Source organism: Lepidochelys kempii, chromosome 9 (genome assembly GCF_965140265.1).
Source record: "Lepidochelys kempii isolate rLepKem1 chromosome 9, rLepKem1.hap2, whole genome shotgun sequence".
Classification (NCBI taxonomy): Eukaryota; Metazoa; Chordata; order Testudines; family Cheloniidae; genus Lepidochelys; species Lepidochelys kempii.
This window is the reverse complement of record NC_133264.1, coordinates 102,767,258-103,014,159: the sequence shown is the minus strand read 5'-3', so window position 1 is coordinate 103,014,159 and position 246,902 is coordinate 102,767,258. Positions and strand designations below refer to the sequence as shown.

Below are 246,902 nucleotides of genomic sequence, written 5' to 3'. Positions count from 1 at the left end.
AGCTGGCGTGACCACGGCAGTGTAGACATAGGCTCAGCCCCAGCTGGGGCCAGCTGCGGGGCGCCTCAGTGCCCGGCCGGACCCGTCGGGCCGGGTGGTGTCAGCGAGCGGGGCTCTCGGGCCCGCTCACGCGAGCACCCCCAGTACAGACTTCCGAAAAACAACGGTCTCTAGGTGCTCCCACCGGCCCGCCAGCCGCTGGTTGCAGCTACAGCTGGTCGGGCTCAGGACCACGCCACAGCAGAGCCTTACCGTCTCTAGGCCCTGGTCTACCCACGGGGTTAGGTCACATCCAGCGCGTTAGGTCGATTTCAGAATGACTGCATCCACACAACCACCCCCATTCCGTCGACCTAACAGGCTCTTCAAATTGACTTCTGTACTCCTCCCCAGCGAGGGCAGTAATGCTAAAATCTACCTTCCTGGGTTGAATTTGGGGTAGTGTGGACGCAAATCGACAGTATTGGCCTCCGGGAGCTATCGAGAGTGCTCCAATGTGACCATTCTGGCCAGGACTTTGAACTCCAATACACTAGCCAGGTACACAGGAAAAGCCCTGGGAAATTTTGAATTTCATCTCCTGTTTGGTCAGTGAGGCAAGCTCAGCAGCACAGGTGACCCTGCAGTCCCCCTAGGATCACAAATTAACTCCAGCATGGACCAAAAGGGAGACACTGGATCTGATTGCTGTATGGGGAGAAGAATCTGTGCAGGTTGAACTCTGATCAAAAAGAAGAAATGCTAATATATATGCCAAAATCGCACAGGGCATGGTGGAGAGAGGCTACAGCAGGGGCACACAGCAGTGCCGTGTGAAAGTTAAGGAGCTCAGGCAAGCCTATCAAAAGACAAAGGAGGCAAACGGTCGCTCTGGGTCAGAGCCCCATACATGCCGCTTCTATGATCAGCTGCATGACATTCTAAGGGGGGGACCGTACCACTACCCGAGGACACCTGCAAGGGGAGAGTCTCACGCAACAGGGAGGAGGATTTTGTGGAGGAGGAGAAGGTAAGTGGTGAATCTGCTCTTTTTGGCAGCCAGAACCTTTTCATCACACTGGAGCTAATACCTTCCCAAGGCCGGTCCCTGCCCCTGAAGCCAGAGAAGGCAGCTCTGGTGAGTGCATACGTGCAACTACAGTACAGGGTTTAAAAGCAATAGTGTTTTATTTGCCCTGAAGAATTGGGATGCATTCACGGGCAGTACAGCTACTGGAAAAGTCTGTTAACGTGTCTGTGGATGGAGTGGGAATCCTCCAGGGACATCTCCATGAAGCTCTCTTGGAGGTACTCTGAAAGCCCTTGCAGGTTTCTAGGGAGGGCTGCCTAAGCCTTATTTCATCCTGCACACTTTACCATGTGAAGGCAGTAGCAAGTAGTCTGGAATCATTGCAGCACAAACCATGGCAACGAATGGTCCTGGGTTTGGTCGCATTCAAGTAACATTGTCTATATCTTTTTGCGTTAGCCTCAGGGGAGCGATATCATTCATGATCACCTGGTTGAAATAGGGGAATTTTTGTAAGGGAACAGTAAAAGGATCCCATTCATGCTGGGTTATTTGCACTTGGCTAAAAGGGATCATTGCAGGGAATAGCCACACGGCAGAGGGAGAGGATCATCCCAGAGAATAGCCATGCCATGGGGGGGGGGGGGGAGGTGTGTGCTGCACATCCACCTGAAAACCACAGCCCCTCTTTTTAAATGTGAAACCCAACTGGCATTGCTTGCTCTGGGAAAGGATGACGCTGCAGTTTGAAACCATTCCCACGTGTTATGAAGGCGTAAGAAGCCAACCCCACGTACCAAAAGGCTTACCATGGCTGCCTGGAAACCAAATTCTGTTGCCCGGCTGTTTGTGATGTATTACCATACCGACAAGCACTCAATATAAAAGACAAAATGTGACTTTGTACCTAAAGCACATATGTTGTGAATTGCTTGATGCACTGTGAAAGTCTCCCTTTTGTTCTCAAATGTATCATCTTAAATTTTACTCTCCCTTTTTATCTCCCCCCAGCTGCACATGTTTCTATGCTCCCCCATCAGCTCCGTCCCTGAGGTTATCGCAGATTAGAAGGCGGGAAAAAAAACACATTCACGATTACATGTTTTCTGAGCTCATGCAGTCCTCCCGCACTGATAGGGCACAGCTTAATGCATGGAGGCATTCAGTGGCAGAGGCCAGGAAAGCATTAAGTAAGTGCAAAGAGCCGAGGCAGGAGGAAATGCTGAGGCTAATGGGGGAGCAAACGGACATGATGAAGCATCTGTTGGAACTGCAGGAAAGCCAACAAGAGCACAGACCCCTGCTGCATCCATTGTATAACTGCCTGCCCTCCTCCAAGTTCCATATCCTCCTCACCCAGACACCCAAGAATGGGGGGGGTGGGGGAGGCTTCAGGCACCCAGCCACTTCACTCCGGAGGCTAGCCCAAGCAACAGAAGGCTGTAATTCAAACAATTTTGATTTGTAATGTGGCTACAATAAGCAATGTGGCCTTGTCCTTCCCTCCTCCTGAACCCCACCCCACACAGGCTACCTTGTGAGTTCTCACTTTTTTTAATTAGTTAAGAAAGAAAGAAAAGTTTCAAAACAATAGTTACTTTATGTCCTTTGCTAGCTATGGTCAAAGGATGGAGGGTGGTTGGCTTACAGGGAATTAAAATCAACAAAACAGGGTGGGTTTGTAGCAAGGAGAAACACTCACAACCTTCACCCCGTAGCCTGGCCAGTCATGAAACTAGTTTTCAAAGCCTCTCTAATGTGCAGCGCTCCTAGCTGTGCTTTTCTAGTCGCCTTTGTGTCAGCTTGGCAATTTTGAGCAGCCAATTTGCCTCAACCTCCCACCCCGCCATAAATGTCTCCCCCTTACTCTCACAGATATTATGGAGCACACAGCAAGCAGCAATAACAGTGGGAACGGTGGTTGCGCTGATGTCTAACCTAGTCAGCAAACAGCACCAGCGAGCTTTTAAACGTCCAAAGGCACATTCTGCCACCATTCTGCACTTGATCAGCCTATAGTTTAACTGCTCCTTAGTACTGGCCAGGGTGCCTGTGTGTGGCTTCATGAGCCATGGGAGCAAGAGGTAGGCTGGGTCCCCAAGGATAACTATTGGCATTTCAACATCCCCAATGGTAATTTTCTGGTCTGGGAAGTAAGTCCCTTCTTGCAACTGCTCGAACAGCCCAGAGTTCCTAAAAATGCGAGCATCATGCACTTTTCCCGGCCATCCCACTTTGATGTCGGTAAAATGTCCCTTGTGATCCACCAGTGCTGGCAGCACTATCAAGAAGTGCCCCTTGCAGTTTAGGTACTGGTTGGCAAGGTGGTCCGGTGCCAAGTTAGGGATATGCATTCCATCTATCACCCCACCACCGTTTGGGAAATGTGCAGGTCATACTTGATGGCTTTGCTGCAAGGGGTTCCCTGAGTCACTACCCTTGATAGGAGAACGTCTTGGATCACAGCAGTCCCCACAGTAGACTTGCCCACTCCAAACTGATTCCCAACTGACCGGTAGCAGTCAGGCGTTGCAAGCTTCCACAGGGCTATCACTACTCGCTTCTCAACTGTCAGGGCAGCTGTCATCTTGATATTCCTGCGCTTCAGAGCAGGGAAAAGCAACTCACAAAAGTTCAAGGAAAGTGGCCTTACGCATGCGAAAGTTTCGCAACCACTGAATCATCCCATACCTGCAACACTATGTGGTCCCACCAGTCTGTGCTTATTTGCCAGGCCCAGAATCGGCATTCCACTGTATCAACCAGCCCCACTGCCTCCATGATGTCTCAATTGCCACAGCCCGTGCTTTCAGGAATGTCTGTGTCCATGCCCTCATCACAATCGTCCTCGTGCTGGCGTCTCTTAACCTGGTTCTGCACATACTCCAGGATAATGCGTGAGGTGTTTACAATGCTCTCAACAGCAGTCCTGAGCTGAGCGGGCCCCATGCTTGCCGTGGTATGGCATCTGCATGGGTAACCTAGGAAAAAAGGCACAAAACGATTCTGTTGCTTTCAGAGGGAGGGAGGGAGGGAAGGGCAACTGATGACATGTACCCAAAACCACCCGTGACAATGTTTTTGCCCCATCAGGCATTGGGAGCTTAACCCAGAATTCCAATGGGCAGTGGAGACTGCGGGAACTGTGGGATAGCTACCCACAGTGCATCGCTCCGTAAGTCGATGCTAGCCATAGTATTGAGGACACACTCTGCCAACTTAATGCGCTTAGTGGGCACATACACAATTGACTGTATAAAATTGATTTTTTAAAAATAGACTTCTACTCTACCTAATTTCGTAGTGTAGACATACCCCTAGGGGTAAGTGTCCTCCTATGTACAAAGCTATAGCTAAATACCTACTTACCTCCCAGGGGCATTTTAATTAGAGCTCTCAGGCAATTAATATTTTTAATCGCAATTAATCATGCTGTTATCCAAAAAATATTTAAATAAAGGGTATTTTATTGTTTTTTACATTTTCAAATATATTTCAGTCAAAATACAGAATACAAAGTGTACAGTGCTCTATTTTGTTACAAATATTTGTACCGTAAAAAAAAACAGCATTTTTAAGTCACCTAATACAAGTACTATAGTGAAATCTTTTTATCATGAAAGTTAATTCTACATTTATAAGTTCAAAAAAACCTGCATTCAAAAATAAAACAATGTAAAACTTCAGAGCCTACAAGTCCACTCAGTCCTACTTGTTGTTCAGCCAATAGCTCAGACAAACAAGTTTGTTTACATTTTCAGAAGATAATGCTTAACTGCTTCTTGTTCACAGTGTCACCTGAAAGTGAGAACAGGCATTTGCATGGCACTGCTGCAATCAGCATTGCAAGATATTTACATGCCAGATGCGATAAAAACTCATATGTCCCTTCATGCTTCAACCACCATTCCAGAGGACATGCGTCCATGTCGATGATGGGTTCTGCTTGATAACGATCCAGAGCAGAGCGGACTGACGTGTTCATTTTCATCATCTGAGTTAGATGCCACTAGCAGTTGGTTGATTTTCTCTTTTGGTGGTTTGTGTTCTGTAGTTTCCACATCAGAATGTTGCTCTTTTAAGACATGAAAGCATGCTCCACACCTCATCCATCTCAGATTTTGGAAAGCACTTCAGATTCTTAAATCTTGGGTCAAGTGCTGTAGCTATCTTTAGAAACTTCACATTGGAATCTTCTTTGCATTTTGTCAAATTTGCAGTGAAAGTGTTCTTAAAATGAACACAATGTGCTGGGTCATCATCCGAGACTGCTATAACATGAAATATGTGGCAGAATGTGGGTAAAACAGAATAGGAGATACACAGTTCTCCCCGAAGGAGTTCGGTCACAAATGTAATTAACGCATTATTTTTTTTTTTAACAAGCATCCTCAGCATGGAAGCGTGTCCTCTGGAACGATGGCCGAAGCATGAAGAGGCATATGAGTCTTTAGCACATCTGGCACGTAAATAACTTGTGACACCAGCTACAACAGTGCCATGCGAACGCATGTTCTCACTTTCAGGTGACACTAATTAAGAAGTGGGCAGCATTATCTTTCATAAACGTAAACAAGCTTGTTTGCATTAGCAATTGGCTGAACAAGAGGTAGGACTGAGTGGACTTGTAGACTCTAAAGTTTTACACTGTTTTGTTTTTGAGTACAGTTATTTAACAAAAAAATCTACATTTGTAAGTTGCACTTTTGTGATAAAGAGATTGCACTACAGTACTTGTATGAGGTGAACTGAAAAATACTATTTCTTTTGTTTATTTTTACAGTGCAAATATTAGTAATCAAAATATAAAGTGAGCACTGTACACTTTGTATTGTGTTGTAATTGAAATAGATGTATTTGAAAATGTAGAAAAACATCCAAAAATATTTAATAAATTTCAATTGGTATTCTATTAACAGTGGATTAATCACGATTTTAATTGTGATTAATTTTTTTTAGTTAATCACATGATTTAACTGCAATTAATCAACAGCCCTAATTGCAATGTAGCAGTGCTGTGCGTTTGCAATATCAAGCACTCAAAGTTAGAAAACAGGCAAACAGAGGGCACCTTTATGCATTGTGATAGTCTTTAATTATATATTATTTCCACAGGACTCCTGCTTCATTCAGTGCACACCTAGTGAGCAGTAGTCAACATTTTGTTTTATCCTCATTGTTCGAGATGTAGCGCGCGCGCACACACACACACCCCTCACCATATTTCCGGCGCTGAAGTAGTTAGTTTCCTTCTGAGCTTTTCTATGGCATTTATACTACTAGTAGCTGGCACTTTCACCAACTCTCAAAAGTACTTTACAAAAGGAGGAGATCAGCATCTCGTACTTCATAATCAGAAGCTGACTACACTACCACTTTTGTCGATCAAGGGTGTGGGGAAAAAAAAAAAACAACACATCCCTGACCAACAAATTTCTGGTGTGGACAGTGCAGTCGGCAGGAGACACTCTCCTGTCAACATAGCTAACCCCGCTCATTGGGGGTGGTTTAATTATGCCGGCAGGACAGCTCTTTCCTGCTGGCAAAGAGCAGCTACACAGGGGACCTTTACAGCAGGACAGCTGTGCCGCTATAAGGTCCGTATGTAGCCTTGTTAACTTATCTTCATAATATTCCTGTGAAGTGAAAGGATGGTATTATCCCCATTTTACAGATGGGAAACTAAAGCATAGTGGATATGCTTCTAATAATTTTAGGTTCCTCATATGGGATAACTAGCACCTGATTTAGCACATTACTTTAGCAAAGCTCCCAGTAACTTCAGTTATAGCTTTAAGTTCAGCATTTCTGAAAATCAGAGCTCAAGGTATCCCATCATAGCATTCAGGAATTAATTAGTGACCCCCTGTGAAAAGTTTGGTTTAAATGATTTGCCTAACATTAGGAACTCTATATTATAGCAGAGGCAGGAATAAAAATCAGTTTTCCAAGGTGGTATTCAGTTGCCTTAACCAGAAGACCATCCATTCCCTTCCTGTGATCCCCTGTCCCGGTGCTACAAATAGTACATACCTTCCATCTTCTGCAACAAATGAAGCAGCATCCTACAGGCAACATCCTCCTTTAATACATAATCCCAATTCATCCCCACAGTAGGTTGAGCCTGTGCACTGAATGAATTAGGGGTCACATGGAAAAAATATGTGATCATGTAATTCAAGACTATCAATGCAGATGCACAAGGTGACCAAATTAAAGTTTTCACCACCCCCATTTCCCTCACCAGCTTCCAGTCTTTCCACACACATTTGGGCTCCCTGTTTGTCTCTTTGCCTGATCAGTTCCAGCCTCCCACTTCCTCTCCTGCCCTGGCCCAGTTACTCCAAGTTTCCTCCCACTCCCCCAACTCCTTGTCTCAGCCTATTCTTTTCCATCCCCTCTGGTCTCGCTTTTATCCTCTCTGCCTCCCCTTCCTTCTTTAGTTTGGCTGGGTGACAGGAGGTGCAGGTGTTTCCTGTATTCTCACTGCTCTCAATTTCAGTGTCCAGCCCACTCAAAAGCAGTTGTCAGACTTTCCCTGTAAAGGCTGCTCCTCTTTGAAACTGCACACATGGGCTGTCCTGTGCAATCTGGTCACACATAACAGCTGTGAAGGGATACAGTATGTCCAGTGAGGACAGAACCTTCAGAGATTGGCCAAACATAAGTGGATTTTCACAGGAATGGCAAAAGGCACATCCCTGACACAAAGTCCACCCCTTGCCAAATTTCAAATCTCTGGTCCAAAGCATGGGGTCATCAGAATATTTTAACATAAGCAAAACCTTCCCTGCTGCCCTGCCCCCGCCTCATTCTCAAAACAGCTGAACAGTTCTGGCTAAAATTTTCCAAAAAACTTCAGACACCTGGCGTACAAAATTTCACACAAAATGGTTACAGGTTGGCAAAACTATAACCAACTGAAAAAGTCTTAATGTGAAGTGTCAGCCCTAATAGGGAGTGCTATAATAGTTATTCACATGTGGAAACAGGATTTTAGTGGGAATTATCTTGCATCTTTATAGTAAAGAGACATCAGATTCACACAGTTTACAATCACTAAAACTGGACTGAACAATTAAACTTCTTAATTTGTTCAAAATTTGCTTTGCTATATTTCAAGTCTCCAGATTTCCACAGAAGAGATTAAGAACAATTGTAATATGAAAATGGAATGAGTGAATAAAACAGCAAGAAATCAAGAAAGCTTTATTACAATTTAATTCTGCATAATTTAAAAATCATTTTAAATCGTTAGTTGCAATACAAATTCCTTTTAAGTATAAAAATCAAGTTGCCAGTGTATGTTTCAGTACCACACTTCAATCAGATCATCTTAGGGTCCTCTAATGCAAATGAGTCCTCCTCACCCTCCCACTTTAACTGGCTTAGAGAACTCCTTTGCTTAGAGAGAGGTCCATTTGCTCGTTCAGATTTACCCAAGTAGCACCAAGAATTCTACAGGTCACAAATTTGGCACTCAAAAGCAGAGCATTGAGGCCTTTCTGGTTGAAATTCCATATAAATAGCTACCATTGTGTACTGAACAGAGCATTTGAGTGCTAAAAGTATACATCTAAAAAGACTGCCTCAGATCATCCTTTGGACAGAGCACTCCTGAACTGTTCAAATCAACTGGGTCCGGGGTGGGAGGGGGAATAAGTGAAATCTCTCAAAGACAAAAAATGTAAATGATTAGTCTGCTAGAAGGATATAAAAACTGAATAGCACAGGAGAGACTGAATTGTCACAAGTCAATTGCATTCCCAGCCACTCAAATATAAAACTTTTATAAGGTTGGTTTCGACTGCTCTCTCAATGCTGGAATGTTCTGATCTTATTTGGAATTAGACATATCCAACCAGGGAGCTAAGTCAAATCTCCCTTGTAATGTGACAATGGACAAAATCAAGGCAAAAAAAAAAAAAAAAGAACCCAAACTCTGCACTAGAGTTACAATAAAATAGGTTAAGAATTATAGAAATTTGCAACAGCCCAAATTTACAGAGTGACCATTTACAGATTTTGTTAATTATCAATTATTGTAATAAAGAAAAAAGTTCACGATATCTGCACGCTCCTGAAATTCATTCCTGCAGAGATCAGGCCCTGGAGTAAGAACTGTCAGAATAGCAGGATACCTGCTCCTCTTGGCAGAAAATACACAGAAATATCAGATGTTGAAATCAGTCTGTTAATGAGGTACTATGAAGACAGTAAAGAGCTCTCCAAGTTGTTCTAGTTCATGGCACTTTGTGAAGAACAAAAAAGAAAGTGGTATGTAGAAGGAAGCATCCCCAGGCTTCTGCAAACATCATGGCATATTGTTATTTTGGTGTTTATCTGAACCATTCCCAGTACACTACATTTGTTTCTTTAGCTAGTCATACTGATGGCTTGGGTCAACTGTGGCTTGTAATTTAGCCTTTTAGAGTGGGATTTGCTAAAGTAATATATGCCATCAGTTATAATGGAATTGTAGTTACTGTAAGTTATCAGTACATCAGGCAGAGAGAAAGGCACATCCTCTTCTTTGAGGGGAAGTAGGGGACAGATAGGAATATATCCACCGCATACTTCAATACCACATAAGGCAAGGCTAATTTAATATTTCTCTTAATCCTAATAGCCCTACAGTTGCCAACCCACCAGCATCTTGCTGCAATGAGAAAAGAGAGCTCATTCCATATAGTGCAGGCATAACACACATTTTTGCATGGGTGAGATACTTTAGGAAACTAAGATCTGAACCACTAACACAGGCTGCTCCCAAATACAGTCAGTGGCACCTACGCAAGGAATGAGATTATTAATTTCAGTACACAAAACCCACAAATCCCAGCATCCTTATATTAATACAGAATCTCTTATACAGCACATCAATTTCAGATCTGCAAGTTGCAGGGGCAAGTCTTTAATGGAGGTTTCACACTGCTGCTTTTTTGCTCATCCTAGGTGTTGTGGGTAAACAGACTTCTGAAGATAGAAGCCAGTGACCATTCACAAAGGGGTAGGAACAGTTATTGAAGTGTTTAAATAGAGCTTCAGCTAAAAAGTAATTTATAATAATGTGTGACCAGCTAGCGTGGAGAGGAGAATTATTTTTAAAATGCTGTAGCCCAGGTAACCGTATCCACCATAGCTGGCCAACCATTAAAAACAGTTTAACTGGAACCATAGTTAAACATGGTTCCTGGCTTCATGTTATAGGACCTACACAATTCCAAGACATGATCTGCCATGAACTCTCATGCAATGATGCAGGGGTTAATTATGGTTGGGAGAAAGAGAACTAATTCCTCAAGAGCAACAGTCTCCTTCCAACTCTCTGGAATTCTCCTAAAAGGCAGGGGAATGTACATGTACAAGTATGCAGGTCATACTAGGAAATCCACTTTGAGAATGTCATCCCAATTACCTCAAGCAGTTTGAAGAGAGAACAATAACTCCACTCTCAAAATTTAAAATACTCTTTAGAGGGGGAAGAGAAACCCTAATGCAGTTAAGACAACTATGGCAGACCTGCATTTTGTTACTATCTCACGTCTCTGTTCCTAAACCACCACAGAATCATTTATTTGAGTTACTGTCATCTAGAATTCCACATATCAGGAGGTGCCAACTTCTGATCTTAATACTAATGAAACCATTTCAGGAGTTCCTTATGTCTGAAACACTGGACCAAACATGATTGGTTTTCATTAACTTTTCATACAAGTAATCACATTCTTCACTATAAAGTAAGTCTCATATTAATATTGAAGGTTTCAGCATTTTTAAATTTAGACAAATGGTTTTCAAATTTCATGATGTCAAATTAAGGCAATAATTAGAAAGCCAGGCTCTTGTCTGGTAGACCAAGTTGATGAATCAGTAAGGGCCAGAAGCAGCAGGAACTATATTTAAAGCAAAATTATCAATATCTGTCGCTTTCAGCAAGGCCAATAACTGAAGTTTGTCTAGTAAAGGAAAAGTTTGGCTTTGAAGAAGTCCCCTCATCCTCTTCTATTGAAAAGAATGGAAGCCAACTGAACTCTGGAGATGGAGACTCTGGAACTTTAGAAGATGGATAGATATTTCATCAGTCTCTCACTAGGCTGGAATGAACTGGTTTGTCTCAGTTTCCCTGAAGCAGTTACCAAACTGCAAGAATATACTTTGCATGAACCATTTCTGTTTAGACCTGTTAGTGCAAGATGCAAATCTTCAATTAAAAAAAAGAAAGGAGCCCGCCAAGATCCCCGTCAGTCTTCATTTCACTTCAAATATCCATCGTCTTCGGCAACTACAACAGGACACACTTTTTTGTGTTTTTCTTTGCCACTGGGTATAAAACTGCGCGCACAGCTTCAGCAAACACCTCTCGAACCCCCTCCTGGTTCAGAGCTGAGCATTCCAAATATTTTACTGCTCCAATCTGTTTGGCCAGTGAAGTTCCCTGTTGTGGGGTAGTGGGAGCCAAGCTTTGCTCCTTCAGCTTTTTAACGGTTTCCACATCACTTCGTAAGTCCCTTTTGGTGCCAACTAAAAGGATTGGAACATTAGGACAGTGGTGAGAGACTTCAGGGTGCCATTTGTGCCGAACATTTGCATAAGAGGAGGGACTTCCAATGGAAAAACAGATGACAAATACATTGGTTTGAGGATATGAGAGGGTACGTAGACGGTCATATTCCTCCTGGCCTGCAGTGTCCCAGAGATTTAGACTAACTGTCCGGCCATCCACAGTCATCTGGGCACTATAGTTGTCAAACACAGTGGGTATGTACTCCTCTGGAAAGGCATTGGTGGTGTAGCTGATGAGAAGACAGGTCTTTCCCACCGCACCATCTCCAACAACTACACACTTTATTGTCTGCATTCTTTACCCAGAAATGGAGAATCCTGCCGAAAGAGAAAACAAAGTCACTCACTTATAGGAATTTTAAAACAAAAAGTGTAGAAGGTTTCTCTAATACAATGCCCTCAACATTTTTAATAATTTATTTTTGGTAGCGGACACAGCATGCTAGATGCTAAACACACATAAAGAGGCAGCCTACACTCTAGAACACTGGTTCTCAAACTTATTTGATCATGCCCTCCTTTGTGTCTGTAGGAGTTTATCCCCCCCCCAACAAGTACATATACCAATAAAAAACAAACATGCAACTCTCATTAAATATTAAAAACAGTAAGGCATTGATTCAAACAGCGCCAACGATCCATTTTAATAAGGGCAAAATGGAAATTGCGATGCTTAAAGTTAAATGTGCACACTGAATCATAAACTGATTAATGTACAGATGGCAACGACTTGTATAATGCTATTCAAGCTTAAAAGAATAGCATCAAAATGCACAGCGCCATCTGAAGATCTGATCTGTCCGAAGGAATCAGCTTTGCTAGTTGTTTGTTACTGTGGGTAAAATGTGCACAGTGAGGATCCCCATCCCCCAAGTTTCTCACACACACCCGAAAACGTATTCCATAGCCCTCCCAGTTTGAGACCCTCTGCTCTAGAAAGAAACAGTAGAAGTAGAGGAGAGGAAAAAGAGGTACAACATACAAATAGAGTGGTCACATGGCAATTGGACACATCCTGATTATTTAGCTAAATAAAAATAAATTAGCTGAATACCTACAACCTAGCCTTAATCAGCCAGATAATTTCTTGTAGGTAATCTAAACGAGTCTTTAGGACTTGACTGCAGAGAAAGGGATTTGCGGTCTTGTGCCCCACAGCAAGATGTTCTCTGTCACTTGTGGTATCACACTGCTTGGCCCACTCCATGCTATCCTTGTTCTCTACCACCTAAGCAGTAGTAACACAGAGAAGGCTCTAGGAGTTAAACTGAATATGATTCAATGCAGATGAGGCAAATGCGCTAGTAAGATGTATGAATACTGCCTATAAAATAAGTAAAGTAATTAATTCACTCAGCACCAGTTACCTAGTACTGTAGAGTATTCAGACCACACCAATAAAAGGTTTAGAATATAGAACCTAGGAGGAAAACTTGGTACATCTGTTCTTCGAAATATAATCAGACTGCTACCATGTCACTCTGAATACACAAAGAACTGTTCTAAAGAGACCAAGAACAGATTATTCTCACTAATCATTGACGGAACAGGCAGGAACTAATGAGCTGCAGCAAAGAAAGCTCATGTTAAGTACTAGGAAAACCCTAATACCAAAAGAGTTCATTAGTAAAATAAGCTTCCAAAAGCAGGTTGTAGAATCACTACTGGAGAGATCAGAGATTAAGGCCTTGTCTACACTTCAGAGTTGTGTCGATGCAAGTTACGCCAAACGATCAAAACCCACTCTAATTACATCACTTGTGCACGTTCACATAACACTCCCATCAGCAGAGCTCTAGCATCAACAGAGTAATGCACTGGGTACCTATCCCACTGTGCCACTTGCTACCTTCTGCGGCTAGAGGCTAGGAGTTGTGGGAAGGCAGAGTGGATCACAGAGCAACATGGATACCGGCTCAACATCCCATGATGCAGCTTTTTCTGTTCCATCACTCCATGGGCTTCCGACTGTGGTCAGTGCCATTTTTCAACAGCCTGTTTACAGTGCGCCCGCCCTCTTTGTCTGAAAGGATGGATCCTGCACTGCTCTCTACGGTTGTGGTCACTGTTATGACTAAGTCATGGCTGGTCATGCAGTATATCATGAGCAGCTCCCAATCTAAACAGGAATCTGAGGTGCCTGACCTGCTGTGTGCAATGGAGAGAAACACCACCAGATTACATTTGCCATTCACTGAGCTGCTGCACATTTCTCCCCACTGTATTTTCCACTGCAGGCATCCGATGAAGTGAGCTGTAGCTCACAAAAGCTTATGCTCAAATAAATTTGTTAGCCTCTAAAGGTGCCACAAGTACCTTTTTTTTTTTTTGGCGAATACAGACTAACACGGCTGCTACTCTGAAACATGGTGGACCGTCGCTTTTGGGCTTGCATCGTTATGCAGATCTGGAATGATGAGCAGTGGCTGCAGAACATTCAGATGCAGAAAGCCACCTTCCCAGAACAGTGCGTGGAGCTTGGCCCAGCACTGCGGCACAAGGACACCAAAATGAGAGCTGCCCTCTCAGTGGAGAAACACGTGGCGATCACTCTGTGGAAACGGGCAACTCTAGACTGCTACCAGTCAGGTCGCGAATCAGTTTGGTGTCCATAGTTGGGACTGCATTATCGCAAGTGTGCAGGACATTCTACTACAAAACTGTGACTCTTGGAAATGTGTGTGATACAGTGGATGGCTTTGAGGCAATAGGATTTCCTAACTGTGGCACGGCGATAGATGGCACACATACCCCAATTTTGGCCCCAGACTATCTTGCAAAGGAGTACATCAATAGAAAGGGGTATTTCTCTATGGCATTGCAGGCGCTTGTGGATCATTGTGGGCGTGTCACTGACATCAATGCGGGCTGGTCCGGGAAGGTGCATGACGCACACATCTTCAAGAGCATTGGCCTGTACAGAAAGCTGCAAGCAGAGACTTTCTTTCCAGACAAGATTCCAATGGGGGATGTTGAAATGCCCAAAGTGATCCTGGGAGACCCAGCATACCCTTTACTCCCATGGCTCACGAAGCCTTACATAGGAAACCTGGACAGCAGCAAGGAGCACTTCAACAACAGGGTGAGCAAATGTAGAATGACCGTAGAATGTGCTTTTGGCAGATTAAAAGCACACTGGCACTGCCTTTATGGCAGATTAGACCTAAATGAGGAAAATATTCCCATGGTCATAGCAACCTGCTGTGTGCTGCATACTATTTGTGAGGCTAAGGGTGAAAAGTTTTCCTCAGGGTGGAGCATGGATGCGGATCACCTGGTGGCTGATTTTGAGCAGCCAGAACCAGGGCTATTATAGGGGCACAACAGAGGGCTATTTGAATCCTGGAGCCTTTTAGGCACCATTTTGACAATGAGCACCAGCAATGTGTCTTGCTATACAGCACTCTGCCATGCTTTGTTAACTTGCCACCTTGCATGAAAATTTTGATGATTCCCAATAGTGATTTGTAGTCAGCAAATGATCAGATTGCAACTGTGTATTAATTCCAGCAGCAACCACTGTGTGTAGGAGACAAATGAAGACTGATTATTTTTCAGAGAGTATGTTTTTATTAAACACCAATTAAAAACACAGAGAAAATGCTCAGTGGAAAGGGAGATAACAGTGAAGGGCAGTGTCCTGATGTAGGTTCTCATAGCTATGTGTTACTCCAGCTATCATTTTGGAAACTGTCTGAAGGGGTGGAGTGAACAGGGTACTGAGACAGGCTGGGAAGATGCAAGAAATGTCTGAGAGGAGTTTGGGGAAGGCATGACAAGCATCTCTGTATCAGCTGCAGGGGGATGGGAGGGGAGAGAGAAGAGCACGCATGTGTTCTGCCTACAGCGTGATTACAGACTTCAACATCTCTATTTGGTCCTCCATCACTTTTATCATCTGCTCCTGGGCCATTAAAATTCGCTCCTGGCTCTCCTTGCTGTCCTGCCTATTTTATAATTTTCACTTATTGTCTCTCTCCACACCCTTGTGTTCTTGTTTCTCAGCATCTGAGGATTGAAGAACCTCTCAAAGCATGTCCTCCTTGGCTTCCTTACCTGGCAGAGGCACTCTGCCGGCATGTAGTGGGTTCCCCTGAAGGCCACATCTGCACAAACACAACAAACAGAACCATTCTTGTTAGTGCATTCACAGCTTCAAATCATAGTAAAATGCACCTTTTAAAATCTGAAATCAATTTCTCACTTTCCCTTGGCAGGTACACAGCTCAGCCAACACCCTAAACATGGTGAGTTCGTCCGGGGGAGGGAGAGCGCTCAAGATGGGGCAAAAGGTCTGGGAGGTTTTTTCAGAGGATCACTGCAAGCAACTAGGGACAAAATTGTAAATTCTACCACCAATTTTCCAGACAGAGATCATAGAAGTCAATATCTCACTCCTGCAGGTAAGCAAGGAGGCATCTCCTGCATCTGTCTGGCTCGGATCCCTATGCAGCTCGCCTCTGTGCTGTTTTGGTCCCTGCACAAGTAATTCCTGATTGGTGCAGGAAAGTTTCGTACAATGGGGGAAGGAACAAAGCAGCTCTGCCAAGGAACCTTCAACACAGGATTAGTGAGTACTTCCAGGAAAGTTGCCGAGCGATCTCTCTAGCAGATTCCATGAAATTTCAGTGTGCATTAACACACTGTTCTGCCTCACTGCTTAGTTGCACAGGGGGATGCAAATCACATGCAAACACAGCTAGTCTTGTACATTTCTGTCCCTTCACCCACTTCTAGCACATAAAGCAGCGTCAACTCAAAAAGATCACTTACCAGAGCTCCCCTTTCCTGCTTCATGCACACCAGAGACAGATTGTTGGGACTGGCTCAAACCTGCCTTGGTCAAGAAAAGGCCCTGGCTTGCCGCAGTACCAGATGACCCTGTTGCCTGTCCCATCTCGTCCTCCAACTCAACCTCCTTGTCCACGACTTCGTCCTTGGGGTTGAGTCCACTGTCTGCTGTCTCCAGCTGTTGCCCCCCCACCCCGCAAGTATCCTCAGGGATCTTGATGGTGAAGGTGGGGTCACCACCGCGGATGGCGTCCAGCTCCTTATAGAAATGGCAGGTCTCCAGTGCAGCACTAGAGCAACAGTTTGACTCCCTTGCCTTCTGGTACATCTGCCTCAGTTATTTTATCTTCACATGGCACTGATGCATGCCCTGTTCATAGCCCTTATCCAACATGCCACGAGAAATCTGACAGTAGGTATCAAAGTTCCTACAGCTGAATTTAAGCTGGGACTTCACAGCCTCCACTCCCCACAGAGAAAGCAGATCCAACAACTCAGGTGTGCTCAAAGCAGGAGAGTATTTGCTGCATGGAACCGCCATGATCAGCTGGAAAGATGCTATGTAAGCTCTCCATGCCAAGCAAACAGGAAGTGGAATACAAAAATTCCTGGACCTTTAAAGGTGAAGGTGCAGATACCTGTGTACCTGGGTGCAAGGCAGTTGAGTTCGAACTGCTGACCAGAGTGGTCAGGATGGGCATTATGGGACACCTCCTGGAAGCAATTTACAGCAACATAACCAAGTGCAATGTCTACACTAACACTTTGACCATATAACTTTACCACAAAAAGCTCAACACCTCTCATTGAGGTGGTTTTATTTTGTTGGCAAAGCAGGAGAGCTTTGTTGGTGGAAGTTGAATTATACTGCGTACATCTCCATTGTTTTGTTGACAAAAGATAACTTTTGTCAACAAAACTCTGTAGTGTAGACAAGGCCTAAGACTTTACGCCCACAACCCTTAAGAAACATTATGATATGCTGACCTAGTGCAGGGGGCTTAGCTAGATGGCCAAGCAGAGAATTCCTCAAATCCAACCTATTCCATCTCTCGCCATCATATGATTCCCATCATTTTCAATCCGGACTTTATAGACCTGAAGCTCCTGCTGTTCATCTGCAGGCATAAAAGTTGGCTGTACATTTTCATGCTGCAGTTTCTATTGCTGAGTCTGAACAAGAATGAAACTGCTGCACATATCTGCCTCCCCACCCTAATATCTTTCTGGCATTACTTATAGTCCTTGACTCCTGAACTGCAGACAAATCAGTTGCTTCCAGTCAAGATAGAAAGTGAGTGACTACATTTCATTTTTTGTAATCGGCAAAGATACCACAGAACATAGTACTGAGACCATGTTAAAATGGTTAAAACTTCCACAAAAACTGCGAAGTTCTTTTCCTCCAACTCCATCCTTGATCCCCTCCAATTTCTAGAAGTCATCAATAATCTCTTAATAGTCAAATTTCAGGGTCTCTCCTCTGCCCTGATCCTTAACTTTATCAATCACATCTGCATTAACATCTTATCTACACTGAGCTTCCACAATACTGTCTTCTGGTTTTCCTCCCATGATCAGTATACTTTAATATTTTGTATTAGCTGGATATAAGTTACTTAAATTTTGGTACATAATAAACCTAAACAGACTCATCAAATAACTTGTCAGGTTAGTGCTGGGCAAACTGAAGGATCCCAAAATACATTGGGAATTGTACACTTATTCACAACTAAGATACAGCCAGCTCTGCAAAGCATGGTAGAAAATCTGCCCCAGAAATCACCTAACAGGTTTGGAGGGGAAACAAAGTAGGTTTGGGAATTTTTGTTTATATGTCAAATGGAAGGATGAAATTTAGGTAGATATAAGTCACTTAAATTAATTAGAATCTAGACAAGACTGGGGTAAAACACTCCAATTCTTGCGACCACCATTAAAAAGGTGGATTCTGCGGCAACATGTGCATCTAACTGTTCAAACATGCCAACCAGAATCAGTGTCAGGACTAGAGTTTAGTAATTCAACTTTTAAAATATTATGTTAAAGTGGCACACATCAATGATCAGCTACCTAGAGTCATAATTGAAAGTAGAGCTGTGTACATTATATTGAGGTGATAGTACTTCTATTAAGATTGCACCAGAATTTCCATTTTAATAGGGGTGAAAAAGGCCTATACAAAGAATGGTTTCAGAGTAGCAGCCGTGTTAGTCTGTATTTGCAAAAAGAAAAGGAGTCCTTGTGGCACCTTAGAGACTAACAAATTTATCTGGGCATAAGCTTTCGTGGGCTATAACCCACTTCAGACGCATGGAGTTAAAAAATACAGTATAAATATACAGCACATGAAAAGATGGGAGTTGCCTTACCAAGGGGGGGGTCAGTGCTAATGAGGCCAATTCAATCAGGGTGGATGTGGCCCATTCCCAACAGTTGACAAGAAGGGGTGAATATCAGAAGGAAAATTACTTTTTGTAGTGCTAACGAGGCCAATTCAATCAGGCCCTAAAATACAACCGCATTTACTCCAATCCCTCAGACAGAGATAAACACCTACAGGATCTCTATCAAGCATTCTTAAAACTATAAGGAGTAGTTGTGGCACCTTAGAGACTAACCAATTTACGTGAGCATAAGCTTTTGTGAGCTACAGCTCACTTCCGATGAAGTGAGCTGTAGCTCACGAAAGCTTATGCTCACATAAATTGGTTAGTCTCTAAGGTGCCACAAGTACTCCTTTTCTTTTTGCGAATACAGACTAACACGGCTGTTACTCTGAAACCTATCTTAAAACTACAATACCCACCTGGGGAAGTGAAGAAACAGACTGACAGAGGCAGAAGGGTACCCAGAAGTCACCTACTACAGGACAGGCCCAACAAAGAAAGTAACAGAACGCCACTAGCCATCACCTTCAGCCCCCCATCATCAAGGATCAACAACCTATCCTGGAGGACAATCCCTCACTGTTTTCTGTGGAGCAGTGAGTGCCCACAGTGGGATTGGGTAAGAGGGGTGGGGGGAAATGAGGGAAGGGGAATGAGAGGGTGGAAAATGTGGGAGGGAGGGGAAAAAGTGGGAACCCAGCATGCAGTGTCTCCTCAGCAGCAGCTGGGGCTCCCCTGTTAAGCAGGTTCAACGAACCCTCACCCTGAGAAGCCCTACCCCACTACACATGGACTCCGACAACCCCGCTCGCACCCTGGGCCCCCACCCCAGTGAGCCCCAACCAGCTGCACCCTGGGCCCCCACCCCAACAAGCCCCACTCCCCCAGCACCCAGACACCCCCCCTGCCAAACGCCATCTCCCTACACCCAGACTCCCCCACTGAGCCCAACCACCATCACCTGGATCCCCTGCAGAATCCCATTGCCCCTGTGCATCCAGATCTCCCACTGCCCGCACCATGATTACCCCACAGAGAAACCTCTCACCCCACATCTGGATCCCCCCCACGCTAAGCCCCTCCACATTTGGATCATAGAATCATAGAATATCAGGGTTGGAAGGGACCTCAGGAGGTCATCTAGTCCAACCCCCTGCTCAAAGCAGGACCAATCCCCAATTAAATCATCCCAGCCAGGGCTTTGTCAAGCCTGACCTTAAAAACTTCTAAGGAAGGAGATTCTACCACCTCCCTAGGTAACGCATTCCAGTGTTTCACCACCCTCCTAGTGGAAAAGTTTTTCCTAATATCCAACCTAAACCTCCCCCACTGCAACTTGAGACCATTACTCCTTGTCCTGTCCTCTTCTACCACTGAGAATAGTCTAGAACCATCCTCTCTGGAACCACCTCTCAGGTAGTTGAAAGCAGCTATCAAATTCCCCCTCATTCTTCTCTTCTGCAGACTAAACAATCCCAGTTCCCTCAGCCTCTCCTCATAAGTCATGTGTTCCAGACCCCTAATCATTTTTGTTGCCCTTCACTGGACTCTCTCCAATTTATCCACATCCTTCTTGTAGTGTGGGTTCCAAAACTGGACACAGTACTCCAGATGAGGCCTCACCAATGTCGAATAGAGGGGGACGATCACGTCCCTCGATCTGCTCGGATCCTGCTGGGCTGAGCCTGCCCAGCCACACCTGGTATGCCCGGCACAGAGAGGCAGGGCCCTGGGGTGTTTCTGGGGCAGGCCCAGCCCTTGCACTGTCAGGGTCAGGTGCAGCCTCACTACTGAGTTCCTGTACTGGGAGAGGTAAGGTGGGAGATCACCGTGAAGCCCCTAATGCAGCCAGTGGCCTCTGCTCCCCACTGCCACGCTGGAGCCACATTTATTGACAAAATATGCAGAATTTCAAAATATTGTGTGCATAAATTTTAATTTTTTGGTGCAGAACTCCCTCAGGAGTAATACTGGCATGAAAACTAATCTCCAAGAAGATTTTTTTTTCTTTTTTCTGCTTTCTTTTCTGCTTTCTGAAAGTAGGAAAAAAGCATACAGGCACAAAGCCAAAAATCTCAGCAGTGGAGATCCACCCAGAGAGTATCACAGCTTACACTGGGAAAGGCCTGGCAGGCAGAGTAGAATCCCCAATGGTCATGTCTTCTGGCAGAGTTCAGTGAGAAATTCCACAGAAGCACAGCGTACAGATCTTATTTCATACATTCACAGAATAAGTCAGTCATCCACCTTTCCTACTAAAAGAACAAAACTAGACTCCAAGAACTACAATGCTCACGTGGCTACATTCTCCTCTACAAGACCTTGACTTTGTGCATTTCACCTATCCAAAAACTTGCCTTTGTGTAAGCTGTACATAAGAAAACTGCTCTACACTTGGAATAAGGCAAGGCCACAATCAAATTCCCACTGAAGTAAAAAGAAAAAAAAGTCTCAAGGCATGAGAAGGTAAGTAAGCCACAGGAAGATAAGTTTTTATCCAAACCTCATTCTTATTTCAATACAGTTTATAGGACAAAAGTATTGTAGGAAAATCTCAGAGTTACATGAGGACCAAGACTGGAATGAGGGGGTTTCCCCCCTAAAATTATATCAACTTTTTTTTTTGGGGGGGGGGTGAGGAGTGTTTCATATTAACAGTTCAAATCTAGTTTGTTTGCAAGTGAACTGGAGTAGCTGCAAAACATTTCATTAGTGGTCAACAGGCTTCAAACTGGGGTTTACGAGCAGCAGCATAGCAGATAAGAATTTCTCCAAGATGTCACTTGTGCTCCAGAATCTAAGCTTTCAATTTTAAAACAAAATCTTTAGTGTGGAAAGGCAACCCTAATCTCTCTCCACTACATCTAGGGAAGTGAGCAGGATGTGGCTTGCTTACGTGCCCAAGCTCTAAAACATTTAGATCAGCGATACTCAGACAGAGGCTCCCAAGCTGCAAGTGGCTCTTTAAGGTGTCTCCTTTGGCTCTTTGCAGCACATATTAAAACAGTGTGTGATTGAATTATTAACCAATCAGGCTGCTTTTACTATGTTATTAACCAATTGTAGTTGATAAAATGAAAATGCTGTGAGAATATATATATTATATACACACAAAATATTTGTCATACTGTTTAAATATGAATATATAGTACTCTGGTAAGTGAAAATGAATTCACACTATGTCTCTTTTGGGTAATGTTGATCACTAGTTTGGCTCCTAAACCACTGAGGTCTGAGTATCACTGATTTAACTATACAATCATTTCCTTGTGGAGGGTTTGCAGGACTCCAACAAAACCCTCCAAACACTCAAAACCTTCACACATCAGGAACCCAGAATCCAACTTGTCAAGGGAAGTGACTTCTACCTGGGTAATTTCATTTCTCTTATTATTTCTTATCCATGAGTGTGCATGGTGCTGTACATGATAGAAGTATGAAGACACTTCACAGTCCAGAAAATCTTACAGTCAAAAAGAGAAGAGGGACAGAGGGACCCAGACGAGGGGATTCATCTTAGATATTTATTTGCTTTGGTGGCCCTCAAAATGAATCTTTTGGAGAGATTTAAGTGAGGAAGGAAGAAAATGAGTAGAACAGGATAGAAAGGAAGGTGTGTGCATAGGTGGCAGCATGAAAGATGTGGAGACAAGAATGTGAGAAATCAATAGGAGACATGTAGGGCTTGTCTATACTTACCCCATTGCAGCATTGCAGATGCACAATTACAGCTGTGCCACTGTAGTGAAGACACTACCTATGCAGACAGGAGAGCTTCTCCCGTCGGTATAGGTATTCCACCTTCTTGAGAGGTGGTAGCTATGTCAACAGGAGAAGCCCTCCCATTAACACAGCACTGTCTACACCAGGAGTTTGGTCAGGATAACTGCATCGCACAGGGGTGTGGATTTTCTGACATAAGTTTACAATATAGCCTAGAGCTAAGACTAGCACCACTGGCATGGCAAAAGAGGTATGAGTTATGAAGCGAGATCCAAGATGCAGGCTAGGGCAGTTGTGCCTGGCTTTCCAGGCAAGGATGGAAAGTTTAAATTTAATATAGTGAGTGATGAGCGCCAATAGAGGGATTCAATGAGGGCAGTGTGTATGGATCTACAAGGTAGAATGGTAATTTTGGTGGCAATGTTTTGGATGTAATATAGATGCGCAGGCAGTGTACATCTGGAAGGACAGAGGAAGGAATTAGTTAAAATCAAGGTGGGAGATAATTAGGGCAAGAGCTTTAGCACCCAGGATAAAGAGAAAAGTGAATTTGCAAAACATGGAAGAAATAGCAGAATATGACTACTTCTTGAGAAGCTAGTCCTGGGACCCACAAGGGGAGAGGCAATTCTTGATTCTGTCCAAAGTGGTGCACAGGATCTGGTCCAAGAGATGACTATAGCTGAGGTGCTTGGTAATAACAACCATAACGTAACTAAATTTAACATCCTTGTAGGGGGAAAATACCAAAGAAACAGACCATAGTTCCCCTTTTTGAAGTTAAATGCTACTACACAAAAATGCTAGTTAAACAGAAGTTAAAAAGAATAGTCAAAAGGTGAAATGCCTGCAAGCTGTATGGAAACTATTTCAAAACACTATAATAGAGGCTCATACTAAAAGTATATCCCAAATCTTAAAAAAAAGAAGAGAACCAAAAAATGCCATCATGGCTAAATAGAGTAAAAGAAGCTCACTTCTTGTTAGAAGCAAAAAGGCATACTTTAAAAACTAAAAGTCAAATCCTACTGAGGAAAACAGAAAGGAGCATTAACTCTGACAAGTCAAGTGTAAAAGTATAAATTAGGCAGGCCAAAAAAGAACGTGAAGAGCAACTAACAAGACAAAAATTAACTGCAAAAAAAATTTTAAGTACATCAGAAGCAGGAAGCCTGCGAAACAATCAGTGGGGTCACTGGACGATCAAGGTACTACAGGAATACTCCAGGAAGACAAGCCCATTGCAGAGCAGCTAAATTAATTCTTTACATCAGAGCACATCAGGGAGACTCCCACACCCAAGCCATTCTTTTTAGGTGAAACATCTGAGGAACTATCCCAGATTAAGGTGTCACTAGAGGAGCCTTTGGAACAAACTTTAATTTAACAGTAATAAGTCACCAGGACCAAATGGTATTCACACAGGAGTTGTGAAGGAACTCAAATATGAAACTGCAAAACAACTGTGGTACATAACCTATTGCTTAAATCAGCCTCTCTACCAGATGACCGGAGGGTAGCTAACATAATGCCAATTTTTTTAAAAAGAGGCACCAGAGGCGATCCTGGCAGTTACAGGCTAGTAACTGTAACTTCAGTACCAGACTAACTGGTTGCAGATATAATAAAGAACAGAATGATCAGACACAGATGAACACGATATGTTGGGGAAGAACCAACATGATTTTTGTTTAGGAAAATCATGCCTCACCAATCTATCAGAATTCTCTGAGGGAGTCAACCAGCATGTGGGCAAGGGTGATCTAGTGCATATAGTATACTTGGATTTTCAGAAAGCCTTTACAAGGTCCCTCAAAGTCTCTTAAGTAAAGTAAGCAGTCAGGAGATAAGAGGGAAGGTCCTCTCATGGGTCAGTAACTAGTTAAAAGATAAGACCCAAAGGTAGGAATAAACAAATAGTAAGTTTTCACAGTTCCCCAACAATCTGTAATAGGGCCTGTGCTGTTCAACATTCATAAATGACCTGGAAAAGGGAACAAACAGTGAGGTGGCAAAGTTTACCAAGATAGTTAAGTCTAAAGCTGACTGAAGAGTTACAAAAGCATCTCACTAAACGGGGTGAGTGGGCAACAAAATGGCAGATGAAATACAATGTTTATTGGTGCAAAGTAACATATTCGAAAAAATAATCCCAGCTATACATACAAATGAAGGGGTCTAAATTAGCTGTTACCACTCAAGAAAGATCTTGGAGGCTTTATGGATAGTTCTCTAAAACCATCTGCTCAATGTGAAGCAACAGTCAAAAAGAGTTAATGTTAGGAACCATTAGGAAATGGATAGAAAATAAGAAAGAAAATATAATGCCACTATATAAATCCATGGTATGCACATACCTTATATACTTCATGCATTGGAAAAATTGGAAAAAGGTACAGAAAAAGGGCAACAAAAATGATTAAGGGTATGGAACAGCTTCCATATGAGGAAAGAGTAAAAAGACTGGGGACTAGTCATCTCTTTCTAAGAAGAACATGGGGGAATATGATAGAGGGCTATAAAATCATGAGTGGTCTGAAGAAAAGTAAGTATTATTTGCCCTTTCACATAACACAAGAACTGTCACCCAATAAAATTGGTAGGCAGCATGTTTTAAAACAAATTGCCGCCCTGACCGGGAAAACCGAGAAGTCTGCTGCTTGCCAGGGGCTAAGATTCGCGATGTGACGGAGAGACTGCCGAGACTCATCAAGCCCTCGGATCGCTACCCCTTCCTGCTTCTCCACGTGGACACCAATGATACTGCCAAGAATGACCTTGAGCGGATCACTGCGGACTACGTGGCTCTGGGAAGAAGGATAAAGGAGTTGGAGGCGCAAGTGGTGTTCTCGTCCATCCTCCCCGTGGAAGGAAAAGGCCTGGGTAGGGACCGTCGAATCGTGGAAGTCAACGAATGGCTACGCAGGTGGTGTCGGAGAGAAGGCTTTGGATTCTTTGACCATGGGATGGTGTTCCATGAAGGAGGAGTGCTGGGCAGAGACAGGCTCCATCTTACGAAGAGAGGGAAGAGCATCTTTGCCAGCAGGCTGGCTAACCTAGTGAGGAGGGCTTTAAACTAGGTTCACCGGGGGAAGGAGACCAAAGCCCTGAGGTAAGTGGGAAAGCGGGATACCGGGAGGAAGCACAGGCAGGAATGTCTGTGAGGGGAGGGCACCTGCCTCATACTGGGAATGAGGGGCGATCGACAGGTTCTCTCAAGTGCTTATATACAAATGCACAAAGCCTTGGAAACAAGCAGGGAGAACTGGAGGTCCTGATGATGTCAAGGAACTATGACGTGATTGGAATAACAGAGACTTGGTGGGATAACTCACATGACTGGAGTACTGTCATGGATGGTTATAAACTGTTCAGGAAGGACAGGCAGGGCAGAAAAGGTGGGGGAGTAGCACTGTATGTAAGGGAGCAGTATGACTGCTCAGAGCTCCGGTACAAAACTGTAGAAAAACCTGAGTGTCTCTGGATTAAGTTTAGAAGTGTGTGCAACAAGAGTGATGTAGTGGTGGGAGTCTGCTATAGACCACCAGACCAGGGGGATGAGGTAGATGAGGCTTTCTTCCGGCAGCTCACGGAAGCTACTAGATCGCATGCCCTGATTCTCATGGGTGACTTTAATTTTCCTGATATCTGCTGGGAGAGCAATACAGCAGTGCATAGACAATCCAGGAAGTTTTTGGAAAGCGTAGGGGACAATTTCCTGGCGCAAGTGCTAGAGGAGCCAACTGGGGGGGTGCTTTTCTTGACCTGCTGCTCACAAACCAGGTAGACTTAGTGAGGGAAGCAAAAGTGGATGGGAATCTGGGAGGCAGTGACCATGAGTTGGTTGAGTTTAGGATCCTGACGCAGGGAAGAAAGGTAAGCAGCAGGATACGGACCCTGGACTTCAGGAAAGTAGACTTCGACTCCCTCAGGGAACGGATGGCCAGGATCCCCTGGGGGACTAACTTGAAGGGGAAAGGAGTCCAGGAGAGCTGGCTGTATTTCAAGGAATCCCTGTTGACGTTACAGGGACAAACCATCCCGATGAGTCGAAAGAATAGTAAATATGGCAGGCGACCAGCTTGGCTTAATGGTGAAATCCTAGCGGATCTTAAACATAAAAAAGAAGCTTACAAGAAGTGGAAGGTTGGACATATGACCAGGGAAGAGTATAAAAATATTGCTCGGGCATGTAGGAATGATATCAGGAGGGCCAAATCGCACCTGGAGCTGCAGCTAGCAGGAGATGTCAAGAGTAACAAGAAGGGTTTCTTCAGGTATGTTGGCAACAAGAAGAAAGCCAAGGAAAGTGTGGGCCCCTTACTGAATGAGGGAGGCAACCTAGTGACAGAGGATGTGGAAAAAGCTAATGTACTCAATGCTTTTTTTGCCTCTGTCTTCACGAACAAGGTCAGCTCCCAGACTGCTGCGCTGGGCATCACAAAATGGGAAAGAGATGGCCAGCCCTCTGTGGAGAAAGAGGTGGTTAGGGACTATTTAGAAAAGCTGGACATGCACAAGTCCATGGGGACAGACGAGTTGCATCCGAGAGTGCTGAAGGAATTGGCGGCTGTGATTGCAGAGCCATTGGCCATTATCTTTGAAAACTCGTGGCGAACCGGGGAAGTCCCGGATGACTGGAAAAAGGCTAATGTAGTGCCAATCTTTAAAAAAGGGAAGGAGGATGATCCTGGGAACTACAGGCCAGTTTGCCTCACCTCAGTCCCTGGAAAAATCATGGAGCAGGTCCTCAAAGAATCAATCCTGAAGCACTTGCATGAGAGGAAAGTGATCATAGAATCATAGAATATCAGGGTTGGAAGGGACCCCTGAAGGTCATCTAGTCCAAGCCCCTGCTCGAAGCAGGACCAATTCCCAGTTAAATCATCCCAGCCAGGGCTTTGTCAAGCCTGACCTTAAAAACCTCTAAGGAAGGAGATTCTACCACCTCCCTAGGTAACGCATTCCAGTGTTTCACCACCCTCTTAGTGAAAAAGTTTTTCCTAATATCCAATCTAAACCTCCCCCACTGCAACTTGAGACCATTACTCCTCGTTCTGTCATCTGCTACCATTGAGAACAGTCTAGAGCCATCCTCTTTGGAACCCCCTTTCAGGTAGTTGAAAGCAGCTATCAAATCCCCCCTCCTTCTTCTCTTTTGCAGGCTAAACAATCCCAGCTCCCTCAGCCTCTCCTCATAAGTCATGTGTTCTAGACCCCTAATCATTTTTGTTGCCCTTCGCTGGACTCTCTCCAATTTATCCACATCCTTCTTGTAGTGTGGGTCCCAAAACTGGACACAGTACTCCAGATGAGGCCTCACCAATGTTGAATAGAGGGGAACGATCACGTCCCTCGATCTGCTCGCTATGCCCCTACTTATACATCCCAAAATGCCATTGGCCTTCTTGGCAACAAGGGTGCATTGCTGACTCATATCCAGCTTCTCGTCCACTGTCACCCCTCGGTCCTTTTCTGCAGAACTGCTGCCTAGCCATTCGGTCCCTAGTCTGTAGCGGTGCATTGGATTCTTCCATCCTAAGTGCAGGACCCTGCACTTATCCTTATTGAACCTCATCAGATTTCTTTTGAAGATATTGAACAAAACCGGCCCCAGGACCGACCCTTGGGGCACTCCACTTGATACCGGCTGCCAACTAGACACGGAGCCATTGATCACTACCCGTTGAGCCCGACACTCTAGCCAGCTTTCTACCCATCTTATAGTGGGAACAGCCAGCATGGATTCACCAAGGGAAGGTCATGCCTGACTAATCTAATCGCCTTTTATGATGAGATTACTGGTTCTGTGGATGAAGGGAAAGCAGTGGATGTATTGTTTCTTGACTTTAGCAACGCTTTTGACACGGTCTCCCACAGTATTCTTGTCAGCAAGTTAAGGAAGTATGGGCTGGATGAATGCACTATAAGGTGGGTAGAAAGCTGGCTAGAGTGTCGGGCTCAACGGGTAGTGATCAATGACTCCATGTCTAGTTGGCAGCCGGTATCAAGTGGAGTGCCCCAAGGGTCGGTCCTGGGGCCGGTTTTGTTCAATCCCCGCAGTCTCTGCTGATCCACCTAATGGATTGGGGAACAGGCTAGAGACTTTCCCCTCTGGTGGAGCCCACAGTCCAGGTCAACTCCTCCGGCATCAAGTAGGGAGTTGAGGGCCCGCCTGCTACTCAGGGTTCCAGCCCAGGGCCCTGTGGATTGCAGCTGTCTACAGTGGCTCCTGGAACAGCTGCATGACAGCTACAACTCCCTGGGCTACTTTCCCCGTGGCCTCCTCCCAACACCTTCTTTATCCTCACCACAGGACCTTCCTCCTGATGTCTGATAATGCTTCTACTTCTCAGGCTTCCAGTATTAAGCTTCCCACTCTCAGCTTCTTGTGCCTCTTGCTCCCAGCTCCTCGCATGCACCACAAACTGAAGTGAGCTCCTTTTTAAACCTAGGTGCCCTGATTAGCCTGCCTGCCTTAATTGATTCTGGCAGCTTCTTGATTGGCTGCAGGTGTTCTAATCAACCTGTCTGCCTTGTTTCCAGAAAGTTCCTGATTGTTCCGGAACCTTCCCTGTTACCTTACCCAGGGAAAAGGAACCTACTTAACCTGGGGCTAATATATCTCCCTTCTATCACTCTCCTGTAGCCATCTGGGCTGACCCTGTCACATATCCTCCCCTCTGCTCAACACCACAGGATTGGACAACTTGGGACGTCAGGCAGTGTACCCATAACAAACCATCTGCATTGCCATGGTGGCTTCCAGCCTGTTGTTGTATGGTGAATTGGAAAGGTTGTATGGACAGAAACCTTCTCTTTATTTCGCTGCATCCATTGGAGGGGTTCATGGTCGATCACATGGGTAAACAGTGGTCCCAGCAGGTAATGTAGTGTTTCCATGGCCCATTTCACAGCAAGGCACTCTCTCTCAACCACGGCACACTTCTGCTCTCTTGTGAGGAGTTTCCTACTGAGGTAGAGCATTGGGTGTTCTTAGTCTCCAACCATCTGTGATAGGACAACTCCCAATCCTACTTCAGATATATCTGTTTGTAAAATGAATTCTTCGTTGAAGTCTGAGGCTATACGCACAGGGTTACTGCAGAGGGCTCTCCGTAGATCCATGAATGCATTCTCCACAGTGTCAGTCCACTTCACCATGTCCGGACCCCTAGCTTTTATCAGGTCTGTCAGAGGACTCACTCTGGTAGCGAAATGGGGAATAAATCGCCGGTAGTACCCCACCACCCCAAGGAATGCCCAGACTTGCTTTTTCCCCCCGATTTGGCCGGGGTCAATTTGTTTGTTCCAGTTTGTTCAGCTGGGGCTTGACCATGCCCCTTCCTACAATGTAGCCAAGGTATTTAGCCTCAGCTAGCACTATAGCACACTTGGCTGGATTGGCTGTAAGGCCAGCCCGTCTTAGTGTGTCCAGAACCGCAAGTGGGTCTCCCAGTCGGGGGTATGGATAAGTACATCATCCAGGTATGCAGCTACATAACTGGTATGGGGCTGCAGGAGCTTATCATCCTTAAGACGCTGGAAGGTGGCAGGTGCCCCATGCAATCCAAAAGGAAGAACAGTATATTGAAACAGACCCTCTGGTGTCAAGAATGCAGTCTTTTCTTTTGCATCTTTGGCAAGGGGAATCTGCCAGTATCCCTTTGTTAAATCAAGGGTGGTCAAAAAAATCAGGCATTGTCCAGGCGGTCAACTAACTCTTCAATACGGGGTATGCATCAAATTTGGCTCTCTCATTCAGCCGGCGAAAGTCATTACAAAACCTAGTGGTGCTATCGGGTTTGGGCACCAACACAATCAGGCTCGACCATTGACTGTGGGACTCTGACTCCCAGTTCCAATATCCTTTTTGCCTCCGCCTTGATCTCCTCCCTTTTTGCCATGGGGACCCGGTAGAGCCTTAAAGTTACCTTTGCCCCAGGATCTGTGACAATGTGGTGATGTGTTTCGGTGGTCTGGCCTGGTTTGGTTAAAAACACGTCCTGGTACCAGTTGATCATCTCAGTTACCTCCTTATTCTGGTTCAGTGTCAGATCAGTGGATATTCTGATCTGCTCATGTAGGTTATTTCCCTGGATCAGGGCCTCTTGGGCCACTACACATGCCTCTCGCTGGTGCCACGGTTTCAAGAGATTAATGTGATAAATCTGTCCTTGTTTTCGGCGTCCTGGCTGCCACACCTTGTAGGTTACTTCCCCCACAGGTTCAACCACCTCATAGGCCCCCTGCCATTGGGCCAGAAACTTGCTTTCTGCTGTGGGTACCAACACCATCACCCGATCCCCTGGTTGGAACTGTTGGACTTTTGCCTGGTGATTGTAATGGATTCGCTGGGCCTCCTGCGCCTTTTCCAAATGTTTCCATACAATAGGGGTGACCTGGGCTATCCGGTCTTGCATCTGCAACACATGGTCAATTATATTTCTCCCCTCATTGGGTTCCTCTTCCCAGATTTCTTTTGCGATATCTAGTATGCCATGGGGGTGGCACCCGTACAATAACTGAAAGGGGGAAAACCCAGTTGAAGCCTGAGGTACCTCCCAGATGGCAAACATAAGGTAAGGTAGTAAGGTGTCCCAATCCTTCCCATCCCAACTTACCACCTTCCTTATCATAGCCTTGAGGGGTCGGTTAAACCTTTCTACCAGCCCATCGGTCTGTGGATGATAGACCAAAGTCCTCAGGGTATGTATATGGAGTAGTGTACAGAGATCCTTCATTAGCTTCGACATAGAAGGGGTTCCTTGGTCTGTTAATATCTTCTTTGGTAGCCCCACTCAGGCAGAGATCCCCACCAGCTCTTTAGCTATCGTTTTAGAAGCTGTGTTCCACAGGGGGACAGCTTCTGGGTAGCGAGTGGCATAGTCCAAAACAACATGTATGTATTGGTGGCCCTGCGCCGTCTTCTCCAGGGGTCCCACCAGGTCCATGGCTATTCGCTCGAAGGGGACCTCTATGATAGGAAGGGGTGCTAAAGGTGCCCTCAAGTGGGGATGGGGACTGTGCACTGACACTCTAGGCAGGATGCACAGTACCTCCATACTTCATGTACTCCAGGCCAGAAGAACCATCATAGGACCCGTGCCAGGGTCTTCTCTACCCCCAAATGCCCCCCAAAAAGATAACTATGGGCAAGACTTAATACAGCATTCTGATGTTTTTGAGGTACTAGGATCTGCTGCACCTTCTGTCCCTGTACTGGTGCAACCCGTTATAAGAGATCCTTCTTCATTATGAAGCAGGGTCATTGTCCCTGGGTTTTCCATTCTATGGAACCCCATCTATTTCGGTCACCTCCTTCCTAATATTGTCGTACCTTGGGTCTTCAGCCTGGTCCTGTCCAAAATTTCCTCTCCTGCGGCTAATCTGCCCAAGTTCTAGGGGACCAGTCTCTGTTCAGAGGCATTAGAGTGGGGTCAGACTCGGGTGCTTCTCCCTCCTGGGTGGCCTCCTGTTCAGCTGCTTGGGTCCGCCTACCTATGAGAGCGACCCTCTGGCTTTGGGTCAGTATTCAGGTTCCCAGAGCCTTAGCTGCCCTTCTTTCCCTTTTAGTCTTTCTACCCAGTCTGGGAGGGGAGAACAAATCTGGGGATATTTCAGAGAAGATTGGGGGTTGACAGTCTACTATGGACACCTCACTAATTTCAGGGTCCCCCTCTCTCTCCAATCCCTCTACTGGGAGTCAGTCTCCAAAAGCAGGGAAGTCCGTCTCCAAAAGCAGGGAAGTCCCTTCCTATGAGCACTGGGTATGAGAGTTTAGGAACTACATCTGCTGCTACCTCAGAAGTGTTTCCCTGGATTTCAATTTTTACTGGGATGGTGGGATAGTAACTAACTGTCCCATGGACGCATGTTATCCCCATACATTTAGCCTACAGCAGCTGACTACGCTTCACGAGCTTCCCCGAGATAAGCAGGATAGCACTGCCTGAATCAACCAGTGCCGTGGTCTCTACCCCATTTAGCTTCACTGGTCTGGTGTACATATGTGGTGTTAGTGAGACCCCCACAAGGTGGATTAGGGAGCATGGGTCTGCCCAGTTCCCCAGGTTACACTGCATAGGCTCCTTGGCATTGGGACACTGTGCAGCTATGTGTCCCCACTCCCCGCAGGCATAACATCTGTATGGAGCCCTAGGCATTCCCTGGTCTCTTGGTTTGGGCCTTCTAACATCACGATCCTCTTCTCCCTCAGTGCTCCTCTTTGTGGCTTCTGGTGGGCCTTCAGGCCCCCCCCCCTTTTTTTCCCCCACCTGTGCTCTCCTGGTGGCCCAGACACCCAAGCTCTAGGGCTTGGTGCTGCCAATTTAACCCGGGGTGCCTCTTCCTTAATTGGTCGGGTCTGCTCCCTTGCCATCCTTTGCCTCTCTACCAGTGCAACAACCTCGTCATAGGTGGAGGGTTCGTTCTGGCTTACCCAGGCGCAAAGGTCTGGAGGTAGTCCCCTCATGTATTGGTCGATGACCAGAACCTCTAGTATCTCTTCTGGACTCCAGGACTCAGTTCGCAACCACTTTTGTGTGAGATGGATGAGGTCATACAATTGGGACCATGGGGTTTTGTTTTCCTGGTACCTCCACTCGTGATACCGCTGGGCCTGCACTGCGGTCATTACTCCAGATCTGGCCAGGATCTCTGCTTTCAGCTGGGGATAGTCTGCTGCAGCTTCTTCAGGCAGATCATAGTAGGCCTTCTGGGTCTCCCCACACAGGAATGGGGCAAGGATGCCAAACCACTGATCTCGAGGCCAGGCCTCCACTAGGACTGTCCTCTCAAAGGCCAGGAGATATGCCTCTATGTCACCCTCCCTCATCATTTTCTGCAGGCAATTGCTGGCCCATATGATCCGCATCCCATCATGGCCATGGTTCATCTCCGTAAGGGCCTTCACTTAACTTACCAGTTCCCGCAACACAGTACGGTCTTGAGGGGCCTGGTCCATCAACAGGTGATTGGTCTCCTGCTGCAGCCGCACTGCCTCCTGTTGGGCGGCTGCCTGGACACAGGTAGCCTCCTGCTGGGCGGCTGTGGCTTGAATCAGTGCCCGCACTATGTCTTCCATTGTGGTGGGGGGAAAAAAACCAAAACAAAAAAAACCCCACCTGCTCCCTTCCCCCCCCCCATACCCTCCTTCTTCCGCTGTGCTGTGCACACCGGATCCCACCACTGACACCAGTTGTGACAAAGTTTCTCCTCTGCCTTGCTGGGTCCTGCATTTATGGGCTGATTTGCTCGCCTCATAGGTTCACAGCAGCCCTCAGTCTGACCATTTTCATGGCTCAAATCTGCCTCTCTCTCAGTTAGCCTCATCACTGGCCAGCATGGGGAAAAGGAAGAACAATCCCCGCAGTCTCTGCTGATCCACCTAGTGGATCAGGGAACAGGCCAGAGACCTTCCCCTCTGGTGGAACCCACAGTCCAGGTCAACTCCTCTGGCATCAAATAGGCAGTTGGGAGGATGGAGGGAACCCGGGCCCTGTGGATTGCAGCGGTCTACAGTGGCTCCTGGAACAGCTGCATGACAGCTACAACTCCCTGGGCTACTTCCCCATGGCCGCCTCCCAACATCTTCTTTATCCTCACCACAGGACCTTCCTCCTGATGTCTGATAATGCTTCTACTTCTCAGTCTTCCAGTAGTAAGCCATCTCACTCTCAGCTTCTTGCACATCTTGCTCCCAGCTCCTCGCATGCACCACAAACTGAAGTGAGCTCCTTTTTAAACCCAGGTGCCCTGATTAGCTTGCCTGTCTTAATTGATTCTGGCAGCTTCTAAACAGCCTGCCTTAATTGTTTCCAGAAAGTTCCTGATTGTTCTGGAACCTTCCCTGTTACCTTACCCAGGGAAAAGGGACCTACTTAACCTGGGGCTAATATATCTGCCTTCTATCACTCTCCTATAGCCATCTGGCCTGACCCAGTCACAAAATACAGAGCAGCATGACTTTGTACAGGTGGTGAGGGAAATATGGTGAAATAAACCACGAAGTGTTTGATCAGAATAAGGTCTCTAAGCAGGCTATTGCTTGAAAAGAGACAGAAGCAGGACCATACCCTGTCATATCGTCCCAGGATTGCATTAGCTCTTTTGGGCACAGTGTCACACAGGGAGCTCAAGTTCAGCTGATTATTCCCCCCTCCATCCCCAAATCTTTATCAGGGTCACTACTTCCCATGACAGAGTCCCCTATATGGAAGTATGGCCAACATTACATCTTCCTAGATGTATACATTTACCCATATTAAAAACACATTTTGCTTGTGCACTTTTCCAAGCAATCCAGGTCGCTCTGAATCTCAGTAACCTGTCCTCTTCATTATTTATCGCTCCCCTTATTTCTGTCATCTGCAAACTTTATTAGTCATGATTTTGTGTTTTCTTCTGAGTTTTTGATAAAGGTGTTAAACAGTTTAGGTCCAAGAAACAATCCGTGTCACTCCACCTGAAACACACCCACTCAGTGATGATTCCCCATTTACAATTGAGCATCAGCTCTACAACTTGGTATTTCCTTTGGAACATATGAAATTTTACTCTGCTTGTTGCAGTATTGTCTTGAGGATGCTCCCATTCTGACCTAATTACACATTTTATGGAATCATTAATATGGAGAATCTGCTCTTTCTTGCTACTGTATGGGAATTTTCTGGTGTCTCCCCCGTCCCCACAGGCTGTTACAGGTCACTTATCAGAGTAATTTCACCCCACTGTTGAAATATTCTTTGGGGGGAGAGAGGGAAACAACACCTCTGACTCCACTAAAGACAAGAGAGTTCAACTCTCAGGAAAAATGAACCTGAGTGCTTCCAGCGCTTTCTTGACTTTCCTCATACTTTTTATACTTCCTGGATTTTGGAAAGTCTCTATCAGAGGAAAAATACAAAAGTGTGGAAAACTTAAAGGGGAAAAAAAAAAAAGGTTGTGACTTCTTGTCCACTTTCTGATGGGCCTTTTTACTTGCCCCTTTTATATGTAGTTAATGGTAGAGAGTTTCTGGGGCCACCCTGACCAAGATTATGGCTGTTCTGAGTAATCTTTCAGGTGAAGAGCAACTCCCACTTTCTATGTCATAGCTAACACTTTAGAAGCAAGGGTCTCATATATGTCAGGGTTCCCAAAGCACTGGACATTATAAAGGATAGGGAGAATCTTTAACTTACCAATTACTGTGCTCTGGGTTATCTTAGAATATCAGGGTTGGAAGGGACCTCAGGAGGTCATCTAGTCCAATACCCTGCTCAAAGCAGGACCAATCCCCAATTAAATCATCCCAGCCAGGGCTTTGTCAAGCCTGACCATAAAAACTTCTAAGGAAGGAGATTCCACCACCTCCCTAGGTAATGCATTCCAGTGTTTCACCACCCTCCTACTGAAAAAGTTTTTCCTAATATCCAACCTAAACTTCCCCCACTGTAACTTGAGACCATTATTCCTTGTCCTGTCATCCGCTACCACTGAGAATAGTCTAGATCCATCCTCTTTGGAACCACCTTTCAGGTAGTTGAAAGCAGCTATCAAAACACCCCTCATTCTTCTCTTCCGCACACTAAACAATCCCAGTTCCCTCAGCCTCTCCTTGTAAGTCATGCATTCCAGTCCCCCTAATCATCTTTGTTGCCCTCTGCTGGACTCTCTCCAATTTTTCCACATCCTTCTTGTAGTGTGGGGCCCAAAATTGGACACAGTACTCCAGATGAGGCCTCACCAATGTCGAATACAGGGGAACGATCACGTCCCTCGATCTGCTGGCAATGCCCCTACTTATACAGCCCAAAATGCCATTGGCCTTCTTGGCAACAAGGGCACACTGTTGACTCAGATCCAGCTTCTCGTCCACTGTAACACCTAGGTCCTTTTCTGCATAACTGCTGCCTAGCCATTTGGTCCCTAGTCTGTAGTGGTGCATTGGATTCTTCCATCCTAAGTGCAGGACTCTGCACTTGTCCTTGTTGAACCTCAGATTTCTTTTGGCCCAATCCTCGAATTTGTCTAGGTCCTTCTGTATCCTATCCTTACCCTCCCGCGTATCTACCACTCTTCCCAGTTTAGTGTCGTCTGCAAACTTGCTGAAGGTACAATCCACACCATCCTCCAGATCATTTATGAAGATATTGAACAAAACCGGCCCCAGGACTGACCCTTGGGGCACTCCGCTTGATACCGGCTGCCAACTAGACATGAAGCCATTGATCACTACCCGTTGAGCCCAACAATCCAGCCAACTTTCTACCCACCTTATAGTGCATTCATCCAGCCCATACTTCTTTAACTTGCTGACAAGAATACTGTGGGAAACAGTGTCAAAAACTTTGCTAAAGTCAAGGAACAACACATCCACTGCTTTCGCTTCATCCACAGAACCAGTTATCTGGTCATAGAAGGCAACTAGATTAGTCAGGCATGACTTGCCCTTGGTGAATCCATGCTGACTGTTCCTGATCACTTTCCTCTCCTTTAAGTGCTTCAGAATTGATTCCTTGAGGACCTGCTCCATGATTTTTCTGGGGACTGAGGTGAGGCTGACTGGCCTGTAGTTCCCAGGATCCTCCTTCTCTTTTTTAAAGATGAGCACTACATTAGCCTTTTTCCAGTCTTACTATCACAGTGTGGAGATTTACCTTATTTGTTCTTGTTGGCTCTTGTTTAGTAGCTAGAGTTACTACTGCTCCTGGGCTCTGCCCTTGCAACAATGCTCTTGTTGCCTACTTTTTTAAACATAGTGGGGTTTGGCTTTGAACAGAAATAACATGCAGTTAAAGTTGTTTGAGGACCTTGTCTGACAAAATTTGGCAGTCCTCATTAAAGTCCCTTCAGACAGTTTGAGCAGGGCCCCAGGCAGCCTTGGATACCTGTGAGCAGAAGAGGAGGGCTTAGTGGAAGTAGTCCCCGGCACTCAGTACAATGATATTTGTCCTACAAAGCCATCATTTTGATCAGCTCCCCTCTGTGCTCTCGAAGCACAGGAAGAGCACTATCAGCTGAAGGAAGGAAGGAAGGAAGAAGCAATGGGTAAAAAAAAGGAGAGACTGAAAGGGTTTCTGTGACTGGATGCACCCCTGTACTCACACCCTACATATCACTTTAATAATCTTTGTACAAAATATACCCTGTGAGGTATCAATTGAGAACTAATAACTTGGTGGTCACTAATAGTGAAATATGAATAGCAACATTATATGTAAGGTTATGAATTTCCACTGTATGATGTTGGTAGCACATGTTCAAACACACACAGCCCCTTTACAAGCATTGAGGGGCAAGAATGATTTTGTAACTAAAGCAGAGGACTAGGAATCAGGACTCCTACGACCCATCTCCAGTTCTGCCACAGATTTCCTGGGTGACCTCAGACAAGTCACGTAAATTCTCTGTACATCTATTCCCCATCCATAAAATGGAGTTCAGTCTTCACTGTCTCGCAGGGATGCTGCAAGGCTTAATTCATTCACTTTTTAAAGCGCTGAAATCCTCAGACAGAAGGCTCTAGAAAAGGGACCCAATATCAATTATAGGTGGAACATATACAATTAAAGTTTCTCCAAGCATTCCCATTTTATATGCTCACATTCATAAGTTTACAATTTTGTCAATTATTTTGACTAACATTTGTTGTCATTCCAAAAGCAGTTTTAAAGAAAAGTTTGAATAGAAACGGTTCAGTTTTTGAAGGGGTGGCTGTTCAGGGAAAATACAAGTTTTCTGCTAGAAAAAGGTTAGATCTACCTGAACATCACTAGCACTTCAGTGGGAGGCAGAAGAAACCTAAAGTTTATAGCAGGGACATAACTGTTCAGTCACAAATGTACCTTTAAGAGGTCTGCTCAAAATCTATTTTGATATGGCCAAGATATAAGGATTTTAAAAATACACCTTTCACACATGTGCAGAGGGCTCTTTAACAGAATAAAACTAAATTTGTCCATGTTTCATTAGCAATGAGTATTGTGCTTGTAGAAGGGTGGAATACTGTTAAGGCTGGTAAGCTGTTACAGCTGTTCAGTGCTTCTGTCCTCAGAGCTCCAGTGTTTTCAGAATTAATAGAGAGCACAGACTGCTAATTCAGTAGACCTCAATGTAGAAAGGCAACAGGCATGGTTCGGTGACAAAAGCACTAGGTCAGGTTTATCGCCCTCAAGGCACATTCATAATGACTTGCTCAACTACATTAACATGAGTGCCCCATGGCAAGGAGTGGCTCAGTCAGCAGCAGGAGTCTCTGATGTCCCCTCAGCCACACCATAAACCTTTGTGAGATACCCCAACATTTAGAAAAACAACTGAAATAAACCACCTTATGTGTTTCATGACATCTGTTTGTTACCTCCCATTATCCCCAATATCTCAGACAAAAGATCCCTATTCAGTGTTCTGTCAAACCATCTTATCTTGTACTAGATTGGGGTGTAGCTATACTAGCCTTCTAAAATATATTTACATAAATATCTAGTGCCTTGTACACTAATAACTTTGCCAAGTTCACATACCGAACAGTGAATTTGTAAGCATCTATTTTAATAGATGGCCTGGCTTTGGTTCATAACCTCTGGTTCAGGCTTTGCACCAGACCCAGTGCTCCAAGCGCTCTCTGCTATATATAAACTGAGTGGAAGGTATTACTGGAGAGACAGTCTCTCAGTATTCCATTAGATTTGTGCATCTATATAGATAAGATTCCAGGAATGTCACTGTGGGTCACTCTGAAGCCTATTATGTCTGTAGAGTCAGCATGAAGCAACAGAATCAACTACAAGTATGTTCAAAATATCACCAGGGTGAATTATTATTAGGTTTCACCATCTGTGACCATCCAGTTTAAGTTCTCAATTTTCACTTTACAAATTACACCTGTGCGGTATACAGCTACAGTAAGACATATTTATGATGTACCAAGAGTCATAAGACCATTGTTACCTCTGATATCATAACCAACCACCACCCTTACTCTACAGCTAATTTGCATAAAACTGTCTCATTGGATTTATGAGGGCAATTGCACAGATGGCTTGATCACTTGGCCCAACTGCCAGCACAACCTCCCCCAGATACAAACCACCACCAACACAATTAGTATGCACAATAAACCCAAACACATAGCCAGCCCCTCATGGCAACACACACCCTTCATTCATCATCAAAAAAAAATAAAAATCAGTACACACCCCCCACTCAGTCTTACCATAAACTTAAGTGACACACAAATTTGAGTTCAGTCATTTTTAATTTACAAATTACACTTGTGAAACAACCCAGCTTTTCAGCTGCTCGTATATAAGTAAGAAAACTGAGTTTTATTTCATTTTTTTTAAAAGGTACAGGCTTTTAAAGTATGGTCTGAATGTGTTGAAGTAGCCAGGGCTCCAAAAGAATGCTGGTTTCATTGTATTGTGTGCCCAGATTGTACAGGAAAGTGCATTTAACTTGTGGTTAGCAAATAATTGCATATGTCATTGTTTTAGAGTTTTTTTTTAAAAAAGCAAACGTGGGACATTCCATCCCAAACACTACATCAAAGGAACATTAATATTGCAAAATAAAGCATACCAAAGGCTGGAAATGCCAAATTTAATGTTGTCTGCATAATCTTAATACTGCCCTCTTATGCCCTTATGATCCAACTTTTAATTATATGAACACCTATTTTCCTCTACATGACCCAGTGTGCAGATTGGACATTGAAAGAGACAAGCCCCAGACAACTGCCGCCTTCATAACAGATTTTTGTTAGTGGCACAAGAAAGAGTTGTGGAATTCATGCTTTACAGACTCATCTTAGCCTGGGACAGATAACGTGTTGTTAAAGAGACAGGGACCTACAGACTCCACCTCATTCAGTCCAAGGGTTGCACGGCAAGCAATGCATTAAGAATATGGCCCACACACTGAACAATGAGGATACTATAAATATTAAAAAGCTGCCTTATTCATGAAGCATATCTAATCTCTTCACTGAATGAGGCAGCCTTTTAGGAAAACTACTATGTGATCATGTAATCTGAGCCCATCATAATGCATATGCACCAGAGGTGGAGTTGAAGTTGTTCAGGCACCTTAACTTTGGCTTTCTACACCATTAGAGATTCCATTTGCAACTTAATAATCTTTTAATATAGCAGGGGTGGGGAGGTGTTAATGGAATGTTTTACACTTTCTGTACATCTTCCAATGGGGGGAGGGGCGGGGAAGAGAGAGAGAATAGGGACAAAACCAAAGGGTTTACCAATATAAATTATATGGTATTCTCTGTTTCCAGTATCTTCAATTCCCTACTTACTGATATTTAAGTGCAGAAATCACTTATTGCGGGGGGGGGGGGGGGGGGGGAAATCACAGCATGTCTCCCATCTCCATGTACGCTAAGATCTGGAAATGTCAAAATAATCCACAAGAGTGCCTCATAAATAGCAAAGTCTAATTTCTTTTCTTCATTTATTTTTACTTTCTCAATAACCTTAATTATTTTCTCCTCCTTCACATCTTGTCTTATTTGACTACTCATGAGTGACATAAGAATTTTTCACTGACAAGCTGGAGTGTCTATGCCATTAATTTCTGCAGAAACTAACCTTTCATTAATAAAGGTTCTAACCACTAAAATTCTGAAGATAACCTTCCAAATGTGAACAGATGCAGAGCGCTCTTCTTTCTTCTGGGAGTTTCAGCACCTCTGATACTGCCAAGAGCTTTCCTGATATATTGGGCATATTTTATTCACTCACCAAACCTTTCATAAAGATGGAGTGTTAAGTGATGCTGCCGTACAACATGCCTTCCATCCCCAGAATATGGGACTTCAAATCCCCAAAATCAAACATTAAAAAACCAGGAAACATTCAGATGAGGTCTCCTCACATACCCTTGAGAAGTGTTATCATTACAAGATAATCAAATCAAGCTTATGAAGGCCAGGAAATACAGAGTTAACTTGATATTTCAGGAACACCTGCCCTCCCCATTAGGATACCTGCACATTCATTTTGAAGTATGAATTATTAGCCTAAACTGCAGAAATACAGCCATAGTAAATCCTCCTAATACATGACTCTCTTTTGGACAGCCCTTAGATGCCTGTCTGTACCTTAGGTGGATTTCTGGTTTTGACCTCCATATGTTAGCTGGAAATAACATTTGAGTTGAAGAGTCATAGTTAATCAAGCGTAGATTTTCAATAACCAAATCTTGTTAAGGTGATAAATGCAGCTGTTGCTTGGTAATTGGTGACATTATTTCCATCTGGACATCCCCACCGGCTTCCATGCTACTGCCAAGATATGCGAATTTACTCACTTCTTGTGGTACTTTGCCTTCTAAAGAAATGCTCGAGTTGTGAGTTGCTGAATTCTCATTATATTTGTTTTTTCATAACTATTAATCCTGTCTTGTTAGCGATGCTTCACTTAGCCCTCACTAAACCACGGAGACCACTTTAATGTATGCAACCAGACTGCTGACAACCTCAAGGTAAGACACTTGTTCACCTCTACAGACAGACAAGATTCAGCACTGAAACGAGTTATACTTGATCTCTGAAGGTATACATGCACCTCTCTTCATATCACAGCAAAAGCTCTGCCAAAATGCTCTGCCAAGATGCTCCAACTAATTCTTCCACCATTCAATAAAGTTATACCTAACTGTGAATACAGCTGTAGAGCATGCAGATGCATGCTGGAATTCAAAACTATGCCATTGTTCATGTTGTTTCACATTCTTAATCCTTCCTCATATCTACCTCTAGCAGATTCATAGGTTTTAGGATCAGAGAGTAAACTTCCCACAAAATCTTCCCCATGGAAGGTGATTATAGTTAGTTTACAATGTAAGTTGGCTCCAGGACAGGACTGCAGCAAAGGGTGGTAACATGGCTCCAGCAATAATTGAAGCATGGTCAATACTGTCCATTAATTAAAGCAGAAACACTGGTTAGTGTGCCCACATGCTCTCAGACAGCACCTCCCCAGAGCAGAGGATGACTGTGAAAGTGGGATAGCCTCTCCCTCTCCTCCAAGAGAGGACAAAAATTGGCTCATCAGTGCACCCTGCCAATCCATCTCAGAGTTAAAAAGAAGGCTGTCAGGCCCCTTTGAGCCAAAACAGGATACTAAAACTTGTGTGTGTGTTGAGGGGAGAGGGACAGCTCAAAAGAGTGCCACTGATCTAGGTGCTTATACATCATCCCTCACTGTAGTATCAGAGCACCTCAAAAACAATTAAATTTATCCTCATAGAGGTGTTGTAAGGAAGAGGTGAGGAAGTTTTATCATTTTAAAATGGGGAAAACTGGCATTCCACTTTAAATCAATCACACTGTGGATATTAACTTTAAAGCAACTACAGAATTCAGTTTTTAATAGAGATCATGCTGCAACCCTAACTATTGCGCAGTTAGTGCTGCCCATAATATAGGCTGTTCTTCTCCCCAAATGAGGCCTCACACTTCCTCTTGGCTAATACATTTAGGATATCCAATAATGTATTCATGGATTGGTTTGTGATGTTCTTGTTGATTCCCCTCCTTGAGGCATTAAGTTTGGGATATGACTTAACAGAATTAAGGGTATCTGTTCTGCTGTTGCTGCAGTAAGTAGCTTAGAGGGAGAATGACAAACCTCTGAGGAGAAAATGACAGCCTGCCAGCGCCACCAACTGTAAATATTTCCCCTAGATCAGGACTTGAAAATTTCACTTGCTAGTGACAAACGGAAGCTTTCTACTTTAACTATGGGAGGCCCAAGCCATTGTTTTCTACAAAATATACAATTTTACATAAGAAAGAGATAGGTTTTGAGGTTATAAAGATCACATGTGTCTTATCTTCATGTTACATTGTCAGAAGACTCAGGAAGGCAGACAGCACCAGGACCACAACTGCAGCCCACCACTTTACCAAGCAGCAGCATTAATGGTGTGATATACTCTGCATAACTCTGATCAGCTTCAGAGTGCTATTCAAAATTCTGCAGAGCACAGTAAGACTCTGGCTGCTTGCTAGGAAAGCTATGGACATCTGCAGGCACAACAGATACTCCCTGAGAGAAGCCAAAGTGTAAATGGGGCAGAGGTGACTGCAAATCAAAACAGTCTTCTCATGCCACTCCCAGCTGCCAAGACCTCAAAAATGGGTAGCTCTGTGAAGCCTCTCTACCCAAGAGATAGCCAGGAAAGGTGAAGACTACAGAATCCTCACCACACACAATAAGAGGAGCATCTTAAGGGAGTCATTGGGAGAACATCTGCCTTACAAAAAAATCAAAGAAGTTTCATGGGGAAGGGCAGTGGGGAAAGAGAAACATCTGTGAAGAAACATCTTATATAAAGATAACAAACCAAATGAGGGTGAGCTCCTTAGTGGAGAGGCACTGAGCACAAAGCACGAAAAGACAGAAGGGGACCAGTAGAGACGGCCAGTTCTTTAAGGTGGGCAGTTCCTTGAAAGTGAGGAAAAGAAACGCTAAATTGGCAAGGAAATTAACTCAGGCATTCGGAGAGAGGGAGGAACGAAACACACTATCCAAAATAAAACGGTGGCGCACACAAGGCCTCCTGCTTCGCGCGGGAAGGCAAGAACCGCGGAGGGTGTTCTGGGCAGCGACGCGATGCTTTGGGGAGCCGCTTCACCTGGGTCCCGTCACGGAGAAGGCGGCAGCAGGCCAGGCCAGGCCAGGCCCAGGCCCGACGGGAATCGCCACGAGCCTGCCCCGGGCCCGCCCTGAGGCGACGGCTCGAGCCCGGTACTCAGGACAGCCGGCCTCGGGCTCAGCCCCGTCGGGAGGCCCGGCCCTGCGCCCAGGGCGTGGGGAGAGGCCCGGGGGCCGTGAGGTGCCCAAGATGGACGCAGCGCGCCAGCTTCCCGCCGCGGCCTTGCCCCTGCCGGGGCCCCGCGCAGCCTCCCCGCGCGCCAGACGGGCGCGCCGCCGAGACACCGGCCCGCAGCCGCCCCCGGCGGGGCTCCGGGACAGAGGGCCAGGCTGCGGCCAGGGCGCCCCGGGGAGCTGGCTCCGCGCTCACCTCGCGTCGGCCGGTGGAGGCCGCAGTCGCCGCAGGCTCCTCTGCCGAGCGGGCCCTCAGCCGGAACGACCGGTACGAGAAGAGCAACCTCCAGGGACCCGCCCCGGGACTCGCCCCGCGCGTGCGCGCCCCTCGGCCCCCACACTGCGCATGTGCGCCTACGAGCGCGGTGTCCTCTGGGAGATCTAGTCCCTCAGGGCGAGCTAGCTCCTCCCCCGAGCGAGGCTGGGGTCGCCATGACTCCGCCCCAACCGGCCTGGGGGCCGCAAATCGGGGGCAGGCTTGGCGACCCTGGGCGCGCTGGGCACCCACAGGCGCCGCGCCTGCTCTCCCGGGCCCGGCGTTCTCCGGGGCAGCGCGATGGCTCCCCAGGGCAGCCCAGGTCCATGCAGCCTGCCCTCCCGCCCTGTGCGCTCGGCGCTGCACGCAGGGGAAGCCGGCCCAGAGGGGACATGTGACCAGAGCGGCCAGGCTGGGTCAGAGCAATGTCCGTCCAGCCCAGCGTCCTGCCTTCCGCCCGTGGCCAGTGCCAGGTGCTTCCGCAGGCGTGACCAGACCAGCGATGCAGCCCTGTCCTTGCCCTGCCTTGTGCTTTCTGCAATTCAAATGCGTCTTTCTGAGCTGGGGCAGCCAGCACTGCCCGCAGTATTCCAAGGGTGGGTGCACATGGATCTCTACGGACGTATTATGATATTTTCAGTCTTACCTAGCCCTTTCCTTTCCTTTCCTTACCTAGCCCTTTCCTTTCCTTTCCTTACCTAGCCCTTTCCTTTCCTTTCCTTACCTACCTTGTTCGCTTTTTTGGCTGCCGCTGCACATTAAGCAGATGTTTTCAGAGAACTGGCCCCAGTGACTCCAAGATCTTTTTATTTAGTTGTAACAGCTAATTTAGACCCATCATTTTATATGTATAGTTAGATCTATAATTGTTTTTTTGCACCTATAAACATTGATTTTCATCTGCCATTTTGTTGCTCAGTCACCCAGTTTAGTGAGATCTCTTTGTAGTCAGCTTTGGACTTAACTCTCTTGGACCTAGAATCCAACGTGTTAAGGGACGTGACTTGTATCTGGGTGGAGAACTTCACTTATTTATTATTTCTTAACCACGAGTGTGCTTTGTGTTGTGCATATTGCAAGTATAAAGACACCCCATGATCCAGAAAAGCTTACAGTCAAAAAGAGAAGGCAAGAGGCACTGCAGGACCCATAGGAAGAGATTCAGTACTTAGCTAGCTCCCAGTGACCACATATTTTTTACAAAGGCCAGAAGTAATTTGGGCCCAAACTTTAAAGTTTTTTCTTTAAAAAATTCTTTATATTTTTTTAAGAAAACATAATTCTGTGTTAAACTACTGCAAGAAATGAAACAATGCAGAAGATGTTTAAACTCAAACCAAGGGGTGAGGGATGGGTGAGGGAACGTAGGTAGATGAGGAAACAAAATGAACAGCATTTAACATAAAAGCATACGTCCCATCTCATAGGTTTTTGGAATTGACAGGCTGGTTCAGCCCCAAGGTCCAGGTGTCCTGTCTCCAATGGTTGCCTATGCCATGTCTTATACAGGTAAGATTAGATCAGTGGTTCTCAACCCGTAGCCCAATCAGCACACAGCTCCAGCCCATGTGACATCCTCAGGGCCATACAGGTAGTGTATATATTGTGTGAATGCAGCTCACAATGGTAAATAGGTTGAGAACCACTGGCCTAGATGATCACAATGGTCCCCTCTGCCTTGGGAATTTATGAAAAGTGAGAGGACAAGATTAAAGTCAAACAGAAGGAAAAGGGCTAGAGTGTTAAAAAAAGAAGAAGAAGAGTGACAATCCAAGAAGATAGCAGCACATTCAGTTACCAGAGGGCCATTGAACATGAGACAGAATAACTATCTCAGCAAGCTCAGAGGTTCAGGCAGGCGGTCTTGTCCTCTAGGGAAGGTTTATAGTTAGATCATGTTGAACTATTCTCTGTTCACCTCTCTTAGTAGAAATGGTGGTAATTTGGGAAGGGTGTTCCTGGAGTTCAGAGGGGAGATGTGCCAGCAGGCACTTCTTGTTCATGCTCCTGGGCTCATGCCCTCAGCAGGTTATCTGTGTCACTCCAGGTTACTACTAATAAAGTTCTTAGCTCTGTAGCTTTATTGTGCTCCTGGCTGCTCCACACCATGTGAAAGAGCCTGTTTCTCAGGTACCTTGTTTGACTCTACTTGGCCCTGGCCCCATTGTACTGAGGGGCCTTGTGGTGTGCAGGGCTAGGTCTGTGAGACTGAACAATGTGCTAATCACTAAAGCCTTGACAAAAAGGATCAAAGCCAGCACCAGTTGGAAGGGAGCCCTTCCCTGGAGGGGTGCCTGGATACAAGGCAAGCCGGGCTGAGGCAGGGAAGCCAAAGAAGCATACTTGGTGCAGAGTACGTGTTGCAGGGAGGTGCCGTAAAGAGGGAAACCAGGAATCCAAAGAATCCTTAGCCACAGTGACCCAAAAAGCAGAGTCTAACCAGGTCTGGGGAGGCTGAGGATGTACTGGAAGAAGCATGGGACAGCCAGGGGAAGGGGTGGCAGAAGCCCCCAAACATCAGGACCAGTTATACCATCAAAATCCTCCCAAATGAGGATGTTTGTCTGGTGGAGCATCCATCCCCTACTACTCCAAACCCCAGGACCAAGTGCTCCCTATCATCAGAGCTGGAGCTCAGGGCTTGTGCTAAAGTGGCTCAGTGCCTAGACTCAGTTGGGCCATCTTGTCCTTCTGGTTCTACTGAGCCAGACTGCAGCATCTATACTGTAGGGTATGCAGACTGCAGCTTCTGGGAGGGCCTCAGAGCAGGCTGGGAGTTTAATCTCAGATGTGAGCCAAGGTCAGTGGAGCTGGAAGGCATCAATAGAAACAAGGACAGCATTCTGGCTCACGGGGTATGTGCAGGTTGAGCCCCTAGAAATGCAGGCCCCTTTGGAACCACATAAATTAGAAAGACTTGAGGCCATCTCTGGTGCCTCTCTTCATGGTCCCTTCCAGTTCCTTCCTTCCCTTCCATCCCCTTTCCACAGACTGCTTCCCTGCTTCTTGTCTCTGTTCCTCTTCTCTCTCCAGCTGTAGCTTGAATGCATGCTTGTTTGTCTCAGGCTGAGTTGTGCTTGGGATGCTTCCATGCTCTGGGTCTTCCAGTGAGGTGGCAACTACAGCAACAGGTTTCTTCACAGCTCCATCATGCTGTAGCCATTCCGCTGATGTGCAGCTGCTCGTGTAGTGTCCAGTGTTTTGCTCAGAGTAGGGGTAGACTGCAAGGTGGCTAAAATGCCCATCTACACGAGCACTCCCAATGTCACTCCCAGGGCTGGACCTATTGAGTTCTCTGGCGCTTGCACCCGCCCACATCTGAAGACCCCTCCCCTAGCCCAATGGGAGGGGTCTAAACTAAACCCAGGGCTCCAGTAAAGTCAGGAGACAACAAATGATAAAACTGGACAGGAGTGAGAGTTACAGACTCAAAAGCAGGGAGCCAGAAGAGAACACTGAGCAGAGAACTCCAGTCAGCGCCCACTGCTCCTTGAAGGCATCCAGGGAGTCAACGGACACCACCCAGAGGATACAAGACCTAAGGGATGAGCGAAAATAGGCACCACAATTGCAGAGTACCTTCCTGTCCACCCACCTCTGCTTGGTAGGGTGCACAGTCACCTTGGTCAGCACCAGGAGGAGGTTGATGAGGAAGTCTTGCAACTTCATGGGGCCATGGATGGGGTGAGTGTAGATCAGGAGCTGCAGGGAAAAGTGCAGCTAGAACCAGAGGAGAAGGCTCTGGAGAAGCCAGAAAAGGGGCTGCAGCCTGGCACATTCGATGTAAATGTGCACTAGGGTCTCCCTCTCACCACAAACGGGGCAAGTGCTGGGAAGGTGGGTGAACCGTGCCAGGTACACGCCTGTGCTCATGGCTCCATGAAGGAGCTGCCAACCAATATCCCCAGCAGGTCGGGGGACATTGTGGAATACACACTGTCCCAGCGGGGCTCCTCGTCCTCCATAGGTGGCAGATAGTCCTGCCACTTGGTGTTGGGGCGCGACATGAGGGTGAGGAAGTGAAGGGTGTGGAGCACAAGTGTGTACAGCTGTTTCCTAGGCACGGTTCAGAAACAAACCAGCAGCAGGTTACACAACTGGCTTGGGTACTGCTGGGGAGGTTGGCCAGGGAAGCTTACAGCACAGGGGCCCAAGGGCAAGGTCTGGAGGGCCACGGGTGAGGGGCAAGTGGGGAGCACCCTCCTGCAGGACCGGCTCAAGAAAGGCCTGAGAGTACGGTTGCCAACCCTCTCGGATTGGCAAGGAGTCTCCTGGAATCAGCCTCGATCTCCGGTGGCTATTGAAAGCAATCTGGGAGATTTTTAATAGACCGCTAAAAGTCCAGTCAGCAGCACAGTGGGGCTAAGGCAGGCTCCCTGCCTGCCCTGGCTCCGCACGGCTCCCGCAAGTGACCAGCATGTCCCTCTGACGACTAGGTGCAGGGTAGCCGAGGGGGTCTCTGCGTGTTGCCCCCGCCCCCAAATGCCTACTCTGCAGCTCTCATTGGCCGGGTTCCCAACCAATGAGAGCTGTGGGGGCAGTGCCTGCAGGCAGGGGTAGCGCGCAGAGCCACCTGGCCAGCCCTGTGCCTAGGAGCCAGACATGCTGGCCATTTCCGGGAGCTGCCCAAGGTAAGCACCACCCACCTGGAGCCCACACCCCAACCCTGAGCCCCAGCCCTGAGCCCACACCCAAACTCCCTCCCAAAGCTCACACCCCCTCCCTCACCCCAACCCCATGCCCCAGCCCGGTGAAAGTGAGTAAGGGTGGAGGACAGCGAGTGACGGAGGGAGGGGGATGGAGTGAGTAAGAGCGGGGCCTCAAAAAAGGGGCAGGGCAGGGGCATGGCCTCGGGGAAGGGGCGGGGCAAAGGTGTTTGGGTTTGTGCAATTAGACAGTTGGCAATCCTACCTGTGAGGCAGACAGTAAGGCTGCCCTCACCTCCTAGAGTATTCCCCGGGTGGTATGAGGGGGTGGAAAGCCCCAAGCACCGGCCAAGCGCAAGGGGATTCACCCAGTCCCTTTGGTCATAGTCCAGGAAGGCTCCGATCCAGGAGGCACCTGCCAGGACCAACCTCTGGCACACCAAGGAGACGGAGAAAGGGCTCAATGGCTAGCCTGTACAGTTGGCCTGACAGTGGGCAGCCTTGACGCACCCATTGCCCAAATCTGATGGGTTTGGTCAGGGTCCAGTTGAGCTTGGACTGGACTTGGACTCCCAGGGCTAGAGCTTCAATGTGCTTCAAGAACAGGAGGAGGAGATGTGAAGAAAAGTGCTGGAAGCCAAGGCCCCTAAGCAATACCACCCAGGTACTGCCTTAGCCACTCTGCAGCACAATCTCATCAGCAACAGCTTTACTGCCAAGCATTCTCCTTCCTCACTCTGCTCACACTTACTCTGCCCCTCAGCCACACTGCTGAGAGAAAGGGGAGGCCACAGCCCACTCACCCTTCTCACCACAGACAAAGAACGTGTGAAACTGTAGGAGCAACAGCTCTGCGGCCCTGAGCAGGACCTGAGCAACAGGCTCAGGGACTGCCCCAAACTCTTCCCAGCTGGTGATGAAAAGAGCAGTGACTAACAGAAGCATCTCTTACTGAACTGGGAGCTACTGGATGGGTCCCCACTCCCCTTCCCTGCTGGGGAGAACATCCTCATGGCTTCTTCTGCTCTCTGGGGCTAGTCCCTTCCATCCAGACTCTCTTTGCCCCAGCAACTTATCCATTGATGGAGGTCTCTTCAGCACAAAGGGTAGATCTACACTGCTAAACTTTTAGAGCTAGTGCACTAGAGATAGCAGTCCAGGTGTTGCAGTTCTGGCAGAGACCTGTGGTGGCTGCCCAAGCTCAGACCAAGGGGGTTGCATGGACTTGAGACCTGCTGCCCGAGCCACAACATTCACGCTATTTTTAGCACACTAGTTCCAGACCCACTAATGCAAGGCTGTCTTCTCGGGTTGGGAGGCTTGGTCCCAGCTGCAGTGTGGACACACCCAAAGAGGGAAACCAGAGCAGGGAGCGGCACCTCATGCTGTCTGGGGGAAAGAGGGGAGAAAGAGAGGCAGAGGTGCAACTACAGACTGCTGGCAACTGGGGTCAGGCTCCCATTGGTGACCTGTTACAGTCCCTGCCCTATGCGAACACAGAGCCTGAGGCAGAACTCACTTTGTTGGCGCTGGCCCACCTCTAACGACCAGATGGCCTGTCTCTAAATGTGCTCACCAAACCTAGCTTACCCACTGAAAACAAAGGTGATGGCGGGCAGGGGAGAGGAGGGTTGGAATATGGCAGGATAAAGAAACTGAACGTCATAACTTAACCCCATCCCATGGCAGTGGTCAGTAGCCCCAACACACCCTACCCTCCTGCTGCTGGCAGAGGTGCATTTAATCACAGACTCATAGAAACGTAGGACTGAACAGGACCTCAGAAAGTCATCAATTCCAGCCTCCTTCACTGAGACATGACCAACAAAACCTAGACCATCCCTGACAGGTGTTTGACTGACCTTTTCTTAAAAACCTCCAGTGCGGGGATTCCACAGCCTCCCTTAGAGTCGTGTTCTGGAGCCTCACTGCCTTATAGTTAGAAAGATTTTCCTCATGTCTAACCTGAATCTCCCTGGCTGCAGATTAAGTCTATTACTTGTCCTACCATCGATGGCCATGGAGAACAATTGAGCACGACCCTCCCTCTGGGAGCCCTCAACGGATCTGAAGACTGTGATCAGGTCTCCTCTGAGCCTTCTTTTCTCAAGACCTAACATGCCCAGGTTTTTAACTTCTCCTCACGGGTCAGGTTTTCTAAACCTTTCATCACTTTTGTTGCTCTCCTCTGGATGCTCCAGTTTATCCACATCTTTTCTAATATGTGGCACCCAGCACTGGACATTGTATTCCAGCTGAGGCCTTAGCCATGCCAAGAAGAGTGAGAAAATACCACCTGTGTCTTACAAATGACACATGTGCCACAGGCAGAGAATAGCAGGGACTGAGGTGCACCCATGCCTCTGCAATGGCAGGGAAATGATTAAGTAATGGTGTGGAGTGTGAGTCAACTGTAAGTGTAGGCAGGACTGAACCATGTTCAGTGCCAGCTCAGAAACTTTGGTTAACTCTTGTTCCAAGTAGGGCTCAGCCATGGTTTCTGAACTACTGTTGATTGTAGTTTGGTCCTGTCTACACTTACAGTTAAACCACGATTTGCACTGGCTCAGCTGCACTTGCTGCCTCAACAGCTACATTCCCTGGTGTAGACCAAACTTTTTCCTAGAAGATTTGGAGAACAGGTCTGTGCTTCATGAACATTGGAGACTGCAGGCTGCTTCCTGCCCCATTGTACATATTCCTTTCCCCCTCTACTGCGCAGCCTTCTTAGGCAATGGGAGAGAAGGACCCTAATCCTAACCCTAACCTTTCTTGCCTATGCGTGACTTGCTTTAACAAGGTGTTTCTGTGTCTAGAGCCCCCGTTACTCATCTGCTCTTCAGATGAGTGTTGCAGGGCTGCAGCCCTCACTAATTTCCTGGGGCCCATCCAGACTTAGCTCATGCTTCATGTCTCCCTCTAATGCAGCTTTATGGTGCCCTTTGTTTCAGCTTCTGGCCTGTTTCTTGGGGCTTTTTGTGTTGCTGTTGCCACTGGTGACACACTCTCCAGGTTGAAAGGGCAAGGCAAGTCCAAACATCCACCTCTATTTTTACATCACTCTTTGTGGTGTCTCTGGGTATTCATTTTGAGGAGAGCTGGTTTTTTTCTAGTATCACTGTTCCTGTGGGAGGGATGGGGGATACCTTCTCTTGCTCAGAAGGGCGGGTGGGGGGGGAAATCAGGTATTTGACTAGTATAGACTATTCTTTTATGGGCAGGGAGCTCTGCAAGCACGGGAACCAAACTACTGTGGGAATCTCCAGAGACCTTAGTAACAGCAAAGCTCTTAGGCCCAGATTCACAAAGGTGTTTAGACCCTTAAGTTTGGGGTTTAGGCTCCACTGCAACCCAAAAAACTGCCACCAATCTCTGTAGATACCTAAACTCACTCAGCACCTACATTGTCAGGGTAAAAGTTCCTTAAGTGCCTACGTTTCTGCCTCTGGGCATGTGCACTGCTGTCTCACTCTGGGTGTCTAGTCGCCTGCCTCTACCTAAACCCCAGAGCTATCCATGAATCTGGAGAAACGAAGTGTTTACCCACTTAGCTCGGGTTTGAGGGCTGATCCAACAGGCGTGCCCAGAGGCTGCCAACTAGATTGGGTCCCATTCAAAATGGAGAAGGAGGAGTTGCTGCCACCTACCTTATAACTTGTAGTCATAGATACATCCATTTTGCGATTTGTGCCTCACCTGTCAAAAAAGTCACATCCCAGCACTGGTGGACACTAGACTTGGATACGGGATTCCAGTAGTGGTCAGATCAGTGCCAAATACCTAGGTAAAATAACCTTTCTGCTTGTACTTGAGAGTCCCCTGTTTATGCCTCCAAGATTCTCATTAACCCTTTTGGCCACAGCACTGCACAATAGCCAGCTGATTAGCCACCATGACCCCCCACCCCCACCAATATTTCTTACAGTCACTGCTTCCCATGATAGAGTCCCCCATTGTGTCAGTTTGGTCTTGAGTCTTTGTTCCTAGCTGTCTACATTTACATTTAGCTATGTTGGATGGCTTTCTGAAAGCTCTGCTCTCGGAATTATTTTGGGGCAGTTCCATGTGCTGTGTTAGACAGGAGGTCAGATTAGATTATCACAGTGGTTCCTTCTGGACATGGAATCTATGAATATTAAAATACATATCATTTGCTTGCACCCAGTTTACCAAGTGATGCAGATTACTCTGTATCAGTGACCTCTCCTTTTCGTTATTGACCACCACCCCCAATTTTTGGGTCATTCACAAACTTTATCAATGATGATTTTATGTTTTCTGCCATGTCATTAATAAAGATATTAAATCGTATAGGGCCAAACACTGATCTTTGTAGGACCCCACTAGAAACACACCTGTTGAATGATGATTCTCCATTTATAATTAAATGTTGAGACTTATCAGTTAGCTAGCTTTTAATCCGTTTAATGTGTGCTCTCTTAATATCATTCCAATTTTTTAATCAAAATGTTGTTATGTGGTACACTATTACCTTTATCAACAAAACTTGTAATCTCATTCAAGAAAGATATCAAATTAGTCTTGACAGGATCTATTTTCCATAAACCCATGCTGATTGGCATTCATTATATTACTCTCCTTTAATTTTTTATTAATAAAGTCCCACATCAGCCGCTCCCTTATCTTTCCTAGGATCAATGTCATACTGGCAGGCCCATAATTACCCAGGTTATATGGTTTACCCTTGTGGATACTGGCACAACATTAGCTTTCTTCCAGCATTTAGGAACTTCCCCAGTGTTTCAGGACTTAATGAAAATTAACATTAACAGTCCAGTGAGGTCCTCAGCCAGTTCTTTTAAAACACCTGGATGCTGATTTAAAAATGTCAAACTTTAGTAGCTGCTATTTAACTTCCTCCTAAGTGTACAAGAAATATCCCACTGTAGACAATGCCAGAGAGACATAGGTGAGCTGAACTCTTTACACTTGGGAGGCAGTGTCTCTAGCAGCTTTAAATTCAGAGCTGGCCCTCAGTCTCCAGATAATTCAATCTGCTCACCTGCAGATGGTTCTGGGGTCCCATGTGCTTGTCTTTGAAAGAAAGAGGCTTCAATCTCTCTTTTGAAGATGCTACATGAATGTCATTTGCTTACTGCTCCTTCCTCCCACTCCTCATCTCCCTCCTCTGACCAGCTCAAGCTGTCATCTGACTCCTCCCATTGCTCTCCTTCGGGGTCCTCAGCATCCATAGGATCTTTCTCAGTCTGGTCTTGTCTGGGCTGAGAGCTGCTCTGGAGATGCTCCAGTTTGGCCCAGGTCATGGGGCTGGTCTTTCGCAGTGCGATTTCCACTTTCGTGGGCACCATGTTTACAAAGCTCTTCTGTACATCAATGACCTAGAGTGAGAATGGGGCAGGCATGTCATGGTAAGCATTCATCAGACACACTCGCTGGCCAGACATTTAGTATTAGCCATTATATGTGCCCATGATGCTTTCCTGTAGAAGCAAGAAGTCAGTGTAAAGAGGAGGCAAAGCAGAATGAAAACCAAAGCATGTGCATGGAGTCCAGTACCTGGGACACGAACACCATGGTTCCTCAAGGATTTTCTGTTGCTTCATTGTGGGGGGCTGATCACCATGAGTCTTAAGTCACCCACACAGGAAAAGGTGGAAGGTTACCAGTGGAGAGGGAACGGAAAGCACACGTAGCAACTGAGAGAAACTACCCAGAACTTCCGAGCCTCCACTACAGCAAAGCCAGTACTCTTCTCCGCTACTAGAAGAGAGGGATCATGGGTAAAGTCAGGGAGGGCAATGACTGCATTGCAGTGATTGGCCCAACCAACTGGATTCCATTTACAGGGATTGAGGGCCTCCAGGGTGCCATGCAGAGAGATAGGAGTCCCTCCTGGGTGCCCCAGGATGCTGGGGTGCAGAGACGTGGCACACAGCTGAGGAGAGACACAGCAAAACGAGAGGAACTATAGTTATAGGCAAAAAAGGTCAGGGACGAGATGCTACAGGAGAATGGAGTGAAGGGTAGGGATAGGAAATGCACCAAGGCAATGAGAGTATTATTCCTCCCTCTACCTCAGGAGTGGGCAAACTACGGCCCGGGGGGCCGCATCCGGCCCTTCAGACATTTTAATCTGGCCCTTGAGCTCCTGCCAGGGAGCCGGCTCCGGGACTTGCCCCGCTCCACGAGTCCCATGGCTTCCCACGGCTCCCGGAAGCAGCAGCATATCCCCTCTCTGGCTCCTACGCATAGGAGCAGCCAGGGTGCTCTGCACGCTTCCCCCTCCTCAAGCACCACGCCTGCAGCTCCCATTGGCCAGCAACTGCAGCCAAAGGGAGCTGCAGGGGCAGCGCCTGTGGACAGGGCTATGCGCAGAGCCGCCTGGCCGCGCCCCTGTGTAGAAGCTGGAGAGGGACATGCCGCTGCTTCCGGGAGCTGCTTGAGGTAAGTGCCACCCGGAGCCTGCACCCCTGACCCCCTCCAGTGCCCCACCCTGTGCCCCAGTCCTGATCTTCCTCCCGCCCCCCAAGGCCCTCGCTCACCCCCTCCTGCACCCCAACCCCAATTTCATGAGCATTCATGGGCCGCCATATAATTTCCATACCCAGATGTGGCCCTCGGGCCAAAAAGTTTGCCCATCCCTGCTCTACCTACTCAGGAGATAGTGGGGTGGGAGGGCCGGAGGCAAGAAGTTACCAAAGCTACCAAAGAGAATGTTTAGGCTACACATTAGTAGAATAGGGAGGCAGCCTGGTCTCGAGGATTGAGCACAGAACTGGGAGTCAGGAGGTCCCGAGTCTAATCCTGGCAGTACTAGACTCACCATGTTACCTTGGGTAAGTCACGTCACTGCCCTGTGCTTCAGCGTCCAACACTGCACAAGAGGAGGAATGACAGACCTGCCCAAGGATTAGTTACTTACTAATTGTAAAAGTACAGTAGGAATGCTGTGAATTATGAGCAAAATCGCATCCTGGCTGAAATGCATGGCAGGTTAGTGGGCATGCAGGCAGTCTGTTCGATACAGGAGGAGACTGGGTGACCAAGGATGCTGTATGATTGCACAGAGAAGAGATAAACCTGTTACAGCACACCAAGACACATGTAAATGGAGTCGCCACAGGCCTCACTGTTGCACTCAGCCACTCTGTGGCCTTTTACTTGTTATTCACTGTCTGAATTACAGGCAGAACTGAACGTGCTGGCTATACGTAAGATTGACCAACACTCCCCGGCATAAGACCCTGTTTTCAGCTGTATATAACTTTGCCTAATTATAACCATTTGGGCTGAAATGTTTTCTGCCAAGAGTCTGCCTCTGGCTGATTTTTGGTTGTTTGTTTAAAGTTTCAGCAAAAAATGTTCTTAGAATGAGCTAAGGGAAAATATATGTCGTTTTGCCCAGGTTAAAAACATTCATACAGCTCTTTGGTTGAGAACTGCAAACACATCTCTGCAGGGACGGACTTGGAGCAGGGCAGAAGGGTTACCCTGGTGTGAGGGATATGCCTTTTGCAGTTCCTAGGAAAACATGCCCACATTTGGCCAACGTCTGTGTCTTTGAAAGCATCTCAGTCTGCAGGTGCTCAGCAGAGACTTGCTAGCATTTGGCAGTTAAATGAACTGAAAATTAACTGCACTGAGGCAGGGACTGATCAGGACATTCCCTGCAATTGCTACTCCCTGCTGTTGTGGGCCGATCTGGAGCTCAGCCTGAGAACTGAGAGCATGAGGATGGTCTCTCTCTCTCTCGCTCGCAATCCCAGACAGTGAAGGAGAAAGCAGTCAGACTCAAATGCAGAGGGGACAAGAGAAGGCCTGAAGGTGGGGTAGTCGGACTGAAGGAGGAGAGAGTAGATTGGGCCAAGGCACCTTGGACTGGGAGCTAGGGGTGAGACTGGGCATGGCTAGCCCAGGAGAGTGGGAGCCAGTGGGGGATGGGGACAGAACTGGGAGCCAGTGTGTGTGTGGGGGAGATAGACTGGATGAGGAATGGGAGGGGATACTGGAATTGGCTGGGGAAGGAGACTAAGCCAGGGAGTGTGTGTGTATGTGGATCCTGAAATCAGATGAGAGCCTGGATTGTTGGGGGAAATGGGACTGGCTGGGCAAGGAGCCAGAAGGGGGATATGGAGGACACATGGAGGCCCTTGCATCTGGGTAGTAAAGCATCAGCTTCAACCTAACATGCAGTTGTCTCCAGATCACAGACCTGGTTGCTGGCAGCCATTAACCCCTTCTCCAGCATAACACCGCCCCCCCCCACAAGTCAGCTCTGCTCACCGGCCCAACATGGGTTTAAAATGGAGACAGCCTTAGTGATTTCTCTCTTCAGACAGGAGAAAAGTAATGAGGGGTGGAGGGGAAGAAGAGGGTATCCTGGCAAGGGGGCACACTGAATCCCTTGCAGGACAGGTAAAGGGGCCACCCAGAGTCCTTGGCATGGGGGGGAGAATTGGGAGACCATGGTATGGGGGAAAGGAAAGCTGGGGGATACCAAGAGTTCCTGACATGGGGGAATGGGGCATAAGAGGAGGGACACAGAATCCTTGGTATGTGGTGAAGGGGAGAATGGGAGACACGAAAGCCCCAGACATGATGGGGGGGAAGCATTGCCGTGGGTCCCTGAAACACTGGGGGATGGGAGGGTGGCCCACAGGGAGCTTGTAGGGAATGGAGGAAGACAGGGAACTCCTGTTGTATACACTGTGCTCATGCTCAGCCTACAGATACTACAAAGTGTGTGGCCCTCCAGCAAATTAGGCACAAAAACAGTGTTAGCGGAATGCTAAGATTGCAAAGTCAAAGTCAAGCGTTCCAAAGTTCGGAAATGCTAGAAATAAGGCTGCCAGTGCACCTTTAATTTGGCCCCCTTTATGTGGATGCACCATGATACAGCCTCTAATTACATGGTCGCTAGTATTTTTTCCATATCACCCATGACATTCTGTGTAGAGGATGCACCTAGTCAAAGTTAAACTCTCTAAAGCCATCAGGACCGGATAACTTAAACTCAGGACTATTAAACAATATAGCCAAGGAGCTCTCGGCATTATTAATGTTGATTTTTAACACATTTTGGAACACTGGGAAAGTTTCAGAAGACTGCGAAAATGCTAATATTGTGCCAATATTTAAAAAGCATAAATAAGAAGATGACCTGGATAACTATAGGCCACTTAGCCAAACATTGATCCCAGGCAAAATTGTTGGAAAGGCTGATGTGGGATGCCATGAGTATAGCATATTTGATGCCACTGAACATGCTTTGATGGAAAATAGATTGCTTCCGGGATGAATCGGAGTTCGGTAGATACTACAGTGATGAGTGCCATAGAAAAGTCTATGAGGAAATTAAATTTTATTCGGAGCAGAGTTTGAATAGTGTGCTGTAAATAAGGCCTGGGGTCACACATTAGACAATGTGGAGAAAAACTGCTGAATGAACACCAGCCATCCTTCTGTGCACTGAATGAGGCAGGAACCTTGTGGGAAAAAGCAGTATGTGATCGTGTAATTAAGACTGTTTCATAATGTGTGCACCCCAAGAGGGCTCAGATAAGGTTGCACAGGCATCCTTAACTCTAGCATTTCATAACTTTTAAATGCTTGACTTTGGAATCTTAACATTCTTTTTTTAAAGTTGGCATATAAGCTCTTTTGGGGCATGGTCTCGCTCTTTACTTGTTTCTGTGAGCCACCCAGCATGCTTCTAAACACTTTATAAATGATAGCAATAAAAGTCCTCCTGGAACTCTATAAAATGTCAGCTCAGAAACCTCTTCCAGGAAACCCAAACTGCCTCAGCTAGCACAACACTTCCAGCTGCCCACATCCCTCCAGCTACAAATGAAAAGAAAATGAAATATCAATATCTGAATGGAACAGGGTCTCCTCTGGCTCCACGAGAGATGGGCTCAAGCTGGGATGGAACTGGGCTCAGCTCTTGGGCACCATTACGGCCCAGGAACAAGTGTGCCACAAGGTAGCTGACCAATAAGCAGAGCTGGTCTAGGTCCCTAGTGTCAGAGCAGCAGTGGCCAGTGAAGCCAGTCTGGTTGGTTGGAGTTAAACCAGGGGCTATAAAGGCCCATCAGAGGACAGGAAGGGGGTGAGTTACTGGAATGGCTACATAAGGGTTCCACGAGAGAAGACATCAAGGCGTGCCGCTAACTCCTGTGCGGTCCCTGCAGCAAGGGGCAAGGTGCCCAGCAAGGTTGCTCTGGAGCTGCTGTTCCAGAGGAGTAATAAAGCTGGCTGATGGCAGCTGTCTGCAGAGCTGCAAGGAGTAAGAAGCCTCCTTCAGGGCCGAGTTAGCAGAGAGAAGGCACCAGCAGGGGAAGGTGATCAGCTGGATCCTCCAAGCCTGGGGAGTCGTTGAGGCGAAAGTGGCCACTTGAAGGAGAAGCTGGCTAAGGCTCTACAGCTGGCTAAATTACAGCCCAGCCCAAGGCAGAGAACTGGGGTTCTGCCAGAAGGAGAGACAGGGACTGTCTGAAGCACGACCCAGCTCCAGGAAGGTGAATGGGGTGAGGGGTGTCTCCTGATCTGGGACAAAGAGCTGACCAGGACTCTTATAGGGACACAGAGCAGGGTGACCTGGGGCAACTAACACAGCAAGTTACCTCTATAAACAACTGAATGAGGCAGTCCCCATGAAGTGGGTGCATGTTCTGGAGCCAGCTTAGGTCTGGTAATTGACTGAAAGAACCTGATGGGGGCGCAGAGTGCACTGGCAGGGCCACAAGGGGGTATGCTGGAGAGGTTCAAACCTTGACAAAGTGATGTCCCCTTGCCCTATGAGAAGGTCCAGGGTAAGATTCTGGGATGCCAGCCCAGTCCAAGCCAGCACTAGGGGCTCTGGAGAGTTCACGTTTGTACTTGCGATGCTTCCCCAAGAGCACTGACCACTCTTTGTCCAGTACAGGTGTCCACAGTTCAAGAATGCTGCTAAATCAGAGGGGCCACAAGAATCATTAAAGGATTAGAAAACATGCCTGAGAGTGAGCTCAGCTTGTTTAGCTTAAAGAAAAGGTTAAGGGGTGACTTGATCACAGTCTATAACCGTAACACCAACCCACCCCAGTCGTCGGCAGGCTGGATCGAATCTGGGACCTCTGGTGCCTAGTACATGAGCCTCTACTGCATGAGCTAAAAGCCAACTGGCTCTTAGCTAAGGCTGTAGAGCAGACTCATTTTACCTCTCTCTCTAAGTGGTCTCGAGGCCACCAGATGGGACAGAACACCACACCCATGATGTGTGTGGGTTACATAAGCATCCACATGGTCCTTGCACTTAGGAAGGAAGAATCCCATGCACCGCTACAGGCTGGGGACCAACTGGCTAAGCAGCAGTTCTGCAGAAAAGGACCTAGGGATTACAGTGGATGAGAAGCTGGATATGAGTCAGCAATGTGCCCTTGTTGCCAAGAAGGCCAACGGCATATTGGGCTGTATTAGCAGGAGCATTGCCAGAAGATCGAGGGAAGTGATTATTCCCCTCTATTCAGCACTGGTGAGGCCACACCTGGAGTATTGTGTCCAGTTTTGGTCCCCCCACTACAGAAGGGATGTGGACAAATTGGAGAGAGTCCAGCGGAGGGCAACGAAATTATTAGCGGGCTGTGACACATGACTTAGGAGGAGAGGCTGAGGGAACTGGGCTTATTTAGTCTGCAGAAGAGACGAGTGAGGGGGGATTTGATAGCAGCCTTCAAGTACCTGAAGGGCGGTTCCAAAGAGGATGGAGCTCGGCTGTTCTCAGTGGTAGCAGATGACAGAACAAGGAGTAATGGTCTCAAGTTGAAGTGGGGGAGGTCTAGGTTGGATATTAGGAAACACTATTTCAGTAGGAGGGTGGTGAAGCACTGGAATGCATTACCTAGGGAGGTGGTGGAATCTCCATTCTTAGAGGTTTTTAAGGCCCAGCTTGACAAAGCCCTGGCTGGGATGATTTAGTTGGTGTTGGTCCTGCTTTCAGCAGGGGATTGAACTAGATGACCTCCTGAGGAATCTTCCACCCCTAATATTCTATGATTCTATGGGGAACAAATATTTGTTAATGGGCTCGTCAGTCCAGCAGAGAAAGGGCTGACAGGCTCCCATGGCTGCAAGTTGAAGCAAGACTCATTCAGACTGTAAGTAAGGTGTGAATTTTTAACAGTGAAGGCAATTAACAGTTGGAACAATTTATCAAGGATCGTGGCGGCTTCTCCATCACAGGCTACGTTTAAATCAAGATTGAATGTTTTCCTAAAAGCTCTGCTCTAGGAATTATCTTGTGGCAGTTCTATGACCTGTGTTACACCAGAGGTCAAACTAGATGATCACAAGGGTCCCTTCTGGCCTTGGGATCTGTTAATTTACATCTTGGCACCTGAGCCCAGTTTCCGTCCCTTTCCATCCACAGCTTGCTGGAATAAGAGAACCAAGATAAACAGAAATCTTACCCCCCAGAGATCCAGCTTTGCCTGGAAAACCTTGTCACCTTCGAACATGATATGGACATCAATCTGAAAGAAAGAAAGAAAGAAGTCTCTTAGCAAGTACAGAAGGACCAACTCTGCAGAGCTGGTGAGTGAGTGAGCATCAAAGCCACACAGCAAGCGAAAGGTGTCACCTCTAGGATACGCTTTTTGGGATAGCGTAGCTGCACAGAATCATAGAAATGTAGACTGGAAGCGACCTCAATAGATCATCTAGTCCAGTGCTACTCCATTGGCTGCCGGCCTGCGCGCACTTTGGAAAAAGAAATTGCTAGTCCCCTACATCAAATAGCTTGAGAAGCACTGATCTAGTCCATTCCCCTGCACTGAGGCAGGACTAAGTATTGAGACTAAGCAGCCTGATACTGTGGTGTGTGTCCCCCCACAGGACAGTGCCCCCACCCCACCCCATTTCAGGCCTCTGTAGTAACGATCTGATAATCCATCTCCTGCCTATCTTGAAGCTCTATGGGAAAAGTCAAACTCCTCACCCTCAGCTCCCAGGCCCTGCAGCATCTAACCCCCACTTGTGTGTTCTGCAGAAGGAGGAGAGGCTGAGAAGGGGACCCAATGTGTGATAATTAGACAGATGCTGAATTATGTAATTGCTTATTGTCTTGTTATTTACAGATTGCAGCAATGGGATATGGAGCCTAATGCTCTTAACTCAAAGTTATCAAAGACCTTTGTGGAGGAATTGTAATAATACTGAATTAACAAACCACCCAACGCCAAGACCATAGTTAGAGCTGATGCGGCAGTTATCATAGAATCACAGAAGGTTAGTATTGGAAGGGACCTCAGGAGGTCATCTAGTCCAACCCCCTGCTTGAAGCAGGACCAATCCCCAATTTTTGCCCCAGATCCCTAAATGGCCCCCTCAAGGATTGAACTCACAACCCTGGGTTTAGCAGGCCAATGCTCAAACCACTGAGCTATCCCTCCCCCCATTAAATGAAGAATTTCTTTCCTTGCCACACCTAAGCACTGCAAATTAACTTTGCTCCCTCCACCTTTCCCAGCAGCCAAAATCTTAAGTAAGGCTTAAATCGGAAGCCTTCAGGAGATTTTACAGATGCCAAGGCACAGTCACTAATCCTCACGGTGCCAGATTTTTGTGCTGATTCAGGGTGGCCAGGGGTTAACCCTTCAGCTTTACTAACAGACTCCCCACTACTAACAGAGGACTTACAAAACAGTACTGCTCATATGGAAACTAGCTGAGAGGGTCGAAGAGTTTCAGGACACAGTGATGCAGAGGAAAGAATATGGCCACGTGGGACAGAAGCCCACTCTCAATGCAAAAGGAGAAGGCCGCAGATGGAGTGCACTGAGCATGTTGCTGTAGGATTACATTAAATGGACCAAAAGATGCTGAGGGTCAAAACAGGCTCAGCGTTATAATATCATTATTGCTGGACTTAATAGGAGAGACAGACTTCCCAGTGCCAGTAGCAAAAGAACAATCCAAACCCCATCCAGGAGCTCAGCCCAGGTTGCGATAGGCAAACTACTGTGCTGTCAAACTAGGGAACCAATCTTAGTCTGTGCAAGGAGGAGCCGCAGAGCTACTTAGATTCCAGGACCCTACTCAATAAATATTGCCAGCGTTTAGTTATAGATATAAAAAAAATAAAATAAAAAGGCACCTCACCCTTGTTCCAGGTGTCTTTTGAGTCCACCCCTGCTCCCACTTCAATGACCCCTCTCCTCTTCCCCCGATAAACAATATTCAGGAAGGGGGGACAACCTCATCCTATTAACATTAACCAATCAAAACATATTTTGAAAAAATTTAATTATAAGCATTTCTTCCCTTTTCTAGAATCTTTTAGCCCATCATACCAACCCATGACTTTACCAGGAGCCCTCAGCACAGATTGTTTTTGATGCAAACAGTCCAGTTGTACCAGTCTATTTGTCTCCAACTTTTTCTAACTTTGGTAAACAATTTAATGTAACAGGGTGAGCTGGACTTTTGTGACCTTGAACAACTGCGAGTACAGGCCTGTCTTTGCTAGGAGCTGGGATTGGACGACAGGGGAAGGATCATCCATAACTGCCCTGTTCTGTTCATTCCCTCTGAAGCACCTGGCACTGGCCACTGCTGGACAGGATTCTGGGCTAGAGGGACCACTCGCCTGTCCCAGGTTGGGCATTCTCATGGCCATTCTTAACACACCCTGTCTACTCTCCACACAGCTTCATTCGCACAGCGAGAGGCAGTGACAAAACTGCTCCCTGTGGCTGCAGCTCCATAAAGGACAGCCCTCAGGAACCACACCACAGAAATTAACAAATGCAATCCTCTGCTGCCCAGCCACTCCTCAGCCAGGGCAACAATACTCTGAGCAACAGTATCTCTAAGGCAGCCAATAGCTAGAACACTGTCAGCCTGAGATGTTGTCTCAGCCCTTCAGCAAGAAGCAGGGTAGTCCTGTTCATATCAGGGTTATCCCACAAAAATTGAAACAGGTGCCAACTCCCTGCAGCAGGTAGTAGAAGGAAGAGAGAGAAGGCCAGAGCCAAGGGAAATTGCATTTTCCTTCTCAGGAGCACAAGGTCTACCCTAAGAGTCTATATTAGAAATGGGGTGTTTAAGCGACTGTTCTAGAGAGCATTAGCATGCATACAAAGGGCACTGGCTGCCTTTGACAGCCTGCACAGGCCTTGAAGACTAGCACGCAGCAGGACAGCATTTTGCATTTCTACGTCTGTTAGCCCTGGACCCCACATACCACAGTGCGGTTGGCTGTCACAGAGCTGAGTGCTGGCAGAGGATTCTTGGCATAAATCGTCACCACCACTTGGCTGCTGGTTTGATGCCAGTCTTGTCGACAAGAAACCAACTTCTTATCCTGGTGAGGAAAGGAGCCTGTTACTGAGGCCAGCCTCCAGCACACATGAGTCTGTATCTCCTCCCCCATTACAGAAAAAACAGACTAGCCAAGGAGCCCTGCACCATTCCTCCCGGCTGAAGTGTTAACTAAAGGCTAGAGTCACAGCAGAGCACTAGAGGCCAAGTTGGTCCAGCATATCAAATGTAACACTAGGTTCTTTACATTTAGACTAAAGCCATTTCCAACCCAGTCTGCAGCCCAATGAGACTAAAGAGGGACTCACCATTGTGTGCAGGAGACAGGGAAAAGCTTCAAAAACAGACTCCAAAGAGAAACTGCTGAGCTTGAATTAATATGCAAACTAGATACCATTAACTTGGGTTTGAACAGAGACTGGGAGTGGCTGGGTCATTACACATATTGAATCTATTTCCCTAAGTGAAGTATCCTCACACCTTCTTGTTAACTGTCTAAATGGGCCATCTTGATTATCACTACAAAAGTTTTTTTCTCCTGCTGATAATAACTCATCTTAATTAATTAGCATCTTACTCTACCTTTTCATGTTCTCTGTATATATATATATATCTTCTTACTATATGTTCCATTCTATGCATCCGATGAAGTGAGCTGTAGCTCACGAAAGCTTATGCTCAAATAAATTTGTTAGTCTCTAAGGTGCCACAAGTACTCCTGTATTTTTTGTGGATACAGACTAACACAGCTGCTACTCTGAAACAAAGCAATTACATCACTTTTAATATCCATCCATCTCCTGTTCCACAGCAAGATCCTCATCAGGTTTTCCTAAACTCCACAGTAATTTCCCAGGGAATCAGATGGGTCTGACTCCAAGGTACACAATTCAGTCTTCCAATCAGTGCTCTCCTTCCTCTAAATCTAAACCTCTGTTTCCAGCCAGCCATGAAGTTGGTTGGAGCATTTTCTCTCTCTCTCACCTTATACTGGCACTCATCACCCCAGGGCTAGAAGGCTTTGGGGGCAACACTTCTGAACAAAGCCATCTTAGGGAGCAAGTGTAATTCAACTCAGACTGGCTCTGGCACTGGTAAGTATCTAACACAGAACTGTTTGGTGCTAGGAATATTTTGAGAGGCTTTTCCTGCATTCAGAAAAGTTCAGCTGCCTGTGTGATCCTCACTCACAAAGTCCGGGTCAGTGGGAGGCTACCTGTCTAGGAAAGGTTTGAAGATGAACAGGCCCATAAATGCTACATCCAAATCAATTGTTTTAAACGTCCCTCTTAACCTGTTCTGTACCTCAGCCAGAGCCTTCCACACCCAAACTGTTACAACCAGAGAAACATTTCCTACTCAGCCTTTCCCTTTGAAAGCCAGGCAAAGGCTTTGGGCATTTGACAGTGCAGACACTCCGCTAGCTGATCTCTCTCTCCTGGTCACAGGGGACATTAATCTCCAGGGAGGGGAGGCTTGGGCCAAGAGACCTTCCTCCCTAGCCCACAGCTGCTTATACTTACCCACCAGCCCATCTAAGCAGCAGGGCCTTGGCACTCAGTGTGACTGGGCCCAGTGCCCCACTCTTGCTAACTAACCCTGTTTAACTTTTTCTATTTGTCACCCACCAGTGCTTTCTAAGGTGTAAAAACCAAGAGCTGCACTTTCAGCCTGCCCCATCTGCACAGAAGCTGTGCAGTAGCCATGGAATATTAGAAGAAATGACAGTTATGTGTCTTGTGTTATACCAGTTGCACCAGACACAATTCTGTGAGAATGGCCCAGTTCTGTATTTCTGCCTGCTTTAGAAATGGGCAGAGTAATAAACAGCCATGCCAGTGGAGATGACTACCCTGTAGCAGTCAGATGAGTATATGTTAAGAGGTAATAGCAGGATATTTCAAAGGGCAGACTTGTGCTGGTCTGATTTTATCCTCTCTTGTGGTTTTTTAACAGCTAAGCAGGGCTGGGTCTGGTCAGTCCTGAACTGCAAACCTTCAAGGGAAAGTCCAGGTGGGGCATGGGGACCCCTTTGCACTTGCTGACAGGAAGAGCAGACTTTGTGTTAGCTTGGAAGTGCCTTCAAGGTTTGGGTGCAGCTTCCCCAGTCCCCTTGCCTGTTGAAATTGATTCAGCCTCCCTTGGAGGGTCACCAATGGGGAGGCTGTTCATATTCTGCACTGCCTGGGTCATGTCTATTTAGTTTTGCTACCATGCCCTGACTTTTTAGCTCATTTCCATTAGGTTTGGCTGAGATGGCATTTCTTTTTATGCATCTATTGCTAGCAGTTTGAAACACCTGGCTTCTAAGCTAAGCTGCTCAGGCCTGGTCTCAGACTAGGGGGGAAAGTTTAAGAAAAGTTTAAAAAGGATCAGAGATTCAAATACATTTTAAATACGTTTTAATTTATCCTCAGTTTAAAAAACCCTCAAGAAAGTTATATGCACAAACCTATGTGACGGTAGCATGTGGTGAAAGGGCTGCATTCGCTAAATGCCAGAAATGCAGGTAAGGCCCTCACAGACTGTCATGCGGCCCCGCTCTTCATAGGCACTACAATATGGCTTATCCCATGCGATCATACAATGCCTAATAACACCTGTACAGTGGTTTCCCTCTTCAAAGCCCTGTGCTGTATAAATGTTGTCCAAGTCCTTGCCACTGGGCAAAGTGATACTTTATTCAGCAAACGACAGACTAAAATGAAGAGGACATTCATTTCTCTTCATGCTGGGGTCTGCACTACGCCTGTAAAGAAGGGGCACAGTGAGCAGTCCTGGCCGAGTCCCACTCTCCCTACAAGGAGGGATTATTTGCGTAAACAGCACTAGCAGGATTTGACTCTTCATGCCTACTCTCCCCCTTTGCCTAGAACCCTGATGCTCCAATGCAGGCATTTGTGTTTCTGCCTGTGCTGTGTACTCAGGAAAGGAGACTGTGGTGATGCACACACTCAAGGCCTCAGAATTACAATGGTTTCAATCATAATATTTTTTGCATGTGATATTTTAAGAATTCGTTTGGTCTGTTGTGCCCCAGTGATGAGCAGATGCCACAGTTACCAGGACAGAGTGAGCAGCAGTGACAGTTCAGGATTCCTTTGCTGTCTGCTCACTGCTCTAAGAGCCTTATGGCAGTGGCATACCTCCTTCTTTAGCCAGCTGTGTTTCCCAGTGCTGCAGCCCTCTTGCTCCAGGAACGCACTGAAGTCTGTAGTTTTAATGCCACAGCAACTCCAGTACTTCATACTGGGGAAAGAGCAAGAAACAAATTAATCTAGGAATGCCAGAAAGGGATACATGAGTCTAGGGAAGATGGGCACTCTAGGGGTTTAGGGTTAGAGCTGTGAGAGGCAGGGAGACCTGGGGCACTCAAGATGCTGAGCATGGGGGATATGAGACTGACAGTTCCAGGCTGAACAAACTCAGAGGGACCAAGAGATGTGGCCATCTGTTAGCCTGCCTGTGTGACATGAGCTGGGGTGTCACATGGCCACAGGATAAAAATAACCAACACAACTGGCCATCTGTTTGGAGGAGCTGTGGACTGAGTGGGCCCCCCACGGTGAGTGTCTATCATTGTGGGGAATCTTGCTGTGCTGCTGACTGGTCTGCCACTGTAGTTAGGGTCCAAGGCGAGCAGGCAGTTTTTACAAGTATGGGGATAAAAGTCTCCTGGTTCCAAAGGATATTTCTTACCCCTCATGGAAGACAGGAACTCCTGGGTGGAAAATACAAGCCTCCGTCTCATTCTCTGCCCCCTTGTAGATCTGCCAGGGAAGAGGCAGTGGCAATGATCAGCACAGCATGCTGCTGAAAATGAAACCTTACCAGAACCTTTAGGGGAAGGCGGGAGGAGAATTCTTCTTTGCTTAAAGTGCAGCTGGTCCCCACTGTGTCCTCCAGGACATGGCTGGAGCCTCAGGACCCTTCACTGACTGTCCCTTCCTCAGTTCTCCCCTCAAACACTTAGCTTAGTTTTAATCCAGTTGGAACCCCCATCCCATGCTGCTGTGGCGGGAGGTGAGTTTCTGACTGGACTTTTTCCAGGCATTTTTTAACAGCTGCGAAGTGGGGTGGCCTGGATGGGCTCTTTTGACCAGCTTACGATAGGGACTCAAGTGCAGCCCATTGTGGATGGAGGATTTCTCACCAATGCCTGCTACTCTCGTGCCAAAGGCAACAGCATTACTGGCCTGTTCAGCAGGTCTAAGGGGGTAAAGCCCCTGGGAGTCTGGTTTCACCAGGTTTTTGGTCAGGGACATGTTTCTCCAGAGGTGCATGCTGTGGGGGGAGAGGCGCACATGCATTCAGTTCTGCATACAGAAGAAGGCACAGGGACAGGGACTCTGCCAATCCTTATAGGCCTTGGGCAAGTCACTCCAAGTGTTGGGAAAGACACATGCAGCATGGGATGGGAGGCTCAGATACCAAGGTGATGGGGACAGAGACATACACTCACTATTAGCAGTTATTTCAGCCCCCACGTCTGTCACCTTTCCCTCCTTGCCATTTCCATGCTTCCCCACATTGTGTGTTTGCTCCCTGCTGGTTTTGCTACCCCTCCCACTCCTGGCAGGCACTCCCTATGCTGTGCTCTCCCTCCTTCTCCCTGCCCTCTCAGTCTCTCCCTACACCCTTCTATCTACTTCCTTCTGGATCCCACTCTCACCCTAATCCCTCCCTCCTTCCAGGCCCTAGAACCTCTCCCTTCTCTCCATGGTTACAGGCTTCCCAGCTGCATTGGGCTGAGCACCCCTGCTCCAGGGTTCTGGGGCAGGAAGGTTACATGCCTACACAAGCCATCAACGTGCAATGCTGGTGTGATGGAACTGCTGTCTGCTATGCAGACCATTCCAGGGGCCTGCTCTCCTGGCCAGTGGAGCCTTCAGTAAGAGCTTTTTGGGAAGCCTGTTCGATTTCGGTGACAGAAGTGGAGACGCCAGCTTTGCTGTGGGGCCAACAGATTCCACCCCAAACCTTCACTGTGACTGAAGAAAATGCAGCTAGATGTTCCTGTCATAAGTCCTAGGTGCTGACACTTACTACTTTTGGTGGGCACTAGAGAGATCATGAAGACCCTCTCCCCCCTAGTTGCCAAACAAACCCAGAATCATAGAATCATAGGATATTAGGGTTGGAAGAGACCTTAGGAGGTCATCTAGTCCAGCCCCCTGCTCAAAGCAGGACCCACACCCACTAAATCATCCCAGCCAGGGCTTTGTCAAGCTGGGCCTTAAAAACCTCTAAGGAAGCTGGTCCCTGCCAGTGCACGGCACTGAGCCAGAAGCAGCAGGGAAGGGAGCATGTCCATAGAGCTACAGCTCTGAGATCTGATTCCTCAGAGCCTGGGACACCCTGACCTGGACTTTGGAACACAAAGAGCCAAGGGTGCAACTCACCGCCATACAGCCTGAGTTCTTACAGGTGGTGCCAGTTCTGACCTCCGGAATGGCCTCTGCTGTAAGCAACACACATAGCAAAGAGCTCTTTAGTACTCCTTTTCTTTTTATCAGGCTTAGACATTCACCCAGGTGTTCCACTCACATGCTCATCACCCAGGACCATGAGCCACATTATTCTTCACAAGGATACCAGTCCATAGCCCCCCAGTGCACAGCTCAGTCCTGGCATACAACCCCACAGCCTGCCACACCGTGCAGTCCCTCTGCATAACACACATACCTGCTTCTAAGTTTTGCACCCTCCATGCTTCCCATAAAGCACAGCCCAAGACCACCCTGCCAGGTCCATCCCCATCTTCTCACCCCTGCACAAGGAATCTCCCTCTGGGCATTGGTTTTTGGAGGCCAGCTTCAGCTTCTCCAAGGTCTGCTCCAGAGATCTGGACACTTTAATCAGCAGTGGCTGTCTTGGCTCATCAGAGCTGGAAAGAAAAACCACACACAACACAACAACAAACGGCATTTTTTTCCCATCTTGAGAGGGAAGCAGGGGCAGGGCCATTTACATAGCCAGTGCCTGACTCACCTTGGCCTTTCACGCTGCATCTTCTCAGCTGATTTTGGGCTTTGGATGATGAGTTCTGTGCTTGGCTTGGCCTTCAGCTTTTCTGAGGTATCCTCTGGCCGGAAGGGCTCGGGGGGCTTCTCATTGCTGTGACACCCCTTCATGCAGCCCTGAGGGGAGGGACCAGAGACAAGCCTAACACTCCTTTTGACCTCCCCACGCAAGGGGCTTTTAGGTCATGGTCATAGACTCACAGACTTTAGGGCCAGAAGGGACCAGCGTGATCATCTAGTCTGACCTCCTGCACATTGCAGGCCACCGCACCTCACCCACCCCCTCCTGTAGCAGGCCCATAATCTCTGGCTGAGTTACTGACATCTTCAACATGTGATGTAATGACATCAAGTTACAAAGAATCCACCATTTACTCTCCTCCAGAGCAGCAAGTGACCCATGCCCCATGCTGCAGAGGAAGACTGCCCCAGAACTCCACAAAGCAAGGACACTAAGCACACTAACATGTGGGGCACTGTGCAGGGGACAGTCCCTAACCTCAGCAGCCCAAGGGAGCAGAGCATCACGCTGTGCCTGGCTGCATTAACTGCCAGGAAGTTGTGTCAAAAGCATCCCAACAGCCTAGCACTAAAGTGCAGCAGGAGGGGATGGCCCAGGAATCTCTTAGTGCCAATGGGCAAAGGGCACAGAGGGGGTGCCTGGGTGACAAGGATCTCCTGGGTCTGGGACATACAGTCTATCTAGAATGTCAAAGAATCTAGAATATCAAAGAATGTCATGTGAGGTCTCAAAGAAAAGCCAGTGTCACACTGGTCATCAGTATAATCACAAACGGCACGTACAGATGCTGGGTAAGGAGTTATGTATATACACTGACAATTATGTACTTAAGGTCTGTGTCTAGGGCTGGCCACTAGCAAGGGTGAAAAAGCGGTTTTTGTCAGACAAGAAATGTCTGGCTGTTTTCACCTAAATTAAGTACTGTATGGTTCACAGCAGGTCGCCTCTCCCTAGTCTGAACCGAATGCTAATGAAGGACTGTGAAGTGAAGAAAAGTAACAGGAAGAAGCAAACACCTGGGGGAGAGGGGTGGGAGAAGAGAGACCCCAGCTTGAGGTGCACATCAACGATTTGCTCTAGAGTATTTGGGGGACAAAATGACACCCCAGCATCCTTCCCTGAGGCAGCAAATGGACAGTCAATTTGCTTCATAAAAGAGGGGTCTCAGCCAGGCTTGGCTGAAAACGCTGGTGAGAATAATGGATGAGATAAGCTGTTAAACAAGAGAATAACTTGTTTTAGTCTCTAGAAAACATGTTATGATTTTGATTTGTAAGTAACCCATTTTCCCAGTATTCTCACTATCACGTGAATCTCGGTACTCTGACAATAAACGCATTCTTGTTTTCATTATAACTAGATCTCAGTGCTGTGGTGTTAAGCAAAGTGCAGAACCTGAGTTGAGTCTTACAAGCTGGAATACGGTTCCTTAGGCCTGTGAGTGTTCAGTGGAGGGGGCTGGACACTACAGGGAACACTCCAAGGATCTGGCAGTTGGTGTGTCCCTATTGCTACCCGAACAGAAAAACCGAGGCTTGAAGAGGCCTAGAAGGCTCTATATGTGCTTCCAGAGGCTGGTGGTTTCAAGGATCTGATCCACATCTGGCACAAACAAGACTTCCGCATGTTGAGGGTAGGTGGTGGTGACGTACCTCACAACCCTGGGTACCTCTGGGGAACATCACCAAGAGGCCTCTGGCTCTTTTTTCTGTGTACCAGCCCTTTGCTGGTGAAGGGCAATGTGCATAACAGTTAGCCAGAAAGGCAGACATTGCAATAATCAACACAGGAGATCCCAGGGCCTGAGCAGGAGTGTTAGCTACTGGGACGGAGATGGGTGGGAGATTTTGACATGCTGCAAACGAAGAAATGACAAGATTTGGGTTTGGCCTGGATGTGATGGGAGGAGTGAGAGACGGCCCCCGAGTTAAGTGCTTGAGTGAGAGAAAAGAGAGTTGTGAGGAAGGAAGGTTTTTTTCAGCCATCTTAAATATGACTGGTAAGCAATCCAGGAGCAGTCCGTGAGAGACTGAGAAGCAGGACTAGGCAGAGAAAGTTAGATCCATGCCCACCAACCAATATCTAGGACTCAGGTGAGTAACATGATTAAGCTGAGAGAATTCCCACTAGAGAAGGGGAACCAGGGGAGATGGGTGGGACATGGATGGACCAGATTCTGGACAGGGAATTGGATGGGGAGGAGACAGACTGGATGGAGACAGGGAACCAGCCAAGAGAGGGACAGACTGGCAGGGGCAGAGATGGGGAAATGGACAGGGTGGGGACCAACCAGGCAGAGATAAGGATCTGGCCAGGGATGGACCAGCCAGGGATAGGGATCTGGCCAGGGAAGTTGACAGGGCCGGAAGAGACCAGCCAGGGGTAGGGATCTGGCCAGGGAAGTGGACGGGACAGGGAGGGACTGCCCAGGGATAGGGATCTGGCCAGGGACAGACTGGCCAGGGATAGGGATCTGGCCAAGGAAATGGAGGGGGAACGGATAGACTGGCCGGGGATAGGGATCTGGCCAGGGACGGACCAGCCGGGGATAGGGATCTGGCCAGGGAAGTGGATGGGGCAGGGACAGACCAGCCAGCAGTTTGGATCTGGCCAGGGAAGTGGATGGGATAGGGACAGACCAGCCAGGGGTAGGGATCTGGCTAGGGAAGTGGACAGAGCAGGGACGGACCGGCCAGGCAGCCAGAGGGTTCTGGTGTTTTGTTTTGGGGTCCAGGTGTGTCTGAGAGAGAATCATAGAATATCAGGGTTGGAAGGGACCTCAGGAGGTCACCTAGTCCAACCCCCTGCTCAAAGCAGGACCAATCCCCAATTAAATCATTGCAGCCAGGGCTTTGTCAAGCCTGAGCTTAAAAACTTCTAAGGAAGGAGATTCCACCACCTCCCTAGGTAACGCATTCCAGTGTTTCACCACCCTCTTAGTGAAAAAGTTTTTCCTAATATCCAACCTAAACCTCCCCCACTGCAACTTGAGACCATTTCTCCTTGTCCTGTCATCCGCTACCACTGAGAACCGTCTAGATCCATCCTCTTTGGAACCACCTTTCAGGTAGTTGAAAGCAGCTATCAAATCCCCCCTCATTCTTCTCTTCTGTAGACTAAACAATCCCAGTTCCCACAGCCTCTCCTCATAAGTCATGTGTCAGACCCTTAATCATTTTTGTTGCCCTCCGCTGGACTCTCTCCAATTTTTCCACATCCTTCTTGTAGTGTGGGGCCCAAAACTGGACACAGTACTCCAGATGAGGCCTCACCAATGTCGAATACAGGGGAACGATCACGTCCCTCGATCTGCTGGCAATGCCCCTACTTATACAGCCCAAAATGCCATTGGCCTTCTTGGCTACAAGGGCACACTGTTGACTCAGATCCAGCTTCTCGTCCACTGTAAACCCCTAGGTCCTTTTCTGCAGAACTGCTGCCTAGCCATTTGGTCCCTAGTCTGTAGCGGTGCATTGGATTCTTCCGTCCTAAGTGCAGGACTCTGCACTTGTCCTTGTTGAACCTCATCAGATTTCTTTTGGCCCAATCCTCCAATTTGTCTAGGGTCCCCTCTATCCTATCTCTACCCTCCAGCGTATCTACCTCTCCTCCCAGTTTAGTGTCATCTGCAAACTTGCTGAGGTTGAAATCCACACCATCCTCCAGATCATTAATGAAGATATTGAACAAAAAAAGAGGTGGAGACTGGAGCACCTGTAGAGGAGGGTGGGTTACATACCTTTATAGAGAGGAATTCTGAGAAGTCTGTGGTTCGTTTCTTGCAACAAGACCAGCCCTGGACACAAGAATAAGATGCATATGGTCAGGTATGGAAAACAGCACTGACCTCTGGATCCCCACATCAAACACACACTTTCTTATATCCTGGATCTCCCTTTGTCCTGCATGGACTGTCACCCAGACCTCACGTAGGCAGCTGCTTCTGGCATCTGGTTCTGAACTTATACAAGAGCTGTCCCTTTGCTGCTGCACTCACCTTCAGGGCATCATGGAATATTGGAACACCTGGGTGGTACACACAGGAATCTAGGAGCCAAAAACAAGAACATAACAGCCAGACTGGGTCATGGTCCATCTAGCCCAGTATCCTGTCTTCCGACAGTGGCCAGTGCCAGGTGCCCCAGAGGGAGTGAACAGAACAGGTAATCATCAAGTGATCCATTCCCAGCTTCTGGCAAACAGAGGCTAGGGACACCATCCCTGCCCATCCTGGCTAATAGCCAGTGATGGACCTATCCTCCATGAACTTATCTAGTTCTTTTTTGAACCCTGTTATAGTCTTGGCCTTCACAACATCCTCTGGCAAGAAGTTCCACACGTTGACTGTGCATTATGTGAAAAAATACTTCCTTTTGTTTGTTTTAAACCTACTGCGCATTAATTTCATTTGGTGGCCCCTAGTTCTTCTGTTATGAGAAGGAGTAAATAACACTTCCTTATTTGCTTTCTCCACTCCAGTCATGATTTTATAGACCTCTCTCATATGCCCCCTTAGTCATCTCTTTTCCAAGCTGAAAAGTCCCAGTCTTATTAATCTCCCCTCATACGGCAGCCGTTTCATACTCCTAGTCATTTTTGTTGCCCTTTTCTGAACCTTTTCCAATTCCAATATATCTTTTTTTGAGATGGGGCGACGACATCTGCACACAGTATTCAAGATGTGGACACACCATGGATTTATATAGAGGCAATATGATATTTTCTGTCTTATCTATCCCTTTCTTAATGAGTCCCAACATTCTGTTTGCTTTTTTGACAGCCACTGCAGACTGAATGGATGTTTTCAGAGAACTATCCACAATGATGCCGAGATCTCTTTCTTGAGTGGTAACAGCTAATTTAGACCCCATCTCTCAAAACAGAGAGTGTCAGCACTTCAGGACACAATTCCCTACTGGTCAGCCAGCCCTCCTGCCCTGCTCCCTACAGCATCCCTGTGACATACCCGGGGCACAATCCAAACTAATGAGTAGCTGTGTCACCCCTGTAACCGTGGGTGCTTTATGATGCCCTTCTGTAGCAGCTCCCACCTGGGCCGCTCACAAACGGCCTTCCAGGGCTTGCTGGTGAGCCGCTGCACCTGTTGGTTCAGCTCCATGGCTCACTGATGGTCAGCTGCCAGCCGGGGCTCTTGTGCATGCTTTCCTTGGCTCGCTCTCTCTGTCTCCCTTCTTTCTCCAATCTGGCTAGCTCTCGCTTTGAAGTTCTGTGGCTGCTGCTCATCTTTATAATTTACTGTTTCTGTTTCCCTTACTTGAAATAAGCAAACAGAAAGCAACAAACTGTAATCTCTCTGTGACTGTTCCCAGCCTCCAGTGCTATCCCAGTGCTTGAAGCATAAGAAGCTCAGGGGTGAAAGTAAGTTAGAGGACTTACCGCTACGCCGGAGTCCTGAGCAGGGGGCGTGGCCTCAACCGGAAGAGGCGGGGCCTTGGAGCCCTGGGGGTTCCCGGCTGCCAGCGCTACCCCGGGGCTCTGGGCTCTGGCAGAGCTTTAAAGGGCCTGGGGCTCCGTTGTGGTAGCAGCTGCCAGAGCCCCGAGCCCTTTAAATCCCCGCCTGAGCCCTACTGCCCAAGCCCTGGGGTAGCAGTGGTCGGGCTCCATTGGGGATTTAAAGGGCCCCGGGGCTCCAGCCGCCGCTACCCCAGGACTCGGGCAGCAGGGCTCAGGCAGGGATTCAAAGGGCCCTGGGACAGTAGCAGCGGCTGGAGCTCCGGGGCCCTTTAAATCCCAGCCTGAGCCCTGCTGCCCGAGCCCTAGGGTAGGGGTGGGGGGGCTCTGGTGGGGATTTAAAGAGCCCTGGAGCTCCAGCCACCGCTACTGCCCCGGCCCTTTAAATCCCCGCCAGAGCCTCACCGCCGCTACCCCGGGGCTCGGGCAGCAGGGCTCAGGCCGGGATTTAAAGGGCCCTAGGGCAGTAGCAGTGGCTGGAGCTCCAGGGCCCTTTAAATCCCCGCCGCCGCCCTGCCACCCCTACCTCAGGGCTTTAAATTGCCCTCTCGGAAAGCTGGTCCTGGTACAGCGCACCAGCTCTTACCAGTACGCTGTACGGGGCGCACCAGCTTACTTTCACCTCTGAAGAAGCTGTGCACAAACCCTCGTTCTCTGCACCACTGTGACGTACCAAGATACAATCCAGACTAACGAGTAGCAGTGTCACCCCGTCCCCTAACCTGGGGTGCCCTTTACCATGTCGTGCTGCTCCTCCAGTCTGGCTTGCTCACAAACCGTCTCCAGCATGTAAGTCGCTCCCAGCGATGTCTGTATGCTGCAGCCAGCCAGCCACGCCGTAGCTCTTACCAGCTTTGATTATACTGCAGGGTGACCCCAGCACACCCCCAGTGTTAGGCTTTTCCCTAGAAATAGGTGTCCTGGAATCCCCAACCCTCTCCTGGACAATACAAATATGATCAGTCTGTTATTTTTAAGATAATAATATGCCATCTTATTATTTTAAATAGTTCTTCAGACACTTCAATTTAAACACATTGGATTAGATAAAACAGTAAAAAGTGTATTAACTACACAGAGAGATTTTAAGTAATGAGACATAAAAGTCAGAAATGATTTACAAGAAAAATAAAGATAACACACAATTAGTGCCTAACTTAACAAACTATACTAAATTCAAAGCAAACCTTTTCTCGCCACATGCTCTCAACTGTCTTGCTTATGAAACTTTTAGGCCAGGACCCCAGCTTCCTTTGTCCCTTCTCATGTGGGGAATCAAAGGACAGAGAGAGAGGGAGGGAACAGGGTGAGCATTCCTTGAGGTGTTTACCCCTCATTTTTATAGTGTCAGTCCCCCTCTTGAAAACATTTCCAGCTGAGATTCAGGACATAGAGCAAGGTTGCCCAACTTACTGACCCTCTGAGCCACATACGAAAATCTTCAGAAGTTCAAGAGCCAGGGCCCACCTGCCAGAACTCAGGCCTTCACCCCCATTGGAGGTGTCTGCTGGGGCTCTGGGTTTCAGCCCCACTTCTGCTGAAGTCCTGAGACTTCTCTCTCCCTGCTGGGCCGAAGCCCCTACCCCACTACCTTGCTGCAAGGCAGAGGCCCCGAGCTCCCACCCGAGTCTGATAAACGGAGAATGGGGGCGTTGGGGGGAGCTCCGGGAGCCACGCTTTTACAGTAAAAGAGACACATGCAGCTCACAAGTCACAGTTTGGCCACCCCTGACACAGAGAGCCTATAGGGAAGGATATACTATAGATTCCCTACTGCTCTTCCTCACTGGTTGGAGCGTCTTTTGTTCCCCTTCCTGCTTGATGACTCTGTTTATTGCTTAAATCAAATTAAGCAGAGCACACATTCCTATGTGTGACACAGACCTGTTTGCCAACCTCAGTTTGGAACATATGTTAAGATCACCATGTGGGGGAACCTTCATAACATCACAGACACTGTCGTCACACACATTTAATCAGGACAATACAGCCCAGCAAATTACGAGTTTTCAGACGGTACCTCACAAGGCATTCTCTGTACAAAGATTATTACATCAGTGAGTAGGGTGTGGACACAGGGGTACACTCTGTCATGGCCACCCTGCTGGGAGAGGCTGCAGCAGGAGTAGCTGGGTGCTTCCCTCACTGCCAGCGCTCCTGCCCTGCTCCTGACAGCGTCCCCTCCTGGGTGAGGCTGCGACTGGAGTAGCTGGGACATCCCCCAAGCATCCACAGCCAGTACATGTCTGCCCTGTTTCCTACAGGGCCTCCTCCTGGGAGAGGCTGGGAATGGAGTAGCTGGAGCTTCCCAACAGCCAGCACTCCTGCCTTGATCCCTGTGGTGGCCCAGCTAGGAGCTATTGGGATTAGGGTGCCGAGTTTCCCTTCTGCTGAGCAGAGTATGTGTTCTTGAAGCCTGCTCCAGCCGCCAGTGAGGTGCTTGTCAGAGCAGCAGGTCCTTGTCCTACAGAAGTGAGTGAGATTGCAATAGGAAGGAGTGCCTGCTGTTACCCCTTTCTCTAGTTCAAGAAGTTGGGCCAATCAGGCTATTAGTAGGAGGCCTATTAGAAGGAACATTGCCACCAGATCAAGGGAAGTGATTATTACCCTCTATTCGGCATTGGTGAGGCCACATCTGGAGTATTGTGTCCAATTTTGGGCCCCACACTACAGAAAGGATGTGGACAAATTGGAGAGAGTCCAGCAGAGAGCAACGAAAATGATTAGGGGGCTGGGGCACATGACTTATGAGGAGAGGCTGAGGGAACTGGGCTTATTTAGTCTGCAGAAGAGAAGCATGAGAGGGGATTTGATAGCAGCCTTCATCTACCTGAAGTGGGGTTCCAAAGAGGATGGAGCTCAGCTGTTCTCAGTGATGGCAGATGACAGAACAAGGAGTAATGGTCTCAAGTTGCAGCGGGGGAGGTCTAGGTTGGATATTAGGAAAAACTATTTCATTAGGAGGGTGGTGAAGCACTGGAATGGGTTCCTTAGGGAGGTGATGGAATCTCCATCCTTAGAGGTTTTTAAGGCCAAGCTTGACAAAGCCCTGGCTGGGATGATTTAGTTGGGGTTGGTCCTGCTTTGAGTAGGGGGTTGGACTAGATGACCTCCTGAGGTCTCTTCCAACCCTAATCTTCTATGATTCTATTTGCAGGTCTGGTCCGCAGGGTAACACTTCTCAGATTTTCATTTTATGCCCCTATGAGATACTTAGCTTGGGACAGGCACCTGCAGATGCCCTCTGGACCAGAGGTGAAACTAAGCCGGTACGCCCCGGTACGGCATACCTGCAAGAGCCCAGGCGCTGTAGTGAGGTGGATCGGCTTCCCCAGGCAGCAATTTAAAGGGCCTGGGGTTCCCAGCAGCGGCCCCAGCCCTTTAAATTGCTGCCAGAGCCCTGCTGTCAGAACCCTGGGGAAGCGGCGGCGTTGGGGCTCTGGCGGCTATTCAAAGGGCCCGGAGTGGTAACGGCGGCCTGAGCCCTGGGCCCTTTAAATCACCGCCAGAGCCCTGCTGCCGCCTCCCCAGGGCTCCGGCAGGCTTCGGGGACAATTTAAACTAAGGACCTGGGGATGTAAAGGTCCCACCTCTTCTGGTAGAGGCCACGCCTCTTCCGGTTGAGGCCCCTCCCCCTCCTAAGGACTCTAGAGTACTGGTAAGTCCTTTAAGTTACTTTCACCCCTGCTCTGGACAGTCAATGCCCTGCCTGGTTCTCATGCACTTCAGGAACCAGAGACTGTTCTGGGCTTTGAGGAACCTAGCCTAGCTAAGAGCAGAGCCTAGGGCCCCCGTGTGTACCTGGAACTCCATCAACAGCTGCTATGACCCTGACCTCAGCGATTCAACCCCCATCTGGAAGGGAGTTCTCACTGACACCAGTTGCCTCCATTTACCTGAACTTCACTAGACTCCTCACTCAGGCTCCTGGCTTACTCGGAGAATTGGCCTGGAAAAAACATTAAAATTCTGCCAACTCAATTAAATACTTCCAGGGGATTGGATGGGGGAAGGGGGCTGAAGTTATTTTCATGCCAAGGGCCCCAGGTTAGCTTAACCCTGCCATGCAATCAGTGCAGATTTGTGTCAGCTCATGGGCAGAATTTGCATCCCATTCCACATTTTCAGGCACCAGCTATTAATTGGCCATGGATTTCCACATGCAGCTGAATGCTGCTGACTCAGATTGGCATTTCCAAGAGTCAGGGAATCAGCTAGAGCAACTGGCTTACTGGAAATCCCAGTAGTTCAACTTCTGTTACCTGACACAAGGGCAAGGAAACATATAACAAAATTGAGGAAAACAGCTAAAATCTCAGCTCACTAACTCCTGGAAAACAAATCCACTTACCCTCAGAGTTCTTATCGGCATCAAATCTTTGCCCACAGCCCTTGTTGTAACACAGCAAAGCCATTTCCAAGGCTCGAACACAGCAATTGTAACTCCTGCCCTGTGGTGCAAAGGGTCTGTGCACAGATCGCTGTCCCTGCGCTGATTAATTACATTGCTCCGCCATGTTGCTGTGCAAAGCCTGCAGCAGAGAGAGGCTGGAAGGAGAGAGAGATGGGCTGGGTCTATCTTTAGGCTCAGCCAGAAAGAGGCGGTCTGGCAATCAGAGAGCAACCCAAAGATGGGCACATTGTCCCAGCAGCTGAGCTGGCTGGACATGTCTGTCAGCTTCAAGTGCCGCTGTCTGAGCAGACATTTCTGTCCTGCCCCCCTCCTGAGAGGGGAGGGCCCACAACAACTGCAGGCGGGGAAAGGAACAAAATAAGAAAGAAGCCAAATGTATCCCTAGTGCAAGCCCACAAACTTCCATGCCCTGGTGTGAATAATGATCTGATCCCTGCGCTAGGAAGGCTGCTGCAGCCAAAGGGCCTTTCTTTGTCCTGCTCAGTGACTCCACAGCACAATCACTCATCTTGCAGCAGCACAATATTTCCAGTGACCCACTCAGTCTGACTTTTGGGAAACGAAGTTGGGTTCTTCTCCCTGCACTGCCACCAGCCCCGAGAAGAACATAGCTAGTGAATCATAGAATACCAGGGCTGGAAGGGACCTCAGGAGGTCATCTAGTCCCACCCCCTGCTCAAAGCAGGACCAATCCCCAATTTTTGGCCCAGATCCCTAAATGGCCCCCTCAAGGATTGAACTCACAACCCTGGGTTTAGCAGGCCAATGCTCAAACCCCTGAGCTACCTCTCCCCCTGAGCTATCTGTTGTGGAGTCCAGCACATCCATTTATGTGAGTGTGAACAGTAAGCAAAGGTTGGTGTTTTTTATTGCATGTACAGTGTCATTGGGTTGGGGATAGAGGAACATCCTTAGACTAGCAGACAAACAGTTCAAATGACATGTTTAAAGGCCAGTTTCAATCCGAGTGCAGGTGTGTGCCAGGTCGTATTAGAACAGGGTTTCAGCAGGTGCTACTTTTACATAAAAATTTTCTAATCATATCCCTACTTTTAATTCCTTACACAGTGACAAGGAGGAGGCAATACATTTAAGTATCCTGAACTTCACTAAGAGGGAAAAGAATATTTGCAGTAAGTGATTCTAAGTCTCAACCTTGGTGTATGGAAATATTTGGCCAAGGACAAGGCAGGGTTCAGATAATCCAAATGTTACAGAAAGAACCAAAGATTTCTAGCAAACCAAGGGAAGAGACATTCCAGAAGGTCCCAAGCACATGCATTGAACCTCCAGAGTGACACAGCTGTTCCAATGACTAAGGAGGCTGGGGGAGGAAGGTGCCAGCTATTGCTAGATACACAGATGTCACTGTCCAAAGGCACCAGCTGGACTTTAGCAAAGCACCTTAGACAGGGTCTTGTGAAATCCAGCATGGATGGAATGTGCTGTGATAGAGAGGACAGTGTCCAGCATGTGCTTGGGAGACCTCACTGAATTCAGTGTAAGTATCTTTGGGGTTCATTGTATTAAACGCAAAGTTTATGTATTATTGTGGGCCAGGATTGTATGTAACCTCTTGTAAAGGGTTCATATGGCACCCCCTGCTAATGCCTGCTCTATGACTGCAGTGTTCTCTCTCTGCATAACTTGTCCCTCTGGACAGGTCATGCTTTAGTCCACCCCTTCTGGGGTAACAGAGCGTCCAATGACCTTACAGCAGGTCTTCTGTCTGCCTCTGAGCTCTTTATACCCTTACCTCACAGGGTTTCACCCCACCTTCCTCAGTGACTGGTAGGGGAACCCAGGCCTACCCTCTACTCTGGGTTAAGAACATCAGAATGGCTATACTGGGTCAGACCAAAGGTCCATCAGCCCAGTATCCTGTCTACCAATAGTGGACAATGCCAGGTGCCCCAGAGGGAGTGAACCTAACAGGTAATGATCTAGTGATCTCTCTCCTGCCATCCATCTCCACCCTCTGACAAACAGAGGTTAGGGACACCATTCCTTACCCATCCTGGCTAATAGCCATTAATGGACTTAACCTCCATGAATTTATCCAGTTCTCTCTCAAACCCTGTTATAGTCCTAGCCTTCACAACCTCCTCAGGCAAGGAGTTCCACAGGTTGACTGTGCGCTGAGTGAAGAAGAACTTCCTTTTATTTGTTTTAAACCTGCTGCCCATTAATTTAATTTGGCGGCCCCGAGTTCTTATATTATGGGAACAAGTAAATAACTTTTCCATATTCACTTTCTCCACACCACTCATGATACTATAGACCTCTATCATATCCCCCCTTAGTCTCCTCTTTTCCAAGCTGAAAAGTCCTAGCCTCTTTAATCTCTCCTCATATGGAACCCGTTCCAAACCCCTAATCATTTTAGTTGCCCTTTTCTGAACCTTTTCCAATGCCAGTCTATCTTTTTTGAGACGAGGGGACCACATCTGTATGCAGTATTCAAGATGTGGGCGTACCATGGATTTGTATAAGGGCAATAAGATATTCTCCGTCTTATTCTCTATCCCTTTTTAAATTATTCCTAACATCCCGTTTGCTTTTTTGACTGCCGCTGCACACTGCGTGGACGTCTTTAGAGAACTATCCATGATGACTCCAAGATCTTTCTCCTGATTAGTTGTAGCTAAATTAGCCCCCATCATATTGTATGTGTAGTTGGGGTTATTTTTTCCAATGTGCATTACTTTACATTTATCCACATTAAATTTCATTTGTCATTTTGTTGCCCAAGCACTTAGTTTTGTGAGATCTTTTTGAAGTTCTTCACAGTCCGCTTTGGTCTCGACTATCTTGAGCAGTTTAGTATCATCTGCAAACTTTGCCACCTCGCTGTTTACCCCTTTCTCCAGATCATTTATGAATAAGTTGAATAGGATTGGTCCTAGGACTGACCCTTGGGGAACACCACTAGCTACCCCTCTCCATTCTGAAAATTTACCATTTATTCCTACCCTTTGTTCCCTGTCTTTTTTTTAACCAGTTATCAATCCATGAAAGGATCTTCCTTCTTATCCCATGACAACTTAATTTACGTAAGAGCCTTTGGTGAAGGACCTTGTCAAAGGCTTTCTGGAAATCTAAGTACACTATGTCCACTGGATCCCCCTTGTCCACATGTTTGTTGACCCCCTCAAAGAACTCTAATAGATTAGTAAGACCTGATCTCCCTTTACAGAAACCATATTGACTTTTGCGTAACAATTTATATTCTTCTATGTGTCTGACAATTTTATTCTTTACTATTGTTTCAACTAATTTGCCCGGTACTGACGTTAGACTTACCGGTCTGTAATTGCTAGGAGCACCTCTAGAGCCCTTCTTAAATATTGGCGTTACATTACCTATCTTCCAGTCATTGGGTACAGTAGCTGATTTAAAGGACAGGTTACAAACCATAGTTAATAGTTGCACAATTTCACATTTGAGTTCTTTCAGAACTCTTGGGTGAATGCCATCTGGTCCCGGTGACTTGTTACTGTTAAGTTGCTCAATTAATTCCAAAACCTCCTCTAGTGACACTTCAATCTGTGACAATTCCTGATTTGTCACCTACAAAAGACGGCTCAGGTTTGGGAATCTCCCTAACATCCTCAGCCGTGAAGACTGAAGCAAAGAATTCATTTAGTTTCTCCACTATGACTTTATCGTCTTTAAGTGCTCCTTTCGTTTCTCAATCATCCAGGGGCCCCACAGGTTGTTTAGTAGGCTTTCTGCTTCTGATGTACTTAAAAAACATTTTGTTATTACCTTTTGAGGACCCGCTAGATGGACCAGCTAGCCCAGGACCTGCTAGCTGGCAGCCAAGGATTCCTCAGAGTCCTTGCTGCCCCCCTGGACCACTTCCTACTTCTTCTATACCCCACTGAGTGACTGCAGACTCTCTCCAGCAACCCCTTTCTGCTGCAAACTTCCTGGCTTTATAAGCACCACCCAGCCCCTCCCCAACTGTGCTCCATCATCAGTCAGGCCCACATTAACCCATTCATGGCCTGTGTGGGGTACACACCCCATTGCACCTCTCCAGGGGGGAGATGTGATCTGAGGGCTGCAAGTTCAAAGGACTACCACTGAAAACGTGCCAGACAAGAATGAACTTTTGGACAAGAATAGACAATAAGCATTAAGTGGATTTCCTGGGGAGTACCTGAAAGGTGGCGGGAGGGGTGGTTAATGCAAACTGCCCACTTCTGGTTAGGCAAAAACCCTGCCTTTTTGAAGCTATGCCCTGAGCGGCAGGTCTTTGTCTGCTGGTTACCTGTTCCTGAAGATTGGAGATCAAAGGCCTAAGCTGTATAAAGAAACAGATGAACCGCCCAGCTGGTCGTTCTGGTTCAGAATTTGATACAGCCATGAACTTGCAGCCTTGTGGGTTCTGAAGGACTGATGCCCACCAGAACTTGCGGCTGGAGTCGGAGGACCTCCGTTGAGCGTTTGGAATGTGTGAGGGTTTTTTATTGTTTTCTCTGTAATGCTTTCACCTTAAGGATAAATGTGCTTGCTTAGAAAGAGCTGTGTGGTGACTGGTGATTGCTGATAATTACTCCGTTCACAGCCTCAGGAGAAGAACCAAAGCACAGATACAGTTTAGGAAGTCTCGTTTGCTGGGAATATCACAGTGTACGCAAGGAACTGTGTAGCCTGGAAAAAAACTCATCAGGAGGGAGAGAGACATGAATTTCCACCCAAGAGAGGTGACAGATGATGATCTGGGAGCCTAGAGTGGATCCCTTGGTGGACCACAGAGGGGAAATACTGGTGCAGTTGCCCTGAACTGAAGGGTCCAGACAATCCAAAAGTTACAGAAATAACCAAAGGCTTTCACCAAACCAAAGGAAAATACATTCTGGAGGGTCCCAAGTGCCTTAAGTATCAGAACTGATATGTCAGATCCAGTGAATAGAGGTGGCTGCTAGGAGGAAGGTGCTGGCTACTGCTGGATATGCAGATGTCAGTGTACAAAGGGAGCATATCTGGACTTCAGTAAAGCATTTCATACAGGTTCTCACGAAATCCAGCATGGGAGCATACTCTCTGGAGCTTCCTCGAACATTCCACTGTCATCACTGAGGTCACAGGAGAAAAGAGCAAATGTTACACAATGTTTTACAAGTCCCAGACTGAGTTTGCCCAGATTCTTCCTCCTCCTGATTCTCTAGGCCCAGAATCCCACCAGTCTCCCCCATCAAAACAGAAAAACCCTCTCCAGATTAGAGATTTTAATTAATTGCCACAAAAATCTAGGAAAGTTTTATTCTCATTATATCTATGTACATAAAGACAAACATATCATATTAGACACCATTGCCTGCTGGAGCATGCTTACTTCTCTGCTCCATCTCAGCAAACACAAGTCACTTGGGTTTGATCAGAAATGCAGATTAAAGAGTAGACTTTTAGAAAGGAGGCACACAGGGAACCCACTGAAGAAGGAAATCAATTTTGCACTGCCCAGGTGTTGAACCCTGTCCCCATCCCTTTGAAATGCCTGTGAACATAATATTACTCCTTAAATGCCAGCCTGCTCAGTGCCTGCTGACATCTGACCTTCCCAGGCTGGGAGGTGTCAAAAGTCCAAAGGCACTGAGAACCACCCAGAAAGGTTTGGCCACAGCAGCCAGAGAGGAGTCCCAAACTTAGTTCATGTTGCTTTATAATGCCACCTTCCAAATCAGGCCTTGACCTCTGACCTCAGGGTGTCCTATCAAGCAGGCCAGTTAGCTTTTTCCTCGTCATTTCATAGGCTAGGAAGAGGGCGCCGTTGGAGGGGAGTGCGCGTATCACTGTGGGCATCAGTCCACAGTAAAGAGCTGTGAAACCTACAACACAAACACCACGATCAGGTGAGCTCACCATGCCTGTGACAGACAAACAGAACGTCCCCTACGGAGCCCACAACAGCCTCAGCTTGGTGAGATTCTCAACCAGAGCAAGATATCAAGAGAAACCCTCCCAGGCAGGAGAGACCGAACCTGGGAAATGTCCAGAGCCCCTTTCGGAGAACCCTAGGAGAACCAGAGATTCCAAGGCCAGAAGGGACCATTGTGATCATCTAGTCTGACCTCCTGTATGACAATTCCCAAAAATAATTCTTAGAGCAGATCCTTTACAGAAACATCCACTCTTGATTTACAATTGTCAGTGATAAAGAATCCACCACCTTGGTAAGTTGTTCCAATGTTTAACTAACAAAATTTACACCTTCTTTCCAGTCTGAATTTGTCTAACTTCGGCTTCCAAGTGTTAGACCTTTCTCTGCTAGACTGAAGAGCCCATTATCAAATATTTGTTCCCCATGTAGGTACTTATTAGACTGTAATCAAATCACCCCTTAACTTCTTTCTTAAGATAAACAGATTGAGCTTCTTGAGTCTTGAAAATTAATGTTAATGGTCCAGAAAACTCTATAGCCAGCTCTTTCAAAACTCTTGGATGCAAGTTATTTGGACCTGCTGATTTTAAAATGTCTAACTTTAGAGATGGATTCAGTGAATGAAGCTGTCTGTGTGTCACCTACCTTCTGTCCTCAAGATATGAAGAAAGGAGAGCAGGAAGCCATCTTGCCGCCCTGCCATGGAAAGCACCTGTATCCGAGACTTCACTGAATCAATGGGATAGACGGCCAGCCAGAAACAGGCCCCCCCCATCCCACCGCTCACTGTTAGGGGAAGAGAACCTAAAATTCAACAGAGGGAGAGAGACCTCAGTGTGGAAAAGGGGAAAGTCATTGGGGATCTCCCAGATCCTCCAGAGAAATGCAAGCAAAGTAAGAGAAAATGAGTGCAAGCACCCAGCAGTACTGGGACTCAGGGGGACAGACCAGGCCAGGCAAATGAATTACATGATTAGAGGCTGAGCAGACCAGTCTGGAGTTTAGCTTTTGTCTTGGGCAGAGGGAGTGGAGGCAACAGGGCTAAGGGAGCCCAGTAAGTGCTGATGTCTCACCAAAGAGGCACTGGGCTTCCCACGTCTAATCTCTCTGAGGTGCTTGTCTGGCCTCCCTCACCGACATATCTGAGTGCCTCACAATCAATTGGAATTCATTTGCAAATTGGATACTATTAATTTAGGCTTAAATAGAGACTGGGAGTGGCTAAGTCATTATGCAAGGTAGCCTGTGTCCTCTTGTTTTTTCCTACCCCCCCCCCAGATGTTCTGGTTTAACTTGGATTTAAACTTGGAGAGTGGTCAGTTTGGATGAGCTATTACCAGCAGGAGAGTGAGTTTGTGTGTGTATGGGGGTGGGGGGATGTGAGAAAACCTGGATTTGTGCAGGAAATAGCCCAACTTGATTGTCATGCACATTGTGTAAAGAGTTGTCACTTTGGATGGGCTATCACCAGCAGGAGAGTGAATTTGTGTGGGGGGGTGGAGGGTGAGAAAACCTGGATTTGGGCTGGAAATGGCGCACCTGATGATCACTTTAGATAAGCTATTACCAGCAGGACAGTGGGGTGGGAGGAGGTATTGTTTCATATTCTCTGTGTATATATAAAGTCTGCTGCAGTTTCCACGGTATGCATCCAATGAAGTGAGCTGTAGCTCACGAAAGCTTATGCTCAAATAAATTGGTTAGTCTCTAAGGTGCCACAAGTACTCCTTTTCTTTTTGCGAATACAGACTAACACGGCTGTTACTCTGAAACCAATCACTAGTGTATTATCCTCACACACTCCTGAAGTATTGTCCCCACTGTACAATGGTGATTGGGGCCCGAGAAACCAAGTGACTTGCTCAGGGTCTCACAGGAACTCTGCAGCAGAGCAGTGATTTGAACTCAGATCTCCCAAGCCCTAGGGTAGCATCTTAATCACTGAACCAGCCTCCTCTTGAACCACTGGACAATTCTTCCATTTGCAGGCCACCCCCAGAACCCTGCCCCCCTACCTCCTCAATCACCCCCAGGCTAGCCCCATATCCTTGCTCACCCCCCATAGTTCCTCTGGCATACCATGCAGCAGCTCACTGGAAAGCCTAAGGGAAGTGGGTGTCTGTGCGGATAAGCAGGGCTGTGTGTGGCTTGGCCTGGGGATGGCAGAAGGAGGGGGAAGAGAGCAGTGGGGGTGAAGCTCTTCTCTGATGACCCACGCACAAGTTCAGCCCCATGTCCCTCACAGCACTGCTTCCCCTCCTGGCCCCATTGCAAAGCTGCGCTCCTCCCATGTCCCCTTTTATAGAGCTTCATTCTTCCTGGACTCCCCAAGGGGCTTCTTATAGCTGCTTTCAACAACCACCAGGATGGAGCAACAATTACCAGATCTGGCAGGGGAGCCCATGTCAACGCACAGGGGAGGTATAAAGGTGGTAATACATAACAACACAGTTCGCTCTCCCTGTGACTAGCTATCAGCATTGCTACCTATTTATTAAATATGCTTTGAGGTGTGTATCTCATCAGTGCAAACCATAAAAAGCAAGGAAATCAGCAGTTACATCTTTCCACAACTCCTCAAATTCACCTTGTTCCTCTCAGTTTTCTTCTTTCCACCATCTGCAGCCCAAACTCATCATGGGAATATATATGTCATCCATACATCCAGCACTGAAACACAGCGACCTCTGAGCTAGAGCCCTGTGTGGGACAATTTTTAATCCTGCTCCTGTTCCAGCCCGCAATACACACTCCTATTCTCACCCACTCCCGCTATTATGGCAGCAGGTCCTGTGGGACCCATGGTGGAGGAGGGCACTGCAGGCCTCTACTCTGAGGTGGAAGACCATAGATATTTAACAGCCCACAGCAACCCTTCAGCAAAGGATGGGAAGCAAAGACAACTCCTGTATCCATTTGATACAGTGCAATTTAGGGTAGCAGAAAAAATGGTTACTGACCTCTCGTAACTGTTGTTCTTCGAGATGTGTTGCTCATGTCCATTCCATTCTAGGTGTGCGCGTGTCCACATGCACAATCGTTGGAGATTTTTGCCTTAGTGGTATCCGTTGGGCCAACTGTGGTGCCCCCTTTAGTGCCACACTCATGCATCGGTATATCAGGCACTGCCAGCCCTGCGCCCTCTCAGTTCCTCCTTGCCAGCAACTCCAACAGAGGGGTAGGTAATGGAATGGACGTGAGCAACACATCTCAAAGAACAACAGTTACGAAAAGGTAGATAACCGTTTTTTCTTCTTTGAGTGCTTGCTCATGTCATTCCATGCGAGGTGACTCACAAGCAGTATCCGTGGAGGTGGGCTCGGAGTTCACAGTCTTGCAGCTTGCGGCACTGCTCTGCCAAAGCCAGCATCATCTCGAGCTTGCTGGGTAAGCGCATAATGATATGTGAACATGGGTGTCAGGTGAAGCATCGACTGGGGGAGGCTAGCCCACAGCCGGCCCCTTCCCCCTGAGGACCTGCCCCCCCTCCACCGCGGGAGGCCCCCCCCGTAACCCCCCCGGCCTCTGAGTGCAGGATGGGCAATGCGTGGCCCCCGGCCCCAAGCACAGGGCGGGCAGGCAGCGCGCAGCCCCCCCAGCCCCAATGCCCACAGCCCCCCCAAGCACAGGGCTGAAAATTGCAGGGTATAGCCCTGAGATACTATGTCCAGCAACCAGCGGTCCGAGGTAACTGCGACCAGGCCGAACAATAGGGACGAAATGGTCGAGGAAAGAACAAGGTGGATCCGGGGAATTGACTGGGGCGTCGCTCTCGAGCGCACCTTCAAAACGAAGCATGCCGGGGGCCAGAAGCTTATTCACCAGGCTGGGCTGTGCAGGTGAGCGGGAGGAGGAAAGGTGGCGACAACTAAAGGTCGTGTCTCTGTCCCTTCTTGCAGACCCCTGATGAGGCTGCCACGGCCTTGGCCGGAACTGCTTCCGTGCAGACTGCGGCGTATGCATGCCCAGCAAGCGAAGGGTGGCCTTAATGTCCTTTAACCCATACAGCCTCGCATCAGTCTGCTCCAAAAATAGACCGTTCCCATCGAATCGTTCCCATCGAAACTAGACCATTCCCTGGATCAAGGTCTGCATCTCGTGGGACAGGCTGGCGGTCTGAAGCCAGGAGCTGCGTCTCATGACCACCGCCGACGCAAACGCCCTAGCCACCAAGTCGCACAGCATCTGGAGAGAGCACCTAGCCGCCGCAGTGCCCTCCTCCACCAGGGTGCCAAATTCCTGGGCCAAACCCTGCGGGAGGGACTCCTTGAACTTACGGAGGTTCATAAGTTAAAATTAGTTAAAATTGTACCTGCCCAAGAGGGCCTGATGGTTCGCCACCCAGAATTGCAGGCTGGCTGCTGAATAAATTTTTCTCCCAAAAAGGTCGTCTTTTGGCCTCTTTATTTTGGGGAGTTGAGCTGGTGTGCCCTGCTTGTCCTTTTCATTGGCCGCAGAGACAACCAGAGAGCCCGGAGGTGGGTGGGTATAAAGGTATTCGAACCCTTTGACCAGGATGAAGTACTCCTTTTTGGCCCTTTTGGAGGAGAGAGGATGGACAACGCGACCTTGGCAATTTTCAGAACCCCATTACGTACTAGTAGTGCAGAGTGGGCTGGGATAGAGGCTGAGAGGATATTGAACAAGGTGTCGACCTGCTCAGCCATCTCCTCCACCTCTAGGCCCACGTTCTCAGCCACTTGTCGAAGCAGGGCCTTGGGTTCTTTAAAATCATCTGGTGGGCTGGCCCTGGAGGGTCCCACAGCCCTTCTTGTCTGGTGCCAGGGAGCTGTGCTTCTTCATTTTCTTTCTGGGCACCGGTGATGGGGAGTGGTGACGGGCAGAGCCCAGTGACGGGGGTGCGCTGTGCACTGAGGACGAGGTACTAGGTGAGTCTTGGTGGGACGGCTCGGAAGCCAGACTAAGGGAAGCCTCCATGAGGAGATCCCGCAAATGAATATCCTGCTCTTTCTGATTTTTGGGTCGAAACTTTTTACAAATACGACACTTGTCCTTCACATGTGATTCCCCCAAGCACTTGAGGCAGCTGTGGGGGTCACTTACTGGCACAGGCCTGTTACAGTCCACGCAGGGCTTAACTGGGACTCTAACTTCTAACTCCTAACTACACTTAACAACTACTTAACACTAACTACTATAAACAACTATTTACAAGGCCCTAAGCCTCAAAGTCAGAAGTGATGAAATCACTAGCCCTTGCTATGCACAGGCGGTAAGAAGGAACTGAGAGGGCGTAGGGCCAGTGGTGCCTGACATACTGATGCATGAGCATGGCACTCAAGGGGGGGCCACAGCTGGCCCTACGGATACTGCTAAGGCAGAAATCTCCGACAACCGCGCACATGGGCACGCACACACCTAGAATGGAATCAACATGAGCAAGCACTCGAAGAAGAATATAAGTGACTGACTTGGAATTTGGTTAGGACACTAGGGTTCGTACCCCAATTCTTACCAAAAAAGTGCCAAATGATCTTCACTGAATGATGAGTGATCAGAACCGTGGTGTCTCATCCGTCAGATGACACCTCATGTAAAAATGTAACTAGATACAGATGGGAACCACAGTGCCACTAACCAACATACTGGGGCTCTGATTGGTTCAGAACCGACTCAGAAGAAAGAACATCCCCTGGATTACCCTGGAGTGGTCAATCTCCAAGCAATACAACCTAGCTCGGGAGGGCTAATAAGATCATGGTCAGAGTTGGTATGGCTCAGTAATTCTGGAAGTTTGTGATCACTAGCACTGAGAATACCTAGAACTTTCAGAATACCAACCATCTCCTCTAACCTGGTACATACCAAACCAAAAATAGCTTCTCCATGGTGACATCTGTCATGACAATGGAACCTGCCCACTGCCAGAGCCTGATTTCAGGAGAGACTATAGTGGATTAAAGCTATGGTCAAGGTCCTGGAATCTGGAGAAGCTTCATTTCCTCAGGCACAGTCATGCTGAGAGAACCTGATACACATGGAGGACTTGCCTGGCCTGGTTTGGGAACCAGGATTTTTTTTATAGGTGCACAGACTAGTCACAGACAAGGAGTGTTTGGACTGCACCAAACAAACATTTTCCAGACAAGGCCCTAATGTTGTGAGCATTTTGGGTAAAAGGACTCCTGGAATCCTGCAGGGTTGCCTTGATGGCTGATGGCAAACTATGTATGAGGGTGGGACCTAAAACCCAAAAGAATCCAAGGGAAGATGGCTTTTGTTGACTTGTGTTTGTGTCTGTCTCTTTTCTTATTTTCCACTCTAAGTTGCAGAACTAGTGGATGTCAGGCCCAATGAGGCTCAGGCTCTTGTGTCTCTGGGGTTTGACAATGTACCCAGCTGTGCTGAATATAGTCCCTCCCTGCTTGTTTGATTGTTGATCCTGATGTGGGAGAGGAAGAAACTTCCCCTATCAAACTGACCCTGCCTCCCGCTCCCCAATCTTCAGCCTGACTGAATGTTGGTGGACAAGGGTGTTCCTGCCTGCCTGACAGAGGTGCCAGCTCTGGCCTGAGGTAACCACTCTACAACTTCACACCTGCATCTGATCATATCAAAGCATCTCTTTCCTTTTCCCTCCTCTTCTGCCTTTTCTCTTTCTGTGTCTGTTTATGGTTAGGAGAAAATTGATGTAACAAAACCAGAGCTTTGTAAGCAAGCTGAAAGCATATTGTTTGCAATCTGTTTGACACTGTTTTCATGACCATATGCATACTGCCATCATAAACTTAACAATGTCATCCTCATCATGTAAGAAAGGTGTAAGAGACTGAGCTGATTTTGTAAACTTTTTTCTTTGAGCACATCATTAATAAAATGAAAGGTTTACATTACGTGTGGACATTAAGAAGCTAGTACCTGAGCTAATGGAAAAGAACCCTAAAATATAGTACTAGCCATGGGATACAAAGTAACATCAAAATAATCCTGTAACCACAACATTTCTTCTACTGTCTCTAACAAGAAGTTTTCACCAGCAAAGTCAGGAAAGTTCTGGCTGCTTTGTACTTTGCTGTACTTGTTTACCCTGGTTGTAACTTAGATTATAAACTGTTTGGAGTAGTTCTTTTTAATTTTTTTGTTCAATACTTTGCAAAATGGGGCCAGAATCCTGAAAGGAACCCTTAGGCACTACTGTAATACAAGTTATTGTTGTGCTGGAGGGTGTTGGTGGCTGCCAGCAAATGTGTCTTTGATTTATGGGCAATCCTAGACATTGATGAAGCTGATGGATGTTTTGGCTGCCTTTTATTCAGGCTAAATGGAAGAAATAATTAAACTCCTTTATGGAGTTAGATAGCTGAATCAATAGAAGCCACCGCTCAAAGTGCTGGCCTGCATGGGAAAGCCTGAGCAAAAACTAACTCATGGAGAATAAGAGATTGGTGGAGCTGCATGTGTCAGAAAGCAGCAGAAAGCCTAGAGAAAGCCAGAGGAGCACTGGTAGTGTGGCCCTGACAGGGAGCAGAAACAGAGCTCCTTGAGACACAGGACTGTCTGGAAAGCAGGCATGGACTGCTCAACAAGGCAACTGCCTCTTGTTTTTTGTTCCTACTGTGTTCAGGAAAACCAGACATTGTGGACATTCTCTGTAAATAAAGAGGACTGAACTGAAGAAGTACCTGACTCACATAATCAATTTATCCTTCAAATGGAAACAACTCAGCAAGGCCACAAATATTGGCTAACCACTTGGTCAAATAGGCAACATTGGTGTTAGAACTGGGATAGAGTTTCCAAGGAGAGAAATTATAAGTTGGTATTACTGTGGAACCAAGATGGAACAAATAATGGAGGTGCTTGCAGAAATCAGAGATGGCCAAAAGGAATTAAAACAAGATTTACAACAAGAGCTGAAGACGTCTCAAAAGAATTTAAAATAGGAGCTGGAGATTTAGTGAAAGGAATTAAATTGACATCTGGAGGTTGCCTAGCAATGACTGAGAGATGACCGGCTGCTGGAGATAAAATGTTCATCAGGGCAGCAGCTACAAAGTATCCTGGCAATTTGGCAGCCCAACTACAGAAACTCTCAGTCTGGACTGGCAACGTGGATCCAGGATGTGACCAGCAAGAGGAGAAAGAGGAGAGGGTGTTCCAGGAACCAGGGAAGGTCAGGAAAGCTTTGGCCAACTTAGAACTTGCTAACACTGATAAGCAGCACTGAGGACTTTAGGAGCTAAAAGATTAGCTTCATCAAGAAATCAAAGGGTCAAAAGCCACAGGAAAAGCCAAGGCAAGGAATCAGGCCAGCCAGAGAACTTGAGAAAGACAGGATATTTACAACAGTTCTCGATCCTGTTTGTAGCCCACACAGGCCCAGACAGGAGAGGTTGGATTGTTCCAACTCAAGTGGTACAAAATCCCACTTCTGTGAGGGGAAAACTCCCTGGGAGGCTTACATAGCTCAGTTCAATTTCACAGCCCCAATGAATGGCTAGTGAGATGAACAGAGAGGTGGTTTCTAGCAGCTAACTGGAATGGCCCAGCTCTGATGGCGCTGCAGGATTCACTCCCAGAAAAGAAACTGAGTTATCTGTATCTGGTGCAAGCCCTTGACATGAAGTTTGGAGCTAGTCATCAATCGGAGCTAGCCAGGCTAGCTAAAAGAGCTAAAAGGAGTGTGGGGGAAAGAGACCACATGTAAGGAGATTTGTGTTCCTGGCATATCTAGATGCCAGGAGGACTTCTAGAATACATTAGGAATGCACCAAGTTATAGATGCTCAGATGGATGTGGATTTGCAGATTAAGATCAGTGAAAGAAGGCCAAGGTCACTCTGAGAGGCTGTGGAATTTGCCTCTGAACTTGACTCTTTCCTTGCAGCAGCCCACCAGAAGAGGAAGCAGACGTTAGTGAGGAGGATGGAAGCTGATCACCAGGAACCCTGTAAGTACAGCTTTGTGTCTAATATGCATGATGGGAAAGAGGATTCTAATGTGGTTCATGACATGATCCAACAACTGAAAAAAAATGACAGGTTTCAGAGTAACAGCCGTGTTAGTCTGTATTCGCAAAAAGAAAAGGAGTACTTGTGGCACCTTAGAGACTAACCAATTTATTTGAGCATAAGCTTTTGTGAGCTACGCTCACTTCATCGGATGCATACTGTGGAAGGTGTAGAAGATCTTTTATACACACAAAGCATGAAAGTATGCATCCGATGAAGTGAGCTGTAGCTCACGAAAGCTTATGCTCAAATAAATTGGTTAGTCTCTAAGGTGCCACAAGTCCTCCTTTTCTTTTTTTGAAAAAAAATGCTTAATGTGGTTTATAAAAGAAAGGAAATTGGCAAGGATGCAAAAAATAAGGGAAGCCATTCAGTTAAATGCTGGTACTGTGAAAAAATTGACTACAAAAGGAAGGGTTATTATAAATTTAAGGCAGCCCAGGACAGAGCATCCCGAGAACCTAATGAAAGTCCCTTACCCAGTTTGGGAAATGTGGGACACCAACCTGAAAGTGCAAACCTTGGAGGAACAAGAACTACTCCCACAGTTTTTGATTAGATCTGGGCAGCTGAACAACCATAATAGGAGTATGGCTATTGAGTATGTAATAGGATCTGTGAAATGCACAAGAATAGCGGACAGTGGCTCACACATAAGTTATTAGACTAGACAAGCTAGTAATGTTAGGAAATAGGGAACCAAAAACTGATCTCAAATGGAGACAGTGATGGGAACATGCACTTGTCCAAAAATGGGGAAAACTAGGTTTGAAAACTGAACCTCTGCAATTTGAGCAAGATGTTGGGTAGCTGAGCTAGTCAATGAGCGAGTTGTTTTGGATTTTATTATGTCCAACTGCTGGAATCAATGACAGGAAAGGAGTCCTGCAAATTCAGTCTGGAAATTCCCTTCAAAGAGGTGGCCCAGATTTTAAAAATTGTTTATAGGCAATTGGTTTGCAGTGAACAAATTGTTCTGCCTCCAGGGGGTCAGAAACCATAACAACAGCTACATGCTGTGGTAGCATTCCAGCAAGGAAAAGATGGGGTTTGGTTGAGATCTGCATTAAGACCTATGGTCTTGGGGGAAATTTTAGCTGCTAAAGTTATTGTGGATCTGAAGCAGGAATGGATTCCTGTTCATTTGCCAAATGCTTCTGAAAAAAAGTAAAAAAGGGAACCATTGTTGCAAAATGGGAACCAGCAGATCTAGTAAATGTGACTGTAGAAGAAAACTACAAGGGGATGGAAATAAAGGTAAGTTCCCAGAATTTTGACTGGACTTGTTCCAATGCAGTACCTCAGATTTAAAGGAGAAGCAGCAGAATGATCTAAGACACTTTTTGGTTAGAAATCAGAGGTTATTCTCCAGTTCCATCAAAGGCAGAGATTATACTGCACTGGTCCAGCACAAGATTGATACTGGGGAAAACTCACGCATTAAACAGCCACCTGACTATCAGTTGCTAAGAGAGAAGAGGTTTCAGAGTGGTAGTCGTGTTAGTCTGTATCAGGAAAAAAAACTAGGAGTACTTGTGGCACCTTAGAGACTAACAAATTTATTTGAACATGAGCTTTTGTGGGCTAAAGCCCACTTCATCAGATGCATGCAGTGGAAAATACAGTAGGAAGATATATAGATATACAGAGAACATGAAAAATTGGGGGTTGCCATACCAACTCTTAATGAGATCAATCGATTAAGGTTGGCTATTATCAGCAAGAGAAAAAAAACGTTTGTAGTGATAATCAGGATGGCCCATTTCAAACAGTTGACAGGAAGGTGTGAGTAACAGTAGGGGGAAATTAGCATGGGGAGGCTTTGTAGATCATTAAGGAAATGTATCACAAAGACATAATTGAGCCTTCGACCAGTCCTTGGGCCTCACTCATGGTTCTGGTTAAGAAAAAAGATGGCAGCATCACATTCTATGTGGACTATAGAAAACTAAATTAAGTCACTTTGAAGGATTCTTACCCATTGCCACAAATAGGTGATAGTATGCTGCAGCAAATTCAGTCTGTTTTTCCCCACTGGATTTTAAAAATGAGTATTGGCAAGTGAAACCAAAGGACAGGGAAAAGACTGTTTTCAGAACAGAACAGGACCTGTGGCAATTTAAAGTGATGGCTTTCAGCTTGTGTAATGCATCAGCCATGTTTGAGAAGCTTATGGAGAAGGTACTGCATGGCATGCCTCTCTCAAAATGCGTGTTATACCTAAATGATATCTCGGTATATGGAAAGACCTTTGAATAGAAACCCGCACATCTACAAATGGTCTGTGATAAGCTTAAAGCTGCCAATCTGAAACTGAACCCAAAAAAATGTGAGTTGTTCCAAAAAGGTAACCTAACCAGCACACACAGACAGTGAGGAGGTATTTCCACTGACCAAAGGAAAATTGAGGCTGTGCAGAACAGGTCAGCTGCTCAGCTGCTTTACAAAGTGCCCTGAAGTTTATCCAATAAGGAACCCAAGAGGCTGTAACAATAGCAGAAGTTCTAGTAAATGAATCCTTCACTGGATTTGGGGTCCCCAGTACAGCTGGGTGAGTAATTGAGTTTGGTTCTCAGCAGGTCTGGAAAATCTAAACATTTTGTTTCTGGGCATTTTTAAAGGGCTAGATTCACAATCATCAGCAGCAGCCACTACTGCTGCCTCCATGATATCTTTTAACCGGTTGGTTTGAGCAGGGGCTCTCAGCCTTCCCAGGCTGCTGTGCCCCTTCAGGAGTCAGCTCTGTCTTGCGTACCCCCAAGTTTTACCTCACTCAAAAACTACCTGCGTACAAAATCAGACCTAAAAATACAAAAGTGTCACAGCACAGTATTACTGAAAGATTACTGCTTTCTCATTTCTACCCTATAATTATAAAATACATCAACTGGGATATAAATCTTGTGCTTACATTTCAGTGTATAGCATAGAGCAGTACAAACAATTCATTGTCTGTATGAAATTTTAGGTTGTACTGACTTCACTAATGCTTTCTATGTCGCCTGTTGTACAAGTAGGCAAATATCTGGGTGAGCTGATGTAACCTCGGCAGAACTCTGGATACCTCCAGGGGTACGTGTGCCCCTGGTTGAGAACCACTGAGCTAGGGCACTTATCTGGGCTGTGGGAGACCTGGGTTCAAGTCCCCCCTCAGCCTGAGGTAGAGCAGGGATCTGAATTTGGGTCTCTCATCTTGGATTTTTCACAGTGCAGACCAGGCCTGAGATGGAGTGGTGTGCTGGAGGGCTATGGGGGCTTCTGGCCAGCATGTTTGATCTGTGGGCAATCATAGACATTGCTGAACCCGATTAACGTGCTAGCTACCTTTCATTCAGGCTAAATGGGAGAAGCAATTAAGCTCCTTTGTGGAGTAAGATAGCTAGAACAAAAGAATCATAGAATCATAGGACTGAAAGGGACCTTGAGAGGTTATCTAGTCCAGCCCCCTGCACTCATGGCAGGACTAAGGATTATCTAGACCATCCCTGACAGGTCTTTGTCCAACCTGCTCTTAAAAATCCCCAATGATGGAGATTCCACAATCTCCCTAGGCAATTTATTCCAGTGCTTAACCACTCTGACAGTTAGGAAGTTTTTCCTAATGTCCAACCTGAACCTCCCTTGCTGCAATTTAAGCCCATTGCTTCTTGTCCTAGCCTCAGAGGTTAAGAAGAACAATTCTTCTCCCTCCTCCTTGTAAAAACCTTTTATGTATTGAATGCCACCAGCCAAGGTGCTGGCCCATGTAGGAAGTCCTGAACAAGAACTAGCTCAGGGAAAGTAAGAGGGGTTTCTCTTGGACTGATTGAAAATACAGAGATTGTGCCATTGATTGGTGGAGCTGTGAGTGTCATCAGGAGAAAGCCAGAGAAACACTGTTAACATGACCCAGAGAGGGAGCAGAGAAAGAGCTGGAGAAGCAGGACTGGGTTTCTGGGCAAGGAAAGTCCCACGTATTGTTTGTTCCTATGGTATTCTGGGAAATAGGACTTTCGGGGCAATCGTTGTAAATAAACAGGTTTGCACCAAAGAAATCCCTGACTTGTATAATCAATTTCTTCTCCTAATGAAAAAACTTGGCAAGAACCTGCTTGGGCCAAGGGGCAATGTTATAAATAAAAAACTGGGGAGTTAAAATCTTCCAGGAGGGTTGGAGCCTGGGATTGTGACATGTATGGGTTGCTTCTGAAGTTCCCCATCCCCTCCTTCAAATTGATTTGGTGTCCATCTACTAGTACCAGGGACTCTCCCTTGTCCATTCTGCATAAAATGTTTCTGCTTCTGTCACCAGTCTGAAGCTCATACCTCCACAGCACACCACCCCCACTGGAGTGGTCAGAGCTGTATCGATACTGGTCACTACTTCATTGTGAAAACAACCAGATCCTAGTTCTGGCCTTGCTCAAAATGACACAATTCCTCACCACTCCTCTGCAAAGGCCATGATGCCGAAACTCCCTTTTTATTGCCCACATCCAGCTCTACTCACCCAGATCCTCCTTGCACTGGCCAGCCTGGGTGAAAAAGCTTCTACTGACTTCATAGCCACCAAAGAAGAAGAAGTAGCCAGGCACCTCCCGTAGCCAAGTACTGGTCAGGCCCTGGAAAAATCCCAGCAGGCCCTCAGATTGAAAGATATTTTTCACAGTAGCCCAGGTAGAGCTGCAAGAGAGAACACAGGCAATGTACCCAAACTCGGACCATAAGGGCCAGAAATGAAAACATAACGACACTTAGCATTACCTTTACCAACCCAGGATGATCAGTCAACCTAGAGCCATGCCATATTACCCCACATTCTCACTGAGACTGAATCCCAGATTCGTTTTCCAGGCCAAACTGGTCACATTCCAGCATTCGTGCTAGAGGCAGAATTTGAGGGGGAACGAAGAAAGGAGTAGGGAAGACTTGGTTTAAACTCATGTATCAGAGTGGGCTCTGGAGTATCATCCACTGACCTCCCTTGTTCCCTCATTTGCAAATGTTCTCCACAAATTGTCCATTGGAAACCTGGGATTAATTTGGGACATAGGCACAAAAACAGGAGAGCTGGGTAGCCTGGCAACCACAGCAGCAATGATCTGCACTGTGCCACGGGAGAGATGTTGGCTGCCAGCTCAGCCACAATACAGTGGCCAGGAAGTAGAGGAGGATGTTTGGTTGTGATAGAGGAAGGTTTCGGGTATGCTGTGGCATGCAGACCCACAGGCAGGCAGTATGGCCAGGAGGGACAGAAGGAAGCTGCAGGGCCCCACCCAGTAAGCACAAAGAACGTTTGCAATGCCTGGGTTTAGCACCAAGTCAGTTCTAGTCAGCTGGGCAGTGTGACACCCTCATCTTCCTGGGCAAGAGGGAATTCAGACCTGCTGCCTCACTCACAAACCTTCCACCAGGGCTGTGTGTAATTCACCAAAGCCTGGCCTGCTTCCCAAGGGGCTGCGATGTACCTGTGACATGCCAGTGCTGTTCGCCCAGTGACCTTCATCTCAGGTAAGGCCTGCATGTGGCATTTCACCAACTCCGCAGGGCACAGCACCATAGAGGAAAACACAGAAGAGAACGAGCCGGCAAGCGCACTCTGCAGGTTGCTGGCACCACAGGGCCCAAGAACACAAATGTTAGAGCTGAAGCTCGCCCCGCACAGGCCCAGGCTCTGCAGAGGGCCAAGCAGAGGCCCTCATCACCACTACCCTAGAAGAGGAATGTGACCTGCCTCCCCAACCCTGACTATCCCTTTGCTCAGGGACATCCCCACAGCCTTCTCTTGGGCCGTCACAGATGGAAAACATGGGCGACTCAGCTTCCCAAAATGGCATCACCCTAAATGCTGCCCCAAGTGCCCCCAACCTGAGCCCTGCAATGGGGCTTACAGCAGCCTTGCCACGCTGCTCCGCCTCCTGAGGTGTCCCCATGCCACACGCCTGCAGGGCCAGGCCATACCTCAGCTCCAGCACACTGCTCAGTCCAAACAGCTGCCTCACCAGCTGCTGACAGAAGCCATAGCAAGCGAACAGCATTGCGTTCTCTGCCACGTTAGCGAGCAGGGCTGGGGCGGTGCCCTGGTACAGCCCGGGCAGCCCTTCCTGCTGGTATGTCCGGACTGAGCAGTCAAAGAAACCCCGGTACATGGTGGGGAAGGTCTGCATCTTCACCTTGATTGTGTCAAAGGGCTGCCCACTAACCACGCATGCCACCCCGCCTGCAGAGACAAACCCACAGTCACCTCAGTGCCCCCCTTTGCCTCTGCTCCAGGGGCAAAGCCTCAGAGCACCTCAATGCCAGTCCTTCACCCCCAGCCCCTGGGGCAAAGCCCCCAGGTACCTCAGTGTCCCCTTAACCCTCCTAGGGCAAACCCCCAAGCTACCTCAGGACCAGTTCTTCACACATACACCGCCCCACCCAGGGCAAAGCCCCAGGGTACCTCAGTGCCAGGTGCTGGAGGTTGTAAGTCTCCTCTTCCCACAGCTGAGAGGCCCAGGATTGCAGGTGTCCTCTGAGCTAGAATTCCTCCCCCCGATAAGTTTTAACTTGCTCCTGAACTGTGGTTCTGCCTTATTTCAGGGATTCAGGTCCAACTCCTGCTGCCTTCCAGGCCTCACCGCTCTTCCTGTGGGGGCCCTATCCATGCATTTGGGTCAGGGCTCCCCTTCTCCCCAGCCTGGTATCTTGCCCTTCTGAGGAACCCAGATATGCTCCCAAATGATTCTACCTACCAATGCCCTCCGCCCCTTGCAGAGGACAGGCCCCAGCTCCCAGACTCACCTGCTGCCCCTGCAGTGAGGTGAACCAGTGCTTGTACCAGTGGGTGGGACTTGGCTGTGTCTGCAGACATCTCAGCGAACTGGACCACGCTGGACCCTAGAGCAGGAACCAGGCTGCAAATCAACCCACTACCAGCTCAGTGATGCAGAGAGCAGGGCAGGCAGCAGAGAGCAGAAGCAACAGGCTTAAGAGGCCAGCCTGCTGAAGAACCATATTGATCAAGTTTTCTTTGTACCTTTGGGAAGCAAACAGCAACTCTGAGATATCTGGGTATTTGGGGTGGAGGACCAGGTGCAGATTTGAAAGAGGGATTCGAGTCAGGGACATAGGGATTGGGAAGTTTGTGGGGGCTGTGAAGGAGGCTATTGTGGGTGCTGGGGTAGGACAAGGGCTGTGGAGCACGGAAGGTTGTGGGGAGCACAGGGACTGTGGAGATATGAGGGGGCTGTGGGCACAGAGGCTGGAGGGCATGTAGGGCGGCTGGAGGGAGCACAGAGGTAGGGGGAGCTATTGGGTGGTGGGAAAGAATTGCGGAGGCTGTGGGACGCAGAGGCTGTGGAGGGCATATGGACTGAGGCTACTAGGCAGGTTGGAGTGGGGCACAGGGCTGGTGGGAGAAGGCCTGGATGGGGGAGCCGGTCTGCCCCACTGACCCGGGTCTGAGTGGCATGGCACCTCAGCATTGTTGGCAGCAGCTGAGTCCTGCCTCAGCTGCAACGGAATGGATCAGGAAGCAGTAGTGGGCAGAGAAGTAGCCAGGGGCACAACTTGGGATTGCTAAGGGGTGCTGCACTTCCCTGGAGCAGCTTTGGGCTCGGAGTGCATGCAGATGGTGCTGGGGCAGTGGGTGTGTGTAACAGGGTACCAGGGCAGAGGGTATGTGTGGAGGTATCGGGGCACAGGGGGGTAGTGAGAGTGTATATGGGGTGCAGTAGGGCAGAGGGCACGTAGCAGGAGTGTGTATGTGATCTAGCGGGGCAGAGGGTGGGTAGCAGGAGCGTGTACGGGGTGTAGCGAGGCAGAGGGTGGGTAGCAGGAGCGTGTACGGGGTGTAGCGGGGCAGAGGGTGGGTAGCAGGAGCGTGTACGGGGTGTAGCGGGGCAGAGGGTGGGTAGCAGGAGCGTGTACGGGGTGTAGCGGGGCAGAGGGTGGGTAGCAGGAGCGTGTACGGGGTGTAGCGGGGCAGAGGGTGGGTAGCAGGAGCGTGTACGGGGTGTAGCGAGGCAGAGGGTGGGTAGCAGGAGCGTGTACGGGGTGTAGCGAGGCAGAGGGTGGGTAGCAGGAGCGTGTACGGGGTGTAGCGGGGCAGAGGGTGGGTAGCAGGAGCGTGTATGGGGTGTAGTGGGGCAGAGGGTGGATATTGGGAGTGTATACGGGGTGCAGCAGGGCAGAGGGCACGTAGCAGGAGTGTGTATGATCTAGCGGGGCAGAGGGTGGGTAGCAGGAGCGTGTACGGGGTGTAGCGAGGCAGAGGGTGGGTAGCAGGAGCATGGACGGGGTGTAGCGGGGCAGAGGGTGGGTAGCAGGAGCGTGGACGGGGTGTAGCGAGGCAGAGGGTGGGTAGCAGGAGCGTGTACGGGGTGTAGCGAGGCAGAGGGTGGGTAGCAGGAGCGTGTACGGGGTGTAGCGAGGCAGAGGGTGGGTAGCAGGAGTGTGTACGGGGTGTAGCGGGGCAGAGGGTGGGTAGCAGGAGTGTGTATGGGGTGTAGTGGGGCAGAGGGTGGATATTGGGAGTGTATACGGGGTGCAGCAGGGCAGAGGGCACGTAGCAGGAGTGTATGATCTAGCGGGGCAGAGGGTGGGTAGCAGGAGCGTGTACGGGGTGTAGCGAGGCAGAGGGTGGGTAGCAGGAGTGTGTATGATCTAGCGGGGCAGAGGGTGGGTAGCAGGAGCGTGTACGGGGTGTAGCGGGGCAGAGGGTGGGTAGCAGGAGCGTGTACGGGGTGTAGCGAGGCAGAGGGTGGGTAGCAGGAGCGTGTACGGGGTGTAGCGGGGCAGAGGGTGGGTAGCAGGAGCGTGTACGGGGTGTAGCGGGGCAGAGGGTGGGTAGCAGGAGCGTGTACGGGGTGTAGCGGGGCAGAGGGTGGGTAGCAGGAGCGTGTACAGGGTGTAGCGGGGCAGAGGGTGGGTAGCAGGAGCGTGTACGGGGTGTAGCGAGGCAGAGGGTGGGTAGCAGGAGCGTGTACGGGGTGTAGCGAGGCAGAGGGTGGGTAGCAGGAGCGTGTACGGGGTGTAGCGGGGCAGAGGGTGGGTAGCAGGAGCGTGTATGGGGTGTAGTGGGGCAGAGGGTGGATATTGGGAGTGTATACGGGGTGCAGCAGGGCAGAGGGCACGTAGCAGGAGTGTGTATGATCTAGCGGGGCAGAGGGTGGGTAGCAGGAGCGTGTACGGGGTGTAGCGAGGCAGAGGGTGGGTAGCAGGAGCATGGACGGGGTGTAGCGGGGCAGAGGGTGGGTAGCAGGAGCGTGTACGGGGTGTAGCGAGGCAGAGGGTGGGTAGCAGGAGTGTGTACGGGGTGTAGCGGGGCAGAGGGTGGGTAGCAGGAGTGTGTATGGGGTGTAGTGGGGCAGAGGGTGGATATTGGGAGTGTATACGGGGTGCAGCAGGGCAGAGGGCACGTAGCAGGAGTGTATGATCTAGCGGGGCAGAGGGTGGGTAGCAGGAGCGTGTACGGGGTGTAGCGAGGCAGAGGGTGGGTAGCAGGAGTGTGTATGATCTAGCGGGGCAGAGGGTGGGTAGCAGGAGCGTGTACGGGGTGTAGCGGGGCAGAGGGTGGGTAGCAGGAGCGTGTACGGGGTGTAGCGAGGCAGAGGGTGGGTAGCAGGAGCGTGTACGGGGTGTAGCGGGGCAGAGGGTGGGTAGCAGGAGCGTGTACGGGGTGCAGCAGGGCAGAGGGCACGTAGCAGGAGTGTGTATGATCTAGCGGGGCAGAGGGTGGGTAGCAGGAGTGTGTACGGGGTGTAGCGGGGCAGAGGGTGGGTAGCAGGAGTGTGTATGGGGTGTAGTGAGGAAGAGGGGGGTAGTGGGTATGTGTACAGGGTGTAGCAGGGCAGAGGATGGGTAGCGTGTCTCAGTGCAGGGGGTATTGTAGAAGAGGGGTAGTGTGTGTTTGTGTGTGTGTGTATGTGAAGATGGAGCAGTGGGCGTGTGGGCAGATGGGGGTTGTGGGGGCAGGGGTATCAGGGTAGTGAAGAGCTGTGCAGTAGAGGATCCAGGCAGAAGGGGGAGTGGGGATGTATTTAAAGAGTATCAGGGGAGAGCAGTGTTGTACAAAGAGGTAGCAGGACAATGGATGTATGTGCGGGGATGCAGTGGGTAAAGTGGATAGTGGAGGTGTGGGTAAAGGGGTGTCAGGACAGTAGGGGGTATGGCAGGTATTGGCAGTGGTAAAAGGCTATCAGGGTAGTGGAGGGGTGTGTGGTGGGGGATCAGGGCAGAATCACAGAATCGTAGAATCATAGAAGATTAGGGTTGGAAGAGACCTCGGGAGGTCATTGAGTCCAAAGCAGGACCAACCCCCAACTAAATCATCCCAGCCAGGGCTTTGTCAAGCCAGGCCTTAAAAACCTCTAAGGAAGGAGATTCCACCACCTCCCTAGGGAACCCATTCCAGTGCTTCACCATCCTCCTAATGAAATAGTGTTTCCTAATATCCAACCTAAACCTCCCCCACTGCAACTTGAGACCATTACTCCTTGTTCTGTCATCTGCCACCACTGAGAACAGCTGAGCTCCATCCTCTTTGGAACCCCCTTTCAGGTAGTTGAAGGCTGCTATCAAATCCCCCCTCACTCTTCTCTCCTGCAGACTAAATAACCCCAGGTCCCTCAGCCTCTCCTCCTAAGTCATGTGCCCCAGCCCCCTAATAATTTTCATTGCCCTCCGCTGGACTCTCTCCAATTTGTCCACATCCCTCCAATTTGTCCACAGAAGGGAGCAGTGGGGATGTGTTTAAAAGGGCATTGGCAGACGGGAGTAGTGGGTGTATGTACTGGAAGTATCAAGCCAGGGAGTCTAATAGGTGTGCGTGTAAAGGGGAAGTGGAGGGCTGTACAGTGGGGACTGGGGAGAGCGGAGCGAATAAAGAGGTATCGGGGCAGTAGGGGTGTTTCATGGCTGTACTGGGGCAAAGGGGAATCGTGGGGGGTGCATGAAGTCCACTAGGGACTTTGCTATTGCTTTTACCTGGGAGCTGTTCCGATTACTCTGGTGATGGGCCGCAATATAAACTCTTTAGACAAAGAGATGTGAAGGGACATTGGTGGGGGCTGTTTGCGCAGGCCTGTCAAGGCAGAGGTTGAGACTGAGAGTGTGAGGGAGGATAATTTGCCAGACACTACTAAATTCCAGCTCGGCTTTAATTTGCAGACTTCTTCCCTGCTTTCCAGCCAAACCTGATGCCCCAGGTGGCCCGGGAACATATTTCAGGCCCATTTACTCAGCCGTGACTTCCCAACGTCTGCCCTTTTTGCGGTGGGAGGGAGACCCTGGCGCATGTCTACCTGCAGTGCGCCAGGTTGCAGCCCCTCTTCCGGCTTCTCCAGAACCTCTTATTGAGGCACTTTTCCCCACACCTGTTTATTTATGCACACCCCATCCATGGCCCCACAAAGCGTCAGGACCACCTTGTCAACCTCCTCCCAACCATGGCCAGCCATTTATAACACCAGGGAGAGGAGGCTGGTTTGGGGGGGGGGGGGAGGAGTGCTCTGTGACTGTGGGACCTGGTTTAGTTCCCTTATCTGTTCACACATCCAGGCAGAGTTCCTTTGGGCCACATCTGCTGGCTCCTTGGATACCTTTGAGGAGCAGTGGGCACTGTCTGGGGTTCTCTGCTCGGTGTCCCCTTCAGGTTCCCTAATTTTGGCCCTTTGATCCTCACGCCTGTTCCTGTTTTTTTCCTTTATTGTCCCCCGAATTTAGTTGAGTTCTGGGCTCAGTATCTCCTCCACAGGCTTGGGGAGGAGGGAGGGGCTTTTAGCTGTGGGCAGGCTTACGCCACCCACTTCCCAGCACCCAATAAGATACTCAGCAGTGACCAGAAAGTACAGGGTTCAAAGGAGAGACGTGTCCCTGAGGAGGAAAGTGGGTTCTGCACTAGTCCTTCTAATACCTGCCCACATATGGTGAAGTAGATAGCTCAAAACATTAAATCAGTGGGTGCATTCTCCCTCTCGGAGAATCACAGAGCTTTCCCTGCTCTCCCCCTTGGCTGCAGTGCGGGAGGTGTTTTTTCCTGAATGTGCCCATCCTTCCCCCCTCCCTCCCAGTATGTGAGCCATACCATGGCCTCAAAGGTTCCAGGTATACTAACCCGAGAAGCCGCTTTGCAAATAGGATGTAGGAATCTCGTGTATCTGTCACATTTCAAAGCTAGCAAGTTCAAAACCTGTTAACGACATGAGTCTTTAATGTTCTTTATCAATTTGGTTTTAGATTAATTCCTACTGTGTTTTTAAAGCAAGAGGTACAACATCATGGGCCCACAAATAGCACAAGTTTTTCAAAATAATGATAAGAGTCCTTTGGCTTCACACATGTAGAAGGCCAAGTGAGAACCATACTTTCATGAGCAACTAGAATCTCTATAAAAACAGCAGAACTCAAAAAGGGAAAGCGGTTTAAATAGACAAATCAAACAACTGAGGCTAAGAAGATCCCATCCTATTTCAGAACTTTGGTGGGTTCCCATGACTTCTAGGAGGAAACAAGTTTAATGTGGCAGTTTTTATAGATTCAACATCTTTACATGGTTGAACTGTTCATTTCTAAATACAGACTGTTCTCTTTCTCTGGCCAGTGCTACCTCTCTTCATATCTAGTAGGTCTGGCAGAGGCCTTTAAAAGTCTTACAAGGTATTTGTACTGCACGCTATCAATCAAGTTAGTTCAAATAAGTCCTTTTTCTCTCTGTAGAGCAGATGTATAAGGATGGTGGAAGCAGCTTCCTCAATGCTCGTTGGAGGCACTTGACATTCCTAAACAGGTAACTACTAGCTGTTGGAGTGGAATAGTCTCTGCTTGTCCCAGCAGCCAGATTCCCCGCAAAAGATGGCACTAAGTTCCAGCTAGGAGGTTGTGCAAATGAGAGAGGCAGGACAGGGCCAACTGTGAGATGCCCTTCAGCAGACATATTTACAGGCACAAGCTGTTCAGGCGGATAGCTGCCATTAAGTAACTTGAGCCCTCTCAGTATATACTCTTGAGGGTCAGTCAGAAAATAACCCAATAAACCTAAAAGCCAAATAACAAAGTACCCTTGAACATCCATAACCCCCAACTCAGCCCACAGAAGACCAAGTACAGTTAAAATCACAGTTAAGGTAAAAACAAAAAAATACACATGCAAAGCCCCCTGATTGATGGAGCTTACAGTGCCTTCTGTAGTAAGATGAGGCCCTAAAACATTAACCCTTGTATCAGGGGGCCGGTATGATGCCTAAGGCCTGAACTAAAGTAATGGTCCAGACTTTGCTAATATAAAGCTAAGTTAATTTGTGAGCAAAAGGCAGGCCCCGCTCACAGAAGCTGGCAAGAAGAGGGCTGACGTTGCAAAAATACACATACCTAAAAGGTACCACAACACTCCGATATTTGCACATTCCACAGATAACAAGGAACAGGCTGACCCATCCTAAAGACGGGCAAAAGGGCAGTATGATGGATACGGTTGCTTTGTTCGAACCAACATGTACAAGGTGAGAGGCGGCACCTTGCTACATAGAGGGGTTGCACCTCAATACGTCAGGAGTGATGTGTAACTTGTTTGTACCTGTGTATAAGAACGCATCCCTGGGGAGTTGTCTTGGTCTGGTGTAGGGGGCAGTGGTAAATCCCGCCACTGACTGAGCCGGTCCAATGTCAGGGAGCACATAAGTACTAGCAGAACTGTAGACAGCTGATCCGGGGAGCTAGAGACTGTGTTTCGTTTGGCAATAAACCTGGCCGGGTGCCTTCGTACCTTATCTGAGTCTGTGGTCATTGGGCGGTTTGCTCAACATCTGGGGTGCCAGCTATCTGCGTAGAGCTGAGACAGCACACAGGGAGCACACACACACACGCAGCCAACTGTTATCAACATTGGATAGAGCAGAGCACCACACTGGTGACATCTGACACCACCTTCGGCTGAGCAGAGCTGCAGCGCTACAAGGAGTTAATGACAAGGGTGCAAGCAGCCAGCTGTTTTACAGCTGCTGTCATTCCAGTGTACAGTGAGTGGTGTCTCAATGACCAAGGCTCATTGGGTGCGTATTGGGAGGACTCTGATCATTTCAGTCCATGCCCAAGATGAAATGGGAGTGATGAACCCCAGACAGTGTACAGTGAATGAGCAGCCATGGTCATAGAAACATTGATGTGAAGAAGGGTCATTACAGGATAGAGACCCCGGAGCCTATACAGAGGCAGAACAATCAGTCCTGTCTGCCTCCTCTGAGTAATTGTTCCAGGGAAAGAAAGCTCCATTGATGGAAAAGTAAGGGAAGTGCAGAACTAGAAGTAATGAACATGGAGACTAAATTCTCTTACCTTCCTAGAATACCTTCACCGTACAGTTGGGAATTTCTCTAGGGAGCAGTGTGAGTTGAAAGCCAGAACTCAATGAATGCAAGTTAAGTGACACAAAGAGAACCAGAGATTAGAATATTGCAGGGCTTGCTCAAGCTATTTCCCATTAATGATTGGAAAGTTTGCCTGGTGAATGGGGGACTAAAATTAATTGGTTTAGGCAGTTCACTTTGAGGCACCCAGCTTCAGGGACCATCTCTGCACTGGCCTCTGGAGCAGTAGTTGCGCCAGTCAGGGAGTTGTCATGGAGTGGACCATACCTCAATGTGCAAATTGTTTTATGGACATCTGCTCTCCCAGTCATTATTGCATAGACCCATCTCCCCTCCCTCTAGTGATGCAGTATGATCTCTGAGGATAATTGCTGACATGGAAGAGTGATATTAGGAAAGTATTTAAGGTGTTTTAGATTCTTTTAATGTAATTTGATATCGGGAGAAAAGGAGGCAAGTCAATATCATGTGGCTAGCCAGCATTCTGCAGACCAATTTGCAAACCATTGGCTTAGGTGATCTAATGTGAATGCCTGGCTTACGTGATCCAGCTCCCATTTCTAATTCCAGAATTGACAAATAAAAACATGTAGTTACTTTCTTGGGCACTTGCACAACCTACGTCCTGACACCCTGATTCTGGTGGCTTTGGACTCCATTCTAAGGATGGGCTAAGGATTGTTAGGCTCCATATTTTCTTTTCCTTGGAACTGTAATAATAAGGACCAATTCCCCTAGAGCATCATCGCTATCAACACTTCCCTGCTCTGATTCACTCTCTCCTCTATAGGTGGCTCCCTCTGTATACAGATAAGAGATTAATTTGTATACCCTGGACACTAAACAGAAAAATTAGTGTTTTGGCTTCCCTCTGTGGTGGCACTATTTAGACTTGCCTGCCTGCGAGCATGATGCTAAGGCACAGGAAGCGGATTCTCTAAACACAGTCAGACTAGGAATACAGACAATAGGAAGAGGCATTCTGGCTCAGATCTTCTGTCTCTCTAGTGCAGTGTCCTTTCTCTAACATTTGCCAGCACCACGTTTCAGAAGAAAGTAAGTTTACTTACCTGTAACCGAGGTCCTTTGTGCATCCTCTGCATATTCCCACTCCTGGGATGTGCCAACCAGTGAAGCCTGAACAGTAAAATTCTACTACCAATAGCCGTTGGAGTATCCACGCAACTGCCTTACCTCTCCCACACACCCCTGAACTCTGGACATTCTAGGGCAATGGTTTAGAAAGGAGCATGTTGCTCCACTGCCTAGGTTCCATCCCCTGGGATCCCAAGTTCTCTGATAAGTAGGACTTCAAGGTAGTGGGGAATGATGGGTGGGGAGCGTGAATATGCAGAGTCTGTCTCGAAGAAACTCGGTTACAGGGAAGTAACCTTAACTTCTTCCTTTGGGTGTCCTGGGCATATTTCCACTCATGGGACAGATTAATAAGCAGTACTGGGACCCAGGATAATGGGAGCTGGAGTTCTAGTTAAACAAGGAGTACATGATTGCCTGCCAAACTTTGCATCCAATCTAGATTGCAGGTGTACAGAATAAGGTTTAGTAAAAGTTGAACAGAACGCCAGGTTGCTGCTCTATCTCTCTCTAACATAGGAACATGTCTAGAGAGCCATGCAAGCTGCCTTTGATCTAACTGAATGAGTTCTGATGCCCTGTAGAATGGATAATCCTGACAATTTATAAGATTCATATATACCCAATCTAACCCATCTACAGAGAGTCTGTACAGAAATACCTTTCCTTTGTTTTTTGGTCCATGAGCTATAAACAGCTTTGAAGACTCTCTAAACTGTTTAGTCCTGTCTAACTAAAAAGATAAATTACACACATTAGATGGGAGGAGAGCATTAGCTCTCCATAATGAGTATGGGGTTTGAGGAAAAATTATAGATTGATATATGTGAAAATCAGAGACTACTTTTGGTAAGAACTTAGAATGAGTGCAAAGAACCTCTTTATCCTTATGAAACACAGTAAATGGTGGATCAGCCATTAATGAATGCAATTCACATGCATCTTACGGAAATGATTGCTATCAAAAATACTGTTTTGGCAGATAAATGAATTAGAAACAGCTCTCCAGAGGTTCAAAGGGAGGTCTTATTAATTGTGCTAGTACTACATTAAGATCCCAGAAGGGCATAGGAGTTTTTATTGAAGGATACAAATTATTAGGGCCTTCTACAAACCCCTTAATTGTATCATTAGTACAAACTGATTTTCCCTCTACAGATGCATGATATGCTGATATGGCCGAGAGATGAACCTTAACTGAAGATGCTGAAAGAAATGTCTTCTTAAGATACAATAAATACTCTAATATTTAATTAATTGGTGCCACATACCGAGCCACATTACACATGGAAATCCACAATACAAACCTTTTCCATTTAAGACAATAGCATTTCTGTGTGGGTTCTTTTCTAGAATATAATAGTACATGCTGTACTTCTAATTAAAGGCTTTCTTCTAGTCCAGCTAACGGTCTACTCCCCATGCAATCAACAGAAGGGATCAAAGGTCCGGATGATAGACCTTCCCTGTTTGTTGTGACAAGTCCGATGTCTGTGGTAAAGGTTCCACTAATCCTTTTGACAGATGTATCAAATCTTTATACCACTGTTGTCTAGGCCATAATGGGTGCTATTAAGATCACCCAGGCTTTGTCCTGTCTTATCACTCTCTAAATAAGAGAATATGGGGGGGAAAGCATACATTAAACCCTGATCCCAGTGTATTAGAAAGCATCCAATATTGATTCCTTGCCTCGGTCTGCTCTGGAACAATATCTCTAGAATTTCCTATTGCTGCAATGGCGTTCTGTTCCGCTGCTACATGAATTGCTACTGGATGACTATCATCTTCTATACAAAGACTCTTGGCCTCCCTGTATAATTTCACAGGGTAAGTGCCTATTTGTCATAGTCTGTTACTACCTGAAACTGCTTTGTTTCCGAGTTGAGGTAGAAAAGACCTAAGGGCTAGTTTGATTGTGTCCATTCTAAAATATTGATGTGTAAGTTCCTTTCCTTTGGTGACAAATGATCTCTGACCAACATTTTGATGTTCAGATAGGCTCCCCATCCTGGGGTAGATGCATGTATTATTGCATTATGATGATCTATCCACCACATTAATGATGTTATGGAATTAATATTTTTCAATGCATGCTGTTTAAATCTGATTTGTAATTCTTTGCTAACCACTGCTGAAGGTTCTCTCATCTGGAGATGAGCATAAGGAATCAGTGCTGTGGTTGATACAGCAGACCTGGCAACCAAAAGAAGAAAACAATCAGTTGTCTTGGTATTTGGTGGTGGTGACATGTACATCTTTTTATTTTGACATCTCTCTCCTCTTTCAGAAAAGCTCTCCCCACAGCTGAATCCAATATGGCTCCTATAAAAAGAATCCTTTGACTATGGTTTAGGCATGACTTTCCCCCAAATTATATGTAATCCCAGACTGACAAATAGTGAACATATTAGATTTACATGTAGTAAGATCTGTTCCCTGGATGCTGCTTTTGTTAACCCATTGTCTAGGTACATGTATTGTGACAAAGTTCCTCCTCTACCTTGGTAGGTCTTGCGCTCATTGGCAGATTTGCTCGCCTTGGAGATTCACGGCAGCCCCCAGTTTGTCCATTTTCGTGAACCCACAGTCCAGGTCAATTCCTCCTGTATCTGACCAGGAGTTAGGAGGTTTGGGGGGAACCCGGGCCCACCCTCTACTCCGGGTTCCAGCCCAGGGCCTGTGGAATGCAGCCGGCTAGAGTGCCTCCTGGAACAGCTGTGCAACGGCTACAAACTCCCTGGAATACTTCCCCATGGCCTTGTCCCAACACCTTCTTTAGTCTCATCACAGGACCTTCCTCCTGGTGTCTGATAATGCTTGTACTTCTCAGTCCTCTAACAGTACACATGATCACTCTCAGCTCCTAGTGCCTCTTGCTCCCAGCTCCTCACATGCGCACCACAAACTGAAGTGAGCACCTTTTTAAATCCAGATGCCCTGATTAGCCTGCCTTAATTGATTCTAGCAGCTTCTTGATTGGCTGCAGGTGTTCTAATCAGCCTGTCTGTCTTAATTGTTTCCAGAAGGTTCCTGATTGTTCTGGAGCCTTCCCTGTTACCTTACCCAGGAAAAAAGGAACCTACTTAACCTGGGGCTAATATATCTGCCTTCTATTACTCTCCTATAGCCATCTGGCCCGACCTTTTCACAGTATACATACACCCCCACCTTTTTAGATATGCTGCCACAACAGACAGGCATTTTGTAAGCACAATGGGTGCTGCGGACAACCCGAAAAGGAGGACCTTGTACTGAAAATGGTCCTCTCCAGTAACAAAACACAGGTACTTCTGCTGACGTGATCTTATAGAAATGTGGATGTATGCACCTTTTAAGTCCAGACCTGTGAACTAATCCTGGAGGGAAAGAGAAGGTATTATAGAAGTTAGAGACAACATGCGGAAGTGAAATTTCTTTCTATAAGTGTTTGAACTCCTTCAATCCAAAGGCCCTCCATCTTTTTTTAGAATTAGAAAATAATGCAAGTAAAACCTCTTGCACCTAATTAGTAGAGACAGAACCTCCTTTTTTCAACAAATTGAGATAACTTTGATCTCTGTCCAGATATGAAGTAGGTTGGTTGCTGAGGGAAAGGTTTTGAACTGAATTGCATAACTGCATGAAATAACTTCTAATATTCATCTGTCCATTATTAACAAATCCCACTGGTAATAAAAACAGGACAAGCAGTCCCCAAACGGTGGATAAATAAAGTCCAAGGGGGACTGGTTTGAAGCTCTGTGTCCTTATGTCAAATTTGGTGTCTTGGAGAAACCATAGAAGACAGATTGGAAAAAAAAAACAAAAAAAACTTTCCCTTTATTATTGCAAGGTTTAAATGTCTTCCTCTATTGTAGCTGGTGTTGTGGGGTATAAATGTTGAGGTTGGCAGTGATATGGAATTCTCTGATAATTGTAATGAAGTGAAGGAGATGAAGAAGGAGGGTATTGCCAATGATACTTGGGTAACGGAGTCAAATACAGCCTCTTCCCTGTATTAAGGAAACCTTGGCAGTAGATCTTACATTGTTCCCCTTCTCTAGTACCTCATCAGTCTGAATCCTAAACAGACCTTCTCCTTCAAATGGACAGTCCTCAATCCTTCTTTTTGTTGAGACTCCTTCACGAGATCTTACCCATCCATGTCTCCTTAGTGAGCCAAAGCTACAGAACTTGCTGAAGTATCTGAGGAGTCAAAAGCCGCTCTCAACTACTGCTTAATGACATTCTGTCCTTCAGTCAAAATGGCATTTGATAACCGTGTGTTGCTCTGGGAGCACATTAAGGAAAGAGGGCTTTTTGTTCCAGAAATGGTATTGGTACCTAGCTTTGCCAACTTCATTAGTTGAATATGTGCACATTTAATGTAGCTGACGAAAATATTTTTTTCCCTAATGCATCCAGCCTCTTCCTTTCCTTATTCAATGGAGCAGAGTGAGCTTGGGCACCTTTTAATCTATAAAGTGCCACTTCAAAACACCAACAAATTAGGAGGTGGATGAGTATGAAACACAGCAAGTCATTCTTGAGGGAACTGATATAATTTGTCTGCCTTCTTAGACAGGCTGAGTGGTTGAGGGAGTTTTCCAGACTGCCTTTGCTGATTGAAGCAATCCCTCTAACAAGAGAAGTCTGACTTGTTGACTAGTCATTGCCCCTCAAATTTTGAAGATGTTGTGGAGCAATCATCGCATTCTAACAGAAGGAATATGTAATATTTTCAACATTCAAGATACTAACTTATGAAAGTCTACAGCATCTTCCGCTGGTGATGACACTGAGAGGACCCTCACATTTTCATCCAGAGAAGGCATATCCGTTAATTCTGAATCAGACTCTTCCAGCTCCAGTTCCTCCTTCTCGGATAATATTTCACCTATTTCCATATGCGACTTGTTCTGAGTAAGCTGCATTGGTTGGTCCTTATCCCTTGGATCTGACAACTGAAGGTCCTCCTCATACTGTTTTGCTGAAGGTCTGACCCTATACATTGGTCCTTCCTGATAAGGTGCCAGAAATGGCCAGTGAGAACACTTTGCCCAGGGAGGTACCTGCCACTCAGGTCAAAACCCCACTGATGGATCAGGCTGGAAATACCTTTATGCCAGTTGGTTCCCGTGGGGCTGCAGTGAACTGATTATAATAATTTTTTCCTGGTTCTAACCTGCAATCTGCATCACTCTTCTGGCCCCAATCCATTTGCGGCTCTGATGGGAACAGAGACAATAATCTTCTTGAAAAAGGAGAGCAGAGAGAAGTTCTTCTCCAGGGGTCCTGAAGGGGTCTTAGAAGAAGACAGCAGCACAGGGCTCCTGCCACTTTCCTGTTCTTTGCTGACTCTCGGAGAAGCAGTCAGCCTGACTGGGTGTAGTACCTCATGTGACGTGTCCTGAGACGCAGTACTAGCTCAACTGTCGACGGAGCCATGAATGGAGTTGCCTGACGAACTACTGCTTTAACTGTAATGCTATGCGGTGGCATGCTAGTTAGCAAACCCTCTTCAGTTCTCTTAATTGGATCCTTAAAGCTCACGCTCAGGACAGGCTCCTCTGGATCAGATAGTGTTGGATCCATAGAGGTATGACTCCTAACTCTGCACTGAAATCTTCAATCAGAGCCTGGCTCCATTATGAGATTCTTTCCTGGTAAGTCCTTCTCCCTCCGAGTAGCTCTTTGTAATGAGGCCGACCCCAATGAGGGCTGCACATTTTTCCTCGGTACTGCAACAAAGTCTCTCTGAATCGGGACAACTCTGGAAACAGATTGTTGGACCCTAAACTCTCTTGGATCCTATGTCTGAAACAGAAGCGGAATCTCGCTTTTCCCTGGCTCATTTGGTTAGAGGGGGAATTGAAGCTGGTCTCTGAGAACTGGCCGCTGCCATCAGTGCTTTTTGCAATGGAATTGCCTGGAGCCAGTTCTGTCTTTCTTTGCCCTTCTGGCAAATATTGAGCAGATCAGACATTTAGAGGGAGAATGCCCTTCTCCCAAACATGCCAAGCATCTGGCACGTGCATCTGACACTGGGAATACTGCTGGGCATGAGCCACATCTTTTGAAACCAGACTCCTTAGCCTTCTGATCCAGTATGTTATACTTTAACTAACTAGCTCTAAATAACAATGCCCCTCTGCCATGTACATTGGCCAAACCGGACAGCAAAAGAATAAATGGACACACACGTCTGACATCAGGAATCATAACGTTCAAAAACCGGTAGGAGAACACTTCAACCTCTCTGGCCACTCAGTGAAAGACTTAAGGGTGGCAATTTTGCAACAGAAAAGCTTCAAAAACAGGCTCCAAAGAGAAAAGGAGTACTTGTTGCACCTTAGAGACTAACACATTTATTTGAGCATAAGCTTTCGTGAGCTACAGCATCCGATGAAGTGAGCTGTAGCTCACGAAAGCTTATGCTCAAATAAATGTGTTAGTCTCTAAGGTGCCACAAGTACTCCTTTTCTTTTTGCGAATACACACTAACATGGCTGCTACTCTGAGACTCCAATGAGAAACTGCTGAGCTTGAATTAATATGCAAACTAGATACTATTAACTTGAGTTTGAATAGAGACTGGGAGTGGCTGGGTCATTACACACATTGAATCTATTTCCCCATGTTAAGTATCCTCACACCTTCTTGTCAGCTGTCTAAATGGGCCATCTTGATTATCACTACAAAAGTTTTTTTTCTCCTGCTGATAATAGCTCTCTCTCACACACACACAAAGGTGGAAGTTGCCATACAAACTGTAAGAGGCTAATTAATTAAGATGAGCTATTATTAGCAGGAGAAAAAAAACTTTTGTAGTGATAATCAAGATATATATCTTCTGACTATATGTTCCATTCTATGCATCCGATGAAGTGGGCTGTAGCCCACGAAAGCTTGTGCTCTAATAAATTTATTAGTCTCTAAGGTGCCACAAGTCCTCTTGTTCTTTTTGCGGATACAGACTAATACAGCTGCTACTCTGAAACATGTCTGAGATAAGACACAAGAGTAGATGGACTACGAATCTGGTCCAGTATGGCATTTCTATACAAAATAAACAGTTGGCTGTGTCCTGAAGTAAAAAAAAGTCATATGTGTGGGCTGGAGTATATTTAAAAGACCCCCTCAAGAGGCAGAGTTTGCATAGCTGTGGTGGGAAGAGGAGGGTAGGGAATATTTGGCTAAGTGGAGACAGGCAGGAGTTTATTAGTGCTTTTTTAAAAAGGAATTCAACAACCTGGAAATCTTCCCTCAACAAATTAAAACCAGTCAGGACCCAAACTCTGGCAAGGTGTAAAAAGCAGTAAGCCAAAAACATTAAGTTAAAAAATAAAACCTCTTAAATTTAGGAGAAGGAAGGCTGCACATGTGCCTACAGTCCCCCATAAACCAAAGAATGAGGGACATGTACAAAGGATAGTACTGTAGCAGAGAAAATAAGTGAACTTACTGTAGAAGCCAACAGGGAAATACTTATTCCAAAACAACTTTTCATGAGAAATCAGACCTTTTTCTTATAGCTGAAAAATTTTCTGAATCAAGGGGCACAATCTCCAAGAACATCTAGTACTGAGCCCAAGATTCTAAAGAAGATAAAATGTAAAATAGCAGTGCTAGTAAGAGATGCAATATCCTTAAACAGCAGCTGTCTTAGGAGACCAGAAAGATGATGAGACACGGTTTGTACACAGTACAGAGCCAAGGGAAATAATTGGCATCAGCTGGGCAAGTCTCAGCTCTGTTCTAACAGCTGAATGAAGGCTACAAGAGCACACTGGAGTGATGTTGATGGACAGTGAGAAGCATTTCGAGGAGCTGGTGAACTCTGCCCGCCTGCTCAGATGATGGCGAATACCAGTGCTTCACAAACTTCACTGGCAATCTAGGAATCTTACCAGACCTCATTATTGTTCTTGGAGTCCCAGGTAGCAGCAGAGAACAGAAATATATCTTTACCTTGTTAGTGGCCAAAAGACTATATTTTCCCTCTCATTTCAGTCCTCATCTTTGTCATCTCTCTAGGCTACACTGCTGCAATATGCTCTTGGTAGGGCTCATGCTGATGGACACACAGAAATGAAGGTTACTTACCAGTTGCTGAAGTTCTTCACATAGCCTCTGCACATTCACACTTGTGGGATTAAGGTGCTTGCATTGCGAGCTTCTGGAGAGCAGTGTCCATCCCAGAGTCACTCTCTCCTCCCCGCAAGTGAGGCTCTGAGGGTGTAAGGGGGAGTGGCCAGTTTCACCTAGTAATTAAGGAATTCTTACCTTGAGAAGATGGCAAATAGTGCCAATGTGCAGAGCTCATCTAAAAGAACTGCCCAAATGAAAATCAGCTCCGGATACCTGGTCTAAAATGTCAGACCTTCCTCTTCCCCAGACCAAGCCTCAGTGAGGCGGGGGGGGGGGGGAGAGAAGCTACATCACTTCCCAAACTTCCTGGCCGCCTCATCCAGGAGGTGAATGTGCACTGCCCGGGTGGTTTATGCAACACTTGACAATTGCATTGCCCTTAGAATCTGAAGGCATCCTTCAGCAGAGGCAGAAATTCTTTGCAGGCTAGACCCACTCTAGATAATTATGTGATGACTGGTCTCCTCCTGCTGAGGTCCAGGTATTATGAACTGATGCAGGTGAGGCCTCCATACCAGATGATCAGCAAAGAACAAAAAGAATCCTGACAGTGGTACTGGTCCATTACTAGATAGAAATGGCAGAATTACCAACAGTAATGCAGAAAAGGCAGAGGTGTTCAATAAATATTTGTTCTGTATTTGGGAAAAAAATGATGATTGTAGTCATACCATATAACACTCATTCCATTCCACTAGTATCTCTGGAGATTGTAAACAGAAGCTACTAAAGGTTAGACATTTTTAAATCAGCAGGTCCGGATAACTTGCATCCAAGAGTTTTTAAAAAGAGCTGACTGAGAGGCTCACTGGACTGTTAATGTTGAGCATGGGGGAAGCTCCAGAAGACTGGAAGAAAGCAAGTGTTATACCAATATTTAAAAAAGATAAACTGAATGACCTAAGTAATTACAGGTCTGTCAGCCAGACATCAATTCCAAGCAAGATAATGGAGCAGCTGATGCAGTACTCAATTAATAAAGAAAGAAAGGAGGGTAAAATAATTAATGCTAATCAACATGGATGTATGGAAAACAGATTCTCATAAAAAAATCCAGTTAGCTTGACCGATTACAAAGTTGGTCGACAGAAGTAGTAGTGCTGACATCATACACTTGAGACTTCTGTAGGGTGTTTGACTAGGGAATATTTTGATCAAAAAAGGAGAATGATACAAAATTAACACAGCACACATTAAATGGATTTAAAACTGGCTAACTGATAGGTCTCAAAATAGAATTAGAAAAATAGAATTAGAAATCGGGAATCATCATAAAGTAGGTGTTTCTAGAGGGGTCCTGCCAGATTTGTTCTTGGCTCAACACTATTTAACATTTTTTATTAACGACCTGGAAGAAAACAAAATCATCACTCAGTTTGTAGATGACAAAAAACTGGGGGAAAATGGTAATTAATTAAGAGGACAAGTCACTGATTCACAGCAATCTGGATCACTTGGTAAACTGGGCACAAGCAAACAATATGCTTTTTAATATGGCTAAGTGCAACTGCATAGAGCTAGGAACAAAGAATGTAACCCATACTTACAAAATGGGGGACTCTATCCTGGGAAGCAGTGACTGAAAATTTTTGGGGGGTCATGGTGGAACACTGTGGCCAAAAAAGAGCTAATGCCCTCCTGGGATGCATGAACAGAGGAATCTCAATTAGGAGTAGAGAAGTTATTTTACTTCTGTATTTGAAACTGGTACAACTGCACATGCCTATCAAGCATGTGGTATCTCTTATCCAGTGAATTGTCCCAGTAACTATGTGGGTGAAACCAGACAATCACTATGCTCTGGAATGAACTCACACAGGAAATTGAAAAAAAGACAAAAATACCATCACCTGCAGGTGAACACTTTTCACAAATCGATCACTCTATATCTGATGTACCAGTCCTCATCCTGAAAGGAAACCTACACAGCACTTTCAAAAGACAAGCCTGGGAACTTAAATTTATTATTTAGCTAGACACTAAAAATCATGGATTGAACAGATGCTGGATGTATGGCTTCTTACAACTTTGTGTAACTCATTAACCCCCCCTCTCCTTTTGGTCCTATGACTGCAGAGGTGTTAATGGTCCAGTCTACCTTGAATGGTCCCTTACAATATGTGCTAACTACTTATGCTAAACAATCAGTTCCACCTGGCCTTGTGTTGCTTTTGAAGCCCTGAGGAAGAGCTCTGTGTGGCTCAAAAGCTTGTCTCGGTCACCCACAGAAGTTGGTCCAATAAAAGATATTGTTTCACCCTTCCTTGTCTAATCTCTCTCTGCGACTGTACGGCATGCTGGGATACTGTATACAGGTCTGGTGTCCACAGTTCAAGACAGACATTGATAAACTGGTGAGGGTTTAGAGAATAGCCATGAGAATGATGAAAGGATTGGAAAACATTCATTATAGTAATAGACTCAGGGAGTTCGGTCTACTTAACTTAACAAAGAGAAGGTTAAGGAGTGACTTGATTACAGTGTATAAGTATCTGCATGGGGAACAAATATTTGATAATATATTTGATATTTGAGAACAGTTTAGAAAGGAAAGGTATAACACAATCCAATAGCTGGAAGTTGAAACCAGACAAATTCAGACTGGAAATAAGACGTACATTTTTGACAATGTCAGTAATTAATCACTGGAACAATTTACCAAGGGTGACAGTGGCTTCTCTGTCACCAACAATTTTAAAATCAAGGTTGGATGTTTTTCTAAAAGCTCTGGTCTTGGAATTATTTTGGGGAAGTTCTATGGCCTGTGTTATACAGGAAGTCATACTAGATCACAGTGGTCTTTTCTGGCCTTGGAATCTATGAATCTGCAAAGTCTTCAATATTACTAGCAGATACATAATTGCAAAGTATGCTCTGTTCTTATGCACGCAGGTTGAGTTTGGCTTGTTAGAAGCAAAAAAATCCTTCTCTAAAGTCCTGCTCCTTGGATGGCCTCTTACTAAAAGCCACTTTTTTGAGCATAAGTTAACAGTGTAAGCCCAGCTGCAGCATCTCCAGCCACCATTCCTATTCTGAGCTGTCAGCAGTAGAGAGACCCCTAACAAAACAAAACCTCATCAGCATCCATCATGAGCTCTGAAGTCATCCTGTCCTTAACATCCCACCTAATGCACAGCACCCTTGGAAATTATCCCACAACTGGTCTCTGCTGCAGTTTCTTCTCAGTGACATGCATAACAATCCTGTGTTACTGACTTCTCCTGACAGTTCCCTTGTAAAGGTCTCAGACAGTTTTTTAGTCTGCTCCCCAGCTTGCTTTAAAAGACATTCAAATGAGAATAAAGCTATCTCACAAACATACGTACCAGAGAGAGGAGTTTTGGCCTGTAGTTGCGTAGCTGCCACTGGATGTATCTTTTGGCTTGTAAGATGAACTTTGAGCAGCGCTAAGTTCCCCTTTCCCCGCCATCCTCACACCCTGTTTTTGTCCCTGTACTCTTAGAAAAAGGTTAGCCAGTCTAGTCCTTATCTTACATTATTACTGTGGTGAAGGGAAAGGTCACAACAGCTGACTCCAATACCTGAGCAGTCCCTGTTTTCCTAAGACATTTTTCTCCTGCTTCTGCAGTTCAGTAACAAGCAAAAAAGCAGAGAGGTAGCATGGCAGAGGTTATCAGATTACCTAGACATTTGATCTTGCCTTTCCACACACATTATGAAGTTAGAAACTCTAGGTATTGATCACACCACATTGTACCTGTTTCAGCCCTATGCAGAGAGGTGGGACAGATCAGCTGTAACTCAGACACATGACCCTATTGTCCCATCAGTAGGGTGCAGAGGAAAGATTAGGCAGCTTTCCAGACAACTCAACTACACAACAATCCAGGACCTCAAATACCTACCAAGCCAAGGTAACCCAAAAAGAAACAAGTGACAAAACTACTACATCAGTTCCAATAAAAACATCTTAGCAGCACATGACGTAGCTGCAGAACCCACCCTCTCCACTATGGTTAGAAACAGGAATTGTCATATTAGATCAGCTCAGAGGGCCATCTAGTCCAGTACCAAGTGTTTTGGAGAAAGGTGCAAGAAGCACTGCAGCAGTGGTTATGGAATAGCCTGATCCAGGAAAGGCTTCTTGCTAGCCACCCCATTCATGGAGGCTGGTTTATACCCTGAAACAACATACCCTGGGAATTCTGTGATTAGTTAAGTAGGGTTATCATAATTTCAAGCTTCTACCTACTGAAGCAAAGTCATTGCAAACAGTGTACTGGCACTTGAGACAATACAGTTTCAATCTCCTGCCCCCATTAGGGCGAGGCATTTGGAACTGTCCTGATTCGATCTCCCTTCTCATTTAATAGCTCTGGCAAGTTACACATGGTCTCATGTTGACCACTTACCTTCTCCCCAGCAAAAAGTATCCCTTGCTGAAGCAGCCTGTTTGCTTCCCAGACAGCAAAACGGCGCAAGGAGCTTGAGACTTCAGGGTACAGCATCTCAGAATACTCATATTTCCAGTTTCTACCACATTTTAACAAGAGAAAAAGCTTCTACTAGCTCTGTGTTGGAAGCAGGAATAGCAGTTCTGCTCTTCCTATTTCCACCTCACCAGAAGAGTCTGAAGAGATCTGCAAGGCGCAAACTTCAGTGAATTCTCCAAGCCCAGCTCCTGAAGCTGAGATTGGCAGGTTCCAACCAACTCAAAGTTCTATAATGAAATGCCATCTATGCCAAGGATAATGCTGTTGGAGCTCTCAAGGGTTAGACAGTTTCTGCACATTGTGGATGAGGACAGCAATGCAATTTTGCTCTAGTGACTGGAGCTTCATGTGCCTCAGTCTGCATGTACCCAGAAGCTTTATTCAGGAATAGAAGAGACTGCACACAAGATAAAAAAAGGCTTAAAATCCACTTTAATAATGCATTCCTGTAACATTCCTCAGACAAACTCAAACTTGTTAGTGGGACGATTACAGCTTGTGTTCAAACAGTTTACACTAAACGAAAATCTTGTAGTAGTTCTACACAATAGACAGGCAAGATTAAGGTTATACAAACAATAGTTTCAGTTAAGTCTTCAGCATGAGATACAGTATCTTTGTCCAATAGATTGTACTTTACTACCAGTAAAAATAAACAGCGGTACAACACATATCAAAGATCCATTCAATCAAGAGCCTTCCAGCCATTCAGGCTGCACATGACGGTCCACTACTTTAAAGAAATAAATGGTCCAGGGAAAAAGTAAAAACTACAAGTTAAAAAACATAAAACCCTCCTGGTTTCACTACATGATGGGTCATTTGGAGCTATATAAATTTACAGAGCCGCTGAGGGCCGCAAAAGATCCGAGTGCTGCCCTAATCTCCAGAGACTTGCCTGTGCTCTCAAAGGAGCTGTACTGGACGAATGCTAATACTCCGATTGTATCTAGTTAATCTCAGGACTGCAGCTGCATGTAGGAAACATGGAATGGTAAAGGCATCAGGGTTCTATCAGGTCTTACTTTTACTGCACAGCTACTGAAGCCTCCCAGAATCCACTTTTCACATTGAAATTATAGGAATGCACCATATTAAATTTACTAAAACCTTTACCAGTCAGACTGCACTCCCCTTTTCCTAGAGTGGCTTTGCCAAAGCAGGCCCTAATTAAAACTACCATGAAGAGTCACCCCCCAAGTAGAACTCTACGTAGCCTGCCAAGATTCCTTTCCTCTTTGGGGGGTTGGTAGGGGGTAGCTTAATCCTGTTAGTATCGACGACGTTTGTTAGGGCCAAAGTCCCCCCCAGGATTTCCTCTGTTGAAGCCAGGCGGGTTTCCTCCCATAGCTCCAAGTCCTTCCATTGCGCTGCCCTGGCCAAAGCGATCAGTGGGCGGTGGCGGTGTCTTGTACAGGGCGAGAGCGCAGAAGAGGCAGAAAGGAGAAAAGACTTAAGTTAGAAGCAATTCCAGTCCACCTGGGTCTGATCAGGATTCCACAGAACCAAGTGACTACCAACTCAAGGCATTACGTAACTGGAAAGCAGCGAGTTCAGAATCTTCCCTACTCTATGAATACAGAGTAAACTCTTAATTCCAGATTTACTGAGGGGAGTGCCCCAAACCAAGACTGGACTGACAGGGATGTGATCTCAGATAACTAAGTACCACAGGAACAAAGTCAGCTTCCCCCACAGAATTCAGGGCCAAGCATACTAGAAAATAGCCACACAAACCCTGTAGACTAATGCCCTGTAGTGGGCTGTCTGAGTAATGCAGTCTGGGATCCTGAGAATTTCACAATTCCACCATACTCCCCAAACTGAACACCATTCCTGGACACCCAGCCCCAATAATCATTCAAACTACAAATGGGGGTGATCAAGGGTTTGGAACCCTGACACATGCTGCCAATGTTGCTGAGGATTTCACACAACTAAGGGCAGTAAAATGGCAGCCCCCCTTATACTCTCCCACGCAGAACAGAAAGGGTCTGGAACAGCCTTAGTCTTGTCCTGCAGGCCCTACTTGAGGGAAAGACTGGAACCACTGTCAGTGCCAGGAATGGGTGAGTGGAGGATCTGCTCCTTATCAGACCAAGCAGCTGCTCTGGGACACAGGGTTCCATTAATTCCCAGCACCAGCAGTATAAGCAGGGCTGGCTTCCAAAGCAGCCTGTAAAAGCCTCCTGGCCCCTAGAAGTCCCGTCCCCCCCACTCACCAGAGACAATATTTGTCCTCCTTTTCAACAGTGCGCCTGGACTCCCCTCCTTTCACATTTCCCCCTCCCTGAATCCATCCTCTCCCCGTCATCCAATCCACCAATCTCCCTGCCCCTTTATCCACACAAACTTGGTCACCACTTGAAACACTGATGTCATCACAAGAGAACTGAAGAAGTCTCAGATAATAATATACGCTACATTGGCAACTAGAGCAACTGCATGACCTTATTTTGGTAACCTTTGTCCTCTCCCTCTCATCCCCTGGCCTGCCTCTCCCAATGGTCACTAGCCTATAGCTTAGACTAAGCTTTCTGAAGCAGAGTGTGTCTTATTTGGTATGCAAAATTCCCAGAACACTTTAGACACCAAATATTTACACAGCTGCTATGCTCATGCTGCAGATGTGATACTGTGCCTCAGGCAAGAGCAGAGCTCCGTGGAGCAGATGGGAAAGAAATATGGAGGGAAGACATGGTCTGTTCTGAAGCTGTCACGTTAAAAGTCTTGTAGCCATCACTGGATATCATCAAAATCAGATTCTTTACAAGCTAATCTAGTTTAACCCTCTTAAGAGTCATCACCATTCCCACCCCATTACCTTCCTAAACTAAATTACTCACACAAACTTTGTTAAACTAAAGTAACCCCGAAACATTTGAAAGCTCAGAATTGAAGTGAACATGCAACAACCTTCACTTTGCCTCTACAGCAGTGGTTCTCAAACTTTTGTACTGGTGACCACTTTCACATAGCAAGTCTCTGAATGCGACCCCCCCCTTATAAATTAAAAGCATGTTAAAATATATTTAACACCATTATAAATGCTGGAGGCAAAGCGGGGTTTGGGGTGGCAGCTGACAGCTCGCGACTCCCCATGTAATAACCTCGCGACACCCTGAGGGGTCCTGACCCCCAGTTTGAGAACCCCTGCTCTACAGCAACCTAGCTTTCATTTGTTTGTTCATTGCATCATTTTTATAAGGGCTTTAAGCAGTTCACATACAATGGCTGTGGCTATCTTATTAGGCAAATATATTGCCTTGATACAACTTGCAGATGATGTATCAAAAATATGCACCAACAAGCTCTGGTTTTATATATGGTTTCAAACATGCATGTTTGATACTAAATAGGATGCTTTTTCACCACACTAACTCACATTTTTTTCCACACAAGTACTGTAATTTCATAATCTGGCCTAGGTGGTATGCATATGTAGATACATTAGCGCCAATCTTATACCTGCCTAATTGGTGGTCCAGTGAATCTTAAGAGTGGAGGAATAGCTATATTTAGTACGCTATTTGTTTAATTAGAATTCAAAAAGTGAATTTATGGACTGGTTTCATTTGTGTGGACATAAAGGCAAAAGTTGGTACAGACACTGCCTGATTCAGAGTAAAGCATTCAAGTTTGTGGTGACTGCTGAGGTAAAATGTGTGGATGGATGACCGTTGAAGTGAGCTGTAGCTCACGAAAGCTCATGCTCAAATAAATTGGTTAGTCTCTAAGGTGTCACAAGTACTCCTTTTCTTTTTGCGAAGACAGACTAACACGGCTGTTATTCTGAAACCTGTCTTATTTGCTTTTCTTATGGCCTTGTTGTTGGAGCAGAGTTCGGATGTGGATTTCTTTTAAGCAGAGCCTTAATTCTGGCTTTCTAATTGATGGAATTTTTAACCTTCTAGTACTGATAGATATTCAGCATTAAGAGTTTTTATCTTACTTTTCCTTTGGGTTTTTGCATTTTTAAACTGTTTAAAATGATACTGATTGGAAAGCAAGCAGCAGGATACCTGAAGAGCTCTGAAACTTTATAGGGCAATTAGGGAGAGGTAGGGAGGAGAAAAGTCAAAGAACTATGAGGGGCTATGAAGCCCCAATGATCCCTCCATTTATTCCCACTTACAGGGAAGGGTCGGGAAGAGAATGAAAATTCCCCAGCATCCACTTCAGAGGAATGGCACCAGTGGAAAGGACAAAAGGAGATACTATTGCCATAGGCAAGATAGTGCATTCACAAAATTGACTGCTGGTGACGGGGGGTTTTCTTCCCCCCATCTCAAAACAGTCACAACGAAAAGCCTCCATTAACCATGGTTTTTCATTCTGAAGGCTCTTTGCAAGAAAAAGCAACCATTTAAGCAGGGAAAAATAAGCAAGCATAGGTCTCCAGTCATTCTCTGCCCTTTAATGGTCAGACCTTCAGAAGAGCTCAGCAACCCACATTGTTCTCACTTTAGGGGGATTCTCCATTGTTCTCAATGGGAACTGCTAGGTAGAAAGCTCTTGAAAATTTGAACCATATAGTCTGCCAGAATCCAGATCCCCAATTCAATGAAGTTTCCCAAATATACCTTTCCCCATGTAAAAGATTTGTCACATGCAAAAACTGTTACTGAGATCTTTCAAATACATTTTAGGGTAAGTTATTTTTGAGGTATAATATGACAGAAAAGCATTAGGAATTCTGACTGAGTCACCTCAGACTGGGGCAACAAGTTCCATGCTGGCCACATATCGTATGTGAACACTGACCTCTGAGGATTTGAGAGGTGGCCAAAAAGCAGGTCTTTGATGTAAAGCAAGTCTCAGCCTTAGCAACAGAGAAACAACTAACTAAGTCTCCATAGCTAGCCCCACACTGTACTCTTTAAAAGGGTTCAAAAGAGAGTAGCTAGAAAAATAATGCTGCAGATACATTACCATTCCCATAGCTCCATCAGGCATCATAGCTCCAGGACCAGCTGCAGGAGGTGCGCCGGCTGGGACAGGGGTGGCACCCATAGCTCCTCTATTGTTCATGCCTATGGCACCTGCAAGAGAGATCTGAAGAATATTCCCAGCATACACAAAAGGGAATTGGACGACATGTCTCCCAGTAGTGAGACGACCTATGCAAGTTTCCTGCTGTGTTCTACCCCAGAGAGGGAGTCCTAACAAGTCAGGCTGCCTTGCCTTTATCAGATACAATAGTGAACCAAGCCTAGCTACCCTTGCACTCAAAATTCAAATCAACCCAAAAAGCACAGATAGCTGACGGCCATCAAGATCACATTTCAGAATCTATTAACCATCCAATACTCCTTTTTTCACTGATTTCTGCCCAAGTGGTCTAAAATTGCAGATTGTGAACTAGAAATATGGAAATACAATCAATGGGTCATACTTATTACCCATCTGACCTTTTTGTTTGCTGAGCTCAGCATCTCTCTCTGCATGTTTTACCTATTCCTAAAGTAGACACAAGTCTCCTTGGGAAATCTTAATTCCATTTGGGCTCTACCTATAATTTCACCTGAAACTTCTGCTTACTGAGCTAAGCCCTCTGCAGACATACAGTAATGAAATTACTTTAGGTAGAAAGGTATCACACCAAATACTTCTCACTTTGCATGCTGTGAACTGTCACGTGCTTTAAATAAACTTTATATAAACTTAAGAGAAACAGACATCATTGGAAAGTTATTTACAGCAAGTTTTAAGTGCACTAAATATGGAATTAGCAAAATGAAACACTCCAAGAGCAGGTCCAGTGTCTGCAGACAGGGGAACTGAACATGGAGAGAAACAGAGAAGACAGATAACCACAGGCAGCTCTTACCTCCCATGCCCATCTGTCCCATGCGCATATCCGGTGGCTCCCTCTGAAAGAGAGACTTATTTCACACCACATCGTTTAAGACATTCTCTAATATAACAAACCCAGAGAGCTTCAGTAGACTTTATCATTGAAGACTGGATAGAAAAGTCACTCCCTAGGAAAAGTTGCGAAGGAAAATGAACCATCCACTTCACTATTCACTGCTGAACAAATAAGATCTCAATTTAAAGGTGTAAATCTGCAGTATAGTTAGCCACCTGCACTGTAAAACATCCAACAGAAGCAAAGCACTGTGCAAATTTAAAGCACAAGTGTTGGTATACAGAGATGTCTGACGCCTAGGTAGAGAGATCTGACGTTGGCTGCTCAGACTACTGCTAACAATAGGTGAAATTCGCTCTACTACTTCACCAAGGTCAGGAAACAGCATACTTTAAAAAAGGAATACAGATGCTTTTCCTATTAGCATAGGCTAGTGAGCACAAAAAGGAGCTGTTCTGCTTCAAAGCCAGCAGTGCCCCCTTACCCCAAGAGCAGTCCCACTTCTTCACAAGAACCAGCGAGCCAGTTTCACTTTCCTTCATTTGTATGTCTAGGACAGCTATTTATTATTTGAATTGCAGTAGCACTTAGAGGCCCCGATCAGGGCTCCGTTGTGCTGGGAACTAGGCACATAGTTTAGGCCTGATCTACACAGTTTCTGTACAGGATTTAACTATTTCAGTTAGGGGATGATTTTGTACAGATAAATCAGGATACCCTCTAGTGTGGATACAGTTACGCCACCTTTATACCAGTATAAGTGAATCTATTTTAGATGGCTGCATCAGTTTAAAAAAAAAAAAAAAAAAGAGTTAAAGCAGTTCAAAAATGGAGATAATGCCATAGAGACCATCTCTACTCCAAGGAGCTTACATCTAATGATATGACAAAACAACAGGGGGAGATAAATGTGAGAGAACATTGGTGTGTAATCACTGGGCTTCAGAGTCAACATTAAGGAGATCAGTGTGGGTCAAGGAAATTCACAATCACGGTTTCAAACTGTATGCAGCCTCAGGAAGACAGTACTGCATCAGCCATGCTGTTTGCATTTGGAAAGTTTTCTTCACAACCAAAAAGGATAGAAACATCAAAAAAACCTGGATGTCATGTAGGCCACAAATACTTCAACCGGGATGCATACAGTCCACTTGCCATATATGACACCACTGCTTTCCACCGTGTGAAAGCAGATGCCAAGCTATTAGTATACAGCACTGTTTACAATTTCTAGCTCCCATGGTTCGAGGTGGCAGCTGTTACAGCATCAGAAATAAAACAGATTAAAAGCAAGGTGGTTTCTGAAATGAGATTTTAAGAGCTGATCTTGCAAACTGCCAGAGATAGAAATGAGTGAATTCCCAATAGTGTTGTTTTTAGCCCTACTGAACTGTGAAAAATGTGGCCTTAAAATTAGAGCTACTGGTATCAAGAAATCAGTAATTAGAGACGTTTGCCATTCTAACAGTTGGGGAACTGCAGTACCCAATATCATTGTGTGGTAACTTGACAAGTACTGATTTTTAATGGCAACCACGTTGTCATGCCTAAAGTGGTCCCTAAACTCAGCAATGTTTAGACAAACTGCCAAGACAGGATGCAGCAGTCTTCAGGCCAATGTTATTGTGGCCTGGCACGTGACTCCTTGTGGGGCTCTGCAGAGATCTTCATGAAGGAAATTTTCAATCACTGCTCCAAGAATAGGACCTGTTAGCATGTGCTCTGCTGCAAAGTAAGACTGACACACTGTGGTCCTACATGGACAGCAGCAGGAAAGTGAGTTCCCATGAACAACTGGATTTCCATACGTATAGTCTCAGACAAAACTGCATTGGGGTGAAGTTATGACAGAGCACATACCAGTAACATAGGGTAAATTACATTAGAGATGTTGTAATTATCCCAAAGCCAATCATTAAAAACACCCCCAAGCCCGCCTGAAATTAAAGATTAAACAAAAAAATGGAAACACAGTTAAGGCACTCGAACAATCTTAATTCTGCCTGTAGTGAGACCATGCAATAACCACGAGTATGGTTAATTTTAGTGTTTGTGATCCTCAACAAGATTAAAATTGATTTGTAAAAACGCAGTCCCATCCCCATCTTATTGTGTTACTTGTACCTCCATACAGAGGTACTCTTCTAGAGAAAAATATATGCCCAGTCATATTCTTATCAACAGAAATCCTGCCCTGTCTCTGGACAACTATCCTTCTGACAGAAGCCACATATGAATCAAAAGGTAGGAGAACTCATACCGCATCAGCAAAGTTCCCTTTAAAGCCCTCTTGCTGGCGTCTCATCATCTCCTCCTGCTGCCGCCTCATCTCCTCCTCACGGCGCCTGCGTTCTTCCTCCTGCCTGCAAGGAAAGGACTCCAGAGTCACTCAGCACGACATAAGCAGATTCTGTATCACAGGGGCGAAGTGCTACATGGTAGGCATTTGTCAGCAGTAAAGATGACACTGTTCTTCCAGACAAGTACAGCATTAAGTTCTTCAATATGATAAATTTCTAGAACTCATGAAAACTACCATTATTTCTAATCCCTTTCAATTCTAGTGATCTTATCAGAAAAAAATCTCAGTCAGAGAATACGCTACACTTTGAAACAAATGCTATCCATATGTAATCAGGAAACATTAGCCAAGTCGTTCTCAAACTGTGCTCTGAAAAGAACTGGTCTGAAGATCTTCCTAGTGGCCTACAGAATTACCTTGAGAACCAGGCAGTAAGACCATAAAGGAGTTGAGAGAGAGGAGAGAGATTCTCATAGATCCTTAAGTGACAGGAAGAATGAAAAGGTTGCAGCTAGGGCAAGGATTTTCCCCACCTACAGCGCTCGAGCAATCGAGGTTGCTGCAAAAACACCTGGCTTTTGTATATACATCTGAAAGCCAAGCAGTAAGAATCCAAACCTGAGTCTATCAGTGAAAAAACAAGAACTAGTCAGTGTACTTCAAGGTCACGGGCATACACCATAAACAATACTGCACCCTAAACCTACTGTAAATTTTGCTTATGGATGAAGATGACTCAACGTTTGGAAATTATATTTGTTAAATTGTGTGTCCAACTGCTTTGGATAATGCCCTAGCCCCAGTCTAAGGGGATGCATTTAATTCACAGCAATATGAGTGGCCAGAACCTCCCTTTACCTGAGCTCCAGCTGTTTACGTTTCTGCACTTCTTGGTTATGCAGTTCCTCCATTCTCCTTAGTTCTTCCTGGCGTCTCATTAAATCTGGAAGAGGTGACAGTAGAAGCCAATCACTGGGCCAATTGTCATTCCCTCTGCGGGCTGCTAGGTGACCAGACTAACATTACCTCCCCCCACTTCCATACCTGAACCTCAACTTACCAGTTAGTTTCCACACCAGGGGGTTGCACCTTTGTAGTTTTTCTAGCCTGAGCTCATTGTGCACACCAGGGGCTCCTTGCATTCCTCCACCCTTCCCCACAAGGTCCCTGGGTGCTACCCTTACATCCCCCTTTATTATAGTGACTCCATGCAACTGCCTGCACTCCTTCCTTCATGACGGGGTTCTGTGTGGGCCCCCCATTCCTTCCTTCCCCCATACCAGGGTCCCATATTCCCTCCCTGCATGCCAGAAGTTCCCCATTTCTTCTCCTTCCATAGCAGGGGCACCCATTCTCCTCCCATGCCAGCAGCTCTGTATGCATGCCATTTCCACTTCCCTCCACGTCCTCTTTTCCCCAGGACAGGGGTTCTGTGTGCTCTCATACTATGGTCCCCAAATCTCTCTATGGTGGGAATCCTGTGTGCCCCTAGTTCCCCCTATGCCAGGGGCTGTCTGCCTCTCATTTTCTCCCCTCCCCCTTGCTGGATCTGCGTTCCCCCTACCCCATGCCAGGATACCACAATTTTTCCTGGACTGCCAGGGTTCTGTGCATCTCCCATTCCATGGGCTGTGTACATGCTTCAATTTTCCTTCTCCCCCCTTTCCCCTTATTATTTGTCTGGGAGATAAGTCATTCAGGCTGTCAACATGTTAAACTCTACTGGAAAGGCACGCAGAGATGAGAGACAAATATTTGGTTATGCTGGAAAGTGTGAATGAGTGCCATTCAACCAATCTAATCTATGAACAACTGCAGAAGTGCTTGAAGCTGTGGCTCTGCTAAACAGATAGTAAGGGCTCTGTGTCCCCCTCATTTCACTTTTCCAATTTCCCCCAAAATCGGTAGGGTTCTCACCACTGATACCTAGGACATTCCCTGGGATTTTGAAATTGATCAGATGCAGCATTCACAAGTTATTGCTTTACAGACATACACATAGAAATGTCATCAAGTTAAGCGTATGATCAACTAAGACTCTATAGCTGCCATCCTACAGAAGATAGCAGAACAGAAGCTTGTTATACTGTACAGCAGATCTATTTAGACAACGACTATCTGGCAAGCTATCAGTCAGACATCCATCCCCAGGCCCATCTCCAGCCAACACGCCCATCTCCAGCCAACACTGGTCTGGTTACTGTGCTAGACACTCCCAGTTTTACGAAGAAATTGTAAGAGTGGTCTTCGATGACGTTGGCTCTCACCTTGCCTCATGAGCATAACTTGGTGCTCATGGCGAGCTGCTTCCATCTCCATTTCCAGCTTCTCTCTTGCTTCCTTGATGTTGCGGTCCACCTGTTCTTGCTGCTGCTTTTCCATTTCTATTAGAGCCTTCCAGCGCATGGCATACTCATACTCAAAAGAGCCAGGCTGTGCAAACCTAGGAGGCTGTTCACGCTCCCTGAGGAAGTGGAAGACAAGAAAACTTGAGCAAAGCCAACGTGGAAAATAAAGATTCATACAAATGAAATATGAGAGATTCTAATTAACACCTACGAAGGGGAGAGATCAATAACGCACTTAGAATATCTTATCCAAGAAGCTGCCATCTTGCCAGCTTGACACAGAAATAGAATTCTCACTGCAATAAATGGGAAGCTGCTCTTTCTGCATCTTCCTGTTTTCTAGCAGAGGACCCTATCTGAAGCACTGGCATATCTCCCCAGGAAAGACCTGTCCAATTCATTGAAGGAAGAAACTAAAAGGTAATCCTAATTACTCTCTGCCCTTCACCCACCCACCCAACTCTCTAGTGTAGGGGCAACTACTCATGAAAACTTCAGCTGCCTGAACAGGGGTGGTGCTTTCTAGAGGCATGCCTAAGTTAGTAAAGAAACACATATTTAGGATTAGGGGAAGAGAGAAATGTACTAAGGCAATAAGAAGAGCCTTTTACTAGCTTGTGAGGATGCATTCTCCCAAAGATTAAGACACCAATCTCTTGAATGGTCCACCACTAACACCCCTCTTCCTTCCCTAGTGGACACGTACTTGTGAAACTGCTGGTTTTTGATGACCAGTTTCTCTGGCAGTCCCTCCTCATCATCATACTGATCCATTGGCTCCACGGTGACAGGCCGAGGGAATCTGGAAAGAAAAGAGGCCACACAATTTCAGTGTTACCTAGACAATGGCTGCACCGCAGGCCAGCTTCTGTGTGTGTCTTAATTCTAGCTGGAGCTATAAAATACTGCTCTCTCTCTACCAATGAAGTTTCAGAATAACAGATCCTAAGAAAACCATCTAAGACAATTTTCAGAGTAGCAGCTGTGTTAGTCTACAGCCACAAAAAGAAAAGGAGTACTTGTGGCACCTTAGAGACTAACAAATTTATTTGAGCATAAGCTTTCATGAGCTACAGCTCATTTCATCGGATGCTAAGACAAAGACAGCCAGAATACAAGTGAAAGCCATCTTCACACCCAAGTTATATATTGGTACTGTCTGGGTTTTGAGCGTGACTTGTTTGAAATTGCTTCTATAATCACTTAAGAACATAATGGCCATACTGGATCACACCAAAGTTCCATCTAGCCCAGTATCCTGTCTTCCGATACTGGCCACTGCCAGGGTGCCCCAGAAGGAATGAACAGGTAATCAAGTGATCCATTCCCTGTTGCTCATTCCCAGCTTCTGGCAGACGCTAGGGACACTATCCCTGCCCATCCTGGCTAACAGCTATTGATGGACCTATCCTCCGTGAATTTATCTAGTTCTTTTTTGAACCTTGTTATAGTCTTGACCTTCACAACATCCTCTGGCAAAGAGTTCCACAGGTTGACTGTGCATTGTGTGAAGAAATACTTCCTTTTGTTTGTTTTAAACCTGCTGCCTATTAACTTCATTTGGTGACAGCTAGTTCTCGTATTCTTTCTTTAAGACAGCTACTTCTGAGTCCCGAATCAGCCAATGATAGTTACTAAACAAAGACGTGATACGAGTGAAGATTTCCAAACAGTCTGGGCAGAGTCCAAAGACCCTCCAATTGTAGCCCAGCTATTAGTGCACCGTTGGCCAGTCCCAGACACACACTGGAGAGGCTAGCACAGAAGAAAAGAAAAGACTGAACAGAACTGAGCTGCTTTCTGAAGTTGAAGGCGTTTGTGTACTGATCTCAGAGTATCCTAGCAATGGAATGAAAGGTGCCATCTCCAAATCTTCTGGAACAAGGCAAGGTATAGCAGGGACAATGGTAGTGAGGGAATAGGAGCAGGAATAAAATGTTACTTAGAAGAGTAAGTGGATTATAAATCAAACACAATATATCCTAGGCTTTAATAACTGCTGTTACCAAAATAACTTTTTTTTTAAAAAAAAACCCGCCCAAAGGGCGGGGGAGAGAGAAAAAACAGTCAGCTCAGCACTCCCCCAAAAAGCAACCCAACCTAACCAAAAGCATTGGAGCGATGGGCCTTGTACCATACATAACTGGTCCGACTCACTGGCTGTTGGGACCAATGGGGCAAAGAACATTTCAGATTTAGTTCCACTCTTAAGAATGCACAGTCATTCCCAGAAGGACATTGAACTCTGCAGACCTGCTAGGTGCCCCTGGAATACTCAAGCATGGAGGCTAGTGTGCTGCAGCCAGAACAAACGAATGAATGCATGGACACACACAATCTAGCCATTTAAACAACAAACTGAATCTATGCCTGCTGACAGGATTGTGTGCAACATTCTATCACAAAAGTACCCACTGCAAAACAAAAGCCCATTTTCATAATCAATTCTAGGGTGATCTAGACTGCACAGTTAACATACACAAGCTTTATTCACTTGCCAGCAATACTTTAACAGGGGAGGAATAGCTTCTTCTTCTTCTTCAGGACTACTTGAACTGCCCAAAGGCGGCTTTGTCTATGAGGAACCTCAACAGCAGCAGTTCCCAGATTAGCACACTCAATCCCATGGACAGCCTCCAGGAAGCAAGATGGTTTTGAACATAAGCCTGTGCACAGATTTATTCTAACATGGCCCAGATATGAGACAGGAAGTTTGTCATTATAGAACTTACGTTTAAGTACATAGTGCCTTCTGCCCCATACCACACATAGCCCCACTCTAGTGTTAAAGCACCAGTGTTTCACAAGCCAGCACCCGCCTGGCCAAGCTGTGCACTTTCCAGAACAGCACTTCTCGCCCTCCTCACTTACGTGGTTAGCAGGAAAGACCCTTCGCTACATCTGTCCAGAGCTTTCCTAGCAGCAGGTTTCCCTGAAAACTCCACAATGCCTTTCCCAGACGATCTTCCTCTGTCATCCACAATAACCACAGCCCTTTCCACCTGGCCGAACACAGAGAAGGCTTCCTCCAAGAGCTCATTTGACACAAATTGAGGCAGGTTTCTGACAGTCAGTGATGCACTGTGGCATGCAAAGCGCACTCTTAGTTGCTTCCCACGGAGAGGCATGTTGTCTAGTTCTACCTTTGCAATCTCGGCTAGAGTGCGAGTTTCCTGAAGACAAGAAAAGTTATCATTAAACTTGCAATGCAGTATGGAAACATGTTTCCTGCCACAGAAGCAGAGGACAGGGTCACTAGCCTATCTTTCCCTGGACTAGCAATACAGCAAGAAGAACAAAACTATTTGTACCACAAAGGATGCCTTAGTAACGTTTGTAATGGTCTTCTGACCATTATCCAAGGTGCCCGTTAAACTAGTTCAGGGAGCACATGTTAAGTTTGGGGAGAGAAGATAAAAAGAAAGCAGACAACATCAGGTACAAAACTTAAAAGGAATGTTGCAAGGATTACAGATTGTAGCTAGGAGTTAATATTAGTTAAGCACACATCAATGAATAGCACTAGGATCACAGTGAGAACTGTTACTTTCCTAATTCTTCTCAGTAATCTAGTCTGATGATTGACACAGGAACTACTCAGTATTTGAAAGTACAAGAAAGGCAGGAGTCTTTCAAAATCTTAAGATCCATTACCTGACTAATGACTTATTGGAAAATATGCGAACTTGTATTAAATACTCATTATCTCCATAGTACTTTAAAAAGCTTCCAGCTTCTCACCATGCTGCCCATCTTGTATTTCAAGACAAGAAAGTGTCAAGATGGTTCCTTCCTGTTTCTTGATGTTCAATATAAGCAAAACACTTGTATGGGACTTAAAATATAGGTTTTGTCACAAGAACAGCTGTTACCCCAGTTTTACATCTTCCTTTCCTAAATAGGATGCCAAGACAATAGTTTGGAGGATGGGCAAGACCTTATTTCCATGTCTGAAGCAACTGTCTTGAAATAAATTAAGTATCCTTGTTTAATCCATATAACCGCAAGGCAGCTAACCTGCTGTATAATTCAAAATATTAAAAATCTAAGAACCAATTGGTTCCAATGTATCCCATACTTCAGATCACCAGAATTAATTTTAAACATCTATGTGAAGATACCAACTCGATTAGCAAAATATGTGAACAAGGTTACTATTTCCAATAAGCACCACTCTCCTAATGTCAGAGCGCTAACACAGGACACCCCAAAGGAAGCAATAATGACTCACCAGCCTGATAAATCCAAAGCCTTTGTCCTTGTGTATGAAGACTTCACCTGCCTTCCCATACTTTTCAAACAACTTTCTCATCTCCTCCTCAGTAATATCTGGGGGCAGGTTCCCCACAAAGAGGCGGCTCCTCTGGGTGAATGTCTTTTCACCAGGTTTCCGGAAATTCTTCAGGTCAATAGTGAGGCCTTCATCTGAGGGGAATAAGGTACACAGTCGCTCTACAATTGGGGGGATAAATTCCACTATGTTACATCACAGCGAGCATAAAGACATACAACAATAGCTAACTCCACCCACTCACCCAAGTCTCAAACATCTCCAACCAATTCCATAGCAACAAGGAGACAGTATTTCAGCATGGGCCAACATTCTGATGAAAGACGAAGTTTGCAGGAACTGCACTGCTTCGTAACAAGGCATCGGCCACTATGTGAGGGAGAGCCCAAAGCGGGAAGTAGGGACCTTGGAAGAATGCAGCAGCCTTCCTAACTTGACTACTGTGTCAAAAGATGCTTAGCAACTCTTACTGTGGACTATGTTTGACACATGGACTTCAAGACCACAGCTTAGCTATCTACAGAAAAGCTGCAGTGTCATAGGCTGCTAGAGGATTATCATCCTGGTATGAATTCAGAACTCAACAGTGATTCAGAAAAAAAAAACAAAAAAACAAAAAACACACATTCAAAAGATACTTACATTAATTAGTCTTGCCTAGTACAACAGATGCACAAGGGGGAAAAAGCAGATAACATTTCAGCCACCTACAGCCTGGGAATGCACTAGAAAGATTCTGGAACCCAAACCCTATCTCCAAGCTGGAGAGAAAGCAGCTGGAAGCTATAAAGCAGCAATATGGATGGGACCTCAGAAAAGTCAGCAAAGTTAGTCACGAAGTCTACAGTCAAGTAACACTCAGTGGCTAAAACAGAACCAAAAAGCCAGCAAATTAATGATAAATCATAAAAATATAGTGAGGCAGGGAGTAAGAAAGTGCAGACACTACAATGGTGGAAAAAAATATGGGAAATGCTCAGGTTTATGGTCTCAAGCAATAATCACAAAAATGGTATTTTGAGATGACCCATAGGAAGCATGAATAGAGACTTGATCAGTATGCATCCGATGAAGTGAGCCGTAGCTCACGAAAGCTTATGCTCAAATAAATTGGTTAGTCTCTAAGGTGCCACAAGTACTCCTTTTCTTTTTGATCTCCCATTGTCACTCTATTTAGTTTTTAATGGGTGAGACTAGAATGCAAGGGTAAAATTATCCCACTCTAGTAGGGAGAAGGCTGGCCAACCACTTTATCACACACTCAACTTGAGCAGCTCTATTTTTTATAACACTTATGTAGTAGATTCCACATTCAAAGCAAAACATAACTATCAAATTAACTGATTCATCAATGTAACCAGACACACTCCCCAGTCATCCATGAATGGCAGCTTCAGACCCTCACCACTACATGCTTCTGAACCATTAAGTTAGATCTGTTAAGGCCCCAAAGGTCATTAAACCCCACTTCTTCAGCTCAAGATCAAAACCCAACAATTCCATAGAGCTCCAGCCCATATTGAACAAGGGTACACGTCAGTGGATTGGACTTACTGGCACAACAACCCTCACTGGTACGATTGGCCCTCTGATGCTGGAGTATCAAGCAGCCAAGTCAGGAGATCACCTTGCTCAGAAGTTTCAAACTGATGTGTGATTCGATTTGATGTGTGATTAGGGAACCCTATAACAACCTTCCTATTAGAACTGCATCTATGCAGACAGCAATTCTATCCCACCAATACCTAGGAAGGACTGTGCTAGGTGGTCCTCTGGTACAGCTTTGGGAAGAAGGGTGAGGGTGAGAGAAAAGGAGGAAAGAGTGCCAGTCACAGACAAGCCACCTCTTTCTTGTAAAATCCACAGTGGTGACACTGGAGGATTGGAGAGATTTGCAGTCCTCTGGGCAGTTAGATTTACTGGAAGATCCTATAAGCAGCAAGGAAGAAATCTTTAAACGTGCACATTAATGGCCTGATTCAGAAGCACTCAGCCCCAAAAATCTCAATGAAACCTTTGGGAGCAACCAGCATTCAACATAATTGAAAGTCAGGCCATAAGAGCAGAACTGAACTGACTGAAAGCGTAATCTTGAACGCAATCTCCTCTTCTTACAGATTTAGTAAAAAGCTCTGCTTTCATACCAAAAAGAACGAATACAAGTGGGTTATTCACGGGGCAAGGATTGGCAATAAAAAAATCCAGAGGAACTTGACAGCAGAAGAGGATCTAAACTAATCCTTTCTCATGGGATATCAGATCATCTCAAACAGGGAAAGAACCTGTGACAGTTTAAAGTGAAACTTAAGTCAGGGCTTATGCGGATGGCACTTTGGCAGCCCAGAGGGCTACAACAACCAAGATGGACTTGTGTAATCTACTCACTCTGGCTGTTGACCTGCTGTCCATTAGCAGGAATAGGTGGTTGTTGATGCTGATGCTGTTTTCTTGGAGCATGGTTCTGCTTCTCCATGTTAAAGCCTTTATTGCCTTGCATTTTTCCAACCTGAGAGCAAATACATCATTGGTTATATATCCTCAATGTACAAACCAGCAACCGCCAATGCACACAACACTACAGCTACTTTCCTGGGCACAACCACAGAGATAATCATCAGAACAGAAGCATTTCCAGTCTCTGCAACTCCAGACACCTGGGGGAAACAGACAATATGAGGGAAAGTGCAATTTGAACATAGTACATCTGATTCGAATTAACCTGTGTAGCCAATGATATTTCCAACTAAAGTGCTCTTTCTGACCTACTAGCCACATAAATACTACAAAACCAAGAAGAGATCCTCCTTTAAGGGAAAAGTTAACTTAAAATCTAGTTGGTTTTAAGTCCTGCATTCGAGTCCTAATGCCAACCAATGTAGTTATATTTTCCTATTTAAGATAATTTCTCTCATGTTGCTATGTGAAAGAACCACATACACAGGGGAAAGTGCAATACACGTGAAGCACTCTCAAATTCAAAAAGAAAACAAAAAACTCTCTTAAGCATTCAGTTCTAAGAAGATGTATTCCCTGTAACAGTAGCAAGTAAAAGAATTCAGGCAAGGGTGATTTTATGTTAACCATGTCCCTTTTTTAAATACATCAGAAGCAGGAAGCATGCTAAACAAACAGTGGGGCCACTGAACAATAGAGATGCTAAAGGAGTACTCAAGGATGATAAGACCATTGTGGAGAAACTAAGGGCACGTCTTCAACGGCAACGTTAAAGTGCTGCTTGTGTAGTTGCAGCATAGCACTGGGAGAGAGCTCTCCCAGCGCTTTAAAAAACCCACCTCCAAAAGGGGAATAGCTCCCAGCACTGGGAGCACGTCTCCCAGCACTGGTGCACCGTCTACACTGGAACTTTACAGCACTGAAACTTGCAGCGCTCAGGGGTGTGTTTTTTCACACCCCTAAGCGAGAAAGTTGCAGCGCTGTAAAATGCCAGTGTAGACACACCCTAAATGAATTATTTGCATCAGTCTTCAAGGCTGAGGATGTGAAGGATATTCCTAAACCTGAGCCATTCTTTTTAGGTGACAAATCTGACGAAATGTCCCAGATTGAGGTGTCATTAGAGAAGGTTCTGGAATAAAGTGATAAACTAAAAAGTAATAAGTCACCAGGATCAGATGGTATTCACCCAAGAGCTATGAATGTACTCAAATGTGAAATTGAAGAACTGCTAATTGTGGTATGTAACCTATCATTTAAATCAGCTTCTGTACCAGATGACTGGAGGATAGATAACATGACACCAATTTTTAAAAAAGGCTCCAGAGGTGATCCTGGCAATTACTTCAGTACTGGGCAAACTAGTTGAAACTATAGTAAAGAACAGGAATGTCAGACACCTAGATGAACATGATTTGTTGGGGAAGGGTCAACCTGGTTTTTGAAAAAGGAAGTCATGTCTCACCAATCCACTACAATTCTCTGAGGGGGTCAACAAGCATGTACACAAGGGGATCCAGTAGATATAGTGTACTCAGATTTTCAGAAAGATTTTGACAAGGTCCCTCACCAAAGGCTCATAAGCTAAGTAAGCTGTCATGGGATAAGAGGGAAGGTCCTTTCATGGATCAGTAACTAGTTAAAAGACAGGAAACAAAGGGTAGGGATAAATGGTCAGTTTTCACAATGGAGAAGGTAAAATAGTGGTGTCCCCCGGGGTCTGTACCAGGATCAGTCCTATTCAATATATTCATAAATTATCTGGAAAAATTGGTAAACAATGAGGTGGCAAAATATGCAGATGAAACAAAACCAATTAAGTCCAACGCAGACTGCAAAGAGTTACAAAGAAATCTCACAAAACTGGATGACTGGGCAACAAAATGGCAGATGAAATTCAATGTTGAAAAATACAAATTAATGCACATCGGAAAACATAACCATACACATAAAATGATGGGGTCCAAATTAGCTGTTACCATTCAAGAAAGATCTTGGGAGTCATTGTGGCTAGGTCTCTGAAAACATCCATTCAGTGTGCATCGGCAGTCAAAAAAGCTAACAGAATGTTGGGAATCATTAAGAAAGGAATAGATAAGACGACAAAAAATATCATGTCGCCTCTATATAAATCCATGGTACGCCCACATCTTGAATACTGGATGCAGGTGTGGTCAGGCCATCTCAAAAAAGATATATTGGAATTGGAAAGATTTGAAAAAGGGAAAGAAAAATGATTAGGGGTATGGAACAGCTTCCATATGAGGACAGATTAATAAGAGTAGGACTTTTCAGCTTGGAAAAGAGGCAACTAAGGGGGGGATATGATAAAGGTCTATAAATGATGGGTGTGGAGAAAGTAACTAAGGAAGTGTTATTTACTCTTTCTCATAACACACAAATGGGTCATCAAATGAAATTAGGTTAATTAGGCAAAACAAAAGGAAGTATTTTTTCACACCATGTAGAGTCAACCTGTGGAACTCTTTGCTAAAGGATACTGTGAGGCCCAAAACTATAACAGGGTTCAAAAAAGAATGAGATAAATTCATGATGGATAGGTCCATTAATGGCTATTAACCAAGATGGGCAGGGATGGTGTCCCTAGCCTCTGTTTGTGTTTGTCAGAAGCTGGGAATGGGCCACAGAGGATGGATCACTTGATGTTTACCTGTTCTGTTCATTCCCTCTGAAGTACCTGGCATTGGCCACTGTCAGACAACAGGATACTGGGCTAGACTGACCTCTGATCTGACAGAGTATGTCCACTCTTATTTTATATATATTATGTTTAGTGGCTGTTGTTTTGATGGTTACTAGAACTTTTATAAGACCATCAGACTTAAAAAAACAACAACCAAAAACAGAAATATGTCCCCTGATGATACTGTTTGCTATAAGCATCTGTGCAATCAGCACTGTGTTTAAAAAGCTGCACCATAGTACTTGTCTTATCTTGGGTATCCACATTCCTTTGCCACCAATTCCTTCCATACTAAGTTTGTTCCATTTAGAAGTGTTGGAGAGACCTAGATTCCAAGTTGGTCAAAGTGGCTGTAAGGCAACCAGACAAGATACATGTGTAATCCTTACACAGCATGCTCAAACTATGCACTCAGTCAAAAGAAGTTATTTTACTCATGAAGCACCAACACACTGTACCTAGGAGCTGCAGACAGTTCAAATATATACAACAAAAAAACAATAATACTGGAACTAAAACCTGGTTGGCAGTTTTTAGAATGCATAGGGCAGAATGAATTGCAACTTAAATAATTCTCCCTAGCCAGTGCACCTACGGAAAGTAAATGTGTCGGGGTGGGGGGGAGTGTCAATGGAGGCGGGAGCATGAGCGGTGGAGGGCTATGCAAAGCGGTAAGTTCATATGCAATCACCTAAAGAAAGAGTGACAAGCGGGGTACTGTGCCTACAAGCAGCACAAGCGGAAGCAATAAAAAAGCAACGTGTAATTTGTGAAGCCACCGAGAAGCACTGGCACAAATGAGTCGTTTACTTACAGCTAACCGAGGAGCCACGCAAGAGCAACCGGCGGAAAGCTGGTGGGAGACAAGGAGCGCGAAAACAGGCGGGGCTACGGCAGGTTTGCGGCGCACCGGGGGGGAAGAAAAGGGCAAGCGCGGGCGACAGCCAGCGAGGCTGGAGGAGGAGAGCGACGGGCCGGGCGGGCTGACAGGGCCGCAGCAGCTACCTGGCAGCGAAGGGAAAAGCGGGGGGGGGGGCACACGAGGAAGTTGCACCGGTTTATCCTGAAGGGAGCCTTTGACATGAAGCTGAACCGGTGCCGCGCCGCGTGCGGCCGAGGCCTCCCGCCCGCCCGGCGCGGGCCCGCCAAGAGCCGCTGCTGGGGGCGCGTCAGCCGGACACCGCGGCCTCGCCGCGCGGGCCCACTCGGGCGGAAGGCCGCCGGAGCCGCCGCGCCCGGAGCCCGCTGCGCCCGGAGCCGCTCACGGGACGCCCCCGCCTCACCTGCTCCTGGGCCCTCGCTCCCACAACGGATCGCGGCCTTCTCGCCTTCTCGTCGCCTAGAAAAAAAGAGCGCGTGCGGCCGGAAATCGGACAGCCTAACCGGTTACCCAAGGGCCGCCCATGTTGCTGCCCCATTGGCCAATCTTCTCCACACACTTTCCGTTCAGTGGCTCACAGCAGTGCCAATCACAGAAGGAATGGAGCAGGGCGGGACCAAAGACAAGATCGCGCCTCTATTCGTAGTTTATTGGCTGAGCAGTCTTCGCAGCCCGCGAAACTAGCTGCCACTCATCCCCTCAGGCACCAAGCTTAGATGAGAGGCGAGGTAGGGACAAAGGAACGAAGAAGCCAACCCCCGAGCGTGCGCAGGCGCATTGAGATCGGCATCTGCGCAGCGTCCGGAGGGTGGTGCGGCTTAAAGAGACAGTGCCGCGGCCGCCGTCGGGGCTGCTGTCAGTCCGCCGCCGCGGCCCCGCCCGCCCCGAGCCGAGCCGAGGGGAGGGGGCCCCCCGGTCCCGGAGCCCGCAGGGCAGCGCCCGCCAGCTTCGGCCCGCCCCGGCCCCGGCGTCAAGCCGCGTGGGGCGCCCTGGCCGCTGGGCTGGAGCGTCGGGGGGCGCCGGGCCGCCGTGGTCCCCGGCCCCGCCCGGCCCGGCCCGGCCCCGCTCGCTGGCTGGCTCTGGCCGGCCCCTGCCCTGCGGCGTGCAGCGGCTTCGGCTGCCAGGCGGGGTTAAGCCCCGGGGGCTCCTGGGCGGCACCTCCCCCGGGCCCGGGGTCGCCCCGTCGCTCTCCTCCCGGGCGTTTGCTGCTGGCTCGCGGCGGGGCCTCCCGCTCCGCGGGCTGGCCGGCTCTCCGGCGTCCAGCTCTGCTCCGCAGTGCCCGGGAGCCCGCGCCCCTCCGCGGCTCTGGGTGCCGCTGGGCGGGTGAAGTCAGGGTTTGCTGTGTGGATCCTAAATCCCACGCGCCCCGCAGCCAGGGGTTAAATGCCAGCCTGCCTCGGAGAGCTCATCGTTGAGTGGTAGGCAGCCGGTGACCCCCGCCGCAGATCCAGAGGGTCCTAAGGCCAAAGGAGCCTTGTGTCCATCGAGCCTAACCCGAGTAACGCAGGCCATCTAATGTCACTCAGTACTGCCCACTAGGGCAGGTCTTTTTAGAAAAATACCCCGTCTCGATTTAAAGACTCCATGTGATGGAGATTTGACTGCATCCCTTGGCAAAATTATTCTAATAGGTAATTAAATTTGCATCTTATTTCCCATGTGATCTTGTTCTGTCTTTGTCTGCTAGATTCCCTCTATTATCCAGTATTTTCTTCTGTGTTGGTAATTTATAGATCACAATGAAGTAGCTTCTTTGATAAACTAAATAGATTGATTTTAAGTATCCCACTCCTTCCAAGCCTCAAATTGCTCTTGTGGCTCTTCTCTGAACCCACTCCAATTTTTCAGTATTCTTTCTAAAGGATGCACCCACCAGTAGTTGACACAGCAGTCCAGTAACAATCTCCCCAGTGTGGTATGCAGGGGTACTGTAACCTCCCTACTCCCCTGCTGTATATCCCCCTGTTTACACATCCAAGGACTGTGTTAGTCCTTTTTGCTACAGCTTTGCTCTGGAAGTTCATAATCAGCTGGTTACTTACAGTGGCCCCCTACATTATTTTTGATGTCACTGTGTTCCAGGGTACAGTCCCTGACCCTGAAAGTGTGACCTAAATTCTGTGTTCTAAATGTAAGACCTTGTGTTTGGAAATATTGGTAGAGGATTGCATGCTTTTTAGTTTCTGTAGGCCAAGTACATTGCACACATTGGGAGCTCCTATTAGCATCCTTCATTCTCCCTGTCCCCAAGATCTGTGGGTGGGTGTCACCCCTCCCATCCCCCTCTATTTCAGGAGCTTGCTGCAACTTCCCACAATCTCCCTCCAACTAGGCGTTCTGTGTGACTACCATTCCAGGGCCTTCCATTCTTCTCCTCACGGAAGCGTGTCTGTGTGTGTTCCATTACTCTCATTCCCTTATACCCCCCATTTCTCCTGTTCCAGGGTCTTTCAGTCTTCCCGAGCCAGGGATGCTATGTGCCCTCATTCCCTTTTCCCCCACCATGCCAGGGGCTCTGCATGGCCCCTTTTTTCCATTCCAGGGCCCCCATTCTTCCCCTGTGTCAGGGACTCTGTGTGAAATCTCATTAGCCTCTTCCCCCATTTCCCCTTTTCCTGCATGACAAGGTTTTTGTCTTTCCCTCATGCCATGGGTTCTGTGTGACCCCTTTCCCCACACCCAGGTCCCCCAGTCTCTGCCCGAGTGGCTTTGTGTACTCCATTTTTCCCTTCCCCCATACCAGGATCCTCATTCTTTCCTCCCTCATGCCAGGGGCTGTGTTCACACCACGGCACCCCATATTCCCTCATGGTTGTTCTTTCTGCCTGGGAGACTAACATTTTGACATCCTGAATGATTTAACTCTGTTCGGAGGATACACAGCAGTGAAATAGGAGTACTGTTATGCTGGAAGGCATTAATGGGTGCCATCAACCAGTGGTTTGATCTGTAGACCATTGCAGAGGTGCTTGCATCAGTTGGCTGTGCTAAAAAGCTAACAGGAGCTTTGTATCTCCCCCATTTTTCTGATTTTTCCCAAAAAAGTCAATAGTTTTGGCTATTGATGCCTAGAGCATTCCCTGAAATTTTGGAATTGATTGTGTTACAGAAAGAGAAATGCTGAGTGTGAAAACTTCACAAGCTCAGTCAGAAACACATGTAGTTTGATTGCATCCTGTTTACAAGTGATCCAGATTGTTCTGAAACAGTGATCTGTCCCCCTCATTTACTAATCCACCAACCTTAGTCTCATCTGAAACTTTATCAATTATTTTATATTATAGATCATTGATTAAAAATATTAAATAGCATTGGGCCAAGAACTAAGGCCTGAGCAACCCCCAGTTGATAATAGTTAATGAACAGGTATGTTTTTATATTTATCTGTTAGCTCTGAATATATTCAATATGACCCATGTTGATTTTGTTTAGTGCTTGTTTTTAATCAGAATGTTGCGCAGTACTTAGCTGCTTTGCAAAAGTGCTATCAGTACTATTACCTTTATTAACCAGATTTGTAATCTTGTCTGGTTGCGGGCACAGTTGTTTTTGTTGTTGTTTTTCGGGCCTGGGGGTAGAGTGTTCCACAGGATACCAGTGGGTACAGTTAATAGGGAAGGTGATGAGGTTACACAATCTGGCTGGGGACAGAGGTTGCACAGTTAGTGGGGAGGGGAGCAAAGGTGACAGTAGTGGGAATACAGTTCAGCTCAGGGAAACCCTCTTAGGGCCTGCAGCAGCAGGATAGGAGATGGGTGGAGGGGAAGCAACTGGAAAACACAGGTAAGGAAATGGGTGTGTTTTCAACCAAAAAATTTTAAGACCTGGTCAACAGCTGAAATTTCTACTGGTGTAACTATTTTGGTTATGGATGTGACTTATATAATAATTTTGCTAACAAGTAAAAGCCTACTCTATATTCAGTTAAACCACTGTAAAGCATAGGCACCGACTCCGTGGGTGCTCAGGGGCTGGAGCACCCACGGGGAACAATTAGCAGGTGCTCTGCACCCACTGGCAGCCAAGCTCCCCCCTCCTTGCCTCCTTCTCTCCCACCTGAGCGTGCTGCGTCCCCCCCTCTTCCCCCTCCCGTCCAGCGCTTCCCGCCCCCCTGCCACTAATAGCTGTTTGGTGGTGCTTAGGACTTTTCGGGAGCAAGGGGGAGGAGTGGAGATGTGGCACGCTCAGGGGAGGAGGTGGGGCAGGGGTGGGGACTTGGGGGGAAGGGTGGAATGGGGGTGAGGCAAGGTGGGGTGGGGGGGTCAGGGGCAGGGGGGAGTGTCGAGCACCCACGGGGCAGAAGGGAAGTCAGCACCTATGCTATAAAGGTGACTTAAACAAGCAGTTATTCCCCTTTGTGTACAGGAATAAAAGCACCTCTACACTAATATAACTGCATCCACACTAGGGAGATGGTACCGCTTTAATCATACAGTTATAGTTAATGTGGTGCAAATTTTGTATGTAGACGTGCCCAAAGTTGACAGTGTCCCTCTGTGGGAAACAGACACCTAGGAAAATGTATAAACAGAGAAAGGGAAGGAATGTAACACAGGATAACCAGTAGCTTAACAAAGGTATTATTGAAAATAATTAACAGAACACCCCTTCTCCCAAATGAAGTGCCATTTAATACACTTTGGGTAAGCAGTGCCCCATGTTGGAGACACTTCCCATGTTTTGTCACCAGTCCCTATTTTGCACGCTGAGAGGGCTACTGCTCACCCTGGCCTGGTAGTTTCAGGATGAGGAGTTAGGGAGGATGAAAATCCATCTGTGCTTCACTCCCCAGCACTACAAGAGAACCCCTGCTTTCCCAGAACTCTGCCTCCTGGCCAGGCCTACCCTGTAGCAGGAGTGATGGCTCATATGGGAGGCAGGATACTGGTTAACTTTTAACATTCCTGCCTGGTAGAAAACTCCAGCTCACATATTTCAAACAGAGAACTAAACTGAAGGCAGGTCTACACTACAAATTTACACTGGCGCAGCTGCACCAATGCAGTGTGTCTGGTGAAGATGCTCCAAGCCAACAGAAGAAAGCTTTCCCGCTGGCTTAATAATTCCACCTCTGCAAAAGGCGGTAGTTATGTTGGTGGGAGAAGCTCTCCTGCCAAAATAGCACTGTCTACACAGTGGGGGGGGTGTGTGTGTGTAAGGTCAGTATAACTACATCGCGCATGGGTGTGGATTTTTCACACCCTGAGCGACGTAGTTACACAGAAGTAAGTATGTAGTGTAGACCGAACCCGACACAAGTAATTTTAGTCAGAGTTGCCTCAAGAGAAAAAGTGATTCACACACCTCTGATATCTAACTGGCATGTGGCATCACATAACTATGTGAACACCTCGTAGTTTACAATGCACATTAGGCCTGGTAAGAGGAGCACTTTGTACTAAATTTTATATTCTATTAGTAAGACTTAACTGTAACAAGAAAGGGAACATTTCCCTTCCCTAATTCTTGTGCAGTTATGTTCACAGCCTTAATGTTGCATTACTAGAGTTTTTTGCATTTAATTTTCTTGATTTTTTTTTTTGTTTTGGTGATGGGGGGATTCTCAGATCAGCAGTTACTGCTGGTCTTACAGAAGCCCCATGTGTGCAGATGCACCTACTACAATATAAGCAGCAGCAGCTAGCATCAAAGGGAGAAGCAAGGAGGCACTGCATCCTGCAGCATGTAGGTTCCATCTCTGTAGTACTACCACTAGCAGTGTGAAGTGGAGGAGACACTCCTCTTGACCTCTGTGATGTTTCAGCATGTGTGGGGGTTTCATGAGAGCAACACTGACCAAATCCCAGGAGAACAGACAGAGCTGAGAAATTGCCTGTGCTTAATGGCATGAACATTTCAAAGTTCTGAAGGTGGGCTGAGTTGCCCCTTGGCTGGGGACAGTTTTCTGTGGGGCTCAGTTAAAAGGGCAGGAGTGCTTTAGGCTGTGCTGAGGCAGTTGAACCTTCAGTACAGAACAAGAGCAACTTTAGGCTTGTCTGAACACAGAATTGTACCAGTTTCATTCAGGCCATGTCTATACTATGCGTACTATACTGGCATAACCACATAGTGCAGACACAGCTTGCGGTGACATGGGTTTTTCTGCGGGTGTAGGAACACCATCTCACCAAGCAATAGTAGCTAGTTTGACAGAAGCATCCTTTCATCAGCCTAGGTGCATCTACACTGGAGGTTAGCTTGGCATAACTATGCCACTCAGCAGTGTGGTTTGTCACATCCCTGAGCAATAGAGCTATGTCAAACTAAATTTTAAGTTTCAGAGTAGCAGCTGTGTTAGTCTGTATTCTCAAAAAGAAAAGGAGGACTTGTGGCACCTTAGAGACTAACCAATTTATTTGAGCATGAGCTTTCGTGAGCTACAGCTCACTTCATCGGATGCATTCAGTGGAAAATACAGTGGAGAGATTTATATACATAGAGAACATGAAACAATGGGTGTTACCATACACACAGTAACCAGAGTGATCACTTAAGGTGAGCTATTACCAGCGGGGGGGGGGGAGAGGCCGCAGGGACCTTTTGTAGTGATAATCAAGGTGGGCCATTTCCAGCAGTTGACAAGAACATCTGAGGAACGGTGGGGGAATAAACATGGGGAAATAGTTTTACTTTGTGTAATGACCCATCCACTCCCAGTCTCTATTCAAGCCTAAGTTAATTGTATCCAGTTTGCAAATTAATTCCAATTCAGCAGTCTCTCCTTGGAGTCTGTTTTTGAAGTTTTTTTGTTGAAGAATTGCCACTTTTAAAGGTCTGTAATCGAGTGACCAGAGAGATTGAAGTGTTCTCCAACTGGTTTTTGAATGTTATAATTCTTGACATCTGATTTGTGTCCATTTATTCTTTTATGTAGAGACTGTCCAGTTTGACCAATGTACATGGCAGAGGGGCATTGCTGGCACATGATGGCATATATCACATTGGTAGATGTGCAGGTGAACGAGCCTCTGATAGCGTGGCTGATGTGATTAGGCCCTGTGATGGTGTCCCCTGAATAGATATGTGGACACAGTTGGCAACGGGCTTTGTTGCAAGGATAGGTTCCTGGGTTAGTGTTTCTGTTGTGTGGTTGCTGGTGAGTATTTGCTTCAGGTTGGGGGACTGTCTGTAAGCAAGGACTGACCTGTCTCCCAAGATCTGTGAGAGTGATGGGTCGTCCTTCAGGATAGGTTGTAGATCCTTAATAATGCGTTGGAGGGGTTTTAGTTGGAGGCTGAAGGTGACGGCTAGTGGCGTTCTGTTATTTTCTTTGTTGGGCCTGTCCTGTAGTAGGTGTCTTCTGGCTCTGTCAATCTGTTTCTTCACTTCCGCAGGTAGGTATTGTAGTTGTAAGAATGCTTGATAGAGATCTTGTAGGTGTTTGTCTCTGTCTGAGGGGTTGGAGGAAATGCGGTTATATCGTAGAGCTTGGCTGTAGACAATGGATCGTGTGGTGTGGTCTGGATGAAAGCGGGAGGCATGTAGGTAATTTTAAGTGTAGAACAGGCCTAAAGATGGGATGTTACGCTGATTTAGTGAAACTGATGCAACTTTGGGTGTGGAAGAGCTTTGTTAGCCAGTGCCCAGGAGCAGGCTCAGAGCAGATTGTCATTCCTCTAAATTTTGTTTTAAATTCTTCTCCAACCTTAGCTCACACTTGTAGGCCAAGGTTGGAGCTTTCAGAGTTAGAGTGGGATTTTTCCAAAGGGTATTGGCTTAACCATTCCCAGTGAAACAAACGGTAAAATTCCCATTCACTTCAATGGGAGCAGTTCTGGCAATGTCCAATGCTTTTGAAAATGCCACTTCAGCCATCATGGGGATTTTGTTGAGTGAAAGAAGTCTTAAAAGGCGGTGTCTACACTACAGACCTTACAGTGGCGCAGCTGTACTGCTGCAGCTGCACCTCTGTAAGGTCTCCCATGTAGCTGCTCTATGCCGATGGGAGAGAGCTCTCCCATCAGCATAATTAAACCACCCCCAGTGAGCAGCAGTAGCTATGTCGGCAGCATCTCCCACCGACATAGCACTATTCACACCTGCGCTTTTGTCCGTGAAACTTACGTTGGTCGGGTGTGGTTTTTTTCCACACCCCGTCCGACAAAGTGCTAGTGTAGACATAGCCTTAGACTCTGAAGAGTGACAGTAAACATGGCATTGTGGGTGTAATACCAGCCACTGTATCAGTGGATAATGACTACTGCCATGTGACCTCTGAAATACTGACCCAGATCAGGTGGGACTGGAAACAGAGTTCAATTTCTTCCCAGCATGCCTGGTGTCAGATTCTTATTCTATTATAGTGGGTTCAATTTTTATCAGCTCTCAGTGACTCCATCTTAAAGAATGGAGTATGGCTTCTTCTCCCAAGCCTTACAAAACTAACATAACTAAAACATTGAATAAGCTTATGTGGTCCCCAAAGGCAGTAGCACTGATTTGGATGCACATATTTTGTAGACAATAACTGAACTTTAAATTGTTTCTACTGTTTCTACAATCTGTTTCTACTGTGATAGATTAATAAAGGCTGGAGGGATTTCTCATAAAGTTGTGAGAATGTACAACAGGGTCTCCTAACATATACGTGAGTGTTTGCTATCATGAACTTTGTGTTCACCTTTGAGGTCCCCTAGCTTCTAACTGCCTCCAATCCTGGATCCCAGCCTGTCTACCCTTCTCACTCCTCCTATCACCATTATTCATTTTCTTTCTTCCACCTTCAAGAATGCTGCTACTTCACCTAATGTTTCACTATGTGGAATCAACATCTTAGAAAGATAGTCTCATGGACACTCCCTCCATTGGTGATTGCCTGGTCATAGCTCTGCCACTGGATTAGCCCTGCTTCTCTGCCCAGCCTTCCTTTCCTTCCTACTGGCCATTAACCATCCCCCCATCTCCTCTCCCACAGACGATCACCAGGCTTTAGCTCCCATCCTATGTGCACAGTCCCATCTCCTCTGACTGGTCAGTTTCCTCCCCAGCTGCCTGTACCTTCAAACCCCATAACATACCAGTGGTAACTACAACTATTGTCTCCATCTGATTGCATTTGTGTATACACACAAAACCTGTTCTAAGTCTAGAGCAGTGGTTCTCAAACGTATTTGATAGGGCCCCCCCCTTCTTTGTGTCTGTGGTCATTTATGCCCTTCCCCCCGAGTACATGTGCTGCCACCCAGCTCTGAAGGAAGAGCAGAGGCTGCTGGCTGGGGCCCCAGCTCTGAAGGCAGCACCCCAGAAGTAAGGGTGGCAACATGAAAAGCGATATTTGTCAATATCACTTTTCACAACAGACTTAGTGCCCCATTGCCACCCTTACTTCTCTGCTGCTACCCCAGGACTGAGAGCCAGAGCCCTGCCACTTCCAGGTGAGGGATATGTGGGTGGGGGAGAGGAGAGCCTGAGCCCGTGGGGTGGGGCTCTGGCTATCCCTACCTCCTGGGTGCGCACAGCCCTTTTTCAGGAGCCTGAGACACAGGGCTGGGGGTGGGTGGTCTGACAGCCAGAGCTCTTTTTAAAAAAAGAAAAAAAGTGCACAGCTCTTGCCTCCCTTGACACATTCCCAGGAGGGCCCACCCCAAAGTTGGAGAACCACTGGCTAGAGTGTAAATAAATAAAACAGAAAGAGGTGACAATCACTTCAGGGATGTATTTATATATTTTAGCTCTCTTGAGAATGTGACAATTAAATTCTGCATAGATCATGGTTTGGGCACTGCTGCCCTAGAGTAAACTCCTCTGTGATCAAGCATCAGGGGGTAGTTATGTTCTGTAATTTTCACTCCATGCATCCGAAGAAGTGGTTTTTTACCCACTAAAGCTTATGCCTAAATAAATCTGTTAGTCTTTAAGATGCCACCGAACTCCTTGTTGTTCCTCTGTGATTCCAATTCGCTTTCTAGCGCCCCACTTCTTTCCTACATCTTAAAGCTCCTTGAATGGGTTCTCTATGCCCAGTGCATTGACCTCCTATTCTCCAACTCCCTCCTTGATCTCCTCCTCCCCTGCTTCTACTCTTTCCCTCCATGTCTAAAAGTCTCTTCTCCATTCTTATTCTCCTCAATCTCACCATAGATCCCTCTCCTATTCTTTGAGGCCCTCTCTTTCTTGGGGTTTAATGGCTCTATACACAAAGGGCCAGTGTTAAGGATGCACAAGTGCTTCCTAGATTTTGAGTGCTTCACTTTGCAACCTTAATATTTTGACAGTTTTTTATATATAATTTAATATTTACATTGCAATAGGCCTCAGGGGCCAAAATTGGGATCAGGACCCCCTTGTACTGCACATTTAGGGAGAGAGTCATTTGCTTTATGAAGCGTACCATCTAAGACGTATGTTATATGACGGGTGGGGATAGAGGGATACACTGTTTATCTTAAGACATTAGTCTTTAAGGTGCCACCGGGCTCCTTACTGTTTATATACATACTATAAAGCAAGTATTTTTTCCAATCTTGCAAATGATTTGTTCCCTTCTCCCCCTCATCCTAGCTGCCACCAACTGGCAGATTTCTTCTAGACTTGAGTGGAGATTTAAAGCAGGAGAGGGCAGTTACTGGCCATCCAGATCAGTTGAGGGAGGCGTTCAGTGAAAAAGGGGTGGTATGGAAGGTGTGAGAAGCTGATGAACAGGTAGGTGAGCTGGCATTGCTGGTGAAGCAGGTTATCTTGTGACTCAACGTGGACAGGAGCAATGGGTAATCTTGTCTCTCTCTATCACATCTTGAAATATTCTCTTCCTTTTCATCTCTGCTGCCGCAACCCAGGGTCATGCCCTGGTTCTCTTTGGCCTGGACTCCTGTAGTCGCCTCTTCTTCAGCCTTCCTGGCTCTCCCTTCTTCCATCTAACACACTGCAGCTAAAATCCATTTCCTTCCCTGCAGCTTCAGCCATGCATTCTCCTCCCTGTATCCTATTACTGCCCTCTGCCTTTCTGAATCCAGTCCCAGCTCCTTGCCTCACTTTCTCGGTGCCTCCAGAGCATCCTTTTCTCACTGTGACTCCCCATTGGGTTACCCCCCTTGGGGGTGTGAAATTGGAGGGGGAGATGTTGGGTGAGGGGATGGGGTTCCCCAGGGAAGGAGTGGGGAAGCAAGTGAGAGGATGGGGGGAAGTTGTGGGTTGGGAATTGAGGGGTCAGGTGAGTGTCCTTGGGAGGGGATTGGAGTGGGGAGGGATGAGGGTGTTTCCAAGGAGTAAATTGAGGGCACATGTGTGGGGATCTCAGATGGAATCAAGGGGAAAGAGGATGGAAGGGATCCCAAAAGATGTGTGGAACTGTGGTGAAGGGTGTGTTTGAGGGGATAGGGAGGATCGGTGGGGGATGGGGGGTGTTCCCAAAAAATAAACTGAGGAGGCGGATGGGAATCTCAAGGGAGAATCAATAAGGAGGGCATGTGAAAGGTATTGGGTTGTGTGGAACTGGGCAGATGGGTGAAAGGAGGTGGGTGTACCATGAATATGGGTGGGGGGGTTGGGAGTGAGATGGGTGTGTGTACAAGGGGAGGATGGGGGAAAATGAAGGGTGTATCCAGGAGAATGGGGGAGAGGATGGGGGTACACCAGATGATAGATAAGGAAGGGAATGGATGTGTGAGAGGGGTGGGGGTGACAGGAAATAATAGCATCCAGAGGGGATGGGGGTTTCCATGTGGGGGAATGGGTATGTGTGAGGGGATGGGGGTATTCATGAGGGAGGACAGGATGGAGGAATGAGAGGAAACAACAGTGTTCAGAAAGGATGTTGTGTGTGAGAGAGGATAGAGGTGTACCAGGGAGGTGTGCAAGGCAATGGTGGAGGGTGGGGGGGGGTGTGTATGTAAGGGGATGAGGATTGTCCAGGGTGGTGTGGGGGAGGGGAGTGTCCCTGGAGGGAGAGGTTGTGTAATGGGACAGGAGTGTGTGAGGGGACAAAGGGATCCCCAGGGGATGGGGCTCGTGTGGAGGAGGGAGGTGGGATGTCTCTAGGGGGCTGGAAGATGTGTGAGGGGATGATGGGATGTCTCCTGGGGGGAGAGGGGTGTGTGGGGGGGGAGAAATGGGGTGTGTCCAGGTGAAGAGGAGTGTGTGAGGGGATGGAGGGATCCACAGGAGATGGAGTGTGTGTCTGGGGGAAAAGGGGGTGTGTGCATGAGGGGATGGGGGATGTCTCCAGGGGATTGGACGATGTGTGAGGAGACGGGGGTCTGGGGGAAGAGGGTGATGTGTATGAAAGGGTATAGGACATGCAGGGCCGGCTCCAGGCCCCAGCGTTCCAAGCCGGTGCTTGGGGCGGCAGTCAGAAAGGGGCAGCAGAGTTTCCGTGGCAGCAGCTTCTCTCTCCCCTGCTGGCCGGTGGCAATTCGGCGGCGACAGGTTTTTGCACTGCTTGGGGCCGCAAAAACAGTAGAGCCGGCCCTGGGGACATGTCTGGGGAAGAGGGGTGTGTTTGTGTGAGGGGATGGGGAAGCGGTGTGGGGTGTCCAGGGATGATGGGTTGTGTCCAGGAGTGTGTGTGGGGGGGGAAGGGTGCAGGGGAGGGGCGTGGTGGGGGGTCCCCAGAGGCAGAGGGGAGTGTGTGTATGAAGTGGTGGGCAGCCCCTGGGAGGGTCCCGGAATGATGGGGCTATTCAGGGAGAGAGGTGTGTGTATATGTGAGAGGAGATGGAGGGGTGTGTGTGAGGATGCAAGAGTCCCACGGGGTGAGGGGGGCAGGATGTGAGATGAGATGCAGGAGGGTATCTGTGTGAGTGGATGGGGTGTCACTGGGGGGTCCCTAGGAGAATGGAGTGTGTCTGGAGAGATGAGGGGGTGTGAGGGAAGGGGTTGTCCCTGTGGGGGGGGGGGGCTGTGAGGGAACGGGATGTGGGATGGAGGGGACAGCTGGGATTGGGTGGGTCCCTGTGGGACGGGACAGGGAGAAGGGTGTGTGTGAGAGAGAGAGCGCGAGGTGGTGGGGAAGAGGATGTCTGGGTCAAGGCGGGTTCCTGGGGGACAGGGCAGAGTCAGGTTGGAGGGTCCAGGTGTGTGTGTGAGAAGAGGTGGGGTTGTTTCTGAGGGGAGGGGGACTGTGTGGAATAAGGTGTAGGGGAGTCCCAGGGTGGTAGCGAAGGGAGTTCTCCAGGAGGGGGTGGATCCCCCTATGGGGATATGTGTGAGAATATGTGTCCCTGGAGGGAGATGTGGGGGCTGGGATGGAAGGGGGTGGGTCCCTGGGGGGCAGGGTGTGTGTGAGGAATGGGGAAGTCCCAGGAGGGGTGGGGGTTTATGAGGTTGTGAGAGAGGTGGGGGTGTCCATGGGGGGAGGTGGGTCTATGGGTGAGGAGGGATGGGGAATGCTGGGGAGTGGGCAGGTCCCAGGGGTGTGAGGAGAGCTGGGGGTGTCCCTGGGGGGTGGGGGGGGGGAAGTCCACCTGGTGGGATGGGGGGTGCCAGAAGTGGGCAGGTCCCTGTGGAGCAGGGGTCCAGAGGGGTGAGGAGAGGGGAAGGGGTCCTGGGGGGGATGACCCCCATGAATGGGAAGGGCCTAGCAGGGATCTGGGTGTGTGAGAGAGGTGGGAGTGTCCCTGGGGGAGGGAGCCAAGGGGGGTTGGGGCTGAAGCGTCCCAGCGGGGAGGGTGCCCCAGTGGAGGTGGGGCAGAGTCTGGGGGGGGGGGTGAAGAGAGGTAGGGGTGTTGAAGGGGGAGGGGGGTCCCTGGGAATGGGCGTGGCCGGGTGGGGTCGAGGGATGTCAGTGGGGGGAGGGGGCGCATGGAAGGGTGCCCGGCAGTGGGTGGGACCCGGATTATGAGGAGAAGTGGGGGTGTCCGTAGGGGGAGGGTAGAGGGGTCCCTGGGAGTGGGCGTGGCGCAGCGGGGAAGAGCGGTGGGGTGTCTGTGGGGAGCGGGGGGTGAGGAGAGTCGGGGTGTCGGGGAGGGGCCCACGGGGGGGGCCGACGGTGGGCGGGTCCCCGGGGGTGAGAAGTAGGGGTGTCAGGGAGGGGTCCATGGGGGAGCCGATGGTGGGCGGGGCCCGGCAGGTGAGAAGTAGGGGGTGTCCGTGGGGGGGGGGCGAGGACAGTCGGGAGGGGAGGGGAGGGGCCGACGGTGGGAGGGGCCCACGGGGGGGAGCCGACGGTGGGCGGGGCCCCGGGGGTGTCCGTGGGGGGGGCGAGGACAGTCGGGAGGGGAGGGGCCCACGGGGGGGGGGCCGACGGTGGGCGGGGCCCCGGGGGTGAGAAGTAGGGGGTGTCCGTGGGGGGGGCGAGGACAGTCGGGAGGGGAGGGGCCCACGGGGGGGGGCGACGGTGGGCGGGGCCCCGGGGGTGAGAAGTGGGCGGCTCGGGGGGGTGAGGAGAGTCGGGGTGTCGGGGAGGGGCGGGGCCCGGCGGGTGAGACGTAGGGGTGTCGGGGAGGGGCCCACGGGGGGGGGCCGACGGTGGGCGGGGCCCCGGGGGTGAGAAGTGGGCGGCTGGGGGGGGGGGTGAGGAGAGTCGGGGTGTCGGGGAGGGGCGGGGCCCCGGGGGTGAGAAGTGGGCGGCTCGGGGGGGGTGAGGGGTGTCGGGGAGGGGCGGGGCCCGGCGGGTGAGAAGTAGGGGTGTCGGGGAGGGGTCCATGGGGGGGCCGGCGGTGGGCGGGGCCCGGCGGGTGAGAAGTGGGCGGCTCGGGGGGGGTGAGGAGAGTCGGGGTGTCGGGGAGGGGCGGGGCCCGGCGGGTGAGAAGTAGGGGTGTCGGGGAGGGGTCCATGGGGGGGCCGGCGGTGGGCGGGGCCCGGCGGGTGAGAAGTGGGCGGCTCGGGGGGGGTGAGGAGAGTCGGGGTGTCGGGGAGGGGCGGGGCCCGGCGGGTGAGAAGTAGGGGTGTCGGGGAGGGGTCCATGGGGGGGCCGGCGGTGGGCGGGGCCCGGCGGGTGAGAAGTGGGCGGCTCGGGGGGGGGTGAGGAGAGTCGGGGTGTCGGGGAGGGGCGGGGCCCACGGGGGGGCCGGCGGTGGGCGGGGCCCGGCGGGTGAGAAGTGGGGGGTCCGGGCGCAGCCCAGCCCGTGGGCGGGGCCGTGTCCCGGGCCCCCGCCGAAGCCCCGCCCGGCCGCGCTGTCACTCACCGCCCGGGGGAGACGCTCCAGCTCCAGGGAGGCGGCGGCGGCGGCGCCCGGAGCGGGCCGGGCGGCTCCTGAGTGGCGCAGGTAGGGGCCGGAGCGGGCCGGGGCCGGGGGCCGCCCCCGCGCGCTCGCAGGCCAGGGGCGCTCGGGGCCGAGGCCAGGTATGGCGGGGCCCGAGGCGGGGCCCGCTCCGCCGCGGCCTCCCCCGGGCCCGAGAGGGTTAACGGGGCAGACGGCTCCAGGGGGCTGGTGCTCGCGCTCCGGCGGCAGGATCCGCTCCGCACTTTGCGGGCAGCCGCCAGGAGGGGACGGTGCCCTCGGTGCCGGTCCCGATCCTGGGTTCCGCGCCGGGATTTCACCCCCAAGCGAGCAGCGGAGGCAGCTGCGGAGGCAGCGTCCCTCGCCGGGAGCTATGCTCCAGCTCCTTTGGGCTTCCTCCTCCGATCCGGAAATCCGCCCCGCGTTTTCGGGTCGCCCTGCAGATCCCGGGGTCTGCCTCCGATCCCAGACACTGTAATCCGCTCCGGGTTTTTGGGGTTGCCCGCTGAAAGGGAGTCTCGCGAGCCCAAGCCCCGCCGCAGCCAATAGGGAACCGCCCCCTCCCGCCGCAGCCAATGGGGAGTCGCCCCCGCCCCCCCTCGGGCTGCAGCGCGCTGAGGGCTCGGAGCGGCGCCTCCATTTAAAGGGGCCGCGACCCGAATCCGGGCTCCGGGCAGTGCGGGCGGCGCGGCGAGCCAGGTACGAGCCGCGGCCGAGCTGGGGGCGGGTCCTCATTGGCTGCGGTGGCTCAGCGCGGCCGGGGGGGCGGCGCGGTCTCGGAGAGGGAGGGGGGTGGCGGCTCCCGGCTTCGCCCGCGGGGCGCCTTATGCCTCCGCTCCCGGGTGGGGGCGGGGCTGGGCCCCCCGTGGGGCGAGGGGCAGGGCCCTTGGGGGGAGGGGGGCGCGCGCCGGGCCTCGTCCCCTTTCCGCGCAGGGCGGAGGGGGCGCCTCCGGACCCTCCCCCCGCGCCCTTTCCGCGCAGGGGGGAGGGGGCGCGCACCGACCCCGCCCCTTTCCGCGCAGGGGGGAGGGGGCGCGCACCGACCCCGCCCCTTTCCGCGCAGGGGCCCATAGATGTGCAGCGCCGCTGTGGGGGAGGGGGAGCAGGGGTGGGAGCGCGGGGGCGGGCGCCCCTGCCCCGGGGAAGTGGGAGGGGTCTGCGGGGAGGGGGTGAGGCTCTGTCTCCGGGGCACTTTGGGTCCCCTGCCCAGAATTTCAGACCAGTGCTTGCTCTGGGTCTCCAGGAAAAACCACGTGTCTCTTCTACCCCCACATCCAGACGTAATCCTTGGAGCCCTGCAAGCCTCCGGTTAGCCCAGCTAAGATGGTGCGTTGCCCAGGGCCGGCGCGACGGTGGTTGATCCCGGGTTGTGCTTTGGCCTTGGGGGCTCCTTGTTTCCCTCAGATGTCAAACGGGATCGGAGCATTTACACCTGTTCAGCTTGTTTTCCCAATACCCTTTTTCACATCTGAGTCAAACGGGGCTTTTTCCAGAGCCCTTTCCCCTCCTCCTCGCCACCTGGTTTGACTGCCCTTTGGGAAGAGACTTTTTCTGCAGAGTGTCCCATGTGCTTGGCTCTCCACACACGAGAATAAAAAATTGCATTGAAGGTGCCTAAACACACGTGCTGATGCAGGAGTCGCACTGGACTCCAGCTCCCTCTTTCTGAGTTATGTTGTGGGCCCTGGAGTGGGAAAAAGCAGGAGATGCCTTTGTGTCCCTAAAGCAACAGCTCTCCCGAGAGGGTGTGCCTGGGGGGGGCAGGGCAAAGCGCTGCCTGGAAGTTGCTGTTGGATTGGCTGTGGTGGGACACACATGCTGGTGGTGCTTGCAGAGTGTGCTTGTATGGGGTGGGCTGTGGCTGTTGATGGGAGGGAGTATGGCTCTGTAGGGTATTGTTCTGTGGGGTGGACGTATGATTCTACCTGCCATGTGGGCTTGTTCACGGTAAGGATTGAGATGTGGCTCTGGACTGCAGGGAGTGGTCTTGTGGGATGGGATATGGTGCAGGGCTCTGGGATACAGGGTGGGGATGAACCTCTCAACTAAGTGAGAAGGAGCCATGATTTGAGTTACTTTTCTGTCCCAGTAGAAGCTTCCTCTCATCTCCTGATGTGCTGTTCCAGCTCTGGCTCTAGACTGCAAGTCACTCACCTGTTATCACTCAACTGTGCTGCCATTCCCTCAAACTGCCTCCCAAATTCAAAGCTCCTGTTTAGAGCATGACTTTGTCATCAGCTCCATCCTAGCTTCATTTCTCATCTTGAAAGGGACAGTAGCACATTTGCCCTCTGTGGTTGATGGAGTAAAACCAAGCTGCACCCCATGGCTCCAGCCATGTCTCTTGCCCATTCACAAGCCAGGTCCCATTCCAAGTTCCCTTTGAGCCTACAGTCATTTCTGCTCCCCCTCCCGCCCCTGGCCACCCCCCCCAGCTGCTGAGGGCAGGGGTGCAGTGTAACAAACGCACCCAAACAGCTGGTCACTCCAGACTCCCAATAAAAATCTGATATCTGGGACAAAGGATCAAAGTTAGGTATTATAGCTTTAAATTGGGTGGGTGGGAGAGAAGCCTAAGATTGTGTCTAGGCTACAGACTTCTACAAGCAGAGCTATGAGTTTGGGCTGTGAAGTGGTGTGATCCCTGACTGATACAGCTGTGCTGGCAGCAGCCTGTAGGGTAGACACGGTGGCAAAACTGAGCTTTTACTAGTCTAGCTTGTTTTGCTCAGGGTTAGAGAGTATAGCTGAATCCACACGAGGAGTGCTTTGCTGGTATAGATCAGGCCTAAGAGACACCACCCTCTATATCTTTCTCCTTCCCCAATGAAAAGTGTTCTTGGTTGATGGGCATGGACCCTACCAGCAGATTCCTGTGGCTATCCCATGGCCAGGGCTCAGGGGCCTCTCCAATTGCCCAGACTTTAGGTTCATCAACATAAAGAAGGAGAAATCTAGGATTTATCAAAATGGGTGAAAACACTGGTCTATCCAGACCAGCACCCTGCTTCTGTCAATTCCTGATGCTCTTGGGAAAGGCGAAAATTCCCTGTAATGCCCCAGGCCAATTGTAGACACCTGCATATGGGGAGAAAAGTCCTTTTCTAAGAACCTTATCTGTGCTGGATTCTTACTGATGGGTCTTTGGTTCCTAGCTCAAGACTGGTTAGAATCCTCTCCTAGCTCTTCAGGTTTTGAGGCCCTAGAAAACAGCATGGCATCAGTGCCAGGCTGCTTACTGGCAGTTTTGTCTGCCATCTAAATGTCTCCAAATGTTCAACACCACGGCTAGTAAATGAACTTGCTTCAGAGACTGCACCTCATCAAACCAACACTCCAGCTCTTCCCCACGTCTCAGCTATACTCATCTGGTGGTGGTTTGTGTCTGCAACTGCTTTCCTGGCAGCTGTGGTCATCTGTGGGAAGTTTTGAGGCCATTGCCTTGTCATGCTGGTGCATGTTTTGGCAATTTCCTTGACATTCAGAAACCACTATTCTTTGGCCTTTTCCAGGGCTCCAATAGCTGTTTTTGTCTTTTGGCTGGTGTCTTGACACTGAGCATCATTCACCTCAGCACCTCTCTTAGCTTGATGCTTGTTCTTCACTGAGTGCTCCCAGAGTCCTGTTTTTGTGTATGGTATTGTTTTGGCAGATGTCTTTTCATGTTGTGTAGTGTTTGTTTTACAGGTGAGGGTCTGGGTAGAAGCAGTAGTTCTTGGAGAGGGAGCTGTGCAAGCTGCACGAGAATTCGCTTTCTGCCTTGGTCTCTGACTGGGTTCAATTCTTGAGACAGAATTGCTCAGTGGGAACCAGGCATTGAAATTGGGCTGAGATTCCTGAAAAAAGGGATTGTCTGCATTTCTGTCTGGGGCTGGTGTAGATGTGCAAATAAAATGAGTTACACTTAGAATACATCCAGATTCCATATGGTTCACTTCTCCACTTGGAAGCTAATAGGCAAAGCCCAAATATCTGCCATCACTTGGCAAAGAGGTGACACAGATATCAGCCGTTGGTGTCGGAAGAAGGGAAAACAAGGAGGAAGGAGGCTGCTCTTCTGCTCCAAAATTTGTCAGAGGCTGCTGAGCATGCTGATATTGTCTGCCTCAGAGTTTACCACTAGTGCTGCGTGTTGGACACATCAGCGGATGTACCTGAGTGGTGAGGAGGTATGAGGAGTGCTTTCAAGCCCTCTGAGGCATCCCAGAGTGCCCCTGTAAATTGGGCTTTCTGACACACCCTGTCAAAACCACAATTCTGGACAGCTCTGCCTTAAGGCTTCTGGATTTCACCTTTCTGCATTCTCTTGGTTGAAGCAGGGAGGGGGATAAAGTTTCTGGGTATATTCTGGGCAACCTAGCTTGATTAATCCTGCTCTTGTGAAACTGTCCTGAAGCCTACAATACCGACTTCAGGGCATCCTGTTGCTCTCTCTTGGCAGGTGTACAATCTCATGATGAATCAGAGTAACTACTGCACCAAGGCTGAGGCTTGCACCCCAAGAATTTGGTGCTCCCGGTGCAAGAAACTCTGGTCTTGGTGCTGGTGTCCCTAGCACTGATAGTTGTGGCAAAGCCAGTGGTGGTGTTTTCCAGAACACTTGGGATGACCCATCTTGTGTAGACAATTCTAGCTGCATGTGTGGGGGCAGGCTCGAGGGATCATGGCGAGGGTGGCTGCTATTTAGACTCGTACAAACTAGAAGGCTGGTACAGATTCAAAGGCCAGGAGTGGACCATTGTGCTTGTCTAATCTGACCTCCTACATACCTCAGGCAAGAGAACCTCACCCAGTGATTCCTTCATTGAGTCCAATAATTTAAGACCCTGAATGGGGATGTAAAGACTGAAAATGATGGAGAATCTTTGTGGTCCCAATGGTTAGTTACCAGTGCTGTTAGAAATGTGTGCCTTATTTACAGTTTGAATTTGTCCAACTTCAGCTTCTAGCCATTGGATCTTCTAGCCATTGGATTCTGCCTGGTCTACTAGATGAAAGAGCCATCTGCTATCAGAAATTTCCCCATGTAAATATTTCTAGGCTGTGATAAAGTCACTTCTTAACTTAATTTTCAGTAAACTAAACAGATGGTGCTCCTTACGTCTCTCACTGAAGGCAAGCTTTCCAAACCTTGACTGCTTCTTACGGCTCTTCCTTGAATCCTCTTGTTTTTCAATGTCCTTTTAAAAGTGTAAACACTAGAATTGGATCCTATATTCCAGCAATAATCTCACCAGTGCCATATACATAGGGAATGCCACTCCCTCCTCCTGCTCTCCCTGTTTCTACATCTGTCAAAGGCTACATTTCCCAGTTGCACCCTTGAAGTGGGGAAGGGCATTTCACTTACCTCCTACATCGTTACCTCGTTACTTGGAATCCCCTTCGGGATGTCCCTTCATCTGTGCTTTTTGAGTCCACCCCCTTCGGTGGGTACAGAGCAGTCCAAATGAAAAAGAAAATACTTCCATGGCCCTCGGGACTTTATGCCAATAAGTGGAAGCCAGTCATTCAGATCCCCAAAGGAAGTCTGGGGCCCCTATAGCTAAAGCCAAGGCTTAGTTCCAGGGGTTCCAACAAAGGCTGGTTTTCTTTTCTGTCTTCTTTCTCCAAAGGCTAGGCCAGGTTGCATGCTCAAGCTTTTCCTTCAGTAAGTAACCTAGGGCCCTGGGCTGGGAGCCCTGTGCCCCAGGTCTGCTTGTTTCAGAGTGGCGCCTCAACTGACCTGGATTCCTCCCTTTTAAGGGCCAACCCCTTGGCCTGACAAGCCTCAGAGGCTTGTCAAATTGGATCTGGTTGTGACCAAAGGAGTTCTGTAACACCACCTTGCCTCATGGCGGTGGGGAGTCACATCACCACAACAACCAAGAATGGCATTATCAATCTTAGCTGCAGCATTGCAATGGAGGCTTATGTTCGGTTGATCATCTACACCATCCTTTGCAGAGGCTTAGCTTTCCCGAATACCAGCCCCATCCTTTAAGTGTAACCTGCACTTTTGTTCCTGGATGTCGGCCCTTGTATTTGGTTGTATTACAATGCATGGAGTTTAATTGTACCCAACTTACCAAGTGATCTGTATTTCTCTGTAACAGTGATCTTGTCCACCTCATACCACTCCATCAACCTTAATGGTCTCTGCCAACTTTATCAGCAGTAATAATTGAGCTATAACTATTTAAACCAAGGGGATTAGCCCAGATCTGCAACGCTGACCACACACACCACAGTTCCCTAGTGCTCTTGGTGGCAGATAGGAAGGAACTGATGTGTTTGGTGACTGTGCTCCCTTGATATGAGTTATGAAATTGAATGTCAATGTCACTACAGTTGTGCAGCCCCAGTGGTCAGCCTCTCAGGCAAGGGGATGCCAATCTTGTAAGTGTGAAATCAGAGTTGACTCATGAAGAACAAAAGTTACTGATAATTAACCTTTTACATTTTCCAGATCCTTGATAAAAATATTGAGTAGCATTGGGCTGAGAAACAGTCTCTCTCACAACAGTCATTCACTGGTAGAGCTCAAAATGTTAATGGAGAATCATCTGTTAGCCAGATTTTAATACACTTATTTTGTGCCATGTTAACATTGTATAGTGCTAATTTTTGAATCCGAATGTTGTGTGGTACTAAGTCAAATGCCTTACAGAACTCTAAGGGTGTTATGTCCACCCAATTACTCTTATCAATCAAACTTGTAATCGTCTCAAAAAATAATATCCAGTTTGTTTGACAAGACCTATTATCTAAAGTCATGTTGACTGGGCATTAATTATATTATCATCCTGTAATTCTTTATTGATTGAGTCACTTATCAGCTGTTCCATTATTTTGCTTGAGATCCGTGTCCTGCTTGCCCTTTTTAAATGTTGCACAAGATAAGCTTTTTTCTAGTCCTCTGGAAAATTCCTATTATTTAAAGATTTACTAAAAATTAACATTACTGGTTTGGAGAGTTCCTTGGCCAATTCATTTAAAACTCTTGGGTGCAGGTTACCTGGACTTGCTGATTTAAAAATGTTGAACTTTAGTAGAAGTTGTTTAACACCGTCGTCATTCTAGATACCTTCTGATAGTCAAAAAGATGAGAAATTTCCAGCACAGTGTGGATCTTGGGAATCTGAATCAGTATCTGGATCAGCAAAAGAAAAGTTTAAGATGGTTACCCTCGGAGCCATTGTGTGTGCTAGAGAAAGTCAGCTGCTTGAATGCCCTGGACCTTGCTGACACTTGTGTGCACAAAGGCAGATTAATTGGTCATAGGGGAACAGCATTATCTGCACTTTGGGGCTGGCATCAGCACTGTGTGTTTTCATTAAATGCTTGGTAGTTGTGGTCTCTGTGGGTAGCCCCAACGTTCCCCTGCCATGACAATTAACTGATTAAGGACACTGCTCTGGATGGTGTCAAAGATCAGCGTGTAATCCCATGGGGTTCTTAGGATACTTTTATTAAAAAGCTTAATGACCAAAGTTCCAACTTGCACCAGAATACAATTGTCCTATTCAGGAGCCCTGTTAGATACATCTCAACTCAAAGCTTTCTTGCCCAGGATGGGATCCAACAACTAATTCGCTTGGCAGAAAGGATAATGAAAAGCCAGCAGATGACAGCACCGGCCATGCTATGAATGTTCTATCTAGTGGCCACAGCTGTATTTGTTGTTCCCATGGCACAATCTGCACATGAGGCAACCTCAGCAGACCCTGGGATCCCACTGGAAATAAGCAACACAAGGGCTTCCACTTCACAACTGAGTAACAGATTGGATGTCTCAACACCTCCTATCTAAACTGCAGCTGAGGAACTACCTCTTCATTGAACTTTGTCTCCTCAGGAACAGCAGTTGCACAAAATGTTCTGGAGATGAAGGTGTCCTAGCCTAATCCCAAAGACCTTCAGTGGTCTTGTATCCCCAGTGATGATCTGGATTCAAATGGGCATCAGGCTGCCATGCTTTCCATGAACAGGGAAGGAGGTACTGGGCAGTCCTGTAGGTTTGGGAGCAAGCTGTGTCCCTCCCATTTTTTGTCAGTAGGCACTTGGCTGGGAACATAACGGCCACACTGGGTCAGACTAATGGTCCATCTAGCCCAGTATCCTGTCTCTGACAATGGCCACTGCCAGATGTCTCAGAGGGAATGAAAAGAACAGGGCAATTTTGAGTGATCATCCTGTCATCGAGGCTCAGCTTTTGGCAGTTGGAGGTTTAGGTTTACCCAGAGCATGGGGTTGCATGCCAGACCATTGTGTCTAATAGCCATTGATGGACCTATCCTCCATGAACTTGTCTAATGTGTTTTTAAATCCCGTTTATGCTTTTAACCTTCACAACATCCCATGGCAGTGAGTTCCATACGTTGACTGTGCTTTGTGTGAAGAAGCACTTCCTTTTGTTTTTGTTTTTTTAAACCTTCTGCCTATTAATTTCATTTGGGTGATCCCTAGTGCTTGTATGTTGTGGTGTTGTAGCTGTGTTGGTACTAGGATATTAGAGAGAGAAGGTGGATAAGGTGATATCTTTTACTGGACCAACTGCTGTTGGTGGGAGAGACAAGTTTTCGAGCCTACACAGAGCTTCTCTTCAGGTCGAAAGCTTGTCTCTCTCACCAACAGAAGTGGGTACAATAAAATATATTACACCTCAACCACCTTGTCTCTCTAGTTCTTGTATTTATGTGAAGGGGCAAATAACACTTCCTTATTCACTTTCTGCACACTGTTCATGATTTTATAGACCTTTATCATATCCCTCCATAATCATCACTTTTCTAAACTGAACAGTCCGTCTCTTTGTGTCGAAGTTGTTCCATACCCTTAATCATTTTCATTGCCCTTCTCTGTACCTTTTCCAATTCTAACACATCTTTTTTGAGATGGGGCTACCGAAAATGCATGTAGTATTCAAGATGTGGGTGTACCATAGATTTATATAATGGCATTCTGATATTTTCTGTCTTATTATCTATCCCTTTCCTAATGGTTCCTCGTGTTCTGTTATCTTTTTTGACTGTCGTTGCATTTTGAGCAGATGTTTTCAGGGAGCTATCCACAATGATTCCAGGATCTCTTGCTTGAGTGGTAACAGCTAATTTAGACCCCATCATTTTGTATGTATAGTTAGGATTATTTTTTCCAGTGTGCATTATTTTGCATTTATCAACACTGAATATCATCTGCCATGATGTCACCCCGTTTTGTGAGATCCCTTTGTAACTTCACAGTCTGCTTTAGACTTAACTCTTGAGTAACTTTTTTATCGTCTGCAAACATTGCCACCTCACTGTTTACCCCCTTTTCCAAATCACTTATGAATATGTTGAACAGCATTGGTTCCAGTACAGATCTTTGGGGGAACCTCCCTATTTACCTCTCTCTATTGTGAAAACTGACCATTTATCCCTACCCTTGTTTCCTGTCTTTTAACCAGTTACTGACCCATGAGAGGACCTTCCCTCTTATCCCATGACCGCTTACTATGCTTAACAGCCTTTGGTGAGGGACTTTGTCACAGGCTTTCTGAAAGTCCAAGTACACTATATGCACTGGGTCACCCTTGTGCATATGCTTGTTGACCCCCCTCAAAGAATTCTAATGGATTGATGAAGCATGATTTCCCTTTAAAAAAGCCGAGTTGACTCTTCCCCAACATATTGTGTTCATCTATGTGTCTGATAATTCTGTTCTTTACTATAGTTTCAACCAATTTGCATGATACTGAAGTTAGGCTTACTGGCCTGTAATTGCCAGGATCACCTCTGGAGCCTTTTAAAAAAAAAAATTAAAAAAAAAAAATCCTTACATTAGCTATCCTCTAGTCATCAGGTAAAGAGGCTGATTTAAGAGCGAGGTTACATACCGTAGTTAGTAGTTCTGCAGTTTTATATTTTAGTTCCTTCAGAACTTCAGGGTGAATACCATCTGGTCCTGATTGCTTATTACTCTTTAATTTATCAATTTGTTCTTAAACCTCCTCTAGTGACACTTGAGTCTGGGACAGTGGACCAGATTGGTCACCTAAAAATTATGGCTGGAAATATACTCCCCCCCGTATTGTCTGCAATGAAGACTGTTGCAAAGAATTAATTTAGCTTCTCCGCACCTGCCTGGTCTTCCTTGAGCACTCCTTTAGCACCCCTTTAGCCCCACCAATTGTTTGGCAGCCTTCCTGCTTCTGATGTACTAATAAATAAATAAAATGCTGTTTCTCTGTTATTAGCTGTCATTAGATAGTTACTCTTCAAATTCTTTCTTGGCCTGCCGACCTTATACTTTTACACTTGACTTCCCAGAGTTTATGCTCCTTTCTGTTTTTCTCAGTAGCATTAGACTTCTGATTTTTAAAGGATGCCTTTTTGCCTCTAAGTGCCTCTTTTACTCTGCTGTTTTAGTCATGGTGGCGCTTTTTTCTGGTGACACCCACATCTTACTGGGTGTTTTTTATTTGCTTGTTTTTAATTTGGATACACATTTAGTTTGAGCCTCTGCTATGATGCGTTTAAATAGTCTCCATGCAGTTGGTAGGCGTTTCCTCTTTGCGACTCTTCCGTTTAATTTCTGCTCGGCTAGCTTCCGCACTTTTGTGTAGTTTCCCCCTTTGAAGTTAAATGCGACTGTGGCGGGTTTCTTTGGGCATTTCCCCCTCACAAGCATGTTAAATTTAGTTACATTATGGTCGCTATTACTGGGCAGTTCAGAGTTGAACATCAGAGTTACGAACTGACCCACCAACCACACACCTCATTTGGAACCATAAATATGCAATCAGGCAGCAGCAGAGACCAAAAAAAAAAGGTAAGTACAGTACTGTGTTAAATATAAACTACTTTAAAAATATATATATATTTGACAATGTAAGGAAACAGTTTCTGTGCTTGTTTCATGTACATTAAGATTGTTAAAAGCAGCATTTTTCTTCTACATAGTAAATTCTGAAAGCTGCATTAAGTCAATTGTCAGTTGTAAACTTTTGAAAGAACAGTCATACGTTTTGTTCAGAGTTATGAACATTTCAGAGTTACAAACAACCTCCATTCCTGAGGTGTTCGTAACTCTGAGGTTCTGCTATATATTCACCTCTTAGACCAGATCCTTTGTTCCACTAAGGACTGAAGGAAGGAAGATGTGATTGCAGACAGATCTGTGGTAGATCCTCGTGAGTTGCCTGTGGATTAGATCTCCCCCATGGGAGGAGGGTACCAAAGATAGATCACTTCAGCACTCCCATGAATAATAAGCCTCTAGTGTCCTGTTCGTGGCACTAAGAAAATCCCACGTTATAAAGGGACGCCTCCTGGGCAGCCCTATGAAAGGAGACCTTCTGGCAAAGTCCAGGAGAGGGAGACGCTCAATGATCCCAAAAGCCCTCTGCCATCCCAGATAGGTATGGTTCATTGCCCTGTTGCAGATAGCCAAAGCTGATCCTTGGGCTGAGAATCTGGCTTTCAGAGCATCGCTCAGAACCATCACAGGAGCATGGCTCCTGGCAAGGCAGAGATCTGTAGTCATGGAGGCAACTTGTGGCCTCTTGAAAGCCACCTAGCAGAAAGACCTACACCTCCAAGTGGAAAAAGTTTGCAATAGGTGCAAAGAGACCCCTTACTTTCCCCCATACATCTGCCTGAGTCCAACCTAAAGACTAACTCCATCCAGGTACATTGGGCAACTGTTTGAGCCTCCCATGAACCGTCCCAGTCAGGCACTCTCTGTAGCTCCATATCAGCCATATGCCGGGCTTATTGCTCTTCAAACCGTCCACTAAAAACCTTGTTCCAAGTGGTATTGGTGTGGTCCTGACAAAGCTAATGAAAGTGAACACTGACTGAAGTCCTGCCCCAGTGGCTGGTGCACGTTATTCCAAGTTTTACAAGGATATGGTGCTGCTCTGGGCTTAGAACCCTCTTTGTGGTGGTGGAGTTCCACTTCAGTAGCCTGTTGGCCTAACAGGTTTCCCTCGCCCACATGCTCACCCCAACGAAGCCTTTTTCCAAATGCTTCCGTCCTTTAGTTGTTCTTAGGTAGTCCAACGAGTTCTTTGTTCCTTTGGACACCAATATGCGGGGCAGTGTTGTGCACAGGAAGATACTGTCTGAGCGGATGCCTTACTACCTTTCATGTTACGGTGTCCTGACCTAAGTTCCCTGTAAGCCGCGCAGCAGCCTGTTTAGCACTGCACAGGTGCTCAGGGAAGCTGCCCAGGGACAGGCTCGGGGAGGGGCGCCCCTCTGCCAGCCCCAACTGTGCTGCGGCCCGGCATGCTCCCAGGCGTGGCCAGGGCAGCGCGGTAGGCCCACCCCACCCCCAGGCACAGCTTGGCATGGCGGCATGGCCCAGAGTCCTGGACCCAGGTGCAGCTGGGATGCCCCCTCCCCAACCCAAACCCAGCCCTGGCCTGGACCTGCTGGGGCCAGGGAAGGGGCACCTATCCTGCAGCCCCAGCCCTGGCGCTGCAGCGGGGAGAGAGAGAACTGGGGGGACTAGCCGTAGCCCCAGAGCACCCTCCTGCACCCCAAACCCCTCATCCACGGCTGCACCCCAGAGCCCACACTCTCAGCCAGAGCCCTCACACCCCTGCACCCCAACCCTCTGCCCTAGCCCGGAGCCCCCTCTCACCCCCACCACATGAATTTTGTTATGTGCACCCATATGAAGGTCATGTGTCATACATCACCTCCATATTGATGCACATATCAAAATTCATTCTGCACATGGGTGAAAAAAATTAAAGGAAACACTGGTCCTGACTGCATGAAAAAAGAAGACTGGCCTCGGTAGAACTGTCCCTTGGGTACAGCAAATTGGGGCGACCACCCTGGGCCCTGCACTTTGGGGAGCCTTGGGCAGTGAGGTGGGTTAGCGGGGTTAGGAGGCAAGCCGCAGGCAAGCGGGGGGAGACGAGGAAGAGCCCCCCTCCCAGAACCTCCCTCAGTGCCTCCTGCTGGCCAGCGGGCCCCACCAATCAGCGCCTCTCCCTCCCTCTCAGTGCGTACTGCCTGCCGTGGATCAGATGTTTTGTGGCATCAGGAGGTGCTGGGGGGGGGGGGGGGAAGGAGCGAGGGTGCAGTGCATTCGGGGGAGGGGAACGGGTGGGGCCTCGGGGGAAGGGGTGGAGGTGGGGGGGGGAGCACCCACCGGCAGATTTAGAAACTGGGTGCTTATGTCCTGGGCCCTGCGCCCCCCGGGGGGGCCCTGGGCCTTGGACAGCATGCCTCGACACAGGTGCCTCTACGGCCTGCCTCAGGGATGTTTCTATGGTAGATATCAGCAAGGCTGATCCGCGATCCTGTCCCCATGCATTTACAAGGGTGTTTGTATTTGGACTGGCCTACAGGAAGGAGTCCTGTTTCAGACTTGTGTTCCAGAACATGTTCCCAAGATAGGGGAGGTCTTGTGGCATCTATATACTCCATGCTGGCTCAGCGTTCAGGGAGTTAACAAAGCAACTGCCTTCATGCTCAGCCAGAGCTGATTTGGTAACTCCACAGCAGCAGTGAGGATAAAAAGGCTGCAAGACAGGTACACACCTGGTCGACACTACAGAGTTATGTCGATACAAGGCAGCTTATGTCGATAAAACTCTGTAGGAGTCTACACTAAAATAATGACAGGTTTCAGAGTAGCAGCCGTGTTAGTCTGTAGCCGCAAAAAGAAAAGGAGGACTTGTGGCACCTTAGAGACTAACACATTTATTTGAGCATAAGCTTTCGTGAGCTACAGCTCACTTCATCGGATGTATTCAGTGGCCACTCCTTTTCTCTTTACGCTAAAATGTCACTCCCACCAAAGTGACTCGCTCTCTATGCCGACTTAATAACACCACCTCTGCGAGAGGTATAGCAGTTAAGTCGATGCAATGTCAGTATAGACAATGTGTTACTTATGTTGACTTTATTGGCCTCTAGGAGGTGCCCCACTGTGACCGCTCTGGTCATGTTTTTGAAGTCCACTGCCCGGGGGCCAGGTACATGGGTAGACACCCCTCTTCTTTTAAAGCCCCACACTTTTTTGAAATTCCATTTACTGTTTGCTTGGTATGGAGAGCTCACCTAGCTTCTGTCCATGCCTGCTCAACGCTGCAGACAAGCTCCCTCCTGGAGTACACCGAAAGTGGTTGATATCTGTAGGGAGAAGAGGCTGTGGGGGGATAGCACTGATCCAGCCACATAAATGTTGATATCTACGAGCAGATCGCTCGGGGCATGGGGGAGAAGGGCTGTAAGAGGGACCCGTAGCAGTGCTGCGTAAAAGTCAAGGAGCTGTGGCAGGCGTACCAGAAGGCAAGGGATGCAAATAGTGTCTGGTGCAGAGCGGCAGGCACGCTGCTTTTACAAATTGTTGCATGCCATTCTTGGTGAAGACCCCACCACCACTGCCAAGAAGAACCACTTGGATACTTCAGGGGAGCTGGAGTAACAGGTCCCTGAAGTGAACAGTGAGGAAGAGGTGTTGGAAAAGGAGGAGCATGGGGGACAGGCGACCAGGGTGGATCCAGTGGCGTGGTGAACAAGGACCTCTTTCTGATGCTGGAGCAGTCAAGCCAGTCTCTGTTGTCCAGCACCGGCGAGCCTGATGCAGGGGAAGGAATCTCTCTGGTAAGTATGGAGTTTGCTTTGATATTGCTTTGATATTGTCTGTTCATTTGTTCTCTTTTTGATCATGCTAGAAGAGGTAGTGAAAGAGCTAATAGAAGTAGAGGGACTGCCCCATGCTCTGTGAATCCCAAGGAGAACTGAGAATGTAGTGCTTGTAACTTGTGTGGATCAAGGGGAGTGAGTTCAGTATGCCAAGTTTCCATTTATCTTACAAATAAACTCACAATAGTAGCTTTGTGCATTGCATCTTTTGCAGCTGGAAATGTGGCCTTGAGGGTCTCTCCATCCACACCAGCTGAGTCACATGAGGAGGAGAAGGAAGAGGACATGGGATGATGTGTTCCAAAAGACCCTGCAAGTCTCTAGTGCTTTGGATACCGAGAACAGGGCTTAGAGGGTCGCCCTTGTGGATGGAGTGGAGAGGAGAAAAGCGCAGGAAAAAGAGAGAAACGTGCAGCAGGAGATGCTAGCACTTCTCAAGTGTCAAACATGCTGAAGACTCTTGTTGATCTTCGGATTCAACAGACCCATGCTTGCCTCCCTCTGCAACCCATAAAGAGCTGCATTCTGGCACCTCTCCACACCCCTGTCCTCCCATGTGGTGCATTACGCATACCACTTCACCCTGCAACAGAGACAGTTGGTGTATGTGAAATGACTGTTCTTTCCTCTTCAAAGGTTCTTTTCTCTGTATTTATAAAGTTTCATTCAGTTACAAATATGTCTGTTTGCGGCATTTGGAATAAAAGTCTATTTATGGAAACTTAATTCATTTTTATTAGCTCACAACATATGATGGCTAGGGCATTCACGGATAATAGCAATAGGTGCATTTGCAGTGTTCTGTTACTACACACACAGCACTCATTACAAGGTTCATACGGGGCTGCAAAAAAACCACAAAACAATGCCAGGCAGAGCATGATACAGCAGCACACATCACTGTGGCTCACTATTAAAATGGTCTTTCAAAGCCTCCCTGAGTTGCATAGCTCCCTGTTGAGCTCTTCTTATAGCTCTGGTGTCTGGCTGCTCAAAATCAGCAGACAGGTGTTCCATCTCCACCCCGGTAGAAACTTCCCCCCTTTGCTTCACAGATACTATGAAGCACACAGCAGGCAGCTATACCCACTGGGATATTTTTTTCATTGAGTAATCTCATGAGTAAACAGTGCCAGTGTCCTCTCAAATGTCCAAAAGTAAATTCCGTGTCATGCTGCACCTGCTGAGCCTGTCATTCAAGCGCTCCTTGCTGCTATCAAGGTGGCTGGTGTACAGCTTCGTGAGCCACAGGAGTAAGGGGCAGGCTGGGTTTCCCAGGATCACTATTGTCATTTCAACATCCCCAAAGGTAACCCTCTGGTCTGGAAAGAGTCCCTGCTTGCAGCTTTCTGAACAGGCCTGTGTTAAAAATGTGTGTTAATCCCCCTTCCCTGACCATCTTGCGTTGATATCAGCAAAGCGTCCCTGGTGATCCACCAGCCCTTGCAATACCATAGAAAAGTAGCCCTTTCTGTTGATGTAGTCAGGCAAGGTGGTCTTGTGCTAAAATAGGGATATGTGTATCATCCCCCCCCCCACCCTATCACAGTTTTGGTACCCCATCTCTGTCCTGCACATTGCCCAGAGTCTCAATCCCTTGTAGCAGGATGTGATTAATGGCCCTGAACACTTGCATCACAGCAACCCCCATGGTGGATTTCCCAACTCCAAATAGATTGCTACTGATCTGTCAGTAATCTCGCATTGCCATCTTCCACACAGCAATTGCCACTTGCTTCTCCACTGTCCGTGCAGCTCTCATTGTGGTGTTGCTGCACCAGGGGGCTGGGGCAAGCTCTGCACACGCTTCCAGGAATGTGGCTTTGCCCATCCAAAAATTCTACAGCCACTGCTCTTCATCCCATACCTGCATAACAATACAATCCCACCAGTCAGTGCTTGTTTCTCAGGCCCAGAACTGGTGCTCCCCCATCTGCAGCTCCTCCGTGAAGGCTAGCACCAGCCTTCTATTGTTTGCGTTCCGCAACAGGCTAGCCTCCATGGAATTGTCCTGTTCCCTACAGCTCCTCTGGTGGCTCTGCAAATGCTGCAGGATCAGGGCCATTGTGCTCACAAAATAGTGCAGACCTGTGCAGGATCCATGCTTCTCACAGACATGGCGGATGCGTGGATTTGCAGGGCTTTTGAAAAGAGGCACAGACATCATAGGATGCAGATAAAATTATGGGATGGAGAAAACTGCATCATGGGATGTTGAAACCATGGTCCCAGTTGCCTCTGCATGACTCATTTGCCTCCAAGAGGCATTGCAAACCCTTCCCAAACCATCCTGCACTAGATGGAGGCAAGTTGCATAGTGAGATAGCTCCCCACGGTGTCTGCTCTCTGCATCAGTGCAAGTTCTGGTAGTGAGGACGCACGCCACCGACACAAGGAGTGTGGTATGGACATGCAAAAGCAGTTTAATTACTGTGGCAGCTGTACATTGATGTAACTTAGGGTCAACTTAATTTTGCAGTGTAGACTTGCCCTGAGGGGGACTGCAGGAGGAGTATTCCTTCAGCAGGCTGGTGAAAAGCTGCCAAACCAACCAACCCAGCTAAGGAAGGAGCAGGACAAAGAAGCTGGGGAAGACTACAGAGGTAAAAGTAACTCAAGGAACAGCAAGGGACTGAGGAGGACTGGTTTCTGGCTATCCCAAACAAGGGACCTGAGCTGCAGCCTAGTGGAACCCTAGCTGGGGACTTCCTAGAGAAGAAGCTCTTTAACACTGGTGAACTAGGCCTGATTAGCCCCTATTACAGGAGATCAAGCTTTCCCACCACCAAATGAAGCTTTGTGTTGTTTTCACACAGTGACCAATCTTGTCTGTGTGTTTGGCCTCTGTGGCTCATTCTGCAGGCTTGTACATTGCACCTAATTGTGGATTTGAGAAGTGTCTTTCTCCTCTGCTTTGTACATCAAATGAAACCCTTCCCTGTTCACTGGGCTGGTGTTGACCTTATTGCTGGTCGCTGCTGCGGTGTACTAACTTCTTGCTCTCCAGAAGTGGGAATCCTGGTAGAGGGCATCGTTAGAAAAGGAGAAATTATTTTACTTGTTCTACTTCTTGGAAGATCTCCTCTCTGGAGCATTCTCACCTCCCCTAAGGCTCTGGACCTTTTCTTCATGGAGGGGCTTTTCTCTTGCACTTGTTTTTTCTCTTTTCCTTTCTCTGAGGCACATCTTAGATTTTATGTTCTTGAACTGGCTCATCCTGGGAGCGTTGTCTCCTATCCAACCAGAGGAACTGCCTGGAACAGATGGAGGGCAGCATTTATATTTGATAGGAGGTAGCATGCAAAAGTAGTAGGGTGCATGGCTCTGTTACTGGTGCCCTAATGGGACAAGGGGAGCTGTGCTAGTCTCTTGCTGAAGAGATGTGTGTGTGAGATGATGTCTTTAGAGAAGTAGAGTATCAGGTGAATCATTTTCCCTTCCTGAGGGCAGCAGTTCTCAGCTGCCACCCTGAAGTAGGATATTTGGCTATTCTTATTTTAGTTGATAACTGAAAATGTTTACAATGTCTGGCTGCAAAGTCAGACTCTTACCTGTCCTTCTGAAGACAGTTTCCCCAGGTCTGTTCCTGCTCCACACATGTATTTCCTATGTGTTAGTTTGAAATAAACTGCCTCGTGAGTGACGCCTGGCTTTCCTGCTGTGGGCAGGAAGAGAAGAAGGAGCTGGTCAAGTCTCCCTCTGCCCTTCCTCATCTTGCATCGCAAACCTGTTTGAGATAGAAAACTCTTTGGAGGCTTCATCCTTGCTGCACCCTATTTGTAGTCTGTTCTGGACTGTGTGGGCATGTGGCAGGAGTGAAATATGCCCTTTCAAGAGGTGTTGACTGCTGTGTGTGTGTGTGGCGGGGGGGGGGGGGGGTTCTTCTCTTCACAGTAAAATCATCTCGGATCATATGAACTCCAAATGTGCTCTATTCACCTGAGCTGTGAGGTGACTTCTACACAGCCAACTAGTGTGGCAGGTCCCAGCACCTCCAGAGAGGATGCTGGACTAAACACTGTAATAATTCCCTCCTCATAGGTGCTAGAGTTATAGAAGCAACCTCCAAGTGGTATTATGGCGCAGGTGAGAGGAGGAGTCTTGTGCTGGCCACAGGAACTTAGAGGACCCAGGGGTAAGAGACTCAGAGGTACTACAGATGGGAGCAAGCTGAGGAGGAGCACTGTACTTGCTATTTGGGGGCTGATTTAGGAGACTCAAGTGATGGAGCTGCTACACTTCCCTGAAGAGAGATTGGAAAAAATAGGTATTGTTTCCTTTTAAAGAGGAGACGTGATAAAGGTCTGTAAAATAATGACTGGTCGAGAGAAGGTAGATCAGGAACTCCTATTTTCCCTGTCTCATGACAGAAGAACAGAGGGACATTTTAATTGCATTAAAAGGTGGCAGATTCAAAACTGAGAAAAGGAAATACATTTTCACACAATTTGTAATTAGTCAGTGGGACTTGCTGTCACTGAGACCAAAAACTGACCATTTAAGAAGCAAGTGGGCATCTACAGGGTTGAGAATGTCCAGAGTTAGAATAGTGTTTGGTAACAAATGTTGGAAGACACATTAAACCTCCTGCCTCAGGGCTTAGACCAATTTCTAACTCTTAGGGATTAGAATGATGCTTTATCCTACATCTGCTCTTGTGGAGTTCTTGCTCCTTCCTCTGAAGCGTCCGGTTCTTGCTGCATCAGAAAAACAATTCTGCCCTGGGTAGACCATAGGTTTGATCCAGCTGGGCACTTCCCAGGATCCCTCTCCCTCTTTGGTTTTTACATCTGTCATATAGTTGGTGGTGGTTTTCCTTGTTTAGCAAAGGCATATGTATCTCTGTTTCTCCTCATAATTCAGCTCCTCCAGCCCTTGACCATGTTTGTGGCTCTCCTTAGACTTCAACTTTCAATCTCTCACATAATTAAGAGCCCAGAAGTGATCTCATTTCAGCAGGGGTAGCACAGATTGATGTATCCTTGCTGCCTAGCTTGCTCTGTACTAGTTTCAGGGTAATTCCCCAAGATATTAGTTTATGATTTTCCGTTATGTTTTGTCAGTGGTTTTTAGCCTCTTAGGGTTATTTCTGTCTTCACTTATAACCCGCCTTACTCCCCCGCCCCGAAGGTTTCTTTCTGCAGAAACCAAACACTCTGCAACTCCTGCACCTGTACAGCTGGGATCCCAGAGATGTGTCCTTGTCTCCCTGTGTTTTTTGACTCCCAGCTCTTGTGGATAGTCTGTCTCCATGGCATGGGCTACATAGACTGCAGGGGGTTCCTACAGTGGGGGTGGGGGAGGGGCCGGCTCCTGGTGGTGAGATGGACTGGCTGGGAGAAAAGGCACTTTAAATAGTAACATGTGGGCAGCTGTTTGAGAACTGATCCATCCTGCCCCCTCGTCTGGCTCTGGTGAAGTACTGAAGGGGCGATGGGGCACCAGTCCCACTACCGCATTACAGATTGCTGAATACCTACACACAGTCCTCTGAATTGAAACACAGTTCCTTTGTAGTAGCCCACTGTGTTTCTCTGCTGTAAACATACTCACTCACCCCTTTAGTTGCATCTTGGCCATGGTGGAGCATAGGCATGTCGTGGTAAATTCCCAGGCAGGCAGAGCTCAAGGCAGCTTTTTGGCTCCAGAAGTTTGTAATTCCCTGTTATACTGTGAGAAGTGGAGGTGGGTCACTTGTCTCCTGGTCTGTGCTAGATTCCCACCAGGGATCTCCTGGTGCAGCCTGGAAGAATGGGTAATGCTGTATTTAGACACCTTAACATTAACTTTCTGGCTCTTTCTCATTCCCAGTTGTTTGCTGCTTCTAAATGGATTCCAGTGAATTTCCTGGATCTTTGGACCCCCTTTCTCTGCCTGATAAGCCACTGATTGGTGATCTCCCTGCCGACATGGAGTTTGGGGAAGATCTTCTGGGCTCCCAGACAGCTTCTACACAGCAAGCGTCAGGTCTTCAGCCCCCTGTGATGGAATGGGATGAGACCAAGCAGGTGACTGCAGATGGGGACTTAGACCTTTTGGTGAAAACAGACAGTTTGGCTGATCTAAACAAATCAAACAACCTTGATCCAAATAAACCCAGTGTCTTGGACGTTCTGGAGAAACCTGGTGTCTTAGGTGACTTGGATGAAGCCACTGGCTTGATGGGTCTAGATAAACCAGGGGATTTGGAGGGTCTGTACAAGGCAGATTCTTCCCAGGACATTGCAGATGGGCATGGGGACTCCTCTGGGCTGGCTAGGGAAGACATTGTGCCAGAAGCTTGGAAAGAAGGGGAAGATAAACCAAAATATGACTCTGGGGACCTAAAAGATGATTGTGCTGCAGCCACTACTGTGCTTTGTGATGGCAACACTCTAAAGTCCCCCCTGCAGCCCAGTCCTAGCGTAGGGGAGCTGAGCTCTGCGCCACCCACGGAGGAGTTTACAACGCAGCTCTCAAGTTTGCCAACAGTTCCACCACAGCCCAGTCTTAAGCAGGCAAAGAAAACAAGGTTGAAGGCACCAAGGAAAAGCTCCCCTTTGCAAAAAGAGGAGCCAGCAGCAGAAGAGGGGCTAGAACAGAGCCCTGCCCTGCCCCCTGAGCACACTGACGAAAGCCAGGCTGAGGAGGGGGATGAGGATGGTGGTAATGCCCTCAGACAAGAGAGGAACATGCCAAAAGCACAGGAGGCCACACGGTCATCATCCCCAGGTAGGTCTTCCAATGCCGGGGCAAAGCTCTTGCATGACGAGTGGTGGGCAGTCTCTGCTCCAGTAAACTGGAGACTGATCAGCTCTTGTCTTACCCTGGAGTCTCCTGACAGTGTTCCCTCAAATTTTTCCCACGCATGTGCAGAATGAGTTCTGTTATGTACACCAATATGGAGGCGATGTGTGACACATGACCTTCATATGGTGCACATAACAAAATTTATGTGGTGGGGGGTGGGGCTGAGGGGTTTGGAGTGTGGAAGGGGGCTCAGGGCTGAAGCAGAGGGTTGGGGTGTGGAGGGGTGAGGCTCCGGCTGGGGGTGCGGCTCTGGGGTGGGGCTGGGGATGAGGGGCTCGGGGCTGGGGCAGATGGTTCAGGGGGTAGGGGTGAGGCTTCGGCTGGAGGTGCTGTCTCTGGGGTGGGGCCAAGGATGAGGGTTTTGGGGTGCGGGAGGGTGCTCCGGGGCTACAGCGAAGAGAGAGGACTCCCCCCAGCTCTTTCTCCTCGCAGCAGCACCTGGGCTCGAGGGGAGAGGCATCTCTCCCTGTCGCGGCAGCTCCGGGGCTGGGGCTGCAGGATAGGCGCCCCTCCCCCTGTCCAGGACTAGGTTCGGGCCCAGGGAGGAGTGCCCCGGCTGCACCTGGGGCTGTGCCGCCCTGGCCACGGCAGATCCAGGCCACAGCAGAGTTGGGGCCAGCGGAGTGGCCCCCTCCCCCGGCCGGTCCCCAGCCGCTGCAGGTCTTTGGGTGGGTTCCTTGAGCGCCTGCACGGTGCTAAGCAGGCTGCTGCGTGGCTGCGCAGCTTACAGGGAACTTAGGTCTCCTCTGCATGTGAACCAGCCTCTCCTGCTGACTGGGTGGGCTGGGGAAGTGGCCCCCGCAGGAGGGATTAGTAGCTCTGGCAGTCAGGGCCCTGGTGCAAATGAGCACTCTCATTGGCTGCCGTAGCTTGAAGTTTGCTTCTGTTGGCTACTGGTCCCCCAGCCAACGCTCTGGATTCAGCCCATGCTGGTGCTGGTTGGTAATGTCTGAGGCTACCTTGGCACTAGGGGCGGAGCAGCGTGGGCAGGGCATGTCTCCATTAGGCAGGGTTCCTGCCCTGCTCTCCACACCAGGCTGAGGAAGGCCTGGACCTACCCACTCCCTTCACAGGCTGAGTCTGTTCTGTGTTTACAGAGAGGATTCGGTCGCCAGGTCGGCAGGCTGGCTCCGAAAATGTAGAAGTGACAGCTGCAGCTGCCCAGTGTCTCTCTCTCCCGCTCTGCATGCAGGCCTGTTCCCTGCGGCATGCTCCTGGCCGTGGATACCACACCTTGTATGTGGTTCTTCCTCCAAGTGACTCTGTGGTATCAAGCCTTGCTGTGCATGTGTAGGCAGGAGGAAAGGCTGGTCTTCTTCCCTGTGATTTCTAGCCCCTCCTGTTTATGCAGAGGATTGCTGTCTCTGAGCAGGCAGCTTTTCCCCTGCTCTGGAGAGAATTGGGGTCTGGGATTCAGGTGTCGTCTGTCTTTCCATTGCAGGAGAAGACCTGGCTGGGAAGGGAAGTGAACAGCCAACTGAAAAGGTGAGGAGAGTTCAGATAAGTGCCTCTGTCTGCAAGAGTACTTGAAGGCCACCCCTCTGAGTGAGCATGGGAAGGAGTGTGCATGTCTCCTGGGGCAGACACCTTCTCTGTCCTGTGCAGGTGGCTTCAGTCTTAGCTCCCTGCCACTTGCCAGGCTAGAGCCCCTTTCTCTTAAGCCAGCTCGGCTCCCCCCTGCCCTGCTTAACCCAGTCAGGACCTTGGCTGGGCTTCAGCAAAGCTTGAACCATCTGCAGTTAGTTTGAAAGAAGAGCCCTGAAGCTGGGCCCTGGGAGTGACCAAGGCTTTCTGTCTGTGGTCACCCCAGAAGATGGTTGGTCTGAATGTTCTCTGGGTATCTTCCAGGAGCAGAAGAGAAGCGAACGAGCCAGGAGATCAGAGGCAGCCAGGCCTGAAACTGTGAATTCCTCCGAGAGCAGTAAGTAACCTAGGCTGGCCACTCGGCCCATTTCTAAGTGGGGGGAGGAGGAGAGGATGGGGGGCGGTTTGAGCACTCATCTGAGAGGCCCCTTCCCAGCCAGGAGCACAATCCCCTGGGCAGCTCTGTCCCTTTCTCCCCACCCCATCTGGGGATCAGGAGGCAGGCTTCATTGTAGGGACTTTCCTGGGGGAAAACATCCAGTCTTTGCCTCTGAGATGCAGAGTCTAAAAGTGCTTGTGGCATCTCCTGCTCCTTCCTGTAGGAGTGCAGAGGAGTTGTGCCCTTTACACTCTGGCTGTGTCACCTGCTCCCTTCTCTCTTGTGGGAAGGAGCTGGGGGGTGCTGCCTTGTTCTCTGTAATGCACAGTGGAACGTGCAGAGACTTCTTCAGTCTGCTCTAACTGTTTGCACTTGAACTTGCTGCTTGGCCCGAAAGAATTGTGCCTTGAGTGTGGAGACAGCAGTGCCCAAGGCTCAGTGAGCCTGGGGGTTTCCTGCTTCATCCCCTGCCAGCACATTACAGCTTTCCAAGGTCCCTTACTCCTCCCTGCTGAGGAAATTCCAGGTCCTGCATCCTGAAATGGAATCCAGAAAGTCCCGTCCCGAGTCTGGACATGGGGTTATGCTGCAGTCCCTAACAGGGAATCTGTCTCTCCCTTTCCCTGCTTACAGTCCCAGTCTCTGACGAGGACTCGGATGCTATGGTGGATGATCCCAACGATGAGGACTTTGTTCCTTTCCGTACCCGGCGCTCGACCCGCATGTCCTTGCGCACACAGATGGCTCAGCGGGCTGCGCGCTCCACCGTTACCAAGATGACTTGTGCCAACTGCCGGACCCCACTGCAGAAGGGCCAGACTGCCTACCAGCGCAAAGGGCTCCCTCAGCTCTTCTGCTCCAGTTCCTGTCTCACCACTTTCTCCAAGAAACCACCTGGCAAGAAGATCTGCACCTTCTGTAAAAAGTGTGTGCCCCTTCCTGCCTTACCCACCCTCTTGCCCTCGCCCCCCACCTTCCATCTGACTAGCGACCCTCCCCCCATCTCACCCTGCCTTCCTCACCCATCTACCCATGTGCCCTGCTTTCACAGTATTGCTTACCTTCGCCTACCTTCCCTCACGCCCATCCTCACTCTCTCCCCAACCCACTTCCCTTGTCTGCTCTCCCCCCACGTTACCCCATCCGGCTCCCTCGCCCTCCTTCACACTCCTGGCCTCCCCCCCAATACCCTGTCTTTCCCCACCACAGGACTCCACTCCCTCTATCTGCACTTTCTGCTCCTCCTCACCTCCCCCTGTCCTGGAGCCCCTTGCAATACCGCCCACCCTCCCTCTTTGTCCTGGAGTGAGGGTGTCCCTTGCGCTAACCAGTCCTTTCCTGCCCCACAGAGAGATCTGGAACACCAAGGACTCTGTTGTGGCCCAGATCGGCTCAGGTGGCTCTTTCCATGAGTTCTGCACCTCTGTGTGCCTCTCCCTCTACGAGGCGCAGCAGCAGAGACCAGCCCCTCAGCCTGCAGAGGCCTCGGACACCAGCCGCTGCAGTGTCTGTCACAAGCCTGGGGAGGTAAGCAGAGCCCTGGTCTCTCCAGTGTTTGGCCCAAGAAGCTTTGAAGCCATCTGCCGGAGCTGGAGTTAATGCAACTGCCCACACCTTTCCGGGTGCTTGTGAGCTGCCTCGTGCAGTTATAGCGGTTGGTTGAGCCTATCAGTATCTGGGTCGGCCTGGGGAACCTTGCAGGGACTCCTATGGGCTCAGGCTGTGGCCCATGTGCAGATTTAGGCTTGTTTTCAGATTCCTCCTTGTCCATCGTTTTCCACCCATCAGCCCCAGAGGTGCAGCTTCTGCTCTCTCTGCCCATGCTGCCCCTTGCAGCTCTCCGTGCCACTCATTCCATTGTCCTGCTGGGGTGGGAGCCAGCTTGCACGGGTTTGCTAGAGTAATGGCCCTTCCTGCCCAGAGACACAGGCCGGCTTGAGGGCCAGACCCCTGCAGAATGGCCGGGTGGGCCTGTGCTTGCCTCTGAGGGAATACCTGGTGCCGATGTGTGTGCAGGTCCAGCACGAGGTCAGCAATGGGAACGTGGTGCACCGGCTCTGCAGTGATGCCTGCTTCACCAAATTCCGAGCCACCAAGGGGCTGAAAACCAACTGCTGTGATAACTGCGGCCTCTACATCTACAACAAGGGGCTGCCACTAGAGTACCTCTTCCACGAGGGGCAGCAGAAACGCTTCTGCAATTCCACCTGCCTCAATAGCTACAAGAAGGTGAGCGGGTTCCTGGAGATGGGGAGGGGCTCCGGGGGCACCCATCTCCCTTTCCCGAGGCTTTTACCAGCCTTCCCTTGGCTCAGTGCAGGGCACTCCCTCTACAGTAACAGCAACACCAAGCAGTCTCCCTCTCAGCTCCTCCAACGCTCAGGAAGCTTCTTAAGAAAAGAGATCCAAAGGCTCTCTTCAAAGCACACTAGTGGAGGTGCACTGAGCTTACTCCTGCTTCTGGGGCTGCAGCTCCCTAGGCCTGGCGCTGTGGCCAGTGGGCTTGCTGGATCAGTCGGCCTGGCGCTGTGGCAGGTGGGCTGGCGCTCCTGGTCACTTGCCTAGCGAGGCTGATTGTCAAAGGCACAGAGCTGGGTCCTTGCGGTGGCCAGAAAGCCCAGAGCTGGTTCTATCCTGCTGTGCTGTGCAGGATTCAGTGAACTAGACAATGCCCCCACTGAGTGGCCTCTCTTGCATCCAGCCATGGGGTCCCTACAAAGTGTCTGTGTGCCCCAGGCTAGCCTGAGATCTAGGTGGGTTCTCAGATGGTAGAGGGGAGCGTGGCCTGCTCTTGGGCATTGCCAACAGCTGCCAGGGCCTGTGACCCAAGGGCGGAAGAGAGTGCAAGCTTGTTGTCCATGTTGTGTGTTCATGTCAGCCTGCTGTAGGAGAACTGCCTTGTGGGGCCATTGAAGGGGATCGGAGGAGGGAGAGTTGGTAAGATGGGGTGAGGATGGGCTAGGGACCAGCCAGGACATGGGATGGAGGAAAGCAGAGGCCTGAGCTCTCCAGTAGCTGCGCTCTGCTTTATGCTTGCAGAAGAATACGCGCGTGTACCCCTGCATGTGGTGCAAAACGCTGTGTAAGAACTTCGACATGCTGCCCAACGTGGATCGGAGTGGCAAAATGGGCCTGTTCTGCTCCATCTGCTGCACCACCTCTCACAAAGTGAAGCAGTCGGGTCTGACTGGTAAGAGAACATCAGCCCCAAAGGGCCCTGTGTCGCTGACCTCTGAGCTGTCGGAGTGAGGCTTAGGGGGAGCTCGCAGAAAGAGAGATGTCACACGTTCGGGGATCTCCGACATTGCCCTAGGTAAGACTAGGCTGGGCACCAAGCTGGAGTGATGCTGCGACCTCCCTGTCCCCTGAGGCAGCATTTCTGCCCTGGCAAAGCCCAGCATCCCCGTTCTCCTGGGATTGTTGCACCAGGGTGTCTGAGTACCAGGTCCACTATAACAGACCTGGAGAGAATGGGATAGGAACGTGCAGCCCATTCTCTCCCTCCAGTCCCAGCTTCCATGCTGCTGCCATCACTGTCTCTGTCTTGCTAGGTCCCGCTAGGCCCTGCAGCTTCTGCAGAAAGAGCCTGTCTGAGCCCTGCTATTACAACAAGACTGACCGGGTTGTGTACCAGTTCTGCAGCCCCAGCTGCTGGACCAAATTCCAGGTATTGAAACATGCTTCCTGTCAGGGAGGGGTCCCTCTCCTCTCCCAGCAGAGGCTGCTGCTTCCTGGGACTCCAACAGGGAGGGCACACTGGAGAGTCCCAGCTGGGGCATAGGAGTAAATTACAACCAGCCACATCTTGCACCCAGCCTAAGAGCAGAGGGTGGGGCCAGCACCAGGGTTACTTACAAGCACAGTCCCTGCAACTCCTATGCCCCAGCTGGGACTTTCCAGTGTGCCCTCCCTGTAGGAGTCCCAGGAAACAGCAGCCCCAGATAATATGGACCAAGAGTCCTAAGAGAGTTGGAGATCTCTGGCCCACTGACATGCATTTTTAGTGAATCTTGGAATACTGAGGAAATTCCAGAAGACTTGGAAGAGAGCTAATGTCATGCGATGGTTCAAAAAGGACAAGCAGGATGATCTGAGTAACTATAGGCTGGTTAGCCTGCCATCAATCCCTGGCAAAGTAATGGAAAAGCAAATACAGGAATCAATCAATAAAGAGTTAAAAGATGGGAATGTAAGTCATGCCAGTCATCATGGTTTTTGGGAAATAGGTCTTGTCAAACAAACCTGGTTTGGCTGATGAAAGAGAACTGTGTAGATGTAATACAGTTAGACTTTAGTAAGGGGTTTGTCATAGTGACACGCAACGTGTTGATTAAAAAAATTACCACTCTCTGATATCAGTCAGGTTTCAGAGTAGCAGCCGTGTTAGTCTGTATCCGCAAAAAGAAAAGGAGGACTTGTGGCACCTTAGAGACTAACAAATTTATTTGAGCATAAGCTTTCGTGAGCTACAGTTCACTTCATCGGATGCATGCAGTGGAAAATACAGTGGGGAGATTTATATACACAGAGAACATGAAACAATGGGTGTTACCTACACACTGTAAGGAGAGTGATCAGGTAAGGTGAGCTATTACCAGCAGGAGAGGAAAAAAAAACAAACCAAAACCTTTTGTAGAGATAATCAAGGTGGGCCATTTCCAGCGGTTGACAAGAACGTGTGAGGAACAGTGGGGGTGGGAATAAACATGCGGAAATACTTTTACTTTGTGTAATGACACATCCACATTCAAGCCTAATGTAATGGTGTCCAGTTTGCAAATTAATTCCAATTCAGCAGTCTCTTGTTGGAGTCTGTTTTTGAAGTTTTTTTTATTGAAGAATTGCCACTTTTAGGTCTCTGATCGAGTGACCAGAGATATTGAAGTGTTCTCCGACTGGTTTTTGAATGTTATAATTCTTGACATCTGATTTGTGTCCATTTATTCTTTTACGTAGAGACTGTCCAGTTTGACCAATGTACATGGCAGAGGGGCATTGCTGGCACATGATGGCATAAATCACATTGGTAGATGTGCAGGTGAACGAGCCTCTGATAGTGTGGCTGATGTGATTAGGCCCTATGATGGTGTCCCCTGAATAGATATGTGGACACAGTTGGCAACGGGCTTTGTTGCAAGGATAGGTTCCTGGGTTAGTGGTTCTGTTGTGTGGTATGTGGTTGCTGGTGAGTATTTGGTTCAGGTTGGGGGGCTGTCTGTAAGCAAGGACTGGCCTGTCTCCCAAGATCTGTGAGAGTGATGGGTCGTCCTTCAGGATAGGTTGTAGATCCTTGATGATGCGTTGGAGAGGTTTTAGTTGGGGGCTGTAGGTGATGGCTAGTGGCGTTCTGTTGTTTCCTTTGTTGGGCCTGTCCTGTAGTAGATAACTTCTGGGTACTCTTCTGGCTCTGTCAGTCTGTTTCTTCACTTCCGCAGGTGGGTATTGTAGTTGTAAGCACACATGAAATGGATTAAGAATGGCTAATGGACAGATCTCAAAAAGCAACTGTCAACAGGGAATTACTGAATGGGGATGTTTCTAGTGGGGTCCCGCAGGGACTGGCCTCCTAGGCCCAGTGTTCACCATTTTCATCAATGATCCAGAAGGAAATATAAAATATTGCTGATAAGCTTTGTGGATGACACAAAGCTTGGCAGTGGTAAATGATGTTGAGGACAGGCAGGCATACAGAGCGATGTGGTTTGATTGGTAAGTTGGGCCTATTTAAACAACGTGTTTTAATAAAGCCAAATGCAAGTTCATGCATCTAGGAACAAAAAATGCCAAGGGCTGGGGAGGGGGCTGTATCCTGGAAAGCAGGGACTCTGAAGGGTTTAGGGGTCATAGCAGACAAGCAGCTGAGTGGGAGCTCCCAGTGCGATGTTCTGGCAAAGGGTTAACGTGACCCTTGGCTGTGTAAATGGACATAGTGAGTGGGGAGCTGGGAGGGGACATCACCTCTGAATAAGGCGTTGGTGAGGCTGATCCTGGACTGCATCCAGCTCTGGTGTCCACACCTTAAAAAGTGTTGAAACACTGGAGAGGGCACAGAACAGAGCCAGAACAAGGATTTGAGGGCTGGAGAAAATGTATGCTAGGGAGAGACTTAGAGGCCAATGTGTTTAGCTCGTCAGAAAGACTCTTGAGAGTTGAGTTGATCACAGTGTCTGAATGCCTTCTTGGGGAGAAAATACAGTGCACTCTGGGGCTCTTTAATTTAGCAGAGAAAGGCAGAGTGAGAACCAGTGGCTGGCAGCCAAAGCTAGACACATTCAGATAAGAAATAAAGCACCAATGTTTCAGGGAGGGTGACTAGCCATTGGCACAAACTCCCCATGAAGTGGTGGATTCTCCGTCTCTTGAGGCCTGCACATGAGGGCTGGATGCCTTTCTGGAAGATCTGCTTTCAACATAACCCTATGTTCTAGGGCTCAATACAAGGGGAACTGGGTGGAATGTAATGGCTTGTCACCATCAGGAGGTCAGATGCTGTAATGGTCACCTTCTGGCCTTAAGCTCAGTGACCTTAGAATGTGCTGTCAGGCAGAGGTGGGTGGGGATACGTTGGCCAGTGAGTGTGGTGGGGCTGGGCAGGAATGCTCCAGCTGGTGGGCACGGTGGGTACATCTGCCCCCTACATGTCCTTTCTCCTTTAACTTTCTCCCTTTCTCCCTGCAGCGCACCAGCCCCGAAGGGGGGATCCACCTGAACTGTCATTATTGTCACAATCTCTTCAGCGGGAAGCCAGAGATTCTGGACTGGCAGGTGAGAAGAGACAGCTGGGCCTTGGCCCCTGGGTACATGGGGCTGAGGCCCAAACCAGAGGGGATGCAGAGCCTCCTCGGGTTCCTTTCCCTGCTCTGAAGAGGGGGCAGGAGTTGCAGAGCCCAGGTCAGCCTCCTCTCGGCCAGGTTAGCTGGCAGCCATAGCCCTGTAGGGGTGACTGTGGAAGACGCTCTCCTGGTGGTCAGGGCAGAGGCTGGGCTGGGTTTGGGGCAAGTTCCCCTTGCCCCAGTTCCTACACTGGGGACGTTGTGACTCTGTCTACCCAGCACTATGATTCCGCTCCTGCTTTCCTAGCAAGCCTAGGCTTGTCCGGCCAGGCTGGCTGACTCAGGCAGCGGTCTCTTTGGCAGGACAAAGTGTACCAGTTCTGCTGCAAGGACTGCTGTGAGGACTTCAAGCGGCTGCGTGGGGTAGTGTCCCAGTGTGAGCACTGCAAGCAGGAGAAGCTGCTGCATGAGAAGATCCGCTTCTCTGGGGTGGAGAAGAACTTCTGCAGTGAAGGTATATGGAGAGAGCATGGGAGAGGGAGGCGCCTGCTGCCGGCCCCATGGCTTGGGGAAAGGAGAGACCTTGTAGTGGAATGGAGGGAAGTCTGTTGTGCCAGGGCAAAGGCCTTGCCTTGTAATGCAGGGAGGCTGATTCAGGGGTGGAGTCCTGGCTGCCAGCACCTGGGAAGAGGCCTTGCCATCCAGTGTCAGCTTGGGGAGGGCTGTCTCATTGCTTTTCTCTGTCTGAGTATTGTGAGAGACAGCAGGTGGCAGCTCTGCACCTCCTGTCATCACACATCTGTACTCCTACACCTGGGCTGGCCTGGCCTGACCTTGTCCTGCCTGGCAAGTTCCTGCACAAAGGAGGCTGGAGGCGTTTGTTTGGAGTTACGCTCTTCCTAGGAGCAAAGAGGTGAGAGATGGCAAATCCCCGGAGGTCCCATGTTGTCCCAGCCCCGGGGCCAGTGCAGGATTGTTCCCAACAACATTGTGCTCTGTTGTGTCTCCACACACCTGGCTTCTGGTCTGGTTCAGGACAGGGAGTCCCCCAGTGCATCCTGGGAAGGTTTCACTCCTATTGTTTCTCCGCAGGGTGTGTGCTTCTTTACAAACAGGATTTTACCAAGAACCTGGGTCTGTGCTGCATCACCTGCACCTACTGTTCCCAGACCTGCCAGCGGGCGGTCACCGAGCAGCTGGAAGGCAGCACCTGGGACTTCTGTAGTGAAGACTGCAAGAGCAAATACTTGCTATGGTACTTCAAGGTCAGTATCGGCACTGGCAGCTGAATTGCTGGTGTGGGCACTGATCCAGAGAACTGGGCCCTGCTGTGGGGAGCTCCCGTTGCTGGAGTGCCCAGCTGGCCCTGCTGTGGGGAGCTCCCGTTGCTGGAGTGCCCAGCTGGCCCTGCTGTGGGGAGCTCCCGTTGCTGGAGTGCCCAGCTGGCCCTGCTGTGGGGAGCTCCCGTTGCTGGAGTGCCCAGCTGACAACGATGGGACACTGCTGCGGGGAAGCTCATTAGCCCATCTTGCCAGAGCACTGCTCTGAGGAAGTTCGTACTGCTGGAGTCCCCAGCTGGCAGTGGTGTGGAGAAGCTTGCACGGCTGCTGCTGACAGGGCACTTCTGTGGGGAAGCTCACAGCATCTTGCCAAGTGTTCCTCTTTCTCTACACGCAGAGTGGGTGTGGTTAGTTACTTGGTTGTTTGTGTCTCCTACCACTCGGGGCTTTAGGCAGCTCGGTGCCATGCCTGCAAACGTCAAGGGAAGCTGCTGGAAACCATCCACTGGCGGGGGCAAATCAAACACTTCTGCAACCAGCAGTGTCTGCTGAGGTTTTACAATCAACAGAACCAGCCCAACCTGGACACGCAGAAGGGGCCCGAGAGCCTGCTGAACAGTGAGTAGGAAGGAGGGAGAGAGCCCAGCAGAGCTCAGCCCGAGAGACAGGGAGAACTGGAAGCTCCAGTGCTGGGACCGGACGAGACACTAGGGAACAATCCTGCACTGGCCCCTGTGGGGATGGACTGAGTGGGACTTACGGGGGCTTCTCCATCTCTAACGTCTGTGGTTCTGTGACACACAGGGCCCAGATGGGCGGAGCCGGTGCCAGCAGGCTGCCTGTAGCTCTCACTCTTAGCGAGGATGCTCAGGGATTTAACGGGCGACTCCAGCCTCAAGTTGCCAGCTGGGAGCTTGATTTACAGGGTTAGGGGACAGCATGGTTTGACTTGATAATCCACACCTCTGAGCTGTGACTCCTCAGATCTCATAAACTAAGCAGGATTGGGCCAGGTCAGTGCTTGGATGGGAGGCCTTCAAGGAACACCCAGGGTGCTGCAGGAAGTGGTGCTGGTGATGCTGTAGGTGGGCTCTTCCCTCAGTCAGAAGTGAGCCAGTAACGGAGCAGGACAGTAGAGGGTGCTGTCCTGCTCTTTTAATGAGGCATGACATGGAAGTCTTACTGCTTGTCCGCAATCCCAGGCAGTTGTGGGGAGTGCTGGGGTTGCTAACCCCAGTGTCCTGGACAATTCTGTGCTGTGTTCCAGCAGTTCCAGCTGGAGGCTGAATTCTCTCTGCCTGTTGCCCCGTTTCCTGTAGTTAACTTGTGTAAATCAGCGGTAGGACATTGCAAAGTGCCTTGGGATCTCCCTGGATGGCAGGTGCCAATTGGTACCGTGAGGGGACACAGCTAACACTGTCCTGGGGACACAGACGTAGCCTTGCTCTGCGTGACTCTTCTTGGGGCCAGGACCTCCTCCTGTGTTACTCAGTTGATTTGGTTTAGGCTTGTATAATGCCCAGGACATGTGGTGCTTTTGCAATACTGGGAGATCAAATGACTTGAACTTCAGATGGACCCAGCATCAACAGCTCTGACTTTTGCCAAACCCTGAGCCTGCTCCCACAAGCCCTACACTCTTCGAAGAGCAAATATTCCTCACTGAGAAAATCCCTGGCTCACCTGTACCAAGGTGAGGGGAATACACTCCAGAGACCAGGGCTCTGCCCCCAGTCTCCAGGCTCTGTTGCCAGGAGAAGGGGACAGGAATGGACTGGCACCATAAACCAGATGGATGGCAGAGCAGCTAACAGCAGAGCTGATCCATGTACTCCTGGTGAGAAGCAGCACTCAATAAGTGGCAGCCTTTTCTGTAGCCAGTGAAGTCCCTGAGCGCTGTCTATAGGTCACCCCACCTAAAGTATGTTGGAGCAGCAAAGACCAGGAGCAAGGGCAAGGCCCCGCACATCGGAGTGGGAAAGGAGGGCCTGCATGCTGGAATCACCCTCCCTGGCGGCCCCAGGGGCCAGGAACTTGTAGAAATCTGGATAAAGCACTGTTGACCCCTCCTGGTATTGAGACATCTGGGAGCTGAGGATCCAGCCAGGCAAGATGTCAGGCTCCCCCGACAGAGGGCGAGTGTTACACCTACCATTTCCCAGTTCAGCAGCATTGTCTCTGCCATGCTCTGATCTCGCCTAGCCGCAGGGGAAGCTGATAGCTGCACTGTCCATTGATGGTAACATGGACTCCTCCACAGCTGAAGGCACTGCAACCCACCACCTCCTTCCTTGCCCTTGAGGTGGTGCGTACTCTGGAGGGGGCCTCTAACACTGCCCTCTGGAGCACCCACACAAGAGCCGCCTGGGCAAGCAAGCCATTCGCCCCCTCTGGGTCCTAGGGAAGGACCTGCTTCACACTCCATGGCCATTGCTTCTGCAGTGCAGACTGCTGGGATCTGTAAGAGTTCCCCTCTGTAATCAGCCAGCCCATCAACCAGTGTAGCTGATCTTCTTTATCCCCTTCAAAAGTGATAAATAGGTGGCTCATCTGAAATGCAACCAGTGCTGCCCACCTTTGATGGCAGGGCCATTTGTATGTGAGCCCAAGAAGCCTCCTGAAGGAAGACTGGGACTTTACAAGGATGTTTTCTCAGCGCAGAGCAGTACATACATGGGAAGTGAAAGGCTTGAAGGATCTTACTGCTGCGTGCCACCCCTGATCCCCAACTTGAGCTGGGCAGGTGCTAGGTCTTAGGAAATGGGTAGGTCAGAAGCCAACTGTGTGTAGTAACTAACTAGATTCCAATCAACAGCCCATGGAGTTCAGGTCTGCAGCAGGATTCCCCCGGGGATCCTAGGTTTGGAGGGGGATATTCCTGTCCCAGAACTGATGGGTTCAGAGTGACTTGCCAAAGCACAGAGAGACAGCAGGAAAGAGCTCCTCTTGCAGGGATGTGTATTCTGGTTGGCCCGGTACAAGTTCAGCTCCAATCACACTAAACCAGGAAAGGCGTTTCTGCCAGCTGGTTCAGGTGACAGCACAAAGGAGCATGTTGGGACCAACACCCTCTCCCCCAGCACTGTGGAGATGGCGCCATCTCTCTAGACGCAGCCGCAGGGTCAAAGGGATGAAGAACTCTGGAGGCCCACGAGTGGTAAGAAACCAGAAACCAGCCTGGCTCAGACCTGGAGCCTTGTACAGTCCTGATTCCTGATCCATCCCAGGCACAGCCGCTGGCTGTTCACTTTTCAGGCTCTTGTGCTTCATGGCTTTCTGGAGCTTGTTGTCCCTGCGACCCTGTGGCTGCTTCTGGAAAGATGGTGCCCTGGGAACTGCTTAGCGATTTGCAGGTTGCAACTGCCCTTCTTCAGACTAGGTCTCTGTGTGTGAGCACCAGAGCCTCAGGCTGGTGTTGGGGAGACCTGGGTCCCAGAGCTGTCGACAATCTCTCACTGGGAATGATTGGCTCTCCAACAGGCCCTACTGCACTTCCTCCTTCTCAGGCCAGCCAGACATTCCTACGCAGAATGTCAGTCTTCCCAAATGGGGCCTTTGAGAGCTCCTGACGTGATAGCAGGAGGAACCCAAGAACCAGCCAGTGTGCTTCAGAGGGGCACCTGACCCAGAAGATGGGGGATTGGTCAGTTATCTTGTGGGGCTCTGTGAGGGACCTTCTAGGCTCCCAGCCCCACATGCAGAGAGTCCTTTCTCCTTGGTCAGGTGGGGTGCTGCTGTAGGCTTCTGATTGCTCCGCTGCAGAGATGCCTGTCACCTAGCCTAGCTCATGCCCCAGAGCCCTGGCCTTCCCTGCTGACAGCCATGGTTTCTTGGAGGCAGGCACGTTGTGGGCTCCGTTCTGTCTGGGCTGGCTGCCTGTCTGCTGAGAGGTGGAAGGTCCCCCGAGAGACCTGCAGATTCTGCAGCTGGGGACCCTTGCCAGCCCCGTGGCAGGATTTTTGGGGCAGGACTTGCTGGACCCCCCGCCCCTCCCGAGCTGGAATCATCAAGTGGGCTGTGCTCGGATTTCCCCAGCAGCACTCTGTATTTCCTAAAGAGAGAGAAGATCTGTGTGGGTCAAGCACCCAAGAAGGGCTGGTTCCTTGAGCCCTTCTGTTGCCTGACAGGGCTGGGCCATTGGCAGCTCCTTGCTCTCCTCAGGGAGGAGTGCACTGTGGGGGACAGGTGCCGCTATGACTCCTGCTCCTTAGCGTGTTGAGGCTCTGCTGAAGCCTGCACGGAGAGCTGAGCATGGCATTGCTGCTCCGGCTTCGTTAGTACCGTGTACAGCAGTCCCTGCTCACCGGCGCTCACAGTCTAATGCCTGCTGGGTAATTCTGGACACGCTGGCAGACCCGGGTGAAGGAGCTGACAACTACTCCTGAGAGGAGCTTGGAGAGACCATTCGTCTCTATGGTTAGTAGCTGGCTGGCTGATGTCCTGACCTGCTATTACCTCTGCCTTACAGGATCCCTGAGTCAGGTCATCTCTCTCCAGTGTGCACTTGGCTATGCCATCCTCGCTCCTGGGGGACACGGTGGGGCAGATTTCGGCAGTATTGTTAATCATTTTGTCCTTTTCTGCCACCTTCCTCCTGAGGATCCCAAAGCACTTTGCAAAGGGGATACCCTGGTTTACAGAGGGGAGACTGAGGAACAGGGAGGGGAAGTGGTTCAGCTAAGGCCATGCAGCAGGTCAGTGGAATAAAAAGTCTGGAATCAGCTGCCCACCCACTGTGACGGGGTTGGGTAGGTGCCAGGCCAGCAATGACAGCTGGGATGGAGTGCTGGGAAGAGCAAGATAACAATGGAGACGATGATGTGATTTTTAAGGTCCAATATCTTGTGACCTCATCAGGTTAGAAACATTGGCAAGTACGGTCCAGGACTGGCCCTGGGTTGGTGAGAAGAGAGCATGTTAGTCCCTGCCCTTCTGGCCGGTTGCTGCTGCCTTGTCCAGGGATCCACCAGCCTGAGAGCACAGGCAAGCAAGAATGCAGCGCGTGCTCATGGTTCTTCTCTTTCCCTTGCAGGTCAGACTCCAGAGCCCAAACCTCCTGGCTCTTCCCCACAGAAAGCAGAGACTAATATGGTGAGGCCCTTGGGCTGCCCTTGCCCCAAGGGGGGACTTCCTGAGTTGGTAACAAATTCTAGGACCTGGCCAGTGTTTCCGGGGTGGCACTGGCCCCATCTGAGGCTGGGGCAGCATCTCTGTGCGTGGGCAGAGGAGCCTGAGGTGTGCTGCTGGGAACCAGCCTGTGGAGAGGGCAATATGGCTGCATGGACAAGTGGCAATGGGTGACTGGCCCTAGGAGCAGACAGATGCCATGGGAAGGCACATCAGTGTAAAGCTATTGAGTGGTTCCCAGCGTCGCCTGATGCATGCCCTCACCCTGTTTCCCCCCCTGGCCCATGGCTGTTCATTTCACTCGCAAAAGCCTGGGACCCTGAAAAGACCAAATTCCTTCCCTGCTCCCTAGGGTGGGATTAATGGGTGCTACACTCCCTGCTGATTGGGGCTCGTCAGTCACCAGCTCTGAGCTTGCTGCTGCTTTGGCCATGTCTGCACCCCTGGGCAGTGCATCCCATTCAGGGCTTGGCTCCCTGGCATGGGGTGTGTCCATAGGTACAAGCACCTGCTGGGTGTTTGGCTTGAGAGCAGTGAATGGGGCTGGGGTGGGCACCTGGGGGTCTGCAGGTACTGCCTGAGATGGGGGCAGCGGGAGGCACCACCAGCAGCAGCTTCAGGGAGAAGGGTACTGGCCATGAGGACTGGGCCTTTGCCATGTGGGTTGTTGGGGGAAAGGGGTGTTCGCTAGCACAGGACACAGACTTGCCCCTTTCTGGATCTTGATAGGTGTCTGCAAAGGCCTCCTCAGCCCAGATGTCCCCAGCCCCCCCACCGCCACCAGTTCCAGCCACGCCTCGGAAGAACAAGGCTGCTATGTGCAAACCATTGATGCAGAACCGGGGTGTGTCCTGCAAGATAGAGGTGAAGTCCAAGGGATGTCAGACAGGTAAGAGCATATGCTGTGTCTTCCTGGGGCAGCAGGGACCACTGGGACAAGCTCCTGAGTGTGTGTAAACTCACTGAACACCCAGCACCAAATTGAGAGGGGAGTGGGAGTGGCTGTAACTCCTGTGCAGAAAGCCTGGAGGGGAGGGGAACCAACTCACCAGTAGGTGCCAGCCAAAGAGAGGTGGTCTGCCCCTGCTGAGTGCGGAGCAAGTTGGCCCAGTCCACATTCTAGCTTACTCCTCGAAGAGCACCTGTGCCACCGGCCCCTGTAAGCTCCTCACCCCTTCCTTTAGAAAGCCAGAAAATTCTGTACCTTTTGCTTGCTAACTGGCTAACTGGCCACTTCCCCAGCAATCCCCACTACTTAGCCCCTGCTGGTGCTGCATGCATCCCAACAGTAGGCATGAGGGGACTGTGCCTTCTCCTTAGGGCCAAGTGGGATTTTCAACTCTGGCAGTTCTTGCATGCCACTCCAGAGAGCCAGTCTCATTTGGGGGCCGGGGGGCAAGCTGACTATGCACAGGCTCTGGGCGGCAGCAGCATCCCAGCCAGCCTGCCAACGGGCTCCAGGCAGACTGCCGAAGAGGTCTGTCCGGGCGAGCCATTGATGTGCTCGTGGCAGTCCCTTCTTGGGGGAGTCAGCCATCTAAATGCCATTAGCACTGTAAGACGTGTCCCTGGCCATCGGTTCTCTAGGAGAGGAGGGTTTGCAGCAATAGCCCATCACACAGGATTTGCCTGTGAGTTAAGGGAGCTCATGTCCGGGTGTGCATGCAGGACCAGGTAGCGCTGCAATGGGTGTCCGCATAGGGAAGAGAGTGAGATTTACAGCCAGCCAGGGGTGCTGCAAGGAATAGAACCAAGGGGGCGTGCAAGGGAGAGACTGGTCCCCATCCGAGCCAGCAGAAGGCGCTGACATGCCCTTTGTTCTGTGCCAGAGGCAGACTGGAAGCCACAGGTGATTGTCTTGCCGATCCCTGTCCCGATCTTCGTGCCTGTGCCTATGCATATGTACTGCCAGAAAGTACCCGTGCCTTTCTCCATGCCTGTCCCGGTAAGCAACACACCCATCTGCTCGAGCTCCCCTTCCCCTGACTCTCCTCTTCTGCACGGGCCTCTCTGAGCCCCCCTTCCTTCCTCTCTCCTGGCTTTGGGTGCACTTGGCAGAGCCAGTTTGCTGTCAGGTGCGGGCCCCAAAGCGGAGGTTGTGTTTGGCTCTGACCTCTGCCTGGTGTCCTGCTGACTGATAGGTGCCTGTGCCAATGTTCCTGCCCACAACGCTGGAGAGCACGGATAAGATAGTGGAGACCATTGAGGAGCTGAAGGTGAAGATCCCTTCCAATCCCCTGGAGGCTGACATCCTGGCCATGGCCGAGATGATCGCAGAGGCTGAGGAGCTGGACAAGGCATCCTCAGACCTGTGTGGTAGGTTTCATCGCCATTCCATGTGCTGGAGCCCCTCTCAGGACCTGGCCTGGGCTCAGTTGCTACAAAAGACAGCCCTTCTGTCCATGCTCCAGCTTCTGCACAGCCTGAGGGGTGGGCGGTGGTTGCTAACTGTGGGGAGCACCACCACTAAGATGGATGCCACTGAAAAGGCACCTTAAGAGCTGTGTTTCTGGCACAGAGCTGTGCTTGCAGCCCTGTCTGGTGGGGATGGGAGTACTACACATGTACCTTAACCACCCTGGGTTCATTTCCAAATGATTTATTTTAAAATGGAGTTCCTGGCAGGAGTGCAGGTCACTGTCCCTCATGGGCTATGGGTGTGCAGCACTGCACACGGAGTAAGCATTTCCCAAGCAGTCACCTGAGAGCTGCGTTTCTTGAGTCCTATTTTGCAGCCTCTGACTTGGTCTCCGGGAGAGGCCCTGGGGCCGCTCCGAGCACTGGAGAAGGCTCTGCAGCGTGGCTTTTAGGGAGGTCAGCTGAACTTTAGCACAGAGCCTCAGCCTATGAGAGTCTATTTAATTCTGCAAGTGTCATTTGACCCATTATGTCTGTTTCCAGTTGGAGGGGGTGGGGGAGGCTAATTTGGAGCGTGAGTATCCTGAGCTGCTCTTGTATCCTCAGACCTGGTGAGTAACCAGAGCGCAGAGGGTCTCCTGGAGGACTGCGACCTGTTTGGGCCAGCGAGAGATGATGTGTTAGCCATGGCTGTCAAGATGGCAAATGTCTTGGATGAACCTGGCCAGGACCTGGAGGCCGACTTCCCCAAAAGTAAGAGCAGGCTGCGTGGGGCACAGGGACGCATTCAGACTGCCCTAGGGACCCTGCTGCACAGGCAGCATTTACAGAGGAACTGTCCCTGTCAAAGAAACAAATGGCCAGCTGGGCACACAGGGCCAGTGGCAGCTGGAGGCAGAGGGGGCGGATATGTTTGAGGGGTGGAGCTGGTCCCTCCAACATGAGCATCAGGAGAGACCAAGAGGGCAGTGAACATGCTGAAGTCTCTCTGTACAATTGCAGGGAAGCCAGTTAGGCTCAGCAGTGACCCTGGGCCCTGGCAAGTCAGGTTCACTACGTGCAGCCTATAAAGGGCAGGGAGTGGGAGGCCCACACTGCATGGCATAAGGAGTAATATCAGGGAGACACAGATCAGTTTAGCAGCAAAACCTGCAGAAAGGTGAGTCCAGGACGAAGCGGGGTATGGCTGTGCCAGATCCCTTGGAGAATCCTGGCTCAGCTCTGGTGTGTCTCAAAGTGAGCTTGGCTGCTCTGGATTGTGACAGTGTCCCCTAAATAGGGCTTTACCGAAGGCTAGTGCCAAGTGACCTCTGAGCAGGGCGAGGCATCCATCAGGGAATGGGTTAGGTCTGTCCTTCGATAAATCTGCTCCAGGGATCTGGCTGAATAAACAGCAGACTGATCCAATGTGCCGAGGCCAGAAGTGTGGGCAGGAAATAGAGCAGGCAACTCCACAGGGGGCTGGCTCATTGGCTAGGCAGGTGCAGGTCAGCGATCCCTGGAGTACTTAGCAGGGCCCCTCACTGTCAAGGAGTGGGAGACTCCAATGAGCCAAGTACTGTGGGACTGAGGGAGCGTGCTTACAAGCCCTGTACCCAGCAGGGCAGCGGCCTGGCCACAGCGTTGGAAGAGGGAGAGGATTTGGGACCATGGCACAAGAGGGGCTCGAGAGGTGCCTTTGGGGAACCCCCCTCAAAGGGTTGGTTTGCTGAATTCTTTCAGAGGCCCAGCGTTACCATGCACTATGGCTTGGTGCTGTCAGTGCTGCTGCCTGCCATTGGCTGGGGCTAGGAGATCTCCCTGGGGGGATCCCTGGGTAATGCCCACATTGGCCCGGCTGGCTCTGTCCCTTTGGGGGGATGGCGTGGCTGGCAAAATCCCACACCTTTGAACCCTTCTGTGCTGCCTTGTTTCCCGTCAGACCCTCTGGACATTAACCCCAGTGTGGATTTCCTCTTTGACTGTGGCCTAGTGGGGCCAGATGATGTATCCACAGATCCAGACCTCCCTCGCACCATTCGGAAGGTGAGTGCTGCGTGTGCGGGGCTGCAGTGGCCCAGGGCAGCTGGTGGGCATTGCCTGCTGAACGCTGTGGGGTTCTGGTCTCAGTTTGGGCCGTGTGGGAGGCAGGAGGTGGACTGTGGGAGGGAGTTTTGCCACTGAGTGGGCTGCAGCCCAGATGCCAGGTTCTCTCCTTGGATGCAACCTAGATGGAGCTACTATAAGGTGGGTGCAAAACTGTTTGGAAAACCGTTCCCAGAGAGTAGTTATCAGTGGTTCACAGTCATGCTGGAAAGGCATAACGAGTGGGATCCTGCAGGGATCAGTTCTGGCTCTGTTCAATATCTTCATCAATGATTTAGATAATGGCATAGAGAGTACACTTACAAAGTTTGCAGATGATACTAAACTTGGAGGGCTTGCAAGTGGTTTGGAGGATAGGATTAAAATTCAAAATGATCTGGACAAACTGGAGAAATGGTCTGAAGTAAATAGGATGAAATTCAGTAAGGACAAATGCAAAGTACTCCATTTAGGAAGGAAGAATCAGTTGCACACATACAAAATGGGAAATGACTGCCTAGGAAGGAGTACTGCGGAAAGGGATCTGGGGGTCATAGTGGACCATAAGCTAAATATGAATCAATAGTGTAACGCTGTTGCAAAAAAAGCAAACATCATTCTGGGATGTATTAGCAGGACTGTTGTAAGCAAGACACGAGAAGTAATTCTTCCAGTCTACTCCACGCTGATTAGGCCTGTCTCCAGTTCTGAGCACCACATTTCAGGAAGGATGTGGCAAAATTGGAGAAAGTCCAGAGAAGAGCAACAAAAACGATTAAAGGCCTAGAAAACATGACCTTTGAGGGAAGATTGGAAAAACTGAGTTTATTTAGTCTGGAAAAGAGAAGACTGAGAGGGGACATGATAACAGTTTTCAAGTACATAAAAGGTTGTTACAAAGAGGAGGGAGGAAAAATTATTGTTCTTAACCTCTGAGGATAGGACAAGAAGTAATGGGCTTAAATTGCAGGGAGGGCGGTTTAGGTTGGACATTAGGAAAAAATTCCTAACTGTCAGGGTAGTTAAGCACTGGAATAAATTGCCTAGGGAGGAATCTTTGTGGAATCTCCATCATTGGAGATTTTTAAGAGCAGGTTGGACAAACACCTGTCAGGGATGGTCTAGATAATACTTAGTCCTGCCTTGAGTGCAGGGAACTGGACTAGATGACCTCTTGCAGTGCCTTTCAGTCCAGTGATTCTATGTCCTGCTAGGTGCCGTCTTGCTGGAGATTTTCCTTCTGAAGGAGCCAGGCTACTCAGCTCTAAGTGTAGAGGGGTCCTGAGTTCAATTGAACACAATAGTCAGCCTGTTAGAGGGTATAGGGCTGTCTGTAGCTGTGTCTGAACACAGACTGCTAAACAAACCTTGGGAATGTCACATGAAGATCAAATGCTCAGCTGAGCATATCTCTGACTTCCCTGACCCAGAGAACTTTGGCCCTCAGAGCTTCTAGGCTTTATTGGTTTTGCTGTGGGAGTTCACAGCCTCTGTTAACATTTTGAATTAGTGCCATTATTGCAGCTCCTGTTGCGCGGGAGAGGGCTGGTCTGATGGTTGGCCGTCTCCTTTTGGTGATAGCTCCGTGGCTGCCCCCGGTCTGCCCTCATTGATAGCAGGTTTTGGTCCTTTGCCCCAGCAGTGCCAGCACTGGTCTGTTGTAGCACGCTGTGAGGATGGGTTGTTCCTGCATGCCAAACGTGCTAATAAGGCATCTGAGCCTGGTCTCACAGCTGATTGCCCTAACCATTACTGTTGTGGGCGTTCAGGAGAGGCCTTCCAGTCCTATGTTTCTGAGTCTGTGGGCATTCTGGGATCCTTTGGGACTGTCAGTAACACCTGCCTTTGCACTACGTATGCTCTGGCATTCCCAGCCTTACGGTGCACTTCTCCGCAGGGTCAGAAGCGTCTCGTGCTCTCCGAAAGCTGCTCCCGGGACTCCATGAGCAGCCAGCCCAGCTGCACAGGACTGAATTATTCGTATGGGGTGAATGCCTGGAAGTGCTGGGTGCAGACAAAGTATGCCGGCGGGGAGTCCAGCAAGGGAGAGGAGCTGCGCTTTGGGCGTAAGTGCTACCTCTGCCCCAGGGATTGCTGGGAGGGGTTGCAGCATCAGGCTGCAAAGCCCAGTGGGCCTGGGAAGCCTGTCCAAGGAGCCCCTGAGTCCAGCGAGCCCCAGGGACCTGTCCCCAACGCCAGCAGCCAGGCTCCCTTGTCAGCACTGAGCATTCCACCCCCACGAGAGCTCTTGCCTGAGGTTGATCTGCTTCTGTCTCTGCAGCTAAGCCCATGCGCATCAAAGAGGATATCCTGGCCTGCACCGCTGCCGAGCTCAACTATGGTCTTGCCCAGTTCGTCAAGGAGATAACACGGCCCAATGGCGAGCGCTATGAGCCAGACAGCATCTATTACCTCTGCCTCGGCATCCAGCAGGTAGGGGGGCTCCCCTGGCCTTGTGTTCTGCATCCTGATGCCAGGCAATGGGAGAGCGTGGGCAGGCCTTCCACACCCCCCTCACCCTAGTACCAGTAGGCTCTCTCCTGGGCCTCACATCCTCCCCACCCAAACCTGTAGCCAAGGGTGCGGGGCTCCCCTGGCCTGCTCCCCCCATGACCCCTAGTAACTATCAGTTCTTTGTGTTCTAGCTGTGTGAGGATCACACTGGGGGCTGTCTCTTCAGGTGTTTTTTTTTTCCAAGGCCTCTAACTCTCCTCACCTTTCTCTGAACTCCCTCTAATTCTGCAATGTGTGATCTGACCGGTACTAGGAATGGCCAGGCTGGGTCAGAACAAAGGTCCATCTAGCCCTGTATCCTGTCTCTGACAGTGGCCAATGCCAGGTGCCCCAGAGGGAGTGAACAGAACAGGTCATCATCAAGGGATCCATCCCCTGTTGCCCATTCCCAGCTTCTGGCAAACAGAGGCGAGGGACACCATCCCTGTCCATCCTGGGTAATAGCCAGTGATGGGCCTATCCTCCATGAACTTATCTAATTCTTTTTTGAACCCTGTTATAGCCTTGGCCTTCACAACATTCTCTGGCAAGGAGTTCCACAGATTGACTGTGCGTTGTGTGAAAAGATACTTCATTTTGTTTGTTTTAAACCTGCTGCCTATTAATTTAATTTGGTGACCCCTAGTTTGCGTGTTATGAGAAGGAGTAAATAACACTTCCTTATTTACTTTTTCCACACCAGTCATAAATTTATAGACCTCTGTCATATCTCCCCTTAGTCATCTCTTTTCCAAGCTGAAAAGTCCCAGTCTTATTAATCTCGTCTCATACGGAAGCTGTTCCAAACCCCTAATAATTTTCATTGCCCTTTTCTGAACCTTTTCCATGTCCAGTGTATCCTTTGTGAGATGGGGTGACGACACCTGCTCGCAGTGTTCAAGGTGTGGGCATACCATGGATTTATACAGAGGCAACATGATACCCTGTGATAGAGTCTCTGCAGCAGTCTTCCTTGCTCAGTCAGATGCACCCATTTATTCCACGTAGGTGTGTGCGCGCCCAGCACACCGGAGCTGGAGAATTTAGCTTAGCAGTACCTGGAGAAGGCGGAGCTCGCGCCTCATGCTGATAGTCCCTCCCTGGCTATTGCAGGCCAGCGCTGCCTCTACCCCCTCCGTTCCTTCTTCCTGGCCGGAGCCGGAGCGCTGTGTGGCTTCTAACCTCACAATGTCTTAGTGCCTTTCTCCAGCTGGGTCTAGTTAACTAGTGCCCTTAGTCTGGCGTCTGTTAGTCTTAGTTCCAGTATTTCCCTGGTGACGGCATCACTAGGGATTAAACACTGTCCGCCGTGTGCGGGGTGATCCCAGCAACAGTCCCCACACGCAGAGCTTGCTGTGCTCAGACAAAGGCTACGGCAAGGAGTGGTGTTCGGTTTACAAATCATTCACCAAACGGACTCAGGTAGCGAGAGACCTTGGTCTGAAGCAGCGCCTGCTTGAACAGGCATGTGACCTGTTTCGGCCCCAAGGCCTACATGGGATCGGAAGTCGCCCTCCGGTTCTGAGAGTGCTGCTGTTTCACAGTCTGGAGCTGGTACCTCCCTGAAGAGATGGAGGAGTCTCTCCCTGCTGAGTATGCCAAGCAAGAGGTCTCATAGGACTGGTCATGGCTGCTTCAGGTTGTGTGGGTACTCGTCTGCTTCCTCCAGAAGGAGTGTGGACCGAAACGATGCATTGGAGCAGTTTCCCTCAACCACTCCCCGGTACTGCACAGGGAGGTCAGAGACCCTGTACTGTTGTCTCCAGTTCTGGCCCCCTGGCATCCATTGAGTCTGGTACCGACAAGGGTGATGCCAGCACTGGCTGTTTCTGTAGCAAGCGGCAGTGGACCTCTGCTTTTGCGTCCCGACTTCTTCCTTGGTCCAGGACTTTGCCAGGGCTGCATCGTTTATAGCCCATTGACTGGGCAGGCTGCTGAACCGAACAGAAGAACAGCCATACTCGGTCAGACCAAAGGTCTATCTAGCCCAGTATTCTATTGTGACGGATTTGGTCACAGAGACCCCCTTGGGACGGAATTACCTCTGAGCCCATTTTCCACTGCCAGCTTGGGACTCCAGAACCCTGCCTTGTTGAGCCAGACACGCTAGCTTCTGCAACACAGACCCAGGGGCTGGTCCATGCCTCCAACGCTGCAGACTTTAACCAAAAGCTGCTCAGCAAGTCACCTATTTCCAGCACCCCGACACCAAGCTCCCAATGGGATCCAAACCCGAAATAAATCTGTTTTACTCTGTATAAAGCTTATATAGGGTAAATTAATAAATTGTCCACTCTCTATAACACTGATAGAGAGAAATGCACAGCTGTTCGCTCCCCCAGGTATTAATCACTTATTCTGGGTTTACTAATAAACAAAAGTGATTTTATTAAATATAAAAAGTAGGATTTAAGTGGTTTCAAGTGATAACAGACAGAACAACGTGAGTTACCAAGCAAAATAAAAAACACACAAGTCTAAGCCTAATACATTTAGAAACTGAATACAGGTAAATCTCACCCTCAGAGATAAGCTTCTTTCCAATAAGCTTCTTTCACAGTCTAGACTCTTTTCTAGTCTGGGCCCAATCTTTCCCCTGGTACAGTCCTTGTTAGTTCCAGCTCAGGTGGTAACTAACAGGGGGATTTCTTATGATTGCAGCCCCCTTTGTTCTGTTCCACCCCCTTTTATGGCTTTGGCACAAGGTGGGAATCTTTTGTCTCTCTGGGTCCCCACCCCTCCTTCTAAATGGAAAGGCACCATGTTTAAGGTGGATTCCAGTACCAGGTGACATGGTCACATGTCCTGTGAGACCCCAAGCCTCCATTCTTCCCGGCCTGACTCACAGGAACACAGGAAGGCTTACAAGTCAACAGAGCCATTTACAACCAATGGCTATCAAGATTCCTGGTTAATGGGAGCTATCAAGATTCCAAACCACCATTAATGACCCACACTTTGCATAGTTACAATAGGACTTCAGAGTAATACTTCATATTTCTAGCTTCAGATACAAGACAGATACATTCATACAAATAGGATGAACACTGTAGATTATAAGCTTTGTAATGGTACCTGACGAGACCTTTTGCATAAGGTATATTCCAGTTAGGTTTATAAGTGTGTATATAATGTATTTCCATAAAACATATGGAGTGCAATGTCACACCTGTTTTCCGACAGTGGCCAGTGCCGGGTGCCCCAGAGGAAATGAACGGTACAGATAATCATCCAGTGATCCATCCCCTGTCGCTCATTCCCAGCTTCTGGCCAACAGAGGCTCGGGACACCATCCCTGCCCATCTGGCTAATAGCCATTGATGGACCTGTGGATCTGTCAGCACCACACACCGATGTTTCCCTTCCACAGTCAGTGGAAGTGGGGCTGGGACCAGGCTCATCACAAGGGATCTCCTCAGTGCCAGGAACAACTCTGGTATCCCGTTGTGAGCGTGCACTCATCACTCTCCACTTTGGCTCCGTCAGTCACCTGGGTACCACTGCTGGTTTTGAGGTTGACACCACTTCCAGCACCAGAAATGATGGAGGTGTAGTCAGTGCCGGTGATTCTGTTTCCACCATAGGCCCCAATTCCCTCCATTCTGGGCTATGGGTGAGTCAGACTGGTTGCTCACACGCTCTGGGCAGCTGCCACCTTGATCCCCTGACACCCCGGATTCCTTGGCGTCCAGGTCGGGATCTTCCTCCTCTCGCTGTCCATTGCCTGACCTGCATCGGGGGCTGTTCATGGAGTCCAGTCTCTGGGTATTCGGTGCAAAGGAACTGAGGCGGGGAAGGGCGCCGGCCACCTTAGATAGCCAGGGGAAAGGCTTTGAGCACGAGGTCCGAGTGCCGCCTCCTATGGGTACTGCTAGGGAAACTTCTCCAGCTCCAGCACGCTGGGCACACACCAAGTGAAATACACGTCTGCAGCACACTTACAGTACAGAACCATTTCATCCTGTGCCCAACACTGCTGTCTCCCTTCACTGACCATGTGTTCTCTCCCTTCTAGTACCTGCTGGAGAACAACCGGATGGTGAATATCTTCACAGACCTTTACTACCTGACCTTCGTGCAGGAGCTGAACAAGTCCCTGAGTGGCTGGCAGCCCACACTCCTACCAAACAGTACGTGTCCTTTATTAGCGGCCACTACGGTCAAGCTCTCAGGCCTGGCTGGAGTTGGCCAAGCGGGGACCACCTTTGCCCCTTCCCCTCCTTGGGATGCTTCTGAGGGAAGTTTGCCATAGGAGACAAGTGGATCCTTGAATCCTCCTGAGCGCACAGAGCCAGGCCTGCCCACCCTTATTCCTAGAGGGGGAAGTCCACTGCCCCTGCTGCATCTTGGAGCTGCATGTAACCTCTCCCCAGGACCCAACAGCAGAGCTGGGCCAGGGGTTGTCGGCAGTTGGGATTCAGCATCTCAGGCTGGCTGAGGGTTGAATCCAGGCTAGCAGGTGCCCATGAAAACCACATTCTCTGTCCAGATACAATAGGGGACTCTCCATCCAGCCACTTTTGGACCAGGCTGCTGCTTTCCATAGCAGGGGAAGGCCCTGCCCCAGCCTTTGGGTAGCACTGTGTCAGACCCGGGGGCTTATGAACCCTTGTCTGCTTCCCAACTCCCAGGCCAGAGGTCTTTGATCTCCCTGGCTTCCTGGCATAGTCCAAGCAGTAACAGAGAGCCATTCCAAGTTAGACACCTTCATAAGGGCTGTGCTTTCCCATTCCGGGCCCCAGGCTGGGTGCCCTTGTCTCCATGCACCCTGAGAGCAGTCAAGTTAACTGTCCCAGCCTCTTGCCTGCCAGGGGAAGCTCTTGGGCTGGAGCAGTTTGCCTGGCTTTTGCATGGGAGTTGCCTGTTCCTGTCCTGCCTGCTGCTCTCCCTTTCTCTCTGACTGTACCAGCACATGCAGCAGTGCGTGACACTTCGTACCGAGCTGTGGGGCGGGGGCCCCTTGGTATGGTCCGGGGCTGGCTTGCACCAGCTGTGCTGTGGTGGGTTAACCTAGGTTGGGTCATGGCTGGGGAGGGTACAGTGGGACAGCTCCCAGCCTGGTGTCAGCAAGCATGGCTCCTCTCGCTACTCCACAGGGCAAGGGGCTCTGTTGTAACAGGTGTTGTCCTTCCACTGAACCATTGAGCCAAGCTCCCTCTGCCCCAGGCAGGGAGAGAGATCCGGGGGAGGGCCCCAGTGCCCTGGTTGATGTTCCCCTGACACACGTGGCTTAAGCTGGGCTGGTGGTGGTGGCGGCAGCAGCCACATCCCCTCCAGTCTCCCTGCCGGGCCAGAGCTTGCCGGGGAGCCCACAGCATTACAGACGCGTGTGACCCAGCTTCTTCCGCTGTGTGCTTGCAGACACGATCTTTTCCCGCGTGGAGGAGGAGCATCTCTGGGAGTGTAAGCAGCTGGGGGTGTACTCCCCCTTTGTCCTCCTCAACACCCTCATGTTCTTCAACACCAAGTTCTTCGGCCTGCAGACTGCGGAGGAGCACATGCAGCTGTCCTTCACCAACGTGGTGCGCCAGTCCCGCAAGTGCACTACAGCCCGGGGCACCACCAAGGTGGTGAGCATCCGCTACTACGCCCCCGTCCGGCAGAAAAAAGGGCGAGGTAGGGGCCTGCACGTGTCTGTCTCCCCGCCCCTGCCCCGTGTGTGCACTGCTCTGACTTGGCCTCTCTCTGCAGACAGCAGTTCTGGGAAGCGGAAGCGAGAGGAGGAGCTGCCGATCCTGGAGCAGCGGGAGAACAGGATGAACCCGCTCCGGTGCCCGGTCAAGTTCTATGAATTCTATCTCTCCAAATGGTGAGTCTCCTAGGGAGAGGGAGCCACCGTCCATCTGCCGGGGTATCCCCTGCACTCCTGCAGCCCCGTGTGCCCAGTCTGGCCCCTTGACTGGCTGGAAGGACATTGTGGAGCAGCCCAGCTGCCCCCGACATGTGCTGCCTTTGCAAAGAGCTGTGCAGAGCACTGACTGCCAGGGCCCTGCCAGTGAAGCAGGAGGCATGGGGTGTGTGTCTCCAGGGGCTGGTTTCTCACATCCCCAAGTCCTGTCTGTGTCTGCCATTGCTGGAGTGCTGTGATCACAGCTCTAGGGCTGAGTAACTCGTCTCAGTGGGCGCCACCCTCAGTGGGCATTCTTACGACGAGGTTTAAGAGAGAACTGGTTAAATTCATGGAGGTTAAGTCCATTAATGGCTATTAGCCAGGATGGGTAAGGAATGGTGTCCCTAGCCTCTGTTTGTCAGAGGGTGGAGATGGATGGCGGGAGAGAGATCACTAGATCATCACCTGTTAGGTTAGCTCCCTCTGGGGCACCTGGCGTCGGCCACTGTCGGCAGACAGGGCACGGGGCTGGATGGACCTTTGGTCTCACCCCGTCTGGCTGCTCTCATATCCCTCCCTCCCCTCAGATTGGCAGGAGGAGGTGGCTGAGGTGCCTCGGGACCCCCCACTCCTGCCTGCCATGAGCACTGTCCTGGGTCACCTTGGGAGAGGAGCTCCAAGCCCAGCTCATGGGCCTTTCCCTGCAGTGCTAGCGTCTCCTTTACAGACGCTCAGACGAGTGGGCTCTAGGCCTCTCCTGGGTGAATGGGGGGGCACCGGGGCTTGCTGGGTTCCAGGTCAGGAGGGAAGGACCCTATGGGCTCAGGATGGCTGAGGAGGCCAGGGCTCTCTGGGCTCTAGGGTGAGGTTCACTCTGCCCCCCTCTTGCCACAGTCCAGAGAGCCTGCGGAACCGGAACGACGTCTTCTACCTGCAGCCAGAGCGGTCGTGCATTGCAGAGTCGCCTCTCTGGTACTCGGTCATCCCCATGGACAGGAGCATGCTGGAGAGCATGCTGAATCGCATCCTGGCCGTCCGGGAGATCTACGAGGAGCACAGCCGGGGCAGCAGCCTGGAGGAGGACATGGACTGAGCGCAGGCCAGGGCTGGAGCATGGTCAGGCGGCACCCAGGGCCCGCTGGGCTGGGTCTGCTCTGGCCTGGGAAGGCATCTCCCCTGCTCCTCCTACCTGGCCAGGGTTGCGGCATGTGAGTGTGGCATGGCATGGGGGCGTAGTGCCGCTCCCAGCCCTGCAGAAGTGGTAGCACTGTCCAGCTCAGTGCGTGTAGGACTCTGAACATCCCTGCCTGATGCTAGTAACCTGCCGTCCCCCTCCCACATCAGCCCCCTGGCACCCAGGCCCTTCCTGTGCTCTGCCTGACTGAGGCAGTGTCCCACCTTCTCCCGCCTTCTTCCCAGGGGTGGAGATCCAGAGCCAGTCCCTCTCCCAGCCAGGAGCCCCAAAGGGCACTGGGCCGGTGAGCCCTGCCTGTCCTCTCTCCCCAGGGCTGTTCTCGGTCTCTCCCTGCCTGGTGTAACATGAACACCAGGCTGTGGGGCCATGGGGAAGAGACTGCTCAGTGCAGTGGGGACAGGCTGGGCCTAGTAGCCCGCACAGGAGGCCCTGAGCCTACAGTCAGCTCCCTGCCCAAGCAGCAGGAGTGGGGAAGGGAGCCATGCGCAGCACGCAGGGCCCTGGGAGGAGCTGTGCCAGCCGGGGTAGCAGGGCCATTCCCAGAAGCTGAGTCTGTTGGCTGGACCATTCCCATCTCTGCTGGAGGGGGCTGTGTTCCCAGAGGGCCCTGGCTGCGCTGTCTCTGGCTCATCTCATTCTCCTCTTCAGCAGCACAGAGGTCAGTGCCCAGGGGGCTCCTGGGATCTCCCTTCCCCAGCTCTGCATTAGCTGTGGCTTCACCCTGCATTGTGCACTCACAGCAGCCACTGGGAGCCGTTGAAGGTCTGAATTCTGCATCGGGCATGGGAGCCAAGGGGCATCCTCGCTGCCAGGGCTGAGGAGCAGGGACCCCTCCCTGCCCCCCAAGCTGTAGCAGAATGGATGGTGCCCCCGTTGCTAGCCTAACACTATCAGATGGAGGAGGTAGCCTCTGTGCCTGGACTCATTGCTGCTGGGCCCGTCTCCTCCAAGCCTGCATTAGACTGAGAATTCTGCGGGGCCGCACCAGGCCAGAACTTGCGAGCAGTGGAGGGGGGCCGCAGGTCAACGAGGGAGTGGAGGCTGCCTGGGTCTCTCTGCTCGCCCAGCCCCTGCCCCAGCTTTGCTGTTCCCTTCTGGCTCCCTCCCCTTGGTGTTTTGTTTTGATTTTTTTTATCAGCTGTCAATGGGACTCGGCACTGTCTGTTGAGTCTGTATATATTGTTCTGGGACCTGGCCCGGGGCCCTCTGTTTCCATGTCAAGAGTGAGCCAGTCACCGGTCTTGTTGTAGTGCTAACGGGGCGTTAGGCTAATCTTGTGTCTCTAGCAACCATTCATTTCAAATAAAGACGCAAAAACCTGCCGGCAGCTGCTGTCCTTAATCCACTGAAGGGCAGAGCAGGGGCTGCCTCTGCTCCAGGGAGGAGGCTAGGGCCGCTGCCCCCTTGCCTGTCTCAAGGGCTCAGTCATCAGGGAGTTATGCCTGATCCCTGTCACCTTGCCCCTGCCATCCATCCCAGGGTCTGTGCCGGATGTAGGACCAGATCTGGCAGCTCACCTGCCAGGGCACCCTATCCAGCAGCTGGGAGCTGTAATTCCCAGCATGGGTCGACCTGCGAGCTCTGCCTGCGGTAGGGCCTAAAGCTGTGTGGCCATGGTGGCCTGTCGCTTCTGGCATTAGAATCTACGAATTGTGGTGGGAGCAGGCCCGGCCTTCATGTGGAGCGGGAGAGAGGCCCATGGCCTTCCTGCCTCCATCTCCTGTGAGCTAAGCAGGGAGTGGCCAGGCTGTGCCCTTGAGGGAGTGAGGGGCAGCCTGTGTGCAACACAGCCTTCTCCAGAGGCTACAATTCTGCAGCTGGCAACCTGACCAGTCCTGCATGGGACCAGAGGAGAGTGTGGACAGGAGACAGCCAAGCAGCCCTAGGTCCAGGTTCACGGAGCCTCCCTGCAACGAGCTGAACTTGTTCTAGTACTGGGGGGCTGAAATGAAATGGTGGGCCCTGCAGGCGCCATCTCTCCAGCTGCTGTTGGCCTTGGAAGAAGCTTCCTGCACTAGCCCTGGTTCCAGCTGCAGTGATGGTCCCTTCCCTATGTTACTATGGCGATCGTAGCAACACCTGCAGCAATCTCCCTGCCCACGTGACCCTCCCAAGGCTAAGGCAAGTGACCAGAGAGGATGAGACAGAACTGCAATCCAGAGGTCGCTTCCTTGTAATGTAGCCCAAGCCTGGATCCTTCTCCCTTGTCCCCACAGCAAAGCCCAGGAATCCTGAAGGCTGCAGGGAGGGGCCTCTCTCATTCAGTGCAGAGCGAGGGCCTGGATCCTTCTTGGGGAGAGCAGAGGCTCTGTCCAGCAGGAAGTTCCCTTCCTGCCCCTGTGCTGTGGCCCTGCACGCAGATACCCTGGGCAGGGGCAGAGAGAGAAGCAGTTTAGGACTGAATTCCCCTCTCCTGCTAGGGGTCTGTGCCTTGGCTACGGGACAATGTGCCTGCCTTCTGCAGAGCTCACGTCATCTTGTTCCACTTTTCACGAGGGAGAAGTCAGTCTTGTCACAGCAGGAGGTGCCCAAGTACAGGGCTCAGTGCAGCCTTGGAAGGAGTCCAACAGCTGAGGCTGCTGCTGAAACCTCAGCGTCACCTGACTATCACAGCTGCAGTCTTTGCTTTCCCACACACGTTGCCCTGGGAGGTAGAGATGGTTTGAGAGTCGCCCCGGCTGGGGCACAGGGCTGGGGAAGGAGCCAAATGGCTAGGATGCAGTGGTAGTGGGGTCTAGGCCTTCCTGCTTGGAGCAGCTCCATCTTCCCTGACAGGCTGTTACACCAGCAGCCTGCAAAGCTGTGGACCATCCAGCAGGGCCCCAGGTGTGTGGCAAAGGCTATGTCCAGTCCCATTCTCCTTGCTAGGGCCTGGAAAGGGTCTCTTGGCCCTGAGCAGCCATCTACTGTGAGTCTCTGCTGTGGCCTTCCTGAGCTCTGCTACTGCCTAGGAGCAAAAGGGGGGGGGGGGTGCTCTCCACCTAGAAAAGGAGAAACACCAGTGGGGCTGCCCAGGTCCAACACAGCCCTGAGGCCTTGTCACATGGGAAAGGAAAAGTTACAGGCCCTGCCTGCGTCCTATCAAGTGTGGAGCTTACCCCTCTCGGCTCCCTGCCTCCTGCCCCTGACGGCCACAAGGCTGCTGCAGAGCCACTGAGGGGAGAGGGCTTGAGCTGTGCATGTCTGGCCCAGGTTTCAGGCTCCTGGACACTGGTGTCTGTATTACGGGCCCAGTATTTCCATGGTGGGGACAACATGGCATCCATGGAAACACAACGGGCTCCTGAGCCGAGCTGTGCTCCCTGTGATGCAGCCTCGCGGTAACAGTGCTTGTCTGGAACAAGAGCCCCCTTCCCCTGCCTGTCAGCTCTGGGCCAGTGCATCCAGCTCTCAGTGCAGGGCTGGGCCGCCACAGTTAAACAGCCAAGTCACTGGGTCTCAGCTTAGTGCTAGATTTACTGGACCTGCTGCCCTGCTGCAATGGTTCTTCCATGGCCAGGCCCTGGTTGCCTGTCTCACGGCTGCTCCATGCTGCACGGCTGTCCCTGCCCGCAGAGGGAGCTGTTTGGCTGGCGTATAGCTGCAATGGAAGGCTGGGGTCAGCAGGATGGGGAAGGCGGTTGGCCACAGGACAGTGGGGAATGTGGTGGTCGCTTGTTTCTCTGGGAGTGTTGGAGCTGGCCTTGGGGTCGGGCGCCTGGCAGTGGTTGGCTGCCAGCCCCTGCCTGCACTTGGTGGAGCCCAGGTGGTACATTTCTATCAGATTGAGGAGCAGAGACAGGCAGGCCACCCCCGTCATGAAGAGGACAAAGATGGTTTTCTCGGTGGGCCGGGCTATGTAGCAGTTAACCGTGTTGGGGCAGGGCCAGCGGTTGCACGTGTAGAGAGGCTTTAGTTCAAACCCATACAGTGCGTATTGGCCCACAATGAAGCCCACCTCAAAGAGCATCTTAAAAACAATGTTGCAAATATAAGTCCTCAGAATGGCCCCCTGCAGGCGGATTTTGCCATGAACATCTTTGATGGAAGGTTTATGCTGCACCAGGGGCTCCTGCTGGGCCACCCAAGTCTCCTCTCGCTGCTGCTCCTTCTCCGCCATGCGCACCAGATGCAGGATGTGGCCCAGGTACACGAGGCTGGGGGTGGAGACAAAGATGATCTGCAGCACCCAGAAGCGGATGTGAGAGATGGGGAAGGTTTTGTCATAACAGATGTTCTGGCAGCCTGGCTGCTTGGTGTCGCAGGAGAAGCCCGACTGTTCGTCCCCCCAGACTTTCTCGGCAGCTGCCCCCAAGACAAGGATACGGAAAATGAACAGGACAGTGAGCCAGACCTTCCCTACCACTGTGGAGTGCTCCTGAGCACTCTCCAGAAGCCTCCCCAGCAGGTTCCAGTCACCCATGAGTGCAAATACCGGCTCATCCTAAAAGAGAGGAACATGCCCAGACATCGGCATCCCAGAGACTCCGGCACCCTGCACTGCTCCAGACCTGTGAGAAGCTGGCATGGGGGCACCCTGCACTGGGCACGTCCCTACAGCAGAGCCCTCCCCGGCCCTGCTGCACACACCAGCATCCGGAGCTTCCTCCCTCGGGTCCCAGAACAGCAATGCCTGATAGCCAGATACAGCGCACAGCCATGCTTGCCTTTTGTGGCCAGGGATGTGTTTGTATAAGCCATGTGCCTGGCTCAAGAGCAAAGCCAGGGCAGGGAGTGGGTTAACCTGAGGCTACCTGAGCCCATCAGCTGCCTGTGGCTGCAAGACCCCTCCAGGATTAACCCCTGTTTGGCCCTGGTATCCTGCTTTAAGAGCACTGATTGCTGGGGACTGGCTCTGCGGTGGCCCCAGGTTCAGCACAGCTCAGCTCTGTTCCTAGCTCTGCAGCAGCCTCTCAAGGCAGCTGGAAATCAGTGGCCTCCTAGACAGAACAGCTGAGCAGGTCCCTGTGGAGGAAGCCAAGTGGCTGGGCAGCAGGGGGGAGCCTGCACTGCGCTTCCTCTTCTAGGGATTAACCCAGGTTGAAAGCTCCAAGGCTAGAATTCAAGTCAAAGCCATTCTGCTCAAGCCCTTTACCTGGGGCTCGCAAAGCGCTGCCCGGTGAGCCTGTCCTGCAGCACTGGCAGCTGAGGTAGACGCCTAGCCCAAAGCTGCTCCCTGCGCAGCCAAGGCCACACAAGGGCGAGTCTGGGGCAAAGGGCCGGGGTTTCTCCCACAGACAAATGGAGGGCAGGGTCGGGGCCCATTTGTGCTCATTGGAGCAGATGCCAGTGCCTAGTGCCATGAGACCACAGGCCAGGCAAAAAACAAAGACACTCCCTCACCGTTTGCAGATCCTGTGGCCGTGGAGGCAACTCCGCTGCCCCGTGCCTCTTGTGTAGTAGATCCCTGCAGCCCCAGCAGGACGTGTCCCCACTCCTCTTCTGGGGGCAGAAGTGTCCGGCTGGTCTCTGGCAAGGGGCAGGCGTGTGAGTCTGTCTGTCTGTCTGTCTGCCTAGCGTGTTTTATGCAGGTTATGTTGGAGCAGGCGCTTCATGGCTGTCCCTGTGACTGACGGCGGAAACAGCCCCTGGGAAACCTTTTTACCTCTTTATTTTTGGCTTGAGCACATTTCTAAATATAATCCCTACTGCAGGGAAGGGTGTCAGGACAGCAAGTTGGGAGAGCTCTCTGTGACCGAGCCCATGCAATTCACTGGCTCTGGCCGCCTCAATGCCATTGGAGGGTCATTTTCCTGACCGACCTGCTCCATGCGCTGCTGGGCCTGGGGGCCTCTGCAAATGCCCCATCTCTGACGCCATCCTCACACGGTGCCTTGGGCTCCTCCACGCAGAGGGAAGGCTTTGCCTGAGTTGGGGGGGACCATGCCCCAGTATGCGGGCATGGCCAGTGCAGCCCTTGGCGCATCCCAGCTGGGGTGCACTCCAGTCAGAGCCCTGTGCTGCAGTTGCACAACAAAGCTCAGCGGACCAGTGCCCCCTGGGATCCTGCACAGGGAAGGGTGGAGGCTTGCAAAGCCCTCCTTGCCCTTCTCACGGCAGTGGGGCATGCCCCCTTGTTAATATTTATAATGTAAAGGTGAAGTTAGCTGCCCCTCCCCTTCAGTTTGTAGAAGCTCAGAGGGCAGGGAGACTGGGTGGTTGGGGTTCTGGGGCTCAGCCTGCCCCGTGAGATCCACGAAATACCAGACACATCCCCAGCATAAACCCTGTCCTGGGCCAGCTGTGGGACGGCCCCCTCTACCTGTTCCAGGGCACAGCCTGGCTACATGCCCACACGCTGCACCCCCAGCAGCAGGGACACCAAGCCCAGGCGCCAGGGACACCTCCTGCAGTGACTGTTCTGACCCAGGGCGGAGCAGGTCCCTGACCTCTGGCTAATAGCCATCGATGGACCTGTCCTCCAGGAATGTCTCATTCTTTTCAGAGTGGTAGCTGTGTTAGTCTGTATCAGCAAAAACAATGAGGAGTCCTTGTGGCACCATAGAGACGAACACATTTATTTGGGCATAAGCTTTTGTGGGCTAGAACCCACTTCATCAGATGCATGCACTCCATGCATCTGATGAAGTGAGTTCTAGCTCACAAAAGCTTATGCCCAAATAAATGTGTTAGTCTCATGCTTTTGTGAACCCAGTTATCATTTTGGCCTGCTCAGCATCCCCTGGCAACAAGTTCCTACATTGACTGAGCATTGTGTGAAGAAATACTTCCTTTTGTTTGTTTTAAACCTGCTGCCCAGTAATTTCATTGGGTGCCCCCTGGTTCTTGGGTTATGCGAAGGGGTAAATAACACATCCCTAGGCACTTTCTCCCCCCCAGGCATGATTTTATAGACCTCTGTCAACTCGCCCCTTAGTCGTCTCTTTTCTGAGAGACAGTCCCAGTCTTTTTCATCACACCTCATACGGAAGCTGCTCCACACCCCCCATCATTTTTGTTGCTCTTCTCTGCACCTTTTCCAATTCTAATATTGCTTTTTTGAGAATGGGCAACCAGAACTGCACACAGTATTCAAGATGTGCATACCATGGATTTATATCGTGGCAATATGATTTTTACTGTCTTTAGCTATCCCTTTCCATTGGTTCCTAACATCTGTTCGCTCCGATGCACACAGTGCATTGAGCGGATGTTTTCAGAGAAATATCCTGCCGCCCAGGAACAGAGAATGGTGGCCCATGAGTGTCAGTGGAAGGACACTGAAACAACTGGAAATGGACAAGAGCAAGGCACGAGTCACCGGGGCCTTAGGAAAAAGCATTTGAACAGCAGGTTTGGAAGGGAGGCGTTTTCATGCAGCACTCGGGGGAGTCTGGCGGCGGAAGGCTGGTTGTGAGTGCTGGACCCCCCTGAGCTGGGGCCTCCTGCTGGGAAACTGAGGAAAGGGATTTGTATCTAATGTGACCCTGTGAAGCCTGAGGGCGCAGCTGTGGCTATTCCCTGGGTAGCTCGGACGTTTGGCCCTCTCACTAGTTCAGTTTTGAATCTGTGACTTTTCTGTTTGTTTATTTTCACCCCAAGCAAACTGTGTGGTGGGTGTGCCAAGGCATGCAGGGGCTGAGGGCTGGGTTTGAGCCCGGCCAGGCAGGGAGCCAGCCCGTGTCTGTTCCGTAAGAACGCAGGACATACGGCTTTTGGGAGATGGGTCACCCTGCAGAGTGCCGAGGCGGGGGAAAGCCGGGGGGAGGTTGGAGGGCAGGTGACTGGTGTCAAGGAGCTGATGAGTGCAAAGGCCACAAGGCCACAGGGCAGGTGGTGAGGAAACCCCTGTCTGGTCTCGGTGGTCCCCAGGATGTCAGCCTCTCCTGGCTCTGCAGCAGTGGGGCTGGCCACGGCTGGAGATGGAGCCGGGGCGGGCGGGTAGGGCTTGGAGGTGGCCCTGAGCAGTCTCTCTCTCAGGTGCATGGCAGGCTGGTTCGTGCTCACATGCCCATGGCTGTGATCACTGTGTGGGGGCCGGGGGGGGAGGGGGGAAGGAATTTCCCCCAGGTCAGACTGGCAGGAATGTTGGGTTGTTTGCCTTCCTCTGCAGCCTGGGGAGAGGGGGGGGTTTCTCTGGGTCTGCATCACTGACTCATTTCCCTGCCATTGCCGGAGCCTCGGGCACTGCCCCCCATGCGATCTCTGCCTGTGGGCTGATTGCAGCTGCTGGGTGGGGCCAGGGTAACAGCAAAACCTGCATCTGGCACGTTTCCGAAACCAGTAGCCATTACCGTCAGGTAAGTCATGGCATGGGGCAGGTGCGGTCTGGTGGCTCAGGAGCAGGGGGGTTGGGGAGATGGAGAGGCTGGAGCAGGGTGGGAGGGCTGGGGGGCTATTGGTGCCACAGCAGGGTAGGTGACGGGGGCTGCATGCTGGCCCAGGGTGAGGTGCTGTGGGGGCACCATTCTCCTTGCCTGCAGCCTGCGTAGCGCAGACACCCTGCCAGGGCGTGGGTCAGCCTCGGCAGCTGGGGAGGGTGGTGCCCTGTGCTCTGCAGGCGCCCTGAGGCCTCACTACCCTATACCCAGCGGGGCGGGTAAGTGGCCGACTCGGCCCGGCAGCAGGTGTGAGCCAGCCTTGCCCTCCTGTAATCTGGGCTGGGGTTAGCGTCAGAATGGGGCGGGGGCTGGCTGCTGTGGGTGTGCGGGGCCCCATGGCACTTGGCAGGACTTGGTGTCTCCCTCAGCCCCTCAGTGTGCCCTATCCCCTGGCTCATGCCAGTCTCTGTACCTGCGGGGCACTGCTTGCCCCCAGCATTTCTGTGGCCAAGAAAGTGCCTGGAGCCATGCAGCAGGCTGGGAATGTGTTGCTGCCTCCCGGGGCTGCCCGGTGCCCGGGGACAGCGACCGGTGCCAGGCTGCTCTCTGGGCAGAGACAAGGCCCTTGTATCTGCTCAGTGCAAGGGCCAGTTGTGGTGACCATGCTGCCCTGCCCTCCGCAGCCCTGTCTGTCTGGGGCAGGTCGAGGGGCTGCATGTGCAGCCCAAGTGTGGTACTGTCAGCAAGGGGGCAGGACAGGCCTGGGCTGGGCTATGTCCCTGCTCCACACCACGCAGCACCCTGCATGCTCCACAGCCTCAGCTGCATGGAGCTCTCCCAAGCGTGGTGCCCCGGTCCTCTCCTCCAGCATGGTGTCCCCCCACACATGTAAGGCTCAGTGCCTCCTTTGCCCTCCCCTCAGGGGCCCCATGTCCAGCCAGCCAGGGGAGAAATTACCTCGTAAAACCATTCATGAAAATGAAAGACTCATACAGCTGAGTCCGCCCCAGCCCCAGGCTAGCAGAGAGCAGCCCCCTTTGCTGATCTGCCCTCCAGGCTAGCATGGAGCAGCCCCCTCTGCTGAGCCCCACCCCAGCCCTAGGCTAGCAGGGAACAGCCCACCCTGCTAAGCCTCCACCCAGGCTATCAGGGAGTAGCCCCTCCCCCAGCTTCTGAGGGGGTCCCTTGATGTCTCCCCTGAGCCCCAACTCTGGTGGCTGTTGCCTGTGGTGAGCAGGTGGGCTGGGTGCCGACAGGCCCTGCCCCAGGGCTATGCGGCACAACCTGCGGGCTGGGCTGCCGTGGGATCCCTGGCCTGTGAGCATGCCTCACCCACAGGGCTGGGGGGCAGGACTGTATTCACACCTGCTCACTATTGGAATCACCTTTTGCGCAGGAATCCTGTGAAAACTCATCTGCTGGTCAGTAGCATCCTGGTAAAATGTGCAGTGGTAGGGTTCCCCTGGATGGTGCTTAGCACATGTTCCACAGCCAGTCCAGGCCGACAGGTCTGCCCTACACAAAGGAGCACACTCTGCTTCATTTGTCTTTAAGCAGGAAACAGAATCATCAAGCAGGCAGGGAAATGAAGCTCAAACAGGTAAGAAAAAAACAGCAAGGAACATCCTTCCATCTAGACATTTTGGGGCTCCTGGTGCCAGCTGGAAATGTTTTTGGAGGGCCAAACACCCCAATGTGCCTCCCCTCTGCCCCTCAATCACATTTACTGCACCTGAAGAGCAGAAGGAAGCAGCTGTTGGACTCTGGGGAGGGTTCTGACCTGAGCATTTGGACAGTAATCTGCTGCAGCATGTGGTGAGAAGCTTTGCTTGACTCTGCTGTAGTTTGTTAAACGAGGCACCACCAAACGGCTTCTCTTTAGTTTCTTCTAACCATTTCTGACTTTTATGCCTTGTTACTTGTACTCACTTCAAATCTCTCTCCTTGTAGTTAATAAACATGTTTGGCTATTTTATCTAAGCCAGTGTGTTTAAGTGAAGTGTCTGAAGAACTATCTAAGGTAATAGACTGACCTATTATTCCTTTAAAGGAATATTGGACCTAATATATTTGCACCGTCCGGGCCAGGGCTGGGCATACAGAATGTACATTTCTGGGGGAAGATCCAGGACTGGGGGTGTGCTGGGGTCACCTCGCAGTGTAACCAAGACTGGTGAGAGCCAGGGTGTGGCTGGCTGGGTGCAGTTTCACACCGACACTCAGGGGGTGCCCTGCATGCTGGAGGCTATTCGTGAGTGGCCCAAGTGGGAGCTGCTACAGCAAGGCACCCAAGGTTGCAGGGCAGGGGTGACACAGCCCCCAACTAGTCTGGATTGTGCCCTGGTATGTCACAGAGCTGGGCTTTGAAGTGGTCTCTGGCCTGTGAGTGTGCCCCGTTGAGCAGGGGGCAGAGGGGTCTGGGACTTACATGTGCAGTGAGATGGGGCCTGGCCCTGGGGGAGAAAGGTGTCCTGCTGTGCATGCTGCTGGAGAGGCATCCCATGCTGTCCAAGGATGCTCACAGGCTGCTCACAGACCCTGGGCGCTCTGCACGCCTTCTGTCAGCATTATGGGGCTGGACAGGTCCGAGCAGCCCCTGGATACCACACTGGCCTGCAGGACACAGGGGAAGGGCCTGGCTGCCGTGGGATGCCCGGAAGGCTTGGCAGCTGTCGGGGGGGGGGGGGGGGATGCAGCTCCCTGTTCAGTGTGTGCTTGGCCCAGCCCCAAGCAGGACAGGAAGGAGCTGGCCCAGCGGGCTGACCTGGCGAGGTTTGGGGGGGCCTGCAGTCCCGCTGCCCCAGAGATCCTGAGCCCTCACCAAACCCCCGGTGACAGAGAGAGAGAGAGTCAGCTCCTGAGATACAGCTTTAATGGCCTACACCTCTGGTACTCCAACTGCCAGGCCCCATCTGGTGTTCTCTGCCGCAGGAAACTGACCCTCGCTCGGACCCACTGGCTGGGCCCCGCAGTGGGGGTGGCTCCTTTCCCTCTGGGAGACAGGGCCTCTGTTGGGGGCACCAGTACGGCTTGGGGGGCATCACACAATGAATTAAGGCAAATTCTGAGAGCTCTGCAGCTACCCCAGCCCTTCTAATGGGTTTCAGGGTGTGAAAAGGACTTGGCTTGTGTGTGGCTGGGGGCCCATTGCAGTGGGGGGTGAAGGGCTTGGCACGACACCGTGCGCAAGTTGGCAGTGTCCTAGGGCCAGAGCTCAGGCAGTTGTGAGTGTACCAACAGGCTCCGTTCAATGCTCTTCATCTCCCGCCAGAGCCTGTCCCCCATGGCTCCCGGTGGAGGGCTGAGGGGTAGGGGCCTTGTGTGCCAGGGCCCCACCCAATGGAGCTGGCGCCTCTAGCAGGCAGAGCAGCGATCGCTCTTCTCCTGCAGCCCCGGATTGCGACGCAGCATGTCCTTGAGGGAGCTGTCCTGCTCCGTCAGCAGCTGGTTGATCTCATTCTGCTTGTACTCGGGGGAGAGCTTGTGGCCATATAAGGAGCTCTTCCCTGATGGGGGGTTGGAGTCCTGCTGGGCCCGGCGGGCACAGGCCCGCACCACCAGGTACACCAGCTCGGCCATGTTGAGGATGATGCAGATGCCTGAGGTGGCCAGCATGAAGACAGTGAAGATGGTCTTCTCGGTGGGCCGGGAGATGAAGCAGTCGACGGTGTTGGGGCATGGGTAGGCCTCACACTTGACCAGCCGGATCATCTGGTAGCCAGGGTAGATCATGTAGAAGATGTACATGAAGACAGCCTCGAAGAGGAGTCGGAATATCACGCTGCAGGTGTACGTCCACCACAGGGAGCCTGAGATGCGCATCTTGTGCTTCTTCACCTCCTCGAGGTGCTTGGTGTCGCCATGCCCTGTCAGCACCAGCAGCTTCTTCTCCTGGTGCTGCTGGTAGGCCACGTGCATGGCCACTAGCAGGGCAGGTGTGGTGACTAGGATCAGCTGCAAGGCCCACAGCCGCACGTGGGAGATGGGGAAGAAGTGGTCGTAGCAGACGCTGTTGCAGCCTGGCTGCTGCGTGTTGCAAGTGAAGGCAGTTTTCTCATCCCCCCAGACACTCTCAGCTGCCACCACCAGCACCATGATCCTGAAGATGAAGATGACAGAAAGCCAGATGCGCCCAATGGCAGTGGAATGGCGGTTCACGCCACTCAGCACTGTGTAGAGGCCTGCCCAATTCATCGTGCCTCACGCCTGCAAGAGACAGCAGCAGGAGGTCAAGTTAGCAGCCCAGAGACCCTAGGGATGGGCCCTGTGGGCTGAGAGGAATGGAGACCAGAGGCCAAAAGCAGTCGAGGCTCCAGGGGCAGCATTCACCATGCTTCTTACTTAGCCCTTTCCTCTGTTGACGCGAGTGTCCACAAGGCCTGGCCAGTGGTAGCTGGGGAGCCGACCACTCTGTACGTTAGGCCTGAGTGTCTGCAGGTGGGCACCCAAATTGAGTCACCACTAGCGACACTCTTGGTCTGAGTTTCTAGCCCTCGTGCTTGTAAAGGAAGCCTGGAGAATGTTGACCACTGAAACAAACACCATGCTCTCTGCCAGAGTCTGCAGGCAGTCTGAAACGAGCACAGGGAGGTGGGAGCTAATCCTGACACCTCAGTGAAGTGTTGACTCTGAAACCTAACGTAACGCCGACAGACCCTGGTTGTCAACGGGCAGGATCAAGCCTGGAGCCTCTGGAGCTTAGTGCATGAGCGTCTACAGCATGAGCTCAAAGACAACTGGCTCTTAGCTAAGGCTGTAGTGCAGACTCATTTTTTCTCTCTCTCTCAAAGTGCCGCTAAATGGGACAGAAACCACCCCCAGGAGGTGTGTGGGTTACACTCACAATGTGCTTTTCATTCTCGACATAGTTCACCCTCATTGCTGATCATTTCACAGGAGAATCCAACTAATACGCTCATCCCCTCCCTCCTCCTGGGGCTCCCTAGCTCCAAACCCCCTGCCCTTGCCCCAGTTGTCTGACCCTCCAGCTTTGCCCTGTGATTTCAGCCCCCCGGCTGCAGCACGGTGAAGCTGAGGAGGTAGGAGCAGCTTAGAATACATTGAATCTCATGTAGCGATTGAGGCCTGGGGAAGGTGTACTGATTGGATTGCTCATTTGCATATTAATTGCAGCAGTGCCCCCCTCCGCCCTGCAGGGCACTCTGGGTTGGGATTTAGGGCCTGCTGGCTGGAGGACGAGGGTGGGCCCTGACCTATGGGGCGGCTGTTCCCCCTCAGGAGTGGTGAGGGAGTGCAGCTTTCCCTGGCATGCGCCCTGGTTGCTGCTGTCCCCCAGCATGGGGGAGGCACAGTCAGGGACTCTGCTCTCCACCCGCAGCCTGGCCCTGCAGGAGCAGAGAGCTCAGGGCACAGCGCCCTGCTGCCTGCCCCCTTCTCCAGACTCTAGCCCGAGCCCTGGGAGAGCCAAGACCAGGAGAACGTGGCACAAACCATCAGAACAGAATGGCACCAGGACCCCTACGACTCCTCCCTGCCCCCTGCCAGAGCACTGGGAGCAGCCGCTGTGTGCCCAGCGGACGAGTGTCCAATCCATCCCCCTGCTGGGGCTACCAGCCCCGGACGGACCCAGAAACATGACTTGCAGCCATCGCCTGCCTCTGCCCGTCGGCTCCGCCTGTGCCACTGGCTCCCGTGCAGAGCTCTGCAGAGGGCCAAGAGCAGGAGACGGACCGGGGCCCTGTAGCGGCCATGTTACCTTGTGGTGAGGAGTGTCCTTTCTGAGCAGCCCAGAAGGGTCCCCGCTAAGCTCTCATGTCTCCAGGCAGGAGTGTGCGCGGCTCAGCCCCCCGCGCTGCCTGCCCTTGTCTCTATCTGCCGCTGCCCTGCACTGGGAAGTCATATGCTGCTTTATAAACTATTCACATACAATGAGGCCTTTATGGGAACAACACACTGTAGAATTCAGATCAAACGCCCTGACTTCCGCCTACCCCCTGCCAAACAAAGTGCCAGTGTCCTGCATTCCAGCCAGGCCCAGCCCCGTGCCCGCTCCCACCTTGCCCATGAGAACGAGTCCGGGTCCCTGCCCTCCTGGCATGCCGTCTGTGGCCAGGGACCCCACTGGGGTGCTCTCTCCACTGCCCCCTAACGGGCTCTGGGGACCACGGCCAGAGCCTCACACTGCCACAGGGAGACGCCAGCTCACGGCCCATCTGCAGAGGTGATTGTCCCCAGGGCGCAGAGAACAAGCCGGGCTCTCGCTGACGGGACGGCTCGCCAGGGCCCCGGGGTCTAGAGAACAAGCCGGGCTCTCGCTGATGGGACGGCTCCCCAGGGCCCAGGGCCCCAGAGAACAAGCTGGGCTCTCGCTGACGGGATGGCTCGCCGGGGCCCAGGGCCCCAGAGAACAAGCCGGGCTCTCACTGACGGGACGGCTCGCCAGGGCCCAGAGAACAAGCCGGGCTCTCGCTGACAGGACGGCTCGCCAGGGCCCCGGGGCCTAGAGAACAAGCCGGGCTCTCGCTGATGGGATGGCTCCCCAGGGCCCAGGGCCCCAGAGAACAAGCCGGGCTCTCGCTGACGGAACGGCTCCCCGGGGCCCAGTGAACAAGCCGGGCTCTCGCTGACGGAACGGCTCGCCAGGGCCCCAGGGCCTAGAGAACAAGCCGGGCTCTCGCTGACGGGACAGCTCGCCAGGGCCCTGGGGCCCAGTGAAGAAGCCGGGCTCTCACTGATGGGACAGCTCCCCGGGGCCCAGAGAACAAGCCGAGCTCTCGCTGACGGGACGGCTTGCCAGGGCCCCAGGGCCTAGAGAACAAGCCGGGCTCTCGCTGACGGGACGGCTCGCCAGGGCCCCGGGGCCTAGAGAACAAGCCGGGCTCTCGCTGACGGGACGGCTCGCCAGAGCCCCGGGGCCCAGAGAACAAGCCGAGCTCTCGCTGACGGGACGGCTCGCCAGGGCCCCGGGGCCTAGAGAACAAGCCGGGCTCTCGCTGATGGGACAGCTCGCCAGGGCCCTGGGGCCCAGTGAAGAAGCCGGGCTCTCACTGATGGGACGGCTCCCCGGGGCCCAGGGAACAAGCCGGGCTCTCACTGATGGGACGGCTCCCCGGGGCCCAGGGAACAAGCCGGGCTCTCGCTGACGGGACGGCTCCCCGGGGCCCAGGGAACAATCCGGGCTCTCGCTGACGGGACGGCTCCCCGGGGCCCAGGGAACAATCCGGGCTCTCGCTGACGGGACGGCTCCCCGGGGCCCAGGGAACAATCCGGGCTCTCGCTGACGGGACGGCTCGCTGTGGCCCCAGAGCTCCCTGGTGGCTGAAGCACACGATGCAGCGAGCAATGTTCAGGGGCCTGTCTCGGGAGCTCTGGTGCACAGCTGCTGCCAGGAGGTGGGTCAGAGGGCTGACTAGGGGTGAGGCAGGCCAGCCCCTCACCACGGTGCAGAGCTGGTATCAGTCACTGTGGTGGCTTCTGACAAACATCTAGCAACTGGCAGCTCCTTCTTGGAACGAGAACACTGTGTCAGAGCCCAGTGTCCCGGCCGGGCATGCAGGAGCCTCCATTCTTGGGACCACCCAAGGCCTTGCATTGTCATGCCCTCTGCTGCACCGCGGGCCATAAGAGGCCAAGAACCGCCAGCCCGCTGTGCCGCGAGAGATGAGCGTCTGCCACGCCGGGGGAGACATCACAGCTTTGCCAGACAGCTCTGCAGGCAGGGGAGAGCAGCCTCTCTTGTGTCCCTCTTGCTGGGTACTGCCATTCCTGCACGTGCACCCCTCTCCAGCAGGGAGCGGGGCCCAGGGAGAGTCAGTGACTTCCCGGGTCACACAGCTGGCCGGGGCAGAGCTGGGAAATGATGTGCTGGGTCCCAGCCCGGTGCCCTAGCCACGAGCCCAATATTGACACATGGAAAGCCTGGCCCCTGCTGCAGGTCGGACTCCATGAGCATTGGGGCATATCCCTTTCAATAATTTGTGAGCGTCCCAGTGGCCTTCGCTGCACTGTGTGTTTGAGAAGCCCCCAGCCCCTCTGGAGTGGCAGTGGGTGTGGGGCTAGGCCCGGCACGGCATGCGGGAAGGGGTCTGAGTAATGGGACCCCTCTGCACCTGTGTGGGTCCTTGCTGCTTGGTTGTGTGAAGAGCAAAAATGGCATTCAGAATCTGCTGACACCAGGGCCAGCCAAGCCAGCGGAGCGCGGCTCCTTGCTCGCGCCCCGGCACCCCTACAGGCTCCTGGGCCGCTCTCTAGAGAGGAGCTCCGGGCTCTGACAAGAGCCCCAAGCACCTGGGACGGGAGACAGGGCAGGGTTCATGGTGCCAGAGCAGAGCCGGCAGCAGGGCTAGTGCAGCCATGGGACGCGTGCTCAGGAGGAAGGTCTTGTGGGAGCCTCAAGCGCTGGAGCTCTGGAGGGCAGGGAGCTGCCCATTGCACCCAGGGGAGCAGGGGGCCCCACGGGGTGAGACAGGGCTCCAACGAGGGAGGGGATGCTCTCTGCTGCCGTCTGCTGGGGAGCTGACTGGGGGACAGGCCTCATTCGCATTTCAGTGCTACGGCATTTGGGGCTGTTTTGGTTAAAATACAGTTAAATTTTGAGTTTGTGGGCAATAAAAGACTCTTGACTCTCTTGGGAAAGGGCGGACAGGAGAACCGCCCCGGCGGCGCTGGGTCGCTCTGGCCCGGCTGGGAAATGGAGTGGGGTTATTTGCTGGCAAAGGCCGGGTGTCTCTTACCGGTGACTCCAGCTGGCCTAGCCTGGGCTGACGGCTGGTGCAGAGCTCAGGGGAGTTGCATGGCCTGAGACCAGCCACAAGAGCTCATCATGAGCCAGGTGCAGCGGCCGGGGAAGGCCTGAGCTTGGGCTGCTGGGCAGGCCCTGGGGCGGGAGGGTTTGACCTAAAGTCCCTATAAGCTGGGCGGCCGCGCAGCTGCCTATTAAGCCCCGCACAGGGCTGTGGCGGGGAGAGATGCCTCTCCCCAGCATGGACCTGCCGCAGCCAGGGAGAAGTCTCTCCCCCCTGACCCCGAGCTGCTGCAGCGAGAGAGGGCTGGGGGGAGTCCTCTCTCCCCACTGCAGCCCTGGGGCAGCCTGCACCCCCAAACCTCTCATCCTCAGCCCCACCCCAGAGCCCACACCCCAACTTCTGTCCCAGCCCTGAGCCCCCTCCCACACCCCAAACCCCTCATCCCCGGCCCCACCCCAGAGCCCACACCCCCCCCGCACCCCAACCCTCTGCTCCAGCCCTAAGCCCCCTCCCACACTCTGAACCCCTCGGCCCCACCCCTGCCACATGAATTTTGTTATGTGCCCCAATATGAAGGTAATGTGTCACACATCGCCTCCATATTGATGCGCATAACAAAATTCATTCTGCACATGGACATACAAAATTAGAGGGAACACTGGGTCTGACTGAAGGGGTGTAAGTGAATTATTACTTGCAGGTTGGCCCACGTTTATTGTGTTGTCTCCCCTCCCCCCAAGGGTTGGTTTTGAACCCCTGGGCACAGGGCTTGTGAGACGGAAGCTATTGCCTATCAGAGGCGCCCTGGGCGGCGTATATAGGTTCCCAAGTTTCTGAATGGGGGCTTGAGCTGAGGTTGAGCCTTTAGGAACCCCTAAAAAACTGAACCCAGCCTGTCTTGCTGCCGACTCCCCCCTGCCCTCAACAGAAGTGTTAAAATTGTTTGTATTGTCGTCATGGGCCCGGCTGTGCCAGGTGCTGCACAAACTTAGACCATACGAGCCGTGCGCTGCAGAGCCTGGAAAAGGGAGGGACTTGACAACACTTTTAAGGTGGCCATAAATTATGAGCTAGCAGTGAGGAGGAAGGAGGGCTGAGACGTCCGTCCGTAAGAGGAGCTCTGCCTGCGGAACAGACAGCACCAGGGAAGGAGGTCTGGAGAGCTGCAGGGACATTCCTACCACACACACATGGTGACAGCATCAGGGAAGGCGAGGCAGGCAGAGGAGTCTGGGGAGATGGGCTGGGAGATGGAGGTGGACCGAGGAGCCTTGGAGGGGGTAAATGGGCTGCGGGGAGTAGGCGGGGAGCAGGGACAGTGATACCAGTGGGCGGGGCAGGCTAGACAGGGCCAGGGCTGGGCGATAACAGCAGTGGGGTGGGACTGGTGTTGCAATTCAGGCGTTACTAACTAGATATGTCTGAGCAGGGGCAGGGCAGGGGCTGTGACGCGCCCGTCTGGGCGCTGTTTCAGGGCTCAGCATTCAGGTCTCCCTGCTCCTAAGAGAGGCTGGAGCAGCCCAGTCGAAAGGCAGCAGAGAAGCCGGCTGGGGGTTTGTGGGGACTGTACGCACTGTTTGTGGGGACTGTACGGGGGTTTGTACGCACTGCGGGGTAGATCTGGGAATGCAGCCGTGGAGGGCAGCATGAAGAGTAGGGCTGCAGGCCAGCCATGACCCAGTTCCAGCACGCCCAGGCTCTGTGGGGCAGTGTTGGCATTGGTCCCATGGCAGGGGCTCTGGGATAGAGGTCCCGACACAGCATTGCTTAGACGACCCTTGCTAGGGGCGCCCACATGCAGAGCCCAGAGGCAGCTTGCTGAGGTTGCAGGAGTCGGCTTTGAGGGGGTGCAAGGAGCAGTCAGACCGGGCCAGCACTCCATGGCGGTAGGTCCCTGGGAGCTTCCCCAGGCACCAGCATGGCCACAGCAGAATGCTGGCACCGCGTTCCCTGAGAGGGTTACCAGGCTGCTGCCACCGCACGATGGTCCTGGCCACAGCAGGCCTGGCTTCGGCCAGAGGAGGCCCCAGTGAGAAGTCTTTTCCGAGCCAGCCTGAGAGGTTTGAACACACTTGAACCCTGACTGCCGCAGGCCAATGGCCCATCTCAGCCCATCTCCTGCCTCCGGCAGACGTAATCCCCATGTGCCCATGGCATAGCGTCCACCAGGCCAGAGACGAGTCACAGGGTGAGCTGGTCCTTCCGGGGATGCCAGATGCAGCCCAGCACCCCATGGGGTCAGGGGACAAAGAGCCCACTCAGGCATGTGGGAGACAGAAGTGGACAGGCAGCCAGTGGGTTGGTGAGGGGGAGCTCGGCAGAGACTTGCAGGCTGAGATGCCCCAGCAGAGCCACAATGCCGGGGGGCTGAGGGAAAGCCCCTGAGGCAAAGGCAGCCCCAGAAAGGACTGGGCTCACCCTTCCCAGGCCTGCGGCCCAGAGGGGAGAAGGAAAGTGGCAGAGTTTGCCACAAAGTGAGCAGGGAGGGCTGCCAGGGGAAGGAGCTCAGCTGCGCAGGGAGGGGCCCTGGGAAGGAGAAGAGGGCAGGCAGCTCTAAACAGAGAGTTCCCAGGCTGGGGAGCCCACCAAAGTGGGTTGTTGTGGGGCCCCCACACAGCCCAGGAAGGAGGCTGCCCCAGGAGGCTTAGGAGGGGTGAGTCCAGAGGATGGGCTGAAAAGGAGATGAAGAGAAGCGAGACCCTTGGGAAGCCAGGCTGTGTCTAGCTTACAGCGAGACAGGAAACTGGCTTGGTTTGGACTTTGATACCCCGTCAGGGAGGGGCGGGGGGCTGGAGGGCCAAGCCACCAAGAATTGGGGGTGGGGAGAGGGGAGCAGCTCGGGTACTTGCAGCGCCATTCTGTTCCACAGGGGGGTGGGCCCTGCTAGGTGGCTGGCGTCCTGACGAAGGTGCAGTGTGGGTTGTGTAACGAGCGTTCTTCTCCCCCGCCGAGATGGCTGTGCTCTTCGGAAGCCTCCTTCGGGCAGCACTGGTTTTCCCAGGCTGTCCCATAATGCAGGTTACATCTCTGGCACCCGACAATCTGGGTGTCGCTTGACAAGCCAAGGCCCCTCCTGTAGATTTCACAGGGGCAGGACAATCCTGGTGCTCAAAGTTGTCCACCCTTGTTCTGTAGCTACTAACTGCCCTGTTTCCGGAGCGTTCTGTTTATGGGAGAAGGATCTGGTGTCTCAAGACTGGGATTTTGCAGAGCATGAACAGTCCTCTTCAAGAGTCTCCTGAAAAAATGATGGGCTATAAGTAACCACCTTCCCACCCGTGCAGTGAAATCAAACTGGGTCCAGTCCATGTTCAAAGTTGCTCTGTTTTAAAATCTCCCCTTTCCTTAAACAGGCATAAGGTACAAGGCCCTGCCTGGATGCTCTACATTCAGTGTAAATCTGGCTTGTATCAACGTAGCTTAGCTCACTTCCCCACTGACACAAGCCAGGCTTCAGTTGAATTCAGAGAGTCCACACAGGGTCAGTTCCCTTCAAGCTGTTTACAAGCCCTTCTAGTTGCACAGGTGTGACGCTGTACAGGGGCTGCGGCAGGTGTCCTTTTCTCGGCTTGAGTCATGGGAGCTCTAAGGCTAGGCCGGTTTGTGTCCCTCTTCACAGCGAGTGCGCCCGGGTTCCATTGCCGTGGGCGGAGCTGGCCCAGGCTGTGGGGCGCTCTCAGGGAGGAAGCTATGGCAGCAGCGGGTGCTTTTCAGGGCAGTTCGTGTCGCATGAGGGGATGTTTGTGATCATGCAGAAAACGTAGCCCGGTGGCTAGCTGCAGAGGGGTGGTGAATGGCTGAATAGGAGTCGGGCCCTGATGGGGGTCAGAGTTAAAGCTGTTTTTTGATAAATCTGAGCTGCAGACAAACCACAGTATTATAATAAACCCAGGAAATGCCCACTGGGCCCAGCTAAAGGAAAGGGAAAGGACCTCATCCCTAAAGCAGCAAAGAACTTGGATCTCTTGAGCAGCTGTAAACCTGTCTGCTGGTCACCTTAGGGTCCTTGGGGGCAGTGCTTCCTCTAATTTTGTATGTCCATGTGCAGAATGAATTTTGTTATGTGTACCAATATGGAGGTGACATGTGACACATGACCTTCATATGGGTGCACATTACAAAATTCATGTGGTGGGGGTGGGGCCGAGGGGTTCAGAGTGTGGGAGGGGGCTCAGGGCTGGGGCAGAGGATTGGGCCGCGGGCCCTGGGAGGGGTGGGGGATAAGGAGTTCAGGGTGCAGGAGGGGGCTCAGGGTTGGGGCAGAGGGTTGAGTCTGGGGGTGCAGGCTCTGGAGTGGGGTCAGGGAGGAGGGGTTTGGGGTGCAGGCAGGGGGAGAGGCTCCTCTCTCCAGCTGCACAGCTCCGGTGGGCCTGGGCCAGGCTGAGGGAGGGGCTCCTCTTCCCCAGCGGCAGCAAGTCCAGGGCAGGTCTGCACTGGGGCCGGTGGGGAGGGGCACCTCTCCCCGCTGTGGCAGGTCTGTGCTGGGGGAGAGGCATCTCTCCCCGCCGCAGCCCTGAGTCCCTGTGTGGGGCTTAATAGGCAGCTGTGCAGTCACACAGCTTAGAGGGAACTGAGCTTGTGAACCCTCTGAACTCCTGTGATCCGATAAAACCACCTTTAGGTGTGAGGAGAGAAAGGCCAGGCCAGCAGCCGCTGCCCAGGCCTGTGTTCAAGGCCCTGCCTATGTAACCTGGGGCAAGTCCCCTGCCCCTCTGGACTTTAGCCCCTGTTTGTACAAGGGGGAGGGTGGCCCTGCCTGGCGCTCAGGGGTGTGTGGGGTGAGGAATGTGCCTGGACACCAGGATGCTGAGCCCATGGATGGCTGGGCTCCCAAATTCCCTGGCTTAGCAGCCCGGCTCTGAAGAGGTCTCCTTTGGTGAAGCTGCTGCTGTGTGTGGTGTGGTCCAGAGCCCCAGGCCCACCCAGGCTTTGCCTGGGCGTTTCCTGAGCACCCAGTGCTGTGGAAGCCCCGAGAGAAGCCTGGCAGGGTGGGTACAGAGCTGGGCTGGGCTCTACTCCAAGCCAGACAAGAGCCTGAGCGCTATCTCGCCAGAGCTTCCGGACCCACCCGGGGCAGTGACTAGGCCAAGTGGTTTCCAGAGGCGATGGGACTGGGAGGGCCTGCCTCGGCCTGACGAGGGGAGGCAGTGGGGGTGTTGTGCTGCTCACACCCCCTGAAACATGGGGGCGGGGAGTGTCGGGGGGGCACTCTGACTGCCAGAGTGCAGCCGAATTCTTGCTTTGGGGCTGCAATGGCCACTGAGGGACCTGGGGAGGAGTGTGAGCGCAGGGAGAGGGCTGCATTTCCCTGGTACTGTGCAGGGAAGGGGGAGGCCTTCCTCTGGCCTTGGAGAGTGGGGGGTATAGCACACCAGAGCTGGTCCAGGGGGCTGTGGGGTGCAGGGGATGTAGCATACTGGAGCTGGTCGGGGGACTCTGGTAGCCGTGGGGAGCAGGAGGTAGCACAGCAGAGCTGGGTCTGGTAGCCATGGGGAGAAGGAGGTAGCACACTGGAGCTGGTCTGGGGACTCTGGTAGCCATGGGGAGCAGGGGGGCAGTGGGGTAGCACACCGGAGCTGATCCGGGGGTGTCTGGTAGCCATGGGGAGCAGGGGGGTAGCACACCGGAGCTGGGTCTGGTAGCCATGGGAAGCAGGGGGGTAGCACACCGGAGCTGATCCGGGGGTGTCTGGTAGCCATGGGAAGCAGGGGGGTAGCACACCGGAGCTGATCCGGGGGTGTCTGGTAGCTGTGGGGAGCAGGGGGGTAGCACACCGGAGCTGGGTCTGGTAGCTGTGGGGAGCAGGGGGGTAGCACACCGGAGCTGGGTCTGGTAGCTGTGGGGAGCAGGGGGGTAGCACACCGGAGCTGGGTCTGGTAGCATGTGATAACATGTGGCATGTGTGGAGATGAGCAAGCCCCACGCTGGAGGCAGGGACTGGCAGGAAGCCTGTGCTGGGAGTGACCCGACGGGGATCCCCCCCCGTCAGCGGCAGCCTAGCACCAGCCTCTTCCAGTGGTTGACAGTGCCTAGACCGAGGCCCTAGACCAGGTAGATGAGACACTGCCTCAGGGCCCCCCCTCACTGGGCACCGCCCTCGCTGGGCACAGCAGGTCTGCCGGGAGCAGGAGTGACCTGCTGCCTTTTGCGGAGGCACAGAGGGTTGGTGGGCTCTCAGGCTGCCTCACTGGAAATGTCCCAGCACCCAAGAAGAGACCCCCAGCTTCCAGCCCAGGTGTGGGTCTGTGCCCCACTCTTCCCCAGCCAGGGGCCACACAGGGCAGCACAGCAGCCCTGGGCAGGGGGGAAGGACCTTTGCTTGGAAAGCAACTGGAGCATGCTGGGAAATGGCCTGGGATGTCCCCCAAGACTGTCAGCGTGCACTTGGCATTGGTGGGAGGGGGATCCCTGCCCCTGGGGGGTCAGCACGCTCTGGGCATCATTCTGGGGTTGGCAGCAGGAGAAGCACAAAGGCTCAGCTGTGGCCCGTCTGCCTGAGGAGCGCGGGGTGGGTGTCAGATGTGGGAACAGCAGGCTTGGAGGCCCCTAGGAGAGAAGCAGGCTGGATCTGAGGTTTGTCTCCTCTGGCCCCAGGTTCCAGATCTGGGAAAATCCAGCAGCTGTGCCGAGGGGTCTGCACCACCCCAAGGAGCTGCTGGATATTGCTTAGAGCCCCTGAGCTGGGACGGTAGCTAGGGCTTCACAGGGCCGCTGGCTTGGGCTGCAGAGCCCTTCAGAGGTGTTTGTGAGCTAGCTGCCCATATGATAAAGGTGGCTGGAGAACAGACCTTAGCAGGGACTGCCAGAGGAGTAAATCTGCTCTCTCTCCTGCAACCAAGCTTATGCCTCCTGGCTCACGAGTCGGGCACATCCCTGGCAGGAAGCTGGATAATGTCACCCTCTGTTCCCTGCCGACCCAAACTGCTCCTCCAGCTCGTGAAGGGACGGGGGAGGAAAGAGACCCCCTTACCCAGTCCAAGGAGAGGGGAGAACTTGCCTCAGCTGGGCTGGGCTGCGAAAGGAGACCCCTCAGCTAGGGAGGTTACCCCTGGGGACCGCTGGCCTAGGGCTCTTGGGGCAGCATGGAGAACTGTGAGCCAGAGCCCTGCGCCGGGCCCCCGCTCCCAGGGGGTGGGAGTTGGGGACCAGCCTCTGGAGAAGGCTGAGGCAGCACGTGCTGTGGAGGGGGCCCCAGACTCACCGCTGGCACCGAGGAACAGGTAGGGCTCTGTGCAATTGTCCTCTTGAAAGTGCTTTGCTTCAGCAGAGCTGGGACCTTTATACTGGCCCTCCCCTGCCGCAGGAGGCCAGCCCTCAGAATCGACCAGGGAGTGGGGCTGACGCCATCCAGCCTTGCTCACTTTCCAGGTAAACAGCCTCAGGTGTGTCCAGCTGTGCCACTTGGCTGCCAGCCCTGCCCTTCTGCAGGATCCTCACCCTGGGCCCGGTAGACGGGCCCACACTCACTGACTGCCACAGCCCATCCCTGGTCAGCCATTAGCCACGTGCCTCATGCCACGGCAGCTGCACCAGAACTAACTGCTGGGCTTGGACTCCTCAGGCAGGTGAGAGCCCAGAGCTGGCAGTGCCAGGCCCACCCGCAGGGGAGCTTGGGAGGGCCTGGACTCGACTCCAGCTGGGGGCTGCAGCAGTCCGAGATTCCCTGCAGGGGCCCCCAGGCAGGGGCCCCAAGCCCGTGAGCCTCTCCTGTCTCCACATGTCAATGGCTGGTGGGGTCCCCATCACCCAGCACTCAGTGCCTCAACCCAGGCCTCCCGGCTTCCCTGGGACACTGAATTTCAACAAGTCCAACCGTGCTGTGGGCAGCTGCAAAGGCAAATACAGGCTGTAACCGATTAACTCGGACACTGGGGCCTGCGCCCAGCTCCAAGGTCTCTGCAGTGAACACAGAGCCAAAACCAGCCTATGCAATCCCTGGCGTGTGGTGACCCCCGGACCCTGGCTCCTGCTTGGCCCAGGAGGGAACAGCAAGAAACGTAGCTTCCAAATTTGGCACTAGCCTTCATCTCAGCTCGGAGGCCGGGCACCGAGCCAGGGCCCTCTGCTCCTGGGGCAGCTGGACTCTCCCCTACCCACTTCCAGCACAGCCAAGGACCCAGCTCCCAGCCTTCAGGCAACATGACTTGTGGGGGACAACCTGGTGTGGGGCAGGAGAGGGTTGGGAGGGACGAGGTGGCAGGAGAAGCTGGGGGGCTGTGGGTGTTGGTTTGAGAGTGCTGTGTGGGCATCATTGGGGGTGACTGCGTTAGAGTTGGTTTGGAAGGGCAGTTGGGTAGGACAGCTATGGGGCTGGTTAGGTGTGGCGGGTGGGGATAGTTTGAAGTGGTGTGTGGGATAGAGGATTGTGTTAGAAGGGACTGTATTAGGTAGGGTGGTTAGGGATTGGGGGGCTGTCGGTGGGTTGTTAGAACTGAGGAGTCATGTTGGGTGTGCTGTGGGGGGCAGTAGGTTGTTTAGGTTGGGAGGGCTGTCAGGGGGGTGCTGTCTGGGGGGCAGTATCAGGAGCTGTGTCTGAGGGGGTGGGGGACTGTGGGGGGTCAGGTGAGGCTGGGTGGGGAGCTGTCTGGGGGGGCTGCATCAGGGACATTGGGGGGCTGGATGTGGAGCTGTGTCTGAGGGGGCTGGGGGGTCAAGTGCGGGGGTTAGTGTTAGGAGGAGGTGGTGGGTGGGATTAGCTGGGGGGGCAGTTGTCTAGGAAGGCTGGCCCAGTGGGTAGGGCACAAGCCTGGGTGAAGTCCTAGGTTCAGTTCCCCACTGGCCCACACTCCTCCTATGGAGCCTGGGCATGTCCCACAGGGGCCATGTGCACTGCAATCAGACACCCGCTGACCCAGGCTTTTGGGATGGGCACTAAGGGGCTGTTGCACTAGGATGTGGATGCTTGGGCTTGTCCTGGAGCCTAGGCTCTAGGACCCTATGAGGTGAGGGGTCCCAGAGCCGGGCTGCAGCCTGAGCCCCCAGGGCAATTAATCAGCCCCATAGCCCTGGAACAGCCCCCCACCCGCCCGCACACACACACACTCACACACACAGGGGAGTGAAGCAGGGCAGAGGATCAGGTCCTGCCAAGGGGTGGCTGCCAGCAGCATTATCTCTTGGCTCAGCGCTTGCCTCTGCCCACAGGAAGGGAAGGGCCTGGAGCAAAGTGTAAGCCAAACAATGAGCACAGATTACGAAGCTGAGCTCTGCAGAGAATGTCCAGCTTCTGCCAGCAGGGGGTGATGTTGGAAGTGGGGCAGGTCCCTGGCTGTGGGGGAGCTCCCAGATACTCCTGCCTGTCCCAGCAGGGGGTGCTGTGGGGGCGGGCCAGGGCCCTGTCTGTGGGGGGAGCTTGCAGCTGTTCTGGCTTCTCCCAGCAGGGGGCGCTGTGGGGGCAAGACAGGGGAACTGTCTGTGGGGGGAGCTTCCAGCTGTTCCAGCCTCTCCCAGCAGGGGGCGCTGTGGGGGCAAGACAGGGGAACTGTCTGTGGGGGGAGCTTCCAGCTGTTCCAGCCTCTCCCAGCAGGGGGCGCTGTGGGGGGCGAGGCAGGGCCCTGGCTGTGGGGGGAGCTCCCGGCCTCTCCCAGCAGGGGGCGCTGTGGGGGCGGGCCAGGGCCCTGTCTGTGGGGGGAGCTCGCAGCTGTTCTGGCTTCTCCCAGCAGGGGGCGCTGTGGGGGCAAGACAGGGGAACTGTCTGTGGGGGGAGCTTCCAGCTGTTCCAGCCTCTCCCAGCAGGGGGCGCTGTGGGGGGCGAGGCAGGGCCCTGGCTGTGGGGGGAGCTCCCGGCCTCTCCCAGCAGGGGGCGCTGTGGGGGCGGGCCAGGGCACTGTCTGTGGGGGGAGCTCGCAGCTGTTCCGGCCTCTCCCAGCAGGGGGCGCTGTGGGGGCAAGACAGGGGAACTGTCTGTGGGGGGAGCTTCCAGCTGTTCCAGCCTCTCCCAGCAGGGGGCGCTGTGGGGGGCGGGGCAGGGTGTAGAACTAATCAATGAGATTGGTTTTAATTGTTCATTTTATTAATATAACTTCATAAGCAACGTTTTATGAATGAAACAACATTCATTCATAAAACCGGTTACCCCAATAACTGGCTAATTGAGTTTCACTTTCAATCCAATTGCTGCTTAAATCGCTGAAACTTACACTGTTTCAACATTAAGAACAGGAGGACTTGTGGCACCTTAGAGACTAACCAATTTATTTGAACATAAGCTTTCGTGAGCTACAGAATGCATCCGATGAAGTGAGCTGTAGCTCACGAAAGCTTATGCTCTAATAAATTGGTTAGTCTCTAAGGTGCCACAAGTACTCCTGTTCTTTTTGTGGATACAGACTAACACGGCTGCTACTCTGAAACCTGTTTCAACACTGTAACTTCTGCTCACTGTTTGCCATTCCTTACACTTGTCCATATTGTAACTCAAACTCCATTTTAACTTGTCCCAAACTTCATTTTAAAATGCTCACTCCATTTTGTAAATGCTGCAACCTTCATTTTTGAAAAACCTGGCTGTAATCTGATGAGTGTAGTTTAGATGTGTGAATGAGGTAAGTATGGATGATGGAATGAATCAACTCCAGCCCCAGCTTGTCCTGATGAAATAAAGTGTAAACACCCAATGGCTGAAGATGCAGATAACAGCTCTGACAAAGTAAGAGGAGTCCACCCTCAAAAGAAAAGAAAAAAAATACAATTGAAAAAACATCAAAGCCAGGTCCTAGGCTGAAAGTCATGTCTGCAATTGACGGGTGATCAACCACACGGGCCCCAGAGGCAGAGTTAGCCTGGCCAGTTAGCTGCCCCAAGCTACGAACCCAAGCTACAAACTGGTAACTATCCAGCAGCTGCAGCACCTGTGTGTGTGTATGAATGAAATGTTATAGCTATTACCAACTGGCTACTGAATGCGTCCGATGAAGTGAGCTGTAGCTCACGAAAGCTCATGCTCAAATAAATTGGTTAGTCTCTAAGGTGCCACAAGGACTCCTTTTCTTTCTGACTGCCTACTATGATTCTTTCTGTGTTCACAATAAATGTGACATTTTGTTTTATCCCCTTTAATAAGATCCTGCTGGTTTTTATTTTATTGGTATAACAAGGGCCCTGGCTATGAGGGGAGGCCCTGGCTGTGGGGGGAGCTCTCGGCGTCTCCCACCAGGGGAGCTGGTTGTGGCTCACAGTGTAAGCAGGGCAGGGGCTAGTGGGGGTGGGCCGGGGTGAGTTGCCAGGCTGGGCAGGGCCTGGGGGTGGTGGCCAGTATAAAACTGGCTGAGTCAGCTAGATGCAGCCTGTGGCTGGTGCGCTGCACCCTCCCTCCGCCCCATCTGTGCCCCCCAGCTACCATCTCCCCTCACTCTCCTGCCTGACCCCCTGAATACAAGGGTGGGGTGTAGAGCCAGCCTAGCCGTGGGTGGAAGGGGACAGGGGCTGGCATAGCTGTGTTGGGGGGGGGTCAGGAGCCTGTTCCCCCTGTAGTTAGAAATATAGGCTGTGACAAAGTGGGACTGTTCTTAATGGTTCCTCTGAATAGTGTGGGGGTGCCTCAGTTTCTCCCATGCAGTTCTTAAGTATCTAGGGGGTGGGATAAGGGTGTATGATAGTTGCAGAGCCCTAGAGGGCAGGTGTGTGCAGGGGTCTGGACACAGAGAATGGCCAACACCCTGTTTCCTGGCCACTGATGGCCTGGGCCCTTCCGCCCTGCAAGGTGAGAGCTAAAGGGTTGGAGAACAAAGGAGTCAGGTGACCTCCTGACCTGGGAAAGGGACAAAGCCCAGAGGAGCGGGGGCTGGAGGGAGTTTCAGTTTTGGGGCTGGCTGGGACATGGAGTGAAGGGCAGTCGTGGTTGTCTGGCTCACTGCCCCCCAAAATGGACCCGGCTGAGGGGTCCTGTTCTCTGCACCTACAGGCTCTGTGTTAGACCATGTTCCTGTTGTCTAATAAACCTCTGTTTTACTGGCTGGCTGAGAGTCACGTCTGACTGCGGTGTCGGGGGGCAGGACCCTCTGGCTTCCCCAGGACCCCGCCTGGGTGGAAGTGCACGGAGGGGCAGAGGATGCTGAATGCTCCGAGGTCAGACCCAGGAAGGTGGAAGCCGTGTGAGCTGTGTGTCCTGCAGACAGGCTGCTCATAGGAAGGTGACTGCCCCAGAGTCCTGACTGGCTTCATGGGGAGCAGTTCCAGAGCATCGCCCGGGGACTCCGTGACAACTGGTGGGAGCGGTGGGATGTACTACACCCCGTGGATGGCGCTTCCTGCAGTAAGTGACTGGGGAGCAGTAAAACGAAGGGGGATTGACGGGGACCAGGTGTGCTGAAGATTCAGAGAGAGACGGTTTCAGGGGACGGTAACCCCTGGGAGTGTGTGACCAGAGAGAAGGACTTTTGCAGTAACAGGGTCCCCTGGGGGATTGCAGCGAGCGGTCCCAGGGGCGGAGGACTCTGCAGCTCGACCCTGGCAAAGAGGAGGTGACCTCGAGAAGGGCTGGCACACTAGGGGTTCTCCCTGGAAACCGTGGGAAGCTGAGAGCACACAGGCCTGTGAGTCCACAACAACTTGGGAACAATGGAGTGATGGCCTATCACCATCTCCTTAAGAAGGACATTGTAACCCTGTACAAAAAGAGAGGGTTACACATTGGAAATTTCACCAAGGCACAGTTAATCGTGCAGCTGGAGGAGGATGACCGCTCTAAGGAACAGATTCCTGACCCCAAATGGGGCTATAGCAGGATCTGGGAGCAGCTGGAGTGGGAGCCAGGCATCGCCAAGACTCCTGTCCCCGACCAGACGGGGGTCTTCAGGATTGGGTTCCCCATCGGGGGATCGGAGACGGACGGGATTGGAGCTGAGTCCGAGAGAGCAAGAGGACTGTGGGAGACAGCGAGAGCCCGAGAAAGAGCTGCAGAAGCAGCAGCAGCATGAACTGGCGATGGGGGAGTGGAGAGGCATAGGGGACCTCCCCGGGGTGAGTGGGGATAGACCTCGGAGGGCCAGTTCCGCAGGGAACCTTGGGACTAAATTGCTGCCCCTGGTTAAGGACGGTGGGGATGTGGATTCCCACCTCACTGCCTTTGAGCAGGCTGGAGATTTGAACCAGGGGGACCCTGCGGAAAAGCCCCAGTGTCTAGCTCCCTTGCTGGGTCCCAAGGCCGTAGACTCAGTCAGCCAAATGGGTGGGGAGGTGGACAGGCTCCCACTCCTGGTCCCAACCTATATGTCTGTGTGGAGTTTCCTGGGGTCAGGCCCCTCGGACCTCCAGTGGGAGCGGAAGGTGATGGTCAATGGGGAGACATTCCTGGGGTGGCGAGATCCTGGGACAGAGAGAACTGGTGTCAGGCCCTGGGTGGTGCAGCCTCAGAGGCTGAGGGGCTGTGTGAGCTGGGTGAGGGTCCAAGGGACGAAGCCCCTCGCCCTGCCTATGGCCCAGATCCCTGTGCAGACACAGGAGGGGTGGGGCTGGCTGGTCTTTGGGGTTCTCCAGGATACCAGCTGCAAGACCCTGTTGTGGGGTGACTTGTCTCTTTGGGACAGGATCCAGGCCCTGCTCCGGTAACTGCCAAGGGTTTGAATTTGAATCCAGGGAACCAATCGGCGGAGAGGGAAATGGTCAGTGAAAATGCAGATGACCTGGCTGGCAGGGGGGAGGAGCTGCTAGGTTCAGGCTACCTGCCTGCCTGTAACCAGACCCCTGGGGCTGGGTGGGACAGAGAGATGCTCCCTGCCCCCCTTGCACACTGGAGAGGGGGCTCACGCTGGCTCTGATGCAGTGAGGAAAGCAGCGAGCTCGCTGCCTACCCCCACTGGGACAGCAAGGGCAGCGCTGAGCACAGTGGGAGCTGAGACCCCAGCTGAGTGGGGGGAGACACAGGCAGGGCAGGGGATCTGTGGGGAGTGGCAAGGTGCTGGGTAAGGAGAGTCTGGATGAGCCTAGGCAGCCTTGTGAGCTGATGGCTTTGTCTAGTCAGCAGGGTGGGAAGGCGAGGAGAGTGGAAAAGGAGTGTCCCTGGACCTTACCTATTACCTGGGTGGAGAATTGTGACAGAGAAGGAAATGTTCCTGTGTCTGTCAGGGCTATTGACTTGCCTACGGAGGGAGCTACCCCGGTCTCCAAGCAGTTGTCTGTGACCAGCCTTGTCTGCTGGGACAAGGGGAAAGAGATCCCAAGCTGTGTGTCTGGTAAAGGAGAAAGTGTGTCCGGCTCTTCTTTGTCTGTGGAGCAGACAGAAGGGGCCTTTCAGCCTGTGATGGTTGAGGGTAGTGTAGTTTTCTCAGAGTTTATTCTGAATTCAGCTAAAGCCCAGGAAGGGAAGGGTCCGAAGTTTGTGTCTGCTCGGGAGAATGGCCCTGTAACTAGGTCGCATCCAGTTAGTGTCTATGTAAAATCCCAGAGACCAGACAATTCTGGTGCTTGTATTTTGCCGGTTGCTAGTGTGTTGTTGGGAAAGGGTGGAGCAACTCTGTCTAATCAGGGTGAGATCCTAGCCAGGGCACAAGGAGAGCATGAAGGTGATTTGATTGTGTTACCTACTGAGGGTGTGGCAACCGGTAGCAAGAAGGAAAAGATTCCTGAACTTGTGTGTGGCAAAGGGAAGGAGAATGCTTCTAACCTTTTATCTAGGAAGTCTGTAAGTTTGCCTGAAAGGGGATTGTGTAGGAATCTGCCGGATGGACCAGAGGTGATTCTGGATGTAAGGGAGACCCAGAAACAGCCTGTTGTTGCTCAGGAAAGTGTTCCTCTAGAGCAAGCCCTAGGTGAAGAGGGTAAGGGCAGAATTCTGTGAGGGGTGAATTGTTGCATAGAAAAGCCCCAGGGAAAGGAATCCTCATGGAGTCTTTGCAAGCAGTTTACTGCCACTGAAGGGTGTGAAAGTAATTTAATCAAGAAAGTTTCAGTTCCTAATGGCCAGAAATTTTCTGTTGTGAATGGATCTACTGACTTTCCTGTTGAAAGAGCCAGTGTGGATAGCTTTGAGAAGGTCTCAGATGAAGTGAAAGCTGTTAAGAAAGTTAAACAGTCCTATAACCAAGTGGATGTGTTTGGCCAGCTTGTTGGGGAGAAGACCCAATCCCAGTTTGACCCCCCTGGGGTTTTGGGGTGCCCAAAAGGGAACGGGCTGCATAAACCTTCCCACATGCACCCTGCAAGTGCTATCAACCACCTCTGACCTAAGGGAGGACGTGAAACTGGAAGGGCCTGGTGTAACTCCTACCAAGGAATGGGAGAGATGCTGAAGCATCCATGGGAACGTTGGTGGCTTCGAACTTCCCCAGGTCGCCGGCTAAAGTGACCCTGCTCAGTTCAATCTCGAAGGGGGGAGAGATGTGACGAAGTGGGACTGTTCTTAATGGTTCCTCTGAATAGTGTGGGGGTGCCTCAGTTTCTCCCATGCAGTTCTTAAGTATCTAGGGGGTGGGATAAGGGTGTATGATAGTTGCAGAGCCCTAGAGGGCAGGTGTGTGCAGGGGTCTGGACACAGAGAATGGCCAACACCCTGTTTCCTGGCCACTGATGGCCTGGCCCTTCCCCCCTGCAAGGTGAGAGCTAAAGGGTTGGAGAACAAAGGAGTCAGGTGACCTCCTGACCCGGGAAAGGGACAAAGCCCAGAGGAGCGGGGGCTGGAGGGAGTTTCAGTTTTGGGGCTGGCTGGGACATGGAGTGAAGGGCAGTCGTGGTTGTCTGGCTCACTGCCCCCCAAAATGGACCCGGCTGAGGGGTCCTGTTCTCTGCACCTACAGGCTCTGTGTTAGACCATGTTCCTGTTGTCTAATAAACCTCTGTTTTACTGGCTGGCTGAGAGTCCCGTCTGACTGCGGTGTTGGGGGGCAGGACCCTCTGGCTTCCCCAGGACCCCGCCTGGGTGGAAGTGCACGGAGGGGCAGAGGATGCTGAATGCTCCGAGGTCAGACCCAGGAAGGTGGAAGCCGTGTGAGCTGTGTGTCCTGCAGACAGGCTGCTCATAGGAAGGCGACTGCCCCAGAGTCCTGACTGGCTTCATGGGGAGCAGTTCCAGAGCATCGCCCGGGGACTCCGTAACACAGGCACAGCTTCCCCCCCACCCTCCACGCCCCCCGGCCTTGGGAAGGCCCTAGTATGAGTGGGGGGTGGGGGCACAATTTGGGCTGCACGCTCAGAGGGCAAGGGGCTCTTCCTGCCAGGCCCTGGCTGGCTCAAGCCCACAGCCAGAGTCTGCTCCCCCGCCAGCCTGGGGAAGCAGGCAACTCCGTCTGCAGCCCACGCAGATGCTGTGACCCCTTCCCGCCCCAGGCACTCAGCCACCGGGGCCAGCCTGGCCCACGCTGGGGGAGGTGCGGCCAGTGGGCTTGAGCACAGCAGCCTTTATTCACACTGCAGCAGCCGTCAGTCCGTCCATCTGGCGAGTCATCCCCTGGGGCAGGTGCCCTCAGCTTCGCCCTGCCGCTCCCTCCAGTCCTCTGGATGCAGAGCAGATGTCTCTGCCACACTGAGATTAACTCTGCGGGGGAGGGGGAGTCAGTGAGGGTGGGGGCAGGTCCTGCCAAGGGAGGGAGACATGCTGGGCCTGCCAGCCCCACAGCATCCTGTAACCAGCTGCCACCCTAGGCTGGGGGGCAGCAGCCCCTTGTCCCCTGGCACAGGGCTGAGCCCCACTGCCTCCCAGGGAAGCTCAGCTCTCCCTGCCCTCTTCCCCCTCCGCCCCCCCCGGGTCTCCACCAGGCCAGCTCCTTTTGCAGAGGAGGTATAAGATGCAGATGGCACCAGAAATTGGCGGGGGGGGGGGAGAGGAGAGAGGCCCCCCACCCTGCAGCCCCAGGCCTCTGCATGTGAGAGGCAGGCTGCTGGCCAGAGTCCTTACAGGGGTAGAGACTCAGCATTTCAGATGCACCTGGCCCCTGCACCGCGAGCTGCTCCCGGCGCCCTAGCAGTCTGCCTGTGCCCCAGCTGGGGGTGCCCCCAGAGGGCAGGGCAAGTCGCACGGCTCCCTAGCCCTGACCAGGGGCCTTCAGGCAGAGCCATTAGTGCCAGCTGCTGCCCCGGCCATGGCCCTCGGGGGCAGGGCTGCTCTGCCCCTACTCACCAGGGATGCCCTAGAGACCAGGAGGTGGAGTAGGTTCGGGGCCCGCAACTGGCCAGGCGCAGCCACAAGGCCCACGACAGGCTCAGGAGAGTCCTCGCTGCTGCTCTGCCCGTCCCTGCTGAGAGCTCTGCCCGCTGGCTGCCCTGCCCGCTGGCTGCCCACCAACGCCAGGGACAGCAGGAGCCCTGACACAGGGTTCAGGATGGCCTGGAGGAAGGGGGCTGTCAGTGAGGGGGTGGGCGCATTACCAGGCAGTGAAGGTGACAGTGATGCTGGTGGATCTCCCGCTAAGCTGCTGCTCCGGGAGCCGCTCACTGGCTGTGTACCTGCCCATCTGCCTCCTCAGCAGGGCTGCGGCTACAGGAGAGATGCCGTTAGCCCCCTGCTCAGCCTGAGCCCAACCCATTTTCTGCTCCGGGGCCAGTGTTCCCGGGGGGGCCCTGGGGCAGGGCGTGGGGCTGGCTCACCTGCACAGAGGGCCCTGGAGAGAAGCAGCGGGTTCACCAGCAGGACCAGAGAGAGGGGCACATAGGCAGCAGTGTAGTGAGCCACAGCCAGGGACTGCGCCAGTGGGTGCTGCGAGTCACACCTGGGGGAGAAGGGGCATGAGCCTGTGGCAGGGCAGGGGACAGGAGATGCTGGACGCCCCACAGGCACTGGGTGCTGGACAGGCTGCAGCACAAGAGGTAGTAGGGAGTCAAGGACATGAGCAAAGCAAGAGGAGAGTGGTTGGCCAGGCCCTCCCACAGCACAGCTCCTAAAGCCCAGTGCCAGCCCCCGCCGGGGCCAGGGCCCCTGCAGCCAGGCCTGGCCGCTGCTCACACAGGCCCAAGCTGAAACAGGGTGGCCTGAGCACAAAGCACTGTAGGACGTGGGACTGAGTGGGGTGGGAAATGGGGGCACCTGCTTGGCCCCTGAGCAGAGCTGCGGAGGGGCCTCATCCTCAGAGGATGGGGAGGGAATAACAGGGTGGGGTGTGGGGCGGGGAGGAGCCGCTGTCTCCCCAAAGGGCCGGGGAGTGCAAGGGAAGGCACGTGGCCCCACCTGTGGCCTGCAGGTCTCTGCAGCAGCTGAGCAGCCTCCAGCGTGTGGCAGAACAAGGCCCAAAAGTGAGCAGTGTGGAAGTACTTCACCCACACCTGAGGGGCGAGAGGAGATGTGAAAGGGATGTGCCCTGCCCCGCTACCCCCAAGCCACGGGTCCCCCACCTGCAAGGGAACCAGAGCCCTCCCTCTGCCCCACCCAGCTCTGCCATCCACCCACTATTCCAGCTCTGCTCCCCTTTGCTAAGGCCCCCCCCGCACCCCCTACCACCCAGCTCCCCCAGCCCCAGTGCCTCCCCCATCCCACTACCCAGACCACCCAAATACTGCCCCCAGCCCCAGCACACTGCCTAGTCCCTCCAGCACACCACCCAGCCCCCCCGACACAGCACCTCCCCCAGCAGAAACTGCCCCCCCAGTGCCCCCAGCACACCACCAGCCCCCGCCCAGTCTCCCCAAAACACCACCCAGGGCTCATGCTACATGCCACAGTGCAGAGCGGCCCAGCGCAGCCTGCCGTCCCATTCACGGGAGGCTCGCCTGCTGTCCTGGGCGGGTCCTGCTAGCCACAGCAGGGCACGGCTCAGGATCCCTGGTGGAAGGAGGAACGCAGGGGAGCTGGTGAGAGCGAGCTCAGTAGGGGGGCTCGGTGCAGCTGGGAAGTCACCGGCTCTCCCCTGCCGTGCCCAGGCAGCTGCTGGCAGTGATGGCAACCACTGTCCCCCTGGCAGCATGGAGCTTGGTCTCTGAGGCTCTGCCAGCCACCTTGCCCCAGCCCTGGCGGTGCCCGGCCAGGCCCAGTGCAGCCCACTCCACCCCTGCAGGCAGAAGCGCCACACCAGGCGGGCAGCGAGACTTTGGCAGCAGAGCTGCTGGAGCTGCAGAGAGGCCATAGCGGGAGAGGGGCTGAGGCAGGCCGCACTCCCTGCAAAAGGGTTCCCGGGGAACCTGGGCTCAGCTGGCCACCAGGGCAGAGAAATAGCCGGGCAGCAGGTAATGAGCAGCCTGGCCTGCGCTTGACAGGTCCTGGGGGAAGAGGGGCAGGGCTGCAGAGTTTAAAGGGGTATGGGAGCTAAGCCTGGGGGCCTGCCCTGGTGTGTGGCTCCAGGGGTAGAGGCCAGGCAAGGCAGCTAGCTAGCTGGTTGTTTTTCTGTTGGGTGCTATGCGGAGTGGCTGGTCTCCCTGCCCCTGCTAGGCCCAGCAGTGCTCAGCCCCATGGGCAGGGGCTGGGGTGTTGCTGGGAGCACTTCCCTGCCCACCTCTCCATTAGGGGTTGGAGCCTTGCAGGTGCTCCTGGCGTTCCTGAGTGTGGAGGGGTCAGGCTGGGGACTCGGCTACTTTGCCCATCTGCGGTGCTGGGAGTCACTGGCCACCAGAGCCCGCAAGACCCAACTTGTAGATCCAGAGCCACCCCCAAGTCTGGCAGCCTCAGGACACAGGAGCTGGATGAGCCCGAGTGGAGCTGGGGGAACAGAAGGGCAGCGGGCAGGCAGGGGCTGCCCACCTCGCTAGGCGTGAGGAGGCAGCCGGCCTCTCGAGCACCAGGTGAGTCCCAGAGCACCAGAGCACGGGGGGCTCTACGTGGGGAGGTGGTGCAGCGCAGGTGCTGAGCCGTTCCTCTGGGAGTGGGGCTCTGCAGGGGGCTCCATCCAGTCCTGGCCGTAGCTGCTGTGCTCGGTGCAGCCAAGTTCTTGTTCTTCGGTCCAGAGGAGAGGTTTGCCCAGGTGCAACTGGCACACCTGCCCTGCCTCCTTCGCAGGGTGAGCACTCGAGAGCCTCTGGTGCCCCACACCTGGCACTGGCTCCCCAAGGCCTGGAGCTGATGCACGAGACTCAGGTTTCCTTGCTGCTGCCGGGTGCCTGCTTCCTCTGTGCCACGGGGAGCAGACTCCAGCGAGCCTTTCCTGGCCGAGCACATGGTCTCGCCCTCTGTGCCTGCTACCACATCCCACCTGCATGCTGCAGGCTGGCTAGTGCTAGCCTCTGCCCTGCGGTCCAGCCCCAGGAAGGGCTGCTGAGGGAGCTGGGCAGAGGCTGCCCACAGCAGGGATCCTCCAGAACTGGTGGCTCTTGTCTCCCGCCTGAATTTTAATGTTTGTTCCGGGCTGCCCTGTGC

At 50.2% G+C, this 246,902-nt stretch overlaps 8 protein-coding genes across 24 annotated transcripts; 1 reads left to right on the top strand and 7 right to left on the bottom strand.

Moving 5' to 3' along the window:
• Window positions 1-9,092: 9,092 nt before the first annotated feature.
• LOC140916801 (rho-related GTP-binding protein RhoG-like) lies at window positions 9,093-44,661 on the bottom strand. Of its 4 annotated transcripts, none has more exons than XM_073358679.1 (3): window positions 44,509-44,661; window positions 15,632-15,681; window positions 9,093-11,893 (listed from the first exon to the last, which is right to left on the bottom strand). In XM_073358679.1, exon 3 carries the CDS (start codon window positions 11,868-11,870, stop codon window positions 11,295-11,297), a length of 576 nt encoding a protein of 191 aa, XP_073214780.1. In that variant the 5' UTR covers window positions 11,871-11,893; window positions 15,632-15,681; window positions 44,509-44,661; the 3' UTR covers window positions 9,093-11,294. The 4 variants fall into 4 exon arrangements, with proteins under 4 accessions (XP_073214780.1, XP_073214781.1, XP_073214779.1 ...); XM_073358680.1 differs by lacking the exon at window positions 44,509-44,661 and adding an exon at window positions 16,349-16,955; XM_073358678.1 differs by lacking the exon at window positions 15,632-15,681 and having other exon boundaries at window positions 44,509-44,660.
• An 8,962-nt stretch (window positions 44,662-53,623) lies between these two features.
• ITGB1BP2 (integrin subunit beta 1 binding protein 2) lies at window positions 53,624-80,439 on the bottom strand. 4 transcript variants are annotated; one of them, XM_073358661.1, is made up of 12 exons: window positions 80,365-80,439; window positions 76,736-79,962; window positions 74,539-74,588; window positions 74,281-74,337; window positions 70,488-70,636; window positions 70,265-70,383; window positions 69,899-69,957; window positions 68,196-68,266; window positions 67,643-67,745; window positions 64,420-64,539; window positions 61,646-61,708; window positions 53,624-54,574 (listed from the first exon to the last, which is right to left on the bottom strand). In XM_073358661.1, the coding sequence occupies exons 2-12, from the start codon at window positions 76,800-76,802 to the stop codon at window positions 54,320-54,322; spliced, it is 1,113 nt and encodes a 370-aa protein (XP_073214762.1). In that variant the 5' UTR covers window positions 76,803-79,962; window positions 80,365-80,439; the 3' UTR covers window positions 53,624-54,319. The 4 variants fall into 4 exon arrangements, with proteins under 4 accessions (XP_073214762.1, XP_073214763.1, XP_073214764.1 ...); XM_073358662.1 differs by having other exon boundaries at window positions 76,736-76,953; window positions 80,365-80,420; XM_073358663.1 differs by having other exon boundaries at window positions 70,488-74,337; window positions 79,910-79,962.
• An 839-nt stretch (window positions 80,440-81,278) lies between these two features.
• LOC140916799 (mitochondrial ornithine transporter 1-like) lies at window positions 81,279-117,043 on the bottom strand. The gene is made up of 8 exons (XM_073358667.1): window positions 107,365-117,043; window positions 102,051-102,285; window positions 101,229-101,487; window positions 100,736-100,876; window positions 99,778-99,950; window positions 86,963-87,121; window positions 86,109-86,264; window positions 81,279-85,511 (listed from the first exon to the last, which is right to left on the bottom strand). The coding sequence occupies exons 2-7, from the start codon at window positions 102,118-102,120 to the stop codon at window positions 86,137-86,139; spliced, it is 930 nt and encodes a 309-aa protein (XP_073214768.1). The 5' UTR covers window positions 102,121-102,285; window positions 107,365-117,043; the 3' UTR covers window positions 81,279-85,511; window positions 86,109-86,136.
• Window positions 117,044-123,709: 6,666 nt separating this feature from the next.
• On the bottom strand, window positions 123,710-144,830 carry NONO (non-POU domain containing octamer binding). Of its 3 annotated transcripts, XM_073358660.1 has the most exons (12): window positions 144,549-144,628; window positions 140,700-140,761; window positions 140,493-140,616; window positions 138,048-138,268; window positions 136,688-136,989; window positions 134,523-134,618; window positions 133,736-133,932; window positions 132,327-132,411; window positions 131,427-131,529; window positions 129,125-129,167; window positions 128,227-128,336; window positions 123,710-124,702 (listed from the first exon to the last, which is right to left on the bottom strand). In XM_073358660.1, exons 3-12 carry the CDS (start codon window positions 140,602-140,604, stop codon window positions 124,565-124,567), a joined length of 1,407 nt encoding a protein of 468 aa, XP_073214761.1. In that variant the 5' UTR covers window positions 140,605-140,616; window positions 140,700-140,761; window positions 144,549-144,628; the 3' UTR covers window positions 123,710-124,564. The 3 variants fall into 3 exon arrangements, with proteins under 3 accessions (XP_073214761.1, XP_073214760.1, XP_073214759.1); XM_073358659.1 differs by lacking the exon at window positions 140,700-140,761 and having other exon boundaries at window positions 138,048-138,241; window positions 140,493-140,613; window positions 144,549-144,830; XM_073358658.1 differs by lacking the exon at window positions 140,700-140,761 and having other exon boundaries at window positions 140,493-140,613; window positions 144,549-144,827.
• On the top strand, window positions 143,880-211,070 carry ZMYM3 (zinc finger MYM-type containing 3). Of its 7 annotated transcripts, none has more exons than XM_073358655.1 (25): window positions 143,880-144,162; window positions 179,688-180,587; window positions 182,107-182,150; window positions 182,514-182,586; window positions 183,262-183,553; window positions 183,978-184,155; window positions 184,645-184,857; window positions 185,668-185,818; window positions 186,180-186,295; window positions 189,307-189,393; window positions 189,765-189,915; window positions 190,494-190,666; window positions 191,134-191,299; window positions 195,714-195,772; window positions 196,538-196,697; window positions 197,638-197,753; window positions 197,950-198,124; window positions 198,773-198,919; window positions 200,088-200,191; window positions 202,128-202,296; window positions 202,512-202,663; window positions 206,739-206,853; window positions 208,085-208,339; window positions 208,415-208,532; window positions 209,448-211,070. In XM_073358655.1, the coding sequence occupies exons 2-25, from the start codon at window positions 179,705-179,707 to the stop codon at window positions 209,644-209,646; spliced, it is 4,296 nt and encodes a 1,431-aa protein (XP_073214756.1). In that variant the 5' UTR covers window positions 143,880-144,162; window positions 179,688-179,704; the 3' UTR covers window positions 209,647-211,070. The 7 variants fall into 7 exon arrangements, with proteins under 7 accessions (XP_073214756.1, XP_073214755.1, XP_073214757.1 ...); XM_073358654.1 differs by lacking the exon at window positions 143,880-144,162 and adding an exon at window positions 145,146-145,776; XM_073358656.1 differs by lacking the exon at window positions 143,880-144,162 and adding an exon at window positions 159,158-159,288 and having other exon boundaries at window positions 208,085-208,293; window positions 209,448-209,537.
• Window positions 150,513-159,982, bottom strand: LOC140916798 (uncharacterized). Its single transcript, XM_073358665.1, has 2 exons — window positions 159,208-159,982; window positions 150,513-151,536 (listed from the first exon to the last, which is right to left on the bottom strand). The coding sequence occupies exons 1-2, from the start codon at window positions 159,976-159,978 to the stop codon at window positions 151,468-151,470; spliced, it is 840 nt and encodes a 279-aa protein (XP_073214766.1). The 5' UTR covers window positions 159,979-159,982; the 3' UTR covers window positions 150,513-151,467.
• Window positions 211,071-213,163: 2,093 nt separating the features above from the next.
• Window positions 213,164-214,252, bottom strand: LOC140916836 (gap junction alpha-3 protein-like). The gene has a single exon (XM_073358722.1). It carries the CDS (start codon window positions 214,148-214,150, stop codon window positions 213,164-213,166), a length of 987 nt encoding a protein of 328 aa, XP_073214823.1. The 5' UTR covers window positions 214,151-214,252.
• A 6,586-nt stretch (window positions 214,253-220,838) lies between these two features.
• Window positions 220,839-234,201, bottom strand: GJB1 (gap junction protein beta 1). 3 transcript variants are annotated; one of them, XM_073358649.1, is made up of 3 exons: window positions 233,895-234,201; window positions 228,657-229,931; window positions 220,839-222,194 (listed from the first exon to the last, which is right to left on the bottom strand). In XM_073358649.1, the coding sequence occupies exon 3, from the start codon at window positions 222,180-222,182 to the stop codon at window positions 221,343-221,345; it is 840 nt and encodes a 279-aa protein (XP_073214750.1). In that variant the 5' UTR covers window positions 222,183-222,194; window positions 228,657-229,931; window positions 233,895-234,201; the 3' UTR covers window positions 220,839-221,342. The 3 variants fall into 3 exon arrangements, with proteins under 3 accessions (XP_073214750.1, XP_073214749.1, XP_073214751.1); XM_073358648.1 differs by lacking the exon at window positions 228,657-229,931; XM_073358650.1 differs by lacking the exons at window positions 228,657-229,931; window positions 233,895-234,201 and adding an exon at window positions 223,705-224,874.
• Window positions 234,202-246,902: the final 12,701 nt, after the last annotated feature.

Excerpts from the sequence above, each read along its gene's own strand:
- NONO (XM_073358658.1), bottom strand. The coding sequence starts at position 144,683 with ATGGGGCAGCAACATGGGCGGCCCTTGGGTAACCGGTTAGGCTGTCCG. Across the intron at positions 138,269-140,492 it reads ACAGCAGGTCAACAGCCAGA|AGCGACTGTGTACCTTATTC; the intron begins GTGAGTAGATTA and ends CCCCAATTGTAG. Across the intron at positions 129,168-131,426 it reads AAGGGAACTTTGCTGATGCG|AGGGAGCCACCGGATATGCG; the intron begins GTATGAGTTCTC and ends TCTCTCTTTCAG.
- ITGB1BP2 (XM_073358661.1), bottom strand. The coding sequence starts at position 76,802 with ATGCTGGAGACGGTTTGTGAGCAAGCCAGACTGGAGGAGCAGCACGAC. Across the intron at positions 70,637-74,280 it reads CAGAATTCCTCTCTATAAAG|GGCTGCATGAAGGGGTGTCA; the intron begins GTATGTAACCCA and ends CCCTCCCCTCAG. Across the intron at positions 67,746-68,195 it reads GTTCCTGTCTTCCATGAGGG|TATGAAGTACTGGAGTTGCT; the intron begins GTAAGAAATATC and ends CTCTTTCCCCAG.
- ZMYM3 (XM_073358655.1), top strand. The coding sequence starts at position 179,705 with ATGGATTCCAGTGAATTTCCTGGATCTTTGGACCCCCTTTCTCTGCCT. Across the intron at positions 182,587-183,261 it reads TGTGAATTCCTCCGAGAGCA|TCCCAGTCTCTGACGAGGAC; the intron begins GTAAGTAACCTA and ends CCCTGCTTACAG. Across the intron at positions 196,698-197,637 it reads GTCCAAGGGATGTCAGACAG|AGGCAGACTGGAAGCCACAG; the intron begins GTAAGAGCATAT and ends GTTCTGTGCCAG.
- GJB1 (XM_073358649.1), bottom strand. The coding sequence starts at position 222,182 with ATGAATTGGGCAGGCCTCTACACAGTGCTGAGTGGCGTGAACCGCCAT.
- LOC140916801 (XM_073358679.1), bottom strand. The coding sequence starts at position 11,870 with ATGCAGACAATAAAGTGTGTAGTTGTTGGAGATGGTGCGGTGGGAAAG.
- LOC140916836 (XM_073358722.1), bottom strand. The coding sequence starts at position 214,150 with ATGGGTGACTGGAACCTGCTGGGGAGGCTTCTGGAGAGTGCTCAGGAG.
- LOC140916798 (XM_073358665.1), bottom strand. The coding sequence starts at position 159,978 with ATGAGGACCCGCCCCCAGCTCGGCCGCGGCTCGTACCTGGCTCGCCGC. Across the intron at positions 151,537-159,207 it reads TGGAGCGTCTCCCCCGGGCG|ACAGAGACAAACACCTACAA; the intron begins GTGAGTGACAGC and ends CCAACCCCTCAG.
- LOC140916799 (XM_073358667.1), bottom strand. The coding sequence starts at position 102,120 with ATGTCTGCAGACACAGCCAAGTCCCACCCACTGGTACAAGCACTGGTT. Across the intron at positions 87,122-99,777 it reads CCAGTGCAAGGAGGATCTGG|GTTCTCTTCCCCTAACAGTG; the intron begins GTGAGTAGAGCT and ends GTTGAATTTTAG. Across the intron at positions 86,265-86,962 it reads TCATATCTTGAGGACAGAAG|GTTTCACAGCTCTTTACTGT; the intron begins GTAGGTGACACA and ends TTTGTGTTGTAG.